Raw genomic sequence first — 248,898 nt, forward strand, 5'->3', positions numbered from 1 at the left:
TTTAATCACCTTCTGTCCCCTCTGTCCAGCTTCCGGGTTCACCGTTCGCAGGAGTTCCCACGGTACCCGCAAGAGTTATTACGGATATCGCACGGATATCGCACTGGCCACTACGTTCATATAATGTTGCAATACTCAACCACAAGTGTACAAGTCACTCTTGGAGAAATTCCAATTTTCTTGAATTTTCTCCCGAGTGACCAAGTTACACGATGACCTGCCGTTAGCGCTACGGTGGTCCACGGTGGTCCACGAATGCCGCACTGTTATCGCACGAGGTTCCCACGATGTTGAACTCTGGTTAACTCTTGCGTCAAGTCGCCCCGTGTAAAAGCCGCATTACCATCGCCCGCCGGGGGCTTTGACTCTGACATCGGGAGGAGAATGGGGAGTGGAGAGATAAGTCTTTGCCTTCCATCACAGCAAGGAGGAGATGCGCTGTGATGGATGTTTGTGTAAATTGTGTGTCTTGGTTCTTTTCCTTATGTATGACTGCAGAAACAACATTTTGTTTGAACCTCAACGATGTTCAAATGACAACAAATAAATTGTATTGTATTGTATTGTATTGTATTGTATTGTATTGTATTGTATTGTATTGTATTGTATTGTATTTAGCTGTTACTGATAATGGGATTTAGATCTCAGAGCCGGATTACACTACATCCACTGCCCCTAGGCTGCCAACACCCACATATACCTGGGCCACTTGCAGAATCCTCCATGCCCTGAAGTTGGAAGGCAAGGTCATATACACACACACACACATGCACACACACACTCACACACAACACACACACACTCACACACACTCTCACACACACACATACTCACTCACACACACCACATCCACACACACACACTCTCACACACTCACATACACACTCACACACACACACTCACACACTACACACTCTCACATAACATACACATACACACACACTAACACAACACACACACACTCACATACACACTCACACACATACACTCACACACTCACACATACACACTCACACAAACTCACACACACACACATACATACATATATATATATATATATATATATATATATATATATATATGTATATGTAGATGATTTTGAACTCCTGCCTCTGAACAGTTCATAATCTCCCTTACATTGGTCCAATATCTTTGCCTACATCACAAAAGTTCTTCATCAAATGAAAGCAGTTTGAGATATTACAAGGGGCAATCTATTTAAAAGTGCCTATTTTTTCCCCATGATGAAGAGGCATTAAACGTGTCTCCTAATTAAGTCTCTTCCCCTCAGGTTTTTAAGTCATTTTCTTTCTTTGGGGGCTTAGCCCTTTAATGCCACATCATACCTGCAATGACCAAAACTGAGCTGGAAAAGTCTAAAGTAGAGCAAAGGCTCAGGATGACATTAGCCGGCAGGAAAATTGAGTTGCAAAATTCAACCGTTTGTTAAGATGATTTTGGGTCAGAATTATGTTGGAATTATAAGGCATTTAAAGAATTTTATGGCATTTTTATGCAGCCTAAAATGTAAATCAAATGGCATGAATTTTAAAAACCTTTACTTGACTATCCTTGGCAATGTTCTCCTTCAATAGCAGTCCTTCTGCAAACTAACTAAAGCCTTAAATAAACAAATGGACCTAAATTCAACAGCAAAGGTTAAGGACATACTTGGATGGAACAAACAGGGTTGAGTTGAAAGATTGCTGCCCACTTATATGTCATTTTCTAGATAGTCCACTGCATCAATATAATTTATTCACTGTTATTCAACCTAGTTTCTTTTTGAGCTCCAGCAGTCCTTTATGCATTAGTTTAAAAGTTCCTGGTTTCATTTTTTTTAAATCTGAGCTGAATTGGACCATTCAGTCCCTCGAGCCTGGTACGCATTCCATTAGATCATAGCTGACCTGAGTCTCAACTCCATCACCTGCATTTGCTCCAAATCCCTTGCTGCCTTTACCCAACTATTATCTATTGATCACAGTCTTGAAACCTCTTATTGATCCATAGCAACTGCAGCTTTTGAGGACCTCCTTTGTGTGAAAATGTGGCCTGCCTCTCATTTTCAGATGGTACCTCCTGTCTCTGCATTTCCCCCCATCAGAAGTGGCGCTGAAATGAAATGAAATGTCTTCACAAGAGTACACAAGAAAATAGGAGGTAGACACAAAATGCTGGAGTAACTCAACGGGACAGGCAGCAGCATCTCTAGAGAGAAGGAATGGGTGACTTTTCGGGTCGAGACCTTTCTTCAAGAAAATAGTTTAGTTTATTGTCACGTGCTAACCAGTCAGTGGAAAGACAATGCATGATTAGATGCTGGTTTATACCAAAGATAAACGCAAAGTCAACATGCACTAAACATTATTGATGTAATTCCCTTCATCACCTAACCCGTTATTCCCTTCATTGTGGACAGTGTCTGTACACTGGGGATGGTTCAATTGCAACCATGCACAGTCCTTCCTCTGACTGGACAGCACGCAACAAAAGCCGCTCACTGCACTACGGCACACGTGACAATAAAACTAAACTTAGCCTCAAGCGGAGTAAGGAGCAGGAGAAGGCCAACAGGCCCTTCAAGACTGCGTTTGATGGTGGCCTATCTAGGCTGGCCGCAACTCCTCTCCTGTGCCACTTCTCTACAAGGCAATATTCCTTGATTTAACAAATATTTATCCATATTCACTCGAAATACTTCCAGTGTTTCAGCTTCTACAGTCAACTGGGGCCGAGAATTGTGAAGATTCCCCACCCTCTGCAAGAAGACATTTCTACATAGCTCAGCTTTAAATTACTGCCCCTCTATGTTGTAGTTATATCCCCCTGTGTAAGACATTCCCATGAGTGAAAACTCAAGGGAGAGCGAGTCTGTAGTATAATCTGCCCAGGAGACCTGCAGACTCAGTATATTCAAGACAGTGGTTGATAGGATTTTGGATATTAAAAGAAAATGACACCAAGGTAGAAGATCAGCAATTATATAATTAAATCGTGGAGCTAGTACGAAGCAATAAAAGGCACTTCTTTTTTAATGCTTTTATCAGAAGGTTCATCTGTCTTTGGTATTTTAACAGTTCTGCTAGATTATTCCACACATGCAAATACAATGAAATTAAAGCAATGTTCATGCAGCCATGTGCTGATAATTTAACCCTTTACATCTTGGCATCATCCCTGGTGAATCGATGCTGGTCCCAATGAGAAGAAAGCAAGCTTTTCTGTGGAAAGAGAAAGAGAGTCTGATCTCAGGGGAACTTTTGAACAAGTTGGTCAGCGCCTTGACGGATGAATGAGGACGGCCAAATCAATCATTCACTCATTTCAGATTCTCAAATTACCGCAGAACTGGGCACCATGTTATAGAAAAGATGTTGTCATGCTTGAAAGGGTTCAGAGAAGATTTACAAGGATGTTGCCAGGCCTGGAGGGTCTGAGTTACAGGGAAAGGTTGAGTAAGCAGGGACTCTAATCAACGGAGCACAGGAGGATTAGGGGTGATCTTATAGAGGCGTATAAAAATAATGAGCGGAATAGATCAGGTAGATCAAAGTACCTTGCCCAGAGTAGGGGAATCGCGGACTAAGTTGAAGGGGAAAAGATTTAATATGATTCTGAGGGTGGGCCGGTGGGCGGCGCAACTTTCGTCAGCAGCGGCCTCTGCAGTCCGTCTGCGTTTTTATTATTTTATGTCTATGTTTTTATGTAGTTTTTGTTATTTTTTGTTGGGGTATGTGTGTGGGGGGGGTGGGGGTGGTGTGGGGGGGAGGGGGTAACTTTTAAATCTCTCCCTGCACGGGAGACCCGACCTTTTCTTTCTCGGGTCTCCGTTGTCGTTGGGGCTGCAACGAGGAGCGGCCTCCAACAGGAAGACCGGGGGCTGTGGTGCCGACTACTCACCTCACCGTCGCGGAGCTGGCCGAGTCCAGAGCGGGTGGAGCTGTGGTGGACGCTGCTGCGGCCCGACCCCCGGAGATTCGGTGGCTGCAACTGCGGGTCTGGCGGACGGCGGCACCAGGAGCCCGCGGGTCCCTAGAGGGAGACCGCTTTTCGGGGCTTCCGCAACGGCGACTTCTCCCGCCCGAGTTGCGGGGCTGAAGAGCTCCTGGAGCGGGGCCTTACAGCACCGCCCCGCGCGGCTTGGAGTGGCCGCGGGACTGCGAGCGCACGCCGGGGGCTCTAACACCAAGACCCGGTGTGCGACCTTGCATCACCCGGCATGGCTTTAATGGCCGCGGGACAATTCCCCATCGCCCGCCGGGGGCTTTGACTTTGACTCTGACATCGGGGGGGAGAGTGCAGTGGAGAGATAAGTTTTTTTGGCCTTCCATCACAGCAATGTGATGGATGTTTATGTAAATTATGTTGTGTCTTGGGTCTATTTGTTTGTAATGTATGGCTGCAGAAACGACATTTCGTTTGGACCTCAAGGGGTCCAAATGACAATAAATTGAATTGAAAAAAAAAAGGGGGTAACTTTTTCACACAACTGGTGGTGGGTGTATGGAACGAGCTGCCAGAGGAGGTAGTTGAGGCAGGGAATATCCCAACATTTAAGAAACAGTTAGACAGGTACATGGATAGGACATGTTTGGAGGGATATGGACCAAACGCGAGCAGGTGGGACTAGTGTAGCTGGGACGTGTTTGCCTGTGTGGGCAATTTGGGCCGAAGGGCCTGTTTCCACACTGTATCACTCTATGACTCTTATTTCCCTTCGATTTACCATGAAGCTGATCTATAGAGAGGGAGATGACCTTCACAAACCTTCTCAGCCATCTTCTGTCATTCAGTCTCCCCCAATCTCCCCACTATCACGGACCTTCCATTTTGCTCTCTCTGTGCCTTTCTTTTCCGCTGAATTTTGTAACCATCTCCCACTTTTCCCAGTTGCGAGGAAGGATCATCAACCTGAAATATGAACCCTGTGTTTCTCCTTTTAGCAGCAACCTAATGTGGTGAGTATTCCCGATGTTTTCCGTGTCTGAGTCCATTCCTGAGGTTAATTCCCTGAATGGCGGGACTGTCATATGTTGATAGAATGGAGCGGCTGGGCTTGTATACTCTGGAATTTAGAAGGATGAGAGAGGATCTTATTGAAACATATAAGATTATTAAGGATTGGACAAGCTCGAGGCAGGAAACATGTTCCCGATGTTAGGGGAGTCCAGAACCAGGGGCCACAGTTTAAGAATAAGGGGTAAGCCATTTAGAACAGAGATGAGGAGAAACATTTTCACACAGAGGATTGTGAATTAGTGGAATTCTCTGCAGTGGAGGCCAATTCTCTGTATGCTTTCAAGAGAGAGTTGGATAGAGCTCTTAAAAATAACGGAGTCAGGGGATATGGGGAAAAGGCAAGAATGGGGTTCTGATTGTGGATGATCAGCCATGATCACAATGAATGGCAGTGCTGGCTCGAAGGGCCGCATGCCCTACTCCTGCACCTATTGTCCATTGTCTATAATGGAACTTGTCAGGAATGTGAGAAAATAACCCAGTGCATGAGTGGTAACACCAAACCCCAACAGATACCATTCACTGGCCAAATGATAACTAGATTATACTCTGCATCGGCTCAGCTGGGATTCTGCTGCTCATTGACCCAACCTTGTCCTGGGTTGTCCTGATTGTAGGTAGGTCGTTACAGTGGGAATGTTGCATTTCTCACACCTTGTTTGGCCGGCCCACTGAATCGGGCCTTTAGTCCTTCTATGCATTTGGTGTAGAGCACAGTCTCTTGAGTTTGAGGCAGGCAGGCCCCACATCCCAGTCAACAAAGCCTACAATTTTAACATACACTCGAACAAATGATTTTGAATACATCTATTGTATTCTGTATGGATCACAAACCAGTTTTGCAAGAACCCCTTTGCCACTGGTAAGCCAGTCCCCATAAATGAGCAAGATAGAAAGCAGTAAATTCCCAGCAGTAGTTGAATCCTAAAAGCAACAAAAGCTTTTCACTGTTCCTCAGTACACATGACAATAAACTAAACTGAGAAATGCAGATGCACTGCATTCTGTGTATTGTAGGATGTAGCTATGGAGAGTGTGGATGTATTTGTTATCATGATCCAAAATTCGATTTTCTAGAACTGCTTCCAGCGATTGAACGGGAGAAAAAATGAAATTATTTAAGAAATAAGGGAGCTTCCACTACTTGGTAGCAGTAGTTGCAACCTGTTAAGAAGGGAAAGGTGGCAGCAAATCGAAGGTATTAATCAGTTTCAGTTTAGTTTATTGTCACATGTACCGAGATACAGTAAAAAGCTTTTGTTGCGTGCTATCCAGTCAGCGGAAAGACAATACATGATCACAATCAAGCCATTTACAGTGTATAGATTGCTGTAGGAGTAGAGATTTAAGAGTGTGAAGCAAATGTAATATGTGGTTGGAGATCTGCTTCTGTGGTTAACACACAAATAGTTGCCAGGGTTGGGCGCTAAGATTAGCCCCAGTCAATTGAATTCATAGATGGAGAATCACGTTTGATAAATTTGTTAGATATTTTTGATATTACATTTGGTTGAATGGATCAGGGGTAGTGGGGAGGGGTGGGGTGGATTCCTGGATGGCTTTTGATAAGGGGCCCCACCAGTATATTTTACAAAATTAGAACGCATGGGATTGGGAAATATTTTGACCAGTACTGAGAATTGGTTCATAAAATTAGAGAGTAGGAATATATTTGGCATTTTCAGGTTTGGAGGCTAATGAGCAAGTTGACACAAAGGTTGGTGCTGGGGCCCAGCTGATCACAAACCTCACCACCAATGATTTAGGTGAGGAGATACTACATATAAGTTCGCTGAAGAAACCAAGTTAGCTGGTAGTGTGAGTTGTGAGTTGAATGCAAAGAGGCTTGAGAGGTATAAAACAGTTACATCCTGGTACAAATTAATTGAATTACGGACTAATTTTGCTATTTTTCATATGATGAGTTTTTATGGCTACCATTGGTTCTTATATTTTTCTGAAACCTTATAAATCTCTCTGAAAAGGTTCTGGTCATTTTTCTTTTTTGGGGGATTAATTTCCAGTGATTTCGGGTAAATCTGCCTTCAGTTGGATGTGAAAATGCCCGTGAGAAGAAACAACTTCTAACTGTTGCGATGAGGATGAAACAATAACAATGGGCCTTAAAATATAAAGATTGGACATGTGAGGATTGGAAAAAGGTGTTTTTCAGTGATGAAAGCCATTTCCTGGTTTAGGGCCAATGTAGCCAGCATACCCAATATGTTATGGGGAGAAGGCAGGAGAATGAGGTTAGGAGGGAGAGGTAGATCAGCCATAATTAAATGGCGGAGTAGACTTGATGGGCCGAATGGTCTAATTCTGCTCCTATCACTTATGAAGTTATGAACCACTGAACATGCTGAAAAGATGCTCTGGGTTGTTTCAGCGACGATGGTCCACAGCACCCAGTTGATGCAATGACGAGATCGCCGCAATATATCGATACATACTGCAATTTGCCTCCACATCAGATATGCCATCTCCCTGGCCCTACACTCATCCCTGGAACACGTGGATAGGATGGACACCTACATCAAGCTCATCTCCAAACTCATGGAATTTGGAATCTGTACTTCCCTCTGCAACTGGGTCCTTGACTCCCTGATCACCAGACCACAATCAGTGATGATCAGTGCCAAGACATCCTCTATGATAATCCTCAAAACTGGTGCCTCACAAGGATGTGTTTGTTCTCAGTCCCCTACTATATTCCTTACAGATTCATGACTGTGCAGCCAAATACCAATCCAGCACAATTTACAAGTTGACAGACGACACAACCATAGTGGGCCAGATATCATATAATGACGAGGTGAAGTACAGAAAGGAGATTGAGAACTGTTGCCAAGACAACAACCTCTCCCTCAAGACAACCTCAGCAAGTCAAAGGAGATTGTGATTGACTTCAGGAAACAAAGTAGTGTACACACTCTGGTATACATTGATGGCCCGAAGTGGAAATGGTTGAAAGCTTCAAGTTCTTAGAAATAAATATCACCGGCAATTTGTCCTGGACCAGCACAAAATTAAGCTATGGCCAAGAAAGCACACCAATGCCTCTTCAGCAGGTCCCCAATAACTCTCACCAACTTCTACAGATGCACCATAGTAAGCATATTATCGGGATGCATCACAGGATGGATTGGGAACAGTTCCATCCAAGACCGCAAGGAGTTGCAGAGAGTTGTGGACATAGCCCAGATCATCACACAGACTAACCTCCCTTCCATTGACTTTATCTACACTTCACGCTGCCTCGGCAAGGCCAGCAGCATAATCAAGGACTAGCCTCACCCTGGCCACTCCCTCGTCTCCCCTCACACATCAGGCAAGAGGTACAGAAATTTAAAAATGCACACCTCTAAATTCAGAGAACGTTTCTTCCCAGCTGGTAGCAGGCAACTGAACCATCCTCTCACCAGCTCACCAGTGGTCCTGGCCTCGCAACAACCTCATTGGAGACCTTTGAACTATCTTTAATTGGACTTGATCAGCCTTTATCTTGCACTAAATGTTGTACCTTTATCCTTTATCTATATACTGTGAATATCTTGATTAAAATCATGTATAGGCTTTTCTTTTATTGGAATGCATGCAACAAAAAGCTTTTCACTGTACCTTGGTTCACGTGACAATAATAAATTAAACTGAACTGTATTGCAGAGAAGAGTGGTGCTAGTGGTAGCAAGACCTTGCACCATGCCATAAATCAAAGATCCAATTGTTACAGCTGAAGGGATATGTGTCTTCAACTGGCCTTGTAACTCGGATGACCTGAATACGATTGAGAATTTCTGGTCAATTATCAAGGAAAAAGTGAAAAGAAAGGACTGTACCATGAGAGAGAAGCTCTTCGAGGCCATAATTCAGCTGCGGCATCATCAGAAACTGTCTGAATCTGGTCGATTCCATGTCAAATCATGTCAAATACGATAAAGAACAGTGAAGGACGTATAAAAATACTAAAGACATAATGGTGCAAAGATAATGAATAAACGATAGCCCTGCAACATGTATATTGACGTTATATCCCAGTGTGTGCTTCAGTCAATTAATTTGCACCAGGGTGTAAGTGAGTCGGCAAAGACAAGCCAAAATATAATTCAGAAAAGTGAGAGGTCACCTTTTCGTCACGAAAAATTAAAAGGCTTCGTAATTTAAAAATGGTAAGAAACCAAAAGCTGTTGGTGTTCAGACAAACCTGGGTGTCCTTGCACACAGATCATTAAAATTAACAGACAGATAGAGCAAGCAATTAGGAAAGCAAATGGTGTGTTGGTCTCAGTAAAGTACTTCATTTGCAGTTAATACTTTAAATCAGCTTGAGGCTGTGAATGGTGATACATAAATTAAAATTCTTCCTTTATTTCAGGCAAGATGAAACAGCAGAGAGAAATGGAAACCAGCAATTTAAATCTTAAATTCAGTTGCTTTCATCCATGAATGATGGAAACAATTTTTTTCAATTATAGAGAGATTGATCTAATCCAGTCTGAAGAAGGCCTTGACCCGAAACGTCACCTATTCCTTTTCTCCAAAGATGCTGTCTGACCCGCTGAGTTACTCCAGCTTTTTGTGCCCATCTTCGATTGATCTAATCAGTTATCCTTGTCAATTTCTGGCCAAAAGATATTTTTATCTTAAGTTTAGTTTAGTTTAATTTAATTCTGCACTCAAGCAGACCTGTAGAGAGGGAGATGAACAATTGATTACCTGAATCATAAACCAATGATTTGTTCCGTTAAATATTTGGAAAGCTGTTGACTCTTGATGGAACATGAGTGGCATCTTATTGCAAATGTTGAAAGGTAGTTTTGATGTGAGTCATGTCGCCTTCCAGCGGCATTTGGGAGTTTTGTAAAATGGATGTTCTGTCTCCAACGACGGAACCCCAGGGCAAGATTGCAGGAAGCAGAAACATATCAGACTTTGGGTAATTGTCATTCTCGAAAAACCCCAAGGTTTTGAACAGTCAGTAAAAACCATTTCAAACCATTAGATCAAGATGGCGGCGCTGGCTTAACAGCTGCGGCCCACCTGCAGTCCGTCTGTTTTTTTTCTTTCGTTTTGTTCATTGTCATGTTTTAGTTAATTTTGTTTTATTAAGTTGTGTATGTGTGTGGGTGGGGTGGGAGAAACATGTTTTGGTCTCTTCCTTCGGGGGATGCGACTTTTTCTTCGGTCGTATTCCCCGTCTCCGTCTGCGCCGAGGCCTAATGGCGGAGCTGGCGACATCGGAGCTGTAGCAGCAACAGCGGCGGCAGCGGAGACCGGACTCGGCACCGAAGCTGTAGCAGCGGCAGCAGCGGCAGCAGCGGCAGCGGAGACCTGACTCGGCCCCGAAACTGTGGCGGCGGCAGCAGCGGCAGCGGAGACCTGACTCGGCACAGAAGCTGTGGCGGCGGCAGCAGCGGCAGCGGAGACCCGGCTCGGCCCTGGAGCGGTAGCGGCGGCAGCAGCGGCAGCGGAGACCTGACTCGGCCCTGGAGCGGTGGCGGCGGCAGCAGCGGCAGCGGAGACCCGGCTCGGCCCTGGAGCGGTGGCGGCGGCAGCAGCGGCAGCGGAGACCCGGCTCGGCACAGAAGCTGTGGCGGCAGCAGCGGCAGCGGAGACCCGGCTCGGCCCTGGAGCTGTAGCAGCAACAGCAGCGGCAGCGGAGACCTGACTCGGCCCTGGAGCTGTAGCAGCAACAGCAGCGGCAGCGGAGACCCGGCTCGGCACAGAAGCTGCGGTGGCGGCAGCAGCAGCAGCAGCGGCGGAGACCCGACTCGGCCCTGGAGTTGCGGCGGAGGCAGCAACCACCCGCGGAGTTTGAACCGTCGCCTCGGCGCAGAGGGAGAACAAAGGGGGAAGAGACAGAGACTTTAAGATTTTGCCTTCCACCACAGTGAGGAGGTGTTTGGTGAACTCACTGTGGTGGATGTTAAATTTGTGTTGATTGTGTGTTTTTGCCATTTTTAAAAATTATATGTATGACTGCAGGGAAACAAAATTTCGTTCAGACCGAAAGGTCTGAATGACAATAAAACGAATCTAATCTAATCTAATCTAATCTAAACTCCCTGACAGCATGATACAAGTTAGAAATTGCCACAGGTTACTGCTTAGCTCATGAAAATAATATCATGGTCTTGACCTCTCAATAGGTTCTGGGAATTGGAAGTATTTATATGTTAAAATCAGACTCCATCGGACGCTCGTCAAAGCATTGGAAAAATGCATCCAGGATTGTCACGGCAAAATCCTTCCAGCTCACCGAGGTCAACACGACTCCAGAGACATTCTATTCGCAGCTTCTTTGTAGGAAGAGATTACCAGGTGGACTGAGAAAAATATTTGATGATGCACTCAAAGCTTCCTTGGAGAAGCACAATATTACCACTGACTCATGTTCTGTCTGGACCATGACCGCTCAAAGTGGAGGATGGGCTTTCTGGATGGCATTGGGAATCTTGAATCCATGCATCAGGGAGCATAGAGAGGAAGTAACCAACCATCTCTCAAACTGCCCACCTGCCCATTGCATAAGCACCTCCTGCCACGTTGGGAGGTTTAGTTTAGAGATACAGCAGGGAAACAGGCACTTCGGCCCACCAGGTCCATCAATCACATGTTCACAATATTTCTATGTTATCCCACATTCTCATACACTTCTTACATCCTAGGGGCAATTTACAGAGGAAGTTAACCTACAAACCCGCACATCTTTGGGATGTGGGAGGAAACAGGAGCTCCCAGAGGAAACCCATGGGGTAACAAGGAGAACGTGCAAACTCCACGCAGACAGCGCCTGAAGAATCAGCTTTTCCCAAACTGACCTCGTTGGTCACCTCAGAACCTACAAAACCACAGTGGAAGCAAGTCGAGGCAGCCACTTCAATGCCGAGGCAGCCACTAAAAAGACAAGACTTTAGTTTGACTAAGCGTAGGTTGGGCGATCGTTTCGCCGAACACCTCCGCTCAGTCCGCGATAACCTACCTGAACTCCCGGTGGCTCAGCACTTCAACTCCCCCTCCCATTCCCAATCCGACCTCGCTGTCCTGGGTCTCCTCCATTGCCAGAGTGAGCAACAGCGGAAATTGGAGGAACAGCACCTCATATTCCGTCTGGGGACCTTGCGTCCGGATGGCATTAACATTGAATTCTCCCAATTTTGCTAGCCCTTGCTGTCTCCTCCCCTTCCTTAACCCTCTAGCTGTCTCCTCCCACCCTCCCATCCGCCCGCCCTCGGGCTCCTCCTCCTCCTCCCCTTTTCCTTCCTTCTTCCCCCCCCCACCCCCATCAGTCTGAAGAAGGGTTTCGGCCCGAAACGTCGCCTATTTCCTTCGCTCCATAGATGCTGCTGCACCCGCTGAGTTTCCCCAGCAATTTTGTGTACCTTCGATATTCCAGCATCTGCAGTTCCTTTTTGAACAAGACTTTAGTTTAGTTTAGTTTAGTTTTGTTTAGAGGGCGGAAACAGGCCCACCGAGTCAGCACCGGCCAGCGATCCCCGGACATTAACATTATCCTACACACACTAGGGACAATTTGCAATTATACCAAGCCAATTAACCTACAATGTCTTTGGAGTGTGGGAGGAAACCGGAGCACCCAGAGAAAACCCACACAGGTCATGGGGAGAACGTACAAACTTCCTACAGACAAGCAGTACGGCAGTAGCTCTACCACTACACCAGCATGCGACCAACAGAAAATTAGACCGGGGTACATTACAGCCAAAGCACCCTCTTAATGGGAAGATCGTTACTCCCAAATGTAAATTCAGTTGGTCCAGAAAGGAAAGAATTAACATTGTGTTATCCCATTCCAACAAATAATAAATGATTCCTATATATTCAGAAATGCTTGTCTTGCTTTTCCTATTTCTCACTTTCTAATTATTCCTTACATCTCTTAGTTTCTCTTCCCATGCCAAATGTAATTCTTGTTCAGTCTTTCCTATCTATCATCTTTGTTTAATCTTTATCCTTAAATCTCATCAGTTGGAAAGAGAAGCTGAAGATCCAATTATCTGCTAAGGGTTTCGAATGCCAAGTGAATATCTTCAGGGAATCATTAACAGATGGTCCTTCCAGCAACTTTCGGGCAAAGACTTTTGAATCTGAAGATTGAGAGGCAAAGCCTTGACTACGATCTGGGTTCCACACCAAATTCTTGGGATAGACTTGGCCCATTTTGGTTATTCAGCAACGACTATCATCAGGCTATTAATGCAAGGTTTTGATACTCCACTGAAAGGTAAAATGTGTAAAAGGGCCTATCCCACTTAGGAGACCTAAACAGCAACCTCTGGCGACCTTGCCCGCCACCCAAGGTTTCCATGAGGTCACCGGAGGTTTTGGTCACTCTCCCTAATGGTCGAAAGTGGTTTCCGCATGGTCGAGGCTTCATCTAGGTTGCTGCTATTTTTTCATCATGATTAAAACCGGCCTCGACTAAAAATAGGTTGCCGTTTTAAAAATCGTTAATTTTTTAGTCACAGGTCTAGTCGAAGCCGATTTTCTTCATAGTCAAGGAAGGTTTTCAACATGCGTGGGAGGTGGTAGGAGGTTGCAGGTCACCTCGACCTTGATTTTTTTTTTGTGTGGCGGGCAAGGTTGCTGTTTAGGTCTCCTAAGTGGGACAGGCCCTTTATACCTCTAGTTGTTACACAGGGATGGAGAGCACCCTGCTGCCTTATGTTGGGATAAAGCAGGTAAGTACTTCAATGTTTACGGTTTAAACTTGAACATGATTAAAGGGGAAACATTAAACTAGACGTCGCAAAGACAAATACTTATCCACTCACGCACTCCTCCCAATGAGTCCCCATCCCTTTCCCCCATTGTTCCCCTCTGCCCACCATCTATCCCTTCTTTGGTTCCACTCTTCCTTTCTTGTTGGTTCACATGCTTGATCAATGGTGTTTTATCATTAATGTTTTATTATTATTAATGTTTACTGTTTTCTGAGTCATTCGTAACTGTCACTGTATGTCATGTTGTTACTTGTGGGCGGAGCACCAAGGCAAATTCCTTGTATGTGAATACTTGGCCAATAAACTTAATTACTTATCAGATTCTACAACCTGCAGCCTTTTGTTGTCTCCACTTTTCCCCTCCCAGTCTCTGTGACTATCTCCACTCTTCCCTGTCCCACCTGACTCCATCTACCAATCTATCCCTCCTCAGCTGGATCCATCTATTGGTCCACTTGCTCCGCTCTTCCCCCCTCACCTCGTAATAATGTCTATGTCACCTCTACTCTTTCAGTCCAGATGAAGGGTCTCCGCGCAAAATATCGACCGTCTATTTCTCTCCACAGATGTTGCCTGGTCCATTGAGTTGCTCTGGTAATTCGTGTACGCTCCAGATTTCAGCATCTGCAACCTCTTTAAGTCTCCACAAGTATTACATATCTGATGGAACTGAGATTATAAGGTGCTTCTAAACAATGGTTACTATCTGTCTAGGAAGGAACTGCTGACGCTGGTTTAAACCGAAGATAGACACAAAAACCTGGAGTAGCTCAACGGGACAGACAGCATCTCTGGCGAAAAGGAACAGGTGACATCTTCAGACCCAAAACATCACCTGTTCCTTTTCCATGGAGATGCTGTCTGACCCGCTGAGTTACGCCAGCTTTTTGTGTCGATCTTTGATAAATATCTGTATCTTGACAAGTAAAAAATAAAAGATTGTAAAGCCTTGACCCTTAGATTTTCTCTATTGATGCTGGAACTCTCTTTAAACCTCTCCACATCTACAGGTCTACATATCCCTCTTCTCCTTAAAGACGTTACTTCTGACTGAGTTCCACAATGTAACTTTCTAGTCAGTCCTCCCCAGAGAGCTCATGCCGAGAAAGCTGCCTCCCACCGATTGCCCCATTTGCCTGCGTTTGGCCCATATTCCTCTTGTATCCACTTACCTGTCCAAATGTCATTTAAATGTCATACTTGTAATAATAATAATAATAATGGATGGGATTTATATAGCGCCTTTCTAATACTCAAGGCGCTTTACATCGCATTATTCATTCACTCCTCAGTCACACTCGGTGGTGGTAAGCTACTTCTGCAGCCACAGCTGCCCTGGGGCAGACTGACGGAAGCGTGGCTGCCACTCTGCGCCTACGGCCCCTCCGACCACCACCAATCACTCACACACATTCACACACATTCACACACAGGCAAAGGTGGGTGAAGTGTCTTGCCCAAGGACACAACGACAGTATGCACTCCAAGCGGGATTCGAACCGGCTACCTTCCGGTCGCCAGCCGAACACTTAGCCCATTGTGCCATCTGTCGTCCCCTTGTACCCACGACTACCATTGCCTCAGACAGCTAGTTATACCCTGTCCCTATACCTCCTCCCTCGACTCTCTCTAGGGACCCTGACTGTCCTTTCAGGTGAGGCAGAGGTTCACTTGCACCTCCTCCAACCTCATCTACTAAATCCGCTGTTCCAGGTGTGGACTCCTAAATATTGGCGAGACCAAGCGCCGACTGGGCAATCGTTTCACTGAACACCTTCGCTCAGTCCGCCTTAGAAACACAGAAACATAGAAAATAGGTGCAGGAGTAGGCCATTCGGCCCTTCGAGCCTGCACCGTCCAATCGTCCAACTCAGTATCCCGTACCTGCCTTCTCTCCATACCCCCTGATCCCTTTAGCCACAAGGGCCACATCTAATTCCCTCTTAAATATAGCCAATGAACTGGCCTCAACTACCTTCTGTGGCAGAGAATTCCAGAGATTCACCACTCTCTGTGTGAAAAATGTTTTTCTCATCTCGGTCCTAAAAGACTTTCCCCTTTATCCTTAAACTGTGACCCCTTGTTCTGCACTTCCCCAACATCGGGAACAATCTTCCTGCATCTAGCCTGTCCAACCCCTTAAGAATTTTGTAAGTTTCTATAAGATCCCCCCTCAATCTTCTAAATTCTAGCGAGTACAAACCGAGTCTATCCGGTCTTTCTTCATATGAAAGTCCTGACATCCCAGGAATCAGTCTGGTGAACCTTCTCTGTACTCCCTCTACGGCAAGAATGTCTTTCCTCAGATTAGGAGATCAAAACTGTACGCAATACTCCAGGTGTGGTCTCACCAATACCCTGCACTATGCATAGCCTTGTTCTATGCATCCTGACGGTTGACAAACACTTTAACTCCTCTTCTCATTCCCACACTGACCTTACCGGCCTGGGCCTCCTCCACTGTCAGAGTGAGGCCACACGCAAATTGGAGGAACAGCACCTCATATTTTGCTTGGGCAGTTTAAAACCCAGCGGTATGAATATTAATTTCTCCAATTTCAAGTAACCCTTGCTTTCCCGATCTCTCCGGCTCTTACCACCATAATCATAATAGATTCACTGTTCGTAACACTTTGTTATCACTTTATTCACAGCCAACAATGGACCATTGTGGGCTCATGTGCCATCAGTGAGGGCTCTGATTTCTTCTGTACCTTTTCATATCTCTAGTTTCTCTCTCCCCTGACTCTCAGTCTGGTCTCGACTTGACAAATTACATTCCTTTGCTCCAAAGATGCTGCCTGACCCATTGAGTTACTCCACCATTTTGTGTCTATTTTGTTACATATACCCACGACCATGTGTGTGAAAATCTTGCCCTTTATGACTTGGGTGAGGGAGTGTCAGAGAGAGGCGGGATACAAGGGTTACTCCCCCACACTAATCGGAACAGCTTCAAAGTCGTCTTGTTTAGTCTCATTGTCTATAGTCATTTTCACCCACAGCTAACAATGGCCTGTTTCCTTCATCATCATTACTTTTTCGCATATCTTTCATTCATTTGTTCTATATTTCTTAACATCACAGTCTATAATGTTTGTATCCCTTTCCCTGACTCTCAATCTGAAGAAGGGTCTCAAGAAGAAGGAAACGTTACCTGTTCCATTTCTACACAGACGCTGTCTGACCCGCTGTGTTACTCCTGTTTTTCGTGTCCATCTTCGAAAGAAATTGTAAGTCCTCAATAACGGTGTGAAGTGAGCAGTGTTTAATATTAGTGGGTTCCTTCTCAGATCTTGTCCACACATGAGGTCATTGAATGGCTTGTGCCACTTCATCCAGGCGTTTGGGCTTTGATTTTTGGCATTGATCTTCATAGCTATCTACACTAACCACTTTCTGTGAATTTGTCTGACCCCCCTCTGAATACATTACTAATCTCCCTCTATGCATCTCTTTTTCCCAAAGCTTTCAGTATAGCAGCAGAAACCCATGGAGTCTGCAATATCCCATGTGGAGAATTTGGAAAAAATATTGAACATAGAAAATTAAGGTTTCCTTTCTCATTGTCTCCCAGGTCAAAAACATCCACCTATCCCAGCCCTTCAGATATTGAGAATATTTTGATAGTCTTTTGAGGACATTGCTAGAATTTTGAAGGCCTGAACTTTAGGGAACAATTGGGCAGGCTCGGACTTTATTCCGTGGAACTGGAGGCTCAGGAGTGATTATCTAAAAACGTATAAATTCATGAGGGGAATGCACAGAATCTTTTTCTCAGGGTTAAGAAATCAGGACCAAGAAATCCTTGTTCAATACATACCAGGGCCCCACCCCCGACCTCTACCTCCATTACATCGACAACTGCTTTGGTGCCACCTCCTGCACCCACACACAACTGACTGACTTCATCCACTTCACCACTAACTTCCATCCGGCACTCATATACACCTGGACCATTTCCGACACTTCCCTACCATTCCTTGACCTCACTATCTCCATCGCATGTGATAGACTTCTGACCGACATCCACTATAAACCTACTGACTCCCATGGCTATCTGGACTACACTTCTTCCCACCCAGCTTCCTGTAAGGACTCCATCCCCTACTCCCAATTCCTCCGTCTACTTGGTGGTATGAATGGTGGCCGATTAGGAAAAGGCGAGATGCGACGAGACCTGGGTGTCATGGTGCACCAGTCATTGAAAGTAGGCATGCAGGTGCAGCAGGCAGTGAAGAAAGCGAATGGTATGTTAGCATTCATAGCAAAAGGATTTGAGTATAGGAGCAGGGAGGTTCTACTGCAGTTGTACAGGGTCTTGATGAGACCACACCTGGAGTATTGCGTACAGTTTTGGTCTCCTAATCTGAGGAAAGACATTCTTGCCATAGAGGGAGTACAGAGAAGGTTCACCAGACTGATTCCTGGGATGGCAGAACTTTCATATTAAGAAAGACTCGGCTTGTACGTGCTAGAATTTAGAAGACTGAGGGGGGATCTTATAGAAACTTCCAAAATTCTTAAGGGGTTGGACAGGCTAGATGCAGGAAGATTGTTCCCGATGTTGGGGAAGTCCAGAACAAGGGGTCACAGTTTAAGGATAAGGGGGAAATCTTTTAGGACCGAGATGAGAAAAACATTTTTCACACAGAGTGTGGTGAATCTCTGGAATTCTCTGCCACAGAAGATAGTTGAGGCCAGTTCATTGGCTATATTTAAGACGGAGTTAGATGAGGCCCTTGTGGTTAAAGGGATCAGGGGGTATGGAGAGAAGGCAGGTACAGGATACTGAGTTGGATGATCAGCCATGATCATATTGAATGGCGGTGCAGGCTCGAAGGACCGAATGGCCTACTCCTACACCTAATTTCTATGTTTCTATGTTTCTATCTGCTCCCAGGATGAGGCGTTCCACACCAGGACATCTGAAATGTCCTCATTCTTCAGGGAACGGGGGTTCCCCTCCTCCACCGTAGATGAGGCTCGCACCAGGGTCTCTTCCATACCCCGCAACACTGCTCTCTCTCCCCATTCCCCCACTCGCAACAAGGGCAGAGTCCCCCTAGTCCTCACCTTTTACCCCACCTGCCGTCACATACAACATGTAATCCTCCGTCAGTTTTGCCACCTCCAACGTGACCCCACCACTCGTCACATCTTCCCATCTCCCCCCCTGTCTGCCTTCCGCAAAGACCGCTCCCTCCGTAACTCCCTTGTCAATTCTTCCCTTCCCTCCCGTACCACCCCCTCCCCGGGCACTTTCCGTTGCAACCGCAAGATATGCAACACCTGTCCCTTCACCTCCCCCCTCGACTCCATTCAAGGACCCAAGCAGTCGTTCCAGGTGCGACAGAGGTTCACCTGCATCTCCTCCAACCTCATCTATTGCATCCGCTGCTCTAGATGTCAGCTGATCTACATCGGTGAGACCAAGCGGAGGTTGGGCGATCGCTTCGCCGAACATCTCCGCTCGGTTCGCAATAACCAACCTGACCTCCCGGTGGCTCAGCACTTCAACTCCCCCTCCCATTCCCATCCGACCTCTCTGTCCTGGGTCTCCTCCATGGCCAGAGCGAGCAACACCGGAAATTGGAGGAACAGCACCTCATATTTCGCTTGGGGAGTCTGCATCCTGCGGGAATGAACATTGAATTCTCCCAATTTTGTTAGCCCTTGCTGTCTCCTCCCATCCCTCAGCCCTCGGGCTCCTCCTCCTCCTTTTTCCTTTCTTCTCCCCGCCACCCCCCATCAGTCTGAAGAACGGTTTCGGCCCGAAACTTTGCCTATTTCCTTCGCTCCATAGATGCTGTTTCTCCAGCATTTTTGTGTACCCAAGAGAACATAGGTGACAGGAGAAAGATTTAAGAGGAACTTAAGGGGCATCTTTTTCACACAGATGGTTCACTAGTTCACAGATTGTAGGAGTAGAATAAGGCCATTTGGCCCATCAGGTTCACTCCATCATTCAATCATGGCTGACCTAATCCCATTTTCCTGCCTTCTCCCAATAACCCTTGACACCCATTCTAATCAAGAATTTGTCTATCTCTGCCTTGGATAATGGGTATATGGAACCAGCTGCCAGAGGAAGTAATTGAGGTAGGTACTATAACAACATTTAAAATAACATTTGGACAGAAACATGGATAGGAAAATTAACAAGGGATATAGACCAAATGGACCACCTTAGATGGAGTATCTTGGTCAGTATGGATGAGCGGGTTGAAGGTCCTGTTTCCGTGCTGTATGACTCCATGACTCTAAACTCAAACGAGCTTTAGATTGGCCCCTGTCGATATCTATAGACATTCAACCGTGCATTTACTGTGGCTGTTAGCTGCACAATGCCATTGTGTCAATTGCTAGTCAAAACAAAGCTGGAATGTAATCTGTATCAGAATTCATGGCTGCGAAAGTCAAAGAGCCGCTCAGCATGGAAACAAGTCATTGGCTCACCGAGTCCTGACGAATATCATCCACTCATTGATGCTGACTAATCCCACATCATGATCCCAGCAAAATGAACCTGGGCCCCAGCTCTCCTGATCTTCCCAATATGTCATAGGACATAGATTTACGGTGAAGAGATTTAATAAGAATCTGAGGGGTAACTTTTTCACACAAATGTTGGTGAGTGTATGGAACAAGCTGCCAGAGGAGGTAGTTGAGGCTGGGACTATCCTAACATTTAAGAAACAGTTAGACGGGTACATGGATATGACAGATTTGGAGAGATATGGACCAAATGTGGGCAGGAATTCTTGATTAGTTCAGGTGTCAGAGGTTATGGGGAGATGGCAGGAGAATGGGGTTAGGAGAGAGAGATAGATCAGCGATGATTGAATGGCGGAGTAGACGATGGGCTGAATGGCCTACTTCCGCTCCTATCACTTACGACTTGTCTCTTATGACTAGTGTAGCTGGGATTGTTGGGCGGTGTGGGCAAGTTGGGCCGAAGGGCCTGTTTCCGCACTCAATCATTCTATCACTATCTGTCACCGGATGAAACTTCTCTTTATACGAGGGATGGGATGTTGGATGGGAAGACAATATAGGGGGAGGCAGAAGGTGACCATGCTGTAGAGACCAATTGCCAGTTGACGAGGATCTAATGTAGGTTTAGGTAATGGTGGTGAGAGGCTGAATAGGAGGAGATGAAAGATAGAGTGTGGGGAAGCATCATTCTTACGAGAGCTGGAAAGCAGCCCATGTCATCTGGTTAGACAATGGCTGAGAGACAGTGGGAGAGGGTGGAATAGTCAACACTGTCAAAGACTGAGGATACTTTGTGATGTATGAACATGCACCAAGGGCTCACAGTCACTGGGAATAGTATCTGTCACTTTAATAGGAGCCACTCCAGTACAAAAGGGAGTTTAAGAATAAGGGGTAAGCCATTTAGAACGGAGACGGGGAAACACTTTTTCTCACAGAGAGTGATGAGTCTGTGGAATTCTCTGCCTCAGAGGGCGGTGGAGGCCGGTTCTCTGGATGCTTTCAAGAGAGAGCTAGATAGGGTTCTTAAAAATAGCAGAGTCAAGGGATATGGGGAGAAGGCAGGAACGGGGTACTGATTGAGGATGATCAGCCATGATCACATTGAATGGCGGTGCTGGCTCGAAGGGCCAAATGGCCAACTCCTGCACCCATTGTCTATTGTTTATTGTCCATTGATCCAATGCTGGACAACCCAGTCACTGTGTTAGATCATTTACAAATATTAATGGCAATGAAATTCAAAACATAAGCCATGATCTTTATCAGACATTAACATGTATTAACTCTGAATTTGTACAGTTATATACAGTTTAACTGGGGTCTACAATCATCACAAGATCAGATTAATTTTCACTACTCAGTCTCAAGAAGTCATCAGCAGACCTGTGATAAAAATGAGGACCAGGCCTTCAATGTCAGTAAGTAATTGAGCGATCGGAGGCAAGGAATCATCCCAACAGAACCACTGCTTCCAGAAGCTTTGCTGCAGTGTAACCAGGCCCACTGAAGCATGTGGTGGATTGGATCCAGTCAGGTATAGAAGCAGGCTTCCGCTGCCTTGAAACTTGTTCCACAATTATCACTGTGGACTCAACTCCAACTCACTGTTACCTCCATTAAGTATTAGCATGAGTCTCTAGTGGATGTAGGAGATGCTGCAGACCAGGCAAAGGTTGTACTGTTGTAAACGCCGGCTTCTCCACATAGGTGACTGGTTGAAGCAGCTTAAAACCAAAGGGCTGTTTCATCGACTGGAATTGAATGGAGAGGGGCCATAAAAACCCTGGAACATTCATTGGATTGTGAAGATCAACATGATTTTCCTTCCCCTTTGAAGGTTGTTTGATGACAGGGTTTTTGGTCACAGCTTTGTTCATACTGAGTTATATCTGGTCTGGGGAAAGAGATAACGGAGAATAGTCTCTCTGCAACACACAAGGGGCAGGAGCGAGCTGTCCCTCTTTCCTCAGGCTGCAGCAGGCTGGGCTTTCAGGGTGACCCATGTCCATCCCCTAGAGGGTACTTGATGTTGAGGATACTTCGTGGACACCCTGTTCTTTGTCTTGTCCAGCAGCACATTGTTCACCCTTCAATAGAGGCTCTCCGATGCTTCCTGTCCTCCTGTGCAGTGTCCCGACTGCACTCGTTATATCTGACGTTCCTTTGGGAGACGCAGCGATTCCCACTCGGACAAAAGCAGCTGCTTGGGAACAAACTAGAAGTCAGGTTAACCGGTCCATTCTGTGCCCCCCCTCCCCACAGATGAACGGTGGAACACTTTTCAGCCTTTTACAATTAAAACGCTGCCTCCCGTTTTCCCAAAGGACTATCGAGTAACCTGGAATACAATAAGAGTGAATAGGTCAACACCAGCTTCTAGTTGAAGAAAGCTGATGGCCCATGGATTCCAGCTCGCAAATGCTGGCCCACAAGCCTCTGAAAACCTGTATCATCACCATTGCGATTCATCCAGCTCTTTGTCATTTTGGAACTTCTTCCATTCTAATGTAGTGCATTGGCCCTTCACAATATGGCCTCCTCTACATTGAGAAACCAAATGGAGATTGAGGTATCGGTTTGCCCAGTTCCTGCATTCAGTTCCCTGGAGCCTTCAGTTGCATGCTATTTTAACTCCTCATCCCACCCCCAACCCCATTATCTTTGGGCCCTGCACCGTTACCAATCAAGCTGAAGGAACAACACATCCTTTATCTGGCCACATTGAGACTAGCTTGGATAGACATCTTGGTCGGTATGGACAAGTTGGGCCGAAGGGCCTGTTCCTCTGTTGTATTGCTGCCTGCAGGACATCAGTATTGGTGTCAACAACCTTCGTATCAGCACTGGGCATTTATGTCTGCCATCCTTTTTTCCCTCCTGCTGGCCATGTCCCAGTGGACCAGACTACCCAGCATCACCGAGTCTTAGGGCACCACAAGGGCGCAAGCTGGTAGAGCTGCTGCCTCACAGCGCCAGAGACCTTGGTTCAATCCTGACCTTGGGCGCTGCCTGTGTGGAGTTTGCTCATTCTCCATTCTGTGACGGCGTGGGTTTCATCTGGGTGCACTGGCTTCCTCCCACACCTCAAAGACATGTGGGTTTGTAGGTTAATTGGCCTCTAAAAAAGTTGCTTCCAATATGTAGGGAGTGGATAACATAAAGCTTGTATGAATGGGTGATCAATGGCCTATGTTATATTTCCAAATTAGCAAAACATTAGACAGTCGTATAAGAGTTTAACAGCCTCTTAATGACCACATTATTTCAATCTATCAGAGACATCCGCTGGGTTTCACTCATCGTGTTCCCCACCTCCTCTACTATCTGCACTAATTTGTTTTCTCTTTCAGTTCTGACAAGGTTCTTTGACCCTAAACATTAACCGTTTATCTTTTCACAGACGTTGTCTGACCTGCTGAGTTTCCTAACATTTTCTGTCCTTATTAACAGCAGAATAGCCTCCTCCTGTGCACAACAAATCCATGATTCCCAAAGGGCAAGACCAGCAAGTCTGCAATAAAAGATTTGGATCTGGGGTGGAAATGTCAAACCAACTGTGATCTGATTAAATACCATTAGCAGCCACTCAGCACACTATCATGTTACACCATGGAGCTGGAAGATTGAAAAGCTTGCCCTTCACATTGTCCTTCAATGTATCCTTCACTGTGCTTGGCCCGACACCAATAGATTTCTGGTAGACAAAAGTGCTGGAGAAACTCAGTGGGTGCAGCAACTCTATGGAGCGAAGGAAATAGGCAACGTTTCGGGCCGAGAATGTACAAACTCAATGCAGACAGAAACTATACTGCTCCGCCACTGTGCTGCCCACAAATCTATGTCTCCAGATCAATGGTCCATGCCAATGCATTTCAATCCAGTAAATGAAGCACTATTCTACAAAACCTCTATGGAACTACAACCTCTAGAGTTGCCCACATAGCTAACTGACATCCAATTACAACAATTAAAAAATGACATGTGTAGGAAGGAACTGCAAGTGCTGGTTTGCATCGAAGTGCTGGTTTGCATTTTCTGTGTGCTTAAGCAAAGCAAGAATTTCATTGTCCTATACAGGGACACATGACAATAAACTCACTTGAACTTGAACTCATTTGAACTTGAACTTGAGATAGAACACAAAACGCTGGGCAGCATCTCTGGAGAGAAGGAATGGGTGGCGTTTCAAGCCGAGACCCTTCTTCAGACAGCTTTGCCATAGAAACAGAAAGTTTGGCTCACTGAGTCCGCACCAACAATCAAGCACCTATTTTGGTGTGTCCCCCCAGGATGTTCGCCCATCACCCCAACACAGAAGGGGAAGAGTTGTACAGTTTGATAGCCACAGGAAAGAAGGATCTCCTGTGGTGAGTTTGTACTGTATCTTGGTGGAACCAGTCTACATTAATAAACTCAAAACAAGCTTCACCATATTTTCAAGGACATTATTGCACTCAGAACTGATGATGACCTGGACTCGTCCACACCTAGCCATTTTCTTGTTGGTTGGCAAAGTGGCATTCAGGGAAGGGTGTGGTGAAATTCGAGAACGTGTCGGATTAATGTCGGATTAGTCTAAAATGGGTGCAGGAAATGTCTTAGCATGGCGAGATGGCACAATGGGCTAAGTGTTCGGCTGGCAACCGGAAGGTAGCCGGTTCGAATCCCGCTTGGAGTGCATACTGTCGTTGTGTCCTTGGGCAAGACACTTCACCCACCTTTGCCTGTGTGTGAATGTGTGTGAATGTGTGTGAGTGATTGGTGGTGGTCGGAGGGGCCGTAGGCGCAGATTGGCAGCCACGCTTCCGTCAGTCTGCCCCAGGGCAGCTGTGGCTACAGAGTAGCTTACCACCACCGAGTGTGACTGAGGAGTGAATGAATAATGCGATGTAAAGCGCCTTGAGTATTAGAAAGGCGCTATATAAATCCCATCCATTAGCAGGATTAAAGGTGGATGAGTTGTACTGCACAAAATTTGGCCCTTTGTTCCTATCACATCCATGATGACCTTTTGTCCACCCACACAAATCCCATGTGCCAGCACTCCATATCCTTCAATGCCTAGTCTAAGTGGCTGTCTATATGTCTATTAAATGTCTCTCACGCTGCCTCAGCAAGGCCAGCAACATAATCAATGACGAGTCGCACCCTTGGCCACTGCATCATCTCCCCTCTCCCATCGAGCGAAAGGTATAGAAGTGTGAAAATGCACACACCCAGATTCAGGGTTAGTTTCATCCCAGCTGTTACCAGGCAACTGAACCATCCTACCACAACTAGAGAGCAGCCCTGAACTACTATCTACCTAATTGGAGACCCTCGGACTATCTTTGATCGGAGTTTACTGTCATTATCTTGGTCTAAACATTATTCACGTTAATCCCTCTATCATGTATCTGCACACTGTGGGTGGCTCAATACTAATCATATATTGTCTTTCTGCTGACTGGTTAGCACGCAACAAAGGCTTATTACTGTATGGATTGATTCTTAGCTTACTATCTGTGCCTCTCATAATTTTATATATCTTGGGTTACCCTGCAGCTTCCTTCACTCCAGCCTATTCAATCTCTCGCTGTTACTAAACTACTCCAAACCAAGCACCATCCCAGTGAATGTCCTTTGGACTCTTTCCAGTGTAATCACATCCTTCCAACAGTGTGGCACCCAGCACTGCACACAACACTTTGTGCCGTCTCACCAATGCATTACATCAACTGTGACTTTCCAAATCAGCTCACAAACAAAAGCTACTTTTAAATCCAATCATTGTGGTTCAGCTGGTGGGCTGTACAAAGTGCATGGCCACCCTTGCAGTTGTCACTCAACCCGCTGTTGCTAATGTGGGTTGCGAGAGGTTTGGTATCTGGGAGAATTCCTATCAAATAACACCATGCCATTTTTTTTACATGTTGAACGTCTCAAACAATTATTGTAACAACTAGAGGAACAGCACCTCATATTCCATTTGGGTAGCTTATACGCCAACTATGTGAACAGCCTGAAGAAGGATCTCGACCCGAAACATTACCCATTCCTTCTATCCAGAGATGCTGCCTGTCCCGCTGAGTTACCCCACCATATCGTGTCAATCTTTGATATGAACATTAAATTCTCCAATTTTAAGTAACACCCCTCCTTCCCCTTCTGAATTTGTAGTCGACAGGGCAGTACTCTGCATATCGCCAGCTTGGATGTGTTGTACATACTAACATGCTGTTAGTGCCCCCTTAAAACTGTCTAGGGAAGGTGATTTGACTATTTTGGTGTCTAGTTTATTTCATTCCCTTAAGGTTCTTACAAAGAATGAGTTCTTATAAATACCTGTCCTGGGATTTCTATTTGCATATCATTTCTGTTTCTTGTTCTCCTTGCTGTCGAGTTTGTTATGTATCTATCTGCAGTTATGCCCGCAATCCCCTTTTGAATCTTGTACAACATGGCTAGTCTGTTCCTTGCCCTTCTTGTTTCCAGCGTTTCCCACTCCAGGTCGGGCAGCATCTGGGTGACACAGCTACCTCTATTGTAGTTCCCGATGCAAAAGCGTGCTGCTTTCCTCTGTACCCCTTCTAGTTTGTTGATATGACTAGTTTTGTATGGGTCCCAGGCGCATGAAGCGTATTCCAGTAAGGGTCTAACCAATGTTGTATATGCTGTGGTTTTCACTTCCTTTGGGCAGAACCAGAGGTTTCGTCTAAGGAATCCTAGTGTCCGGTTGGCTTTAGTGACCGTGTGGTCCACGTGTTCCCCCCACGAAAGCTTGCTATCAAGATGAACTCCAAGGTATGGTTGTGAACTTGTACGATGAAGTATTTGTCCACGGAAGATGTAGTCTTGAGTAGGTGGTCTCGAGGTGTTCCTTTCTCATTCCTGTACCACCACCCCACCCCCCTCACTTTCCACCCATTTCTCCCATTATCCTGTCCCTTCACCGCCCCCCCTCCCCCCTCCCCACCCCCACCACCTCACTCCTCCCACCCCCTCCCCTCCCTCCACCATTCCCTTCCACCTATATCCCTTCCTCTGGTTTACATGTCATTCCTCTTCTCGCCTAATCCAACAGACATTCACAGTAACTTCTTATCACCTCTAGTCTTTGTCCACCCACCTGCCTAATCAATTCCCCACATCTGCATCCACCCATCACCTGCCAGGCTTTGCCCCATCCCCACCTCTTTACCAGCTTTCCCCCACTTCTACAATCAGTCTGAACAAGGATCCTGACCCGAAACATCTCCCATCATTCCCTCCACAGATGCTGCCTGACCTACTGAGTTACTCCAGCACACTGTGCTTTGCTCAAGGTTCCAGCATCTTCAGTTCCTTGTGTCCCTATTTCTAACAACTCATTTGACATCTGTGACTCTATGACTCAGTTAGCAGAGTGGTCCATCAGGGCTGTACTATGAGTGCCAACCTGAGTTTTGTGTTCTCAACCCTCGACTGTATATTGAAATGTCAGACGCAGAGATATCAATTCATGTGCAGATTCATTCATCCAAACTGCTATGCAGCGAAATGCTGCAACCAAATCGTGCCTTCAGAATATGAGCCTCGCGGTATTTGGTGCATCGGCTGGGAATTTCCCTGGAGCTGTTCCTTCCCCATCATCATAACTTTAAAAGGGCTTAGGCAGGATTGATGAATGTCCCTCCTTTGGCCAAGACATATTATTAAACTCAAGGAAGACCAGTTTCCCATTGCATGTCCTACACCATAACTCATACCATGGAGAAATTTGAAATCATCCCATGAAAGTGGCTAAAGCTGCCTTTGGCCATTGAACATAAAAGCATGGAGCTTTACACCAATTAGAAGAATCATCTAAGGATTAAGATGAAAAGTAAAATAGGCATTGGGTCCTTTAATAAAATTTCACTTGTTTAAGAAGGAACTGCAGATGCTGGAAAAATCAACGGTAGACAAAAATGCTGGAGAAACTCAGCGGGTGAGGCAGCATCTATGGCGCGAAGGAATAGGTGATGTTTCGGGTCGAGACCCTTCTTCAGTCTGAAGAAGGGTCTCGACCCGAAACATCACCTATTCCTTCGCTACATAGATGCTGCCTCACCTGCTGAGTTTCTCCAGCACTTTTGTCTACCTTGTAATATTTCACTTAATCTGCAATGGAACTATTTTACTGGACATGCTCAAAGATAAGAACCTTTTCCATGATTCAGGAATCGGGGATTGAATTTTTATTGTAATTCACATCAGAATCAGAACACTTCTCTTGGGATTTCACGGCCCAAAAATGGTAACACCTAAATGTATGGAAGCACGTCCCATCTCGATCAGACCCGAGTATCAATTCCAAGCCAAGAACTGTGAAACTGATTCCCAGATTGAGAGGCTAGACCCCAAATGCTTAATGGAAGAGATTAAATTTAAAAGAATATATCAGAGTGGCTGAGGAGTTTACCATTAAAATTCCAGGTCAGAGCCAAGGGAGCTAAAAGTGGCAAAAGCAGAAGGATTAAAATCAGGAATGCACTTAAGGCCAATGGTAGAGGGTTGCAGAGATCTTGTAGGTTTACCCGGCTGCAGGAGTAACAAAGGGTGAGGTGACAGATGGTGTTTGAATATTAGGATGGAGTTTCCACAATGAGAGGAGAGAACAGAGGACTTGATGTCTACACACACTCAGGGAATCACTAACCTTCGTGGTTTTGACTTTGTTTCCAGTGCTACAGCTCCACCCACTCAGATCTGGTAGAACTCTGCACTCCTCCCCCTCCAGGCATGGTTCCATGTGACACCACCACTTCTGGATAACGATTAAGGCTGCAATGAAAGAGAAAGCACCACTGTGAGAGTGGAACCCAACGTCACCTCTAACCTATCCACCCATGGCCCCAAGGCAAGGCCAAAAATCCTATAGTGGAGCTTGATAGATCACTCGACGAAAAGGACGTAGTACGGTCATGGGCAGATTCATGGGTAATTTTCGGCCCCATTTCCGTAACCGGCTTCCGTCTCTGCACCAAAGATCCCATAGCGGAGCAAAGATACTAGTGCGGAGACGGAAGCCGGTTACAGAAACATCCTCGTAAAAATAAAAGTTATTTGGTAAAAATCTTCTCCTCATTTTCAGAATTTTAATTTATTAACACAAACTGTTCCACTGAAACGTTGATTACACTGCGAGTCGGGTCGGGTCGGGTCGGGTTTGGTTACGGAAATGGATGAAAAAAGGTCCACGTTCAGTTCCGTTGCGTACTACACGTCAGCCCATTGCATTTAGAAGGAGTGGTCTATCTTGCTCCGCTAGGCTAGGCTATGGAAACTGATATAGTTTGAGCACTCCTCAGAACTACCTGGGAGCATCAACCTGGATTACAGCTTGAGTCCATGGTGGAGGAAGTGAATCCTCCAAAGGTTTGTAATCTTTGTAATTTATATCAATGATTTGGATGAGAATGTACAACACAGGATTAGTAAATATGCAGATGACACTAAAATTGGTGGAATTGTGGATAGTGAAGATGGTTATCAAAGATAACAGCAGGATCTTGATCAGTTGGGCAAGTGGGCAGAAGAATGGTTAATGGAGTATCGCAGATCAAGTCAACTCTATTTGTCACATACACATACAAGATGTGCAGTGAAATGAAAGTGACAATGCCAGCGGATTGTGCAAAAACTACAGAACAGAATCATTATTTACATGTTAGAAAAAAACAAACATTTTATAAAGACACAACACAACAGTAAATGAGTCCCTGGTGAGATAAGAGTTTACAGTCCTAATGGCCTGTGGGAAGAAACTCTGTCTCATCCTCTCTGTTTTCACAGCATGACAACGGAGAAAACAGAGAGGTTTCTTCCCATGTATGCGCGGTATTGCATTTTGAGAAGTCTAACCAGGACAGATTCTTCACAGTAAATGGAAAGGATATGGGGAATGTTGTGGAGTAGAGCTGTCCCGGAGTGCAGGTACATAGTTTCTTGAAAGTGGCGTCACGGGTAGATAAGGTGGTCAAGAAGGCTTTTGGCACATTGACCTTCATCAGTCAGAATATTAAGTGTAGAAGTTGGGATGTTATGTTACAGCTACACAAGATGCTGATGAGGCCACAGTTGGAGTATTGTGTTCAGTTTTGGTTACACCCTGTTATCGGAAAGACATGGTTAAGCTAGAAAGGGTGCAGTGAAAATTTACAAGGATGTTGCCAGGACTGGGAGGCCTGAGCTAAAGGGTGAGGTTAGGCAGACTAGGTCTTGATTCCTTGAAGCGCAGGAGGATGAGGGTGATATTAAAGAGGTGCATAAGATCTTGAGGGAAATAGATAAGGTGGATGCACAGAATATTTTACCCAGTGTATGGGAATGAAGTACCAGAGTACATAGGTTTAAGATGAAAGGGGAAAGATTTAATAGGAATCTGAGGGGCAACATTTTCACACAGTGGGTATATGGAATGAGCTGCCTGCCAGAGGAAACAGTTGAGACAGAATACATGGATGGGAAAAGTTTATGGCCGACCGTGGGTAGGTGGACTGGTGTAGATTCGGCACCTTCGTTGACATGGGCAAACTGGGCCGAAGGATCTGTTTCCATGCTGTATGAATCTATGACTCTATGACTCAATGTAACCAACTATACCACAGCTGACAAAGTGATCTGACATGATCAACTCGTGCATAACAAGTTAACCTCCTAAATGTGTGATCAAAGTCCATTCGATCGGAAATCTAATGGAGAGGTGTTATGCAATCCTGCCCTGTATCCATTAGATATTTCCATAGATTAGGGTTTGCACCCAAACTGGTTCCAGACTTCCTGTACGCTAATATGAAGAGACAGTGGTACCTATCTGTTTGGGAAAAAATACTCGAGTGATGCATTAGCTACAAAGTGGAATGGAAAATCTGCAATTCTTTCCAATCAGATCCTTGCACCCCAGGGTTCCAGAAACATGGCAGCTGAAATGAGGCGATGCAGGCTGAGGTCATAAAGTACGAGGTTTCACAGAATTAACTTGTGGCCAAAAAGAACAGCATTTCCCCCAAGCCTAATTAGGCAACTCAATAAATCTTTCACCAGAGTTTGCAAGCTGCTAACTCATCCCACATAACATTCTGAGTGTCCCCTCTATACCGATTTTAGTTTAGTTTAGGTTAGAGATACAGCTCAGAAACGAGCCCTTTGGCCCACCGAATCCGCTCAATCCAGCGATCCCCTAAGGACAATTTACAATTACACCAAGCCAATTAACCCACGAACCTGTAATTAACCTTAACTATCTCATTCCCATCCGAGATCACAGCGAATTGACGATGGATTCCATAAGATAGGGTACTGTTCGATTCACCTTCACCACATTGAGGACATTGGACTTTGTCCCAGGAACTGATGCGCTACAATGCTTTACAATACTGAGGACTATATGCTGCATTTTGTGTCTCCCCTGTTGAACTATCTGTTGTACTTGAGTTAAAACAGATTGTATCTATGTATGGTCTATTACCGTCTGTGCCATACACCACCAACATGGATAGGACAACTTTGGAGGGATATGGACCAAATGCAAGCAGGTGGGACTTGTGTAGCTGGGACATGTTGGCCAGTGTGGGCAGGTCGGGCTGAAGTGCCTGTTTCCACAATGTATCACTCTAGGAATCTACGACTCTATAACTCCAAGGCATCTCTTTCAACATGAGAGGAAGGTCATACCGTCAACACAGGATGGAGCTGCCCGTGTTGTCCCTGCTACCTGGCCAGGAAGGCAGGAGCACTTTACCGTCTGGGAACGTTCCTCGATCTTGTTCTTGTTGCAACATCGATGAGCAGCAATCACCTCGCACGTTCCAGCTTTAACATGAACCACTGCACAACAGAAAAGGCAAAGTGAAGAGTAAATCTTCCAGCACTTACGTGAAATCCGAACATTAGTTCTAGTTTTAGTTATAGAGATACAGTGTGGAAACAGGCCTTTCCGTGTCCGAGTCCGTGCCGAGCAGCGGTCCCTGCACACTAACACTATACTACAGGCATTCAAGTCAATTTACAATTTTACCAAGCCAATTAACCTACAAACCTGTACATCTTTGGAGTGTGGGCAGAAACCCAAGTACCCAGAGAAACCCACGTGGTCACGGGGAGAAATTACAAACTCTGCACAGACAGCACCAATGGTCAGGATAAAACCCGGGTCTCTGGCGCTGTAAGGCAGCAACTATACTGCCGCGTCACTGTTTCACCCCGAAGAGTGCACTCTTCACACAACAGAATCCAAAATAGAGGTCAGAAATCCCACACTATTTGTCTCAGCGCGGTTGTGAGGGCATTTCCAACATGTGAGATATTAGGTTGCAGGTTCCAGAGCTTGACCAGAGATCTGAGGTCATAAACTGGACGATCACTCCAGTATAGTTCTCATCGTTGAGTCATCGTTTAGATTAAATACTTAAATCCAAGATCTACTCTCAGATCAATACTAAAGATTTAGTCATTTACAGCATGGAAACAGGCCCTTTGGCCCAGCAGGAAACCCATTACAAATAAATTGGCATATTGACCGAGTCACATTTGCCTGCATTTGGCCCATAGCCTTCAAAACCTACCTATCCATACATCTGTACAAATGTCTTTTAAAAGTCATAATTTTATCTGCTTCTACTTCCTCTGCAAACTCATGCCAGTTACAGACTACCTCTCTGAGTTAAAGAGTTTCCCCTGAGGTCCCTCTTTAATATCTCTCCTCTCAAGTTAAGCCTTCGCCCTCCGATTTTAGAATCCTCTACCCTAGGAACTTCAACATTTTGTGTCTATCTCCTTGTCGCTCCATGGTTCTTGATACTACCCACAATACATGGATTGAACCAGTGACAGATGCATTCACACGCATTACATATTGGCGACATTGATATCAGAATCAGATTTTATTCGCCAAGTATGTTTTGCAACATATGAGGAATTTCATAGGTCAGTCATACAATTAAAAGCAACAGACTCACAAACACATTTTAACATGAACATCCACCACAGTGACTCCTACACATTCCTCACTGTGATGGAAGGCGAAATAAAGTTCAAGTCCTTCCTTTTGTTCTTCCTCGGTCGGGGGCCTCAAGCCCTTCGTTGATGGGACAGTCTTGACTCCCGTAGCCAGCAGGGTTAGGGCCCTCCGCGTCGAGGCATTCAGTTCCCGCATCGGGGGGTGGTCAGCTCCCCCGCGCCTGGCGATCGAACCTCGCGTTGGGGCTGGTCGAACTTTCTGCGGCGTTGGAGCTCCCGACTAGCCTCTCCCGAGACTGCGAGCTCTTGATGGTAAGTCCGCAGGCCACGGTGGGAGCGATCCCAGGCAAGGGATCTGCTCCGATGTTAAGTCGGTGGCGCTCACGACAGTCCGAGGAGGCCTCCAGCTCCAGCGACGGTAGGCCGCAGAGCGCAGAGAATGTGATCCTGAGAATTGATCACATCTCCGGGAAGGTAGGAACTTGAAAAAAAGTTTCCCCCGATCCCCTCCCTCCTCCCCCCACATAAAACAAACCGAAGTACATTAAAACAAACTTTTAATAAACGCTAAAAATAACAAAAAGATGAAAAATCGAACAGACTGCCGGCAGGGCTGCCATCTCCCCGGCGCCCCTGGTGGTCGGGATGGTAACCAACATACCGAGCTTGAAGCTAGAGGTAAAAAGAAGCTGACTTACACTTGAGCTGTCAGTACTGGTGACCACAAATGCCATTTGAAACATTAATGGGCCTGTCCCACTTACACAACTTTTTCGGCGACTTCCGGCACCTGTCATAGGTCGTTGCAGGTCACCGAAAATTTTCAACAAGTTGAAAATCCAGCGGCGACCAGAACAAGGTACGACTCTTTGGGCGACTACTCACAGGCTTCACCCCGTGTCATGTCACCAGGGTATCGCCTGTACGGTCGTGAATAGTCTCCTCAGTCGCCCAAAGAGTCGAAGCATCTTTCTGGTTGCCGCTGGATTTTAAACATGTTGAAGATTTTCGGTGACCTACAACGACCTATGACGGGTGCTGGCAGTCGCCGAAAAAGTTGCGTAAGTGGGACAGGCTCATTACAGTGTTATCATAGTAGAGGATAACTGTGAGTACTGACAAGTACAGGCACAGGAAAGAATATTGGGCAAACTCTGCACTAGGAAGGATAAACTGCATGGCATGAGAGTGCCTCGGGCAGTGACTGGCACAGCTGGTATGGAGAAATGTGGGGCAGATGCAGTATGGCCAGGGCAGTGTCTATGCATGTGTAAGTGTGCGTGGGTGACCTGACAGGTCCAGTGCGAATTACATTGTTAATGGTGTCGTGGTTGGTCGAATGAGTCAAAGGCAGACACTAAACTAAACACACTTTAGATAGGCATGAAGCCAACTACACTGATATGTCAACATTTGCTGTAGCAGGAATGGCTTCAGGAGAAGAAGATAAAATGGTTGTTCAGATACAAACTGGTCGTAAAGGAAGCCACAGTGTGTGCAACTGCCATGTGAACCTTCAGTTCATACATAGATCACATGAAAATGCAAATTATGCAGTGGAAATTGATGCTGGTGATGAGAATGTGGCAGCACGAATACGATAGAGAAACAGTTATTCTTCCAACTTCAATGTGATTAGAAGTGTACACTATTTCTTTGCTGTGGAAAGCACATGATATTTAATTTAATAAAGTGCTATTGAACTGAATTGAATTGAATACATTTTAATAGCCACGTATGTATACATACAAGGAATTTGCCTTGGTGCTTTGCTCGCAAGTAACAACACGATATACAGTAGACAATTAAAGATAAAATAATATAATTTAAACATGTGAAGAACCAAATAAAATACCAGAGTACAGACATTTGGCTGTTGAGTAGAGCTACTGCTCGTGGAAAAAACGTTGTTTTTATGTCTGGCTGTGGCGGCTTTGACAGTCCGGAGTCGCCTTCCAGAGGGAAGTGATTCAAAGAGTTTGTGGCCAGGGTGAGAGGGGTCAGTGTTGATCTTACCCGCACTCTTCCTGGCCCTTGCAGTGTACAGTTATAATAATCCCATACTATATCTTCAGCATTTATGGAAACAATAGCTTTGGAACTAGGAATAATAAGTCTGATATGACTGTTGTGTAGGAAGGAACTGCAGACGCTGGTTTAAGCCGAAGATAGATACAAAAGGCTGGAGTAACTCAGCGGGTCAGACAGCATCTCTGGAGAAAGGGAATAGGTGACGTTTCAGGTCGAGACCCTTCTTCAGACTCCGGACTGGTGTTGACTGTTATTGGGCACATTACCCCACTAAAACCATATAACCATATAACAAAGATCTGACATTCCTGACTATGCTCTGTGACAGGTAAACCAAGTGTAGTTTGATCAATTAATGAAATAAATCAGTTATTAAACATGCATTAATAAACCAGTTGTTAAACATTAATCTCACATTTGATGCTGTTGGCAACTGTGGCTTAGAAAAGTGAAATAATGTTGTCCAACGCAGGATACAAGATTACTCTCATTGGGGAAGTGGAGTTCCAAATGAAAACCTGAAGCAGGTGGGTAAGACTGACACAAATTGCTTTATAGATTCATGGGAGCAATCTTTCACAAGTGTTCTGGTTTAAAATGGCAACATTGTTTAATTCTCAGAAGGAAAGTCCACCTTTCCCCAGCAGGCAAGTCTAAAGCCAGGCTCGTTAATCAAAGCAATTTCCATAGTGTAATTTCTTCACAGATGGGAAGTTTTCACTCTTTGGTTTTCACAGCAAAAACTCACAGGGAGAAAATCGATGTCGTTTTGAACCTTCTGAGAACAATGGCGAATTGATCTTACTTGATATAGATGGAATCAGCAGCAACAGTGGGAAGCAAATCGCCTAAACAAGACAATGATATGGTGGAATTTCACGCAATTATGGGTAAACACTTTAGCTAAGTACACTCAAGTGGTGTGAAGGTAAAGTACTTAAAACAACACTTTGTCAAACTTTGTCTGTAAATACATTCAGACATAGTACCAAAGGCTGTTGAGTCACAATAGTCAGCAAACAGAATTAACGCTGGGTGTGGCCGTCAGGAGAATTCCTGTGCCAGTGTGCACAGATCACAATCACAATAATATTTCATTAGCCAAGTATATTTTGCAACATACGAGGAATTTCATTTGCCATACAGCCATACCAATAAAAAGCAACAGAACACAATACATTTTAACATAAACATCCACCACAGTGACTCCTCCGCATTCCTCGCTGTGATGGATTTGCATGTTATTACATAGACGCACAATCAAGCAACACTGTTGGGTAAAGATTGTCTTAGGGCAGCACGGTGGCACAGCGGTAGAGTTGCTGCCTTACAGTGCTTACAGCGTCAGAGACCCGGGTTCAATCCCGACTACGGGTGCTAACCGTACGGAGTTTGTACGTTCTCCCCATGACCACGTGGGTTTTCTCTGAGATCTTCGGTTTCCTCCCACACTCCAAAGACGTACAGGTTTGTAGGTTAATTGGCTTTGTGTAAAAGTAAATTGTCCCTAGTGTGTGTAGGATAGTGTTAATACGCTAGGATCGCTGGTCGGTGCGGGCTTGGTGGGCTAAAGGGCCTGTTTCCATGCTGTATCTCTAAACTAAAACTAAACAATTGTAGCTGGACTGGAAAGAGTTGTTTGACTAGAATGGGTAAAAAAAAAATCATATTTAGACCTGTTAGCAAAGTACGCAGAAATATTCCCAGACATCTACATGGGGTTAACCAGTTACTATGCCTATATTTGCACCAAACTAGGGGCAAAACCAATCTAGTGTTAGTCTTGGCTTGTTGACCTGTATTGAAGAAATAAGGGTTAGAGAAATTAGAATAAAGCTTTTTCACACAGAGAGTGGTAAATCTCTGGAACTCTCTGCCACAGAAGGTAGTTGAGGCCAGTTCATTGGCTATATTTAAGAGGGAGTTAGATGTGGCCCTTGTGGCTAAAGGGATCAGGGGGTATGGAGAGAAGGCAAGTACAGGATACTGAGTTGGGTGATCAGCCATAATAATATTGAATGGCGGTGCAGGCTCGACTGGGCCGAATGGCCTACTCCTGCACCTATTTTCTATGTTTCTATGTTTCTATGCTTTAGTGTGGAGAAGCAAGAGTGACTGGCCGACACCAATTGAAGTGGTTCTTGAAAAGGACAACATTTTTAGACTTTCTGATGATTAAAAGGTAGTATTGAACAAAGATGAAAGCAAGGCACACTCATGGCTTCCTTCACAAGATTCAGACAGGAGCTGTCACATCATAGGTTCTGTTGAATGAGGGTCCAAAGTCTTTGACACTGAATACACGTAACTTTTCTTCTGCACACCACTACCTTATGCGAGAAAATCACTGAACATTTTATAAGCAATGGTGAGGAAATGCTATAGATATAACTCTTTTGTCAATGAGAATGTCGAATTGGCATAAATACCACAGAAGAAAATCTTTGAATATTAAAAATATTTCACATGAACAAAATGTAAACCACGTATGTGCAAATCAAGCAGAAGGAAGCAATTTATCTTATGTTAAAAGTAAGGACAAATAGATTGAAACACATCAAAGGTGTAAGTGCTTCCAAGGTGACAGTTTGCCAGCCACAGAGGTAGATCTACAATCACATATTACAATCTCTCCACACCCTTAAACATTGCCTATTTCCTTCGCTCCATAGATGCTGCTGCACCCGCTGAGTTTCTCCAGCACTTTTGTCTACCTTCGATTTTCCAGCATCTGCAGTTCCTTCTTAAACCCTTAAATCTCTATTCCTACAGCAACATCTCTTATCCATACACTGTAAATGACTCGATTGTAATCATGTATTGTCTTTCCGCTGGTTGGATAGCATGCAACAAAGGTTTTTCACTGTATAATATGTGACAATAAACTAAACTGATAAACAATTATAAAAGAAACCTGAAATATTCAATATTTAGATCATTCCAGCCATGGTACGGCAATGAGCAACACCCTTCAATTGTAAGAAGGAGGCAGGGCGATGAGTCATTGTTAGTTTGCTGTGATACGGTATGTTTATTGAAACTTGCATATAACATTTCAAATTATGGATTAAGAATTACAATCGGTCATGTAATAGTTGCTGGTAAAGGAACTCAAATAGCGGTTATATCGCACACATACCCGAAACGTCACCCATTCCTTCTCTCCAGAGATGCTGCCTGTCCCTGCTGAGTTACTCCAGCTTTTTGATTACCCAATTGAATACAGAATTTTTAGAAAAACTCCAATTGCAGATATGAATTGAGATGCAGGGAGTGAAGGCACTACCTTCACAATACAATTAGTAGAAATTAATTTATGGTTATAAGGGAGACAGGCAAGAAAACAAATAAGATATCATTGGAAAACAAGTCAATTAAATGTTTTTAAGAGGATGGATTGAATGAGACAAGTATCCAGATTAAGACGTGAGACTGTAATCTATGGTGGATGGTGTCAATAGAACCAGGTAGTTTGAAATTAGGACAGAGAGTATTCACAACAAGAGTGTTGAAAAGGTACATTTTAGAAAAACTACACACATTTGGAGTATCGTGTTCAGTTTTGGTCTCCTTGCTCTACGAAGGATGTTTAGTTTAGTTTAGAGACACAGCACGGAAACAGGCCCTTCGGCCCACCAGGTCCGTGCCAACCAGCGATCCCTGCACATTAACACTATCCTACACCCACTAGGGACAATTTTTACATTTTACCAAGCCAATTAACGTACAAACCTGTACGTCTTTGGAATGTGGGAGGAAACCGAAGATCTCGGAGAAAACCCATGCAGGTCACGGGGAGAATGTACTAACTCCGTACAGACAGCACCTGTAATCGGGATGGAACCCGGGTCTCTGGCACTGCAATCGCTGGAAGGCAGCAACTCTACCGCTGCACCACTGTGACTGCGATGTTGTTAAGCTCGAACGAGTTCAAAGAAGATTCACTAAGTTGTTGCCAGGACTTGAGGGGCTGAGCTATAAGGAGAGGTTGGGCAGGCTATGACTTTATTCCTTGTGATGCAGAAAGCTGAGTGGTGATCTTATAAAGGTGTATGAATTCATGAGGAGGGGAATCAAGAACAAAAGGACAGGAGTTTAAGCTGATCGGGGAACGATTTAATGGGAACCTGAGAGGCAACCTTTTCATACAGAAGGTGGTGGATGTAAGGAATGAGCTGCTAGAGGAGATAGTCAAAGTTGCTACTGACAACATTTAAAGGACATTTGGACAGGTATGGGCCCAATGCGGCCAGGTGGGACTTTCGTAGATGGGGAATCTTGGTCGGCATGGGCTAATTTGGCTAAAGCACCTGTTTCAGATATACTGTAACTCCACGTTTTAAGAAAGAAGGGAGAGAGAAAACGGAGAATTATAGAGCAGTTAGCCTTACATCCGTAATGGGGAAGATGCTTGAGTCGATTGTTAAAGATGTTATAGATACAAGACACATTTATTTGTCACATGTACCAATTGGTTCAGTGATATGCATGGTTGCCGTACAGCCGTACAAGTAATAAAGACCACAGGACACGATAGTTTTTTTGATAGCATTTGGAAAGCAGTGGCAGGATCGGTCAAAGTCAGCATAGATTTATGAAGGGGAATCATGCTCGACAAATCTTCTGGAATTTTTTCAGGATGTAACGAGTAGAATGGATAAGGGCGAGCCAGTGGATGTGGTGTATCTGGACTTTCAAAAAGCCTTCGACAAGGTCCCACACAGTGTGTACAATTAGTGCACATGGTATTGGGGGTAGGATATTGACATGGATAGAGAACTGGTTGGCAGACAGGAAGCAAAGAGTGGGAATTAACGGGTCCTTTCCAGAATGGCAGGCAGTGACTAGTGGGGGGCCGCAAGGATCAGTGCTGGGACCCCAGTTATTTACAATATATATTAATGATTTAGGGCGGCGATGGAATTAAATGTGACATCTCCAAGATTGCAGAGGACACAAAGCTGGGTGGCAGCGTGAGCTGCGATGAGGATGCTATGAGGCTGCAAGATGACTTGGATAGGTTGGGCAGATGCAGTATAATGTGTATAAATGTGAGGTTATCCACATTGGTGGCAAGAACAGGAAGGCAGATTATTATCTGAATGGTGTCAGATTAGGAAAAGGAAAGATGCAATGAGACCTGGGTGTGCTTGTCACTGAAAGTAAGCCTGCAGGTACAGCAGGCAGTGAAGAAAGCTAATGGCATGTTGGCCTTCATTGCAAGATAATTTGAATTTAGGAGCAAGGTGATCCTACTGCAGTTGTACAGGACTCTGGTGGGACCACACCTGCAATATTGTGTGCAATTTTGGTCTCCTAATTTGAGAAAGGGCAATATTGCTATTGAGGGAGTGCAGCGTAGGTTCACCTGGTTAAGTCCCGGGATGGCAGGACTGAATTTAGAAGGATGAGTGGGTATCTTACAAAAACATATAAAATTCTTAAAGGATGGGACAGGCTAGATGCAGGAAAAATGTTTGCGATGTTGCGGGAGTCCAGAACTAGGGGTCACAGTTTAAGAATAAGGGGTAGGCTGAGATGAGAAAACATTTTTTCACCCAGAGAGTTGTGCATCTGTGGAATTCTCTGCCACAGAAGGCAGTGGAGGCCAATTCACTGGATATTTTCAAGAGAGATTTAGCTCTAAGGGCTAAAGGAATCAAGGGATATGGGGAAAAAGCAGGAACGGGGTACTGATTTTAGATGACCAGCTATGATCATATTGAATGGCGATGCTAGCTCGAAGGGCCGAATGGCCTACTCCTCCACCTATTTTTCTATGTTTCAATGTTTCTATATGATTTGCATGAAAATATAGGTAGGCTAATTGGTGAGTTTGCAGACCACAGGGAAATTGGTAGAGTAGTGGATGATGAGGAAGAGTACCGAAGGATACAACAACTCGTGGACCAGTGTGAAATATGGGCAGAGAAATAGTAGATGGAGTTTAATCTGGACAACTGTGAGGTGTTACATTATAGGAGGTCAAATCTAAGAGGAAAGTTACAGTAAATAAAAGAAGCCTTAGGGGCATTAATGTACAAAGAGATAATGGCATGCAAGTCCACAGTTCACTCAAAGTGACAATCCAAGTAGATAGAGTGCTAAAGAAGATATATGGCATACATGGCTTCATTGGTCAGAGTACTGAGCATAAACATTGGCAAGACATGTTACAGCTGCATACAATTTTGGTTAGGCCACATTTGAATATTTTGTGCAGTTCTGCTGCCCCATTACAGGAAAGATGTGAAGGCTTTGGAGAGGGTGCAAAAGAGTTTCACCTTGATGTCAGACACAAAATGCTGTAGTAACTCGGGGACAGGCAGCATCTCTGGAGAGAAGGGATGTGTGGCGTTTGTTGTTGAGGTAAGTTACCCGCTAGGTTACTGCAGCATTTTGTGTCTATCCAGTTTAAACCCGCATCTGCAGTTCCTTCCCATACATTTCACCTTAATGTTGCCTGGTTTAGAGCGTATTACCTGTGAGGAAAGAGTGCACAAACTTGGAATGTTTTCGCTGGAGCTTGAAAGACTGAGGTAGAAGTTTAGAACATTATGAGAGGCATAGATCGGGCTGATCGTAGACTCTTTTTACCCAGGGCAGAAATGTCAAATACCAGACGGGGTAGATTTAAAGTGAGAGGTGGAAAGTTTAAAGGAGATTTGTGAGTCATGCTTTTGTTAAACACAGGGTGCCTAGCTTACATTGCCATGAGAGGTGGTGTAAGCAGATAAGATGGCAATGGTTTAGATGCATTTGGAAAGGCACATGAACAGGGATAAAATGAAGGGATATGCAGGCATGTGGGACTAGTTTAAATTGGTCTTACTGACATCGTGGGCCAAAGAGTCTGTTCCTGTGCGATACTGTTCTATGGTTGATGTTCAAGCTGCCAGGGACTATCAGGATCAAAGATCCTACAGCGAGCAAGATAGATCACTCGACGAAAAAGACGTAGTACTGTCATGGGCAGATTCATGGGTAATTTTCGGCCCCATTTCCGTAACCGACTTCCGTCTCCGCACCAAAGATCCCATAGCGGAGCAAAGAGACGGAAGTCGGTTACGGAAACATCCTCGTAAAAATAAAAGTTATTTGGTAAAAATCTTCTCCTCATATTCAGAATTATAATTTATTAACAAAAACTGTTCCCCGCAATGTTCATTACACTGCGAGTCGGGTCGGGTTACTGAAATGGATGAAAAAAAGGCCCATGTTCCGCTCCGTTGCGTACTACACGTCAGCCCATTGCATTTAGAAGGAGTGGTCTATCTTGCTCCACTATAGGATCTTTGATCAGCATTGTGTGCGGGTCATTAGGTTCCAGCTTCCTAATTGTCATTCGCATACCATTCCACCCTTCTTCTTCTTGCATATGGCGTGCACAGCCTAAAGTTGTAGGACAACTTGTTCTATTTGATCTTATTTGATTGTGCACGCCGGGTTAATGGCATTCGTCGAAACAGGGTGGACCATGTGAAGGTTGCAATCTCCCACCCCAACCATTCCCCCCAATATGACAGGAGAGCCTTTGGCTCCAATGGAGAGCAGAGCAGTAACAGGTTGGTGCTGCCAAATGGGATGCACATGGAGTGAATGTGAGGCATGTACAAGTGGAGCTCAGCTCAACCTGTTATCTTTCTGCTGAGTTACTGAGCCTCAGAACACCTCCAGTTTAAATTCCATTTGGAATATTTTGGAGGACCAAGAAACCAAGAACCAAGAACATGATTCACTTTCTGTTCACAGATCTTGAGGGAGAGGGGAAGGGAAGCAGTTGAGCCTAAAACAAAATTATGACTCAAGGTATAGAGAGAAATAATTCAAACAACAAGAGCTAGTGTGTTAGCACCTCCTAACAACTCCAACACGTAATAATGGAATGTAGGAGTTGAAATACATGTTACAAAAAGCTACCTTGTGAAAATAGGAGATGGAATCTGGAGCTAGCGTGTAAATTACATTTCCAGCAGGAGGTAAAGAGGGGAATAACTAAGTCAGGTGATCATGCATGCATTTCAGACGCTGATCCAGAGAGGACTGCGGAAGAAACAATGGCAGGGATCTGTTCAATATTACCAAGTGACACCTTCCTCAGCAAGACAATGCCAACAATCTGCTCCCATGAGGAGATCAAATAAACCTCAGAAAAATTCTGCACACACAAGAAATTTTAATATGTAAATCACAAAGGACAAAGCAATGTTTAAATCCATTAAGTATATATTCCAGAAGATTAGTCAAGCATGATTTCCCCTTCGTAAATCCATGCTGAATCGGACCGACCCTGTTACTGCTATTTCAAATGTGCGGCTATTTCATCTTTTATAATTGACTCCAGCATCTTCCCCACCACCGATGTCAGGCTAACTGGTCTATAATTCCCTGTTTTCTCTCTCTCTCCTTTCTTAAAAAGTAGGATAACATTAGCTACCCTCCAATCCACAGGAACTGATCCTGAATCTATAGAACATTGGAAAATGATCATCAATGTGTCCACGATTTCAAGAGTCACCTCCTTAAGTACACTGGGATGCAAACCATCAGCCCCTGGGGACAGGAAAAATGCACTGAGAGTGCAGTGTTCCCACAGTACTGACCATGCCCACTCTATATTCAGCTTCAGCCAACTCCTGTTACAATCCTCTGAGTGTAAAGTCTACCCGCAAATATTTATACTGAGTTAGTTATTTGACATTCCTCGTTATAAAATTGGTGCATATTTGACGGATCAAAACAACAGACGGTTGGTTTGAATCAAATTTATTCGCAATGTGATTCACGGTCTTGACAATTGCCACCGAAAACACAATTGACCACAACGGTGGTCTCACAATGACTGAAAACCGCGCGAAAACACGACCCTTCCTAGAGTCACGAGCGCGCGGATTCCGACCGCAGGGTTCGATACTTGCGAGCACCAGCAGGTGCCGCTACAAATTATTGTTTTGGGGATAGGTTGTCCTTTGATAAAATCAACCAATTCCCAGCAAACATTAAATATTTCATTGGTTTATTTTAAAATGCAGTTGATAAGTGAGAGGCAGATGAGCCGAGGTCGAGCTGCGGCGAGATGGTCGGGCCATGAGAACAAAGAGGGACTCGTAGGGGATGGGGCCATGAGAGCAAAGAAGGATGCGGTGGCGAGGGGCCACCTAGAACAAAGAGTGACCATCAGGATTCTAATTAGTACATTGCCACTTCGTCTGCGCTAGATATGTGGCGACTCTCTGTGTACCTTGTGTATTGTATGCAAAAACAAAGAATTTATTCTGCCTCCTTGTCACCTTCCTCTCAGCTAAAAATGAACCATTCTATATTTCCTTAAGCATTTCCTTACCCTTCCATATCTCTGTGTCTCCCTCTCCCTTGACTCTCGGTCTGAAGAAGGGGCTCGACCCGAAACATCCCCATTCCTTCTCTCCAGAGATGCTGCCTGTCCCGCTGAGTCACTCCAGCATTTTGTGTCTACCTTTGTGCTATTCATCAATAGATTTGAAGTATATCAAGGGTTGCCAATCAGCTTCACCTCAGTGCTGCAGCATTCAAAAACAATTGCTCCAGTTAGCGTAAGGTAAAATGAAGGTGAGGTGGTTGGCCTTAGTCAGAGCGATTTCCTGTTCCTTTTAGGGAGATTGAAGACATGGATTCTTGTTTAAGAAAGAACTGCAGATGCTGGAAAAATCCGACCTTTCTGTCCTGGGCCTCCTCCATGGCCAGAGTGAGTCCCACCGCAAATTGGAGGAGCAGCACCTCATATTTTGCTTGGGTAGTTTACACCCCAGCGGTATGAACATTTTCAGTTGGAACTTCTCCAATTTCAGGTAGTCCTTGCTTTCTCCTTCCTTCCCCTCCCCTTCCCAGCTCTCCCACAGCCCACTGTCTCCATCTCTTCCTTTCTTCTTCCCCCCCCCCACCCCCCCTCCACCCCCACATCAATCTGAAGAAAGGTCTTGACCCGAAATGCCACCTATTCCTTCGTTCCATAGATGCTGCCTCACCAGCTGAGTTTCTCCAGCATTGTTGTCTACCGAAGATATGGATTCAGTCAGGAGTTTTCATAAGTGGTGGGTGTATGCTTAAAATGCTGGACTCTGACCCCTGTATACCATGCATGCACTGTTAACCAGTCAAGAGCTAGATCTATGTACATGGCAACATCTAACAAAGTAAATCACGGAAGTGTAATCAAACAAAATTAGCACCGAGCCACATCAGGAATCATCAAGGGGTGGAAGTTTGCAACCTTCACGTGGTCCGCACTGTTTCAACGAATGCAATCAACCTGGCGTGCACAATCAAATAAGATCAAATAGAACAAGTTTGTCCTACAACTTTAGGCTGTGCACGCCATACGCAAGAAGAAGAAAGAGTCATTAATAATAAATAACAAGTTTCTTCCCAACTGTTATCAGGCAACTGAACCACCCTCTCGCCAACAAGCGTATGGTCCCAACCTACCATCTACTTCATTGGAGATCTTTGAACTATGTTTAATCGGACTTTGTCGGACTTTATCTTGCACTAAATAATATACCCTTTATCCTGTATCTGTGGATGGCTTGATGGTAATCATGTATAGCCTTCTTGTAGACTGGATGGGGCGAACCAACGCAACTTTTCACTGTATCTCGGTACGTGTGACAATAATAAGCTAAACTACAATAAACTACTCAGCCTACACTTAACACGAATCCTACCTCTTAATCCCTGAGGAAACTGCGGTTGGGCAATAAAAACATATTTACACAATTTATGCTTGGGAACTAATATATTTCTGAGTGGATTCTCATTATCTGTAGCTGTGCTCTAACCCTGGCTGTCAATATTTCTGCTGCTGCCTTTTGATAAACAATTAAAAAACAATTAATTTTGATAAATGAGTGGCAGATCACTGTGGACATTTTCAAGATGGGTCACACTGGCAAATGACAAAGGCATTGACTGGTGACTTGTTTCAATCAAAATGAAATGTTTGTAGTAATGAATTCAATTAAGGCTTTTGCAGACAGGTTTCTTTGAAGGTGGGAATATGGAATGGAACAATCTTGCTAATACCTGCTAACACCACTGCTTTATCAGGTACCAGGGAAACAGACCAATAGCTACAAGGACATGTTAATAAATTTTACCAATAGGTTTTACTCCCTCCCATTAAGAACTGTGGATAAACCATTTCTTACATGTGCATTGCACAATGCACCATTGATCTGCTTGGAGAAGTGACTGTCTGCTATTACGAAGAGTTAGTTAAAAAATCTCATTACCAAACCAGTTTCTAACTGCCATTTCAGCCTCTTGGGCATGTAATCTAGAACACTAGTCAAAGGCAATAATAGGCCCAGCTCTCCTGGGTGGGAAACACATTTTAATTGCCTCTCAGGGCTTCTCACAGTTCATGACCGGACTCCAAAGCATTCAACCAGCAAGGTGCTTACTGGATTAAAGAGCAGGCATAGAAGTCAGCTTAATTTTGGCTTATAATCAGTGGGCATTTATCATACCCGCCTAAAAGTGGCTCGATGTTGGAATCCTCGACAATGCAATGACTCCTTGGCCTCAATCTAATCCTATCTTTGTGACTTTCCCCAGCTCTACAGAGTCCCACGATTTCAGCCCTCTTCATTTCCAGCCTTTCACACAGCCCACTTGAAATTGCTTCATCACTGGCAACAATATTTGCAGTTTCTTTAGACTCTTTGCTCTGGAATTTCTTCCTTAAACATATCCAATGTTATTTCCCACTTCCCTCCGATTACACCTACTTATATGACAAGTGCTTTGGTCAACAGTCCTCATCTCTATATGTGTGACTTGGTATTCATGACAGGGTATAAGATACTGCTGGGATCCAGGCTTATTTTCATGCAATAAAGACGATGATATCTCCTTGTGCACACAATGTCACACAGGATAAGGTGTGAGCTATGGGGAGCTGCACAGTAGCAAGCAGTCAGCACTGTTGTCTCGTAGCTCCAGAGACCCAGGTTCAATGCTGACCTCTCGTGCTGCCTGAGTGCAGTAGGTTAATTCCCTCTGTCACTTCATGGCTTTCCATTGAGTGCATTTTCCTCCAACATCCCAAAGGTGCACTAAAGGTTTGATTCACCAAAGGTGGGTGAATTAGTTAATGAAAGGTTAGCGTAGATGGGTGGTCGGAGAATTACAGTCATGATGCTGAGCATGTACGAAAATAGCTTACGGGAAAGATTGGCAAATGGGATGGTATTGATTGCTCTAAGAGCCAGCAAAGACTGAATGGGCTGATTAGCCTCCTTCTCTGCCATAAGTAACAAATATCATCCATGTAAACAAGTAGTCCAAACCCTTCCACTCTTGTTCCTCAGATCCCTGGTTTATACGATACGATACGATACTACTTTATTGTCAGAGCAAGTCTGAAATTTGTTTTTGCGTACAGCTAGACAATAAAATAAAGAACACAACACACAATAGAGTCCAACATAAAACATCCCCACACAGCAGAATCAAAAAGTTTCCCACTGTGGGTGAAGGCACCAAAGTCAGTCATCTTCCTCTGATGTTCCTGATGTTCACCCGTGGACATATAACCCCCTCCACAGTCGTCGCTACGGCCGGCCCGCCACTCAAGTCCGCTTGCCGGGATGATGGAACTCCGACGTCGGAACGGGAGGCAAACCTCAGCGGCTTGGACTGACCTCCCAGTGCAGTGCTACATGCGACCTGCAACAGCGGATGTGCCCAGTATATTTTCTGCAGTGGACGTGAATAATCCCTTGGCATGATTGTGATGCTCACAAGAGGTAAATTCCCCAGAATCTTGGTTAATACTTTTCCTTCAATCTACATCAGTCTAAAACCATCATCTAATCTTACCTCCCTCGTCCTTGTTTGTGTGATCTTACTGTGTGCAATTTTGGTTCTGTATCCCTACATTACATCTATTTTCCACTGGAATAACTATTGGTTTGGCTTGGTTTATTGTTATTTTCACGTGTACCAAGAGAGAGTGAAAAACATTTGTTTCACATACTGTCCAGTCAATTCATACTACATATGAGTACAATCAAGCGACACACATGTACGACTAGGTAGTGCAAAGTGAAAATACAACCAGCGTTCACAATATAATGTTCCAGATACAGAGAAAGTGCACAGTTTTAAAAAGTGAATGGGCCACAGCAACATTGTATGGGGGAGTGGAGTACACTCCATTACCTTATGAAAGGACTGTTCAGTAATAATAATAATAATAATGGATGGGATTTATATAGCGCCTTTCTAATACTCAAGGCGCTTTACATCGCATTATTCATTCACTCCTCAGTCACACTCGGTGGTGGTAAGCTACTTCTGTAGCCACAGCTGCCCTGGGGCAGACTGACGGAAGCGTGGCTGCCAATCTGCGCCTACGGCCCCTCCGACCACCACCAATCACTCACACACATTCACACACAGGCAAAGGTGGGTGAAGTGTCTTGCCCAAGGACACAACGACAGTATGCACTCCAAGCGGGATTCGAACCGGCTACCTTCCGGTTGCCAGCCGAACACTTAGCCCATTGTGCCATCTGTCGTCCCAGTAGACTGATCATAGTGGGAAAAGTGTCTGAATGTGGCGGTACATGCTTTCAACCCCTTGTATCTTCTGACTGATGGGAAAGGGGAGAAGAGGGAATGGGTAGGATGCAAGTAGACCTTGATTATGTTGAGAGTTGAGATTATGTAGCGAGTTGGGTTTAGCTCTTAGGGCTAAAGGAATCAAGGGATATGGGGAAAAAGCAGGAAAGGGGCACTGATTGTGGATGATCAGCCATGATCATATTGAATGGCAGTGCTGGCTCGAAGGGCCGAATGGCCTACTCCCGCACCTATTTTTCTATGTTTACATGGTTCTATGCTGGCTACTTTTCCGAGCCAGCATGAAATGTAGACAGAGGCAATAGAGGGACACTGGTTGTTGTGGTGGACTGGGCTCTAGAATATCATACAGATATTCACACATACATTCTGTATGAATATCATACAGAAACTATTATCTCTATCCACTATTTCCGATCCTCCAAAATTGATAAAGATATTTTGATGAAGAGTTCATCAAATTTGCACTAACTTTTCTGCTTAGCTTCTCAACCTCATGTGCTCTAGCAGAGTCAGTCAGGCCGAGGAGGAGACCATTTAGTTCCACAATCCTACGTTACACTGTAGATGAAATGTACCTTGGTCCCATTCATCCATCATATCTCTCGATACTGAAAACCCAACCAAAATAATACATTTCTCTTCTGAAAACTCAATTGAATTCAAGAAATGTAGCTATTTTGAGGAAGAGGCTTTCAGATTTCTAATGCCTTAGAGAATAGGTGCTTCCTGAATATACTAGCTCTGAATGTACTATTTCCTGTTGTTCCTGATCCCCCAATAGGAAAAATGGTATCTCTCCATCTACCCGAACAGAAACTCTCATCACTTTATACACCTTGGTTTTATTTCCGCCATCTAAACTCCAGCCAGCTATCTGCAAAGTGCCCTCATAATTCATACCCTTTAAACTCATGCTAGTTGTATTGAGTTGCATTACCTTCACTCCTGATGTGTAGTTCATTCGTTCATAAGTGAAAGGAACATAATTAGGCCATTCGGCCCATCAAGTGTACTCTGCCATTCAATCATGGTTGATCTATCTTTTCCTCCAAACCCCATTCTCCTGCCTTCTCCCCATAACCCTGACACCCGTACTAATCAAGAATCTATCTATCTTTGCCTTAAAAATATCCATTGACTGGGCTTCCACAGCCTTCTGTGGCAATGAATTCCACAATTCATGATTGAATACAAAACTCAAGATGGGACCTGACCAAGTCTATACAAGCACAGCCATCCAATATTTAGATAATATTCACATCCAGAACAGTTATAAACATGGATAGCAAAATAAGCACAGAGTATGTGTGTACTTACCCGAGTGGCTACGTTGATGTGTCGATGCTAAGCTCACTTTTCCCAGAGTAGTTACCAGGCAAATCGTGAGCAGGACAATCCACTTACCCACGCTCCATATGTACCTCCCACTCATCCTGCAAGGAATGCATAAAACAGGGAGGTTATATTTTTTAATTCTTCCTGCACCTTTCTGGAAACTGCCCATTCATATCAGTAGATACAAGGAACTGTAAAAAAACACAATGTGCTGGAGTAGCTCAGTGAGTCAGGCAGCATCTCTGAAGGACATGGATAGGTGACATTTCGGGTCAGGACCCTTCTTCAGATTGAGGTGGGGTAGAACTAAGACTGGTAAATGATAAGTGGATATAGATAGGGGGTGTTTTGATTAGAAGATGGATGGACAAAGGAGAAACGTGAAAAATAGTCAAAAAGTTATAAGATAAGGTCCCTTTTGTCTCTTTTTGTTTCCTTTTTATCTCTCGCCTTTTGTACACACATCTGGTAATTAAACCCCGCCCCCCTCACCTATCCATGTCTTCCAGAGATGCTGCCTGACCTGCTGAGTTACATCCAGCACAGTGTGTTTTTATTTTCTCTTATTTGTATATGTTTCAACTGGCTCTATATGAAAACCAGGGTAACAAATTCTCACCAGCTATCCAACTGAAGGCGGTTTCAGAACAAAACCAGAATCGCTGCCTTTTCCAAGTTGACCATTGATATGTGTTCAAGAAGGAACTGCAGATGATGGAAAATCGAAGGTAGACAAAAGTGCTGGAGAAACTCAGTGCATCCGCTGCTCTAGATGTCAGCTGATCTACATTTGTGAGACCAAGCGTAGGCTTGGCGATCGATTCGCCGAATACCTCAGCTCGGTCCGCATTAACCAACCTGATCTCCCGGTGGCTCAGCACTTCAACTCCCCCTCCCATTCCGAATCCAACCTTTCTGTCCTGGGCCTCCTCCATGGCCAGAGTGAGGCCCACCGGAAATTGGAGGAGCAGCACCTCATATGGACAGTTTGCACCCCAGCGGTATGAACATTGACTTCTCCAATTTCCGGTAGCCCTTGCTGTCTCCTCCCCTTCTCAGCTCTCCCTCAGTCCTCTGGCTCATCCTCTTCCTTTCTTCTTCCCCCCCCCCCCCCCCCCCCCCCCACCCTGCATCAGTCTGAAGAAGGGTTTCGGCCTGAAACGTTGCCTATTTCCTTCGCTCCATAGATGCTGCCGCACCTGCTGAGTTTCTCCAGCACTTTTGTCTACCTTTGATATGTGGTTGTGAACCACATTTTTGACAGCTATACACCCTGAGTTGAACTCCTGGATTATCCACAGCGATGTGTATGCCAGGAATTTGACCCAGACATGATGAAGATGAGGCCACTTTATCTCCAGCTCAGATGGTGTGTATTGAAGAGAACCTGCTGCTGTTCCCATCCACCTGAAGCCTTATACTTGCTGCAACATGGAGGTCACGGATCAGGGTGGTGCTACTGAAGAATCATTGGTAAATTTACACGTTGGGTTTGCTGCCCAACATAACTTCACCCGAAGCCCACTAAATATTGGTTTCATTGATCAATGAACAACGATTAATTCTACATTTTCCTTGTTCAGCATCTCTTTTGATGTCTCGTTTTCACACCTTACCCTTCCTTATCTCTGTGTCTCCCTTTCCCTTGACTCCCAGTCTGAAGAAGGGTCTCGACCCGAAAACTCATTCCTTCTCTCCAGAGATGCTGCCTGTCCTGCTGAGTTACTCCAGCATTTTTTATCTATCTTCAGTGTAAACCAACATCTGCAGTTCCTTCCTACACATTGGTTTCATTGGGCTGTGACTTCTTAGCAAAAGCCACTCCACTAACTTTCAGCCCCTGACTCTCTTGAATATCAGGCACATTGCTGGTGTCCCTCCACTGGGAAGATTGATACAAAAAGCATTCAATTTGCCAGCCATTTCTTTATTCCCCACTATCACTTCTCCAGCATCATTTTCCAGCAGTCCAATGTCCACTCTTGCCTCTTTCTTACTCGTTATGTACCTCCCTCATGCCTCTGTAGTCACCTTTGCTCAACAGTAATACCGACACATCCGATTTCATCTTCCTCTCTCAAATTGCAGGGTGAATATTATCATATTATGGTCACTACCTCCTAATGGTTCCTTTACCTTAAGCTCCCGTATCAAATCCAGTTCATTACACAATACCAAATCCAGAATTGCCTTTTCCCTGGTAGGCTCCACTACAAGCTGCTCTTAGAAACCGTTACCTAGGCACTCTACAAATTCCCTCTCCTGGGGTCCAGTACCAACCTAATTTTCCCAGTCTACCTGCATATTGAAATCCCCCATGTATAACTCTGATATTATGATTCTTTAACATTAGGAAAGGGTTTGAGGGAATGAACAGGAGCTCCTGCAGAGTGCAAAACTATTCATATAGCTGTCTTTAATAAATCCAGTAGGGAATTGACAAGTAACTTCTGTGACTGGAGTAGTGAGAATGTAAATCTCTAGCCACGTGAATTAGTTGAAGTCTTTTGCCATAGATGCATTTAAAGTCAAGCTCAATGTATTTGAGAGAGAAAGAAATAGTAGGATGTAATTATAGGGTGAGTGTAATAACACAATCTCCAACACTTATAACGTCTAATAATGAATGCCATATCCAATAGTGTTCAACAATGCATGCTGTTCAGCAATGCATGCCATATTCAACAATGCATGCCAAGTTCAACACTGTATGCCATATTCAACAATGCATGCCATATTCAACAATGCATGCCATATTCAACAATGCATGCCAAGTTCAACACTGCATGCCATATTCAACAATGCATGCTGTTCAGCAATGCATGCCATATTCAACAATGCATGCCAAGTTCAACACTGCATGCCATATTCAACAATGCATGCCATATTCAAATATGTATGCAAGACCAAACAAGATTATTGTAGTTATGCATCTTTAATTGTCATGAGCACCAACAATGGAACAATCACATGCTTGCTTGCTGCAGCTTAACAGACGTATAAATGTAATAACCCACAGTCAAAAATAAGTAAAAACAAAAATACTATAAATTAGTAATTAACCGCTACTGTCAACCATAATAATGGAATTATATTTACAATGAATTTTGATGCAATAATGCATGTTACACTTAGAAATGTATGTCAGACCTAAGAAATGAAGCTACATACCAGCCTAACAATGCTGCTGTAATGCAAATGGGAATCATTTGCGAGCAGAGGCAAACTCCTTGTATGTGAACACACTTGGCCAATAAACTTATTCATTCATTCATTCATTCATTTATTTATTCATGTATGTATTACTGAACAATGTATATCCTACTTAATAATGCACCTCATAAACAGAACTTTTACTGCACATAATATATATCATAACCAGCAATATCTTAACAATCTATGTCATAGCTATCAATGCCAACCTAAAGTAGATATCGCAGTCAACAATGCAGGGCACACCAAACTATGTAGGCATATCATGATCAGTGAGATGCATCAGACAAAATGCTTACTTCCTGCTTTGAAATGTCTATGTTTCACAATCTATCATGCCACAAAATACATGCCACTTCAACCAAGCATGCTGCACCCAACAAGGTATGTCTTACCTATCAATGCATACCATGCCAAACAATGTATAGGAAGGAACTGCAGTAACTGGTTTAAACGGTAGATAGGCAGAAAATGCTGGAGTAACTCAGCGGGAAAGGCAGCATCTCTGGAGAGATTGAATGGGTGACGTTTCGGGTCAAAACCCTTCTTCAGACTCACGTTTTGGGTCGAGGCACTTATTCAGATTGAAGAAGGGGCTCGACCCAAAATATTACCCATTCCTTCTCTCCAGAGCTGTTGCATGTCCCACTGAGTTATTCCAGCACTCTGTGCCTATCCATGCCAAACTGTGCCCAGCACATACGTATAATAACAAAAATCACATGGAATATGCCCTTCATAGATAGCAATCAGTGCTACTTATAAACACGTGGGAAGTGGAATGGGAAATACCTATCAAGCCTGGACCAAAGAGTCATGAATCAAGAGACTGCATCGTGGCACTTTTCTTATCTACTCGCATGATTAAGTTTCATGATATCACAGTGATTGTAACAAGGCATTCGACAAGGTTCCACATGGTAGGCTGCTCTAGATCCATGGAGAGATAAATAAATGAATGGATAGAAAATTGGCTTCATGGAAGGAAGCAGAGGGTGATGGTGTAAGGTTGCTTTTTGGAATCGAGGCTTGTAACCAGTGGTGTGCCTCAGGATTCGATGCTGGGCCCGTTGCTATTTGTCATCTGTATCATTGGATTTGGATGAGAACGATCATGACATGATTAGTAAGTTTGCAGATGACACAAAAGTGGGTGGTAGTGTAAATAGGGAAGATGGTTGTCAAAAATAGCAGTCGGATCTTGTTCGGTTGGGGAGGTGGGCTGAGGAATGCTTGATGTAATTTAATACTGAGAAATTTAGCATTTTGGAAAGACTAACAAGGGCAGGACCCACACAGTGAATGGGCTGTGGGGAGTGTTGTAGAGCGGCAAGATCTCGGAGTGCAGGTACATAGTTCATTGAAAGTGGCACCACCGGTAGATAGAGTGGTCAAAAAGACTTTTGGCACAGTGGGCACCATGTTATAGGAAAGATATTGTCAAGCTGGAAAAGGTGGAGGGAAGATTTACGAGGATGTTGCCAGGGCTCGAGGCCCTGAGCTATAGGGAGAGGTTGAGCAGGCTAGTGATCTTATAGAGGTGTACAAAATCTTGAGAGGAATAGATTGGGTAGACACACAGAGTCCCTTGCCCAGAGTAGGGGAATCGAGAACCAGAGGACATAGGATTAAGGTGAGGGGGGAAAAATGTAATAGGAACCTGAGGGGCAACTTTGTCACACAAAGGGTGCAGGTGCATGGAATGATCTGCCGAAAGTGGTAGTTGAGGCTAACTCACAAATCTCAACTACATTACTACCGCAATGTTTAAGAGACAGGCAGGTCGGACTAGTGCAAATGGGACATGTTGGTCGGTGTGGGTAAGTTGGGTCAAAGGACTTGTTTCCATGATTCTATAATTCAATGATGATTAAATACAAACCCTACACTCCACCTTTCTTTTCAATGCTGTGATATTGGGCACAGTGGAGAAACACACCTGCTCTTGCCAGAGTCGACAGTACATACCACAGTACTTTTGTTCCCCTGTTGTTATTGTCCAACAATAATCTCGATAACATTGCTGAAACACAGTCTGACTCATCCCCAATTCATTCCTCCTGTTTATCCAGCCTAGCACTCAAAGAATTGCCCGAGATTTTATTCCCTCCATCGATTTTTTGTTTTTTAAGTAATAATGATAAATGAAATTCTTGTTGGTAAGAGCTCAAATGCAGTTGTTGGGTGATCCTGCAGTTTAAATCATTTACATTCACTTCATGCATTATAAAATAGATGCAGCCACCAGTGCACTTCAAAATAAATAAGTGTGCTGGGTGCATGAAAGAAGTGAGTGAATTGTACCTCTTTAGCATTGCAGTCTTATGGAGTGTACATCAGTCGGTCTCAACTGGATGCGCTCTTGGAGAAGATAAGCACATGGGTACATCTAGAATGAAGCAATTCAATTAGAATTAATCCACAAGGCACTCATGCACTGTGATACTCATTAAAACAATAAAGCAATTTCCGAAATCATTGGTAATTTCTGCATTGTTGCAATCCAAATTGAATGTAGAGTACAGTGGGCTGGTGAGTATGTCAGGGGACAAGAAACACAAATGTTGTGAGTTCAAAACCCATCACGACAAGCTGCAAATGTGGATTCAATAATTTTGACTCCAGAAAGTGACTTGCATTTATGCAGAGCTTTCAAGGCATCCCAAAACACTTTACACACTTTACATGTGATTTTTGAAAAGTAGTCACAATTGTAATAAATATACTAGTACATAGTCAGCTATTTGTTCCCTCAAGCTCTATCCAGCACTCCATAACACCAGGCTGTTCACCGTATTCCCCATCATATCCCTTACAGTGCAAAATTCAGTTAGTAAATCTTGGATACACTTAATGACCAAGTTTCTGCAGACCAGCATGGTAGAAAATTCCAAGGATTCATAAAATTCTGAGTGAAATAATTTTTTCCTCGTCTTAACTCTAAATTGCCAAACCCTTATCCCGAGACTCTGATTCCAACTCTAGACTCTCCAGTCCAGGACAAAATCTTCTCAGCATTTACCCTGCCAGCTCTTCTAAGAACCATATGTGCAAATTTGTCTAAGTTCTTCTAAGTAATCAATCTAATGTATGTATGTATGTATATCTTTATTGTCATTTTCCTGAGTACTCACATACCCAGAGAAAACAAAAAAACGTTGCTCAACCAGTGTCCATTCAGTGTGCAGTAAAAAATAAATAGAAATAAAAATACATATATCATCATGAACAAATTAAACACTCTACTCTCTACTAAACATCAACAGGCGTTCCGAACGGCAGCGGCACGACTGTGGCTCTGCTGCAGTGTGTCCAGGTTGGTGGTTGGTGCGCGATACTTTGGCAGGGGGCAAAGTCCGTTTATCAGTCTTATAGCCTACGGGAAGAAGCTGAGGAGCATCCTGCTGGTTTTGCAGCTAATGCTCCTGTACCTCTGCCCAGATGGCAGGATGGAGAATATGTGATGCGATGGGTGGTAGGGGTCTTTGATGATGGAGATGGCTCTGTTGATACATCTCTTCCTGTATATGTCCAGCAGGAAAGGGAGTGGAGCACCAATAATCCTGCTGGCGGTCTTCACAATCCTGTCTAGTTGGTGCCGTTCGTACGCCTTGCAGCTCCCGAACCAGGAAGTGATGCCGTAGGTTAATGTGCTCTCGATTGTCCCCCTATAAAAAGTTCGTAGGTGTGTAGTGGGGAGACCTGCTGTCCGCAGTCTTCGGAGAGGGTGTAGTCGCTGCTGGGCTCTCTTGACCAGTGCTGTGGTGTTGGTCATGGAAGTCAGGTCATCCTAGGAGTCCTAGGAACTTCACGCTGCTGACCCTTTCCACATCAGCTCCATCGATGTGCAGAGGTGTATGGTGTTGTTTTCCCGCCCTCCTGAAGTCAACTACCATCTCCTTAGTTGTTCCCATGTTGAGAATGAGGTTATGGGATTTGCACCATCCTGTGAGCAGCTCCACCTCCATCCTGTACGCCGACTCATCATTGTCACTGATGAGACCCACCACTGTTGTGTCATCAGCGAACTTGTTGATGAAGTTGTTGTTGAGTCTAACAGTACAGTCGTGTGTAAGCAGACTAAACAGCAGGGGGCTTAGGACACAGCCTTGGGGCGAGCCAGTGCTCACGGCTATGGTTTTTGATGTCCTACTGCCCACCCTGACTGTCTGCTGCACTAAATGAATTTAGTGAACTGCTGAGCCCTAGACAAGGCACGTATTTTGTTCTTTAGGCCAGGGGCCAAAACCATAGAAGGTATTCCAACTATGGTCTCACCAAAGGTTTATGTAACTATAGCAATAGTTCCTTAATCTTGCACACACAATGTTGCATCTATCAACGGGACAGGCAGCATCTCTGGAGAGAAGGAATGGGTGACTATTCGGGTCAAGATCCTTCTTCAAGGGTCTCGACCCGAAACTTTACCCATTGCTTCTCTCCAGAGATGGTGCCTGTCCTGTTGAGTTACTCCAGCAATTTGTGTCTTTCTTTGGTGTAAACCAGCATCTGCAGTTCACTCCCACACATCACATCTCCCCGTTTACTTCGACTAAACCTACGAATAAAAAATGTAGCGATTTTTTCCATGGCGACCTTTTTTTACTCGCGGGCAATTTTCAATGTTGAAAAATACGCCGCGACCTCGCTGAGGCCTCGAGTATGCGGGGACTACTCTCGAGCATGAAGGAAAGTTATAAAGACCTCCTCAGACCTCGTTTCAACCATGCTGCGAGTATGAGTCGAGGGCAAACTCACCAGAACTCGCGGATTAGGTGGCCGCAGTGGGACAGCCCCTTCACCCTGGATCCCATATGATCTAGTGTTCCAGACTAGCCAACGATGCGGGACCTTGTCAAACGCCTAGTTTAATGTCCACATGGATAACATCTTCTGCTCTGTCCTCATCAATACTCTTTGTCACCTCTTCCAAAAACTCAATTAAATTTATGACACAATTTCCCACACACACACGCCTGTGCTGAATATCCATAATTAGTCTTACCTTGCCAAATGTTGGTAAATATTGTCCCTTCAGTAAGTTTCCCACCATTGATGTTTAGACTCACCAGCCTATAGTTCCCGAGCTTGCACTTGCAGCCCCTTCTTAAGGGCCTGTCCCACGAGCATGCGACTGCATGCGACTAGCGCGACCAAACTGGAAGCGGGGGCCACGTGGAGGTCGAGTGATCCCCGTGCAGGGCCTGTCCCACGAGCATGTGACTGCATGAGGCGAGCGCGACCAAACTGGAAGCGGGGGCCGAGCGGAGGTCGAGTAATCCCGTATGAGTTGATGTGAAGTTCGAGCGAAGGCGTACGCCGTCAAGACACTGCGTACGGCGTTGTGATGCTGCGCACGCCCGTCGAGACGCTGCGCACGCCCGTCGAGGCGGTGCGTACAGCCTCAATGCAGCTGCGGGCCGGCAGGCCGTTGCCGCGTGGAATTTTTGGACAATGTCAGTTTTTCGGAGCCCCACGCGATGTCGGGACCAGCTCCGCACAACTCCATACGACTCCAGCGAACTAAGTGGACCGGCCCCGCAAGGCCGTACGGCTCAAGCGACCACGTTAGCTCGCGCTTGCCGCATGCAGTTGCATGCTCGTGGGTCAGGCCCTTCAAGTAAAGGCACAACATTAGCTTCTGGTACCCCACCCATGGGTAAAGATGATACAAATATCTGTGCAAGTTCCCTGCATTTTCTTCCTTAGCTTCTCATAATGTCCTAGGATTTATTAGATGAGGTCCTGGGGATTTACCTACCTAAATATGCCAAGACCTCTAGTATCTCCTCTTTTGTAACATGGCTATGTTCCCATACATCACTATTCATTTCCCTTAATTCCTTTCTCCAAGATAAACAGAGATCACAATAATCACAATCAAAATAATACTTTATTAGCCATGTATGTTTTGCAACATACGAGGAATTTCATTTGCCAAGTCAGTCATACAAATAAAAAGCAACGGGACAAACAAAATACATTTTAACATAAACATCCACCACAGTGACTCCTCCACATTCCTCTCTGTGATGGAAGGTGACAAAAAGTTCAATCTCTTCCCTTTGCTCTCCTGCAGTCGGGGGCCTCGAGCCTCTGTTGACGGGATGATCTTGACCCTCGAAGACGGCGCTGGGCCCTCCGCATCGAGGCGATCTGCTCCTGCAACGGAAGGATGTCAGCTACCCCGCGCCGGATGATCGAACCCCGCGTCGGGGCTGGTCGAATTTTCCACGACATTGGAGTACCCGACATCCACGGCCTCTCCCATGACTGCGAGCTCCTGATGTAAAGTCCTCAGGCCGCTGTTGGAGCAAACCCAGGCAAGGGATTGACTCCGATGTAAGTCCACGCCCCGCGGTGGGGCCCAAGGTCAGTCTGAGGAGGCTTCCAGTTCCATCGATGCTAGGCCGCAGAACGACCGGAGAATGCGATCCGAAAATTAATCGCATCTCCGGTAAGGTAAGAAACTGAAAATAAAGTTTCCCCCGACCCCGACCCCCACATAAAACAAACCGGAGAACTTTTAACACACACTGAACATTTTTAAAAAAGATGAAAAAACTGACTGTTGGCGGGGCTGCCAATCGTGCGGTGCCCCTGGTGGTGGATGAGAAATATTTGTTTAAACCTCGCCCATCTTCAAACCTCAACAACCCCATCGATCCTTAAGGGGACCTATTCACTCCCGAGTTATCCTTTTATTCTTTGTATACTTTAATTTAGTTTAGATATGGGATACAACATGGAAACAGACCCTTCGGCCCACTAAGTCCATGCTGACCAAAGATCACTCAGATACACTAGTTCTATTCAAAACACTGGGGATAATTTACAGAAGCCAATTATCCTACAAACCTGCAGGCCTTTGGAATGTGGGAGGAAACAGGAGAAAATCCACACCAAACCCACAGAGTGAATGTGCAAACTCCATACAGACAGCACCTGCAGTCAGGATCACACCTGGATCTCTGGCACTCCACTGCTGTACTGTACCACTTGTAGAATCTCTTAGTAATCTCCTTTAGCCTATCTGCCGAAGCCACCTCATGAACACTTTTTGCACTTCTGATTTCTCCCTTATGTTTAATCCAACATCATTTATTCTCCACATGGATGGAGAATGGAGCCGACAATGACGACAGACACGACGGAAGAGGAGATAGGCCGGTAGGAGAGGAGAGGGAACTGGGGTCTGGCCTACTGCCCCCTTGAGGTCAGCTGTGGGAGGCTCCCCCGGGGAACAAAGGTGGACAGGCGAGGAGAGGATGCTGGTTGCTGGGCCATGGTTGGAGGCCCACAGCAGCCTAGGGCTCGCCTAAATCGGGCACCGCAATTAACAACTAGAGCATGGACTGGACTTGGAAAATGGCGCCAAACATGGTGTCTCTTGCATGCGGGCTCAGTGGACTATGTCTGTACAATTGCTAATCTGGGGTGGAGTGGTGATATTACTGGACTGTTTGTAAGAAAATAATTTCACTGTGCATTTGCACTTCACATGTGGTAACAACAAAGCACCGTTGAAACATTGAACGCAGGATTTGCTTGATGCCAGCTGCCTATACATGACAAACGCCTCTTTTTCCTAATAGTTTCTCAATAACCTTGTGAACCAGGGATCCATAAGCCGTGCCCTCCCCTCCATTAGCAACATGCTGTTCTTGAACCTCAGGTCATGCACAGGCAGAAACCAACAACAGGAAAGGAACGTTTGTAGGGAGGAACTGCAGATGCTGGTTTACACCGAAGATAGACACAAAATGCTGGAGTAACTCAGCGGGACAGGCAGCATCTCTGGGTAGAAGGAATGGGTGATGTTTCGGGTTTGAAGAAGGGTCCCGACAGGAAAGAAACAGGTGACTACTCAGTAAATGCATGCAAAATCTTCCACAAAACAAATTATGCTGTCTCTTAAAAATTAAAAAAAATGGACTAATGAAATGAAGGCAAAATAATAATCTTGAATTAATAATTGAAGAGCCGATTCTGAAAGGCCAGTATAATTTTCAGTTAATATCTCACAAACTGGTTCTGCTGCTGCAGATGGATGGTTGCCAATGGCAACTCCTCCCAGACCTCACACTGACTGATCGAAACATATGTGCCGATTCAGGTCGAACTGGCTGTGGGTTGTGTTCAAGGATCAAGAGTCCAAAATGTTTAATTGTCTTATGTACCAGCAATGGAACAAATAAATTCTTACTTGCTGCAGCTTAACAGGCTGATTAACACAAATAACATCACAAATAAATGTACAATAATCAATAATACAAAAATAATAATTACCAATAATATTAGGTAACCAGTTCCTAATGGTGCAAAACTGAAGTACACAGTAATGCCCCGGTCCCACTTAGGAAACCTGAACGGAAACCTCTGGAGACTTTGCGCCCCACCCAAGGTTTCCGTGCGGTTCCCGGAGGTTTTTGTCAGTCTCCCTACCTGCTTCCACTACATGCAACCTCCGGCAACCACCTGCAACCTCCGGGAACCACACGGAAACCTTGGGTGGGGTGCAAAGTCTCCAGAGGTTTCCGTTCAGGTTTCCTAAGTGGGACAGGGGCCAACAAAATCCATAGTAGAACTTAGTTGCCGAGGTAGGGTTGCATCAGCAACTGTATCAACCAGCATCTGCATTTCCTTCCTGCACATTTCATCTGCTCTACTGCAAAATCTCCTCAAGGTACGCCTACTTCTCCTCCTCTCTCCAATGAGAGTTATGTCTTGTTTTCATACCGTACCCTTCCTTATCTCTGTGCCTCCCTTTCCCCTGACTCGCAGTCTGAAGAACGGTCACGACCTGGAACGTCACCCAATCCTTCTATTCAGAGATGTTGCCTGTCCCGCTGAGTTACTCCAGCATTTTGTGTCTATCTTAGGTGTAAACCAGTATCTGCGGTTCCTTCCTACACATAAAGGGCAAATTCTGTTCAATTACTTGTATCATTCGACATCCATATCCCCATCCCCCACCCACCCAACCTTGTTTCATTCCATGTTCTTTCACAGAACATAGAAGGGTACAGCCCAAGAACACGCCCGTCTGTCTACCATGTTCTCCCATGGTCCGTATCCCTCTATTCCCTGCCTGTTCAGTCTCAATGCCTTTTACACAGTGCTGTAGGGTCTGTTTCTACCATCTTTGCTGGCAGCATGTTTCAATGTAGAAAGCTCTCTCCCAATGTAATTACAGGTATACAGGTAACCCTCGTTATAACAGACCATGTGGGGAGGATGGTGTCTGTTATTGGTGATTTTTTATTTTTTATTTATTTATTTTTTTATTAGAAGTAGACATATTATAAAGTATAGTTGCATATTATAGTAAAAAAACTTTTCATATACATCAGTCATACACTATTAAAATGTTCAATTGTCGATTACTTCTACTTCTAGTATTTTATTTTTTTATATATAGAAAAAGAGAGAAAGAGAGAGAAAAGTTACAAATATCAAAAAAAACAAAAAAGGTGGAACGGATTACTTATAATACGTCATTGGAGATAGGTTAGTAGATTATAAAGTATGACTTTTCATCTAATCCTGAGTTCAAGTTTCAGTTGGGTTTTCGTGCTGGGCCAATCTATCCCGTCAGATAATTAATGAATGGAGCCCATATTTTATCAAAAAGTTGTTGTTTGTCCATTAAGACAAGTCTAATTCTTTCTAGATATAGGGTCTCCGACATTTCCACAATCCACATTTTAATTGTGGGGGTCGTAGGGCCTTTCCAAAATTTTAATATTAATTTTTTCCCGGTTATTATACTGTAGTCGAGGAAATTTCTTTGGCTTGTTGTTGAGTGTTAAACTTTGCTCTGATATTCCAAGCATTATTAATTTTGAGTTTGGATCCAGTTTTGTATTAATAACTTCCGAAATTATTTCAAAAATATCAGTCCAGAAATGTTTAATTTTTATACAATTTGCAAACGTATGTGTTAAATTAGCCTCTAGATGTAGACATTTATCACAAATAGGAGAGATTTGTGGGAAGATTCTATTTAGTTTTATTTTAGAGTAGTGTAATCTATGTAAGACTTTAAATTGTATTAAAGCATGTCTGGCATTTAACGAACATTGATGTATATGTTGTAAACTTTCGTCCATAACCAAGTAAAAGGGGGGTAAATTAGTACAGTATTGGTAAAACAACCAATAACCATATATTAAACAAGATACACAATAAGCATGAAAAGTAAACTCAGACTGAGACAAGATTCACTCCAACCACCTCCGTGAAAGAGAAACTTAGTCCTTCCTTCCTGATACACATGGGGGGTGGAAGATTGCAGCCTTTGCGTGGTCCACCCTGTTTCGACTAATGCAATCAACTCGACGTGCACAAACGGTAGATCAAATAGAACAAGTTGTCCAACAACTTGTGCGCACCACACGAAAGAAGAAGATACACATGGAAGCCTCGGTTACAAAAGATTTCACCAGCTGTATCCGAAATCCATTATTAAGAAGTCCGTAATAACAAGGGCAAACTGTATCTCCATGTTCAAAATCCCAACTATCTAAACTCAGGTCTTCTATTTGACATAACAGTGTTTCCCATATTGCAAAGACAGGCGGGTTTTTAGGTTAATGGGCCACAGTGAATTGCCATAGAGTGTAGGGTGGAACTACTGTGAATGGACGATTGCTGGTCAGCGCGGACTTGGTGGGCCGAAGGGCCTGTTTCTACGCTGTATCTCCAAACTAAACTAAACTAGACTAAACTAAACTAACCATTTCTGTAACTGCCGATCTGCTGCATCTTCACCCACACCTTTGATGCTATGGACCTGGTCCTATTGAAACTTTGATGCTTGTCAGCTTGGCACTCGATCTCTACTCTTTATCCAAGGGTCACAGATTTCAACGGATATGGCGGAGAATTAATTTGGTAATTCCCTGTCAAATCTGGCTGCAGGACATTAAGCAACACACTTGCTCTTGTCTGACAAAACTGTTCACCATTCCCCAATCACACTGGAGCACGGCAACATCTCCTGGATTATTTTCTCTGTTGCAACCATTTACTCAACTCTTCACCTTTGCCGCCAACATTACAGCCACTGAAGCTCTAATTCTGTATTTCTCTCCTTTAAGGGCCTGTCCCACTGTACGAGGTAATTCAAGAGTTCTCCCGAGTTCTCCCCTGATTCGAACTCGGAGAATGTCCGTAGTGGGTCCGTAGGAGTTTGTGGGTGTCCCTTAGCGGCTCGTAATGTTAACGGTAGGTACTCGGGAAATCCGGTAAACTCGTGACGTTTTTTCAACACTGTGAAAAATGTCCACGAGTAAAAAAATACTCGTGATGAAAAATATTGTTACTTTTTACTCGTACGGGCCGCTACGAGACATCCACGCACTCCTACAGACCTGCTACGGACATTCTCCAAGTTCGAATCAGGGGAAAACTCGGGAGAACTCTTGAATTACCTCGTACAGTGGGACAGGCCCTGAAGTTTCTCTGTCCCTTTCCCTCCTGCAAGATGCTTATCAGAGCCCATCTTCCATCAATCAGCTGTGATCGTACGTGACTTCTGGCATATTTTGTTTACTGCGCACATTTAAACAATTTACTACATGAAAGGTGCTACATAAATACAAGATGTTACTGCCTAAAGCTATTCAGTAAGCGTTGGAATAAATGGCTGATTATTTCACTCAGAGAGAGTCTTCATCAGACTGTACCTGCCTTACTTCTGGATGGAGTAATAGCCCCCCTGAAAAATGTGCAGAGGTCATTCTCCGTGAAGATTCCAGGCATTTAATTATGCTGCATTACTCTGGCTAATATTTATTTGAATTTAGATAGATTGAACAGGGTATTGGATCTAAGTGCTTAAATTATTGAAAGAATTCAACAAAGTCAATATAGAGAATCAATTTCCTCTGTCAGGTAAAATCAGAAACAAAGCAACATAATCCCAAATTTCAGCTAAACTGTTCAAAATTGAAATGAGAACCTTTTTTTTCCACACAACTGGCTGTGAATGTTAAGGGACAAGGGACAAGGCAAAGGCTGCTGGACTTTTTGTTGATTAAATGTATTAACAGATTTGGTAGAGAAACAATATGTAGATTTGACAACACACAAATGGATGGGCTGAATGGCTTCCTCCTGTCCCCGCTGTTCCTAAATTCAGTTCAGTTCAGTTTAGTTTATTGTCACGTGTACCGAGGTACAGTGAAAAGCTTTTGTAGCGTGCTAACCAGTTAGCGGAAAGACAATACATGATTACAATCGTGCTAATCACAGTGTACAGATGATAAGGGAATCACGTTTAGTGCATGATAATGCCAGTAAAGTCCAATCAAAGATAGTCCGAGGGTCTCCTATGTGGTAGATAGTAGTTCAGGACTGCTCACTAGTTGTGGTAGGATGGTTCAGTGGCCTGATTACAGCTGGGATGAAACTGTCCGATAATCTGGAAGTGTGCATTTTCACACTGCTGTACCTTTTGCCCGATGGGAGAGGGGAGATGATGGAGTGGCCTGGATGCAACTCATCCTTGATTATGCTGCTGGCCTTGCTGAGGCAGCGTGAGGTGTAAATGGAGTCAATGGAAGGGAGGTTGATTTGTGTGATGGTCTGCACAAGCTAAAAAAACATGATCTATGGTATTAAATGTATCCATCAAATTCCTTTATTTCACGGTTAGAGTAATGGTCTGGGGAACAAAAGTCAATGAGAAACCTACTATGTTTAAGTTTGCATTGATTTTAATATCAATTCCAATGCTGAATAAACATCCAGGGTTAATTGCCATTGGATTGTTAACCTTGAAAAGGTAATAATGGGATTTATTTTGCCACTGTAGTTTTGACATGAAGATTCCCCCAAATTGAGCTCCAAGATTATGATCCAATAACCATGATGAAACTGCCAATGTATCCCCCCAAAAAGCCCACAAAGTGCTGGAATAATTCAGCGGGTCAGGAAGCATCTCTGGAGGACATGGATAGGCAACATTTTGGGTCTGTAGATGGGTTCCGAACCGAAACGTCACCTGTCTATTTCCCACAGATGTGACGCCTGGCCCGCTGAGTCACTCCAGCACTTTGTGTGTGTGTGTGTGTATTTTTAATAAACCAGAATCTTTAGGGCCGCTGCGGTAGAGTTGCTGCCTTACAGCGCTTCCAGCACCAGAGACCCGGGTTCGATCCCGACTACGGGTGCTGTCTGTACGGAGTTTGTACGTTCGCCCCGTGATTGCGTGGGTTTTCTCTGAGATCTTCGGTTTCCTCCCACACTCCAAAGACATAGAGGCCTGTAGGTAAATTGGCTTGGTGTAAATGTAAAATTGTCCCTAGTGTATAGTGTTGGTGTGCGGGGGTCACTGGTCGGACTCTGGACCCCACCCGGACTCGGTGGGCGGAAGGGCCTGTTTCCGCGCTCTATCTCTGAACTAAACTAAACTAATCTGCAGTTCCTTGTGTCTCCAATGTATTCCCAATTCAGATTGGTTTGTGACATGGAGCAAGGGTTGGAGGGGGAAGTGAGTTGCCATTTGCCTACTGGCCATGGCCTTGCAGGTCATGGGTTGGGAAGTGCTGTCGTAAAGGCCAGTATGAACTGGTGAAGATCATGCTGTGGAAGTGTACTGCTGTTGGATGAATGAATGTTTCAGGGAATCATAAACGTTGCACTGGTATGCACTGGACAGGGAGGGAGATGAAGTTAATGTGTTAGATCATATGCTCATTTGATCCTGAGAATGAAGCACAAAGGAATCTAATCAACTTTCTCATGATCCATCCACCCCCACTACAATTGTGACCTGACCATTAATATTTTTCATCTGTGCTAAGTATGTTCCACTGAGATAAGTATTCAGGAGAGATATAAACCAAGATGCCAATACTACTTTTGCAAACATTTTAAACTATTGCACTCTTAGTTTTATCCCACAGCATCCACCACAATGAATAGATGTCAATGTTTAAACAAAGAATGCAAGAATTTACAGTTTCTTCACAATGATTTCCTCGTGAAATGTAGTCATGTCAATTTTCACATAGTGATCTTACAGAGATCAAAGATAAATGATGAGTTCTGCTTCTGTAAAATGCTATCCAGCACACATTAGAATGTCTTGCAGTCTTGCCACAGCTTCTTGACATGCCTAGTGGAAGGGCAGTCTCAACCCAAAGACATGTTGAGTCCTGTAATAGAGGTTTGATGTATGAAGAAAAGTCAAGCAAGTTGGCTCTATACTCATGTCATGCAGCTCGTCAGTTTTTCAACTTTTTTTATTTTTTTAGTATGTTTTAAAGTCTGTATTTAATGTTTCTTTGTGTGTTTTGTGTGGGGGGTGGTGTGGGGGGGTGAGGGGGAAACCGCTTCGGTCGCCTCCTCCACGGAGAGGCGAGTTTTTCCAGGTCGCCTCCCCGTGGCCTAACATCAAGGATCGACGCGGCCTTTCCCGGAGACGCGCCCGGGGCTTCAGCGGCGGGCGCAGCGTGGACTCTCGGCGTGGAGCGGGTGAGCCCTCACTGGGGCTCGCTGGAGGGGAGCGCTCCGTTTCGCTGACCCGCAGCAGCCGGCAGCCTGAAGTCGCAGCCTGAAGCCGCGGTCTGCAGAGTTCCAGCTGGTGCGGCGTCTACAGCCCGGGATCTCACGTTGGGGACCCGGGGGAAGAAGAAGCCATCACTGCCGGCCCGCGGCCGACTTCTACCGCGGGTCCGGCATGGACTAACCATCACCCCTGGAGGGGAGCTTCGACCGCCGGCCCTGCAGTCTACGGTGCTTCTGGCTGCGGCGGGGACTTTAAATCTTGACCGCCGGCCTGCGGCCTACAACAACTTAAAGCCACGGTCTCCGGTGAGGAAGAGCCGATCCTGGACTGACTCTGGACTCTGGTCCTGACCACGGGGGGGAAATGGAGGAGGACTGGCCAAATTTTGTGCCTTCCACCACAGTGATGAATGCTGTGGTAGATGTTTGTGTTACAGTTTTATTGTGGTTGTGTGTTCTTTATTATTGTATCGCTGCAGACAACCCAAATTTCCACCAGCCTGGCTGTGCGGCAATAAATTATATCTAATCTAATCTAATTGGAAGTTTAGAAGATTAAGAGGTGACAATGAATCATAAAGGATTCTGAGGATGGAGAGAGTCATAGTGTGATACAGTGTGGAAACAGGCCCTTCGACCCAACTTGCCCACACCGACCAACATGTCCCACCTGCCTGTGTTTGGTCCATATCTCTCCAAACCGGTCCATGCTGAGGGAACGTTTCTCCTAATGGAGTTATCTAAAGCTCGGCTACAATTTCAATAAATGCTAGCCCATTTAAGACAGGAGTAATGAGGGATATCTCTCAAAGGGTCTTGAATCATTACAACTCTTGGCTCTAGAGAGCTGTGGAAACAATGTCATTGATCAAGCCAAAGATTGACAAACATTTAAACACAAGGGAGTCAATGGGTATGGGAAAAGAGCAGCAAATCAGTAATAATGCAAATTTAGGATAAGCCATGACCTTACTGAATGGATAATTTGCCTTCCCCTCCTCCAATTTCTTATGTTCTTACTTTCTTAATAATGATTAAACTTATGAGGACTTTATATGGGATAAATAATCTGCCCACAGACTGTCAGGATGGGGTCCAATTACTCCCCAGTCCTGACGCTCAGCACAGGAGCGCCACAAGGTTGTGTGCTGAGTCCCATCTTGTATACAATATACACTTATGACTGCACACCAACACACAGTACAAACAGAATCATCAAGTTTGCGGACGACACGACTGTGGTGGGACTGATAAACAATAACGACGAGTCTGCCTACAGAGATGAAGTCCAAAAACGGACTGTCTGGTGTACCAAAAACAACCTGGTACTCAACCCATCAAAGACAAAAGAACTGGTCGTTGACATCAGGAGGAAGAGGAGAGAGGAACCTGCTCCTTTATACATCAAAGGAGACATGGTGGAGAGTCACTGGCTTTAAGTTCCTGGGAATAAACATCTCCCAGGACCTCAAATGGCAAATGAACACCGTCACTCTCGTGAAGAAGTCACAGCAGCGGCTGTATTTCCTGAGGTCTCTGCGGAGAGCAAACATCTCACAGCCGCTGCTGCTGTCCTTCTACCGATGCGCCGTGGAAAGTATCCTCTCCTATGGCATCCTGGTGTGGTTTGCTAGCTGCACTGTGGCTGAGAGGAGGGCGCTGCAGAGAGTTATAAAAACTGCACAGAGCATTACAAACGCTCAACTGCCCTCCTTGGATGACATATACAGGGCCCGATGCTTGCGCCGGGCCACAAACATCAAGCAGGACACATACCACCCTGCCAACCACCTTTTCACTCTGCTACCCTCTGGGAGGCGATTCAGGTCTCTGAAGGCTCGCACCGGTAGACTAAAAATAGTTTCTACCCATGTGCGATAAAATAACTTAATTCCAACAGAGAACACTGGGGAAGCAAAATGTAATTCCAAGAAATGCAACATTCTTTTAAAAATTCTTTTTAAATACTTATTTATTATTTTTACTAATAAGTGTACATATGTGTCAATGGTTGTCGTGTTTGTATTTTTTAACCGCAGGAGATGCAATGGAATTTTGTTGCACAGTATTGTGCAATGACAATAAACGTATTCATTCATAAGATGAAGAAGCTTCCACAAGCCAACTGGAAGCATTATGACAATCGACGCCTTATAAATCTTGGCACAGGCAGGTGATGAAGAGAATTTTAGTTTCACCCTGGTGATCTAATATGACCTACCTTATAGGAGCTCAACGGAAAGTTTCAAAAGGGAATCGGATAAACACTGAATGAGAAAAAAATGGTGTTGTTATGGCCCAAGAAAAGAGAGCAGACGGGGAAGCAAGGTGACGCAGTGGTCAAGTTGCTGCCTTACAGCGCCAGAGACACAGGTTCGATCCTGACTACGGGTGCTGCCTGTGTGGAGTTTGTACAGTACTATCTGCATGATGACCAATTTCCCTCCGGGGATGAATAAAGTTTTAAGGTATCGTATCGCATTGTACATACTGCATGGGTTTTCCCTGGGTGCTCCGTTTCCACCCACACTCCAAAGATGTACAGGTTTGCCAATTGAATGAATGAATGATACTTTATTGTTACATGTGACAAGTCACAGTGATATTATTGGTTTTGCATTCCCAAGTCATGCGAAGAGTCACTACATAAAGGGTGCCAACAAAGTTACAAGTATCCCGCACCAGGTGCTCCTTTGTCCTCCTCCCCAACCCCCACCCCCACTCCCACTCCCACCCACCCCACTCCCACCCCCACTCCCACCCCCACCCCCACTCCCACCCCCACCTCTCAGCAGTTCCCCCACACCAGGTCCTTTTGTTCGGTCAAATTGTAAATTGTCCCCAGTGTATGTAGGATAGTGTTAAGGGCCTGTCCCACTTTCATGACCTAATTCATGACCTTTTTTACTCGTGGACATTTTTCACCAGGCTAGAAAAACGTCCCGACCTCCTTGATGCCACGAGTACCTGCGACTAGCATCACAACCTCCTACGACCTACCTACGACCTTGTGACGACCATGCTGCGAGTATGAGTCAAGGGCAAACTCGGCAGAGGTCGTGAATTAGGTCGTGAAAGTGGGACAGGCCCTTTAGTGCGCAGGGAACGCTAGTCGGCGTGGACTCAGTGGGCAGAAGGGCCTCTTTCCACGCTGTATCTCTAACCTAAACTAAACGAAATAAACTAAAGCTGTAAAACTAGTGCTTTTTAGTGATGGGACCCACAATCTAATTAATAACTAGATTGATATACAGCAGGCAATAGCATCAAGTGAACTGCTATATATGTGCCAGCAGGTTTTCGTCTACAAAATAGCATCGAGTAAAACCAACGAGACAGCTCTTTCAAAGAGCCAGCCAACCCAATGAGCTGAACAGCCTCATTTTACTTCGGAGTCAGGTGAGTGACTACGTGAAGAAGGGCCGTCCGTCTGCGTGCGCGTCATTACGTCTGAACGCAACGCGCACAACGGACGGGAGCGGCACTGCGACCTCCCAGCCGTTGGGATTTTTTTTAAAAAAGGCAGCAGGTTAGAAAAGTTGAACCACTTACCCTGCGCTTTCTGTTCGGGCTAAAGAAGTGATTTTTCTTTCAGAGCCCCAAAAATGTCAAAGAGAAGGTCCGCGGGGAAACCGGCTGCCGAAGACCGCAGCATTCCCGGTAGCGGACAACGCTCATTCTCGCCGACATTGCCACCGGTGTTAGAACCGGCAGGAGCAGACTTGGTGCAGGAGATCAGCACCGTGGTGGTCCCGGCGGCAGGGCCGGTGCTAGGAATTGCGGGGCCCAATTAGAAAACTGATGGCGGGGCCCCTACTCTAGAAAAGTAAAAATTTATGTATGCTTATATTTCGTGTAGTTTCGGGAATTTTAAGGCAAGCTGGTTGGTGATTGGATGCACCCCCCTTAGAGATAGCGTTTGATTGGCCGCCAAATAAATTTGTCAAATCTGTAACAAAAATCGCTGGTCGGTGCGAACTCAGTGGACTATCTGGTTGTATCTCCAAACTAATCTGGTTGTATCTCCAAACTAATCTGGTTGTATCAACCAGACTATCTGGTGGTATCTCCAAACTAAACAGTATAACATGCAGGTACATTCATTTAAAATTAAATTCAGTGATTATTTCACATGATTTCTCACTGTGTAAAGCTCAATATCTGACCAATTTCTGTTTAACACGTTTGGTCTGCCGTGAGCATTTTTCGTTGCACCTCGTTGCATCTCCCCTTTTCCTAATCGGCCACAATTCAGATAATAGTCTACTTTCCTGTTTTTGCCACCAAAGTGGATAACCTCACATTTATCCACTTTATACTGCATCTCCCATGCATTTGCCCACTCACCCAGCCTATCCAAGTCACCTTGCAGCCTCCTAGTTTAGAGGGGTTTAAACGGTTTAGAGATGTTTAGAGGGCTTCAGATGGGTTCAGGTGTTTTTACAATTGTTTAGAGGGGAATAGTGGGAAATAGGGGGGCTAGAGGGGGTTTAGAGGTGTTCAGAGGGCCCCAGAGGGGTTTAGAGACGTTATAAGCCCCCCGTGAGAAATTGTAATTCTCTGAAATTGAAGATAGACATAAAACTGGAGTAACTCCGCAGGACAGGCAGCGCAGCGACTCTGGAGAGAAGACCCTTCTTCAGACCGAACTGAACTCGCGTCGATGAGAGTACTTGTGATTGTCTGAAGAAGGGTCTCGACCAGAAACACAACCCTCTCCCCAGAGCCGCTGCCCGTCCCGCTGAGCCAACTTCAACTTCAGAGCCAAACAAAAAACACAGAGTGCTGGAGGAACTCAGCGGGCCAGGCGGCTGCCTCACCCGCAGGGTTTCTCCAGCATTTTTGTCTACTGCAAAACGTCATTCCAGGAATGCTGAGGGGACAGGGTGATAGAGAGGGAGTGGGAGAGCTAGAGAGAGACAATATGGGGAGCGGGAGAGAGAGCGCGAAAGAAAGAGGGAGGGAGGGAGGGAGTGAGCAAAAGACAGAGAGACACAACCAAAGATCCGCTATAAGATGTTCAAAAGGGAACTGGATCCAAGATCTTTGGACACAACGTGGGTCGGTAGGTGAATGACAAACCTGCACACCAGGAAGAAGCCCCTTCTCGCGGTCCGGGGCCCCTCACTCATGATGGTGAGTTAAATGAAATTCTCAACGTGTCACCGATCTACATTCCTCAGTAAATGTAATTGTGTTTTAAACAAGTATTAATGACGCCGCGTGAATTTTATTCAAAGGAACACGGCGTCATTAATACTTGTTCAAAACACTATAACATTTACTGAGGAATGCGGATAGATGCAGATTCATGACATTGCATAACAAGGTGTTAAGTACTTACCGTTAAGAAGTGCTAACAGCACTAGTTAACAAATCGTTTGTGTATGATGGCCGTGCAGCGGTTGTTATACATGTTCGTTTAAAAAAATCCGGATGGCGAATTAAAAAAAATCTTTATTTAACAAAGAGAATTCGTATTTCCGTACGAAATACTGAACATTAGTGCGGGGCCCCGCTTAGGCGCGGGGCCCAATTGGGAGCAATCGGTCAAATCGGCTTAACGCCGGCCCTGCCCGGCGGGTCGTAAAACCACCCATAAGTCTGCCAGACCCGTAGACTCGGATGAGCCCGGGGAAGAGGGAAACCCTCCCTCATCGGGAAGCGTCCGAGGACGACTCTCCCACATGGAGCAGCTGGTGGAGAAGCTGTTCCACAATGATAAACTCCGGAGAAAGGAGCATTATCAGCACGAGTCCACAGACCATGCCAGCAGCCTCATACTCTGGGCAGCAATATGTCTTTCCCATGGAAGGGGGAAGTACATACGGGGATTACCCGGACTCAGAGTTTGGAAGCACAGGGGGAGAACACTCCCAGGAGGGACTGGAGGAAGTACCCCTACAATCAACTAAATTTGCGATCTCCACAGCACTGGGAGCACCCTTGGATGAAGACCTAGCAAGTAACATCAACTACTTGGCGTCTCATCAACTCAAGGATCTTGTCATGGAAGAAACCCTAAACAGGTACCCCCCACCATCAAACTGTGCTTCCCTCAAGGTACAAGCGGTGAACCGCATAATTTGGGGACAAATAGGTCCCATAATCAGGAACCAGGAACTGAAGTTCCAAAAAGTGTTAAACCTGCTGTGGTCAGGAATCACTTCGTTTGCAGGAGGTGTGGAAGGAGGCATCCTCACTGAGCGGGAGCAGGATACCATGGCACTGCTATGTAATGCCCGTTTCAAAATAAACTGCATACGGAAAGAGGCTATAAAACAGCTCTCGGCGTTTTACACCTAGAGAGCCAGGCACCGGAGGAAGATTCACCCCTTGAGACAAGGTCTTTTTTAGTGGCAGGCCCCAGCAGGCCAACAGCGAGGATGAGGAGAGAGCAACCACCAGCTCTGCTCCCCAAACCTCGCGGACGAAAGCCAACACCACGACGCCAGTAACAACAGAGGTAAGTCAAACCAGTTCCTCAGGGAACATACCAAACGAACCTCACTTACAGGTGGGGGGAAGGTTGAAATACTTCTTAAAAGAATGGTGTTGGGTTACTAAGGATCCATTCATACTGCACAGTATAGAAGGATTCAAAATTGAGTTCAATTTAAATTTATCACCACCACCAACACATTCTAATACTCGCACATATGTCTTTTCCCAAAAAGAGACAATGGATATACAAAAAGAAATTGAAACGCCATCTGACAATAATGTAATTGAGAGGTCATATACAGAACCTCACCAATTTATATCCAATATTTTTCCAAAAGAGAAAAAAGATGGAGGGATCCGTATTATTTTGGATCTTACGGAATTAAATACATATGTGCAATACAAACACTTTAAAATGGACAATTTTACTTCGGAGTCACGTGAGTGACTACGTGAAGAACCCGCTCAGTGCGCAGCCGCGGCATTACGCCAGCAGTGCAACAGCGGCCGCAACGGGAGTTAGGCTGTCCCGTTACAGGATGAACCGGACCGTCAGGTGAGTACCATGAGGTCGGGGTTTCTTTTACAGGTGAGCCTTTTTTCTGCTTGTGTTTTTTACAGGCAGAGAAAAAGGCTCTGGAACAAAACTGTCCCCTGTTCAAGGAGGAACGGTTTCCCGTCGGGGGGAAGGGGGGCAGCAACAGGCGGTAGGAGCGACCCGGTGTTCCGTAATTCCCCGACACCGTGCCGAGGCCAGCCCGCTAGTACCTGAGCAACGGGCTGGATGCATAGCCACTCGAGAGGCATCCGGCAGGTGTTCCCGATTTGGGACGGGACGTCTCTCCACCCGCACGGGGGGAGAGAGAGCCGCCTGAGCCGCTGGAGCGGTTCACGGAGCAGGTGCCTGCGAGACGCGCTGCTTGAGGGGCGCTCTCGCATCTACAATGCAAAAGCTCCAGAAGAAGGCGGTAGGAACCGGGCACACCGCAATCCCCATCACCGCGCCGAGCCCAGTCCCGCTAGTGCCTGAACTGCGGGCTGGACATCTAGCCATCCGAACAGGCATCCGTCCGGTGGCGTCCGATTCGTCGGACGGGGACATGTCTCTACCTAAAATGAAGGAGAGACAGCCGCCTGAGCTGCATCCAACAGCAATTGGAGCAGCTCCAGCGAGATGCGCAGAAAGAGCGTTCTCGCGAAAAGAAAAAACAAGACTTTCGAAATCTTCCCCCGTCCAACTCCGCAAGAGGAGAAGGGGGGGCAGCAACAGGCGGTAGGAGCGCTATCCAGGCGTTCCGCTATCCCCGACACCGAGCCGAGTCCAGCTCCGCTAATGTCTGAACAGCGGGCTGGAGGCAAAGCCAAACTGAAGAGCAACCGGCCGGTGGCATCCGACTCGTCGGACGGGGACGTCTCTCCACCCAGGAGGGGGAGGGACAGCCGCCTGAGCCGCATTGGAGCGGCTCTTGGAGCAGGTGCTCCAGCAAGGTGCACCCCGGGAGGGGAGCTCTTGCAGAGGGAAGTCAGGCACTCCCTCTACAGTGCCTCCTGCACTGTCCATTGCATCCTCCTTTCCAGAGGATAGCTTTGGGGGCCAGGACTGGGCTGGTCCAGAACAAGGGGTTATGGCTGAAGATTTCGGGAGTATGCAGGGGGTGCAGGAGCAGGAACAGCTGCTTGGTGTAGTGGGCCGCTACGTGTCAAAACCCCATGCAGGGGAACCGCTAGAGGCCAAACTAGTGGCAAGTATCAATCACCTTTCCAACAGAGCTCTGCAGGGGCAGGTGATTAATGAAGGCGCCGGAGAACTGTGAACCTCTAAAAAGTACCAGCGGTGAACAGCCAAATCTGGGGACACATTGGGGCAACCATCCGGCACCACGAGCTAAAGCTGCAGCGGATACTCCGACTATTGACAGCAGGCATCACTTCGTTTGCTCGTTCTATAAACAACACCGAGATGACCACCAATCAACAGGATACACTCGCGTTGTTGTGTAACACGCAGGTTGAAATTAATAATCTGCGGAAAGAAATCATCAAACCTGCCATCAGTCCTCGATTGCCGGGCTGTGTAAAACACCAGCCGATAAGCCAGACAGGCTGCTCTTCGGGAAGGCAGGGTATAAAACGAGCAAACTGAAAACACACACCACCAAGTGGCAGCACCCCGCCGCATCCACCAGTAAACATCCACCATTCAACACTGGTGAAAGCTCGGGGTCCGCTTACTTTTACCGTAAGTCTTTTTTAGACCAGGGCCCAGAGCGGACCCCATGGAAAATGCGCCAACCCCCAACAAACACGCCACATCAGACACCTCGCAAGCCGACCAAAGGGAATCAGAGGAAATACCCGTAACCATGGAGGTAGGTGGGTCTGGTTCCTATCACCTTTTGGGAGGTGGAGGCTAAAAAAATAAAAAATAAAAATAAAAAAAAACGCCACCAGTTCAACAATGGCCCCAAAGAGTATTTCTCCCTCCGTCAAAGAGAAACGTGAGGGACAAGCTGAACTGGTGAGACTTATCACAAAGGGGGTCATCAAAAAGACCAAACATGAACCTTTGGAATTTGTATCGAATATATTCACTAAAACCAAAAAAGATGGTGGCTGTCGCATCATCATTGACAACATCACTAAACAAATTTGTTAAGTATATACATTTCAAAATGGAGACATATGTTACTGCCAAACAACTGAATTCCAAAGGATATTCGACAAGTAGCAAGAGTAATTGGGAAAATGGTAGCAGAATTTCCGGCTACTCAATTCGGACCTTTGCACTATCTAAAAAAAAAAAATTAAAAAAAAATTTACATAGAGCAAAGGTACAGGCAATAAAACGACATACAGGTCACTATGATCGTGTCATGAACTTACCCACTGAAGCAATATCAGAGCTACAGTGGTGGGCAGAAAACGTTTGGCATAGTTTCAGCCCTATCTTTATCACTAACCCTACTTTAGTTACTAAAACAGATGCCAGTGCTCAAGGCTGGGGAGCGACTAACTCCATATCCAGCACAGGTGGTAGATGGACTAACCTAGAGTCATCATTACTACTTACACTGGGCATTAACTATCTAGAGATGTTGGGCGCCTTTTATGGTTTAAAAGCATATGTATCCAATATGCAGCACTTGCATGTTCGGTTACAAATTGATAAATACTACGGTGATGGCTTATATTAACCATATGGGTGGCATAAAATCATTGTCATGCGACAAATTGGTCAACATGATTTGGCAATGGTGTGTCGAAAGACATATTTGGCTATCAGCTACTTACCTACCAGGTAAGCTAAACACCCATGCCATGAGAAAATTAAACGCCTGGGTTGCAAGTTTGAACAGACCTTACCTGGAACTGGGATTGTCCAAACAAACCATCACCATGTCGGCATCCCTTAGAACATCCACCAGAGGCAGTACTTAACCAGCATCAAAAAAGGGAGAAGTACTGCCAGGAAACAGGGACGACATACGCAACAGCTACAGCCACCAACATACTGGAGTTCCTGGCCTATCTACACCACGATGTAGGGATCAGCTACAGTGCCATCAACAACCAGCGCCAGGACAACAGGCGATGGGATCCCATCCACTGGTGGTAAAACTGATGAAGGGCATTTACAATATCAAGCCCTAAGCCCAGGTATACCCATATTTGGGATATCAGTGTGGTCCTGACATATCTCAGGGAATGGCCACCAGCCAGATCCCCCGGCCACGAGCAAGCTACACTAAAGACGCTCATGTTGATGGCACTTGTATCCGCTCAGAGGGTCCAGTCACTACACCTATTGCGACTGGACAACATGATCACAGCTCCAGACCAGATCTGTCGTTATCCAGCGACTGATCAAACAGAGCAGACCAGGAACACCTAATCCAGTCGTGGCTTACTCACCAGAACCACGGTTATGTGCCATGACTCACCTACTATCCTACATAGACACAACCAAAATATACGAGGGAGATGAAAAGCCTTGTGGGTCAGTCACAAAAACCTTATGGTCGGGTGACGAGCCAAACCATTGCGAGATGGCTCAAGCAGGTGCTAGAAACTGCTGGGATAAACACTAACATGTACAAATTTTATTCCACCAGGACAGCATCCATGTCGACGGCTAAAGAATGGACATGCCTATAGGCCACATCCTGGCTACAGCAGGATGGTGGGGGGGAAAAGACCGTTCAGAAATTTTATAATAAGCCGTTGGCAAAACCTGGTTTATTTGCAGTAAAGATTTACGAACTGCAAATATTTAATTTAAGCCCAGGGGAGCAACTTAATTCTTTGTTGTTATTGTTTAAAAAATACCATTGTGTTTTTCTACAAATAGACTCATTGGTTGATTACGATAACACTTCCTCCCTCAAGAACTTCGGCAGTGAGTGAAATGAAACTGTTACACGGTTTGAAATCACAGAGCTTTGAAATCTTCACGTAGTCACTCACGTGACTCCGAAGTAAAATAGTAAGATTAAACGAGAACTTACCAGTTTGAAGTTTGATCTGTATTTTATGAGGAGTTACGATGAGGGATTACGTGCCCTCCGCTCCCACCCTCATTATATGGATCAAACTAATAAATTGATGTCTCCTTATCTTTACTATGTTTACTTCAAAATAACTGTGTCTATCTGTGATTCCACACCGCTGCTTGGAAGTATGCCGCGCCTGCGCACTGAGCGGGTTCTTCACGTAATCCCTCATCGTAACTCCTAATAAAATACAGATCAAACTTCAAACTGGTAAGTTCTCGTTTAATCTTACTATTTTGGAACAGCAACTCAGTTGTTTTCCAAAAATGGCTATATGGCATGCATCGACCTAAAAGATGCATACTATTCGGTGCCTATTCACAAAGAGTATAGGAGATATTTGAAGTTTACCTGGATGGGTCAATAATGGCAATACAAGGCTCTGCCAAATGGGTTGACATCAGCCCCTAGACTGTTTACCAAATTACTTAAACCAATTCTGGGGCTGCTAAGATCTCAAAATCACATAGTCATGGCATATTTGGATGACATTTTCGTCTTTGGAGTTACCAAAGAATTGGCGGAAGCAACAGTCAAGGCAACCAAAACCCTGTATGAAAAACTTGGGTTTCTAATCCATCCAGTAAAATCAAAATTAACTCCTACCAAGGTAATTGATTATCTAGGATTTACTATCAACATAGTAACCATGTTGATGACTTTGCCAAAAGGCAAACAAAAAGACTTGAGGAAAACACTAACCAACTATCAGACAAACAGCAAGTGCTATTGGCAAATTGGTAGCTGCCTTTCCTGCAGTACGCTACGGACCTTTGCATTACCAGCATTTACAGCGGGCTAAGGAACGAGCATTGAAATTGCATGCAGGTCAGTTTGGCAAATCAATGCGGTTACCAGCTGAAGCCATTATTGAACTACAATGGTGGATGGCAAACATAAGACTCAGCTCAAGGGAAATCTTAATTGAGAGCCCATCAGTGTTTCTCCAAACCGACGCAAGCGGGTTAGGATGGGGAGCCACAAACACAGCCAGGAGCTGTGGAGGCAGATGGAATGAGCAAGAGTCAACTATACTCCAACTATATGGAATCAATTACCTAGAATTGTTGGGGGCACAATATGGACTCAAGTCTCTCTGTAACAACATGCAACAAGTGCATGTTCAAATTCAGATTGATAACACTACTGCGGTAGCATATATCAATCACATGGGTGGTGTAAAATCTGTATCCTGTGACAGATTATCTAACCTCATTTGGCACTGGTGCATCGAGAGGGATATTTGGGTCACGGCAGTATATCTACCAGGAAGATATAACACGGTGGCAGATGCAAGGTCACGAATGTTTAATGACAACATAGAATGGATGTTGAATCGTACGGTATTCAATGAAATAACTATACGATTTGGCACTCCAGATTTGGATCTGTTTGCATCTAGATTACCCAGATATGTGTCCTGGGAGCCAGACCCAGGAGCAGAGACAGTGGATGCCTTTTCCCTAAACTGGGGAGGAATGTATATTTATGCATTCCCACCATTCTGCCTCATAAATCGATGCTTGACTAAAATCAAGCAAGACAAAGCCACAGGCATTTTTGTAGTACCAGATTGGCCTACACAAGCCTGATTCCCAAAAATACTGGGGATCATAGTCCAGCCATTAATGGTTGTACCTAAGAGGAGAGATCTCCTAGTAAACCCAGTTTCAGGGAGCAGCCATCCACTTTCTGACCAGATTGATTTGTTGGTTTGCAGATTCTGAGGAGGCCATTTCAAGACATTGGATTATCCGAACGAACTGTGGATGTCATCACAAAGGCATGGAGGGACAGTACCAAAAAACAGTACGCCACTCATATTAAGAAGTGGGAAGCTTTCTGCCATGCAAACGATATAGCATACAACACAGTTCGGATAATGGATGTCTTGGAGTTCCTATCAGCCCTGTACTATGACTATAAATTAAGTTATAGCGCAATCAACAGTGCCAGATGTGCACTATCCTCCTATTTGACACTGGAGGCAGGGCACGGGCCGATAGGAACGCACCCCTTCGTAATAAAATTCATGAAGGGAATTTACAATTCGATACCCCCAAGGCCTAGGTACACGGACACATGGGATGTGAGCATGGTACTGACCTTACTTCGTCAGTGGGGACAGCCAACGGCCTTATCTTTGTCTAAACTAACATTGAAAGTGGTAATGCTGATGGCGCTAATAACAGCCCAAAGAGTCCAGACACTACAAAAACTATGACTGGACTACATGACCAGCAACACGAATAATATAACATTCGTTGTTAAGGACCTGATCAAACAGAGCAGGCCAGGAATGCCAGGGATGAAGAACCAGTTCCTGGCATATCCAGAGCACCAACGATTGTGTGTGGTAACACATTTACACCACTACCTGAGAGTCACGGAAAACCTCAGAGGCTCAGAACAATCGGTCCTCATCAGCCACAAGAAACCACACCGAAAGGTGTCGACACAAACTATCTCCAGATGGTTAAAGGAGGTAATGGTGGTAGCGGGAATAAATACTCATATCTTTAAATCTCACTCCACCAGGGCTGCATCTACGTCGGCAGCAAGAACGATGGACGTGCCCCTTGATGACATCCTAGCAACTGCAGGATGGGTGAACGAAAGAACGTTCCAGCGGTTTTATAATAAACCCATAATCGGACCAGGGGTATTTGCTCGTGCCATCTTAAATTCTGTTACCTAGCTTTCCCACAGGTTTGGAGGGGAAGCAAATAAAACATTTATTTTTTCCTTTATTTTAAAGCATCAGTGTCGTTACTAACTACGTTATGTCTGAATGCTTTAATAATACTCTCATCCATGGTCAATCCATTCAGTGAGTGACGCCTGGATTCGTAGCCGGCGTAAAATCACAGAGCTTTGAAATCTTCACGTAGTCACTCACGTGACTCCGAAGTAAAATAGTAAGATTAAACGAGAACTTACCAGTTTGAAGTTTGATCTTGATTTTATGAGGAGTTACGATGAGCGATTACGTGCCCACCGCTCCCACCCTCACATTATCAAGGTCACATGGAAGTTCTAGTTTTTTTCACAATCTTACTATTCTCAGGTCTTCTTAGTTATCTGTGATTTAACACCGCTGCTTTGAAGATTGACGCGCACGCAGACGGACGGCCCTTCTTCACGTAATCGCTCATCGTAACTCCTCATAAAATCAAGATCAAACTTCAAACTGGTAAGTTCTCGTTTAATCTTACTATTCTACACTATACCATTTTGTGATTCTATGGGTTTGAAGCCAAGAAGAAGTGCTCATTAAATCCCATCCCTGTTCGTTAAATTCACGTGGCATGTTTATATTCAACAGGAATCAAAAAGAACAGCCAGTCATGGCTGCCAGCCAGTCAGGTAAAATGCCATTTTATCATTTCAAATGGAATGCAGAGATTAATATTGGACTTTCCACTAATTAACTTGTCAGTTCAGCCAAATGTGAAAAGAAGCCAAAAGAACCCATAATTAGATAATGCATCTGGTTTTCAGTTCAGTAATTAGTAATTAGCATTCAAATCATTAATTAATAATCAGAGTTAATGGGCTGTAAATGTTACCCAGCATTTAACCTTTTGGTAACTAATCAGCAGACCATCTTCTTGTCCTGTGCTTTTTAACCCGTAGATTTATCATCTCTGCGAAGGAAATCTTGTGTTACAATGTAATGACCTCTGCTGCTGCAGCAGCATCCAACGTGAATCACGTTGCCTGATGTGAACAAGACTCTTGGTTCATGAGGCCACTGGCCCATCCGACCTCATTACACCATCCCATTGTGTTGCCAATGACTCCACAGCCTCCACCCCACTAATAGGTCAAGTGCAGAAGATACCTGAGGGCACCACCATCTCCTCATTCCACTTCAAGACGTACAACATTTTAACATCATTCTCTGTTCCTTCACCACCTCACTACATAGTCTGCGATCTTCAATACCAAGGAACAAGGAACTGGAGATGCTGATTGTCACAAATATACACAATGTGTTGGAGTATCTCAGTGGGTCAGTCAACATCTCTAGAGAACATGGATAGATGACGTTTCGGGTTGGGACCCTTCTTCAGACGGATTGTGATGGGTGGAGGTGGGGGGGGGGGGAGGCAAGAAAACCGGAAGAGAGAAAGGGCAAGGGCAAGACAAAGCCTGGTAAGTGATGGGTCACAGGTGAGGGGGCGAGGGGAAGGGGTTGGTAGGCCGACGTGTGGACAAGGCCAGAGATGAAAAGGCAAATTATGTGAGATAAGAATAGATGAAATGCGAATTGTGAACCCAAAGATAGGAGTATAGGTGGAAGGGAAGGGGGAGAGGAGAAATGGATGTGTATCCAGGTGGGACATCGGGAAGGGGGATGGGAGGAGAGGAAAAGGGAGGGGTTGTAGGTTCGTGACCTAACATTCAAGAATTCAATGTTGATACCAAAGATCCTATAGCAAGCAAGATAGCCCACTCGACGAAAAAGACGTAGTACGGTCATGGGCAGATTCATGGGTAATCTTCGGCCCCATTTCCGTAACCGGCTTCCGTCTCCGCACTCCTATCCAAAGAAAAGATCCTATAGCAAGATACTATAGCTTGCTATAGGATCTTTGATTCAAAGATCCTAGTGCAAGTTTAATACAAACATCAACTCAAACACAGCACATGAGCCATTTAAAAATAAATTTTTTAAAAAACTTTAAAAAAAAGAAAATTAAAAAAAAACATTAAAAAAAGAAAATTACCAGAATTATAAGTTATTGACATTAATCATTAACAAAAAATAGCAGAATTATGAAGTCTGAAGAAGGGTATCGGTCCGAAACGTTGCCTATTTCCTTCTCTCCATTGATGCTGCTGCACCCGCTGAGTTTCTCCAGCATTTTTGTGTACCTATGAATATACAGAATTATGAATAATGGGTCTAACACTATATCACACACACAAACGGTTCCCCCGCAACGTTGATTACACTGCAAGAGGGATTTACAAAGTCGGGTCGGGTCGGGTTTACTGAAATGGCTGACGTTCCGCTCCATAGCGTACTACACGTCAGCCCATTGGTTTTCGCAGGAGTGCACTATCTTGCTTGCTATAGGATCTTTGATTCATATCATACGGTTGTAAGCTGTTACCAGGCAACTGAATCACCCTACCACAACCAGAAAGCAGTGCTGAACTACGATCTACCTCTTTGGTGACTATCCTTGATCGGACTTAGCTGGCTTTATCTTGCACTAAACGTTGTTCCCTTATCATGGATCTATACACTGTTAATGGATTAATTGTAATCATTTATTGTCCTTCTGCTGACTGGTTAGCATGCAACAAAAGCTTTCCACTCTACCTCGGTACATGTGACAATAAACTAAACTGAAACTCAAGTAAATACGAGGTGCTGTTCCTCCACTATGCATGTGGCCTCACTCTGGCCATGGAGGAGGCCCAGGACAGAAAGGTCTGTATTGGAATGGGAAGTGGAGTTAAAACAATCGGCAACTGGGAGATTCAGTCGGCCTTGGCAGGCCAAGCGCAAGAGTTCCACGAAACAGTTGCCGAGTCTATGCAGAGGATGGTCAATAAGCACCAGCCTTGTCAGTGAAGCTCACATCCTGACAATGAATACTAAAATAGAGAAGTCTGCCATTTTCTTTCTTTCCCTGCACTCAAAACCCTCAGGCAAGTTACTGCCAGCAGGCAAATCAAACAAAGTGTGATTTCTATAGTGGTGCATGCAGTGACCTAGGTGAATCAGATAGACAGTTGAATGAATGAATGAGTATGTTTATTCGCCAAGTGTTCACATACAAGGAATTTGCCTTGGTGCTCCACCCGCAAGTGACAACATGGAATACAGTGACAGTTAGGAATGACACATAAAACATTAAACATTAATAATAAAACATTATTGATAAAACATGTGATTGAAATAAAATACCAGAGCAAAAGGAGGCTACAGAATTTTGGTTATTGAGTAGAGCTGCTACTCGTGGAAAGAAGCTGTTTAGACATTTTAGAGAGAGACAGTTGTTTGGCTTGATTTGATTTGATTTGATTCAACTTTATTGTGATTGCATAAATACGAGTACAGGTACAACAAAATGCAGTTTAGCATCTGATCAGAGTGCAAGATAGTAAAAATACTGGTTAAAACAATATGTGCAATGTGGATGAATTAAACTAGTACATAGGCAAATAAATGTATACAGATAAAAGAGTATAAAAGATAGCTATCGTCGGGCCTGTGAGTTCAGCAGGGTAATGGTATTTTGGAAAAAGCTGTTCCGCAGCCTGCTTGTGCGAGACCTGAGGCTCCTGTACCGCCTCCCTGATGGGAGGAGGGCAAATAGTCCATGGTTAGGGTGAGAGGGGTCCTTAATGATTTTCCCGGCCCGTCTCAGACACCGTTTGCGGTGGAGGGCATCCATGGCAGGGAGCGGGGCACCGATGATGTGCTGAGCGGTTTTCACCACCCGTTGCAGTGCCTTCCTGTCAGCTGTTGTGCAGCTGCTGTACCATACCGTGAAGCAGGTGGTCAGGATGCTTTCGATGGTACAGCGGTAGAAGTTGGACAGGATCTGGGGGGACAGGTGAACTTTCTTAAGCCTCCTCAGAAGCTGCTGCGCCTTTTTGATCAGTTTGGTGGTATTGAGGGACCAGGACAGATCCTCTGAGATGTGTACCCCGAGGAATTTGTAGTTGGCTTCTTCACCAAGCAAATAAAAAATGATTATTGAGCACCGTGGAGCCTAAACGGGGAGAGAAGCACTGAGAAAAGGAACATTTGGAAAGAAGGAAAGAATGGGAAATAGAAAAAGGATTGAATTCAGATTGAAAGAAAGAAGAACAAAATAGATTTTGTAAAATATCCCATAATTAAACTCTGAATGAGCCCACACATATGTTAAAGAAAGAACTGCAGATGCTGGAAAAATCGAAGGTAGATAAAAATGGCGGAGAAACTCAGCGGGTGAGGCAGCATCTGTGGAGCGAAGGAATAGGTGACTCGAAGGGTCTCGACCTGAAACATCACCTACAATATAATACAACAATACAATATTTATTACATGTCAAACGAAACTCCGTTTCCACAGCCATACAAACAAAGACAATTCCTACAAGACATACAAGCAATTCAATTTACACAAACATCCATCACAGTGAATCCCCTCCTCACTGTGATTAAAGGCAAAGTCTTTTCTCTCCCCTGCACCATTTCTCTCCCAATGTCGAAGCCCCAGGCGGGCGATGGTAAGTCGCTCGGCCATTTAAGGCCACGCCGGGCAATATACGGCCCCGCTCCAGGCCCAAAAGTCACAATGTTGGAGCCCCCGGCAGGCGCTGGAATGTCCCGCGGTCATTAAAGCCGCGCTGGGCGATGTACGGCCCCGCTCCGGGTCGTTCCAACCCCGCGACACGGGCTGGAGAAGTTGCGTTGCGGGAACTCCGGAAAGCGGTCTCCACCCGGATCTGCGAGCTCCCGATGTCCTAGTCCACCGGTCTGCAGCGGGAGCCTCCAAGCTCCGGAGTCGGGCCGCAGCAGCGAGCCACCACCGCTCCCCACGCTCGGGTGGTAAGTCCACAGCTCCGCGACTGGAGCCCCCAGGTCGTTCCGGCTGGAGGACGCTCCACGGTGCTAGGCCCCAACGACAACGGAGACCCGACAGGGAAAAGGTCTGGTCTCCTGTGCAGGGAAGAGATTTTCTTAAGTTCCCCCCCCCCCCCACCCCCCATCCGCCCCCCCACATATACACAGTTAATAACAGTATTAAAAAACACGAACAACTACATTTAACTAGACAAAAAATAAAAAAAGACTGACAAGCTGTAGGGGCCGCTGCAACGTGAGTCACGCCGCCACAGTACAATGTACCTATCCCTTCCCTCCATAGATGCTGCCTCACCCGCTGAGTTTCTCCACCATTTTTGTCTACCTACATATGCTAAAGGTGATTCTTGGAGATGTTACAGAGTTATGGGGGCCATGCAGCACAGAAACATGCCATTTGGCCCAACGTGTCCATGCTGACCAGGATGCCCCATCTAAGCTGGCCCCATTTGCCTGGGTTTGCCCATATCCTTCCAAATCTTTCCTCTCCATGTACATGCCAAGTGTCTTATAAATTCTGTTTTCATACCTGCCTCAAATACCTCTTCTCTGTGAAAAGGTTGCCCCTCAGGTACCTATTAAATTTTTCCTGTCTCACCTTAAACCTATGTCCTCTGGTTCTTGATTCCCCTATCCTTGGTAAAATACTCTATGCATTCACCCTATGAATTCCAATCATATTTTTATACACCACTATAACATTACTCCTTAGCCTCCTGCGCTCCAGGGAATAGAGTTCGAGCTTACCCAGTCTCTCCCTATAGTTCAGGCCCTTGGGTTCTGGCAATCTCCTCATACATCTTCTCTGTACTGTTTCCAGCTACTTGGTATCCTTCCGAGAGCAGAGTTACCAAAACTTAACACAATATTCCAACATGGCCTCACCAACATTTTGTGCAACTATAACGCAGCATCCCACCTTCTTCACTCAGTACCATGACTGATGAAGGCAGATGCATCAAAAGCCTTCTTGACCACCCTATCTACCTGTGATGCCACTTTCAGGAAACTCCTCCATTCTACAACAAACTCGCAGGGCTACAATCACTGTAAAGGTGCTGCCCTGGTTCGACAACAAAAGAATGGATGTGGAGGGGATTATTCCACTAATGGGAGAGTCTAGGACCAGAGGTCATAGCCTCAGAATAAACACATTCCTTTAGGAAGGAGATGAGGAGGAATTTCTTTAGTCAGAGGGTGGTGAATTAATTGCCACAGAAGGCTGTGAAGGCCAAGTCAATGGATACAGTATTTTTAAGGCAGAGATAGATAGGTTTTTGATTAGTATGGGTGTCAGGGGTTATACGGAGAAGGTAGGAAAATGGGGTTAAGAGAGGAATGTGGATCAGCCATGATTGAATGGTGGAGTAGTCATGATGGGCCGAATGGCCTAATTCTGCTCCTATCACTTATGAATTTGCGAAAATGCTACACTTCACACTTTATCTGCATTAGCCATTCCTCAGCCCACTTGCCCAACTGGTCAAGATTCTGCTGTAATTTTTGATATTCATCTTCACAGTCTACCTCCTACTTGTAGTTTGATCAGCAAACGTACTGCTCACCTTGGACATACTCATGTAAATCATTGATATAAACCACAAACAGCAATGGGCAGTGCACTGAACCCTGAGGCACACCTCAGAAATAAAGGACGTTCCTTTAGGAAGGAGATGAGGAAGAATGTCATTAGTCACACGGTGGTGAATCTGTGGAATTCATTACCACAGAAGGCTCTGGAGGAAAAGTCGATGGATATTTTTAAGGCAGATAGATAGATTCTTGATTAATACGGGTGTCAGGGGATATGGGAAGGCAGGAGAATGGAGTTGAGAGGGAGAGATAGATCGGCCATGATTGAATGACAGAGTAGACTTGATGGGCCGAATGGCCTAATTCTGTTCCTATCACTTATGAACGTATAAACCTATAAAGATCGAACTTGAGTCCTTGGACCTGTGGGCAGCAGCAGTACCTGCTGAGCCACAATTGCTGCTTGATTTTCACATAAATGACAGTGTGTGCTGTTAACATCACCAGTCTCTCACAGGATGAAGCTCTGCTCACTGCAGGTTGGTTCTCGGTGAATCTAAAAAGGGTCCCGGCCCAAAATGTCACCTATCCATCGTCTTCTGAGGTGGTACCTGACCCACTGAGCTACTCCAATGGTCTGCGTCTTCTCTGGTTTTAAAGAGACAGATCACAGGGATTTTCAACAGGGTTTCTAGGCTGGTTGATTCACTGTGCTTTTGTTTCAAGGGGGAGTATGTTTCATGGACTTGAAAGGGGGTAGAATTACTTTTACTGGAGGTCTGTTGTTTTGAAGGAAAGTTTTGAAAGCATGGTCCATAAAGGGTTGTTGTGAATAAGGAAGGGGAGGAGACAGCAAGGGCTAGCTAAAACTGGGAGAATTCAACGTTCATGCCATCCGGACGCAAGCAACCCAGGCGGAATATGAGGTGCTGTTCCTCCAATTTCCGGTGTTGCTCACTCTGGCAATGGAGGAGACCCAGGACAGAGAGGTTGGATTGGGAATGTGAGGTAAGGAAGGGGAGGAGACCATAAAGGGTTGTTTTCTTACAAGCAACAAGCCCCAGTATCCAGAGCCACAACCACACAAAAGCAGCAAATATTATCCTCATTTCTACACTTCCTATTGAAACAAAAGCACAAAGGGTGAAAGGTTCGCCACAAATGTCACAGAGATAGACAAATTCGTGATTAGAATGAGAGTCAAGGGTCATGGGGAGAAGGCAGGAAAATGGGACTAGGAGGCAGTGATCAACCATGATTGAATGGCCGCATGGGCACGATGGGCCAAATGGCCTAATTCTACTCCTATAACTTGTGAACTTGTGAAATGTCGGCCTGGACATGATGCAATGATGCGAGACTGCTTCTAGGCGTTCCTGGATGTCCCTAGTGAGGCTTGTAAAGAATTCTCATCACCACAGGGAATTGCAGCCTCTGGTGGCAGCGTCTTGGTACTGCAACATCATCACATTCTACGGCAGACAAGCCTTTTCAACTTGAGCACTATTGACATGTCTTTATACAATGTAAGGAGAGTTCAAACTGTTAAACAAGTGAGCCGTTACATTAGCAGATCCGATGAGCATTGCTCCAAACCTTACATTTCAATTGACGGTAGACACAAAATGCTGGAGTAACTCAGCGGGTGAGGCAGCATCTCTGGAGAGAAGGAATGGGCGACGTTTCAGGTCGAGACCCTTCTTAATGGACAGCTTTGTCAGCAATCAGACACTAAAAGCAGTAGCAAGCAGCTTATGATTGACACTGCAAGCTTACGGTATGGTACGCACTTTAGCTGTTAATCGATTAAATACAGAGATTTAAAAAATCCAGCTCTTTTTTTTAATGAAGGTCCTGTCACGCATAATTTTCTTTATGTCTGTTAGCTATAGCACCCTTCAGTCATGGTGAGATGGGGGATACAAAGATTTGCCACTGGATTTTAAGTGTAGATTAATTCTCTATCCAATATCGAGAGTATACTGACCTGTCGGAAGCATCGTCCTTTAAAAGAGAGATTGCACTATGGTCCTATCTGAGTCCTTTCAGATAAACATAAAAGATCTCTCGTCGCTATTTCAAAGAAGAGCAGGAGAGTTATCACTAGTAAAGATAGACACAAAAGGCTGGAGTAACTCAGCGGCTCAGACAGCATCTCTGGATAAAAGGAATAGGTGACGTTTCGGGACCCTTCTTCAGATTTTTCTCCAGAGATGCTGTCTGTCCCGCTGAGTTACTCCAGCTTTTTGTGTCTATCTTCAGTTTAAACCAGCCTGTGCAGTTCAGATTCAGATTCAATCTTTATTGTCATTGTGCAGTGTACAGTACAGAGACAACGAAATGCAGTTAGCATCTCACCCAGAAGAGCGAACATAGAATAATGGAACAGTAAAATATATATATGTACATACAGTAGCAGTAGTGCAATTTTTCTGGGGGAAGGAATGTCCGGGGGGGGGGGGGGGGGGGGGGGGGGTGACTGGCAATCACCAAGGTGCAGAGTTAAGTTGTGTAACAGCCGCAGGGAAGAAGCTGTTCCTGAACCTGCTGGTCCGGCAATGGAGAGACCTGTAGCGCCTCCCGGGTGGGAGGAGGGTAAACAGTCTGTGGTTGGGGTGAGAGCAGTCCTTGACGATGCTGAGCGCCCTTCACAGACATCGCTTGCTCTGGACAGACTCAATGGAAGGGAGTGAGGAGCGTTGGGCAGTTTTCACCACCCTCTGCAGTGCTTCCTACACATGACGAGTTATCACTAGTGTTCTATCTAGTATTTATCCCGCAACCAGCATCAATAAAATAAATAATTTAGCAAGTTACAGCCGATTATGATTCTCGCTGAACACAAACTAACTGCTATATTTATCTGTTTAACACATCTATCCTTCAGAAATCTAATCCTTAAGCCTTTTGAGAGATTCCACAGGTTTGAAAGGTGCAATATATAGACTTCTTCCCAATTTGATTTTTTTTTAATTGATTCTTTGGCTTTTGAACCTGCCTAATAGTTATCAAACATTTTGTACATCACCACTCACTTCTTGCAGAATATTTAAAAATCGACATAAATATTCATGTCAAAGACTGTAAAAAGTTCCAGTTAAAACCCAATTTTTCCTGTGATATGCTCAGCACGTTCTTCAAATATACATTTATTTAAGGAGTTCGACCTTTATGTAAAGAAAAACCCAGGGTTATGATTTATGCCGTGTCATTGAAGGCTTGCTGTGTCATTTTCAACTAATCAAAAGTAAATGGCTTTGATGAGACAGAGGAAAGCAAAATTTTTGTACAGCTCTGTCAAGAAAGGATTCAAATTACACGGACTTAATTTCCTGTGCAGGGGAGACAGACATTTAATTAAAACGGGGAGTTTAAGATGTTGGACAAATCAGGCAGCCATAATTACGGCAAGGATATTAGTGCGATAGGAAAGACAATCTCCGCAAATGATATATCGTTTGACCCTTGAAACTGAATAGTAACAAGCGGGTTTGCTACAAGCGGTAAGCAATGGGTGAGTACATTATAATGATCTTGGCAACTCCATCAGTGCGGAAGGAAGGCTGAATTATTGAAGGGCATAAATGTATGCATCTGCTACCCCGCCTGTATTTGCCTCCTCTGCTTCCCGATGAGAGGCTGTCACAGAAGAAGCAGTGACTCTCATTGTTTATATCCCTACGTTTAATACTGCACGAGGGATGGGGACATTGTGAGGTGGCTGGAGAAGAAACAACCATCTCAGCCATCGCCTATGACAGGATTGATACAGCCGCGATGCAGCATATATGGCAACTCAAACCTACGATGGCTCACACCTCCACTAGGCACATTGTCTGATCCCACTTTGCTCACTTCCATACCCCACCAGCACTAACCTGTATCCAATGAAAAATAAAAATTCAAACTGTGGATGTTGCACGAAAAACAGAAAACGCTGGAAAAGTTCAGCAGATCAAGCAGCATCTGTGGAAATTAACGTTTCAGGCCTGGAATCCTTTGACAATTCCGATAACAGGCCTTGGACTGAAATGGCAACAGTTCTGTTGATGCTGCCTGATCTGCTGAATGTTTCCAGAATCCGCCACTTTTAAACCCTCTCTCACATGGATGGATTCAAATCCCAGTGCAGCGACAGAGTAAATAGAGTAGATGCTGTCACCCCACAGTGCAATGCTGATGGAGTGCCACACTACCTAAGTTGCAGCCATTAAGATGAAAACTTAAAACTGCTCCATTCCCTGCTCCACATCCTTTGGGGCAGAAGAACCTGGATGTTTCCCTCAGGTCGCTATCATTTACAGCCCTGCCAATGATGACTGCCCACATTACAACAGGGATTTCAAAAGTACTTTGATGTTTCTAAAGCAACTTTGGGGCTCAAGAAAAATACAACCTATAGTTTCTGTAGATCATGAGTCCATTCATACTCAGGCTTCTTCATGACTTAACACAGGCTCTGTTAAACATTAGCCAGCTAGAAGCATTAATGATAGATCAACCACAGCGACAATCCATTTGAGCAGCTAAGTCTGTTAAATTTGCATTAACCTAATGTAAAGCATCCAATATATTTTTGATTCCATTAATAAGGCAATTGACCAACTATCTCCTGTCTGTTGAGGTATGCCAACTCCCCAGACCTGGACCTTCTCGGAACTATTAGTTGTTCATTTCCTTGACACTGCAGGCAAAAGCCCCGCGAGAGATGCAAAAAGACCTTGTTCTCAATATCATGGTGATTAGGAGTAAAGGGCCTGTCCCACTTACGTGTCCTTGGCACGCAAATTACGCGACCTCGTGGTTGCGTTGAGGGCACGGGCATCGAATGGCCGCGGGGGGCCGGTCCCACTTAGAAGCGCGGAGGGGTATGTAGTTGTGCGTGACATCGCACGTGGCTCCGAAATATTTGTAGTGAACGAAATCTTCGCGCGCCAACGGCCTGTCGCAGAACTGACGGCCAAAGTGGGACAGGCCCAAGACCCTGACGCGACGCAGCGTCTCACCTTCAACAGCAGCAGACGCAGGCAAACGATTGCCGAACTCGGCCTGGGGCTCACGGCCGTTGTGGTCTGGACCAAGAAAATTGAAGATAGACACAAAATGCAGGAGTAACTCAGCGGGACCGGCAGCATCTCTGGAGAGAAGCAATGGGTGACGTTTCGGGTCAAGACCCTTCTTTTCAGACTGAAGAAGTCTCAACCCAAAAACGGCACCCATTGCTTCTCTCCAGAGATGCTGCCGGTCCCGCTGAGTTACTCCAGCTTTGTGTCCATCTTCAAATGGCGTTACTCGTCCAGACGGCTGTGCGTACGCATGTAATCGCGCCCGACCTTCGCGGGACCTTCGCGGGACCATCACGGCTCAATTTGCGTGCCAAGGACACGTAAGTGGGACAGGCCCTTAAGGTTGCTCAACTAATATGCTTAAACTTCCATGAAAACATTCAACCAGAGTTGGTAAGCCAAAACATAACCAATGGCTCTGTGGGCCATCTTCCTTTTAATAGAGTTAGGAAGTCAACAGCAGTGGAACAAAATATGAAACTGCTGGAGGAATATTGGGTAAGAAATTGTCAACGTAAATTGGTACAAGTTACAAGACAGGTCTGCCCCCATCCTTTTAACTTTCTTTGTCCTCAACATTTGGTCATTATATTGTCTGAGCAATTGTTCTACATGAATCCCAGCTGCTCAGAAGACTGGAAATCGCCCTGTAACCCCACAAACTGGCTACCCCTCAGGGTCTAAACAGAGGAATACCCACATCTGGTGAGTTTAGTTGGCTCACTGACATTTACAATCAGCCCTTTATATATTCCAGTCGATAACCAAGAAAGATGGAATGGATCAAGGTTAACTGATAGAAGATTTTTGAAAATTATTAGGGGTTCAGACAAGATAAATGTAGAAACATCATATTCCTTATGTCCTTTGGTCCTCCTTATGAGGAAGACCACATTTGGGCGGTCATCACTAAAAAAATCAAACACGAAATTGGTTGAAAACTGTTTTGCGGAGACTGACTTGAATGTAGACCTTACTGCCAAAGGACACAGTTGAGGTGAAAAGCCCAGCCACACTTATGGGAAAATGAATGAGGGGGAGAGATAAATGGTGATAATATGATGGACAAGGCAGGAGGAGAGTCATATGGAGCACTGATTCTAATGCCCCTGTCCCACTTAGGAAACCTGAATGGAAACCTCTGGAGACTTTGCGCCCCACCCAGGGTTTCTGTGCGGTTCCCGGAGGTTTTTGTTAATCTCCCTACCTGCTTCCACTACCTGCAACCTCCGGCAACCACCTGCAACCTCCGGGAACCGCACGGAAACCTTGGGTGGGGCGCAAAGTCTCCAGAGGTTTCCGTTCAGGTTTCCTAAGTGGGACAGGGGCATTAAAGATGCATTAAAATGCCTGTTTCTGGATCATTGCTTTTTCTCCCCCCAGTTCTGACCATTAGAGACTTATTCTGATTGTCACACCCGATTCTCATCGTGCATTGACAAAGGGCAGATGATCCAGTCAAACAGTTGAGAGAAGTGATTAGATGTGGAGATGAAGGCACAACATTGTGGGAACATCTTTAAATGCGCAGTGACCTAGGCCTGTAGATCCTGTATGGAATATGGCCTTACAGCATCGAATTAATTCAGCTTGTTTCTGATTTGTGTGTTTTTTTTAATAAATGTATTCTTTGTGAAGCATAAACACAAGCATAGACCAATTGGAGCATCAGGCAATTGACAATAGACAATAGACAATAGGCTATTTCTGTATATTTCTAATGTTTCCATAATCTCTGTATTTCCATAATTTCCATAATCAAAAAAATGCCAATTCTCACAAATGGAATTTGAGCACACATTTTTTGGATTGCAAATCGGCAGCAAAGCCTTTCCTCCTCTGAAGCTGCAGTAATGAGTTAAAAATACTGAATGTCAACTCTAAAGGCATCAGTTTTTCATTATGTCACGACTCAGAACATTTTGAAAGTTGACACTTGAGTAGGTGCAGATATTGTTATTCTGGAACACACTCAGTGTGAATCTCACAGTCACTTTATTTATTTGGTAACATTCATCATTGTTCCAAACCCACTCCCTTTTATTTCCAAAGCTTGTCAGGTTGGTCTGTACCGTGAGAGGTATTGTCAAATAAATTCATTTAATGCATTCACACCTAGGAACGTTTGACATATTGCAAACAAACAGTTACAACTAAGATGAAAGAAAATAAACTCTTACATAAGGCAACAGCAGAGCGTGTCCCAGAAAGATTCATTTTCAGAAAATGAAGAACTTCTGGAAGTTTTGAAAGTGTAAGAAAAAAGAAGAAAGAAGTAATGTTTACGCATGGCCTCAGAATGTCACAAAGCCAATGAAATACTTTTGGAGAGTGCTGACCATTTTCACGGATAAATTGAAGAGAAGCTGCTTTCCCATGAGGTTAGAATTGGGACATTCAGCATTGATCTTGAGATGTTTAGTTTCAATTGCATCTCCCTAGATAATGCACAGACTGAATGATATTAAGTGGACCCTCGGACTATCCTTGATCGGACTTTGCTGGCTTTACCTTGCACTAAATTTTATTCCCTTATCATGTACACTGTAAATGGCTCAATTGTAATCATGTATTGTCTTTCTGATGGCTGGATAGCACGCAACAGAATCTTTTCACTGTACCTCGGTACATGTGACAATAAACTAAACTGAGAACTGGTACCTTGATGTGTGTCAAGTATCTAGAAAATGTTTGGTGCCTGTTTGGGTACATTAGGCTCATTTAGGTCAAAGTGGGTGGAAGTAAGAGTTGTGTTCAAGAAGGAACTGCAGATGCTGGAAGATCGAAGGTACACAAAAATGCTGGAGAAACTCAGCGGGTGCAGCAGCATCTATGGAGCGAAGGAAATAGGCGACGTTTCGGGCCGAAACCCTTCTTCAGACTGATGAAGCATTTTTGTGTACCTTCGAAGTAAGAGTTGTTCAGGGATCTGCTGCTGGGCTGTACGGAGTTTGTACATTCTCTCCATGCCTTGCGTGGGTTTTCTCTGAGATCTTCGGTTTCCTCCTGCACTCCAAAGACCTACAGGTTTGTAGGTTAATTAGCTTGGCATAAGTGTAAATTGTCCCAAGTGTGTGTAGGATTGTGTTAATGTGCAGGGATCGCTGGTCGGTGCGGACTCTGTGTGCCAAAGGGCCTGTTTCCATGCTGTACCTCTAAACATAGTTTTTACAGCAAACGGGCACAGCCAATTGCTGTATAAAGGCCAATTGTCCAGGAAATGCCATTCCCTGCCCTTTCTGCAATATTTTCCTCAAATATCTGTTTCTCTCAAACTCAGTCAACACCTTCCAAGTGACCCAATTAGTTGATGTTAGTCTTCATTGTGGGTGGAAAATCATGTATCCGTGGAATTACAGGTACTTGACTATCATGGCTAGACACAAAATGCTGGAGTAACTCAGCAGGACAGGCAGCATCTCTGGAGAGAAGGAATGGATGACAATGGATGCAGGTAGTTCCAGAGATGCTACCTGTCCCGCTGAGTTACTCCAGCATTGTTTGTGTCTATCTATGATTTAAACCAGCATCTGCAGTTCCGTCATACACATAAGTACCATGGCTAATGGCTGGAAAGGAGATAATGGGGAAATTTTCAAAGTGCACCTGTATTGAGCATCCAAGTAGATGCATTAGTTGGACTTCCATCTCAACTGACGCAGTTATTTGTGACCCATTTGTGTAGCAGCAAGCTACAGTAGCGTGAGCTGCAATTTAGCCCCTGCAAATTTCAGTCGTTTCCAAGGCTCAAATATATAGTTGCTGCTGAAAAGAGCAGTTTTCGCAATGGAGGGAAACTTGTAACCCAAGACTGATACAGACACGGGGACCAAGTAGATGGACTTAAGCAGTGGGTCAGATCCTGGTGGTCTGGCTGTGAGCATGATGAGCAGTCAGAGAGGGGGCATTTCCAACATGGATAAGGACCAAGGTCTGGGGATGGAGAGGTAACTGGCTGATTATCAGGATTGAGGTTGAAGTCCATGGGTCTCTGTTTTGGAGGTGGCTTTAGAAACCTTGGGGTGAAACATGTGCAGATGGAGGTTTGGAGGACGGGAACCATTGTAGGTCAGAGAGATAGTACTTTGAACAGTGGGAACTCTGAGGGTAGGGGCTGTTAAAGCCTAGGTCTCAGCATTGGGTCCAGTAGCAAGAATGAGCATGTACAGACATCATTGACAAGGTTAGAGGATCTGGGCCATGGTGTGGGCAGTGGGGTACCCAAACAATCAAAGGTAGGCATGAACCTGACAAGATTCCAGTCGAATCCTGTAGTAATTATCCCCAGAGCATCTTGGACTGTTTTGTCATGCAATGCTCCAAAAACAATTGTGCATCGGGAAATTACATCAACATATATTTTACTAATGAGAAACGTGTGAAAAGTTAGGGATGATTCAGTCTGAGAAATGGTCAGTGTGGTTTCCATGTGAAGCAAAACCAACTGAAAATAGTGATGATCACATTTCATACCGAATGAACTATGTTTTCAATGCATTTTCTAGCTGCTGCATTTCAAGACCAATTTATAGTCATGATCTGGATAATACTGCTTGTTCCAGTATAAGTATAGGCATAAAAGGTATAGAAAATGCTCACCTCCAGATTCAGAGGCTGTTTCTTCCCAGCTGTTAACAGGCAACTGAATCATCCTACCACATGCAGAGCTTACCACATACCACACCTTGAACTACTACCTCATTGTCACCCTTAGACTATCCTTGTGGGCTTTACCCACTAAACGTTATTCCTTTTTCATGTGTCTATACATTGTGATGGCTCGATTGTAATCATGTATTATAATAATAATAATACATTTTATTTATGGGCGCCTTTCAAGAGTCTCAAGGACACCTTACAAAAATTGAGCATGTAGAGGAAAAACATGTAAGGGGAATGAAATAAATAGTAGAGACATGACTAGTACACAAAGTAAAGACAGAATTCAATACAAAACACAGTATGAGGCAAGTAATGCACAGATGAAAAGGGAGGGGGACGTGGGGCTAAGGATAGGCAGAGGTGAAGAGATGGGTCTTGAGGCGGGACTGGAAGATGGTGAGGGACACGGAATTGCGGATCAGTTGGGGGAGGGAGTTCCAGAGCCTGGGAGCTGCCCTGGAGAAGGCTCTGTCCCCAAAACTGCGGAGGTTGGACTTGTGGATGGAGAGGAGACCGGCTGATGTGGATCTGAGGGACCGTGAGGGTTGGTAGGGGGAGAGGAGGTCAATGAGATATGGGGGGACTTTCCGCAGGCTGGTTAGTTTTTCACTGTACCTCTACACATGACAATAAACTAAACTGAACTGAAATGAGTAGTAATCTTAGAAGGTTGGTATTCATTCATTAATTGATTAAGTTTAAAGTGCTGAGTACCCTCTTGTTTTGCACAAGGATTTCACATTGAATCAATGGATTCCACCCGTCATGAAAACTCTTTCTGCTAGCAAACAACTTTATCTATCCTTGACCCCAAAATCAAGAACACGTTAGATTCATGATCATGATGCACGGAGAAAGTGTAACAACAGCTACTCCTTATTCCATTTTACCCAGGACACTTAACCAATAAGTATCAACCATATTGATTTATTTAAGTTCTAATAGCTGGGGCTCTGAATTCAAGGAATGAGTCGTGAAGAGAAACAAGATGTTTCTCCAGCCCTGTCAAACACTCCACTGCAATCAATACAGATGTCCAGCCTTGATAAGATTAAGTCCTTTTTAAGAACTACTCTGTCACCTGTATTATAATAAGGGCTGAATGTTCACTACAGTGGAGCTGAACTTCTTGATTGGTAAATGTGAATTAAAATCTCAAGTTTGAGACATGGAAAGCAAGAAAATCCGCAAGTCATAAGGTCATAACTAAGTTATAGGAGCAGAATTAGGCCATTCGGCCTATCATGTTTACTCCACCATTTAATCATGGCTGATCTATCTCTCCTTCCTAACCCTATTCTCCTGCCTTCTCCCCATAACCCCCAACACCCATACTAATCAAGAATCTATCCATCTCTGCCTTAAAAATATCCATTGACTTGGCCTCCTTCTGCGGCAAATAATTCCACCGATTCACCACCTTCTGACTAAAGATATTCCTCCTCATCTCCTTCCAAAAGGAACATCTTTTAATTCTGAGGCTATGACCTCTGGTCTTATACTCTCCAACTAGTGGAAATATCCTCTCCACATCCACTTTATCCAAGCCTTCCACTAATCGGTAAGTTTCAATGAGATTCCCCCTCATCCTTCTAAACTCCAGCGAGTACAGGCCCAGTGCCGTCAAACGCTCATCATTTGTTAAGTGACATGAGGTAAAAGATATCTTAGTGGAATTTCTAGTGATGGCTATCAGGATGCAAGTAAGACGTGGTGAATCAGAGGTGTGGAACAATTTACAAACTTTTCCACAGACTCTGGATGCAAATTACTTGGCAAAGATTGAGTGACATCTGTCAAAATGTAGCAAAACAAAACATAAAATCAATGGGGAAATATAAAAGCAACCTTTATCTCAGGCAAAACATAAAATATCAAAGAAAGACACAAAATGCTGGGGTAACTCAGTGGGACAGGCAGCATCTCTAGATAGAAGGATGGATAAGGTTTGGGGTTAACACCCTTCTTCAGACTCTCGTCCCGAAACGTCACCCATTCCTACTATCCAGAGATGCTGCCCGTCCCACTGAGTTACCACAGCTTTTTGTGACTATCTTCAATGTAAACCAGCATCAGCAGTTCCTTAATCACCACCATAGCAGACACTGTTGGCTGCAGGGGACCTGGTGATCCCTTTCAAAGAGTTAGCACAGTCACATTAGGCTGAATGGCATCTCACAGTTTGATAGATTTTTAGGAATGTTAGGAATGGAATCCTATCTCAATTATTGATATCTATGTTATTAATATTTCCCTAATACCCTGCCTTTTTTAAGAAGATCTTTATAGGGATAGTGGTTGGGGTTGGAGTGATTGTGTTAGGGGGTTGATAGATGCTCAGACAGAGGTAGGGGATGAGGCATTAAAGCTCTGTCAACCTGAACCAACATTGGATGGCAGATAGATCGATAAATCAGACTGGAGCCAAAAGCTCCCCAAGAGTGAGAGAAGGAAAGGAAACAGCGCGATGTGAAGAAATAAATTAAGTCATTAGGTTTGTTTATGCTCATTATTGATTTCTATGTGTATACATAAATAACTGCCAATCCTGCCTGTCCTTGTGTTGTAATCCAATCTCCCAGTTATCTCTATTGTACTCTTGTCCAAATGTTTCACTAATTCTAGGTTCATCTAGAGTCATCATTAGGTTCAGAACTACACTGAATTAATAGTTTATGACGGAACCTTGTGCATATATATTCAGACCCTTTCCCCGATCTCCCAGGCCCTCTCCACTGGGTGGCGCCAGCAATGGCTGCCTCGCCAACAGTCTGTCTGTACCTTCTTTCCTTGTTTTTTTTTTGTATGTGTTAAATGTATGTTCTCTACTTTGTTTTATTTGGGGGGGGAGTAGGGGGAAACATTTTTTAAGCTCTTACCTCGACGGAGATGCAAGTTTTTTCCATATCGTATCTCCGTCCGCACTGCGGCCTAACATCGAGGAGCTGGAGGCCGCTGCTGCACACAGACTTCGAGAGCTCCAACCATGGGAGACTGCAGGATGTAACATCTTGCAGCTGGCGGTCCCTATCGGGGGACCGACTTCGGGAGCTCCAAGCCGCAGGAGCTTCGACCTCCCCGACACGGAAGCTTCGATCGCCCCGACGGCGAATGGTTCAACTACCCCGACCACGGGAGAATAAGGAGGAAGATTTATTGCCTTCCAACACAGTGAGGAATGTGGGGAATCAGCTGTGGTGGATGTTTATGTTAACTTTTATGTAGTTGGGTGTCTCATTGCTTTTTTTAGTTTGTCTGAGTGGTAATTCGAGTTTCACTGTACCTTAATTGGTACATGTGACAATAAACAAACCTTTGAACCTATGATCCCTAAACACATGATTTCCTTATCCTCCACGTTATCATTGGGGGCGGAGTAACTCAGCGGGACTGGATACGAGGAATGGGTGACGTTTCGGGTCAAGACCCTTCTTCAGACTTCGGGTCTCGACCCGAAACATCACCCATTCCTTCTATCCAGAGATGCTGCCTGTCCTGCTGTGTTACTCCAGCATTATGCAGCTATCTTCGGTGTAAACCAGCATCTGCAGTTCCTTCCTATACATTACCACTGGGGGCCCAGGTTCCGTAACGGGAAGGCAGTGACTTACCCTCACCATAGCCTTGGAAGGAAATGATCCACAAGCGTCTTGGACCAGGAATTGAATTTGTGACCTCTTGTGTAAATTTCCCTTTTCCTGACATCACATGCTCTTTGACTTGGGTTCCAAAGGATTCAGTGACAACGTCTTCAAGCTGATTTAAACAGCCAATCGCACCGAGGATTTCACACTGACTACAAAATACCCAGTTTTATCTCACATTTTCAATATTTCCTGGGCCACAAATTATAGATTACAGCACAAATAAATGTAAACTGTAAGATGAAAAACTATATAAACTACTTTTTTTGTAATTATACATCAAGTATCCATAGTTTTTTTGCGGTGGGGCAGAAAGGTTGCTTGAAGTAATAATTCTTTACTAGGACATTAATATCTCAGTTACATCTCATGTAAAAGAAAGCACAATATCTTCAGGTTTAAAAACAAAACGAGAGGGATTATATAGTTTGGTTTTTAACAATTCGTTGACTTCCGCACATTATGCCGACAAAGGCCACAAACACCACACCTTGTGGAGGAGCAGAGAAGCACTGAAACAAACCTTGAGTTGGTTGTATTTATCTGAAGATATGCTTGGTTTGGAAATTGCAGTCAGTTGTAAAGTTATAACAGTGAAGATAGACACAACATTTTGGAGTAACTCAGCGGGTCAGGCAACAGTCTGGAGAGAAGGAATGGATGATGTTTCGGGTCGAGACCCTTTTTCAGACCCTTCCTCCATTATAACAGTGATAGCATTTACTCCGAGCGGACAGGACAACAGACTCCAGTAAGACCAGAGGTGGGGGTCTGTGCATTTATGTAAATAAAGCATGGTGCACGGACTCCACCATCATCGAGAGTCACTGCTCAGCTAACCTTGAGTTCCTCTTGGTTAGATGCAGACCGTTCTATCTGCCCAGAGAGTTTACCTCCACTGTTGTGACTGCAGCCTATATCCCTCCTGATGCTAATGCCAAGCTTGCAATGAAAGAGCTGCATACTGCCATTAGCAAACAACAGACTCACAACACCAAGGCAGCCTTCATTGTTGCGGGTGACTTCAATCATTCTAACCTGAAGACTGTACTCCCCAAATTCCACCAACATGTCTCCTTCCCCACTAGAGTAGACAAGACACTGGACAATGTCTATACTAACATGGCTGAAGCTTACAAAGCCGTCCCCCTCCCCCACCTTGGTCAGTCTGATCACCTCTCATTGTTCCTGCTCCCTAAGTACTCCCCACTCATCAGACGGGTTAAACCCACTGTGAGGACAGTTAAAGTCTGGTCAGAGGAAGCGGACTCCACACTTCAGCAGTGTTTTGTAAACACTGACTGGAAGGCGTTTGCAGCCCAGGCCACCCTTGACTCCCACACGGACATTGATTCCTACACATCCTCTGTTCTGGACTTTATAAACTCCACCATCAATAGTGTCACCTCCCTCAAACGGGTGACCATATTCCCGAATCAGAAGCCATGGATGAACAGCGAGGTCAGGCTACTGCTGAAAGCACGGGACACCGCTTTCAGGTCAGGCGATGCTCAAGCCTACAGTTCATCCAGGGCTAATCTGAGGAGGGGCATCAAGAAGGCCAAGCACTGCCATAAGCTCAGGATTGAGGAGCACTTCAACAACAACTCCGACCCCCGACGCATGTGGCAAGGCATCCAGGCCATCACGGACTATAGACCCTCCAACACCACCCCCACATCCAGCGACGCCTCCTTCCTTGAGGAGCTTAACCACTTCTATGGCCACTTCGACAGGGACAATCTAGAGACAGCCATCAAGGCTGTGCTCCCTGCTGATCACCAACCCCTCACACTCACCCCCTACTGAGTAGGACTAATGCACGTAAGGCAGCTGGCCCTGACGGCATCCCCGGGCGTGTCCTCAGGGCCTGTGCTGCGCAGCTGACAGACGTCTGGACTGACATCTTCAACCTGTCACTTGCCCAAGCAGTTGTCCCCACGTGCCTTAAAACCACCTCCATCGTGCCGGTGCCAAAACACTCCACTGCGGCAAGCCTCAACGACTTCCGCCCAGTTGCACTTACTCCCATCATCACCAAGTGCTTCGAGAGGCTGGTCCTGGCACACCTCAAAGGCTGCCTACCCCCCACATTGGATCCCTATCAGTTTGCCTACCACAAGAACAGGAGTACGGAGGATGCCATCTCAACGGCACTTCACTCCGCCCTCTCCCACCTCGACAACAGAGACACTTACGTAAGAATGCTGTTCATCGATTACAGCTCAGCATTCAACACCATTATACCCTCTAAACTGATCACCAAACTCGGTGACCTGGGCATCGACCCCTCACTCTGCAACTGGATACTGGACTTTCTAACCAACAGGCCCCAGTCTGTTAGGTTAGACAATACAATACAATTATACAATACAATACAATTCAATTTATTGTCATTTGGACCCCTTGAGGTCCAAACGAAATGCCGTTTCTGCAGCCATACATTACAAAGAAATAGACCCAAGACACAACATAATTTACATAAACATACATCACATTGCTGTGATGGAAGGCCAAAAAAACTTCTCTCTCCACTGCACTCTCCCCCCCGATGTCAGAGTCAAAGTCAAAGCCCCCGGCGGGCGATGGCGATTGTCCCGTGGCCATTAAAGCCACGCCGGGTGATGCAAGGTCGCACACCGGGTTCTTGATGTTAGAGCCCCCGGCGTGCGCTCGCAGAGACCCGCCGCCATTCCAAGCCGCGCGGGGCAGTGCTGTAAGGCCCCGCTCCAGGTGCTCTTCAACCCCGCAACTCGGGCGGGAGAAGTCGCCGTTGCGAAAGCCCTGAAAAGCGGTCTCCCTCCAGGGACCCGCGGGCTCCCGGTGCCGTCCGCCAAACCCGCAGTTGCAGCCACCGAATCTCCGGGGGTCGGGTCGCAGCAGCGTCCACCACAGCTCCACCCGCTCTGGACTTGGCCAGCTCCGCGACGGTGAGGTGAGTAGTCGGCACCAGAGCCCCCGGTCTTCCTGTTGGAGGCCGCTCCTCGTTGCAGCCCCAACGACAACGGAGACCCGACAAAGAAAAGGTCGGGTCTCCCGTGCAGGGAGAGATTTAAAAGTTACCCCCAACCCCCCCACACCACCCCCACCCCCCCACACACATACCCCAACAAAAATAACAAAAACTACATAAAAACATAGACATAAAATAATAAAAACGCAGACGAACTGCAGAGGCCGCTGCTGACGAGAGTCGCGCCGCCTACCGGATAGTACACTCTTCAACCCTCACCCTGAACACCGGCGTTCCACAGGGCTGTGTGCTGAGCCCCCTCCTCTACTCCCTCTTCACCTACGACTGCACACCTGTACATGGTACTAACACCATCATCAAGTATGCAGATGATACAACGGTGATTGGCCTCATCAGCAACAACGATGAGTCGGCCTATAGGGAGGAGGTCCAGCTCCTAGCAGCATGGTGCGCTGACAACAACCTGGCCCTTAACCCCAAGAAGACCAAGGAGCTCATTGTAGACTTCAGGAAGTCTAGGGGCGGCACGCACACCCCCATCCACATCAACGGGACGGAGGTGGAACGTGTTTCCAGCTTCAGGTTCCTGGGGGTCAACATCTCCGATGACCTCTCTTGGACCCACAATACCTCAACTCTGGTCAAGAAGGCTCACCAGCGTCTCTTCTTCCTGAGGAGACTGAAGAAGGTCCATCTGTCTCCTCAGATTCTGGTGAACTTCTACCGCTGCACCATCGAGAGCATCCTTACCAACTGTATCACAGTATGGTATGGCAACTGCTCTGTCTCCGACCGGAAAGCACTGCAGAGGGTGGTGAAAATTGCCCAACGCATCACCGGTTCCTCGCTCCCCTCAATTGAGTCTGTCCAAAGCAAGCGTTGTCTGCGGAGGGCGCTCAGCATCGCCAAGGACTGCTCTCACTCCAACCACGGACTGTTTACCCTCCTACCATCCGGGAGGCGCTACAGGTCTCTCTGTTGCCGGACCAGCAGGTCCAGGACCAGCTTCTTCCCTGTGGCTGTCACTCTACTCAACAATGTACCTCGGTGACTGCCAATCACCCCCCCCCCCCCGGACACTCCTCCCACAGGAAAAACACTATGACTGTATACATGTAAATAGTTTTATTTATTGAAATCATATTCTATGTCGCTCATCCAGGGAGATGCTAACTGCATTTCGTTGTCTCTGTATTGTACACTGACATTGACAATTAAAGTTGAATCTGAATCTGAGCTGGTCCTCATTTCTCACTGCAAATCCCGTGGCAATATAATGTTGTCTTCTTCGTTTTGTCTAATTCCAAAATGGCGGCTGCCCATATCCAAAGCAGTGACATGTATAGTATGTCATAAGATCAACAAAGATCAATTGATTACTTTCAATAAGAATGGGTCGACTTGGCTTGTATTCACTGGAATTTAGAAGGATGAGAGGAGATCTTATAACAACATATAAAATTCTTAAAGGATTGGACAGGCTATATGCAGGAAAAATGTTCCTGATGTTGAGGGAGTCCAGAACCAGGGGTCTCAGTTTAAGAATAAGGTGTAGGCCATTTAGGACTGAGATGAGGAAAAAAATTTCCACCCAGAGAGTTGTGAATCTGTGGAATTCTCTGCCAATTCAAACAGCCAATTCACTGGTTGTTTTCAAGAGGGAGTTAGATTTAGTTCCTAGGGCTAAAGGAATCAAGGGATATGGAGAAAAAGTAGTAAATGGGGTACTGATTTTAGAGGATCAGCCATGATCATATTGAATGGTGGTGCTGGCTCGAAGGGCCAAATGGCCTACTCCTGCACCTATTTTTCTATGTTTCTATGAATGTTAACAAAATTACATACTGCAACTCATACCATCCTTGATATTTTATTATTTATACCCTTAAGAAAGTGAAGGATGATGTAAAGGCCAAATGCTTCTAGAAAACTCATTCTGCTGATGGATCAGATTAAAATATTGGACCATATCCATGGAACGTTAAGCAGAATAACAGGGAAGAATTTAAGGAACTGAGTGCTCTCGAGGAGTGTTCAATGGTGACTTTTCCCATTAGACTGAGTTGAGCTTACAAGTTGGTGGTTCACAGATGAGCAATGTTGTGACTGGTGGCCTAATCCGCTTTTGATGTCCAGTGTTTATCAACCATAATATGGCAGAGAATGTAGACTTAGTATGAATAACCTGATCTAATTCATAAATCTGTCTACTGCACCTGTGTATAACATACGGGTCATTACCTCCTAGGGTTTTTGGCAACTCTGATTAGTCATATTTTAGTGGTTTCATTAAATGCACCTCCCATCTCCATACTCCCCCTATAAGATGTCCAAGATGTCCATCTTCAATGACTTGACGACTTGTGTCCATCAGATACCAAATATTCACCTTTTAACGCAACTGGATGGAACTTGACACAAGGGTAAAATATGAATTGAAATATCAATCTTTAAACATATTTATTCGCAAACTATTTTCATTTTTGTTGATATTTTTTATCTTTTTCTATTTTACTTAAATTATGTCCAGGAGAATAATCAAACTTACTTCTCAGGCAATTGAAGATAGGAGAGGCGCACATTCAAATAAATTCATAAGTGATAGGAGCAGATTAGGCCATTCAGCCCATCAGGTCTACTCCGGCATTCAATCATCCCTCATAATGGAATCCATTGTGGGGGGATGTTTTTTTATGTTAAAGTTCTTTAGATTCAGATTCAGATTCAGATTCAATTTTAATTGTCATTGTCAGTGTACAGTACAGAGACAACGAAATGCATTTAGCATCTCCCTGGAAGAGCGACATAGCAAATGATTTGAATAAATAATAATAAGTGATAATAAGTGTCCGGGGGGTGGGGGGGTGACTGGCAGCCACCGAGGCACGCTGCTGAGCAGAGTGACAGCCGCCGGGAAGAAGCCGTTCCTGGACCTGCTGGCTCGGCAACGGAGAGACCCGTAGCGCCTCCCGGATGGTAGGAGGGCAAACAGTCCATGGTTGGGGCGAGAGCAGTCCTTGGCGATGCTGAGCGCCCTCCGCAGACAACGCTTGCTTTGGACAGACTCAATGGAGGGGAGCGAGGAACCGGTGATGCGTTGGGCAATTTTCACCACCCTCTGCAATGCCTTCCGGTCGGAGACAGAGCAGCCGCCACACCACACTGTGATGCAGTTGGTAAGGATGCTCTCGATGGTGCAGCGGTAGAAGTTCACCAGGATCTGAGGAGACAGATGGACCTTCTTCAGTCTCCTCAGGAAGAAGAGACGCTGGTGAGCCTTCTTGATCAGAGTTGAGGTATTGTGGGTCCAAGAGAGGTCATCGGAGATGTTGACTCCCAGGAACCTGAAGCTAGAAACACGTTCCACCTCCGTCCCGTTAATGTGGATGGGGGTGTGCGTGCCGCCCCTGGACTTCCTGAAGTCTACAATGAGCTCCTTGGTCTTCTTGGAGTTAAGGGCCAGGTTGTTGTCAGCGCACCATGCTGCTAGGAGCTGGACCTCCTCCCTATAGGCCGACTCATCGTTGTTGCTGATGAGGCCAATCACCGTTGCATCATCTGCATACTTGATGATGGTGTTAGTACCATGTACAGGTGTGCAGTCGTAGGTGAAGAGGGAGTAGAGGAGGGGGCCCAGCACACAGCCCTGTGGAACGCCGGTGTTCAGGGTGAGGGTTGAAGAGGTGTGCTTGTCTAACCTAACAGACTGGGGTCTGTTGGTTAGAAAGTCCAGTATCCAGTTGCAGAGGGAGGGGTCGATGCCCAGGTTACCGAGTTTGGTGATCAGTTTTGATGGTATAATGGTGTTGAATGCTGAGCTGTAATCGATGAACAGCATTCTTACGTAAGTGTCTCTGTTGTCGAGGTGGGAGAGGGCGGAGTGAAGTGCCATTGAGATGGCATCCTCCGTACTCCCGTTCTTGCGGCAGGCAAACCGATAGGGATCCAGTGTGGGGGGCAGGCAGCTTTTGAGGTGTGCCAGGACCAGCCTCTCGAAGCGCTTGGTGATGATGGGGGTAAGTGCAACTGGGCGGAAGTCGTTGAGGCTTGCCGCAGTGGAGTGTTTTGGCACTGGCATGATGGAGGTGGTTTTAAGGCACGTGGGGACAACTGCTTGGGCAAGTGACAGGTTGAAGATGTCAGTCCAGACGTCTGTCAGCTGCGCAGCACAGGCCCTGAGCACGCGCCCGGGGATGCCGTCAGGGCCAGCAGCTTTACGTGCATTAGTCCTACTCAGTGTCACGAATATGTCGTAGGGGGTGAGTGTGAGGGGTTGGCGATCGGCAGGTAGCACAGCCTTGATGGCTGTCTCTAGATTGTCCCTGTCGAAGCGGCCATAGAAGTGGTTAAGCTCCTCAAGGAAGGAGGCGTCGCTGGATGTGGGGGTGGTGTTGGAGGGTCTGTAGTCCGTGATGGCCTGGATGCCTTGCCACATGCGTCGGGGGTCGGAGTTGTTGTTGAAGTGCTCCTCAATCCTGAGCTTATGGCAGTGCTTGGCCTTCTTGATGCCCCTCTTCAGGTTAGCCCTGGCTGAACTGTAGGCTCGAGCATCGCCTGACCTGAAAGCGGTGTCCCGTGCTTTCAGCAGTAGCCTGACCTCGCTGTTCATCCATGGCTTCTGATTCGGGAATATGGTCTCCCGTTTGAGGGAGGTGACACTATTGATGGTGGAGTTTATAAAGTCCAGAACAGAGGATGTGTAGGAATCAATGTCCGTGTGGGAGTCAAGGGTGGCCTGGGCTGCAAACGCCTTCCAGTCAGTGTTTCCAAAACACTGCTGAAGTGTGGAGTCCGCTTCCTCTGACCAGACTTTAACTGTCCTCACAGTTGGTTTAACCCGTCTGATGAGTGGGGAGTACTTAGGGAGCAGGAACAATGAGACGTGATCAGACTGACCAAGGTGGGGGAGGGGGATGGCTTTGTAAGCTTCAGCCATGTTGGTGTAGACTTTGTCCAGTGTCTTGTCTATTCTAGTGGGGAAGGAGACATGTTGGTGGAATTTGGGGAGTACAGTCTTCAGGTTAGAGTGATTGAAGTCACCCGCAACAATGAAGGCTGCCTCGGGGTTGTGCGTCTGTTGATTGCTAATGGCAGTATGCAGCTCCTTCATTGCAAGCTTGGCATTAGCATCAGGAGGGATATAGGCTGCAGTCACAACAGTGGAGGTGAACTCTCTGGGCAGATTTATTATTGTCATGTTTGTATTCTTTTTTTTATGTCTGCATTGGCAACAAGAATTTCACTCCACCTAGGTGTATGTGACTACTAAAGAAACCTTTGAACCTTTGATCTATATTCCCCTCTTAACCCCATTCTCCTGCCTTCTCCCCGTAACCCCTGACAGCGGTACTAATCAAGAATCTATCTATCTCTGCCTTAAAAATATCCATTGACGTGGCCTCCACATCCTTCTGTGGCAATGAATTCCACAGATTCACCACCTTCTGACGAAGGAAATTCCTCCTTATCTCCTTCCTAAATGAATGTCCTTTAATTCTGAGGCTGTGACCTCTGGGCCTAGACTCTCCCACTAGTGGAAACATCCTCTCCACATCCACTCTATCCAAGCCTTTCAGTTAATTAACGCAGGCTGCTACAACATTCAGTTAGATCATAGTCAACTTATAGAAGAGCATCGTGGATCATTCACTGAGCTGATACAGCACAGACGGAGTCACCCATTAGGTCCATAGGAGCTGCCAGAGGAAACATTCTTCCCATTGCGCTGTATTTTTCATAGAGCCCGCATATTATTCCACTGCAAATTAAGCCAGTTTTGGTTTGTAATCTTCTGTCATCTTATTTAAGAGCCCACGAAACAATGGATGCTTCATTGCAAATGACAAGTGAGGCAGAATCAATACATTGTTCAAAAGAGAGCTTAACAAATTATAAGAAGAAGAAAAAGTAATGGGAAACAGAGGAAAAAAAGAATTAGCAAGTGCGTGAGAACCTACCAAGGCTGCAGATTTGATGACATGACATAAGCCCGTAGATTGATTAGTAGGACTGGATGTTACAATCCCTAACATTGCATTACAATTGACATTCTTGGGTATGACCACTAGGTGAATTTGCTACCAATCAGACACATCTTCAATTCCACCAAAGTAAAGTTAGAGTGGTGTACCTCAACTTCAGTTGTGTACCTCAACGTCACTGGGTATTTTGGCCTTTTATCACAAGACGCCCTCAGTCGAGGCAGGCCCACCGTAGGGTGATCAGACCTGGGTGTGTGTCTTATTGTTAGCCACTAGATGGTCACGTGGCAGTACAAGGCTGCAGATTTGATGACTCACGACATAAGCCCGTAGATGTTATGTACGTAGATGAACACAATAAACCACTCTAACTTTATTTTGGTGGAATTTTAGAGGTCATAAGGTCACAAAGAATAGGAGTAGAATTAGGCCATTCGCCTATCAGGTCTACTCTGCCATTCAATCATGGCTGATCAACATATTCTTCCTAACCTAATTCTCCTGCCTTTTCCCAATAATCTCTGACACCTGTAGTAATCAAGAATCTATCTATCTCTGCCTTAAAAAATCCACTGATGTGGTCTCCACAGCCTTCGATGGCAAAGAATCCCACAGATCTACCACCCTCTGACTAAAGAGATTTCTCTTCATCTCCTTCCTAAAAGAATGACCTTTAATCGGAAACATCCTCTCCACATCCATTATATCCAAGCCTTTCACTATTCTGTTTGTTTCAATGAAGTCCCCGGTCATTCTTCTAAACTCCAGCATGTACAGGTCCAGAGCTGACAAACGCTCATCATAGGTTAACCTACTCAGTGCTGGGATCATTCTTGTAAACCTCCTCTGGACCCTCTCCAGAGCCAGCATATCCTTTCTCACATATGGTGCCCAAAATTGCTCACAATTTTCCAAATGCGGCCTTACTAGCACCTTATAAAGCCTCAACAATACATCCCTGTTTCTGGGTACAAGCCCTCTTGAAATAAATGCTAGAGCATTGAGTTTGCTTTCTTTACCACCGATTCGACTTGCAGATTAACTCTTTGGGAATCCTGCACTAAGTCTTTTTGCACCTCCGATTTCTGGATTCTCTCCCCATTTGTAAAATAGTCTATGCCTTTATTCCTACTAGCAAAATGTATGACTCCACACTTTGCTACACTATATTCCATCTGCCACTACTGTGCCCGCTCGCCCAATCTGTTCAAGTCCAAGAAAGATTGCATACTTTTTTAATATATATGATTTAGAATACATGTGAAAATAGAAAGATGTCGGGCAACTTTGAGGAAATCCTCTTTCTGATGGAAAACTCCCAATCCAAATTAACTAGTCAAGGTGCAGGTCAGCCATGAACTAAATGAATGGCGGATTAGACACATGACGATGAATACATTGCCTTTCCTGTTTCTTGCCTTCCCCATTCAGAACATTCTCATCTATCCATACCTGGGAAGAGAAGGTTTTAGTGGGGGTGGTAATAGATGAAGATAGATGATCATGTAGTCACCCCTGGTGTTACCAGCTCTGGTTAACCATGTTCCTGCAGTGCGACCTCTTGCCTTGAATCGCCCAGCTTGGTTAAACAACATTTCTCCTCAACTCCAAAGTTTCAATAACTATTAAATAATTTGGTAAAAAAATGCTACCTTCACTTAAAACTCTAATGACATTAATTCTCCCGCGTTTGCTCTCGGTAATCCAGGAGACTAATTTTCCAAGGCATTCTTGGTGACTCCAGGAAAATCGTGGAAGATTGGCATCTCTGGATAAGGCCATTTGCTTGTCAGTGAGGGGGACTAGAAAGGCATAGCACGGAGCCAAGTTTAGTTTAGAGATACACCGCGGAAACGGGTTCAAGGAAAGAGCTTTCACATCGCGGCCCTGTTTCCACCAATCTTTCCACCACCACGCACAAGAAGCACAAGAAGCGACAAGACAGACAACATTGTATGCAGATGCCAAGAAGTGTGTTCAGCTCTGGCTGAAAAACTTCTAATCTTGTGTGTGGACTCAATAAGAAGACCGTGGAAACATGCCCTTTGGCCCACCAAGTCCGCACCGACCTAGATGCAGGAAGATTGCTCCCGATGTTGGGGAAGTCCAGAACAAGGGGTCACAGTTTAAGGATAAGGGGGAAATCTTTTAGGACCGAGATGAGGAAAACATTTTTCACACAGAGAGTGGCGAATCTGTGGAATTCTCTGCCACAGAAGGTAGTTGAGGCCAGTTCATTGGCTATATTTAAGAGGGAGTTAGATGTGGCCCTTGTGGCTAAAGGGATCAGGGGGTATGGAGAGAAGGCAGGTACAGGATACTGAGTTGGATGATCAGCCATGGTCATATTGAATGGCGGTGCAGGCTCGAAGGGCCGAATGGCCTACTCCTGCACCTATTTTCTATGTTTCTATGTTTCTATGACCAGCGATCCCCGTGCAATAACACTATCCGACATACACTAGGGACAATCTTCACTTATATCGAGCCAATTTACCTACAAACCGTCTTTGGAGTGTAGGTGGAAACCGAAGATCTCGGAGAAAACCCACGCTGTCACGGGGAGAATGTACAAACTCCGCACAGCCAGAACCCGTAATCGGGATCAAACCTGGATCTCCGATGCTACAAGGCATCAACTCTACCGCTGCGCCACCGTGATTAAAGTTCACTGTGAACTTAAAGTTGTGAATTTTACCTGGGGCAAGGGAGGTGGGAAGGAATCAGCAGCCCATTGAATGCTCGGAGCTGCACTGGGTCAGCCCTAGGCTCATTGCACAGTTTGCTTGCTCAGGAGTCAAAATGATGTGTGCTACAGGCACATCCAAAGACCAAGCAATAACATTTCAAATAAATTGCTGACAATTCAAACCATTGTGCAAGAGTGGTACGTGCCAGAGTGTCTGTGTTTGAGGTTAAATAAAATCCCATGTCATTCAATGTGTAGCAGAACTGCTCACTTCACGCCTGCTGCCTGGGTCAATAGTTTCTTACCCATTTTAACAAAAAAGAGAAGTTTTCAGGCAATTTATCTCCTTGTTGTTTTCATAAAACCAATTATTTATATCTAATATAGTAAAAAAAATGTAAATATTAAAAATGGAATGAATGAATTAGTATATTCTATTAACAAAACCTATGGTAGGGGCTGGTGGGACATTACTATTGAGAAAGGCTAGACATTCACTAGAGAATCCCTCGTAGACTCATGGTAAACTAACTCCCAAATGAACATTCTTGATGTACCCCTGATTTATTAGCAATTCAGTTTTTTCATTTCTTCATATTGTTAAACACCTTGAGATTCTCTATCACAATATGACATCTCTGCGCTCTCAAAATATTATGGTTTTGGACCCAAACCAAGAATCATTTTGACGACAGGAATGTGCCCATTGTTTTTATATTTTATTATCTCTGGTTTAGTTTAGTGTAGTTTAGAGATACAGCACAGAAACCGGCCCTTCGGCCCACCGGGTCCGCGCCGAACAGCGATCCCCGCACATTAATACTATCCGACACACACTAGGGGCAATTTTTGCATTTACCAAGCTAATTTATCTACATACTTGTACATCTTTGGAGCGTTGGAGGAAACCCAAGATCTCGGAGAAAACCCACGCGGTCACTGGGAGACGTACAAACTCCGTACAGACAGCACCCATAGTCGGGTTCGAACCCGGGTCTCCGGCGCTGCAAGCGCAGTAAGGCAGCAACTCTACCACTGCATCACCGTGCCGCCAGTTTCTGTTTGTTTTTGAGTGCGAACGCAGTCCCCCACTACCACAAATGTTGCGGTTGAGTATCCTGCATTTGGGGACATTGCAGGCGTCAGCACACCCGAAGTGCAATGGGATAGCCGCGTCCTGGGAGAACTGCCTTTTTGATCACGGTCTCTCCCCTGCCAGGTAACTATACCTCTTCTCTCTACTGAGTCTTCTGTCTACTTCCATTCAATAAGCCTGCTCGACCCTCTAGATCAATGCAAACCTCCCAGTTTCACCAGTGGGAGTTCCACTTTCTTGGATGACAAACAAGCTTCTGAACTGAACTTAACTTTTTCAATTGCCATATTTTCATTGCAGGTCAGTATTGGAGACGTGGCCACTTCCTGGCTAGGAGAGTTAATGCGTCATGAAAAAATTATAAGCCATTATAATTAATATCTGGTATATGCAATCTCCTGGATCAATTTTGACTGTCTCAGGTTCTTAAATGCCACTATCGTATCTGCCTTCACCATCTGTGTAATAGGCACCCATCATTCTCTGAGTAAAACAACGTTTGCTTGCACATCTCCTTTGAGCTTTGTCCCTCTCATCTGAAATCTATGACCGCTACCCTTTAACGTTTCCAACTATGCTCTGGAGAACACAACCCAAGTTTGTCCAAACCTTCTTCATAGCTAATAGCATGTAATCCAAGTAGCATTCTGGTAAACTCTCTTATTAACAATTAGTAATTAGAATGGAGAATGGAATGTTCAGAGTGGGATGGAAGCAGAAAGCGCAAATATCTCTGAAAAGTGACTGGACAAATATATTTGCGAGCCACTACTGTAGTTCTACGCATTGCTGAAAGGCAGGTAAGAAAAAACCATAAAAGTCCCGTGGAAAGAAATGAGATGAATGTCCACATTTCCTCATAATGTTGTTGATTGAAGAGAACTGAAACACCCTCACTATCTCCGAGTAGATCCACAGGATCTTTTATACTTGTCCGAACTGTCAATAAATAGCGCTGTGATATATTAATATAACACCACATTGATAGTGTTATTAATACCCCTGACTCTAGTCATAAGTATCAGATACTCCTGCATCAGAATAGGACAGGTTAAATGTAGCGTAAAAAATCCATTTGTACTCGTTCATCAAACACACACAGGTTAGATCCAGAAATAAATCCTCCTCCACATCAAATATGAATATAGACTGGGTGGGTGGAGCACAAGTTATATGCAAAGCAAACTTTGTTACATGTTGTTCATCAACGGTTGCCAAAGTAGGTACAGAAAACTGTTTCAGTTCAGTTTCAGTTTAGTTTATTGTCATGTGTACCAAGGTACTGTGAACATTTTTTTTGTTGCATGCTAACCAGTCAGCAGAAAGATAACACATGATTACAATCGATCCATTTACAGTGTGATAAGGGAATAATGTTTAGTGCAAGGTAAAGCCAGCAAAGTCCGATGAAGGGAAGCCCTCGGGTCACCAAAGAGGTAGATAGTAGTTCAGGACTGCTCTCTGGTTGTGGCAGGATGGTTCAGTTGCCTGGTAACAGCTGGGAAGAAACTGTCCCCGAATCTGGAGGTGTGCGTTTTCACACTTCAGTACCTTTTGCCTGATGGGAGAGGGGAGAAGAGGTGCGACTCGTCCTTGATTATGCTGCTGGCCTTGCCGAGGCAGAGTGAGGTCTAAATGGAGTAAATGGAAGGGAGGTTGGATATAAATTAAATTTACATTGAAACATTTTTAAGGCAAATGACCATAGTTTAGGTGCAGCGCAAATCTCCAGCTACATCACTGTTGCAAACGCTCCCAAGATTGATACGGCCTGGGTTAAATGCAGAATAAAGTCCTGTCAATATATTTCCAACAAACCCCCTCAGGGCAATTAGAGCCTAGTTTGGAACAAAGATCCCTTGACACTATTCTCAGCCTTGCATCCCTTTTATGTCCTCACCACTTTATGCTGATTGGCAGTGGCATTTAGCGGAGATGAATTACCCAAGGTTAAGACTGACTAGTATGTGTGGGGACCATGAATGAATGAGCATGGTTTTGAAGCGCCACGCATCCTCTTCCTTGACTTGGTCGTCTATTTAATCGTACATTGCTGAGTAACTCATTCACATCAGTTTTACATAGTAAAACAGGCATGTCTGTCCCAGTGTCAGCTTGTTAGTCTTCCTCGTACGAAAGAAAGGTCAGCTTTTTAACTGGGAAAGAAGTAACCAATATGTAGCAATCTCATCAGTGGAAAGTGGATAAAGGTTATTTCAATATCCAATACTAATTGCACGGTGTTGAATTGGCTCATTATAAACTGTGCTGACATTTACGAGAGTTATAAAATCTCTGAATTATACAAACAAAGGAAGGGCCATTTGGTCCCTCGTCCTTGTGCTAAGTCTTTGCCACCCTTGTCTTTTTCCCACTGTAAATAAGATCATTTTTTTAGGACAATATTAAGATGGTATTGAAGGAACCCTCCTCCTCCTGAAAGAATGGATTGACTGGGCTTATATTCACTGGAATTTAGAAGGATGAGAGGGAATCTTATGGAAACAAAAAAGATTCTTAAGGGATTGGACGGGCTAGGTGCAGGAAAAATGTTCCCAATGTTGACGGCTCCTGAACCAGGGGTCACATCTTTCCTGGACCCAGCACACCGATGCAATTGTAAAGAAGGCACATCAGCGACTCTACTTCCTGAGATGATTACGGAGATTCGGCAAGTCGAAGAGGATTCTCCTAAACTTCTACAGGTGCACGGTAGAGAGCATTCTGACTGGTTGCATCGTGGCCTGGTTTGGCAACTTGAACGTCCAGGAGCGAAAAAGACTACAAAAAGTTGTGACCACTGCCCAGTCCATCACCGGCTTTGACCTCCCCACCGTCGAAGGGATCTATCGCAGTCGCTGCCTCAAAAAGGCAGCCAAACTCATCAAGGACCCACACCATCCTGGCCACACACTTATCTCACCACTGCCATCAGGAAGAAGGTACAGGAGCCTGAAGACTGCAACGTCCAGGTTCGGGAACAGCTTCTTCCCCACAGCCATCAGGCTATTAAACACAACAAATAAGCTCTGAGCTCTGAACTGCAAAAGACTATATTATTATTTGTTATTTGCACTATATTTGTTATTTATTGAACTTTTTCTTTTTTTCCCCCATTATGTACGATGTTTACATATTCACATATTCTGTGGTGCTGCAGCAAGTAAGAATTTCATTGTCCTGTCCAGGACATATGACAATAAAAGACTCTTGACTTGACTCTTGCCAGTTAGGACTGGGTCTCTGGTGGTGAAAGTACTGTAAGGCAGCAGCTACAATGCTCAACCACCCTGCCGCCCTGTCTGAAAACACCTACTTTCTCCAAAACGGGTCCAAAATGGGTTAGATTATCACCTCCTGCCCCATCAACTTGTTTGATTTTACAATTTTCTGAAGAGGAGAGTGAAAAAATATTTGAACGGAAAACACATAACAATTGGGGGAACAGAGAACAAATAGGATAGACATAAAGCTGGTCACTCAGCGGGACAGGCAGCATCTCTGGAGAGAAGGAATGGGTGACGTCTCTCCAGCTTTTTCTGTCAATCTTTTGGTTTAAACCAGCAACTGCAGTTCTTTCCTGAACAAACAGGAAAGCATTTTTGCTGTTTTATAGTGCGATATATATATATATGAAAACATGCCCTTCAGACCCACTTGTCCATGTCATCCATGCTGCTACATGAGCTAGACACATTTGCTTGTATTTGGCGCATGTCCCCCTAAACCTTTTCTATCCATGTACCTGTCTAAATGGTCCTTTGAACATTGTAATTGCTATTGCACTTGTCTTTGCCACTTCTGGCCGTTCACTCCACACACCCACCATCCTCCATGTGAAACATTTGCTGTTGAGATCCCTATTAAATCTTTCCCACTCATCGTAAATTCATGCCCTTTAGTTTTAGATTCCTTAGTCTAGAAGACTGTGATAAATCACCTTATCTACCCTTCTCATGTGTTTATATATACCTCTTTAAGGTCACTCCTCAGCCTCCTACACTCCAGAGTACAAAGCCCCAGGCTATGCAGCCTCTTGGATGGGATGGGTGGATTGCATGTATGTATAGCACGGTTCCTCTGAGTTCGTTTACAGCATCCAGCCAAATAGAACTTTTGAAATCTTTCACTTTAAGAACTTTCTGGAGCAAATGTAGCTGTTGTTTTGAGCGGAATGGTATTTTCTTCTCAGGCAATTACAGTCACAAGGTTGAGAAAAGCAACTTATGTCCCATGTGATTTGTTTAACTGGCTTTATTCCTGTCACCACTGTTGGATTTACAGTTAGTGCATCTCAGTCCAATTGCTGCTCTGCCGTTACAGACAGTCGGAGCATTCATTCTATGGAAAACATTTGTACAGATATCACCAAAGGAATTCCAAGCCAGGGATTTACTACCCACCTCTGTCGAGTGAGTGGACACATTCAAAGACAACCTGTCGATAACTAAGTGTAACATTTTAAATCTCACAGCTTTAGAAAAAATTAGTGATTAATAAATTCCTGTTAGCAAAATCGTTCTGATATCTAGTCCCTTTTCTATCTTATGAAGGTTCACTACACTGATCTCTGCGTCTGGTATCTGTGTTTGTTAAGATAACTCTGGCAAGCTGTATGAATTTGCTTTGCTCCCTAGTGGAGAATTTTACTGTGATAGACAATCCTTGTCTGACAATAGGTACAGGTAATTCTCTGATTGAGAACCGTTCCCTGTTGGACTACAGTTTGATTGTAAATTATGCGGTAATAGACAACTCCTGTCCAATAGACAATTTCTAAGGCTCAGTTGTTCTCTGATGCACAATTTCTAACATTCATTGGATCTCCCTTAGTCAATTTCCGGTTAGACATTCTTTATTTGATGACAAACCTTTTCTGTTAGTCAATCAATCTCTTTTAGACAATCGATCCCGGATGAAAAATTGATCTCTAACAGTAAACAGATCTGATAGTAAATTGTTGATGTACAAATTCTAATAGCCAATTCCTCTCATTCTCTGAGAGAATCATTCTCTGAGAGAGAATTTCTCATTCACCATTGGAATATCATTCTCCAATTCATAAACTGGTCTCTGATTGTAAATCATTCTATCGTAGACAACCGTTCACATATAGATACTTTTTTTGTAGTTGTAAATCGTTTGAAGCTAGTTTTTGACAATCATTCGATCTCTAATGGACAACCATTCTCTGATGATCGTTCCCTAATGACAATCATTCAACGATAAACAATTTCTGACCGACAAGTCTGCTCTTAGATATTATTGTTCCTTGCGAGACAGAGTAAATTGTTCCCTGACAATCAATTCCTTATGGACAGTCTTTTTTTGGTTGGCAATCATTCAACAGTGCAAAAATTATTCTCTGAGAAATCATTCTGCTTTGGCAATTTTTCTCTCATGGAAAATGGTGCACTCAACTTCAGCCTCCAACAGCTTGTACTCTAACGCAACCTTTGAACTTGACGGCAAGAATTTCAAGGATTTCAACAATTTACATTCTGCATCAGATCCCACTATCAACATTTCAGTCTCAAAAGGTACACAAAAATGCTGGAGAAACTCAGCGGGTGCAGCAGCATCTATGGAGCGAAGGAGATAGGCAACGTTTCGGGCCGAAACGTTGCCTATCTCCTTCGCTCCATAGATGCTGCTGCACCCGCTGAGTTTCTCCAGCATTTTTGTGTGCCTTCGATTTTCCAGCATCTGCAGTTCCTTCTTAAACACTTTCAGTCTCAAAGTGTCATTAAACTGAGGAAAAGTCTTAATCAGACCCCAAACACAGCATTCTATATGATCGCCTTGTATAAGCATTCAGTTGAAACTTACATTCACCCTCTTCATGTCTCAGCTATCAGTTCCTGGTCTTCAGTTTATGAAATTGCTGAAGATAGACACAAATTGCTGGAGTAACTCAGCGGGCCAGGCAGCATCTCTGCAGAGAAGGAATGGGTGACGTTTCGGGTCGAGACCCTTCTTCAGACTGGGCTTACTTCCCTTAATCTCAGTCTCTGGCTGAGTACAGTTTTTGCCACTGGACTTCATGAAGAAAATTTGCATTTATTGATTGGGATACAAGAAAGCAATTGGATTATGGCAAACACTTATGTCATAAGTGCCATGTTCTCATGAGAAAATTAAAGGGTAAGTTCAACTCTGGTTGGTGTTCCTGAGACTTCAAAGGGACTAGTTAATGCTGACCATGCTAAGTTGTTTCACCTTTTCCGTAGCAGTGAAACCAGGGTCACAGCCTGCACAAAGAAAATTATATTAAACCGCGGAAACAATATTCTGGTGAGTGAATGGTCCACTATGGTTCAGGTTCCGTCGGGAGATAGTATCAGTAAATATTGATTTATGCAAATTCAAATGCAGGCTAGAATATTTTGAGAACACGATATGAGTAATTTGAGACATGGCATATGGTGTGTGTTGCAAAAAAAAATCCAGGATAGATTTAAGCCTGGCTTCCAATTCACTATCACTTGTTAAACAGTTTCACAAAAGGTCAGAATTACCTTCGAAAACGCAAGATTGGAAGTGAATAAAATGGATCTTCTGTGTTGGGTGAAAGGAATTCTTAAACGTCAAATTTTGTTTAAAATTCACCAAAGCACAGTTTAAAAACTGGGGCAAGGATTTTATGCAATCACACAATGAAAAATAATTAAGTGCAGGCAATCGACAGCAGAACCAATGGAGAACTTTTGTAAATGCTGTGACTTGTTATGAAGTGGGATGTGCAGTCCTCATTGTAAAGGCAATGGAAGCTGATTTAATAATAACCTTCAAAAGAGAAATGGTTACATAGTTACAAACATTTCTGAGGCCGTGGGGAGAGAACAATGGAGAGTTTAATTGGATAGCTCTCAAAGAGTCAACGCAGGTATGATGGGTGAACGCTCGCTTTCTTTACTGATCTTTCCGCAAAAATATAATTCAGTTGTGAATAATAACACAGAACAAAGTGCACTCAGTACCAGGAACAAATAGACTCACTCAAATAGTAAGACAAAAGCCTGCAACGCATTATAGTTGATGTCATAAAAAGATATTTTATCCTTCGAAATGTAACCTGGAGTCAACCATCCGGGGATTTATTAGGGAGATCGGCTGATTGTGTCTCAGTTAAAGAAAGGAAGAACTACTGCCAGCGGCAGTTCAGTGAGGCAGAGTTTTGATGATCAAAATCAAGAGATTAAGGGAACCGTGAATGGGCCAAGGATGTTTCGGAAAAGATAAGTAATTGGAATAGAAGTCTGGAGTCATGAATTATTGACAATTTAATAGACAAATGTTTAGTGTGTGGGTTATTAACAGAAAGTATATTGGGAACATAGTAGTGGAGTTACCAGACTTGTATCCAGAGACCTGGGCTACTGATGAATGAATATGTGTTTACACCCCCAGTCAAAGAATTTTAAATGAAATAAATTTGGATTGAAAAGCGGCAGAGACCATACAACACATCTGGTTCACAAATATTCCTTGGCAAAGGAAATCTGTCATCCTTATCTGATCATGCCTGCCTGTAATCCAGATCCACTGATGTGGTTAATTTTTAATGGTTGCTACAAGCCACTCAACTCAAGGGACAAATAGGATAGTCGATGGATGCATGTTACGGTTTGTGATATGCATATCGCATGAATGAATACAAAATAACCTTTCTCTATTCATTTTCTAACATGTACAAAACCATTCAAATTTATCAGGTTGATCGTCACAATGTACTCGCCAGCAGAGTAATGTCAGATCAACTTCTCCTGTTCATCCACGCAACATTTTTAAGCTACAAAATGTACTGTGGCTATTCAATCTTTCTTGCTCTTTAATTGCAGCTAAGCCAATTTACTGATTGGGGATGATCAGCCATGATCATATTGAATGGCGGTGCTGGCTCGAAGGGCTGAATGGCCCACTTCTGCACCTATGGTCTATTGTCTAATTTCCCTGCTTTTAGCCATGTACTTTTATATCATCTCTATTTAATTTCCCAGTTCCCTTTTGAACCTTCTACCATAGCTTCTACCATTGTAACTATTTTTTTAGAGCAGCTCCCAAGTGAAGTAAAAGCTAACAGTGTCACCATCTCAATAACCCTTGGGCAAGAGTGTTAGAGGGCAGGGAATCAAGACAGGACAATGTTAAGGCACTTTTCAGCCATGGTTTACAATACATGACTAGAGAAGCCAGTTGGCTACGTTGCTTCTGACTGACTCAAATTGTGGGACAAAAGTCCTATGAGAGTCAGTGTGAAGAAAGGTCCTGACCCAAAATGTCATCTGTCCATTTCCCACCACAGATGCTACCTGACCCATTGAGAATCTTATGCAGCTTGTATTTTGTTCATGGTTCCAACATCTGCAGTCTCTTGTGTCTGAAAGAACTGCAGATGCTGAAGATAGACACAAAGTGCTGGAGTAACTCAGCCGGACAAGCAGCATCTCTGGAGAGAAGGAATGGGTGACGTTTCAGGTCAAGACCCTTCTTTAGACCCTCTTGTGTCTACTGACTACCTTACTTCCTGATGCAGATACGAATATATGAGCTTACATATTAGGAGCAGGAATGTGCTACTTGGCCTATTAAGTCTATTCCACCATTTAATATGATCTAAGGAGAGAGAGACCGCTTCCCGGAGCTCCCGCAACGCGACTTCTCCATCCCGTGTTGCGGGGTTGGAACGACCCGGAGCGGGGTCGTACATCGCCCGGCGCGGCTTCATGGCCGTGGGACATTCCAGCGCCCGCCGGGGGCTCCAACTTTGTGACTTTTAGACCGGGATCGGGGCCGTAAATCGCCCGGCACGGCCTAAAATGGCCGTGGGACTTATCATCGCCCGCCTGGGGCTTGGATATCGGGAGAGACATGGAGAACAGGGGAGAGAAAAGACTTTGCCTTCCATCACAGTGGGTTCACTGTGATAGAAACATAGAAACATAGAAATTAGGTGCAGGAGTAGGCCATTCGGCCCTTCGAGCCTGCACCGCCATTCAATATGATCATGGCTGATCATCCAACTCAGTATCCCGTACCTGCCTTCTCTCCATACCCTCTGATCCCCTTAGCCACAAGGGCCACATCTAACTCCCTCTTAAATATAGCCAATGAACTGGCCTTGACTACCCTCTGTGGCAGAGAGTTCCAGAGATTCACCACTCTCTGTGTGAAAAAAGTTCTTCTCATCTCGGTTTTAAAGGATTTCCCCCTTATCCTTAAGCTGTGACCCCTTGTCCTGGACTTCCCCAACATCGGGAGCAATCTTCCTGCATCTAGCCTGTCCAACCCCTTAAGAATTTTGTAAGTTTCTATAAGATCCCCTCTCAATCTCCTAAATTCTAGAGAGTATAAACCAAGTCTATCCAGTCTTTCTTCATAAGACAGTCCTGACATCCCAGTGATGGATGTCTGTGTGAATTAAATTGTGTCTATGTCTAGGAATTGTCTTTGTTTGTATGGCTGTGGAAACAGAATTTCATTTGAGTCTCACTGAGGCTCAAATGACAATAAATTGTATTGTATTGTATTGTATCATGTATGATCAAATTGTAACCTCTATATTGTATTCCCTCCTATCCAGAGTCACCGTGCTTATCAAATATCTATACACCTCAAAAGATTAAGACTGTTTTAAACCCTTTTTGTGCAAGTGTTCCAAACACTCATGACCCTCTGAAATATATATTTTTTTGCCTCATCTCTGTCTTAAGTAGGTGGCTTCTGATTTTTAAACAATAACCTCTGAGATTTCCCCGCAAGTGAAAATAATCCTCATCACATCCACCATGTTCAATCCTTCAGGATCTTATATGTTTCAATCAAAACCCCTCTTCTAAGCTCCATTGGATTCAAACATAGTCTGTCTAACCTTTCCTCACAAGTCAACCTGCCCAATTCGGATATTGAAAAAAAATTTCTGGAGGAACACAGCAGGTCAAGCAGCATCTCCGGAGACAAGGGATGGTCACGGTTTCTGGGTGAAACCTTACATCAAGACATATAGGGTCTCGAACCAAATCGTTAACCATCCATTAGCCTCTACAGATGTTGCATGACCTGGTGACATCCTCCAGAGTTTTGTTTATTGCTCTACATTCCAACGTTTGCAGTCTCTTGTGCCTCCAATCCAGTATTAGTCTCATAAGTTTTCCTTGAGCTGTTGCCGATGCATTATATCCGATTCTTCCAAACATTCTTGATTACTTGGTTGAGTGATACAAGTTTTGCCTGTAAATGTTTGATCACAACCCACTCCAGGACAAAAACACAGCCTCATCCGATGCTTCAGTGAAATGAATAATTTCAGTGGCGCTCATAGCCATCCTACGATTGGAAGCCCACTGCGCAAACTGTGCTGAGGAAGTGAGATAAGAACATCGCATTATCCTCTTGGTTGGATTATGAATTGGATTATTTCCTGAACACATAGGCTATTATTGCATTCTGCCAGATAGAGGAACATAAATTATGCTTTAGCAAGCCAACAATATTAACACGCTTTTGAGACTGATTTCTGTCAAGTGAAAGGAATGTTAATATGTTTGCAGAATTGAGAGATTATGGCCAATGGGACAGAATGAACAGGCTGAAGCTCTTTCCTTAGAAAGAGGAAACAGCAAAGTAATAAGCTGTGCTGTTTAAATTAAGATACGATACGACACCAATACGATACACTACGATACGATATGATAACGATACGATACACTACGATATGATAGAACTTTATTTATCCCAAGAGGAAAATTGGTCTGCCAACAGTCATAAAACACATCAAGATGATTAAATTAATGAAACTAAAGTGACCGATGGAAAGCCAAGGATTGGGGGTGATCCAGCAATTTGTGGCAAGGCGGAGGCATTGGGAATCCCATAAACATTTCTGGATAATTTACATTCCTCCACCATAGTCTCCTGAAAAAAGCAACTGCTCTTAAACCCTCCTCTGAGTTTCACAAATTCACTGCACCTGCATTAATTGCCAATTAATCTAACCACACAAAATTAGAATCTAATTAGAATCACCTTTATAATGTTCTGAGATGTATGATCCTACAATACAAACGCAACCTGTCCACATTGGGGGAAGGAGCAAGTGAAACAGTGACAATTGAATCCTCTAACTACAAAATTATTATTTAATAAGATAGATACAAAATGGTGGAGTAACTGAGCGGGACAGGCAGCATCTCTGGAGAGAAGGAATGGATGATGTTTCGGGTTGAGGCCCGTCTTCAGACTGGTACGCAATTCTCATCTGTTTGTGTTTCATTTTCTTCCGACTCTTAAAAAAATTATTTACCAATTTCTCTTCAGATCTTTTCTGCCCCCCCCCCCCCCCCATTTGTTTTTCTGTGCCATATCATTCTACTTCCTCCTACATTGGTCTTTTTTTTTTGTAATCTTTAAATTTCATTGATGAAGGAGACTGGCCTCATTATTCACACCTTTCCCAAGCAGGCCTTTATCAATTTGCTCATCCTGTGATTAATTGGTCAAAACGAGTTTAAATAGAGTCATACAGTGTAGAAATAGGACCTTCAGCCCAACCCTGCCCACACCAGCCAGCATCCCAGCTACACTAGTCCCACCTGCAGCATTTGGTCCATATCCCTATAAACATGTCCTATCCATCTTAGTTAGAAACCCTGATCCAGTAGAATGTTTTTTTTTTAATATATTGACTACATCCCCAGATCTCTCTGCAAATTGACTATGTTAAGCAGCTTCCTCATCAAGATACAATATCTTTCAGTACATTTTCAGCCAAAGTTCTCCAGTTATCTTTATTAGATTTGAAATGGTCTCAGCCAAGTCTCAAACAAGAGAAGGACCAATGGATGGAATTCTTGCCCTCACAAGATATAAGATGTCAAAAAGCCTGAGAAAACTCCTTGTCTGCAGTGAAGGAATGGATGATGTATCTAACCAAGACCTGTCCTTAAACTGGAGAAGTCAGAAGAAGGGTCTTGACCCAAAATGCCACCCATTCCTTCTCTCCAGAGTTGCTGCCTGTCCTGCTGAGCTACTCCAGCATTTTATGTCTATCTTCAGTGTAAACCAGCATCTGCAGTTCCTTCCCACACACTTCTTGTCTACAATGACTGCCTATGCTCTTGAATATGAAGAATGGCCCTTTAGGTAGCATACAGAAGTCTTTGCCCATCCAATTATTTAATTAATCATGAGAAACCCATAATTCCATTCATTGAAGTCTATAAGCATTGTATAAGAGACTGCTTGTTCCCAGACCCATCCCGTATCAGGTGACTAAATCCATTCCGTATCTACCATCCTGTTCCAGACACTCCTCATCTGCCAAATGACAGATTAATAAGCATGGTGGAAAGATACTCAGAGAACAATATGTAACATTCTACAGTAACTATCTAGAAGTTGCAGATTGGTTGAATCATTGAAAGATACAGCATGGAAACAGGCTCTTTGGCCCACTGAGTCCTCCACCCTGTCCATCAATCACCTGGTTTGGAAGACCAGTAGTCAAGGTGGTGAAGTAGAAGCCAGAGCTCTGGATCATTAATCTCGAGCCACAAGTTTGATTCCTACCATAGCAGCTGGAGGAGTTAAATATTAATCATTAAACTTTTAAAAAAGCAGATACTACAAAAATCAAAACTCATTCAGTTACAGAACCATGATACAACTGACAGTCAATAATGTCAATAAAGAGACCTGATCTGGACTATATATGTGACTCCAGATCATCAAGGTGGTTGATTCTTAGCTGCTTATTATGGATGGATAATTATAGATGGATAAAAATTGCGCATGATATCCACACCCCATGAATATATAAAAACGCAAGCTTGTGGAGAGGTTGTTTAGTTTCTTAAGGGCCTGTCCCACTGTATGAGGTAATTCACGAGCTCTCCCGAGTTTGAAAAAAAAATCAAACTCGTGGTTAGCACGTAGCGTGTACATCGGAGCTCGGGACGTCTCTTAGCGGCTCGTAACGCTAACGGCCGGTACTTGGGAAACGCGGTAAACTCGTGAAGATTTTTCAACATTTTTTCAAAAATGTCCACGAGAGCCCCAAGTACCTACGAGAGGCTATTACCGTAATTCTCCGAGTCCGAATCAGGGGGAAACTCGGGAGAACTCTAGAATTAGCTCGTACTGTGGGACAGGCCCTTAGTCTATTTCCCTGATTCCTGTGTAGGAAATAACTGCAGATACTGGTTTAAATCGAAGATAGACACAAAATGGCGGGACGACAGATGGCACAATGGGCTAAGTGTTCGGCTGGCAACCGGAAGGTAGCTGGTTCGAATCCCGCTTGGAGTGCATACTGTCGTTGTGTCCTTGGGCAAGACACTTCACCCCCCTTTGCCTGTGTGTGTCCTTGGGCAAGACACTTCACCCCCCTTTGCCTGTGTGTGTCCTTGGGCAAGACACTTCACCCACCTTTGCCTGTGTGTGTGGATGTAATTATGTGAAGCACTTTGGGGTCAATGCAAGTTGACTAAAAATGTGCTATATAAATAAAGAAATTTAAATTTAAATTTAAAATGCTGGAGTAACTCAGTGGGACAGGCAGCATCTTTGGAGAGAAGGAATATGTGACATTTCGGGTCGAGTCCTGAAGAAGGGTTTCGACCCGAAACATCACCCATTCTTTCGCTCCAGAGATGCTGCCTGTCCCGCTGAGTTACTCCAGCATTTTGTGTCTATCCCCGGAATACCTTTTCTCTAACAGTGAATTAATGCTCCTTATTCTGCATCCCACCACTAAAGGAATAAGACCTTGTCCCTCGAGAAGCCTCTCCATCTTTGATTGCATTTGTAGGGTTTGTGAACCATAAATTAAACCCATCCAGAAGACAAAAGGTCTAACAATCCCGTTTCTTGAAAGAACACTTGGCTATTGCTTCACCAGTTTTTGAACCGGATGCTGGAAATTAAAAATAAAAGCTTGATGTTTTCAAACGAGAAATCAATCCAACTTTTCCCAACACTTGCTGTGATCTGAATTCTACAGAGAAAATGCAATTTAAAACTATGGGCTACATCAAACAAAAATGAAATGCAGATTAAAATTTCAGATTACCAGACTTTCCAGTGGGTGTTAGAACTAGTTAGTTAGTTTAGTTTTGTTTATTGTCACATGAACCGAGGTACAGTGAAAACCTGTTGTGTGTGCTAACCAGTCAGCAGAAAGACAATACATGATTGCAATCGAAGATAGACACAAAAATCTGGAGTAACTCAGCGGGACAGGCAGCATCTCTGGAGAGAAAGAAGGTGTGATGTTCCAGATTGAGACCCTTCGTCAGACATTCCTTCTCTCCAGAGATGCTGCCTGTCCCGCTGAGTTACTCCAGCTTTTTGTGACCATCTTCGGTTTAAACCAGCATCTGCAGTTCCTTCTTACACATAATTAAAATCGATCCATTTACAGTGTATAGATACATGATAAGGGAATAACGTTTAGTGCAAGGCAAAGCCAATTCTGATGAATAGTTAACTCTATATATTTGTTTCTCTCAAGACGTTATTTAACCTGCTGAGTATTTCCAAATTGCTTTTATTTCATTTCAGATTTCCAGCACCTGCAGTGTTTTGTGTCTCAGCACATTTTTTATTCTCACCTCTGTTCTCATTCATCTATTTTCACCTCTTCCAAGCAGATCATTCTGCCTCAGTCTCCACGGACAATCGTTTGTTCTCCCCATCCCTTCCCCATCTCTGCAACTTAAAATACGTTCGATAGTTTTAACTTTTCCCAGATTTGCGGAGGTTGCCAACTCTCGTTCTCTCTCTGTAAATACTGCTTCACCTGCAAAGTATTTGCTACATTTTCTGATTATATTTTGGATGTTTCCTGGGTTAGATGATGAATGGATCGCACCCTACATTGTTCCATCAAATGCTCATAAGGCAGGTACATTCTAGATTGGATATGGAATAAAGATTCCTTTGCACCATCTCAGTAAATACTCCCTAGGCTGCGATTAGCAGAGATTAGATATAGAAAGTTCCTCTTGCATAGTCCCTACACCCAGGACCAAAAAAACACAAAATAAGGTACAGAGTAAAGCTACATGTTTGGATATGGGATTAATATCAACTTAAATGCTTTAACGTAATGATCATCATTCTATTCAAAGTAGAGCGACCTGTCTTACTCTTTATTTATTCCGTTCCTAAAAGGAACATGTCAGATGGAGTATTGATTCCATGATCAGTTCAGTTCAGCTTCTGTTTTGTTTATTGTCACGTGTACTGAGGTACAGTGAAAAGCCTTTAGTTGTGTGCGAACCAGTCAGCAGAAAGACCTTCTCAAATGCAACATTTCGGGTCGAGACCCTTCTTCAGACTGACAGTCGGGGAGAGGGAGACACGGAGATATGGAAGGGTGCGGTGTGAAAATGAGACATCAATGGGGATGATCAAGGAAAATGTGGAATAGACCATTGTTGGCGAGGGGAAGGTGACAATGAAGCATACAATGTAATCAGGAAGACAGTCAGACTGGTCGGAGAACGGATGGCGGAGGGATGGAGAAAGTGGGAAAGCAAGGATTAGAGGAGTTAGATAAATCAATATTCATACCTCTGGGTTACATATAGCTTACAACCCAGCGGAACGAATATCGACTTCTCTAACTTCTTTATGCCAATTCTCTTTGGTGTCACTGCCTATCTAGCCTGTCCAAGGTAAGGTCATCCCAGTGAGGGCAGTATGGTTGGTGGAAAGCTGCCTTCAGGAAATAAAACCATGGAGCTATAGTTTCAGACCAAGAGTGACAACTCAGTAACCCTAGTAATCTGAAATCTGAAGAAGGGTCTCGACCCAAGACGTCACCCATTTCTTCTCTTCAGAGATGCGACCTGTACCGCTGAGTTACTCCAGCATTTTGTGTTTAATCTTAGGTTTAAACCATCATCTGCAGTTACTTCCTCCACAACCCTAGTAATCTGTTGTTTGACAAATTGTTGGACTCCAGTAGCCCAGAACAGAGCAGGCATCACCTTGAAAAACAAACCAAAACTGCAGATGCTGGAAATCTGCAATAAAAACTGAAAACGCTGCACAATCTCAGCAAGTCAGACAACATGTGTGGAGAACAAAACAGATGTAATGCTTCAGGTTGATCACCTTTTATCAAAATTATTTATTACAGTGATGGTCAGGACAAAGTGGGAAAGATGAATATATGGTAATCAAAGGGTAGTTTTTAGTGTGTTTCCCGACACAGCCACTACACTACAACAAATAATCTCTGAACTACATAGACTATTATTGTGGAGGAAGGAACTGCAGATGCTGGTTTAAATCAAAGATAGACACCAAATGCTGGAGTAACTCAGCAGGACAGGCAGCATCTCTATGCTACCCGTCCCGCTGAGTTACTCCAGCATTTAGACGATAATTGTTATTATTGCATTATTATTGATTGTTTTGTCCGTGTGTGTGTATAATATATATATATGTAGATAGATAGATAGATAGATAGATAGATAGTTAGATAGATAGATAGATAGATAGATAGATTGATAGATAGATAGATAGATACTCCGCTGCATTTCCTTTTCTCTCTTGCTTGTTGATCCATTTAACCCCTGGCTACAGTTTATTAACAAGGAGCATGAGCACATTGACTGTGTAAGGAGGAACTGCAGATGCTGGTTTAAACCAAAGATTGGACACAAAATGCTGGAGTAAGTCAGCGGGACAGGCAGCATCTCTGGAGAGAAGGAATGGGTGACGTTTCAGGTCGAGACCCTTCTTCAGACCATGAATGACTGGGCGATGACAACCTGCAAAGGTTTCATTGATCTATAGTTACATGTGAGGGATTGCCCAGGTACATGATCTACAACTCTATCCTTGTTCACAAACCTGCAAAGCATTTTACCAATTCTGAAAGAGAAAGAGATTATGTGAAATGGGGAGGGAGGGAGACAGAGCGAAATGTAAGGAAAAGGGGAGGAAGATAAGGTAGAGGGGGAGAGAGGGAGAGAGGTAGGAATTTGAGAATAGGGAGAAGAAAATGGGACGGGGTATGGAAAGAATAAAGGAATGGAAAGTGCAATAGTGTGAAGAGAAATATGAAGCGTGATGGAATGATAGACTAATCTATGCGACAAGTTGGCTAACAAAAACACAGATGATTTGAAATTCATCCCTGGTTGGAAATAATAACCACATTATCTAGTACCATCTGCGCATTGTATCCTGCCTCCAAAATGCACTCCAGTGACCTAATAATTGTAAATTTAATGCGTTCGGGTGAATTACCTGGTAAAATTGTAACGGGATTGTTAAACTGAACAAATGTATTGAGAACTGGGGCTAATTAAGCACTAGTACTATTTCAAGCATTCTCCCATCTTTGGGTACATTGTACCAACAAATGGGACATTATCTAAACTAAAGCTGGATTTATTCTCCTGACAACAGAGAAGCTTAAAGGAGAATTTCCAAATGATGATGATTTTTGACAGTGATGAACTGTTCCTAGCGAAATATAACTGGCTCAAAAAAAAAATCTGGGAGGAGGAGAGAATTTTCTTTCACAGAGTGAATTGCAATGATTCGGAACTGGTTTGCCTGGAAGAACGCCGGAGGCAGATTCAATAGTGATTCTCAAATGCTAAATGAATGATTCGTACAAAGGAGAAATCTGCCTGCCTGCCTGCGAAGGGAACGAAAGCTAGGAGATGGGGCCCGTTGAAAGGCTGTCCCACCGAACCCACACAGGAACCAGAGGCCGAATGGTTTGATTTGCCAAATTGGACGAAACTTTAGAAAACATCGTTAACTTTGCGGCTGATGCAGCTTCCTAGCAAATTTAAAGACAATCTGGACACGAGAGATTGCAGATGCTGGAATCCTGAGTAAAAAAAAAACAAACAGCTGGAGGAACTTGTGTAGGAAGGAACTGCAGATGCTGGTTTAAACCGAGGATAGACACAACAAGCTGGAGTAACTCAGCGGGTCTGGACTGAGATGCTGTCTGACTCGTTGAGTTGCTCCAGCCTGTTGTATCTCGCTGGAGGAACTTGATCGGCTGAGTTCATCCAGCAGTTTGTTTAAAGAAAATCTATTTCCCCCACGTAGAGGATTGAACGACTGAGCTGTTGACTACCAGGCTGAATATAGACACACACACACACAACGCTAGCTCAATCCCACACTCAATATACTGTACTCGAGGCAACTTCAAACTTAAAGTCAGACGACAAATCGCTCCTATTTTAAGGTTTTTCGAGGAAATATATTACAGTAACTGCTGTGAATGGACTTACAAACAATATTCGCCCCTCCCAAATGTTGCATGCAGTGAGCGGGACAAAGCGGATTGTTAATGGCTGGTATTTTGGTGGCACTGATGTTTTAGTCATTGCCTTTCCACCGACACGATCGAATCAAACGCCATAAACTGGGAACAATGTCCCAACTAATTGCATCGTACGTTGAAAACCGTTCAAAGTTCCCAAAGGATAATCTTTGGTGACATGTTGGTCGCCCAGGAGTCTCGTCTCGTCTCGTCTCGTCTCACCCGGCCACTGACTTACCTGTTGTGTGATTCTCCCTCTGTCCCGTCAGTTGCTCCCAGTAGCGACTGTCATTCCGGGGCTGGTCCGTGAGGCGACCGGTCGCTCCTCTGACCCTTGTTGTTAAACCAGGAGGCAGATTACGCCACAGGCAAGGGGCAGATTTTGAACGGGTTGCTTTCTGGAATATAATTTCTTCCAACTGTCAACATTTCATGGCGGTGTCGCCTCTCAGAGTCTTCACCTTAACCTCCAAAGGAAAAACATGGAAATTCTAATAACTGAAGGACGAGTGGGTCCAACGCCAACTTCTTGCTGATCTGTGGTTGGAATTTGTGCGAGTTTTCCCAGCGTGGCGAGATATTGCTGATAAGGACCCGGTTTGTATGTCTGTGCTGTTTAGCGGAGGAAATAAGCTTCTTCAGATGCTGATCTTGGAGCTATTGTGGACTCCGGTTAGAGGGAGAGTGAATGGGTTGGGCTACGCGCCTGCTGCTGCTGTTGCTGCTGTTGTCGCTCTAGAGGGATCCCCGAACTTCATGTGTTAGGGCACAGTGCCACTCCGAGCCCGTTTTAGCAAAGTGCAGCCAAACAACGCGAATCCCATCTCTACTCGTGGCAAGAGAGAATACAGCTGAAATGCTTCCAAAGGAGATGAGATGACCCTGAACGTGTAGAGAGAGAGAGAGAGAGAGCTTGAGTTCAGATCATGACTGGACCAATGTTTGGAATGGATGTGTTGTCTTATGAGGATTAAAAAGATAGACACGAAAGCTGGAGTACTTTGTAGTAACTGCTACAAAAGTTACTTCAGCATTTTGTGTCTATCTTTGGTTTAAACCAGCATCTGCTGTTCCTTCCTACATATGGTGTCGTATGAGGATAGTTTGGACAGGCTCGGCTTATATCCGCTGCAGTATAAGTGCAGTAAACAAACTGTTGGAGGGGCTCAGCGGTCCACAGACACAAAAGATCCTGAGGGGGTCTTGACCTGGTCCATGTGAAGAGAATGTTTCCTCCTGTGGGACTGTAGAACTTGTGGAGGGGGCTAGTTGTATTACTAAAACTCTTCTCTTGTTTGTGTGTATGTATATATATATATATATATATATATATGTGTGTGTGTGTGTGTGTGTATATATATATATATATATATACATACACATACATACACATACATACACACACACACACACATATATATATATATATACACACACACACAAACAAGAGAAGAGTTTTAGTAATACATATATATATATGTGTGTGTGTGTATGTGTGTGTGTATGTGTATATATATATATATATATATATGTATATATATATATATATATATATATATATATATATATATATATATATATATGTGTGTGTGTGTGTGTGTGTGTGTGTGTGTGTGTGTGTGTGTGTGTATGTATGTGTGTGTCATCTGGGCACAATCTGGTTAATTCCTATTTTCTTCCAAACGCCTGGCCACAGCCTTCCCATTTTCACACATCCTACTCACATTTTTCCCGTCAAGGCAATAAATATCTCCACGTTGCATTCCCACCTATATTTCCAAAGATTTTAATCGTTTAAAGTTTTAAAAACAGCCCGAAACCCCCATTTCGGAAAGAAAACCTGAGTGACGTCACAATGCACTTGCAAGGCAGGACGGGGCACTCTGGGAGGGAGGGAGGGAGGGAGGGGCACTTCAGCGCTCGCGTGGCGGCAGCGGCTGCTGGAACCCGACGCCCGGTGGAGAGGGTGGAGCTGGAGTGAGGGTCGAGCCCGGGGCTTGGGATGGGGCCGTGACCGGGGCCGAGAAAGAAGTCGCTGCTGGATGAGCCTGGGTCCGGAGTCAGGGACGAGCCCGGAGATGAAGTCCCACCCCCCCCCCCCTTTACCCACCTACCTTTCTACCCCCCCCCCCCCCTCCCTCTCTAGGGATTGGAGGGTGAAGAAGAGGGAGTACTGGGGGATGAGGAGAAATGAGCCGTGCTTGCGCAGTTGGGGGCTATGCGTGAGTGGTGGAATATTGCGTTGGGGGCTATGCGTGAGTGGTGGAATATTGCGTTGGGGGCTATGCGTGAGTGGTGGAATATTGCGTTGGGGGCTATGCGTGAGTGGTGGAATATTGCGTTGGGGGCTATGCGTGAGTGGTGCAATATTGCGTTGGGGGCTATGCGTGAGTGGTGGAATATTGCGTTGGGGGCTATGCGTGAGTGGTGGAATATTGCGTTGGGGGCTATGCGTGAGTGGTGCAATATTGCGTTGGGGGCTATGCGTGAGTGGTGGAATATTGCGTTGGGGGCTATGCGTGAGTGGTGGAGTATTGCGTTGGGGGCTATGCGTGAGTGGTGGAATATTGCGTTGGGGGCTATGGGTGAGTGGTGGAGTATTGCGTTGGGGGCTATGTGTGAGTGTTGAAATATTGCGTTGGGGGCTATGCGTGAGTGGTGGAATATTGCGTTGGGGGCTATGCGTGAGTGGTGGAATATTGCGTTGGGGGCTATGCGTGAGTGGTGGAATATTGCGTTGGGGGAGACTGCACGTGGTCTAGTATTGTTTAAAAATAAAGGTTGTGCATTTAAGACAAAGAATAGCTGATTTGTTTTTCATTCAGTAAATCTTTGCAGCAGTGTCTTAAAGGAAGTGCAAGCTGAGGCTTTCAATATCTTTATGGCTGAGGTAGCTCAATGTCTGATAAAATGGGGATAAAAGGTTACTGGGGTTGGGTGGGGAACTTTAGAGAGGTTGCAATCAGCACAGCCTTGATCCTATTGACTATCAGAGCAGACGGAAGGGGACAAATAGTTTAGTACCAGTTTTTAATTCACACATATGTGTGCCCGCTCATAGACATAAATCCAGACCTCATTTTCATTTCTCTGCCATGTTATCAGCCTCAAACATTGGAATTGCTTCCCAAAATCCCTTCCCCTCACCACCTCTCCTTCTGCCCTCTTTTAAACCAATCCTTTCAGTTTCTCACCTAACATATGGTCACCATATACGTTATACATATCATCATAATATCAGCATGTTGATAATGCTTTTGTGGGGTACTTGGGATATTTTACCATCTGAAAGGTACTATATCAATCTAACTCACTTCTGACTTTAGTAAAACACATAAACAAAGATAGATGTATACAAATAAGGAGGAAAAGCCCACTTCACTACTCAATAAGATCATGGTTAAACTGACTATAATCTCATTTCAGTGTTCCAAGCTAACACCACCCCATCCCCTCAACCCCCTTCACCCTAGGTTATCAAGAATTTCCCAGAGTCGGGCCCGGACTTTCAGCAGCGGGCGCAGCGTGGACTTTACCATCGTGGAGTGGGCGAACCCTTGCCGGGGGTTGCCAGAGTGGAGTGCTTCGATCGCTCACCGGGGATCCCTGGAGAAGAGCTCAGACTGCCGGCCTGCGGCCTATAACATCCTGAAGCCGCGGTCTGCGGAGCTTCTAGCCGCAAGCGTGGCGTTGACTTAACATCCAGAGCCTGGGATCCCCGGAGAAGAGCTCCACAGAGAGATCCACGGTGGTGAACAAGGAGGAGGCCTGACTGAACTTTGTGCCTTCCACCACAGTGAAGAATGCTGTGGTGGATGTTTGTGTTAAATCTTATTGTGTATTGTGTGTGTGCTTTTTTAATTGTACCGCTGCTGGCAAATTCATTTCACTGCACTTGCGGGTGTATGTGACGAATAAAATTGACTTTGATTTGACTTTGACACTTTGAACGTAAAAATCTGAATGAACCATTCTTTGGTGATAATAAGTCCAAAGATTCACTATCCTTGAGAGGAAAGAAATTCACCTTCTGTCTATTTCACAGCAGATAATCTCGCACTCCTTTATATTGAACCCTGAGGAAGAAACATCCTCTCCACATACATCCTGTCGAGAACATTCAAGATCTTAAACGTTGCAATCAAGTCCCCTCTCACATTTCGAGGTTCCAGCAGATATAAGCCATGATAAGCCAGGCAATTGAGGAAATTTAGAGTGTCTCCGAGGATCCTCCAGTGCTTCTACTCAGCGGCTGTGGAAAGCATCTTGTCCGGAAATATTACCATCTGGTTTGGGAATTGCTCTGCCCAGGACAAGAAGGCTCTGCAGAGAGTAGTGCATTCGGCTGAACGCACTATGGGACCCACACTCGCCCCCCTGCAGGAACTATACATCAGGAGGTGCAACTCCAGAGCCAATAAAATCATGGGAGACCCCTTCCACCCCTGCAATGGACTGTTCCAGCTGCTACGGTCAGGCAAACGCCTCCGTTGCCATGCTGTGAGAACGGAGAGGTTGAGAGGGAGTTTCTTCCCAGAGGCCATTCTGACTGTAAACTCCTATCTCACCGGGGACTAACTTTACTGAACCTTTTTCCTTCCGCCCACAATATTTAATATGTAAAAGAATATGTGATTCTGTTTGTAGTTTGTTTGGTTGTTTGTTTGTTTGTCTTTTTGCATAAAGTCCGCGAGCATTGCCACTTTTCATTTCACTGCACATCTTGTATGTGTATGTGACGAATAAACTTGACTTGACTTGATTTTTCCCGTATTTTCCCATAAAGCAACTCACCCATGCCAAGTATTACTCTGGCAAACCTTCCCTGAGCAGTTTATAATGCATTAAAGTCCTTGCTTAAATAAGGAGACCAATTTTGTACAAAGCAAATGTGGATTTACCAATCCTCTATGTAACTGAAATACTACCTCATCCTTTTAATATTCAATTCCCCTAGCAATAGAGACACATAGAATCTTCCGCTAGCTTTCTTACTTATTCACTGTCCCTGGAATCTAATCGTTTACAAACCAGCCACCAAGATTATTTTGTGTAGAAAGGAACTGCAGATGCTGGTTTAAATCGAAGATAGACACAATAAACTGGAGTAATTCAACGGGTCAGACAGCATCTCTGGAGAAAAGCAATATGTGACGTTTCGGGTCTGAAGAAGGGTCTTGACCCAAAACGTATTCCTTTTTCCCAGAGAGGTGGTCTGATCCGTTGAGTTACCAAATGTGTCTGCCACGAATATATACTCAGATCTCTGGAAAGTCACTTGAACAATGTCATCATCATAGTCATAGTCCCAGAGTCATAGAGTGATACAGTGTGGAAATAGGCCCTTCGGCCAAACTTGCCCACACTGGCCAACATGTCCCAGCTACACTAGTCCCACCTGCCCACGTTTGGTCCATATCCCTCCAAACCTGTCTAGCAGTTTCTTAAATCTTGGGATAGTCCCTGCCTCAACTACCTCCTCCGGCAGCTTGTTCCATACACCCATCACCCTTTGTGTAGAAAAAGTTACCCCTCAGATTCCTATTAAATCTTTTCCCCTTCATCTTAAACCTATGGCCTCTAGACCTCGATTCACTTACTCTGTGTGCATCTACCTGATTTATTCCTCTCATGATTTTATACACCACTATAAGACCACCCCTTATCCTCCTGCGTCCCAAGGTATAGAGAACTAGCCTACTCAACCTCTCCCTATAGCTCACACCCTCTAGTCCGGGCAACATCCTCATAAATCTTTTCTGTACCCTTTCCTGCTTGACAACATCTTTCCTATAGCATGGTGCGCAGAACTGAGCATTTGTTACAAAATGCTTAATCACAAAAATAACACTGAGTGCAGAAAGGAACTGCAGATGCTAGTTTAAACCAAGGATAGACACAAAAAGCTGAAGTAACAACGGGTCAGACAGCATCTCTGGAGAAAAGGTCTGAAGAAGGGTCTCGACCCGAAACGTCACCTATTCCTTTTCTCCAGAGATGCTGTCTGACCCGCTGAGTTACTCCAGCTTTTTATGTCTATCTTCGGTTTAAACCAGCATCTGCAGTTCCTTCCTATACGTGACTTACTGAACTGTTGCAATACTCCAACTTTTTGTATCTATCTTAAATAAAATACGTCATTGTTTCCAGTGAGAATTTGTTGATAGGACTATAGAAAACTGAAGAACTAAGGAATGTTCTGAAGAGTAAAGATTGTTGACATTGTAACATTGAGGAGCTTCATTGTTTAGAGGTATATTTCACTGTTACTTGTCATCATTCAAACATTTGGCTACTCACACTTATACTGTCATCATTTCTTCTCATAGAGTCAAAGAGTCATTCAGCATGGAAACAGGCCCTTCAGGCCAACTTGCCCACACCGACCAACATGTCCCATCTGCACTAGTCCCACCTGCCTGCGTTTGGCCCATATCCCTCCAAACCTCTCTTATCTATGTTGCAATACTCTGAAGAAGGGTTTCGACCCGAAACGTCGCCTATTTCCTTCGCTCCATAGATGCTGCTGCACCCGCTGAGTTTCCCCAGCAATTTTGTGTACCCTCTCTTATCTATGTACTTGTCTAATTGATTCTTAAATGTTGGGATAGTCCCTGCCTCAACTACATCTTCTGGCAGCTCGTTCCATACACCCACCACCCTTTGTGTGAAATAGATTCCTATTAAATCCTTCCCCCTTCACCTTAACTCAAAATTAAGTCCCTAACTTAAAATTAATATTTTATTTGCCTCTATCTCAATCTCTGTCTTTCCTTGTCTCCTTTACTTTCTCACCATGTACTTTTTATCATTAAAATATATATGTAAACATTGTCCTCATAATATACCAGGGAAGTAATGAAATGAACAGGAAATATATATTAAGTATATTAGGAAATGGAGAAATCTTGACAATCAAGTACGTACGTCATAAAAGTGGCAAAATAATTTGAAAATAAATTCAATCTGACAATTAGCTTCATGCATTAAATATCTCAACATTTTACAGTACAATACAATACAATGAACTTTATTTTTCCATTAGGAACTTTGGTTTCTGCAGCCATACAACAAAAAAAGAAACAAAATAAATAAACAATTTTACAAGACACACAACCAAACTCAATTCACACAGACATCCATCACAGTGAATCTTCTCCTCACTGTGATGGAAGGCAAAGTCTTGTCTCTCCCCTGCTCTCCATTCTCTCCCGATGTTGAAGCCCCCGGCGGGCGATGGTAAGTCCCGCGGCCGTTAAAGCCGCGCCGGGCGATGTCAGGCCCCGCACCGGGTCACCCTCAGCCCCGCAACTCGGGCGGTAGAAGTTAGTATGTTGGATTTGCATTCATTAGAGTTTTAAGTTTAAGAACGACTTGACATACACCCTCATAATTTCATTTGGATCTTCTCAGTGACCTGGAGGTAGTGCAACAGAGCAGATTATTTAGTTCTCAAAGACAATGGGCTGAAAATTCCACAGCTTCTACAATGATCTGCAGCAGGCTACCTATGTAAACATCACAAATAATGCACAATTGGCCTCATGTTGGGCTTGGTAAAACACAGTAACTGATATAATACCTTGGAAAGGGAAAAGATTTAAAAAAAACTGTCTCCTCTAATTGCACAAAAAATGAGGATAGAAATGGTTCTTTCAGGGAAAGCAGAGATTAACTTCAGCCACCACATTTGGCCTCCTCTTCTCACAGGACATTTTCATTCAGTCCACAAGCATGACGCAAGCATCCAGTTGTCTGTCACTTTCATTCCCCATTCCACTCCGAGCTCGCCTTCTTCAGCTTCCTACATTATTCCACCGCGGCCAAGAGATGAAGAAATGGTACTTTTCATCCTTCTGCTCTCAACATTAAAGTCAAGAATATCTGACAATCAATTCCCTCATATCTCAATCCCAGCGTTCACAATTTCTCTCTCAGCTCAGATTCCATCTCCACTTGTCCTACCTTCACTAATGTTTAAAAAAACCTTCATTAATATGTCATTCATGCATCTGATCTTCACTATCAGCCTTTTCTTTGTGTTCTCTCCTCTCCCTGTTCCTGCCCCCCTCCCCCCCCATCTCCACAGCCCTGCACCCCTCGGCTCCCACCTCCATTAACCTTTGTCGGCACGTGAAACCTTGTTTCATTTTTTTAATTTTAATTATTCAGTTCTGATGAAAGGCCTATGGAATTGTTTCTCTCTACAGATGCTGCCCATTCTGCAGAGGCATTTTCTGCTTTATGTCAGATATCTTGCATCTGCAGCACACAATAAATATATTGGCTTGGTATAAGTATAAATTGCATCATCTGCAGCATTTTTGTTTTGGTATTGTTTAGTTTAGTATTGTTTAATTTAGAGATACAGCGCGGAAACAGGCCCTTCGGCCCACGGAGTCCGCACCGACCAGCGATCTCCGCACATCATCACTATCAGACTAGGGACAATTTATACTTATACCAAGCCAGTGAACCAACAAACTTGTGTTCAAGAAGGAACTGCAGATGCTGGAAGATCGAAGGTACACAAAAATGTTGGAGAAACTCAGCGGGTGCAGCAGCATCTATGGAGCGAAGGAAATAGGCGACGTTTCGGTCTGAAGAAGGGTTTCGGCCCGAAACGTCGCCTATTTCCTTCGCTCCATAGATGCTGCTGCACCCGCTGAGTTTCTCCAGCATTTTTGCGAACCAACAAACTTGTTCGTCTTTGGAGTGTGGGAGGAAACCGAAGGTCTCGGAGAAAACCCACAAACTCCGAGAACGTACAAACATACAAAGGGAGAGCATACAAGCTCTGTACAGATAGCACCCATAGTTGGGATCAACCCTGGGTCTCAGGCGCTGCAAGCGCTGTAAGGCAGCAACTCTACCGCTGCGCCACTGTGCTGTATGGTGATGGTTGTTCAGGGATATGCAATGGCCATGACTGAGGGGCTGCAAAGGCCAAAGGACATCATTAATCATGTTCGATCAGTTTGATCAGTTCTGACCTGGTCAAATATCATCACGTCAATAGTTAAGAGAGCACAGCAGCGGTTGCACTTTCTGCGTCGGATGAGAAGAGCTCACCTCCCCCATCCCGTCCTCACCACTTTCTACAGGGGCACCACAGAGAGTATTTTGACCAGCTGCATCTCCGTCTGGTTTGGGGACTGTAAAGCATCCGACTGGAAGTCCGTGCAGAGAGTGGTGACGACGGCTGAAAAAATCATCGGGACTTCTCTCCCCTCAATCGGGGACAATGTGAGCAAACGTTGCTTGTCTAAGGCCAGCAGTATTATAAAGGACCCCACACATCTCCATCATGGACTGTTCACTCTGCTGCCCTCGGGCAAAAGATGTCGTAGCATAAGGAGCAGAACGTCAAGGTTTTGCAACAGCTTCTTCCCACACGAGCCATCAGACTCTTGAATGCCATGTAATGGGCTGCCACCATTATCTATTTTATCTTTTTATCCATTTTATCCTTCTGTTTGTTTTGTGTTGCACGGAGAGCCAAATGCAACGGAATTTTGTTTAGAATTGCATATATCGATGTATTTCTAAATGACAATAAAGTTTTGAAAGTTTTTTGAAAGTTTTCTTTTATACTTAGTCTCCTATGAGCCTGAGTCCTACGAGCACAATACCTTTCCAGCAGAATCTGTAATTTATTGAAACTTTCTACGTACTTTGAACATGCTAAATGGGAAGTTGTCAGATCTGAAATTCAGATCCCTACTAGCTGGCTTCACTTGAAAAGGAAAACACCCCTGGAATCCATTTTCCAGATAAATCTGCTTTAAAATGTGTTGCTGCCTACTTTAAGCTTGGTTTGTGTACATATGTGTATTTCCACATTTGGCACAGGCCTAGCATGTGTTTGCATCTGTGCATCACATACATGTAAATGCTCATGTGATTGTATGTGTATTGTATTATTGGTTATTATTTTATATTTATTGTGTGTTATTGCATTAACAGGACTGTAAAGTGACAGCAAGTAAGAATGTCATTGTTTCCTTGTCAGTGCGTATGACGTCCCCATAGCAGAAGCGTCCAGGGCTGGAAACTGGAAGTGTCCTGAGCTAATTCTGCCACCGCCATCATCTATCGCAACAAGTGATGGCTCCCAATGAATGTCGCCGGAAGCTTGCATCCTTTTCAGGACGGGCAATGACAGCGATGTCAACATTTGAAACATGGAAGATGGACACGAAACAAGAAGTACAATTAAACAATGACAATTAAACATTTTTGACTCTTGTGTGTAGGAAGGAACTGCAGATGCTGGTTTACACCGAAGATAGACACAAAATGCTGGAGTAACTCAGCAGGACAGGCAGCATCTCTGGAGAAAAGGAATGGGTGATGTTTTGGGTTGAGACCCTTCTTCAGACTTTACATTTGCTTGCTTCCTCCGGTGTGAAAAGCTACATTAAATATAAAATGTAGGACAAAGACAAAATGAGCAACAACATGCAAGACCCTGTGTTCATCATTAGGCAGAGTTAATACTTAAGCCCCTGTCCCACTTACGTGTCCTTGGCACGCTAATTACGCAACCTCGTGGTCGCGTTGAGGCACGACGGTCCCGCGAAAGTCGCGCGTGACTTCATGCGTTCGCACAGCCGTCTGGAGCGCGTGACGTCATTTGTAGATGGACATAAAATGCTGGAGTAACTCAGCGGGACCGGCAGCATCTCTGGAGCGAAGCAATGGGTGACGTTTCGTGTCGAGACTCTTCTTCAGTCTGAAAGAAGGGTCTTGACCCAAAAAGTCATCCATTCCTTCTCTCCATAGATGCTGCCGGTCCCTCTGAGTTACTCCTGCATTTTGTGTCCATCTTCAATTTTCTTGGCCCTGCTCTGGGAGTAGAAGTGGGGGCGGATCCGAGCCGCAACGGCCGCGAGCCCGAGGCCGAGCTCGGCGATCGTTTGCCTGTTTCTGCTGCTGTTGGAGGTGAGACGTTGCGTCACGCCAGGGTCTTGTGCCTGTCCCACTTTGGCCATCAGTTACGCGACAGGCCAGTGGCGCGCGAAGATTTCATTTGCTACAAAATTTCGGAGCTCCGCGCGATATTGCGCACAACTACATACCACTCCGCGCTTCTCAGTGGGACCGGCCCCGCGCGACCACACGATGCCCGTGCGCCTCAACGCAACGACGAGGTCGCGTCATTTGCGTGCCAAGGACACGTAAGTGGGACGGGGCCTTTACTCAACTGGGAAAGAGGGAAAGTTAATAATCGGCACATTGGAGCAGCAGAGAGCGCTTGCAGCCCCGGAGACCCGGGTTAAATCCCGACTATGTTTGTACGTTCTCCCCATGACCTGCGTGCGTTTTCTCCGAGATCTTTGGTTTCCTCCCACACTCCTAAGACCTACAGGTGTGTAGGTTAATTGGCTTGGCATAAGTGTAAATTGTCCCTAGTGTGTGTAGGATAGTGTTAGTGTGCAGGAAACAAAAAGAGAGTGGTGTCTGTGTGTTGCCAATGGTATCCTGCTGCCCCCATGTGGTGATCTCATGAATTGTGACAATGGCCAACTTATTTCCCATTATTATCTGCACAAAAAGGACTTTTTAATAATCATTGGTGATTTTTGAAAAAGATGCTTCAAAAATTTAATTCTCAGCAAGAAAAAACATTTGGTAGAAATCAAAGAACAAAATTATCTTGTAAACCAGGTCAAAATATTAAGTGAGTTATATAACGTTGTTTATAGACGTAAAATGCTGGAGTAACTCAGCGGGACAGGCAGCTTCTCTGGAGAGGTGGAATGGGTGACGTTTCGGGTCGAGACACTTCTCAACCTGAAGCGTCCCCCATTCCTTCTGAGTTACTTCAGCGTTTTTTGTCTATCTTTGGTGTAAACCAACATCGGCAGCTCCTTCCTACATGTATGGTATTGTTTCTTATGTGCTGTGCTGGCGTGCAGTAGCGGCCACGTCTGTAATAGCAATATTTTCAATGTAAAGCTGAAAATCTTGGGTGAAAAAAAAAAGGCAAAACTCAGGACACTTTATTTTCCCCTATCTATTATTTTGAATGATTTTTTTAAATAATAATCCACTGCTCTAGTGCTACCCAACCCTAGATTGCCATTACCCACTTATATGTTTCTTCCTCCTCCTTTCTCTTTGGCCACTTCATCTGTAGATATCTACCGGCTTCTTCAAATCCCTTCATTCTGAGTACACAAAGCACAAAGGTTTAAGGTGAAGAGGTAAAGATTTAATAGGAATCCGAGGTGTAACTTTTTCACACAAAGGGCGGTGAGTGTATAGAACATGCTGCTAGAGGAGGTAGTTGAGGCAGGGACCATGCCAACATTTAAGAAACAGTTAGACAGGTACATGGATAGGACAGGTTCGGAGGGATATGGACCAAACGCGGGCAGGTGGGACTAGTGTTGCTGGGGCAGGTTGTGCCGAAGGGTCTGCTTCTAAGCTGTATCACTCTATGACTCCCGGACTGTATCGCACTTTGGGTGGTTCCTTAATTAAATTAAATTGTACAGTCATGTTACATTGGCCAGTTTGGGGCGCCGCACGATTGGCAGCCTTGCCCGCTGTTTTTTTCGTATTTTTTTGTTATTTTTAGTGTGTTTCAAAAGTTTGTGTTAATGTTCTGTGGTTTGTTTTGTGTGTAGGTAGGGGGAGGGGATCGGGGAAACTTGTTTACAATCTCTTACCTTGCCGTAAATGCGATTGTTTTCCGGGTCATATCTCTGGTCGCTCTGCGGCCTAACATCATGGAGCTGGAGGCCTCGCTCGGGACTGAGCCCCACCGCGGGGATGTGGAGTTACCATCGGAGCCGATCCCTTGCCTGGGATTGACGCTCCGACCACGTCCATCAGACTTTACCATCGAGAGCTCACAGTCTCGGGAGAGGCTGAGTCGGGAACTCCAGCGATGCAGAAGGTTCGACCGCCCCGACCCGGGGTCTGATCGCTCGGCGCGGGGAGCTGAGATTCCCCCCGATGCAGGAACTTGATCGCCCCGACACGACGGCAAAATCACCGCCGGCTACAGGAGTAAGATCGCCCCGTCAACGGAAGGCTCGAGGCCCCCGACCGCGGGAGAACAAAGTAGGGAAGCGATTGAACTTTTTTTTGCCTTCCATCACAGTGAGGAATTTGGAGGAGTCACTGTGGTGGATGTTTATGTTAAAATGTATTTTGTGTGTTCTGTTGCTTTGGATGTGTATAACTGACTTGGGAAATGAAATTCTGTGTATGTTGCAAAACATACTTGGCTAATAAAGTATTATTGTATTGAGACTTGATTAAAGGATGTGAATTTTTTTTTTTTTTGAGGAGTTGCTAGGATTAAGGTGAAGAAACGATTTCCTTTACTGGTACATGACCTCCATAGACCACCAGGGGCACCGTACAATTAGCAGCCCCGCCAACAGTCTGTTCTTTTTTTTTGTCTTTTAGTGTGTGTTAAAAGTTTGTGTAAATGTCCTCCGGTTTGTTTTATGTGGATGGAGGGGGAGGGGTGGGGGAAACATTATTTTTCAGTTTCTTGCCGGAGATGCGATTAATTTTCAGATCGCATTCTCTAGTCGCTCTGCGGCCTACCATCGATGGAGCTGGAGGCCACCTCGGACTGATCTTGGGCCCCACCGGGGGGCGTGGACTAACATCGGAGTCGATCCCTTGCCTGGGATCGCTCCAACCACGGCCTGAGGACTTTACATTGGGAGCTCGCAGTGTCGGAAGAGGCCGTGGATGTCGGGAGCTCCAATGTCGCGGAAGGTTCGACCAACCCCGATGCGGGGTTCTATAGTCCGGCGCGGGGGAGCTGACATCCTCCCGATGCACGAGCTGAGGGCCCACCGCCGGCTATGGTTCATCCCGTCAACAGAGGCTCGAGACCCTCCAACCGCAGGAGAGCAAAGGGTAGAGATTGAACTTTTTGTCACCTTCCATCACAGAGAAGAATGTGGAGGAGTCACTGTGGTGGATGTTTATGTTAAAATGTGTTTTGTGTGTTCCGTTGCTTTTTATTTGTATGACTGACTTGGCAAATGAAATTCCTCGTATGTTGCAAAACATTCTTGGCTAATAAAGTATTATTGTGATTGAAATTGTGGGAGGAGGTTAAGAACCATTCCTTCACACAAGACCAGTAGAAATGTGTTTGTATGTACGGAGTTTGCACATTCTCCTGGTGACTGCGTGGGTTTTCTCCGAGATCTTCTGTTTCCTCCCACACTCCAAAGACATGCAGGTTTGTAGATTAATAGGCTTGGTATAAATTGTCCCTAGTGTGTGTAGGATGGTGTTACCGTGTGAGAATCACCTGTCGGTACGGACTCATTGGCCAACGGGCCTGATTCCTCACTGTATCTCTAAAACAAAAAAACTAAAAACTAAACATAGATCCAAAAATCCTCTAGGCCAATACAAAACTTCAAGGAGTGAAGAGTATGGGAGCATAACTATGGAACGTGGGGCAGTGCCTACTTTAACCCAAGTGCTTCGCTCTCTTAAGATATGCCACAAAACTTTCCTCCTTAACTTTTTTCTTCCTCTTTGAATTGGAGGCCTGTGACTAGTGGTGTGCTTCGGGGATCATTGCTATTTGTGGTTTATGTCAGTGATTTGGATGAGAATGTACAAAGCAGTTTGCGGATGACAATAAAGTGACTGGCATTGTAAATAGCGAAGATGGTTATCAAAATGTTCAGCAGGATCTTGATCAGTTGGGCATGTGGGATGGTTAATGGAGTTAAGTGTGAGGTGTTGCATTTTGGGAAGACGAACCAAAATGGTCTTCACAGTGAATGGTGGGTCTCTGGGGAGTGCTGTAGAGCAGAGGGGTCTAGGAGTGCAGGTTGCTTGAAAGTGGTATCAAGGGTAGATAGGGTGATCAAGAAGCGTTCAGCACATTGGCCTTCATCGGTCAAGGTATTGAGTGTAGAAGTTGGAATGTTATGTTGCAGTTGTACAAGATGTTGTTGAGGCTGCATTTGGAGTTTTGTGTTCAGTTTTGGTTACCGTGCTACAGGAAAGATGTTTTTAAGTTGGAAAAAGTGCAGAGAAAATTTACGAGGATGTTGCCAGGACTAGAGGACCTGAGTTATAAGATGATTGTGTAAGAAAGAACTGCAGATGCTGGTTTAAATCAAAGATAGACACAAAGTGCTGGAGCAACTCAGCGGGTGAGGCAGCATCTCTGGAGAGAAGGAATGGGAGATGTTTCGGGTCGAGAGCCTTCTCAGAAACGTCGCCCATTCCTTCTCTCCAGAGATGCTGCCTCACCCACTGAGTTACTCCAGCACTTTGTGTCGACCTATAAGAAGACTAGGACTCTATTCCTTGGAGCGCAGGCAGATGAGGGGAGATCTTATAGAGGGGTATAAGATCATGAGGGGGATAGAGAGGGTAAATGCACAGTCTTTTACCCTGAGTAGGGGAATAAAGAACCAGAAGATGTAGGTTTAAAGTGTGAGGGGAAGGTTTAATAGGAACCTGAGGGGTAACGTTTGTACACAGAGAGTGGTGGATATATGGAATCAGTTGCCAGAGGAGGCAGTTGAGGTAGTTACTATAATAACATTTAAAAGACATTTGAACAGGTACAATGATATGAAGGGCTTAGAGGGATATGGGCCAATTGTGGGCAGGTGGGACTCCTGTAGATGGGGCATGTTGGTCGACGAGGACAAGTTGGGCTGAAGGGCCTGATGACTCCATGACACCATAATAAGCTTTAGGGTACCTACACAAATATCTGCTCATACTTCACTCTTGTTTTTCTTCCCGGAAATTTTTCTTCAAAAAGGAATTTCACTGTGTTGCGGGGCCTATCATAAAAACATAGAAAATAGGTGCAGGAGGAGGCCATTCGACCCTTTGAGCCAGCACCGCAATTCATTGTGATCATGGCTGATCGTCCCCAATCAATAGCCCGTGACTGCCTTCTCCCCATATCCCTTGACTCCACTAGCCCCTAGAGCTCTATCTAACTCTCTCTTAAATCCATCCAGTGACTTGGCCTCCACTGCCCTCTGTGGCAGGGAATTCCATAAATTCACAACTCTCTGGGTGAAAAACCTCAGTCTTAAATGGCTTCCCCTTTATTCTAAGACTGTGGGCCCTGGTTCTGGACTCGCCCAACATTGGGAACATTTTTCCTGCATCTAGCTTGTCCAGTCCTTTTATAATTTCATATGTTTCTATAAGATCCCCCCCCCCCCCAAAAAAAAACTCCAGTGAATACAAACCTAGTCTTTCCTCATATGACAGTCCCACCATCCCAGGGATCAATCTCGTGAACCTACGCTGCACTGCCTCAAACACAAGGATGTCCTTCCTCAAATTAGGAGACCAAAACTGGACTCAATACTCCAGATGTGGTCTCATCAGAGCCCTATACAACTGCAGAAGAACCTTTTTGCTCCTATACTGAAATCCTCTTGTTATGAAGGCCAACATTCCATTAGCTTTCTTCACTGCCTGCCGTACCTGCACGCCAACTTTCAGTGACTGGTGTCAAATTCCTTCGCTTTTTCTGCCTTTGTGAACAATATAATGCCCCTTTAGTCATAACATAATATAATGCCCCACTGTGTGATAGGATCTACCCACATCACCCACCTCCTGTACAAGATTCAACAAGTACTTTGTGTCTTTATCCAACAATTCCTGCACTCACATCTTTGCCCTTTAAACGTTGGAAGGATTGGATAGACTGGTCTTCTTTTCCCTGAAGCGAATGGGTGACCTTATAGACACAACGTGATATTCTGATACTCTGGTAGACACACGGTGATATGATAGATGTATTTAAGATTATGGAAGGCATAGGAAGGATATATAGTCAAAATATTCTTCAATGATAGGGGAATCAGAAACAAGAGGGCACAGATTTAAGGTGGGAAGCAGGAATTTTAAAGGGAATCTGGGGGGGAAGTTTGTTTTACGCAGTGATGGTTGATGCCTGGAAAGGGCCAAAGGGCCTGTTTCCATGCTTGTACGGCTCCACGACTCTCGTTTGCTTCCCCAAACTAATTTGGAATTTAGAGTTTTACTGAAGAGTTTTATCCTCTGTCAAATATGGTTGCCTGATAGCTTGTAAATTCAGGCTGGAGACTTGGACATGTTGAATTATTTATAACACGAAGAAGCAAAGCCTACAAATCATTGACAAATCTGCTCTCCTGAGTCATAAACATTCATGAGGATTATTCCCAGAAACAAAGGTTCTGAAAATCTGACTTGGTCATTTGCCAAATTGTGATACTCAATTCCATGTGGGTCGGGAACGAGGGGTAGGGACGGGTGGAGGTCGGCACAAAAAGCTGGGGTAACTCAGCGGGACAGGCAGCATCTCTGGAGAGAGGAAGAAGGGGTGACGTTTCAGGTCGAGACCCTTCCTCAGACGGGTGGAGGGGCAGTTTCACTCAAGATACCAGCATCTGCAGTTCCTTATTATGCCCCTGTCCCACTTAGGAAACCTGAACGGAAACCTCTGGAGACTTTGCGCCCCACCCAAGGTTTCCGTGCGGTTCCCGGAGGTTGCAGGTGGTTGCCGGAGGTTGCAGGTAGTGGAAGCAGGTAGGGAGACTGACAAAAACCTCCGGGAACCTCCGGGAACCGCACGGAAACCTTGGGTGGGGCACAAAGTCTCCAGAGATTTCCGTTCAGGTTTCCTAAGTGGGACAGGGGCACACTTACATTAACTGCAGTAACCTTTTCCCTCCTGGTAATGAGGTATGGGCACTATTCCATTAAATCTATTATTCATATCTCATTAATTGTAACACATTTACACCTTCATTAAATGCAGTGACTGAAGAACCTTACAATTTTCAACTGTAATACAGGCATATCCCAACTGGAGTAACTGGAGTAAAAGTTCTTCTCTATCAACCCAGTTAGAGCCACATCTTCTATGACTGAATACAGTCACACTTCTTTGTAACTGTAGCTGTCGCAGCTCAACTAATTATAGAAGAGATACACATCAATTCAATGTAGAAGGAAATTAATCTAACTGTAGGGTCACGCTTCCATTACCTGACAGTGCATCTAATTAACAGCAGAAACGCAATGCCTTCATTATTCGTAAAAGAGTTAAATCTCTACTAACTGAGGTAGTAACAACTCCATTGACTATTACGGTGGCACTTTGATTAAAAAGTAATAGAGTCACTGCGCCAGTCCTTCAGAAAAGTTAGACATCTTGCAATTTGCGCACAGGGATGATCCACCTCCCTTGCACTACATTTACAGTATGTTTGGATCACCTTGGTAATAAGAACATCTATTTCAGGATGTTATTCACAGACTGCAGCTCAGCTTCAACAGTCAGCTCCGATTAATGAATAGGCTTACCTCTAAACTCCTGGTCCTTTTGGCTTTGGGGATTCCATCTGCAACTGGCTCCTTGACATCCTGACCAACGGACCTCAGACTGTTATTTCCTCCATCTTGATCCTCAATATTGGTGTTCTTCAGTGTTGCATTGATTAGTTTTTAGAGATACAGTGCGGAAACAGGCCCTTCTGCCCAATGACTGCCCTACACGCACTAGAGACGATTTACATTTATACCAAGCCAATTAATCTACAAACCTCTATGTCTTTGGAGTGTGGGAGGAAACCGAAGATCTCGGAGAAAACCCACGCAGGTCACGGGGAGAAGGTACAAACTCCGTACAGACTGTTGTGAGCTGAGTTCACTGCTCCACTCCCTGAACTGCCACGACTGTGCGGCCAAGTGTAGCGCTAACTCAAACTTTAGTTCATCGATTACATTATTGTTGTCGGCTGGATCACCTAGTGATGGAACAGAGTATAGGAAAGGGATGGATAACCTTGCGTCATGGTGTCAGAACAACAGCTTAGTCATTTACCTCAGCAAGATGAGAGAGTTGGTTGTTGACATGGGAAAGGGTGGTGCCAGTGAGTTGATTAAGGTACCTGTGCCGTTATCTATGCAGCTGCTATAGTAATGGTTGACAGCTGCTACCTCCTAGGCATCCATATCATCGCCAACCCAACCTGGTCCCTTCACACTGATGCAGTGATCAAGAAAGCACATCAGCATATTTACTTTATTAGGCATCTGAGAAGATTTCGCACATCCACTGAGATTCTTTCGAACTTTTACAGATACACTCTAGGTGCACTCTCGGTCATAGGAGCAGGATTAGGCCATTTGGCCCATTGAGTCCACTCTGCCATTCAATCATCGCTGATCTATCTTTCCCTTTCAACCCCATTCTCCTGCCTTCTCTCCATAACCTTTAACACCTTTACTAATCAAGAATTTGTCAATCTCGGCTTTAAAAATACCCAATAACGGTCCTCCGTTGCTGTATGTGGCTATGAATTCCACAGATTCAGCCCCTCTAACTAAAGAAATTCCTCCTCTTCACTTATCCAAAGAATTAGAAGAATGAGGGGGGACCTCTGAAACGTACAGAATAGTGAAAGGCTTGGATAGAGTGGATGTGGAGAGGATGTTTCCACTAGTGGGAGAGTAGGACTAGAGGTCATAGCCTCAGAATTAAAGGATGTTCGTTTAGGAAGGAGATGAGGAGGAATTTCTTTATTCAGAGGGTGGTGGATCTGTGGAATTCTTTGTCATAGAAGGCTGTGGAGACAAAGTCAGTGGATATTTTTAAGGCCGAGATAGATAGATTATTGATTAGTACGGGTGTCAGAGGTTATGGGAGAAGGCAGGAGAATGAGATTAGGAGGGAGGGATAGATCAGCCATGATTGAACGGCGGAGTAGACTTGATGGGTCGAATGGCCTAATTCTACTCCTAAATCTTATGATCTTATGATTTTTTTTGTTATACTGTAGCACCATTTAGTTTAGTACAATCAAAAGTCCTATAGCTATAGTTATCACATCTCCATTAACCATATTTGAGTCACTTCTCCAGTACTGCAATCATACCTCTATTAACTGTGGGTGGGAAACTGCCCCCTAGCTGCATATGAGTCATGTCTCCATCAACCATCAGGTTTATCAACCAAACTGTGCCATAAGGACAAATAATTTCCAGGAGCACCACACCCCTCTTGGAGATAGCTGATAATCTGCTGAAAGTGTAGAAGCCAAGCCAGGAGGTGATACAGGAGGCAGGAGTTTGATTATTTAGGTACAAGTTCTATTAGGTACCATACTATTAGGAGGTGAGTGCATTGTTCATTTATTCACTGGTAGATATGTCAAGGACATTGGTGAGATCTCTGGCCATGCTCTGTCCTTGTTGCTACCATCTAGAATATGATATAGGACCCTGAGAACTGTAACCTCCAGGTTCAAGAACAGCTTCAGGCTCTTGAATCATCCTGCACAACCCTAACCATAACCTTAGCTCAGCACTGAACCACTACAGGTTTTGCAACACTATGTTTGCTTTACATTCGTTCTTGCACTATCACGGTCTAGAAAATAGGTGCAGGAGGAGGCCATTCGTCCCTTCGAGCCAGCACCGCTAGTTTAATTGGAGTAACTGTTAATTAAAAAAAGATTTGTGGTAATTGCTGTATTACTGTTCCTGTAAAGCAGCAACAAGTAAGAATTTCATTGTTCCAGTTCATATCTGAGAATAAACATTCTTGTATAAGAAGGAACTGCACATGCTGGTTTAAACCGAAGAGAGACACAAAAAGCTGGAGTAACTCAGCGGGACAGGCAGCATCTCTAGAGAGAAGGAATGGGGGACGTTTTGGGTCGAGACCCTTCTTCATATATTAGCAACTACAGTACATTACAGCTCTATTAACCAGCACACTCACACAATCTTTAATTATAGCAGTCACACTTCTAACAGTGGTTTGGTCACTCTGTCATAAACAGAAATATTCAGTTCTGCGATAACTGCATAACGTCATGCCACTGTTAAGGGTAGTTGAACCACATTTCTATTAACAACAGCGGTGCCACACGTTTTGAGCATTGTGGACATTACTGGCAAGGCTGGGATTTATTGTCCACCCCAAACTGCCCGTGAGAAGGAGGTGGTGATCAGTCGTCTTGGTCCACTGCAGTCCCTTTGGTGAAGACACCTCGGTGCCGTCGAGGAGAAAGGTCCAAGGTTTAGAATTTGCAATGAACGGACAGCAGTCAGTATATTTCCAAGTTGCAGTTTGATGGGCAATCTGCAGGCTGTTCCCATGCCCCCTTGCTTTGGGAACCTCCACTCTCTGCAACAGACACACATCTCTATGAACTGCAACCCTGTCCCACTGTACGAGTTCATTCAAGAGTTTTCCCGAGTTTGCCCTAATTCAAACTCGGAGAGTTACGGTAATGGCCGCTCGTAGGTACTCGGGGCTCTCGTGGACATTTTTCAACATGCTGATAATTCTTCCCGAGCTAACCGCATTTCCCGAGTACCTGCCGTTAGCGTTACGAGCCGCTAAGAGACGTCCCCAAGCTCCGACGTACCCGCTACGTACATTCTACGTGCTTCTACGAGTTTTTTTTAAACTTGGGAGAGGTCTTGAATGAACTCGTACAGTGGTACAGGGCTTTAAGAAGGAACTGCAGATGCTGGTTTACACCAAAGATAGACACAAAATGCTAGAGTAACTCCAGTACAGAACTGCAGTATAGACACAGCTCCATTATCAAACTTTAAAAGTCAGATCACCATTAATACTAATAACAATCACACCTCCACTCAAAGTAAGGGTGTGACAGCTCCACCGGTGCACTGGCGTTTGTACCTTCTCCCCGTGACCTGTATGGGTTTTCTCCGAGATCTTCACTTTCCTCCCACACTCTAAAGACGTCCAGGTTTGTAGGTTAATTGGCTTAGTAAAGGTAAATATTGGCCCTTGTGGGTGTAGGAGTGTTAATGTGCGTGGATCGCTGGTCGGCGTGGACCCAGTGGGCTGAAGGGCCAGTTTCTGCGCTGTATCTCTAAACTAAACTAAAGAGGGGAGATGTCAGTATAAAGAGGAGAGGGGGGGAGACAGAAGCAAAAGCTGGTTGGTTGGGGGATGGGAGGGATGGCAATACATCGCTCCTATCTCACTGTTCCTCCACTCCTCGTCACACCGGAAGTCTCCTCGCTCCCCACTCAGTCTTGATTCAACCCAAAACGTCAACCATCACTTTCCGTGCACAGCTGCTGTTCAACCCATTGAGTTCCTCCAGCAGATTGTTTGTTGCTCCAGATTCCAGCTTCTGCAGTCTCTTCTACCACCCTTCCAGGTGAGATAAAGATTCATATGCAGCTCATCCAACCTGGTCTATTGCATGCGGCGCTGGTGTTGCAGCCTCCTCTACATCAGCAATACCATGCGTGGACTAGGCGACGTATTGTTGACCACCTCTGCTCTGTCCACAATGGCCATCAGGAGCTTCTGGATGCAAATTATTTCAACTCTCCATCCCATTCTCACACCGGCTTTCATTGGGTGGTACTGGTATCAGACGTTATAGGGAGAAGGCAGGAGGATGGGGTTAGGAGGGAGAGATAGATCAGCCATGATTGAATGGCGGAATAGACTTGATGGGCCAAATTGCCTAATTCTCATCAGCACTGGCTGTAGTAACGTTATTATCTGTCCCTTTGCTCCCCATTCCCTTGTGTAGAGTCACCCCCTTCCCTTATCAATGATACATTCACATCCCTCATTAACCAGCAGTCATGTTCTTTCATAAACTACAGTAGTTATATACTCCGTGACTGTTGTATAGTCATACACACTAAATGTACAGTAAACCCTTGTTTTAACGGATCCCTTTATAAGGGATATTGGAGATTGCCACCCGGCTCACGCCACCTCCCCCGCCCCGGCCTCCAACGCCACGCTCGGCTCGCAAGGTGCACCAGCGACCCCATCTTCATGATCACAATTCCACAAGATCAAGAATACCACTATTGATTTAAAGAAGGAGGACTACATCCAGTTAATCCAAGCACCCATAGGCACGTCAACCAGAAGCTACCGACCTGGAAATTATTTCATTCTGCACGGCACCTCATTAGCACTTTCTAACTTTCTTATAGAAACATATAAAATTATAAAAGAACTGGACAAGTTAGATGCAGGAAAAATGTTCCCAATGTTGGGCGAGTCCAGAACCAAAGGGCCACAGTCTTAGAATAAAGGGGAGGTCATTTAAGACTGAGGTGAGAAAAAATGATTTCACCCAGAGAGTTGTGAATTTATGGAATTCCCTGCCACAGAGGGCAGTGGAGGCCAAGTCACTGGATGGATTTAAGAGAGAGTTAGATAGAGCTCTAGGCGCTAGTGGAGTCAAGGGATATTGGGAGAAGGCAGGCACGGGTTATTGATTGGGGACGATCAGCCATGATCACAATGAATGGCGGTGTTGGCTCGAAGGGCCGAATGGCCTCCTCCTGCACCTATTTTCTATGTAACTCTATCTATGTAACTCGTTTTTCGTCAAGACAGCAAGGGATTGGAATACCCGTACCAGCCAGCATCAGAGATCTCCCAAACATCAACACATACAAAGATGCAACTCCAAAAGCATCTCCATCTTGACTACCATGTCCACCACCATCATAGTGCTGAGTGATGCACTACCTAGAGCTTTTCAGCGTATTACATCCAAATCCAGATCCTGATCCAGACCACCGCACGGTCCAGTTGACGCGGCTGTTGTTGCAGCCCCTGTGGACAACGCTTTGTTCAGGCCGATGCCACCAACAGGATGCGTTTGGTCACCATGGGGTCCCCTCCCCTCTGACCAGCTTCCGAATCTTTCTGTTGGCCATCGCTTTGTCCACTCGGCATCTTTACCCCTCCTCCTCACCCTGCCCCCTCCTCCCCCTCCTCTCCTGGAGTCAACGACATACCCCACCTTGGAAGATGTCAGCAACTGCGGAGGAGAGGGAGGCGGAGACAGTGGGGGAATGGGGACGTACGACCCAGTGAAAGGGGAGGGAGCTCCATGGTCATCGCGCGTCCTGTCGGTAATGGCAGCCTGAAGAAGGTGCATCCTGTCGGGGACTACAGTGTGAGCAACAACAGTAATGACAAAGTCAAGAAGGTGCAGGACCAGCGTCATCGGCTCCTAATTTTACGGTGAAGCGACACAAAGTGCTGGAGTAACTCAGCAGACTGAATGAGCCTGAAGAAGGGTCCCGACGTCACCTATCCATGTTCTCCAGAGATGCTGCCTGACCTGCTGAGTTACTCCAACACTTTGTGTTGCTTCACCTTAAAACTAGGAGCCGATGCCGCTGGAGGAGGGGGCGTCTGTCTCATGGTCAACTCTGCGTGGTGCGCAGAAGTGGCAGTCCTGTCCAACTCCTGCTCTCCGCACCTGGAACATCTGGCGGTGAAGTGCCATCCCTTCTACCTCCCAAGGGAATTCATCTCCATCATCCTGACCGCGTTCTACATCCCACCCCAGGCAGACGTCCGTCTGGCACTGGAGGAGCTGCACGCCATGGTCAACAAACACCAGACATCTTACCCCGAGGCATTTACCACCATTGCTGGGGACTACAATAAGGCAAACCTAAAGAAATCACTCCCTAACTTCCACCAACATGTCTCCTGCTGCACCAAAGGGGCAGAGGAACAACTCCAGGACTGTTTGGAGTCTGTAGACTGGGCTATGTTCAAGAACTCGGCAACGGACTTGAACGAATATGCCACAGTCGTTACAGACTTCATAAAGAAATGTGTGGAGGACTGCATCCCTACAAAAACCTTCCGAGTGTTTCCCAATCAGAAACCTTGGATGAACTTTGAGATCCGCACTCTTCTGAAGTCCAGACACCGGGCATTCACGTCCGATGATACAGTGGCCTACAAGAAGTCCAGATACGACCTTGGTAAGGCCATCAAAAAGGCCAAAAGGGACTTCTGCTCCAAGCTGGAGGATGAGACAGATGTTTGGCAGTTGTGGCGGGGCCTGAATGCAATCACCTCCTACAAGGCGAAACCATGAGGCAGCTCGAATGTCGGCAAAACATCACTCCCTGATGAGCTCAATGCGTTTTACGCATGTTTTGATAGGGAGAATACTGATGTGCCTTCCCGATCCCCCATTCGCTGTAATGGTATTTCAGTCTCAGTCACAGAGGCCGACGTCAGGAAATCCTTCAGAGGGGTGAACCCTCGAAAAGCGCCTGGACCTGATGGTATACCCGGTCGTGTTCTAAAAACCTGTGCGGACCAATTGGCTGGAGTTTTTACGGACATTTTCAACCTCTCACTTCTGAGGTCTGAGGTTCCCACCTGCTTTAAAAGGGCATCAATTATACCAGTGCCCAAGAAGAGTAAGGTGACGTGCCTCAATGACTATCGACCAGTGGCACTAACGCCGGTGGTGATGAAGTGCTTTGAGAGGTTGATCATGGAGCAAATCAACTCCTACCTCGACAAAAACCTGGACCCACTGCAGTTCGCTTACCGCCACAACAGATCAACGGTGGATGCGATCTCGCTGGCCCTCCTCTCCGCTCTGGACCACTTGGACAACAAAAACTCATATGTCAGGCTGTTATTCATCGATTACAGCTCGGCATTTAACACAATCATCCCCTCCAAGCTGGTTATCAAACTCGCAGAACTGGGTCTCTGCGCATCCCTCCTGAATTGGATCCTCGACTTCCTCATTCACAGACCACAGTCTGTTCGTATTGGTGGAAATGTGTCAGCCTCGATAACAATCAGTACGGGAGCACCTCAAGGCTGCGTGCTCAGCCCCCTGCTGTACTCACTCTATACTCATGACTGCGTAGCCAGTCACAGTGCGAACTCCATCATCAAGTTCGCTGACGACACCACTGTTGTGGGACGTATCACTGATGGGGATGAGTCAGAGTATAGAAGAGAGATCGAGCAACTGTCCATATGGTGCCAGCGCAATAACCTGGCCCTCAACACCAGCAAAACCAAGGAACTGATTGTGGACTTTGGAAGGAGTAGGATGGGGACCCACAGCCCCGTTTATAGCAACGGGTCGATGGTTGAAAGGGTCAAGAGCTTCAAATTCCTGGGCGTGCACATCTCTGAAGATCTTTCCTGGTCCGAGAACACTAATGCAATCATCAAGAAAGCTCATCAGCGCCTCTACTTCCTGAGAAGATTACGGAGAGTCGGTTTGTCAAGGAAGACTCTCTCTAACTTCTACAGGTGCACAGTAGAGAGCATGCTGACCAGTTGCATCATGGCTTGGTTCGGCAACTTGAGCGCCCTGGAGAGGAAAAGACTACAAAAAGTAGTAAACACTGCCCAGCCCATCATCGTCTCTGACCTTCCTTCCACCGAGGGGATCTATCGCAGTCGCTGCCTCAAAAAGGCTGGCAGTATCATCAAAGACCCACACCACCCTGGCCACACACTCATCTCCCGGCTACGTTCAGGTAGAAGGTACAGGAGCCTGAAGACTGCAACAACCAGGTTCAGGAATAGCTACTTCCCCACAGCCATCAAGCTATTAAACCTGGCTCGGACAAAACTTTGATTATCAATAACCAATTATCTGTTATTTGCACTTTATCAGTTTATTTATTCATGTGTGTATATATTTATATCATGGTATATGGACACACTTATCTGTTTTGTAGTAAATGCCTACTATGTTCTGTGTGCTGAAGCAAAGCAAGAATTTCATTGTCCTATACAGGGACACATGACAATAAACTCACTTGAACTTGAACACTTTGTTTCCTTCTGTGTATAAACCATCATCTGTAGTTTTTTGGTTCAACTATATACAATGATAATAACTTCCTCGGTTATAGCGGATAATCGGTAATAACAGGCATCTCACCCCCATCCCCTGCCCCTCATGGTCCTTTATAATGAGGGTTTACTGTAATAAAACCCATGTGCCACATTCATTATAGTTCAGCCACACATGCTATAGTCACACCACATTTTTATCTAATCAAGGAGGAACAGCTCACATCTCTTAAACTTCCAACTTTGGATGCCAAGATTGCCCAATACCATAAAGAGAAGGAAGTAACTGGAAGCATTGCATAAGCATAATAGCTTCTGAGGTTAACTCAAATGATTCTGCAAGAAAACACTTGATCCACTCTTATAACGGCCAATGCAAGACCCACTTCTTAATGGCTAACCTATGCTTGTAAGGCTGTCGTGAGCAGGATGCTTGGGAGAAGTTGTGGTTTATGGCAGAATCAAACAGAAGTGTTCTCTAAGGATGATGACAAACGGCAGCATTAGATGCACCTTGAAGTAGTACATTATAGAGCAGAGAAACTGCTCAAAGCATCAAGCTGGCATGAGACTGGACCTTCCTGCAATTTAACACTGGGTTTCACAGTTTCAAGCCGTTAACCACTGAGATACCAGGTGAATCATGCTGTCTCCACAATCCACAACACCGTCTGGTGTTCATCTCTGCGGCCATGGTCATGGTGGAGGTATGAGGAGTCGTCCCAGAGTTGGTGTCTGTCCACAACAGTGGTCAGCGTGCCAGACCTCATTGGAACCTCTCTAGTCGGCGGGCTTGATAATAATATTTGGATTGTTACTGAGTGAGTGGAGGCCTGTGCGTTCAGAGGGAGTGGGATTCCAGTGGGTGAGGGAAATGGAGACGGTCATGATGGTCGATGTTGTGACTGGAAGTACAGCGTAAAAGGTCCACAGTGGGTGGAAGGCCGGCAGGGGAAGTTCACGAGGAGGAGGAGTGTTAGAGAGAGAGGGGAAGGAGTGCGAGGAGAGAACTCCTTGCCAGAGAAAAAGCCCAGAGGCGAAGCAGACCGAAGAAGAGCTAAATGTCATGCCAGACTGGGAACTCATTAAGGTGTGGGAATATGGGTACAAAGGTAAGGCCTCTACTGTGGACAGACCTTTCTGCATTGGAAAGGGGGAGGTCAGAGGGGATGGTGAAAACGTGACAGGGGTTAGGGTTTGGGTCAGACGTAGCCTGTGAAGAGGGCAGAGGGGGAAGCAGGGCTCGGAGGAGCTATCATGGAGGGAGGATGAGGGCTCAGAGGAGAGCAGGGTATGAGGGGTGGTGTGGGGAGTGGGGGGGGTGAGAGAAATAGCATGGTTAACATGGGATGTAGAGCATCAGGATGCAGCGGTGTCAATATTGAGGTCCCTGGATAGAAGCGGGGAGCAATAGGGAGTAGGAGAATCGGTCAATGATAAAGCCGGTAGCAATGGAAGGCCCGGAACTCAGCCTGGAACCCAGTTGAGAATAAGACCCCATCCTCCATTGGCAGGTCAACAGGCAAGAAAGATTCAAGGACGCATCAAACCTTTAGTGATAACATTGTGAAAATATCCTGCTACGTGCATGCAATGCAATACAATACAATACCAATACAATACCTTTTATTTGTCATTTGAACCTCACATGAGGTTCAAACGAAATTTGGTTTCTGCAGCCATACAAAAAAAGAACCAAGACACACACCAACACAATTCAATTCACATAAACATCCATCACAGTGAGTCTCCTCCTCACTGTGATGGAAGGCAAAGACTTGTCTCTCCCCTGCTCTCCATTCCTCTCCTGAAGTCGAGGTCAAAGCCCCCGGCGGGCGCTAGCAAGTCCGCGGCCACTCAAAGCCACGCCGGGCGATGTAGGGCCCTGCCCCGGGTCTTGATGTTGGAGCCCCCGGCGGGCGCTAGCAAGTCCGCGGCAATTTACAGCCGCGCCGGGCGTTGTAAGGCCCCCCTCCAGGTCACTCTCAACCCCGCAATTCGGGCGGGAGAAGTCGCCGTTGCCGGTGCCCCGCAAAGCAGTCTCCCACCGGGGACCCGCGAGCTCCCGGTGTCACCATCCACCGGAGTCGGGTCGCAGCAGCTCGCCCCCACAGCTCTCCACGCTCCGAAGCTGGCTAGCTCCACGGAGGTAGGTCCGTAGGTCCACAGCTCCACAGGCTCCACAGCTCCACAGGCTCCACAGCTCCACGGAGGTAGGTCCGTAGGTCCACAGCTCCACAGGCTCCACAGCTCCACGGAGGTAGGTCCACAGCTCCACAGGCTCCACAGCTCCACAGCTCCACGGAGGTAGGTCCACAGCTCCACAGGCTCCACAGCTCCACAGCTCCACGGAGGTAGGTCCACAGCTCCACAGCTCCACAGGCTCTGTGACTTGAGCCCCCAGGTCGCTCCGGTTGGAGGCCGCTCCACGGCGCTAGGCCCCAACGGCAACGGAGACCCGACAGGGAAAAGGTCGGGTCTCCATGCAGGGAACAGATTTAAAAGTTTCCCCCACCCCACACATACACATTTAAAAACCCATTACAAACTAAACCCTCAACAGGACAAAAAAATAAAAAATACACAGACAGACTGCAGAGGCCGCTGCGACATCGGTCGCGCCGCCCGCCCTCATGCTATGACCAATTAGATGAGTCATTGTACGGTCGATGGTGTGCAATGCTTTACAGTACATCATTGTTTTTCCTGTGATATGGCGAAAGTCTCATGATGAGCATTTGTCAGCACCAGACAAAAATAACCTGGCAGCATTTCTACAATTTACATCCTGCAACATTATTGAACATTGGAAAAGGTGCCATGAAATCCCTTGAAACAAATCCATTCCTTCTTGGCTGAAAAATCTCAGTCCCATACATCAAACATTGCTGAATATCAGAAAAATCTGCAGACGCTGAAAATCTGACACAAAAACAGAAAATGCTGCATATACTCAACAGATCATGGTGTTCTGTGGGAAGACATCGACTCCAATTCGCTTCACACAGATGCGTCCTGACCTGCCGAGTGTTTCCCGCATTTCCTGGGATGGTTTCAGCGTTTGGGCCTCTACTCGCTGTAGTTCAGAAGGTTGAGAGGGGACCTCATTGAAACTTACAGAATGGTGAAAGGCATAGATAGAGTGGATGTGGAAAGGAAGTTTCCACTGATGGGAGAGTCTAGGACCAGAGGTCATAGTCTCAGAATTATAGGGAGCTCTTTTAGAAAGGAGGTGAGGAGGAACTTCTTTAGTCAGATGGTAGTTAATCTTTGGAACTCATAGAAGCATAGACATAGAAACAAAGAAAATAGGTGCAGGAGTAGGCCATTCGGCCCTTCGAGCCTGCACCGCCATTCAATATGATCATGGCTGATCATCCAACTCAGTATCCTGTACCTGCCCTCTCCATACCCCCTGATCCCTTTAGTCACAAGGGCCACAAGGGCCTTGGAGGGCTGTGAAGGCCGTCAGTGGATATTTTTAAGGCAGAGATAGACAAATTCTAGATTAGAATGGGTGTCAAGGGTTATGGGGAAAATGTAGGAACATGGAATTAGGCAGCAGAGATCAGCCATGATTGAATGGCGGAGTAGATTTATTGGGCCGAATGGCTTAAGTCTACTCCTATAATTTGTGAAATGTGTGAACTTGTGAATATCGTCTGATATCCTTACTGAACAAGATTTTACCCATTTTTCACAGGTTCAGAAGCCACAGGCTTTTGGGAGAGCGAGTTCTCAGTTTCCATTATCATTTGTTTGATGACGGGCTTCTTCATACAGGAGGTAGGTAGCAAGTCTGTGGAAGTGTTTCAGAGTAGTCAATATAAATTGAAAGAAAATGTCATGGAAGAGGTGCGATGAAATGGCTCACAGCTCAGGTTTCAAAGCAAGACTGTCCAGTTTGACAGTGCAGATACTGATCACCCAGTTACTGAAGGTAGCAGCATTGAAGCAGTAACTCTGAGCATAATTTAAAACCCCAGCATCTTGGACCCCATATTGCTGCATTAATTTTCAAAAAAGCGGGTTTATTTTAATTGAAAATCTTTCAAATTAACAGAAGCAGATTAGTGAATTTCGTTTTAAGGATAAGGAGTAAGCCATTTAGAACGGAGACGAGGAGACACTTTTTCTCACAGAGAGTGGTGAGTGTGGAATTCTCTGCCTCAGAGGGCGGTGGTGGCAGCTTCTCTGAATGCTTTCAAGAGAGAGCTAGATAGGGCTCTTAAAAATAGCGGAGAAGGCAGGAACGGGGTACTGATTGGGGATTATCAGCCATGATCACATTGAATAGCAGTGCTGGCTCGAAGGGCCAAATGGCCTACTCCTGCTCCCATTGTCTATTGTTTTTTGCTGCAATTATACCCAGAGGAGAAAGAAAACTCTATACATTTTCCACTTGCCCAAAGACAGACATAAATTGCTGGAGTAACTCATCGAGACAGGCAGCATCTGTGGAGAGAAGGAATGGGTGAATTTTCGGGTCGAGACCCTTTCTGCTCACACGATTTCTACTATTCTTTGTGTGAGAAAGAGTTCCTTCACACAGTAGCTTCGTAAAATCCTCATGTTAACTGGTGCAAATAAAAAGAAGATTCTCTAAGGAAGTCAATACTCAGACCCATCTGACTCAGAGCCATGTGTGAAGAAGGGTCCCGCCCGAAACGTCGTCTATCCAGTTTCCCCAAAGATCCTGCTTGACTCGCTGAGTTACTCCAGCATTTTATGTCTATCTTTCTGAACATTGTCTCCCTCTAGTACTGACACACCCTGGCCATATTGTGCACCAACTACGTAATCTGTTGCTGCAACACGAATTATCAACGGCACTTCCTTAATCCATAACTTCCAGCGGATTGAGAGGCAAGTGCACAAGCACTTAGAAACACAATCTCCCATGTCACATATTATGTTGCATTAGAAATATTCCTTCAATGTAGTTTGCTCTAAATCCTGGAACTCTATAGTGACAGCACCAATAACTAGTGCAAAGACCTCACCCATCAGACTGAAGAAGGGTCCCAACAGGAAACATCGTCCAACCACCACATTTTCCTCCACAGATGCTTCCTGACACGTTGAGTTCCTCCTGCGCTTTGTTACTTTGCACAAGATTTCAGCATCTGCAATCTCCTACATCAACACGAACAACCTACCGTCAACAATTCATAGAGACACATCACTGCCGCCGCCGCCGCCATTAGTCTCCCCTAAACTGTGAGCATCAGACTAGACTAGGAGGCCACAAAGCCGCGGTCGCTCTCTGGGTCGGTGGAGCCCCGCGGCCAGACTCCGCGTCAGGAGGGGACCTAGCAGCGGTTGCCGAGGAGCTGGGTGCGCCGGTCGATGAGGGCGCCAGTCGCCGAGATCGGTGGTCGAGGTTGGGCCGGTGGCTGAGGTTGAGGATGGCGCCAGTGGTCAAGGATAGGCCATGTGAGATCTTACGACTGGCCACATCGTCCAATCTCCACCCCTTTCTGCTTTCCGCAGAGACCGTTCCCTCCGAAACTCCGTGGTCAATTCGTCCCTTCCCACCCGAACCATCCCCTTCCCGGGTACTTTCCCCTGCAACCGCAGGAGATGCAACACCTGTCCCTTTGCCTCTCCCCCTCTACCATCCAAGGACCCAAACAGTCTTTCCAGGTGAGGCAGAGGTTCACTTGCACCTCCTCCAACCTCATCCACTGCATCCGCTGTTCCAGGTGTCAACTTCTCTACATCGGCGAGACTAAGCGCAGGCTCAGCTCAGTCCTTAACCTACCTGTTCTCCCGGTGGCTCAGCACTTCCCCTCCCATCCCCAATCTGAACTTTCTGTCCTGGGCCTCCTCCATTGTCAGAGTGAGGTCCAGCATAAATTGGATGAACAGCACCTCATATTTCACTTGGGTAGTTTACACCCCAGCGGTATGAACATTGACTTCTCTAACTTCAGAGAGCCTTTGCTTTCTCTCTCCATCCCGTCTCCCTTACCAGTTCTCCCACCAGTCTTACTGTCTCTGCCTAATTCTATATTTGTCCCGCCCCCTCCCCAGACATCAGTCTGAAGAAGGGTCTCGATCCGAAACGTCGCCTATTGTTTCTCTCCATAGATGCTGCCTCACCCGCTGAGTTCCTCCAGCATTTTGTCTACCTTTGATTTTTCCAGCATTTGCAGTTCTTTCTTAAATATAATTTTCTGTAACTTCTTTAACATAGTGGGCTGGATCTGACTGGCCAGTACCAGAACAAAGGACGTGACTATCTAGATTAGGCCAACTAAAATTATTCAACATACAATATAGTGTGAATGAAAAGAAAATTGATTCCAATTAATATGTTTAAAAAATGTCCTTTAATAATAAGGTAAGTGGACAGACTTTTTGGAGGGAATTTCATACGAAAGGAATTAGGCGACAGAAGGGCAGAACACCAATGATAGAAAAAGTAATACTGAAATGTAGAAAACTGAAGGAGTAAAGGGGCTGTCCCACTTGGGCGACCTAATTGTAGAGTTTAGAAGAGTTTGGAAAAAATGGCCTCCTTCGACTATGTAGAAGACCTCCTTCGACTATGTTGAAGACTAGGTTCGACTAGCTACGACTAACTTCGGGAAAACTGGACACCGAATAGTGGAGAGAGAAGACAACCTCCTTCGATCTCCTTTGACTATGATGAAGACTATCTACGACTACCTTCGACTACCCTCGATTACCTACGACTAACATGCCGACCTGCTACGACCTACTACGACTAAACCTACAAGTAAAAAAAGTATTGACTTTTTCCATGGCGACCTTTTTTTTACTCGCGGGCATTTTTTAACATATTGAAAAAACCGCCGTGAACTAGCTGATGCCTCGAGTATGCAGAGACCACTCTCGAGCATGAAGGAGAGTTACAAAAACCTCCTATGACCTCGTGTCGACCATGCTGCGAGTATGAGTCGAGGGCAAACTCGCCAGAACTCGCGGATTAGGTCGCCCAAGTGGGACAGGCCCTTTAGGAGAATCCAGAGAGTTGTAAGGTTGTAGCATATTGCAAAGAACGGAAAAGAGTAAAAAATACCATAGATTGCAAACTCTCTTAGAAACAAGGTGTGAAGTGTGAAGTGTTCAGTCTGCAAATGCAAAGGGTGTGAAAATTAAATGGTACATGTAATTGAACTCTTCCAAAAATGCAGATATCAAAGAATGTTGAATGAGTACAGGCATTGTTATGCTGCATTCTCATTAACAAAGTTTACTTTGATGCGTGCTACGATGAAACAAAGCCTAACAGTTCAACCTCAAATCCTTTAATAAAATAATATCAGGGTACCTGCTGTGTGAGTGTTCAACAGCGTCGCCTCAATTTGTGACTGTCAGCTTTCACATCAGTGTAGTGCTCTGTATCGTCTATCCAGCCACCTCTCTAAGATCATGCACAAAGAGTACATGCTTTAGTTCTAGATGGACACAAAATGCTGGAGTAACTCAGTGGGACAAGCAGCATCGCTGGAGAGAAGGAATGGATGACGTTTCAGGTCAAGACCCTTCTTCAGACTTGTCATCCATTCCTTCTCTCCGGAGATGCTGCCTGTCCCACTGAGTTACTTCAGCATTTTGTGTCTATCTTCAGTGTAAATCAGCATCTGCTGATTCCTTCCTACACTATTCCTTAGTTCATATTGCACCAAGAGCTAAAACCTTCAAGAAAAATAGAGAAATACAGGCTGATTTGAAGAGTTGGTGAGTGTAAGGAACGAGCGAAGTTTGGTGGTCACTATAATGTTCTTATAACCTGATCTCACTCAAAACCACAACACTTTTACCAGAATGTGTTGAAAGGAACTGCAGATGCTGGTTTACACCTAATATAGACTCAAAAAGCTGCAGTAACTCAGCGGGACAGGCACCATCTCTGGGGAGAAGTAATGGGTGATGTTTCGGGTCGAGACCCTTCTTCAGACTGGAGAAGAGTCTTCAGACTTGAGTCTGAAGAATGGTTGCTACCCAAAACGTCACCCATTCCTTCTCTCCAGAGATGCTGCCTGTCCCGTTGAGTTACTCCAGCTTTTTGTGTCTATCTTACATTTACCAGAATGATGCATGGATTAGGGAGTATTAGCTACAGGGAGAGGATGGACAGACTTGGATTGTTTTCTCTGGAATGCCAGAGTTTGCAGGGAGAACTGATAAAAGTATATAAAATTATGAGAGGCATAGATTAAGTAGGCAGTCAAAATTTATTTCCCAGGATGGATAACTCAAATATTAGAGGGCATAGAGGTGAGAGGGACAAAGTTTAAAGGATAAGTGCGAGGCATGTTTTTGACACATAGGGTGGTGAATGTATGGAACATGCTGCCAGGAGTGGTGGTTGCAGCAGATACATTAGTAATGTATTAGTAATTAGTAATAACATACATTAGTCTGTGGAATTCTCTGCCTCAGAGGGCGGTGGAGGCAGGTTCTCTGGATGCTTTCAAGAGAGATAGATAGGGCTCTTAAAAATAGCGGTCAGGGGGATATGGGGAGAAGGCAGGAACGGGGTACTGATTGGGGATGATCAGCCATGATCATTGGGGATTGGGGATGATCAGCCATGATCACACTGAATGGCGGTGCTGGCTTACAGGGCCAAATGACCTATTCCTGCACCTATTGTCTATTGTCTATAGTAATATTTTAAAGACTTTTGGATAGGCAACTGGAAGGACTGCTGCCTCACAGCACCAGAGACCCAGTTTGATCCTGACCTTGGCTACTAACTGTGTGGAATCTGCACATTCTCCCTGTGACTGCGCGAGTTTCCTCTGGGTGCTTCAGTTTCCTCCCACGCCCCAAATACGTGTGCTTTTGTAGGTTAATTGGCCTCTGTAAAATTGCCCCTTGTGTGTAGGGAATGGATGAGAAAGTAGGATAACATAGAAGAACTAAAGTGAATAGGTGATCAATGGTCGGCGTGGACTCAGTGGGCTGCAGGGCCTGTTTCCATGCTATATCTCTAAACGAAACTATTGTAAACCCAATTGTTGACCACCCCCACCCCCCACCATGAATAACTGCAGCAAGTCATTAGATTGTATCACAACTCCAATGTGGGATCTCGATACAAAATGTTGACAATTCCTTTTTCCCCCCACTGAAGGCCTCAATTTTAGGATAGACAAAAGTGCTGGAGAAACTCAGCGGGTGAGGCAGCATCTATGGAGCGAAGGAAATAGGCAACGTTGCCTATTTCCTTCGCTCCATAGATGCTGCCTCACCCGCTGAGTTTCTCCAGCACTTTTGTCTACCTTCGATTTTCCAGCATCTGCAGTTCCTTCTTAAACATTTACTCAATTTTAAGATTATTTCTTTACTGACCTTTCCCTCCCTGTTTCTGCCTCCTCCTCCTCCAACCCTACTCTTCTTTTCACGCACCAGTGCAGCACCGTGCTTGACAATGCTACATCACAGCTCAAAAGGCCTGAGTTTGATTTTGACATTGAATGTCATCTGGAAACAAGGAGCTGCAGATGTTGGATTACAAAGAAGGACACAAGTGCTGGTTGTAACTCAGCTGGTCAGCCAACATCCATGAAGAATAGGGATAGGTGACTTTTCGGGTCGGGACGCCTCATAGAGTTAAATAGCACGGAAACAGACCCTTTGGCCCAACTCATATCTGGCGACCAAGATGCCCCATCTAAGCTGGTCCCATTTCCCCGTGCTTGGCCTAGATGCCTCGCTTTCCTATCTACCTACTTGTCCAAGTGTCTTTTAAATGTCGTTATGGTACTGCTGTCATTATAGCGCCCTTCTCCAGACTGATTGCGCTGGGGTGGTGGGGTGGGGGAGGGGAAGCGGAAAGAGAGGAGCGGCAAGACAAAGCATGGTAGGCAATAGACAAACACAGGTGAGGAGGTTTTTGATGTGGTTGGACAAAGGCCAGAGATGAAAAAAATAGGTGTGTGACGAAAGAATTGAAGAGTTGTGAATTATGATGCCAGGAGAAGGAATGTAGGTGGAAGGGGGGGAGAAATCGGTGGGACACGGGTTTCAGAGCAGGGGAAGAGAGGGGATGTTCGAGGGAGAAAGGGGAGGGGGGGTGTATTAGGCATATTTTTTCCATGACAATTTAAATTTCCCACTAGATGACCCAGTTACTTCTTACATGATAAATGCATATTGGTCGGTAATTTAAATGGCGACTATAAATTGCCCCCCAAAGATAGACACAAAGAGCTGGAGTAACTCAGCGGGTCAGACAGCATCTCCGGGGATAAGGAATAGGCGACGTTTCATGTCGAGATCCTTCTTCAGACAGCTCCCCCCAGTGTGAGTGAGTGACAGGAGAGTGGGGTGGGTTAACTGGGATGTGGGAGACAAAAAAGTGATTGTAGCTGATGCTTGATGGTGGGCCGCAGGGCCTATTGCCATGCTGTATAACTCTGCGACTTCCTCTATCCCACCACGTCAACTGTCCGCTTTTAACCTTAAGCACAGGAATTCCCTTTCTAAAGCTCTCTGCCTCTCCTATGTGATCCTTGGAAACTTTGTTCTTTAACTAAATCTTTTACATGACACGACATTCAATTTTGTCCAAGATAAGTCGTTTTGGTGCATGCCAGTTTAATGCGGGATTCTATAGAATAAGCTGTGTAGGAAAGAACTGCAGATGCTGGTTTACACTGACCAGATCTGAAGAGGGGTCTCGACCCGAAATGTCACCCATTCCTCCTATCCAGAGATGCTGCCTGCTGTGTTACTCCAGCATTTTGAGTCTATCTATATGCTGTTTTTTCCATCTATTTCACACGAGGCAAATGGACATTGGGACAATGTATAACTTAGTAGCTGTGTTCCTTGCAGAGAGAATGGGAGGGGAGAAAACAAGGAACCAACAACTTAAAAAGAGAAGTGAAAATTGGTGTGAGATTCCAGTACATGGTAAAGAAAAATCAACCCACTGAACTCAGATAGTTCCTCTTTGATAAATTCCAGTAAGGCTTGTCAAACGAAAGAATCAGTTAGAATATTTTCCACAAACCTTTCACGCTTTGGTTTGGTGCTGTGATTAGACCATCTGACTGAGAAGAATTCGGAGATGTTTAGTATTTGCAACTTATTTCTTCATTCGCTGTACATACTAAAAAGAAAAGTGGAGGAGGTTTCCTGCTCTGAGAGCCTAAAATAGCTTCTGATACAACTTGGTACTCAAAAGAGGAACATTAACCATTGCAAATAAAGTGCTGTGACGGCCCAGTGCTCTTCGACCCTCTGACCTGGGCTGGCCAATTATCAAGATGCCTCCGTATCATGGCACAGTGAACTCCACTGGAGAATGTGTCATGAGGATAGAATTGGGGCATGTCAGCAAAGGAACCCCACTGTCTTTCTCCTAAATCTTTTCCCTCACCTGTCATCGCTAAATCTATCCTCACCCGTTTATCACACATGCCTTCATATCCTATCTTTCTCTCCGACAGCAAGTTCCTTGCATTGCCCCTGTGTCCCCCACTGCCCCTTTCCCATTCCATCTCATTGCTTTGCCAGTCCACTTGAACCATTGTGTCATTTTGGGTGGGGGTCCTTTCAACCAACTCTCCCTACAGTCAAGCCACATTGAATGGCGGTGCTGGCTCGAAGGGCCAAATGGCTTACTCCTGCACCTATTGTCTATTGTCTAAGCCCACAATCTTCTTTCCCTTTCTACTCACCCCAACTAAATTCCTCCCTGTCCCATTCCTGTTTTTCCTTCGATTTTTCCCTGCCTGCTTCTCCAATTCCTTTCCACTAATCTCCCATTTTTCTATTCATTCGTATTCAGCCTCCATCCCCAATCTTGTCCATTCTTTGCCCCGTCCTCCACAGCCACCAACATCCACACACATCTCCTGCCATCCTGCTCCAGTTTCCCATCACCTCTCACCATGTGCGCCTCCAACCTTAACCCATTTTCTCCACCCATATCCCAACAACCCAATCTCACCTTCACTTCCCACCCCCAAGCACAATTTCCAATACTTTATTTTCCCATGGGATTCTCCACCACCTTAACAAAGTGACCCAACTCACTTTCCTACCCTCCATTTCATCTCCCTCTTCTTTTCTCCCCAGAATCCATGTTTTCCCACACCCACAATTCCCATTCATCCAGCATTGGCCCACATACATAGTCATAGAGTGGCACAGTGTGGAAACAGGCCCTTCGGCCCAACTTGCCCACACTGGCCAACATATCCCAGCTACACTAGTCCCACCTGCCTGCGTTTGGACCATATCCCACCCAACCTGTCCTGTCTATGTACCTGGATCTGCAGTTCCTTGTGCTTCCTTGCGCTTCTTGGCTCAGACCATTTCCCTACACCCTGGTGCTGCCCGACCCTGCTGAGCTCCTCCAGCAACATATTTCTTCATTCTTGGTTTGCTTTCCGCCCTATTATCCTTCCCTTCGTACCTGTCTTTCCCCGCTGTTCCCTCCCTCTCCCCCCTTGTCCCCGGTGCCTGTGGGAGTGAGTGTGTGTGTGTGGGGCGTTAGCGGGCGGTGACCGGCGAGCCCCCGCCTCCAGAGCCTCGGCCGTGGGGCGGAGCTGGAGCGGGAGTGGGAGCCGGGGGCAGCGGCTCGGTGCCTGGGCAGCGCCGGTCGATCGGTCGGCCCGTCGGACGGACGGACGGACGATGATGAGCCGAATGAAAGCGGCGGTCGCTCAGCTAGTCAGCAGCATCGCTTCTGGCTCCGGCTCCGGCTCCAAACCGGGCGCTGGTCCGGAGTCCTGCGCCCGCTTCCCTTACTCCCGGCCGCTGTTCCTGCTCCTCAGCCCCGATGAGGCGCAGCGAGCGGCGGATCACAGCACCAGACCCATCCTGGCGCCGGGGCAAGGCGGCAGGGGTGCGCTCCCCTGGGACTCGGGGTACGCAGAGTGAGTACTGACCGACACTAACTGGGGGAAGATTGCATTTAGATGCATCTTCCTCACTGCTGGAGAACTGGGCGGGGAGGAAACTTCAGCAAAACTTAACTCGCTCACTCGGTTTAAGAAGGATCTGCAGATGCTGGAAAATCGAAGGTAGACAAAAATGCTGGAGAAACTCAGCAGGTGCGGCAGCATCTATGGAGCGAAGGTAATAGGCAACAAAGAAAATATGTGCAGGAGGAGCCAGCACCGCCATTCATTGTGATCATGGCTGATCGTCCGTCCACTATCAATAACCCGTGCCTGCCTTCTCCCCATATCCCTTGATTCCACTAGCCCCTAGAGCTCTATCTAACTCTCTCTTAAATCCATCCAGTGACTTGGCCTCCACTGCCCTCTGTGGCAGGGAATTCCATAAATTCACAACTCTCTGGGTGAAAATGTTTTTTCTCACCTCAGTCTTAAATTACCTCCCCTTTATTCTAAGACTGTGGCCCCTGGTTCTGGACTCGCCCAACATTGGGAACATTTTTCCTGCATCTAGCTTGACCAGTCCTTTTTTTTTCCTATGGAGCGAAGGAAATAGGCAACGTTTCAGGCCGAAACCCTGAAGGAAATAGGCAACGTTTCGGGACGAAACCCGGAAGGGTTTCGGCCCGAAACGTTGTCTTATTTCCTTCGCTCCATAGATGCTGCTGCACCCGCTGAGTTTCTCCAGCACCTTTGTCCAGCTTCTAACTCTCTCGTGGAGGAAGGAACTGCATGATGTAGGATGAAAGGTGAGGGAGAGGTGAGAAAATAGGTGCGAACACTTCCCCTAAAAGGGTTTAAAACAGTCTTTGCTTTTTTTTGAGGTGTATAGATATTTAATAAGCAGGGTGACTCTGGATGGGAGGGAATACAATATAGAGGCTACAATTAGATCATACCTGGTCCTATTAAATGGTGGAATAGAATTAATAGGCCAAGTAGCACACTCCTGCTTCTAATATGTATGCACACAAGTTCGTATTTGCATCAGGAAGAAACTGGCCAGTTGACATAATAGGATTTGAAGAAGGGTCTCGACCCGAAACGCCACCTATTCCTTCTCTCCAGAGATGCTGCCTGTCCCGCTGAGTTACTCCAGCATTTTTGTCAGCCACAGTTTAAGAATAAGGGGTAAGCCATTTAGAACGGAGGCAAGGAAACACTTTTTCTCGCAGAGAGTTGTGAGTCTGTGGAATTCTCTACCTCAGAGGGCGGTGGAGGCAGGTTCTCTGGATACTTTCAAGATAGAGCTAGATAGGACTCTTAAAGATAGCAGTCAGGGGATATGGGGAGAAGGCAGGAGGGGTACTGATTGGGGATGATCAGCCATGATCACATTGAATGGCGGTGCTGGCTCAAAGGGCCAAATGACCTACTCCTGCACCTATTGTCTATTGTCTATTTTCTTAATGGGATAATGTAGATACCATAAAGAAGGAGACAACACAGAAACAGGCCCTTCGGCCAGACACATCTATGCCAACCAACAACAACCCATTTCTACCTAAAATGGGAACTGTGAGGCCATTCATTTCAATGAGGACTGTTCTACCCTGGAGAGGAAATATAGGTATTTTATTTAATTATTCATAGGCAAATGTTTTTGAAGGGAAGTAATTGCTTACATTTTATTTTAATACATATTTAATACTCTAATATAATTGTTTGTTTCTACGATCAGGGGACTCCAAAGAATGCAATATGTCATTATGTTTTCATTCATTCTATCACCTCCACATCATTCAGATCATCTCTTTTAATTTGTTTTTAATAGAGTTTGCACAATGCAGACTCCAGTAGCAATTATGTTACTTGACATCCGGACTGCAAGCTCAGCGATACGGTTCCTAAAACCATAAGAATGTAAGACATTGGAGCAGAATTAGGCCATTCAGCCCATCAAGTCTACTCCACCGTTCTATCATGGCTGACCTCTTTTCCCTCTCAACCCCATTCTCCTGCCTTCTCCCCGTAACCTTTGATGCTCTTCCTAATCATGAACTTATAAATCTCCGCTTTAAAACTACCGAATGTCTTGGCCTCCACAGCCATCTGTGGCGATGAATTCCACAGATTTACCACCCTCTGGATAAAGAAATCCCTCCTCATCTCCATTCTAAAGGTACGTCCTTTTATTCTGAGGCTGCACCCTCTGGTTCTAGACTCTCCCATTATTGGAAATATCCTTTGCATGTCCACTCTAAAGGGCCTGTCCCACTGCGGTGACCTAATCTGTGAGTTTAGAAGAGTTTCCCCTCGGCTCAAACTCGCAGCATGGTCGACACAAGGTCCTAGGAGGTTCTTTGTGGTCACTGGAACTCTCCTTCATGCTCGAGGGAATTTCCTGCATACTCACGGCCTCAGCTAGGTCGCGGAAACATTTTCAGCATTTTGAAAAAATTTCTGCGAGTAAAATTTGGTCGGCATGGTTCTTTTGAACTCGTAGTGCAGTGGAGTGGGGTGCTATGTAGTTACAGGCAGTCGAGGGCAGCCGTAGGCCATCTCCTTCGCTGACCGGGCATTTTAATTGGCTCATTGGAGTTTTCAGGACCAAGGGAAAATGGCCGCTAAACTTTATTATATTTCTTAAAAGTGTCTCCATTCCTTCTCTCCCCTTCTCTCTCCTTCTCTCACCTTCTCTCTCCTTCTCTCCCCTTCTCACCCCTTCTTTCCCCTTCTCTCCCCCTCTCTCACCTTCTCTCCATGCTCTCAATTATTCCCCTGAGCAAACCATCGTCTCCACATTATCTCTATCTGAGATACACTTACCTACCACTCGTACCTTCTCTCCTTCTCTCACGTCTCGCCCCTGCTCAACCCTTAGTCCTCCTTATCTCCCCGTCTCTCATCCTTCTCTCCACATATCTCACCTTCCTTCCCCACCCCCCCACACTCTCTAAAGGACTTACCGTACACTGTCCAGCCGTCTATTACCTTCCTTTTCATTGCGGGTGTGAACTTCAGACAGCGCTCCCCCGCTTTCCCTCGCGCCCGCCTTTGCAATATGTTTGTGTGTGTGTGTGTGCGGTCGGTCGATCCACCTCGCGGTATCAACGCGGACGGTCGATCCTGTTTGAGGTTTTCCAGGCGAGTGCCCTCGAGCTTGAAGGTCGAAGACACTCTTCTTAACTTGCGGAATCGGTCGCCGCAGTGGGACAGCCCCTTAACGTTCACGCCTTTCACGATCCAGTAGCTTTCAATGAGATCTCCGATCATCCTCTTTACTTCAGTGAATGCAGGCCCAGTGCCTTCAAATGCTCTTCATACATTAAACCAATCAACCCCGGGATCATTCTTGTAAACCTCCTCTGGACCCTCTCCAAATACCAGCAAATCCTTCCTCAGATATGGGACTCAAAACTGCTCACAATATTCCAAATGTGGCCTGACCAGTGTCTTGTAAAGCCTCAGCATTACATCCTTGCTTTTATATTCTAATCCACTCTAATGTTAGCATTACATTTGCCTTCTTTACTGCTGACTCATCCAGCAAACCTGAAGACTAGGTATATGGCAATGTTGGCTATATGCAAATGATCTTACAGGAAGTAGATTGTTATTCAGTGAATATTATGTAGCAGGCAAAGCAAATAATAAAAAATAAAATAAATAGGCACAAAAAGCTGGAGCAACTCAGTGGGTCAGACCATCTCTGGAGAAAAGGAATAGGTGACATTTTGTATCGAGACCCTTCTTCAGACTGAGTGCCGGGGAAGGGAATCAAGAGATACAGATGTTGATATCGAGAGATGGAGAACAAATGAATTAAAGATACCCAATTAAGTAACGGTGACAAAGGAAACAGGTCATTGTTAGCTGAGGGCTCGATGAAAACGAGTTACAGACAATGAGACTCAACAAAACAACGTTAAAGATAGTACAATGACTTGGGTGGTGGAGGGACAGAGAGAGAGGATGCAAGAGTTACTTGAAGTTAGAGAAATCAATATTCATACCGCTGGGTTGTAAGCTGCCCTAGGGAAATATGAGTACAGCACCTCAACCCGAAACGTCACCCATTCCTTCTCTCCAGAGATGCTGTCTGACCCGCTGAGTTACTCCAGCTTTTTGTGTCTTATCTTCGGTTCAAATCAGCATCTGCAGTTCCTTCCTAAACAAAAAATAAAAAGCTGGTTCACATCATCCTATTGTGCTTCTGTACCATTCCATGAACCCAATCATGGACCTAATAAATATGTTTACTGTTCCTCGATTCAGTGGTCAGAGCTAAATTCTACCAGAGTGTGTAATTTTAGTGAGGAATTCAACTCGAACCAGATTTGTGTATGGGACATGTTCTAACCTGTCCATGCACCCAATTGCATCATTCAAGGCCCAGTTGCCATTTGGAGCCAAGTTGTAGCTCATGAGATCATGAACTTGTATCCATGGTTTCGAGATTTGATTGAGATTGAAAAGACCACAAGTGAAGATGAGGTAAATCAGGGAGCAATGAGGTAGGTGACGATGACGGCCTGCTGTGCGCAGAATGAATGTTAACTAAATGGGTGACAGGCTGCTGTGGACGGCCAAGGCCATAAACATTGGATTGAGTGGTCTAATGAGATCCTTCAAATCATTTTTGTGAAGCTGTTTTTTAATGCCAAGCTCTTTACTCTACCTCAATGAAAAGATCTGATTTGATTGATGCCTGGAGCAGATTTGATGGCTTTGCCGCAATTCAAATAACAGAAAGAATAACATTTGATGGCACAGTATTTGATGATGATGGCAAGAGGACATGGAAGCTGCAAAACTTATTTTTGGTGCTTCATTGCCGAAACGTGATAAAGAATGACCAACAAAGAATTGCATTGAACAATTTTATTCATTTCATTTTACATTCTTTTTTGTAGTCATAAATTGGATTATGACTTTGTAGGTAGATAGCTTTCTGTTCATTGTTTGGCCTTGGCTGTGGCTCAGTAGATGCTGATCTTGTCGTTGGAATCAAAAAATCGTGTTTAAGTCATACTCCAATGGTTCAATCTGGGTTGACTAGTCCAGAGTATTTCTGAGGAGTGCACCTGGTCTAAGGATCTGATATCAGGTACTTTTCAGACAGCTGGTAGTCACTGAAACATTAAAAAAATGACCAAGCTTATTTTCCTTATCCTGTCCAGACCTGCAAGGTCACCTCTCCATGTTCTCCAGCGATGCTGCCTGGCCACTCAGTTACTCCAACAAATTGTATCCTTTTGGTCCATGCAGGGTTTCTGTTCCACATCAGCTCCTCCGACACAAATATCTGACCCTAAGTGCATTACTTCCTTATTGCTTTTCACAACAACTGCTCCATGTGTTGGGGAATTTGACATTCTAGCTACTCTACATTTCTCAAATACCCCATGGGATTTACTAGTGGCTTAAGGTCCTTCATTTAGAAATGCTGCTCAAATCTCTTAATGCTTGATAATAGACATACAAAATGTTTTTGTTCCGCTGCAGAATATTACTCACTAAATGGGATATCATTGCAAATCCCGCTCTGAGGCTAATATGGAAGATTTGTGAGTCCATATACATGGAGTTTAATGTTCTATGTTCACTTTCTCTTTAATAAATTACTTCAGGGAGTCAAAATGTTTTATAATAAGCTAATTAAATTGAAAATCTGAGGTTTAACCATGGTATAGAAACAAGAATCTCATTAGAGTTTGGTAGAATGGACGCAGAATTATTTAAGAGATAGTTAGATGCAGTCTGGCCTCAAGATGCTCAGTGGCGATAATCGTGGAAAAGTTGGAAACTGAGATAAAAAAAACAATTTGTGAGACTGATTCAGCGGAGTGGAAGTTAATATAACTTTGGTCAAATGTATAGGTTTTATGAAGATCCTTAAAGAAGTAGAGAGGTGCAGATTTTTGAAAGGGGTTCCATCGCTTGGACTCTCACACAAGATGGTGGCTGTGGAGGCGGAAACTACCACGCAGCCCAAGACTTCAGAAGAAGAAGGTAAATCTGAGGCAACAACTCAAGAAATAGGGACACTTGAACACAGCGTAAAACATCAGTTACAGAATAGCAGATGACCAAACCAGAAAAATCGCTTCTCGGCCTTTTGGTTAAGATCAAGTGGATCCATGAAGCCAGGCGGCTCTTTGTGTGCTAGTTTCAGACGTCTATCTGCAATTGTGCATTACAATCGCTCCACTCTTTTAAACCTCTACTCCAACTGCAGTTTCCCTTTACCATGTATCTGTACGCTGTTGATGGCTCGATTGTAATCACATATCATTTTTCCGCTAACTGGCTAGCACACGACAAAAGCTATTTACTGTACCTCGGTACATGTGACAATAAACTAAACTAAACTCAACTAATTGCCTAATGGGTTGATCATCAGGTAACAGTTAGGAGGGGAGGATCCATCTGTGGAATGAAAAGTTCTAAGGGGATTTAGAGATGGCGGAGACTGCAGAGATAAAGGGTGGAGGGTGGTACCATTGGAGGGTTTAGATTAAAGGAATTAGAAATTAAAATTTGAGACCACGAGGAATTCAAGAATTCAAGGTTGGTGAAACTAATGATTTTTGAATGGGACGGTACAGGCTTTTTAATATGATACGTTTTTGGAGGCTGGAGAATTGGATTCTGAAATTGCAGCTCATTTAAGTTAGACTGTCTGACAAACAGTCTGACAACAAGGCAGAGGAGGCGTTGAAAGATGTGGTGCCGGATACGATTAGCATCAATGTAAATGTTCGCACTCCGCCAATATGCTGTATATGAAGCACTTTCAGATGTTTGAGAAATGCAATCAAGTGATGTGCAGAACTGCTCTCCTTAATTGGAATTACCCCAAGAGAGACCATGAGTTTGACTAGGTTATGAATACTTTATCACAATAGATGTGATTTTGTGCAATGAAACCACTTCACTCATCCCTGGTGAGGGCAATTTCTGGATAGTGCATAGAGCTGTGGGGAATGAAGCTCATCTAACTGAGGAATGCTAATGGCTCAGGATTGTACCAGTGAGCTCTGGTAACAGCCACTGTGATCACTTAGTTCTTCCAGCTCTGAGAAGCTCCTGTAATTGACTCATTCAAGACAAGATCCTGCAGCTTGCATTTGTCAAGTGCTTCTTTAACTTGCATAAATGCTCCTGACTGCAATGCACATTGCCTGCTCTGTTTGTATTGAAGCCATCATGTCACGCCACATGCTCTGAGTAGGGCTGTGATTCCCAGACCAGAGTGCTGGCCATAGCACTCTGCAGTGAAGTTAGTACATTCCACTGGAGCTTCTGACTGAAGCTAAAAGCACTGTATGCATGGAGACACTGGAGTGATACGGGTAACATTACATGATTGCATCAGACATGCTCAGCATGATTTTCAGCTCTAATGAAGGAAGTGCATCTCAATGTCTAAGAAGGATCCTAGTTTAGTTTATTGTCACATGTGCAGAGGTACAGTGAAATACTTTTGATGCTTGCTAACCAGTCAGCAGAAAGACAATACATGATTACAATCGAGCCATTCACGGTGTATAGTGTATGCAGTCCTGACCCTAAATGTCACCTGTCCAAGCCCTCCACAGGTGCCGCCTGACCCACTGCGTTACTCCAGCACTTCCACTCAGGGTTTCAGCATTTACTGTTCCTTGTGCCTCACTCTGAATGTCTTGTTGAGTGAACAATGGCCAGACAGAACAGGATGAACGTTTGGACTGATGGGTCTTGGTTAATAAATAAAGAGCAACCCTTCTGAAGTCATGATGCCAGTAAGTCATATTGCAGCTGTAGGAGACTTTGGTTAGGCTTCATTTGGAGCATTGCGTGCAGTTCTGGTTGGCTCATTATACAGTGTAGGAAAAATATGGAGGCTTTGGAGAGTGCAGAAGAGATTTACCAGACTGCTGCCTGGACTAGTGGATATAAACTGCAAGAAGCGCATGGACAAACTTAGATTTTTTTTTCCTATGGAACGCTGGAGGTTACGGGGAGAACTTATAGAAGTATATACACTTATGAGAGACATCGATATGGAAGACAGTTGGATTCTTATTGCCAGGGTGGAAATAGCAAAGACTGAGAGCATCACAGGGCAGCAGCTGATAGAGCTGCTGCCTCACAGTGCCAGAGACCGTGCATGATGCCTGTGTGGTGTTTGCACGTTCTCCCTGTGACCACATGGTTTCCTTTGTGTGTTCTGGTCTCATCCCACATTTCAAAGAGGGTCTGTAAGTTAAATGGCCTCTGTAAAATTGTCCCTTGTGTGTAGGGAATGGATTAGAAAATGGGAAAATATAGAACTAGTGTGAACAGTTGATCGACACAAAATACTGGAGTAACTCAACGGGCCAGGCAGCATCTCTGGATAGAAGGAATGGGTGACGTTTTGGGTTGAGTCCTTTCTACAGTTGATCGATGGTCAGTGTGGACTCAGTGGGCAGGGCCTGCTTCCATGCTGTACCTTTAAACTAAATTAGAGGGAAGATAGACACTAAAAGCTGGAGTAACTCAGCGGGTCAGGCAGCATCTCCAGAGAGGAATGGGTGATGTTTCTGGTCGAGACCCGACTTCAGACTGGTTAGGGACAAGGGAATCAAAAGATATAGTCGGTGATGTGGAAAGATAAAGAACAATGAATGGAAGATATGCAAAAAAGTAATGATGATAAAGGAAACAGGCCATTGTAAGCTGTTTGTAGGGTGAAAATGAGAAGCTAGTGCGACTTGGGTGGGGGAGGGAATGCCGTAGCTACTTGCAGTGAGAGAAATCAATATTCATACCACTGGCTGTAAGCTGCCCAAACATAATATGAGATGCTGTTCCTCTAATTTGCATTTAGCCTCACTCTGACAATGGAGGAGACCGAGGACAGAAAGGTCTCTAGGAATGGGAAGGAGAATTAAAGTGTCCAGCAACCAGGAGATCAGGTTGGTTCACATGGGCTGAGCGAAGGTGTTCCACGAAACGATTGTCCAGTCTGCGTTTGGTCTCACCGATGTATAACAGTCCACATCTTGAACAACAAAAACAGTAGATGAGGTTGGAGGAGGTGCAAGTGAACCTCTGCCTCACCTGAAAGGACTGTCGGGGTCCCTGGACAGAGTCCAGGGAGGAAGTAGAGCGACAGGTGTTGCATCTTCTGCGGTTGCAGGGGAATGTATCTGGGGAGGTTGTGGTTTGGGTGGGAAGGGATGAGTTAACCAGGGAGTTGAGAAGGGGACAGTCTCTGCGGAAAGCAGAAAGGGGAGGTGATGGGAAAATATGGCTAGTGGTGGTGGCGGAAATTTTGGAACATTATGTATTGTATGCGGCGGCTGATGGGGTGAAAGTTAAGGACTAGGGGGACTCTGTCTCTGTTGTGACAAGGGGGAGGGGGAGCAAGGGCGGAGCTGTGGGGTACTGAGGAGACACGAGTGAGGGCCTCATCTATGATGGGAGAGGGGAACCCCCATTCCCTAAAGAATGAGGACATCTCGGATGTTCTAGTATGGAACGCCTCATCTTGGGCGCAGATGCGGCGTAGACGGAGGAATTAGTAGGGGATAGAGTCTTAGCAGGAATCAGGGTGGGAAGAAGTGTAGTCAAGATAGTTGTGGGAGTCAGTGGGTTTGTAATAGTGATTGTTCAACGCACCCTACAAAGAGGCAGGCATAGCTGGGGCCCATACTGGTGTCCACAGCTACGCCTTGGATGGAGGAAGTGAGAGGAGTCAGTTGTTGAGGGGGGGGGGATCAGCTCTGCTAGGCGGAGTAGAGTTTAAGTAGAGGGAAATTGGATGGGTCTGCGGTCGAGGAAGAAACGGAGGGCTTTAAGGCCTCCCTGGTGGGGGACGGAGGTGTACAGTGACTGAACGTCCATTGTAAAGATGAGGGAGTGGGGGCTCGGAAAGCGGAGGTCATTAAAGAGACGAAGGGCATGTGAGGTATCTTGGACATAGGTCAGGAGAGATATTAGCAACTAGAGGGCACAGCTAAATTAAAGATTTGGAGGCAAACCTTTTACATAGAGAGTTGTGGGTGCCCGAAACCTGCTGTTAGGTATGGTGGTGGAGGCAAATATGATTTAAGAGTGGCATTTAAGAGGCTTTTAGTTAGGCCCACGGATCTACAGGGAATGGAGGGATATGTATCATGTGCAGGCAGAGGGGATTAGTTTATCTAAGAATCATGTACAGCACAATCATTGTGGGCTGAAGGGCCTGTTTCTGAGCTGTATTGTTCCATGTCCTATGTTCTCTCCTGCCTTTCCTGCGTGTCCCCTTCCATTTTAGCAAGACTTGCTCATCAGATATCAGAAGAACAGGCATAAATGAAAGTTACATGTAGGAAGGAACTGCAGATGCTGGTTTAAACCGTAGACATAAAAAGCTGGAGTAACTCAGCGGGTCAGACAGCATCTCTCGAGCGACAGAATGGGTGATGTTTCGGATAGTCACCCATTCCTTCTCTCCAGAGATGCTGCCTGTCCTGCTGACATTCCTGCTTATTGTGTCGCAAGCCTGTTCCATGATTCATCATCATCATGGCTAATCCTGTACATAAATGTTCATTTTCTCACTTCATACTCATTGTTTCCCTTAGTGTAGTAAACCTAGGATTTCATTCTGGACTGTGCTTAAAGACTGAGGTCTGCAGTCTGATGCAAATTGTGTAAGGAGTTGAATTAATTCCATTCGTTCAACTCCTGTGTGTTAAAATCTACTATCTACTGACCTTTTGGGCAGCACAGTCGTGCTGGAGGCTTGTGACTAGTGCTGCTGCTTTACAATGGCAGATACCCGGTTTGATCCTGACTACGGGTGCTGTCTGTGGAAATCTCTGCCACAGAAGTCTGTGGAGGCCAATTCACTGGATGGATTCAAGAGAGAGTTAGATATAGCTCTTAAGACGAACGGAATCACGGGATATGGGGAGAAAGCAGGAACTAATTCCGGATGATCAGCCAGGATTGTATTGAATGGTGGTGCTGGCTCAAGTGGCCTACTCCTGCACCTATTTTCTATGTTTCTATTTTCTATGTTTCTATGTCTGTCCTGAGATTCTCCCTGTGACCACATAGGTTGTCTCCAGGTGCTCCAGTTTTCTCCTACATTCCAAAGACATGCAGACTTGTAGGTTAATTGGCTTCTGCAAAAAAGAAGCTTTTTGTGCACCTTACACTATTTTTACTGTCCACACAAACAATGTTACCAGCCCAATGTAGTTCAATGAGAGTGAGCAGGGCCTCAGTTCTAGCGAGGTTGGCCTGGGCGTGAATGCTGGAACAGGTTAGCTTGTCCTTGTCCATGGCCTTCCTGTTAGCTTGTCGTTCCAGTGCATCTGGAGGATTGTGCAGGGACAACACTGATGTTTTATTCCAGTTGACATGCCTTTAGTGGGCAGTCTAATGACTCAGACATGTATAAGAAGGCAATCACCGGTGTTGCCCAGTAGATGATAAGCTTTGTGCCAGGTCTGAGGTTTCAAATCAAAGATCCTATAGCTTCAAATGGCCATTTTCTGACTCAATCAAAGGCTGTGAAGGTGGTAAATGTCTTCATTGATGTCATGTCCTGGAGTGGATTTGAGTTTGTAACTGTTTTTTAGTGTAAATGCTCTTTTCCAAAGATTACTGCTTAAAATGAAATCATTCACCTCTCACTTGCTTTAACTTAGCCTCTGCAATACTGAAAGATTTGTTTTTCATTTCTATGCTAATGAGGGTTTTTACAGCAGGATGGGCATAATGTTCAGAGATAAAAACAGAAACTAGCTAATCTTAGGGCATGCTAGCTAAATCGAAAATGATCATTATTAGAAACATAGAAAATAGGTGCAGGAGTAGGCCATTCGGCCCAACGAGCCTGCACCGCCATTCAATATGATCATGGCTGATCATCCAACTCAGTATCCCATACCTGCCTTCTCTCCATACCCCCTGATCCCTTTAGCCACAAGGGCCACATCTACCTCCCTCTTAAATATATCCAATGAACTGGCCTCAACTACTTTCTGTGACAGAGAATTCCACAGATTCACCACTCTCTGTGTGAAAAAAATAATTCTCATCTCGGTCCTAAAAGACTTCCTCCTTATCCTTAAACTGTGACCCCTTGTTCTGGACTTCCCCAACAATCTTCCTGCATCTAGCCTGTCCAACCCCTTAAGAATTTTGTAAGTTTCTATAAGATCCCCCCTCAATCTTCTAAATTCCAGCGAGTACAAGCCGAGTCTATCCAGTCTTTCTTCATATGAAAATCCTGCCATCCCAGGAATCAGTCTGGTGAACCTTCTCTGTACTCCCTCTATGGCAAGAATGTCTTTCCTCAGATTAGGAGACCAAAACTGTACGCAATACTCCAGGTGTGGTCTCACCAAGGCCCAGTACAACTGCAGTAGAACCTCCCTGCTCCTATACTCAAATCCTTTTGCTATTAATGGCCACAATTATGCTCTTGCCTCCCTAGTATCCTAAACACCAGAATTTTCTGCATAAAATGTTCAAAGTCATGGGGAGATATAGCACAGAAACTGGCCCTTCGTCCCACAGTGATCACCCTGACCATCAACCAACCATTTACACTAAACCTCCACAGCTGCCCCCCAGATTCTACCGCTCACCTAAACATTATGGACAATTTAGTGACCAATTACCCAATGCATATCTTTCATTCTTTGTTCTTTATCTCTCTACATCATCGTCTATATCTCTCATGTCCCTTATCCCTAACCTGTCTGAAGAAGGGTCTCGACCCGAAACGTCACCCATTCTCTCTCTCCAGAGATGCTGCCTGTCCCACTGAGTTACCCCAGCCTTTTGTGTCCATCACGACCGATGAATAATCCCTTGACTAATCCATTTACAGTTAAGGTAAAAGTCCTGAACTGAGCAATCAAGAAGTTCCCCATTTTCCAATTTTATTTTTTCTGTTTCAGTTTCTAATGTGAGAATGCACTTCACTTCCTATTCATTTAAGGGGCAACCAATTCAAATTAGTCAGTAAATGTAAGTTTGTTGTTGCTGCTTGGGTATTTTCAATAACCTACGTAATTTCTTGCCATCCCACCCAAATGTCAGGATGTGCCATGGTACACTGCAGCCAGTGGACTATCTTACTGAGACGTGCGCTTCTTATTACTATCTGGAAATGCATCAGTTGTGTTCAACAAGCTCCTAGAAATACTGGCAGTGGAAAGCAGCAGAAACCCTCCAACAAGCAGAAATACTGGCACGGGTACCAAGGGAAAGTCTCTTGGTCCATGTCAAAATAGAAAGCATACAGGCAGGTTAGTTTAAAACCTCATCTAAAAGGTGGCATCTTTCTCTTATATTTCATTTGAATGGGATCTTGGAACGGAGTAATGTGTTACTTCTAGATAGACACAAAAAGCTGAAGTAACTCAGCAGGTCAGGCAGCATCTCTGGGGAAAAGGAATAGGTGACGACGTCTATTCCTTTTCACCAGAGATGCTGCCTGCCCCGCTGAGTTACTCCAGCTTTTTGTGTCTAACTTTGGTTTAAACCAACATCTGCAGTTCCTTCCTACACACAATATGTTACTTCTAGCTGATACAGATAGTGAATGGGGAAATACTGTATGCTTGAAGGGCTCATGAGGTGGGAAATCAGAGCTCCCAGGTCTGAGATGTATCCTTAACTCATGCTGCCTTTGAGGCAAGGTTTCCTGGCAGAAGTGCTGAAACTGAAAAGGATAAAATGTTAGAGCTGGCAAACAAAGATTGAAGAAAAATTATAGTTTTGGTCTGTAATATACTGACTGATAAAGCAATCGAACGAGAATCACGATGATTTGCCAAAGGAAATTTGATAAATAGGTTTAAGGTGAAGGGGGAAAGATTTTATAGGAATCTGAGGGGTAATCTTTTCACACAAAGGGTGGTGGGTGTATGGAATAAGCTGCCAGAGGGGGTAGTTGAGGCAGGGAATATCGCAATGTTTAAGAAGAAATTAGACAGGTACATGGATAGGACAGGTTCAGAGGGATGTGGGCTGAACAAAGGCAAGTGGGACTAGTGTAGATGGGACATGTTGGTCGCTGTGGGCAAGTTAGGGCGAAGGGCCTGTTTCCACACCGAATGACTATGACTATGACTTGAAAATATATATTTTTGCAAGAATAAGCAGGGGAGAGTAACATAGAAACATAGAAAATAGGTGCAGGAGGAGGCCATTTTGCACTTCAAGCCTGCACCTCCATTCATTATCATCATGACTGATCATCCCCAATCAGTAACCCGTGCCTGCCTTCTCCCCTTATCCCTTGATTCCGCTAGCCCCTGGAGCTCTATCTAACTCTCTTTTAAATGCATCCAATGAATTGGCCTCCACTGCCTTCTATGGCAGAGATTTCCGCAAATTCACAACTCTCTGGGTTAAAAAGTTTTTTCTCTTCTCAGTTTTAAATGACTTCCCCTTTATTCTTAAATGTGGCCCCTGGTTCTGGACTCCCCCATAATTGGGAACATTTTTCCTGCATCTAGCTTGTCCAGTCCTTTTATAATTGTATACGTTTCTATAAGATCCCTTCTCATCCTTCTAAATTCCAGAGAATACAAGCCCAATCTTTCCAATCTTTCCTCATATGACAGTCCTGCCATCCCGGGGATTAACCTCGTGAACCTACACCGCCTCAATAGCAAGGATGTCCTTCCTCAAATTAGATGACCAATACTGCACACAATACACCAGATGTGGTCACACCAGGGCCCTGTACAACTGCAGTAGGACAATTTGGGTTTTGTCTTCAGAGAGTCAGTACATAATCAGTAAGACAGTACTCCAACCCCACATTGCACACTTCTATCTATTACCCAAGATCCATAAACAGGACTGCACTGGTAGACCTATGGTTTCTGCCTGTTCATGCCCCACTGAACTTGTTTCTTCATACCCGGACTCCAGCTCGTCTCCCTTTGTCCACTCCCTTCTGACTTACCTCTTCTGGCTCTTCCTTTAGTTACCCTTCGTGTTCCTTCACCCCTATAAACCTAATCAGCCCTTCCAAGTGAGGCAGAGGTTCACCTGCACCCTTACAACCTGATCTACAGCATTCATTTTGCACACTGTGCCTCCTCTACATTGACTGGGCAACCATTCTGCAGAACATCCGCTGTGGTGGATGTTTATGTTGACTTTTATGAGTCGTGTTGCTTTTTTTTTAGTACAGTATGGCTGTATGATAATTCGAGTTTCACTGTATGTTCATTGATACATGTGACAATAACAGACCTTTGAACAACTGTGCTCTGTCCACAATCATAACCACAAGTTTCCAGTTGCATGTCATTTTAACTTTCACACAGAGAGTGGTGAATCTCTGGAACTCTGCCACAGAGGGTAGTTGAGGCCAGTTCATTGGCTATATTTAAGAGGGAGTTAGATGTGGCCCTTGTGGCTAAGGGGATCAGAGGGTATGGAGAGAAGGCAGGTACGGGATACTGAGTTGGATGATCAGCCATGATCATATTGAATGGCGGTGCAGGCTCGAAGGGCTGAATGGCCTACTCCTGCACCTAATTTCTATGTTTCTAACTCATCATCTCATTCCTACGCAGAACTTTCTGTCTTTAGTTTAGAGATTAGAGATGCAGCATGGGCCATCGATCTGTACACTAGTTCTATGTTATCCCACTTTCGCATCTTATACACTAGGGGCAATTTTACATATGCCAATTAAACTACAAACCTGCACACGTTGGGAATGTGGGAGGAAACTGGAGCACTCTGAGAAAATCCATGCAGTCACAGGGAGAACGTACAAACTCCACGCTGATAGTACCTGTAGCCAAGATTGAACCGGGGTCTCGGGCGCTGTAAGGCAGTAGCTCTACCACTATGCCACTGTGCGACCCTAGTGATCAGATGAGTGCTTTCATCCTGTCCTTGAGACAAAAATTGGTCTGGCTGAGAAGTGATTTGGGTCCCAAGGCCGGGTTCTCCATTGTTCATCGTTCTTCCCCCTCCCTCACATTGGTCGTCGTCCCCCCCCCCCCACCCGTGCTGGGTCATACATTGTTCCTTTCCGCAACCCTTCAGGGACAAGAAACCTGTTCTAAGGAGGAAAATAGCCATAATGGAGTAGGACAAGTATCCATCGATTAAAAAAGACAGCCTCATTCCAACGTGTGTTCCCCCTTCCAATGTTGACCTGCTTTCCGAAGCCATATTGGTCCTAAATGACAATGTAACTTTGTCATGTGGGTGAGCCGAAATAACCCCACCCACATCTCCTGTTAAGAAAAAGCATTGACAGCTGGCTAATCAATGCCACCAGCTTTCGCCAGCTATCTAATCTGTCAAGGAGTGTGAATGTTTCTGAATTTGGAAACATCCGAAAACATTCAAAAACGCTTTTAAAAATAATGAACTAATTTTAGAAGTTATTGCACAATCAAAAAAAACTGAACAAGCTAAAAATATTTAACTCAATTTATTAAAAATTGTTAATGTATGGATAAATTAATTTATGGAGGAATTGTTGAGTTTCTCTGTTTACTCATTATCACTTATCCCACACCCAACAATGGCCTATTGTGTGCCCACATTTCTTTGATTATTGGTGCATTTTGCATATCTGCCATTCACTTCTCATGTACTGTCTATATCTCTTGTTCCCCTGACTCTCAGTTGAAAAAGGGTTTTGACCCAAAATGTCACCTAGTCCCTTTCTTCAGAGATGCTGCCTGACCCGCCGAGTTACTCCAGCTTTTTGTGTGTATCTTCTTTAATTTATGGATACTTGTCCTACTCCATCTTGGCTATTTCCCTCCTCCTCTGAACAGGTTTCTTGTACCTGAAGAGGATCATCTAGAGGTTTATGTGGTGGACTTCCATCTAAATGATGCTCTTCTGCTGGACTCTTCAGGAGTCCACGTTGCAGTGTGCTCAGAAGAATCATTTTGTAGTACAGTCGGCTAACACTTCACCTCTGTGGCAGCCACTGGTACTGCTGTATAACACTATCCATATTTTGCAACAATTTCCAGCCCTGGATCATTCAAGTTGTGGTGCGGGATGGACTGGTAGGAAGAGGGGCGCAAATTGAAATGGTCGATTGAAAGTGGGTGTGTGGATTCCTGCATTCTGTCACTGTAATGTTATCTGCAATGCTGTTTGCATGGGTAGTCTGGGCCACTGGCCCTTATGCAGGGGTTGGTTGGTGTTTATAAGGCAAGATGAAAAATTGCGGTGAAACGTGACACCAGGGAAAGGCACTAATTGGTAGATTGGTACATTACGGGGTAAAGGGAAGTGAGGACTGTTGCAATTTGTATTTTCCCAACATGCGCCTCACCACAAATGGTTTCCTGTCACGAAGACCATAATTCTTCTGCTTTGATGCTTAAACGCTTTGTGAAATATTTTGCAACTTATTGGCCAACTTTCCTTTTTTTCCCCAATGACCTTGAATGTGCTCTCTCCTTCCAAATCCATCCTGTCCTTTGTGCAACTCCATTTTAAAAATCTACCAGTCAGGGCTGCCAACTCTCACGCATTCTCCTTATGACCACAGGGTTTTCTCGGGATATTCCGGTTTCTCCCACATCCGAAAGAAGTGCAGATTTGTAGCTTAATTGGCTTCTGTAAATTGTCCCTGGCGTGTAGGATACAACTGGTGTATGGTAGATTGCTGGTCGGTGTGGACTTGGTGGGCCGAAGGGCCTGTTTCCATATATATGTTTTACATATATATCTTAATTTCATTGAACCATATACGGTTGAATATGTAGCATTATTTCCGTCTTGTTTCTATAGTCAAAGGGTAGGGTTGATTGATTTATTTGTGCAGAACAGTGATGGAAGTCTGACTCCTCTTGCCTTGTTTCTATATTTTTGTTTCTCTATATATATACGTAACAGCATGAATTATAATCTGATTTCAATACATTAATATACTAAGGTCATTCATGTGCTGCACCTGTTGATCAGAGCCTGGCTCTACTGTGGAATGTAAATAGGAATGTAATTTAACCTAACCTTATTCATACCTAATCCAACTTGAAGCATAAATGCTGCATTCAAGTGTAAGTTAAAAGACTCACTACAACATGCATCAGATTGCACAATTTCAAGGTGAAAAATGGAAAAGCTCCCTACACCCCCCCCTCCCACAACCCCCCCCCCCCCTCGGTCACTACGCTCCCTCGCAATTTCTCACACTCAACTCTCACCCAATGTTGGCAGCCTTGCAGTCCCATTCCCCCTCTGTCAGGGCACCATAATCAAACTTTAGTTGCATCTTTATGTGACTGTGACAAGTCTTTCATCATATGCTAGATGCAGGAAGATTGTTCCCGATGTTGGGGAAGTCCAGGACAAGGGGTCACAGCTTAAGGATAAGGGGGAAATCCTTTAGGACCGAGATGAGAAGAAACCTTTTCACACAGAGAGTGGTGAATCTCTGGAACTCTCTGCCACAGAGGGTAGTTGAGGCCAGTTCATTGGCTATATTTAAGAGGGAGTTAGATGTGGCCCTTGTGGCTAAACGGATCAGGGGGTATGGAGAGAAGGCAGGTACGGGATACTGAGTTGGATGATCAGCCATGATCATATTGAATGGCGGTGCAGGCTCGAAGGGCCGAATGGCCTACTCCTGCACCTATTTTCTATGTATCTATGTATCTATCATCTCTGAACTGTGCCATACTGTTGAGTTTTTCTAAATATACAGCGTGGAAACAGGCATCGGTTTACCGAGCCTGCGCCAACTAGCAATCCCTGCGGACTAACACTATCCTACACACATTAGCCAATTAACCTACAAACCTGTACATCCTGGAGTGTCGAAGGAAGCCTGAGCTCCCGAAGAAAACCCATGCTGGTCATGGGGAGAACGTTCAAACTCAGTACAGGCAGCACCGGTAGTCAGGATCGAACCCGAGTCTCTGGCACTGTAAGGCAGCAACTCGCCACCGTCCTGCCTATTGATGATATGATTACACTGCTATCTCATATCCAGGTGAGGCAACCCCGTCTAGATGTGAGGCAATCTGTCCAACTTTAGCCACCACACTTTCTGCAATGATTCTTGTTCCACTTCTGGACGATTGCCTCTGGAGGTCGCCAAAGATCCTTTCTATTTTTGTATCCTATTGAGTTTGGAGCTGAAGGACTGATGCAATGGTGGGATGTGAACCGATTCAATAGAGTTGATACCAGAAACCATTTCTTCTCACAGAGAAACCTAAATCTAGGAATCACAATCTAAAATTGTGATCTCTTGTTCTTTTGATGACCGTGCCATTTATAATTGAAGCTCACAGCTCCGGCTTTCATAAAGTTATCTCTTGTTCAACTTAAAGTCCTACCCTATGGCCTAGTTTTTACAGGTACAGCATGGAAACAGGCCCTTCGGCCCACCAGATCCACGCTGACCAGCAATTACTTCTACACCAGTTCTATCCGACACACTAGGGACAATTTACAGAAGCCAATTTACCTACAAACCCGCACGTCTTTGGGATGTGGGAGTGTTAAACTGAATTATTTTCCCCTCGATCTTTCCTCAGTAAATATACTGAAACAACACACCGTTCTTGCTTCAACAAGTTTATTTGTCACCCCGGGGGGACTTACTCTGGTCCACGACCTGTCACTCTCTTGGAGTTGCACGTGTTCCCCGGAGTAAGTGGTTTACAATAGGCATAATACAAGTATATAAGCAGTAGCAAGAAGAAACAAATTTGCGGCGTTTTCTTGGTCCTCCAATCATATCACAACACGGTGTGTGTGTAAAGGCAAAGGTCAACTTCCTCAAGACAAGTGACTCGCAAGCTCATGATCTCATTACCACCAGTGATCAGGTTAAATAACTCAAACAATTGAATCGCAAGCGCATGATCTCGTTATCACAGACATTGTTCCTCCAAATGAGTGACAGCTGCAACAGAACCTAGTATTTTCCCACTCACCACTGTAATTTTCCACCAACTTACACAGCAAAAACCAAACTCGTCAGGAGGAGCACCCGGGGGAAACCCACGAGGTCACAGGGAGAATGTGCAAACTCTGCATAGACAGCATCTGTAGTCAGGATTGACCTGGGTCTGTGGCTCTGTAAGGCAGCAATTCTACCGCTGTGCTGCCGAGTATTGAATTACCTCTAGATCCCAATGTTAACTTTCCTCTTCCTGTACCCCTGTAGAATGAGTTGCAATGTCATAATGTGGTTAAAATAGTATTATTTGCAGGTTATCATAAGGTTAGCACAAAGCAAAAAAAGAAATCCTCCAATCCTGGAGATACATCATAAAGCATAAAACCAAATTGAAATAGAGACAGAACGATGTAAAAATAAGAGGGACGACCAGCGCAAACTGCTGGAAAAAACCATGCAGACTGAACACATACCATAGGCTAAAATATAGTCAATATTTACTCAGGAAGTAAAAGTTGACAGAAGCAAATTTAAGATAAACAATAGAAACTTGAAAGTTGTGCTATTAATATTAAACTATCAAAGCAAAATACCTGTACTACAAATGATGAAGATCTTAATAATCAAAAAGTGCTGGGAATAGGGATCGTCAACAGTGTTAATGATTTAGATCAACGAGCGTTTGTCATTTGTGAGAATAGTTAGAGATAAAGCACGCGGTGGTGGGTGGGCTTGTGATAGAGTGATCATTGATCCGATGCATTAACTTGCAAACTCTGTATAGACAGCACCTGTAGTCAGGATTGGCTTGCATCTTTCTCTGCAAATTCTGCTTAATCTACTGAATGTTTCGGGCACTTTCATGAACTTTTTAGCTCAGATAATATTAAGAAGATGCTTTCTTGTAACTTCCTGACACAGGCAGCTTGCCTTAAATCTTTCAAAGCTGATACCCATTATTGCACCTCCTCTAACTTCATCTACTGCATTTGGTGCTCCCGATGTAGACTCCCTTGACATCAACGAGATCGACTGTAGACTAGATGACTGTTACTCTGAACATGTGCTCGGTAAGCCAAGGCTGCTGCATCTCCTGGTTGTTAACCATTTTACCTCTCCATTCCCATTCCCAAGCCAACATATCTGTCCTAGGCCTCCTCCATTGCCAGAATAAGGCCACACGCAAACTGGAGGGACTGGGATTACCGTTTGGGTAATTTACAACCCAATGGTATGAACACTGAAACCTCAAATGTTCGATAACTAACCAGCAATATTCTCCACTCTGCACCCTCCCCCCCCCCCCTCCCTCTTCCCTTTGCCCCATCAGGATGCACAGCTATTGTCCACTTTCCCGCCCACCTTTCCTCTCCCCCCCATCCCCTTCCAAATATATATCCCTTGCTCTGGCTTCAGATTTCCACCTCTTCTCCCCCCACAACCTTTTCACTTCTTTTCCTCTCTGGCCTTTGTCCATCTGGCAATCAAACCACCCTCGCCTGTATCCACTTCCTTTCTCCAGCCCCCATCTCTCTTCCAGCCTTCTCCCACCCTGCTCCAACCAGTCTGAAGCAGGGTCCTGCCTTTCCATGTCCTCCTATAGATGTTGCTTGACCCGCTTGACTCCAGTACTTTGTCATTTTTTACCCATTATTGAATATAACGCAGCAAAAATCTTGATAATGTCTTTGTCCCCTCCTTACCCTTGTCTCATTTGTGCCACACTCTTTATCCCCCTCGGACCAGAGAAAGATTGTTTGATTCCGTCCCTGCAATCCTATTCCTTCCACTGATAAATAATACCCTTTCATGAAAGGAGAGGATAATTCCTTAACTGTGTACAATGACTGACTTCCTATCCTGTGTTTTGCTTTCAATGATGGTAGCTTCTACTAAACATTGCTGGCAAATCTTCCAGGAAGTGTGAGGCCTGAACACTAATCAACACTAATGAACGCTGACCACACTGTCTTGCCTGGCAACAAGACTTCCTGTTTAACTGAATGATTAGAAACCATTTCCTTTGCTAACGTTTAATTAATACACTTTGTCTTCAAGTATTGTCCTTGGGTTTGTTCTTTGTATTTGTTTTAGAGCCCCTCTAGGGAACGTGGGCACAAAAACTAGACATCCATTAATGCATTTCTGAGAGATGAGAACGTTTGGATGAGGTTTTTGACAGAAGAGAGTGGGAAAAGCTGTTCCCAATGCCAGGCAAATTAGTAACCTCAGATTGTACAATGGGCAAAATACAGAGTTGGAAATGAGGGCACACATTCTGTGTAGTGAGATGTTAAGATCTGCAGTAGTTCTGCCACGAAAGTGGAAGCACGTTTAATAGTAACTTTCATAACAGAATTGAATGTATACTTGATGGGGAAATATTTCTCAGACTTGGGGACGGGAAGGTGGGGAATGTGACTAACTGAATGGCACTATCAAAGAGCTGACACTGGCATAATAAACAGTTGTCACCTATGCGTTGCTGTATACATATGGTATTAAATGTCAAAGGGAACCGCTCTTGTAATAATTTGCTGTGTTTTAGAGGCTGGCAGATTAAAACTTTACAGTGAAAAGTTCAGAACTTTAGCAGAAGGAAATGACTTGAGCTCGTGGACTTTTGCTCATTTTGACCAGGATATGTGTGAGTAAGCACTTCCTTAAGATACCAGTGTGAATAAACTTATCTGCAAGATATTTGCTCATGCAGCATCCTCAGTAAGATTAGCAACATGAACACTGAAGTTTATGAAACCACAACTATTTTTAATAAAAAGCAATCAGCTAACTCTTCAATGAGAAATAAATAATGTGTGTGCATCTACCATGACCTCAATGCATCTCAAAGTATCATAACGATAAAACATTTGACTCTAGAAATCGTGGACGCATTGGTGATCATTTTCCAATGTTCTATAGATTCAGGATCAGTTCCTGTGGATTGGAGGGTAGCTAATGTTATCCCACCTTTTAAGAAAGGCGGGAGAGAGAAAACAGGGAATTATAGACCAGCTAGCCTGACATCGATGGTGGGGAAGATGCTGGAGTCAATCATAAAAGATGAAATAGCGGCACATTTGGATAGTAGTAACAGGATCGGTCCGAGTCAGCATGGATTTATGAAGGGGAAATCATGCTTGACTAATCTTCTGGAATTTTTTGAGGATGTAACTAGGAACATGGACAAGGGAGAGCCAATGGATGTAGTGTACCTGGACTTTCAGAAAACATTTGATAAGGTCACACATAGAAGATTCGTGGGTAAAATTAGGGCACATGGTATTGGGGGTAGAGTGCTGCCATGGATAGAAAATTGGTTGGCAGACAGGAAACAAAGAGTAGGGATTAACGGGTCCCTTTCAGAATGGCAGGCAGTGACTAGTGGGGTACCGCAAGGCTCGGTGCTGGGAACGCAGCTATTTACAATATATTAATGATTTAGATGAAGGGATTACAAATAACATTAGCAAATTTGCAGACGACACACAGCTGGGTGGCAGTGTGAACTGTGAAGAGAATGCTATGAGAATGCAGGGTGACTTGGACAGGTTGGTTCAGTGGGCAGATGCATGGCAGATGCAGTTTAATGTGGATAAATGTGAGGTTATCCACTTCGGTAGCAAAAACAGGAAGGCAGATTATTATCTAAATGATGTCAAGTTGGGAAAAGGGGAAGTACAACGGGATCTGGGGGTCCATGTTCATCAGTCAATGAAAGTAAGCATGCAGGTACAGCAGGCATTGAAGAAAGCAAATGGCATGTTGGCCTGCATAACCAGAGGAGTTGAGTATAGAAGCAAAGAGGTCCTCCTGCAGTTGTACAGGGCCCTAGTGAGACCACATCTGGAGTATTGTGTGCAGTTTTGGTCTCCAAATTTGAGGAAGGACATTCTTGCTATTGAGAGAGTGCAGCATAGGTTCACAAGGTTAATTCCCGGGATGGCGGGACTGTGATATGCTGAGAGAATGGATGGCTAGGCTTGTATACTCTGGAATTTAGAAGGATGAGAGGGAATCTTATTGAAACATATAAGATTATTAAGGGTTTGGACACGCTAGAGGCAAGAAACATGTTCCCGATGTTGGAGGAGTCCAGAACTAGGGGCCACAGTTTAAGAATAAGGGGTAAGCCATTTAGAACGGAGATGAGGAAACACTTTTTCACACAGAGTTGTGAGTCTGTGGAATTCTCTGCCTCAGAAAGCGGTGGAGGCCGGTTCTCTGGATACTTTCAAGAGAGAGATGGATAAAGCTCTTAAAGATAGCGGAGTCAGGGAATATGGAGAGATGGCAGGAACGGGATACTGATTGTGGATGATCAGCCATGATCACATTGAATGGCGGTGCTGGCTCGATGGGCCGAATGGCCTACTCCTGCACCTATTGTCTATTGTTATAGTGTATAAAATACGGCAGCCAATTTGCTGTAGAGTTCTGGCACAGATATTAATACCCATTAGTTTTTTAGTTTAGTTTAGAGATACAGTGAGGAAACAGACCCTTAGGCCCACTGAGTCCGCACCGACCAGGGATCCCCGCACATTATGCTACCCTACACACACGAGGGACAATTTACATTGATACCAAGCCAATTAACCTACAAACCTGTATGCCTTTGGAGTGTGGGAGGAAACCATACATCTATGAGAAAACATACGCGGGAACATGCAAACACTATACAGACAGCACCCGTAGTCAGAATCGAACCCGGGTCTCTGGCACTGTAAGGCAGTAGCTCTACCACTGCGCCACCATGCCACCCATATTTGCCAGGATTCTATGGCTCAAATAAAAGCTAGAGAAAAAGTTTGCCGAGGCAGAAATTGGAAGAGGACGAAGCCATTCAGACCTTCAAGCCTGTTCTGCAACTGTTTATGCATGATCTGCGTGTGTCGAGGCTACATTTACCAGTCTCTGCTTCATATCTCTTCTCTTCCACTGAGATTAATCATTCACTGTGAACTGAATGCCACAATCACAGTAACAACTATCATTTGGTTTGTTCTGTAGGGTGATTAACGCAGGAAAAAGTCCCCTCAATGAAGATCAAGCTACCCGTGAAGTAGTAGTTGTGGAGAGTAAGAATCCAAAGAGCAACATGGAAGCCAAGGCGATCAACAAAGATGGTGAAAATGTAGACAAGGTAAAAGACAGTGTTCAATTTCAATCTATCTGGCTATGTCACCATATAAAACTCTAAATACAGTGCCCTCCATTGTGTTTGGGACAAAGACCCAGCATTTATTTATTTGCCTCTGTACTCCACAATTTGAGATTTGTATTAGAAAAAAATCATATGTGGTTAAAGTGCACATTGTCAGATTTTAATAAAGGCAATTTTTACACATTTTGGTTTCACCATGTAGAAATTACAGCTGTGTTTATTCATTGTCCCCCCATTTCAGGACACCATAATGTATGGGACACAGCAATGTCATGTAAATGAAAGTAGTCATGTTTAGTATTTTGTTGCATATCCTTTGCATGCAATGACTGCTTGAAGGACTATGTATAAACACAGCTGTAATTTCTACATGGTGAAACCAAAATGTATAAAAATGGCCTTTAATAAAATCTGGCAATGTGCACTTTAACCACATGTGATTTTTTTCTATTACAAATCTTAAATTGTAGCACATAAATAAATGATGGGTCTTTGTCCCAAACATTATGGAGGGCACTGTAGAACAAATGAATGAAAGATATGCAAAAAAGTAACGATGATTAAGGAAACGGTCGATTGTTGGCTGTGGGTTATGTGATAATGCGTTATACAGGCAATGAAACTCAACAGAATGACAGTGAAACTAGTACAACGACTAGGGTGAGGGCGGGTCGGAGACATAGAGGGAATGCAAGGGTTATGAAGTTGGAGAAATCAGTAATCATACCACTGGGTTGTAAGCTGCTCAAGCGATATATGGGTGCTGTTCCTCCAATTTGCATTGGGCCTCCCTCTGACAATGGAGATGGCGGGGATAGAAAGATCAGTGTGGGAATGGGAAGTAGAGTTAAAGTGTTTGGCAACTGGGAGATCACGTAGGCCAAGGTGCACTGAGCATCATGTTGAGTCATTGCCTGTATAATTCGTTATCACCAAGCACACAGCCCACAAGGGGCCGTTTCCTTGATCGTTACATTTTTGCATATCTTTCATTCATTTGTTCTATATGTCTCTATATCACCGTCTATATCTCTCATTTCCCTTTCCCCGACACTCAGTCTGAAGAAGGGTCTCGGCCCGAAACGTCACCTTTTCCTTTTCTCTCCAGAGATGTTGCCTGACCTACTGACTTACTCCAGCATTTTGTGTCCATGGAGGAACGGACCTTTGCTGTATACCCTAAGCTGTTCTGTTTCATCATTGTCTATTTTTCAGGAAGGGAAGGGATTTACGTTCCATTACTGGGCATTGTTCGATGGCCATGCGGGCACTGGTGCCGCGGTGATTGCCTCGAGACTACTTCACCTCCACATCTGTGAACAGCTGCGCGACATTGCCGACATCCTGCGGGACTGTGATGTACCTCCCCCGATCTGCCTCTCCAGCGAGGCCGAGACAGTAACCGCAGATGGTACAAAGAGCCCTGCACATGAGGGGGACTGGCAACCCCCCACTGACAACGAGTCACGGTTCCTGCTGGAGAAGGAAATCTCACACCAGTGCCTGATTGTTGGTGCAATAGAAAACGCCTTCAAGCAGATGGTGAGTTGTGGGACCATAACGCTTCCACCCACACTGGGCCTGGGAGCTCTTTCATTTTCTAGGCAGCTCCCAAGTGTATCTTCTGAACATCACTGTTACGTTCAAAGAGTTACAGGATTGAGGATTTAAGTCCAGATCCAGAGTGCATTTTTTTTAAACATTTGTTTATTTGTAAGATGTGGGCATTGCTGGCAAAACCAGGTCTCACTCCTAAACGCCCTACAATAATTGACTTTCTAAGCCATTTCAATGGGTAATTAAGAGATATTAGAACTGTTGTTTGTCTGGATTCACAGATACTCCTACCAGAAGGACAATAATGAACCAGATGGATTTTTTAAATCATACAGCAGTTTCATATTTGCTTTTTATTCCAGATTAATTTAATTAGCTAATTGAATTTGCCAGTTATAGTAGTGGATATGAACCTGTAGATCTGATTAATGGGTATCTGTACATGATGTGGCATGGTAGAATAACCTGGTAGGTTAAGTTACTGCACCAGAACTAACAACCAAAGAACCACTGCATTGGGATGTGAAGAAATTGAAACTGAAAACCAATGTAGCTTCTCAGGGGAAGTTGGGACTGGGGAATTTGAGTAAGACTGAATATTAATGTCCAGATAGAAAGGATTTGGGACAAGGCCAAAGGGGGTTAAATCTGATGAGGCTGCTTGCATGTACAGAAACTGATACAACCCATTAAGTGAGAATCAAATAGAAAACTCCAGATGCGGGAAATCTGAAATAAAAACAGAGAGTCGGAGAAAGGCGAACGAAAGATGTAGGTGGAATCCACCATTCCTTGATCATCATTGCTTTTTGTATATCTTTCATAGCTTTGTTCTATAACCAACCACTTCTGACAAAGGCAATGGCTATCTGAAGTTGTTGAGAACTGCAGTTTCCTAAACTGAAGACGAGGTGCTGCTGTATGGGCTTTTACTGGGCCTCATTGAAATAGTAAAGATAGATTCAGAGTGCGAGAGGGATAGAGAATTAAAGTGCCAGGTTGCTGGAAAGTCAGCTTCACTCTTATGGAATTAATGGAGATGTTCTGCAAAGTAGTGGACCCAATCTGCATTTGGTTTCACTAGTGTGGAGGAGGCTGCATCATGAGTAATCTATGTAATGTGTTAGATTGGAAAAAGTGCATGTAAATAATAGTTTCATCTTGAAACACCGAGTCTTTTGGTAATGGAAAAGGATGAGACACAAGGGCAGAATTTGCATCTCTTACAGTTGCATGGGAAAGTGCCAGGGAAAGAGGAATGGTTGGTGGCCATGGAAGAGGGATTCAGGAAGCGATGTGGGGACTGGTCCCTTTGGAATGCTGCAAGAGGGAAGATATGTCTGCAAATGCAATCTTGTCAATGGTTGTAAAAAGTTGAGAGGATGATGGTGAATGTAGAGGAATGAAAAGAGAAGACGAGTGTGTTATCCTTGGCGGAGCCAATAGACATAGACAATAGGTGCAGGAGTAGGCCATTTGGCCCTTCGAGCCAGCACCGCCATTCAATGTGATCATGGCTGATCATCCCCAATCAGTACCCTGTTCCTGCCTTCTCCCCATATCCCCTGTCTCCGCTATTTTTAAGCCCTATGTAGCTCTCTCTTAAAAGCATCCAGAGAACCTGCCTCCACCGCCCGGTGAGGCAGAGAATTCCACAGACTTATTTTTGTTTGTTTAGTTTAGTGTGGTATCTATTGAATACGGTGTTTATAAAACTGTCGTGCTGCCGCAAGTGAGACTGTCAATGTTCTGTTTCAGTACACGTCACAATTAAACACTTATGTGTAGGAAGAAACTGCAGATGCTGGGTTTACACCGAAGATAGACACAAAATGATGGAGCAACTCAGAGGGACAGGCAGCATCTCTGGAGAGAAGGAATGGGTGACGTTGCGATTCGAGACTCTTCGTCAGACCGAAGAAGTGTGGTGACCCGAAACGTCGCCCATTCCTTCTCTCCAGAGATGCTGCCAGTCCCGCTGAGTTACTCCAGCACTTTGTGACAATTAAACGCTCTTGACAATTGTTACAGAAGTGGCTCTGCCTCACAGCATACTTCAGTGGCTGTGAAGTGATTTTGGGGGCCTCCAGATTGTGAATGAGATAATAGAAATGCAAGTCTTTGTTCTTTTCACATAATGATGATGCTGTTTATTATGAGCGACATCTCTATGTACTAAAGAGAGGGGGATGAGCTAGCATCCACGAAGAAAGAGAACATTAAAGTCCTTTACATGCTCTGATGCTTATAGGAGGGATTTGCTAGTTGGGGGTATAGCACCTGGGGTCTTGGCTGCCACAGTTGTGCATGGTCTGAGGAATGGACTTCTTTGTGTTGCAGGACAAACAGATTGAAAGGGAACGAAGCTCCTACTGCATTCTGGGCGGTTGCTGTGCTCTGGCAGTTATCTACCTTCTGGGAAAGATTTACGTGGCAAATGCAGGTGACAGCAGGTACAAGGGCTATTATAAACCTATTATACACCTATAATAAACCTACTGACTCCCACAGCTGTCTAGACAACATTCCTTCCCCCCCTCCCCCACCACCTCTCACAAAGACTCTATCCCCCCTACTCCCAATTCCTCCATCTACGCCGCATCTGCACCCTAGATGCGATGTCCCATACCAGGATATCGGAGATGTCCTCATTCTTTAGGGAACGAGGTTCCCCTCTTCCAACATAGATTGTAATTGTATTGTAATCAATTTTTAGCCAAGTATATAAAAACATAAAGGAATTTGATTTGCTATGCAGTCATACCAAAAAACCAACAAAACACACAACTATATAAAAGTTAACATAAACATCCACCACAGCGGCTCCCCCACATTTCTCACTGATGGAAGGCAAAAAAGTCCATCCTTCTTCCTCTTTATTCACCCGCGGTCGGGGCAGTCGAACCATCCGTCGGGGGGATCGAAGCTCCAGCATCTGGCGGTCGCCCCCCGCGTTGGGACGATCGAAAGTCCCACGGCTTGGTGCTCCCAAAATCAGTCTCTGACCAGAGACCGCGGGCTCCATGATGTTAAGTTCGCACGCATCCACGGTTGGAGCTCCGAGGTCGATCCCTGGCAAAGAGATCGCGGGCTCCGCGATGGTAAGTCCGCAGGCGACCATGGTGGAGCTCTCAAAACCGGTCTCCAGCAAAGGCCACCAACTCCTCAATGTTAGGCTGCAGTGTGGACGGAGATACGAGACGGAAAAAAATCGCATCTCCGTCGAGGTAAGAGATTAGAAAAAGTTTCCCCCTACCCCCCCCCTCCCTCCCCCCACACATAAAACAAGCTAAAGAACTCTAAAAATATACATTTAACACATACAATTAAAATACAAAGAAGGAAAGGGACAGACAGACTGTTGGCGAGGCAGCCATTGCTGGCGCCACCCGGTGGTCACGTTCGCAGTCAGGGGCAGAGTGTGAGATCATTCCATTTGTGCGATGTCTCTGAGAGCATTGCAGGGAACTGTTCCATAATGTCTTAAAAATGCTTATCATTTGGCATCGCTGAGAAGCATTACCAGTATTAAACTTGGATGTGCTGCCAGATAAATTAATTAGTTAAAATGTAGAAACAAGGAACGGCAGATACTGGTTTACAAAATAAAGTGCTGGAGTAACTCATTGGGTCAGGCAGTATCTTTGGAGAACATGGATAGGTGATATTTCAGGTTGGGACCCTTCTTCAGATAATTAGTTACCCCCACTGTTCAAGCCTCCACCTACTCACACCCCTGCCCCATCATTACTTCCCTTTATCTCAGAATGTCTCCCTCAATGGCATAGTCAATAGTCCCATCGTCTTGAGCGTTGAACCTGCTATTTTTGCCTCCCTTCGCAATGAATCTGGCAACCTCTATTGCACTCCCCAACTGTGACGCCATACACAGCGTAGACCTTTTCCTTCTACCAATAACCCCAGCGTCAAAAGTGAGCACCTGGTGATATGTTTTTACAGCCATTCATGGACAATAGCTTGGGCCTCCAGATTTCATGGGATTGCCATTGACTGCATACTTCGACACTGCCCTCTCGCTATGACTCGTGACTGAACCCATTCGTAGAACGGTAGTATATTTAGGAAAACTATTTTAAGGGACTTAAACATCTTCATCAAATATCTTTAAGCAAATAGATAGAGGAAATACAGAGATATCCGATTGAAAAACTTTTAAAGTCGCTGGTGCCGTGTAGGAAATCAGCAGCTTATTTGGACACAGGAAGCTCAGAGGCCAGTATCTCTCTTTATCTAAGATAGTCAGAGATTGTATGCAATGATAACTCGTGTATCATGACTCATGACTCGGGGACTTTCCACTCTAAACTTATTGCAACACTTAGAGCAGTTGGTCACATGATACAACCGTTGTTGTACATAACACATTACAGTTTGGATGTAATGTCCCTGGACTTGTTCAAAATAATTCAAGGGGCACTTTTACATCCAACTGAGGTAGCAGATGGAAATGTCTTAAATACCTCTCTGGAACAAAAGCACTTCTAGCAGAGCAGCACCCCTCAATTGCACTGTAATACTCAGGTCTCTAGAGTGGGACTTGAACTCATAAATTGCCTGACTCTGAGGCAATAATGCTATCAACTTTGAAACATTGTCGATGTCCTTTATGTGGCAACTGTTTGCATACCTGTGGTCTGCAGGCAAGGAATGTCACTGTGACTTGTCACATGGACAATAAAGTATTCATTCAACTAAACCCTCAGCTGACATGACACATAAAGTCTTTCTGTTCCAACCAGCTTATCACCCACAATATGACGCTACGGTATGTACTGTACACAACCCACCCAAACCAAAACATGGGATCGTAATAAGGCAGACAAAAATGTTGGAGAAACTCAGCGGGTGTGGCAGCATCTATGCAGCGAAGAAAATAGGCAACGTTTTGGGTCGAGACCCTTCTTCAGACTGCTGTGAGGTTGGGGGGGTGGGAGGAAGAAAGGAAGAGGTGAAGCCAGAGGGCTGAGGGAGAGCTGAGAAGGGGAGGAGAAAGTAAGGACTACTTGAAATGAGAGGGGTCAATGTTCATACCGCTAGGGTGCAGACTGTCCAAGCGGAATATGAGGTGCTGCTCCTCCAATTTACGGTGGTCCTCACTCTGGCCATGGAGGAGGCCCAGGACAGAAAGGTCGGCTTCGGAATGGAAGGGGGAGTTGAAGTGCTGAGCCACCGGGAGATCAGGTTGGTTATTGCGAACCGAGCGGAGGTGTTCAGCGAAGCGATCGCCAAACCTACGCTTGGTCTCACCGCTGTAGAGCAACTGACATGTAGAGCAGCGGATGCAATAGATGAGGTTGGAGGAGGTGCAGGTGAACCTCTGCCGCACCTAGAAAGACTGCTTGGGTCCTTGAATGGAGTCAAGGGGAAAGGTAAAGCGACAAGTGTAGGATCGTAATAAGGGTTCGGCCTGAAACATCGCCTATCCATGTTCTCCAGGGATGCTGCCTAACCTGCTGAGTTACTCCAGCCTTTTGTATCATTTTTTAAAACGAAAAGGCAAAGTGAAAACCAAGTAAAATCTCTAGTGTGGTAAATTGTTCTTCTTTCCACCCATTCCTCCCATCAATTTTAAAAAACTAGCACAGTTGTACCCTCTGGACTTACTTTAAAACCTGTGCCCTCTGGCCTTCTTCTTATTGAGTCCACACACAAGATTAGAAGTTGTTCAGCCAGAGCTGAACGCACTTCTCGGCATCTGTACAATGGTGTCCGTCTTGTGCTTCTTGTGCGTGGTGATGGAAAGATTGGTGGAAACAGGGCCACGACATGAACGCTCTCTCCTTGACCCCCCTCTGGTTATTAGCCCTTTAGCCTTTGGAAAGAACTTCTCTTAATTTACCCTGTCTCCACACTTAATGTGCCTAATTACCTTTATCAAATGTGAAAAGTGTTTTTGTTTTTAATTCCAGAGCTATTCTAATCCGCAATGGAGAAATTATCCCGCTGTCTAATGAATTCACCCCGGAATCCGAGCGGCAGAGATTGCAGTATTTAGTAAGGAAATATTTCCTACCTTGTCTTCTTGGCCTCCATATAAATCTATTTTTTTAAATCTTAGACACTTTGATGTATGTGTTAGCGTGACAAGGGACACTGAAGCCACCCCGTCCATTCTCTTCCATGCACGTGCTCTACTCCAGCTTGTTGCTGGGCAGCCAGATTACCCTGGCTCCAGGATTCAGTTGGTCTACAACTCATTGAGGGTGTTGGCCACTGTGTTACCATCAACACTGGAATAGTCTCCATGAGCTCTGGTTAAATGTGGAAGGATAATGGGTTAAGTCAATAGGTATAGACTAAAGATGGATGCATGTAGCTGGGGTAACTCAGCGGGGTCAGACATCACCTCTGGAGAAAAGGAATGGGTGACGTTTCGGCCACCTATTCCTTTTCTCCAGAGATGCAGTCTGATCCCGTTGAGTTACTCCAGCTACTTGTGTCTATCTTCAGTTTAAATCAGCATCTGCAGTTCCTTCCAACACAAGGTATAGACTCGGTTGACTTCCATCACTGTCCACTCCAATATAAAGCCATTCTTACAGAAGTGGCAACTATCTAACTTGGCACAATTTTTTACTTTAGTTTAGTTTAGAGATGCAGCGCGGAAACAGGCCCCTTCGGCCCACCGGCTCCACGCCGACCAGCGATCCCCACACATTAACACTAACTTATACTCACTCGGGACAATTTTTACCTTTACCAAGCCGATTACATACCTGGACATCTTTACATCTGGGGATAAATCTCAGTGTCTAGTCATCCCATTAATCTGTTCCCCTATTCTTAGTCTAGATGACTGCTGGTTTTGTGCAAGCCATGTACAACTACAAATGTTCTCACCATTTAATGTACCCTTCAACCACTGTACTCAAGATTGGCTTACTGTCCTCCATTTTAACAACTCTCATTGTTATTTTCAATCCACTCCTCCCCTCCTCCCAAACCTTCTCATGACACCCCTTATCTCTGTAAAATACATAGATCTCCAACCTTCTGACATCTCTGCTCTGTTCCTGACGTCTGTGACATATTTAATGTTTTTCACTGCACCCTCAGACACCAAGACCTCCCTAAATATCTTCATCTTTTGAATTCTTAAAAATTATTCTTGAAACATGTCTTTCATCACCTGTCCTGATTGCTCAGTGAGAAGCCTTGTCTAATAATAATCCTGTGAGACAAGTTGGAACATTTTACTAGCTGTATTAATCCAGGTTGTTTTTGTTCAGGGATATTTACAGCCACATCTTCTTGGAAATGAGTTCACGCGCTTGGAATTTCCGAGGAGGATTCAGCACAGGGAAATTGGACGCAAAATGTTGTTCCGCGATTATAGCATGACTGGCTGGTGAGAATCAACAAACAATAATATTTCAACTAATTTTACAGGATTTGAATGTGGCTAGCAAGAGCATCCTGTACTATTCTTCCTTAATTGACCTTAAGAGGGTGGTAGAGGGCATTGAACTGACACAAATTTCCTGACTGATGAGAGGAGGATTGGGTGGGTAGGAGAATGGCTTTGTGAGCAGTTTTGGACACGTGGGCATTCGGATTGAATCGAAAATTGTTTTTCCATGTAAAGAACTCCGGAAATAGGTCTAAGTAATAATTCTTCCAGAGATCTGGCACAGTCAAAATGGGATGAATGTTGCTGCATTCCACCATGTCTATGAAGAATTATTGATTTGTCCAACTCAAGACTTGAGCTTTTTGAAGTAGGGTCTCGACCCAAAATGTCACCCATTCCTTCTCTCCAGGGATGCTGCCTGTCCCAGCATTTTGTGTCTATCTTCGATTTAAACCAGCATCAGCAGTTCCTTCCTGCACACTTAAGCATTTAGTTTAGAGATACAGTGCGGAAACAGGCCCACTGAGTCCAATTCGGCCAGCGATCTAACACTACCTCAATCCTAAACACACTTGGGACAATTAACAATTTTTACCAAAGTAAATTAACCTACACACCTGTACGGCTTTGGAGTGCGGGAGGAAACCAGAGCACCCGGAAAAAACCCACGCGGTCCAGGGACAACGTACAAACTCCATACAGACAGCACCCATAGTCAGGATCGAACCTGGGTCTCTGGCGCTGTAATGCATCAACGCTACCGGTGCGCCACCGTGCCGCACCTTTAAGAGAGGCAAATTAATATTTTCTGATCTGATAAATGTTACAGCATCCCTTCTTCTTTCTGTAGGGCATACAAGACTATCGAAGAGGATGACTTGAAGTTCCCATTGGTGTATGGTGAAGGCAAAAAGGTAATTGAAGGTTGTTAAAAAATACAACTGAAAGCCGGCTTTGAAAACTCTCGATTTAAAGTTTGCAATCCTGGAGCGAGCATTGCAAAATTTCTGGTGCTTGAAAGAATCAAAGAGACTTCATTGTGTAGACATTTCTCGAGTTATACAGCACTGAAACAGGTCCTTCAACCCATGCTGACCATCCAGCACCAGTCTATACAAAACCCATCGGCCAAATGTGAGTGTTGCTATATGGGAAAAACCAATTTATCTCACATGAAATTCAAAAACTTCAAACACAATTAAGCCAATTGTCTTTCTTACAGTTTGGCTTTCTTCCCAACCAATTGTTCAAGCGCTTTTGATTGCAACATGCGTCTTAATTTAGTTCAACAAAGAAACTGACAAGTTACTAAAGAACCTAAAAAATGGGTACAGAAATAGCATCTGGCAACAGGATACGTTGAGAAGATTGTTAAAAAGACACATTTGCCAGCCGAGGAGGAAAGAGCAATGAAGTGGGATGAATTGCACGGCACCATTAAAGCAGCAGAACAAACATATGGGCTGCTCACATTCTGTATCATTTCCAGAATTGTAGGGCTTTAGTTCTTGGGGTTTGATGTCAATTAGGGTTAATTGTGGGAGGGAGCACTGCTATATTCTTAAAACAGTGAAACATTTGAGCTCACCACAGAAAGGCTAATATTGACCCCGTTTAATGCCGTGTTGTATTGTTAGTTAATTTAGTGACTGGAGCATTTTCAACAAAATGTTCATATATGGATTAATAACAAGTATCACAAGCAACCATTTATTTTTTGATTACCACCCTTCATTTTTTTTTCAAATCTGGATAAATTTCTAGATGATGTACAAATTTTGGCCAGTTTCATTTTTCCAAAATGTCCTTCTCACTTGGTATCACTCAAATAAATCCTTTGAGCGACTTTCTTACTCAATGAATAGAGACGATTGTGCGAAACTTTCCACGCAGAGTGTGGTTTTTAATCCCGTGATTTTTCTTTATTGTTCCCATATCAATCTTGGTCTTGTGGCTCAGCCTGCTTGAAGTTTGTAAAGGGATGGGGTGGAGGGCAGGGAGTAAAGCATATTTTCACCACTCGCCCTCCCCACAAGTCAACATCAGAGAATTGCAATGCAACAGACTTCAGATGGTGGTATCTAGAGCAAAGAAAAAATGAAGTGTTGAAAGAATTCAGTGGGTCAAGCAGCATCTGTGGAAGAACAGGGATGGTCAGTGTTACTAGATGAGATTGCGCGTGGGGCAGTGGGTGGGGGGGAGGAATGATAGGCAGATGGAGCCAGGAGGGATGGGGAAGACTGGAGACAGAGGCGATAGATGATAGATGAAACCAGATCAAGGAGGGGCGATGGACAGATGGATCAAAGTGGAGGAAGGGGATAGTTAAGATGAACGAAGTAAGAAGAAACACAGGTAGATTGTATGTGGAAGATTGGGAGATGGAACATCAATGAATTGGTTACATCAATGAATATTGAAGAAAGAATATTGCATTTTCCAGTATCAAGTAACCCACTCCTTTCCTTTCCCAATCCACCCAGGCACCGAACGTGTGGCTGCCAGCCAACCCTCCCTGACTCAGTGGGTGTGCGGCAGGTCTGCTCAGTGTTCCTAGGTCGGCTCATATGCATAGGTGTCTACAAGTCGGGTGTTCATAATATGGGGATGGCCTACATACTGCCTATCTTCCCTCTACACTCAGTCCTGGTGCAGAGTCAGAGCATAACGGTGGATTTTAGTTCATCAAGAGATTTCAGTTGTGGCTGGTCAACAGTTTCCTTTCATGAGTTTTCAAGAAGAGTGGGAACAGCAGCATTCCAGCACGTTGGCACAGCGGTCGAGTTGCTGCCTTACAGCGCCAGAGCTCTGGGTTCGATCCTGACTACGGGTGCTGTCTGTGTGGAGTTTGTACGTTCTCCCCGTGACCTGCGTGGGTTTTCCCCGGGCGCTCTGATTTCCTCCCACACTCCAAAGCACAGGTTTGCAGGCTAATTAGCTTGCTAAAATTGTAAATTGTCCCTGGTGTGTGTAGGATAGCGATAGTGTGCGGGGATCGCTGGTCAGCGCGGGCTCCGTGGACCAAAGGGCCTGTTTCCGCGCTATATCTAAACTAAAAAGCAGCATTCCTCTCGACGTGTCAAAGGGCAAACAGGATTTTTGAACAGGCACTTGCACTTTACATTCATGATGATATGTGAATTACTGAGACACCGTCTATCTCAACAGGCACGCGTCATGGCAACCATAGGAGTAACTCGAGGACTGGGAGATCATGATTTGAAGGTTCATTATTCTAACATCCACATCAAACCTTTCTTGTCCTGCATGCCAGAGGTGAGAGCTACTAACAGATGCTGTCAATAATAGTAATTGTTTCAGAAGGAGCTACCTACTTCAGAGTTACGCAGTAGATAATAAAGTGACCTGAATTGATCTTCCAGTATCCAACTGAATAGTGTAGGAAGGAACTGCAGATGCCGGTTTAAACCGAAGATGGACACAAAATGCTGGAGTAACTCAGTGGGACAGGCAGCATCTCTGGAGAGAAGGAATGGGTGACGTTTCGGGTCGAGACTGTTCAGACTGAGTTACGAGAAAGGGGAACGAGAGATATAGAACAAATGAATGAATGAATGATATGCAAACAAGTAACAATGATAAAGGAAACATTCATGGTTAGCTTAGCTAGGTGAGAACGCAAGATTAGGGTGGGGGAGGGATGGAGAGAGAGGGAATGCAGCAGTTACTTTAAGTTAGAGAAATCAATATTCACACCCCTGTGTTATAAGCTGCCCAAACGAAATATGAGATGTTGTTCCTCCAATTTGCATTTAGCCTCACTCTGACAATGGAGGAGGCCTAGGACAGAAAGGTCAGTGTGGGGATGGGAAGGGGAATTAAAGTGTTTAGCAACCGGGAGATCAGGTAGGTAGAGTGGACTGAGTGAAGGTGTTCAGTGAAATGATCGCCCAGTCTACCTTTGGTCTCGCCGATGTATAAGAGTCCACATCTTGAACAACGGATACAGTAGATGAGGTTGGAGGAGGTGCAAGTGAACCTCTGCCTCACCTGAAAGGACTGTCAGGGTGGATTTCACTCTTCGGTTTGCATTTTCTTGATTCTGCTGTAATGTTCCAGCAGAGGGCAGCAGATACTCTGTGAGAAACATGAATTGACCTGGAACTGGATTGTAAACAGCAACTTAATTTCCTGTTACGTCTGAAGAAGGGTTTCGGCCCGAAACGTCGCCTATTTCCTTCGCTCCATAGATGCTGCTGCACCCGCTGAGTTTCTCCAGCAATTTTGTGTACCTTCGATCTTCCAGCATCTGCAGTTCCTTCTTGAAAACTTAATTTCCTGATTCAATATGGAGTTCACAATATCATCGGTGCCTACTTCATCACCCTCATTGTGGTGGGGGACATTTGAGGGGTGCTGTATGTTTCTTAAACTTTGCAACTGTGTCGAGGTGTCCAGTTCACTGTTGAAATAACAGGAGAGGAAGATCATCATCTTCAAATTCAGGGACATCCTGGAAAGTCATGAGTAAACCTGATGAGTATAACTGCGATCTGATTGATTGAAAGATATAGCATAGAATTAGGCCAATTTGGCCCATCGTCCACTTCGACCTTTGATCAGCTGTTCACTGTGTTATCCTTTCTCATCCACTCCCTACACATTAGGAGCAATTTACAAAGGCCAATTAACCAACAAACTCATACGTTTTTGGGGTGTTGTAGGAAATCTATGTGGACACAGGGAGAACATGCAAACGACAAAGATAGCGACTGAGTTCTGAATTGAACCCAGGTCCCCAGCAGCAGACTTACCAGATTTGTCACTGTGTCACCCTGTTGTATTCTTGGTTGAAAATCCTGCCCACGACAAGAGCCAAAGGTAATATTGAGCAGAAATTGGTGGAAGGGCACCAATAAACTGGACAATTGGGATGGGGTTCAAATAAATGAGCATTTAAAGAAAGGCTGCGATGTGTTGGGTGTATAGGCTGGGGGAGTGAAGAAAGAGAAACTGTATTGCTGTTCTGCCTGAGGTGGGAGAGGGGAGATGAGTATCAGAACAGACGTCTGGGAAATGGAGGAAATATATGTGAGGACTCGGACAACTAGAGTAGAGTGGAGGCCAGACTTCTGGAAGAAGGAGGATATTTCATAAGAAGAAGGGTCTGAGGAAGGGTCTCGACCCGAAACGTCACCCATTCCTTCTCTCCAGAGATGCTGCCTGTCCCACTGAGTTACTCCAGCTTTTTGTGTACATCTCCAGAAGCTCTGGAGCAGAAGGCTTCATCTTGAGACACGATGCGTCGGAGATAGAGAAGTTGAGAAAAAGAGATGGTATCATCGCAGGAGAGTGTGGGAGGAGGCATAGTCTAGGGAGCTGTGGCAGTCAGTGGGTTTAGAGAAGATTTAGGTGCTAGTCCTGAGATTGAGAGATCCAGAAAAGGAGGAGAAGTGCCAGAGGCAGTCTCAGTGAATTTGAGGGAGGGTGGAAGTTGGGGGTGAATGGGATGAGTAAGAAGGAAGAAGGGTCTTGACCTGAGACGTCACCCATTCCTTCTCTCCAGAGATGCTGCCTGTCTCCGCTGAGTTACTCCAGCTTTTTGTGTCTATCTTCAGTGAATGTGACGAAATTAATAACTTCTGTCTGAGTGCTGAAAGTACAGCACCAATTGAGTCATCGATGCAATGGAGAAAGGTGAGCTGTGCCAGAACAGGGTTATGGTGACCATTCTACATGGCCAACAAGAAGACAGGAGCAGCTAGCGTCAAGTCAAGTGCCCATAGCTACACGTCTGATCAGTCGGAAGTCGCAGGAATCAAATAAGAAGTTGTTGGGTGCAAGGACAAGTTCTGCGTGAACGTGTTGGTGGATGGGAAATTTGGCACGCCCCAATGACTCATCAATTTTTAAAGACGCACCATGGAAAACAATCTATCTGGATACATCACAAATTGGTATAACAGCAGAGATTTGCGGTGTCAGCTCAGTCCATCGTGCAAAATAAAGTCCCTGACATGAGTGTAGAGTGAGGAATTAGAGGCTGTATTATTTTGGAGGGATGAAGTATGTGTAATATAAAATGGTTGTCTAAACGGCAACCATAGGGCGACGTGGTGGAATAGCGGTAGAGCTATTGCCTTACAGCGCCAGAGATCAGGGTTCGATCCTGACTGTGGGTGCTGCCTGTACGGAGTTTGTACGAAACAGGGCCTGTTTCCGCATTGTATCTCTAAACTAAAACCTGTTGGGCTCAAAGGCTTGTCATTGAGCAGCATACAATGTCATGGCCCTGTCCCACGGTACGAGTTCATTCCAAGAGCTCTCCTGAGTTTGAAACAAATCAAACTCGTGGTAAGCAGGGAGAATGAATGTAGCGGGTACGTCGGAGCTCGGGGACGTCTCTTAGCGGCTCGTAACGCTAACGGCAGGTACTCGGGAAGACTCGCTAACGGCAGGTAAGCTCGGGAAGACTTTTCAACATGTTGAAAAATGTCCACGAGAACCCCGAGTACCGACGAGCGCCATTACCGTAAATCTCCGAGTTCGAATCAGGGCAAACTCGGGAGAGCTCTGGGAATGAACTCGCACCGCGGGACAGGGCCATAACTCTGCGCAACGTTTTTCATAAAATCTTCTGTATTCCTTGCAGGTCAAAGTATATGATGTGAAAAAATATGAGCATGGTACGGATGATGTGATAGTGATGGGGACAGACGGCCTGTGGGACGTTGCTTCGGATCGAGAGGTGGCAGATGCAGTCATTCACATGCTTTCCAGTTGTGAGCATGACAATCGCGACAGGTTTGTGAACTTCACTGGATTTTCTTAAGGTCCTTCTCAAAAACGGAAAATTCAGGACGTGAAATAAATGGAGCCTACACCTACTCACCATATTTTAGTTCGTTTTTAGTTTAGAGATACAGCAAGGCAGCAACTCTATCGCTACTCTACCGTGCCATCCTAATCATTCTGTACCCAATCTAAAACTGCTTCACTGACAGCAGAATAATATTTGATACATGATACAATACAATACAATTTATTGTCATTTGAGCCTCAGTGAGGCTCAAACGAAATTCCGTTTCCACAGCCATACAAACAAAGACAATTCCTAGACATACACACAATTTAGTTCACACAAACATCCATCACAGTGAACCCACTGTGATGGAAGGCAAAGTCTTTTCTCTCCCCTGTTCTCCATGTCTCTCCCGATGTCGAAGCCCCAGGCGGGCGATGATAAGTCCCACGGCCATTTTAGGCCGTGCCGGGCGATTTACGGCCCCGCTCCCGGTCCAAATGTCACAAAGTTGGAGCCCCCGGCGGGCGCTGGAATGTCCCACGGCCATGAAGCCGTGCTGGGCGATGTACGACCCCGCTCCAGGTCGTTCCAACCCCGCGACACGGGCTGGAGAAGTCGCGTTGCGGAAGCGGTCTCTCTCTCCCCCCGGACCCGCGAGCTCCCGATGTCCCAGTCCACCGGACCTGCGGCTGCGTTGCTGGAGCCTCCGAGCCCCAGGAGTCGAGTCGCAGCAGCGAGTCCCCACCGCTCCGCACGCTCCGAGGCCGGCCAGCCCCACGATGGTGAGTAGTCCGCAGCTCCGCAGTCTCCCAAGCCCCCGGGTCGTTCAGGTTGGAGGCCGCTCCACGGTGCTAGGCCCCAACGACAACGGAGACCCGACAGGGAAAAGGTCGGGACTCCCGGACAGGGAAGAGATTTTAAACAGTTTCCCCCTCCCCCCCCCCCCCCGCCCCCCACATATACACATTTAAAACCAATATTAAAAAACACCAACACTACATTTAACTAGACAAAAAATAAAAAAAAGACATACAGGCTGTAGGGGCCGCTGCAACGGGTGAGTCGCGCCGCCAATAACGATACTGTATCAATAGGGAATTTGATCACTGATTTGTCTGCAGCAAGCTCCCATGCAACAGTAATAGAATAATAACAAAATAACTTTGCTTTGTGTTGTTGTTTGAGAGTATCTATTGATCCCCTGCTTCTTCAAATAACCAATGTGATGTTTTATATGCATCTGAGATGGAAAGGGGTACTTTATTAAATATCTCATTTGAAAGACAGCACCACTGTAGTCATCAGCACTGCATCAGGGATGTTAACCTGGATTTTCTGTTTCGATATTGGGGTTACGTAAGACGTCATAGACAGAACAGTGCAGCATGGCAACAGGCCCTTCAGCCCACATTGTTCATGCCAAACATGATGCCAAGTTAAAGTAATCTCCTCTACTTGCATGCGATCGATATCCCTCCATCCCCCACATGTGCACCTGCCGAGCTAACAGCCTGTTTAATGCCACTATTGTATCTGCCTCCATAACCACTCCTGGCAGCACATTTAGGAAACCACCAATCTTTATGATAAAATAAAATGCCCCACATACCTCCTTTAAACTTTTCCCCTCTCACCTTAAATCCATACCCTCTAGTCTTTGACATTTCCATTCTGGGAAAATGTTTCTGACTCTACCCAATCAATGCATCTCCATAATGTTGCATGCTTTTATCCTGTGTCCCATCAGCTTCAATTTTCCAGAGAAAGAAATCCAAGTTTTTCCAACCTCTCCTTATAATTCATCCCCTCCAGTCCAGGCAGTATTCTGGTAAATCTCTTCTGTACCCTGTCCAAGTCATCCATATCTTTCCTACAGTGGTGAGACCAGACTGCACACGGTACTGCAAATGTGACCTTTCCAAGTCCTAAAATGTTGCAACATGACTTCCTGTTTCTTATATTCAATGTCCTGACTGATGAAAGCACCCTTACCATATGTTTAGTTTAGTTTAGTTGAGAGAGAAGAATTTCATTGTCCTATCTGGAACACATTACAATAAACTCTCTTGACTCTTGAGACAGGCCCTTCGGCCCACCGAGTCTGCGCCGACCAGCGATCCCCGCACATTAACACTATCTTACACACACCAGGGACAATTTACAATTTCACCAGGCCGATTAACCTATAACCTGAACGTCTTTGGAGTGTGGGAGGAAGCCAGAGTACCCGGAGAAAACCCACGCAGTCACAGGGAGAACGTACAAGCTCTATACGTACATCACCCATAGACAGGAGGGAACCATGGTCTCTGGCGCTGTAAGGCAGCAACTCTACCACTGCGCCACCGTGCCACTCTAAACTAAACTCGACCTACGCTGCGCAAATTCCACACAGACAGCACCCGAGGTCGGAATCAGACCTGTGTCTCTGGAGCTGTGAGGCAGCACCTGTGCCATTGTGTCGTACCTACTTGTGTTGCCAGTTTCAGGGAACTATGGACCTGGACCCCAAGATCGCTCTGTACCTCAATGCTGCTCAGGGTCCTGTCAGTAACTATATAGTTTCCTCTCACATTTAACATCCCAAAGCGCAATACCTCACACTTGCTCACATTCTACTACAATGGTCCAAATCTGTAACTTTCCTCACTGTCGACAACTCCACTAATGTTGATATAAATGTTGGAGAAACTCAGCGGGTGAGGCAGCATCTATGGAGCAAAGGAAAAGGTGATGTTTTGGGTCGAGACCCACCCTTCTTCAGTCTGAAGAAGGGTCTCGACCCGAAACATCACCTTTTCCTTCGCTCCATGGGTGCTGCCTCACCCGCTGAGTTTCTCCAGCATTTTTATCTACCTTCGATTTTTCTAGCATCTGCAGTTCCTTCTTAAACACTCCACTAAAGTTGTTGTCTGCAAACATACTAACCTATCTATCTACATTCACATTCAATTCATTTGTATATATATATATATATGTCTATCAGAAACAACAAAAACCCTAGCAGAGATCCCTGTGGAATTTCATTGGTCACAGACCTCCAGCCAGAATAATGTCCTTCCATTACAACTCTCTGATTTCTATGATATGTATCTCAATTCCATTCAGTTTTTTTGGGTTCCCTGACCTCAAGTACTCTAGCCTAAAAATAAAGTCCCAAGAAGTCTACACATCGGCCGGCATCCACTGGACAATGAATGTTCCATGTAAGCACGGTCTGTGGCAAGGAAAGGAAACCTATGTGGTCATCAGATTCTAGCAGCCAATGGGTCTCTGCTTAGTATAAACATGGAAAAAGTTGAATCATTCATCGTCATTACAAGCTTTTATGCATTCATACCCTGTGCCAGCTCTTTGAAAGAGTTATCCAATTAGTCCTGTTCCACCTATTCCCCATAGTCCTACAAATTTATCCTTTCCATATACATATCTCATTCTTTTCTAAATGTTACTATTGAATCTGCTTCCTCCACTGACTCAGACAGTGAATGTCACATTACAAACAACCTGCAGCATTAAAAAATAATTCTCCTCATCTCCATTTTGTTTAAGTGTCCTGTGATTTATTAACCCATTGCCTAATTATTCCATTAAAACTCCGTTTTCTACCATTAAGTCCCTAAATGTTCTCTTCATAAAAACACATATCTCTGCTTCTCTGGTCTTGCAAGGGGACTGACACATACCATTTCAGTAAAATGGCTCGGAAATGCAATGCAGATGTCAAGACTTGGTGTGTAAGAAGGAACTGCAGATGCTGGTTTACATCAAAGATAGACACAAAATGCTGGAGTAACTCAGCGGGACAGGCAGCATCTCTGGAGTGAAGGAATGGGTGATGTTTTTGGTCAAGACCCTTCATCAGATCGAGAGTCATGGGAGAGGGGGACTAGAGATATGGAAGGGCAAGGGGGGGAAAACAACAGATAAAAGCAGACGATGGCCAAGGAAATGTAGAATGGTTCATTGTTAGCTGGGGGGAAGGTGACAATGAGGCATACAATCAGGAGCACGGTAAAACTATTCGGAGAACTAGGATGGGGGAGGGACGGAGAGAGAGGGAAAGCAAGGGTTACTTGAAGTTAGAGAAATCAATATTAATACCGCTGGGTTGGGAACTGGTCAAGTGAAATTATTTCTAGTTGATGTTGCTTTTCACAGTCTGGGCACCATAGCAAAGGAAAAGCTTGCATTTACAGTGCACTCCATAATGTTTGGGAGAAAGACCCATAATTTATTTATTTGCCTCTGTACTCCACAATTGAGATTTGTAATAGAAAAAAAATCACATGTGGTTAAAGTACACATTGTCAGATTTTAATGAAGGCCATTTTATACATTTTGGTTTCACTATGTAGAAATTACAGCAGTGTTTATACATAGTCTTCCCCCATTTCAGGGCACCATAATGTTTGGGACACAGCAATGTCATGTAAATGAAAGTAGTCATGTTTAGTATTTTGTTACATATCCTTTGCATGCAATGACTGCTTGAAGTCTGCGATTCATGGACATCACCTGTTGCTGGGTGTCTTCTCTGGTGATGCTCTGCCAGGCCTGTATTGCAGCCATATTTAGCTTATGCTTGTTTTGAGGGCCTGTTTTGGGAGTTTTCTCTTCAGCATATAAAAAGCATGCTCAATTGGGTTCAGATCAGGTGATTGACTTGACCACTCAAGAATTTACCATTTTTCAGCTTTGAAAAACTCATTTGTTGCTTTAGCAGTATGTTTGGGATCATTGTCTTGCTGTAGATTGAACCACCGGCCAATGAGTTTTGAGGCATTTGTTTTAACTTGAGCAGATAGGATGTGTCTATACACTTCAGAATTCATTATGCTACTGCCATCAGCAGTGGTATCATCAATGAAGATAAGTGAGCCAGCCATACAAGCCATAACACTCCCACCACCGTGTTTCACAGATGAGGTGGTATGCTTTGGATCTTGGGCAGTTCCTTCTCTCCTCCATACTTTGCTCTTGCCATCACTCTGATACAAGTTAATCTTCATCTCATCTGCCCACAAGACCTTTTTTCCAGAACTGTGGTTGCTCTTTTAAGTACTGCTTGGCAAACTGTAACTTGGCCATCCTATTTTTGCGGCTAACCAGTGGTTTGCATCTTGTAGTGTAGCCTCCGTATTTCTGATCATGAAGTCTTCTTCGGACAGTGGTCATTGACAAATCCACACCTGACTCCTGAAGAGTGTTTCTGATCTGTAGGTTAGGTGTCTGGGGATTTGTCTTTATTATAGAGAGAATTCTTCTGTCATCAGCTGTGGAGGTCTTCCTTGGCCTGCCAGTCCCTTTGCGATTAGTCAGCTCACCAGTGCTGTCTTTCTTCTTAATGATGTTCCAAACAGTTGATTTTGGTAAGCCGAAGGTTTGGCTGATGTCTCTAATAGTTTTATTCTTCTTTCTCAGTCTCAAAATTGCTTCTTTGACTTTCATTGGCACAACTTTGGTCCTCATGTTGATAAAGAGAAATAAAAGTTTCCAAAGGTGATGTAAAGACTGGAGGAAAGACTAGGTGCTGAGAGCTCTCTTATACCTGCATGAAGGAGGCAATTAAACACACCTGAGCAATTACAAACACCTGTGAAGCCATGTGTCCCAAACATTATGGTGCCCTGAAATGGGGGACAATGTATAAACACAGCTGTAATTTCTACATGGTGAAACCAAAATGTATAAAATGGCCTTTATTAAAATCTGACAATGTGCACTTTAACCATGTGATTTTTTCATTACGAATCTATTACAAATCTCAAATTGTGGAGTACAGACGCAAATAAATAAATGATGGGTCTTTGTACAAACATTGTGGAGGGCACTGTATGGAGAGACTTCCATCAAGTTAGAGTATCCCAAAGCATTTAACAGTTAATGGAGTACACTTAATGTGTTGTTTATTTAGTAATCAATCTGTATTTTAAATCATCTTTTAATACATTGGGGGAATCTATTTATGTCCTGTAATATAACTAGTAATTAGTGGCCAGCCCTCTAACATTTTCCTGGAACCTTCAGGAATTGTCAATTTAATCGTCAACATACTACAAGGGATCTGTTGTAGGGGTAAAAAAAAAAAGCAGAGTTTCCATTCTCTTTGAACGCTTTCAGCTGTAAAAATATTTGGAGTGAAGGAAAAGGCTATTGGGCTGAGCACCAAGAACCATCCAATGGGTAACACACAGTCTGTTGATTTCCAATGGCGGTATGAAACCGTGGTGGGGTTGGTGATGAGGGACATATTGAGTCAGAGTGATGCTAAGGTAAAGGTTGTGTGATTGAAACCTCCTGGACTATATCCAGATCAATTGGCATATTTATTTGCTGTTTGAGAATCCAGCTTAATCTGCTTCTTGTGTAGGAAGGAACTGCAGATGCTGGTTTAATCCGAAGATAGCAGATTAACACAAAATGCTGGAGTAACTCAGTAAAACAGGCAGCATCTCTGGAGAGCAGGAATGAGTGTCGTTTCGGGTCGACACCCTTCTTCAGTCTGAAGTTAGAGTAATATAACTAGTAATTATTCAGTCTGAAGAAGGGTCACGACCTGAAACATCATCCAATCCTTCTCTCCAGAGATGCTGCCCATCCCGCTGAGTTATCCCAGCATTTTGTGTTAATCTGCTTCTTTCTAAGCAGATTTATTCCTTTATATATCACTTCTCTTTTTTTCAATTGAATTCAAAATGGTGCTGAAATAAATGAATCGAAGAATAAAGAAAAATGGCATTATTCAGAATCACTGAATTATTTTGTCCCGATGGTAGTTAAATCAGTCAGGTTCGATGGTTTCAAATGGAAACCACGCTAAATTGGGAAAGAGGATAGAAGATAAATATATGTTGAAACATTGCGATAACTCAAATGGGAAGCTATGAACCTTAATTAAGGAAAAACACAAGAAAATAATATTTGGCCTAAAATGACCAACCCGTGCTTTACTGTTTATATATTTCCATAAAATTCTCCCCACAGGTTTACCCTGGCAGCTCAGGACCTGGTGATGAAATCCCGTGGAGTTTTGAAGGACCACGGGTGGCGATTGTCAAACAACAGACTAGGCTCAGGTGATGACATCTCAGTCTTTGTCATTCCTCTTTATGGGCAAACGTGACCGGCCTTAGAACAATCCCACCTTGGACTCTGCAAAGACTGCACAATGGAGCTATTCATCTATAAATAACATTCGTTCACTTGTTAAATTGATTTGTACCCGCACTCGTGTACTGTAATCCCTCTTGTAAACAAGGACTTGCACTTGTAGGGTGTTTATACAACCTCACTACATTCCTGAGTGTGTTAAGGTTGTGCAGTCACTGCTGCATTGTCTGTAATCTGTCGCTCAATTTGCTCATTACATTTTCCTAAAATAAGTGTGATAAATGGTCCTATAAAACTCATGTTATTGAGCATTAGGCAAGGCCAGATATTAGCATTAACAATCAACCCCGTTGTTCTTCAAGTAGTAGAATGTTTATATCCACATAAAATACAGTCCTCAGTATAAGATCTTATCAAACGATGGCACTTCAATAATGTACTGCGAGTGTTGGTCTGGATTATGTGGTCAAATCTCCATCACGGAACATGAGCCCACAGTATCGGACTCTGAGAAGGAGAAGATTTCCAGGGAGACAGACATATTCATGATGCCGACGTCCACCTTAAAGTACTGCAAAGAAGTAAGATTTCCAGAATCCATCCTGAGACTGGCCACTGATCAGGTCAGTGCCTTGTTGAGTGATCATGTTGCTCGTTGACAGCTAAATTCACAAGCAAAGTGTCATGGATATTGGAAATCAGAAGTAGAAATAAAATCCCAGACAGCTCGTTTCAAACTGGCCTCATCTATATGTCATGATTAAACTAAACTCTAGATATTATTGGTATTTGCAAAATGAGGAATGACAGACACTCTGTAAAATAATTAAAATTGAGAGAACTGCTGGAGGGACAGACAGATGGATCGGAGGTGCATATAGACGCCAGCCATGTATGTTTGTCCTGATATATCCAGGAATGGAAGACCCTAGGATACGGTTGCAAGCAAAGATCCCAAGAGAAATATTGTATCAGGCAATGACAATATCCTATTATTACCAGAATCCAGCCTGGATTTGAGGGTATTAGCTATAAGGAAAAGTTGGATTATTTTCTCTGTTGAATCCATCCCCCTCCCCCCCCCCCCCCCCCCCTCCTTTTAAATCTCCCCACCCCCGCACCCTAAACCTATGTCCTCTGGTCCTTGGTACCCCTACTCTGTTCATTTCATGATCGTACACATCTCTATGAGATCACCCCTCATCCTCCTGCGCTCAAAGGAATAACGTCCTAGCCTGCTCAACCTCCATCTATAGCTCAGGCCCTTGAGTCCTGGCAACATAATTGTACATTTTCTCTGCATCCTTTCCAGCTTAACAACATCTTTCCGATAACCGGGTGACCAAAACTGAACACAAGACCCTAAACGGGGTCACCCTCACCAATGTCTTGTACAACTGATTCATAACCTCCCAACTTTTATACTTAATACTCTGACTGATGAAAGGCCAACGTGCTGAAAGTCTTCTTGACCATCCTATCTACCAGTGACACAACTTTAAATGAACTATATACATGTACTCCCTCTGCTCTACAACAACCCTACCATTCAATGTGTAAGTCTTCCAGGTTACACGTCCCAAAATGCAACAACTCGCAATTCTCCATATTAAACTCCATCAACCATTCCTCAGCCCACCTGCCCAATTGATCAAGATCCTGCTGCAATTTTTGACAACCATCCTTGCTATCAACAATACCACCCACTTTAGTGTCATCTGCAAACTTACCAATCATGCCAAATAATTGATGTAGATAACAAATTGCAATGGGCCCAGTGCCGAACCCTGAGGCACACCACTAGTTACAGGCCTCAAGTCCGAAAAGCAACCTTCCACCATCAATCACTGCTTCCTTCCATGAAGTCAATTTTCTATCCAGTCGGATAGCACTCCTTGGATCCCATGCGATCTAACCTTCCAGAGCAGCCTACCATGTGGACCATGCCTTGCTGAAATCCATATATATGTCTACAGCTTTGCCTGCATCAACTTTTTTGGTCACATCTTCAAAATTCTCACATACAAACCCATGCTGCCTATCCCTAATCAGCCTTTGTCCATCTAAATGCATGTATCTCTTATCCCTCAGAATACCCTCTCATACCACAGGCGTTAAATTCACTGGCCTATAGTTCCCTGGCTTCTCCTTTCAGCCCTTCTTAAATAGAGCCACAACATTTGCCACTCTCCAGTCTTCCGGCACCTGACCTATTTTTAATGTTGACTCATAAATCTCAGCCAGGGCACATGTAAATTCTTCCCTAGCTTCCCACAGCATCCTTGGATATATCTGATCAGGCCCAGGAGATCTGTGAACCTTCATATGCATTAGGACCTTCAGCATCTCCTCAACCGTAATACTGACTGCCCTCAAGACACTTCCATTGACTGTCCCAAGTTCCCCAGAGGGACCCCATTTTCTTTCTGGTAAACCTTTTTCTCTTAATGTACTTATAAAATCTCTTAGGATTTTCTTTAATGCTATCTGCCAGAACTATCTCCTGTCCCCTTTTACCCTCCTGATTTCTTTTCTCTTCAGTCCCTGAAACTCCTCCAAGGATACACTTGGCCCCTGCTGCCGATACCTGCCCCATGCCTCCTTCTTATTCTTGCCCAGAGTATCCATTTCTCTAGTCATTTAAGCTTCCTTACGCCCACCTGCTTCGCCCCTCACTCTTACAGGAACATACATGTTCTGGACTCTCGTCAACACACTTTTAAAAACATCCCACTTTCCTGACATTCCTTTTCCTTTAAATAACCTGCTCCAAGCAACTTCAGCGAGTTCCTGTCTAATACCTTCAAAGTTGGCCTTGCCCCAATTTAACTTGTGGGCCCGCCCTGTCTCCATCCATAACTATCTTATACCTAATGGACAGGGTAGGAAGTCAGAACCGTTTTCCCAGGTTGAAATGTCAAGCTGTAAGGTGATATGACTGAAGTTTAAAGCTAATGTGTGGGGCAAGTTTTTAACACAGTGGTGGGTGCCTGGAATGTGCTGCCAGGGGTGGTGGTGGAGGCAGATAAGAGGCTTTTAGAAAGGCCCGTGGATATACAGGGAATGGAGGGATTACGTGCAGGCAGATGAGATTAGTTTATCTTGGTGGCATATTCGGCACAGACATTGTGGACTGAAGGGCCTGTTCCTATGCTGTGCTTTCCTATGCTTTATATAGGGTGTAAGGAAAAATACCTGACAGGGCATTTAGAGTGTATGATGTAAGATTGGCAACCTTTGGATCAAAAATGTCTTGGGATTCATCCAATTAGAAGGGCCTATCATAGTTTCTTTCCACTCAATCCCAGCCCAACCCTGATCTTCCCTGGAAGTTAAATAACGATTCCAGGCCTTTCGTCCTGCTTAATTCAAACAGACATTTGTGCTGACTATGTGGGTATCGTGCCTTAAGATTTAGTTCCATCATAGCCATGAATGAGCAAACACTATCAGAGCCATTTTTGGACAACAACCTGATGCACAGCCCTCCGGAACAAATGGGGGGGAAAATAGAATTCACAGGCACATCGTCAGTGATATTACAAATATGGACTTTGGTTTATTCACATCAAGCTGGAGGACATATTACAAGTTGGGATAGAAAAATCTGATCTAGGTCTTTAACCAAAATCCATTGTCAGGTCTGTTGTGTATTCATTTACAGTGTTTGCACATTGTTAGCAAGCCCAGCATTGCTAGAGATACTGAATTGTGAATCCGATAGTGAGCTGCATTCTTGGAACTGCTGCAGTCTATGCAATGAAAGTACTTTCAAAGGCCTGTTTCATAAACTTATTATTACTACAAGAGGGGCCCGGGAGGAAAACTGTCTCTACAGTACAAACATAAGTAATCAATGGTGATACTTGTCCCCTCGGTGGGCAACTTCTGCCTTGCAAATGAACATAAGGGTGGGTCTGAAGGGTCTCGACCAGAAACATCACCCATTCCTTCTCTCCAGAGATGCTGCCTGTCCCACTGAGTTACTTCAGCATTTTGTGTCTACCACCCTGTCCCACGGTGCGAGTTTATTCCAAGAGTTCTCCCGAGTTTGCCCTGATTCGAACTTGGAGATTTACGGTAATGGCCACTTGTCGGTACTCGGTGCTCTCGTGGACATTTTTCAATGTGCTGAAAAATCTTCACGAGTCTTCCCGTGCTTACCTGCCGTTAGCGAGTCTTCCCAAGTGCCTGCCGTTAGCGGTACGAGCCAGTAAGAGACGTCCCTGAGCCCCGACGTACCCGCTACGGTCATTCTCCGTGCTTACCACGAGTTGGGTTTTTTTAAACTCGCGAGAGCACTTGAATGACCTCGCACCATGGGACAGGGCTTTTAGATTTAAACCAGCATCTGCTGTTCTGTCTTACACATAAGGGTGGGCCTTTCAGCTGCCCTAGTCTATTCTACTGCATAATTATATCAGCACTATCTTATTTCCAAACCACCTACCCTTCTTTTTGTAAACCTTAATGCCTTGTCCAAAAAGTCTCCTAATTTCTGTTCTGAAACACCCTCTCCTCCCCAACCTCTGCTGCTGCCTCCCCTTAACCTCAAGAGCTGTTTGAGGGACATAGGCGAGATTTTCAATGCTCTTTATTTTAAATAATTAATTGTGATACGACCTATGAATGACACAATCATAATTTTAAGGGTATATTGATAATTTAGTTTGCAGTTGTCCCACTAAATGTATAACAATCGTAACGGACAAATGGCCTCCTTTGTGTAAACTTATATAATTGTATGAAAATCAATGACTCACTTGTAGCAAATGGCAACCTTGAGTCAAATAGAAATGCTTTATTATTTTACAAGGTAAAGAAACCTGAAAAAAAATAGTTTGCTTGAGGTAGCAGTCCTACACAGGAACATAGCCTGTGGAGAGAAAACTTGGGAGAATAAATAATTTATTTTGAAATCCAATTTACAAAAGTTGTGGTTTTATTGACTGACTTCAAAGGAAATGTGTTTGCCTGAAAGCTATTTCCCTACACAAATTGTAATTGCCATTTTACCTGGCAGCTGATGGCAGGCTGGTGAGACCAGCACAAAATGATTTTTCTCAAGGATAAAATGAATCCTGACCCTCCCCAGCAGACTTCTAGTGAACGTTAAATCACTCGTGAACAAGCTCGAAGAGCTTAGAGTAAGTCTGGTGTTTCAAAGGGAGATCAGGGACTGCTGTGTTCTTTGTCTCACTGAAACATGCCGCATCCTTGCTTCACCTGACCCTGGTTCAATGGAGCTTCCATTCTCACATGTGTAAAGCCACAGTGAAATTATTTTCTAACAAACAGTCCAGTGGAGTATTGCCATACCGAAGCACATCCCCGATTAGCAAATTGTACAGAAAAAGTTTACTGCTACCACATGCAAAAGCCACCATTTTCAAAGTCCAGTCCTCGAGCTAGTTGTTATGAGTGGTGCCCGTTCCAGGCAAGCCCTAGGCTGCTGCGGGCCTCTTGGACATGTGGATCGACGTCCTCTCCTCGCCTGTCCATCTTTGTTCCCCGGGGGGCGTCTCCCGCAGCTGACCTTGAGGGCGCGGTAGTTTAGTTTTTTAGTTCAAGATACAGCGTGGAAACAGACCCTTCGGCCCACCGGGTCAGTGCCGACCAACGATCCCTACACACTAACACTATCATACACACACTAGGGACAATTTACAATTTTACCAAGCCAATTAGCCTACAAAAGTGTACGTCTTTGGAATGTGGGTGGAAACTGCAGCACCCGGAGAAAACCCACGCTGGTCACGGAGAGAACATACAAACTCTGTACAGACAGTACCCATAGGTAAGATCAATCCCGGGTCTCTGGAGCTGTAAACAGCTACTCTACTGCAGCTCCACCATGCAAACCCCAGTTTCGTCTCCTACCACCCTTGCTCCTCAGAATCACCAGCTCCATCCTCCCAGTCTCTGGCCTACGAGGGACGAGCAGGGGACGGCTCGGCGGCTTCCCCCTGCAGGCTGCGGTCCACCAGGTCTTGCGTTTAGTTGAGGGGGACCGGCTCGGCCCTGCCCTACAACCTAAGGGTTTCTCCATTTATTCTATGGACCATACAAAATCCTCAGGGAAGGGGAAAGACTGAGGCGTCAAAGCTTTGTGGTCCATTGATGGTCTTAGTTCAATTCTGCTTCCCTGATCTGGAATACCTGCTCATAATACTCTGTCCCTTTCATCTGCAAAGAGTATTTACATCTCCCATCTTGTCAGTGATCTGCATACCACCCCAAGCCAACGCCAAGGTGGTACTGGACAAATTATACTTGGACATTAACTCTCTTGAGACTGCAAACACTCATACCTTCTTCATCATTCAATTGAGCTAACTTCAGGAATGTACTCTCTAGATATCATTAACATGTCTCCTTTCCCACATCTGGTGCTAATACTCTAATACGGCGTGGAAACTGAGCCCACCGAGTCCGTGCTGAACAGCAATCCTTGCTCACTAACACACACTAGGGACAATTTACACAATACATCCTACACACACTAGGAACAATTTACAATTTTACCAAGCCAATTAGCCTACAAACGTGTACGTCTTTGGAGTGTGGAAGGAAACTAAATCACCCGGAAAAAACCTAGGCAGGTCACGGGGAGAATGTACAAACTCCACACAGACAGCATCCGTAGTCATATTAAACCGGGTCTCTGGCAGTGTAAAGCAGCAACTCTACTGCTGAACCACCTTGCCCTTATTTCAGCCAGTCTGATCATCTGTTGTTGTTGTTGTTGCTCCTGCCCTGCTTACAGGCAGAGACTGAAGTGTGAGGCATCAACAAAATGGGCTTAGTAAGCTGAGGATCTACTTCAAACTGCCTTGAGACAGTGGAGCGGAACATGTACAAGACCACTTTGTCCAGCCATATACATGTAGCTCAGTCATCACCAGTTTCATCAGGAAATGCCAAAGTTAATTAGGAGCTATATTCACCAGAAACCTGGGATAAAATGTGAGATTCACTCTCGGTTGACGTCCAAGGCCTTTAAGAAGGATGATCCTTCACTGCACCATAAAACCAAGTGTGATTCCAAAACAAGCTGAAGGCTCAATTCAATCAAGGACATCCAGTCTGAAGAAGGGTCTCGACCCGAAATGTCACCCATTCCTCCTCTCCAGAGATACTGCCTGTCCCGCTGAGTTACTCCAGCTTTTTGTGTCTATCAATCAAGGACATGGCAGGTGGCTATTGCTAGGAGTGAATACCAACACAGACTACTAGCCCTAATCAGAGGCGATCTCTGGCAATGAACACCTCTACCAATTGAGCTCGATGCCTTCGCTTTTTAGGGGCGGCAAGGTTGTGCAGCAGTAGAGTTGCTGCTTTACACTGCCAGAGACCCGCGTTTGATCCTGACTACGGATGCTGTCTGTGTAGAGTTTGTACGTTCTCCCCGTGACCTGCCTGGGTTTTTTCCGGGTGCTCTAGTTTCCTTCCACACTCCAAAGACATACACGTCTGTAGGCTAATTGTCTTGGTAAAATTGTAAATTGTCCCTGGTGTGTGTAGGATATAGTGTAGTATGTACATTGTAAATTGTCCCTAATGTGTGTTAGTGAGCAGGGATTGCTGTTCGGCAAGGATTCGATGGGCCGAAGGGCCTGTTTCCACGCCGTATCTCAAAACTAAACCAATCTGTTTGTGCACGCCAACATGATTCCACCTAGACTCGCTCCCTCATCCCCCGCTGTCCCATAATCTAGGTGGCAGAAATCAAATGTGTTTTCGCGAGAGTAAGCACCACATAATTGACCAACCTGTATCATATCTGGGTGTCATGGTACACCAGTCATTGAAAGTGGGCATGCAGGTGCAGCAGGCAGTGAAGAAAGCGAATGGTATGTTAGCTTTCATAGCAAAAGGATTTGAGTATAGGAGCAGGGAGGTTCTACTGCAGTTGTACAGGGTCTTGGTGAGACCACACCTGGAGTATTGCGTACAGTTTTTGTCTCCAAATCTGAGGAAGGACATTATTGCCATAGAGGGAGTGCAGAGAAGGTTCACCAGACTGATTCCTGGGATGTCAGGACTGTCTTATGAAGAAAGACTGGATAGACTTGGTTTATACTCTCTAGAATTTAGGAGATTAAGAGGGGATCTTATAGAAACTTACAAAATTCTTAAGGGGTTGGACAGGCTAGATGCAGGAAGATTGCTCCCGATGTTGGGGAAGTCCAGGACAAGGGGTCACAGCTTAAGGATAAGGGGGAAATCCTTTAAAACCGAGATGAGAAGAACTTTTTTCACACAGAGAGTGGTGAATCTCTGGAACTCTCTGCCACAGAGGGTAGTCGAGGCCAGTTCATTGGCTATATTTAAGAGGGAGTTAGCTGTGGCCCTTGTGGCTAAGGGGATCAGAGGGTATGGAGAGAAGGCAGGTACGGGATACTGAGTTGGATGATCAGCCATGATCATATTGAATGGCGGTGCAGGCTCGAAGGGCCGAATGGCCTACTCCTGCACCTAATTTCTATGTTTCTATGTTTCTATGTTTCTATATCAAAAGCCTTTGGGAAACTGAAATATGCCACTTTCACTGGTTCTTCCTTATTGATTCCATTAGTCACATTTTTACACCCATTAGTCAAACATGATTTCTCATCATAAATCCATGTTAATTCTGATCAGTTCTGTATTTCTTTTCTGAATGTTCTGTCCTGGAATCTTTCATTTGTAGACTCCAGCATTTTCCCTCATAGGCTCGTAGGCCAGAAGTGTTCTCTCCCTCCCCTTTCTTAGAGTCCATGCTGCCCTCTAGTCTGCGAGTACTATTCCTGAATCTGTAGAATTTTGAAAATGAATGAATGATACTTTATTATCACGTGACATGTCAGTTGAGTGAGATTCTTTGTTTTGCATACACAAGTATCCACGTAAAGGGCGTCAACAAAATTACAATGTGTTCCATTGCGGTTCCCTTTAGTTTCCGACGAGCCCCCCTTTGTTGTAGTAATCTCTAACAAAACTACAACGGAAAATCGCCATATTCTAGGAATCAAGGGACATGGGGAGAAAACAGGAACGGGGTACTGATTTTGGATGAAGAAACTCAGCGGGTGCAGCAGCATCTATGGAGCAAAGGAAATAGGCAACGTTTCGGGCCGAAACCCTACCGGGTTTCGTCCCGAAACGTTGCCTATTTCCTTCAGGGTTTCGGCCCGAAACGTTGCCTATTTCCTTCGCTCCATAGATGCTGCTGCACCCGCTGAGTTTCTCCAGCACTTTTGTCTACCTTCGATTTTCCAGCATCTGCAGTTCCTTCTTAAATACTGATTTTTGGATGATCAGCCATGATCATATTGAATGGCGGTGCTGGCTCTAAGGGCCGAATGGCCTACACCTGCAACTATTTTCTTTGTTTCTGTTTCTAATTGTGTAGGAAGGAACTGCAGATGCTGGGTCGAGACCCTTCTTCAGACTTAAATGCCCGAACAGGCTGAACAGAGAGGACAGGCAGTCTGAAGAAGGGTCGTGACCCGAAACGTCACCCATTCCTTCCATCCAGAGTGCTGCCAGTCCTGCTGAGTCACTCCAACATTTTGTGTCTATATTCTTGGAATTGCCAGCTTTTAACTTCCCCATTCATGTGAATTATTTACTAATTTCCTTTCATTGCCCCTGCACATCTCCTCCAGTATTTCAGAGGAATTTGTGTTGAAAGTTTAAGTGTTTCAAGCACATTTTTTTGAAAGGTTGATTGGTTTCTAAATAAAGCCAGACAAAACAATTGGACTTATCAAGAAAGAATGCGGCAGGACTACTAAACCATGTAACGAGTCTGGAGCTGCCCCTTGGGTTAAGCAGTGAGCTCCCGCCTCCACCAATCGCCGCACCAATGTGTGTGTATGACTACTGTCAATTAATAAAGGCAAACCAATGGAATTAGGAAAGGGAAGCCAGGCATTTTCTTTCCTGCCACGCTAGCAGTGGTGCACCGAACATTGGGGAACGTAAACTGTAGACACAAGGAACCAAATCTTTGCAAGGAACTGCAGATGCTGGTTTGCAACACAAAAAGACGCAAAGTGCTGGAGTAACTTAGGCAGGGGTCAGGCAGCAAATCTAGGGAACATGGATAGGCAATATTTTCGGGTCGGGATCCTTCTAACCAAAGATCACAGAGCGCTCTATGATCTTTGCTTCTAACTTTGCTCTTGCGAAACCTAAAGTTGAATGCGGATATCCGTGCACCGGTTTCTTCGAGTTCTGAATTAGGATCGGGGAGTAGCAGCGCTGAAGTTGTGTTTGCTCAGATTTTCATGCAGTCAGCGGGTCGGAACGCGTTGAACCGGACACACCCCAGTTCTCTGAAGGCTTCGGGCGCAACGCCTCTCGGTTTTCTCAATAGGCATTTGTTTGCAGGGAACTCCAGTCTCTAACCCAATAGCCTTTAAAGTGACAGTGTCTTGCTCACTTCTCTTTCTTGCAATGCATTTCCGCCATGGTCAGAGAAACCTACCAGGATACAGCAAATCCTTTCGTCCATATTAGATCAAATGTTATTTCTTCCATCGCGACCACCAAATGTTTTTGTAACGAAGAGAGAGTAACATCAGATACCCCCCTCCCCGCAATATAAATTAAAAATTGTACAAATCAAACTTATGCAACTTGCCACATTCATTGCATGAATTTAAAATGTTACTGTTTCCGGTATAATAAAGGAGCAAGCGATCACAAATTATCAAAATAATAGTTATAATGAAGGAAAAAAGAATGACGCATTTATATAGGACCTGCAACCACAGCGCACCAAATGTTTCATACCCAATGCAGTACTTTTGAATGGTGTTCCTGTTGCTATATAACCATATAACAATTACAGCACGGAAACAGGCCATCTCGATCCTTCTAGTCCGTGCCGAACACGTATTCTCCCCTAGTCCCATATACCTGCGTTCAGACTATAACCCTCCATTCCTTTCCCGTCCATATAACTATCCAATTTATTTTTAAATGATAAAAACGAACCTGCCTCCACCACCTTCACTGGAAGCTCATTCCACACAGCTACCACTCTCTGAGTAAAGAAGTTCCCCCTCATGTTACCCCTAAACTTCTGTCCCTTAATTCTCAAGTCTTAATTCCCCTTGTTTGAATCTTCCCTACTCTCAGTGGGAAAAGCTTATCCACGTCAACTCTGTCTATCCCTCTCATCATTTTAAAGACCTCTATCAAGTCCCCCCTTAACCTTCTGCGCTCCAAAGAATAAAGCCCTAACTTGTTCAACCTTTCTCTGTAACTGAGTTGCTGAAACCCAGGCAACATTCTAGTAAATCTCCTCTGTACTCTCTCTATAGGGTATCTGGTAGCAAAATGTCAAATATCAATGCAAAAATTGACAATCTGTTATTAACTTCTGCATGAAAGAAACATAGAAAGTAGGTGCAGGAGTAGGCCATTCGGCCCTACGAGCCAGCATCGCCATTCAATATGATAGTGGCTGATCATTCCAGAATCAGTACCCTGCTCCTGCTTTTCCCCATATCCCTCGATTCCGTTAGCCCTTAGAGCTAAATCTAACTCTCTTGAAAACATCCAGTGAATTAGCCTCCACTGCCTTCTGTGGCACCCATTCACAACTTTGGGTGAAAATGTTTTTCCTCATCTCAGTCTTAAATGGCCTACCCCTTAAGCCCCTGTCCCACTTAGGAAACCTGAACGGAAACCTCTGGAGACTTTGCGCCCCACCCAAGGTTTCCGTGCGGTTCCCAGAGGTTTTTGTCAATCTCCCTACCTGCTTCCACTACCTGCAACCTCCGGGAACCACACAGAAACCTTGGGTGGGGCGCAAAGTCTCCAGAGGTTTCCATTCAGGTTTCCTAAGTGGGACAGGGGCATTATTCTTAAACTGTGACCCCTGGTTCTGGAGTCCCCCAACATCGGGAACATTTCTCCTGCCTGTCCAATGATTTAAGAATTTTATATGTTTCTATAAGATCCCCACTCGTCCTTCTAAATTCCAATCGATCCATTCTTTCATCATCCCGCCAAGGCTTGTCACCTGTCCCATTTTAGCCGGTATATCCCGTATTTTGGGCTCAATTGGTTTGTCCTGTATGGGACTGCCCTGGTCCCGTATTTGACTGCTACTACTCGGGTTGAGGTGACTGTCGGCTCGGAGCGCTGCGTCCTGCCTCACCTGTCCCGATGTCGTGCAGCAGCAGCGCCTTGCCCGTGGCCCAGTCGGTCGGCTATCCGATCTTTGGACCTTCACTTAGCGCCGACACCACCACCCCTCCTTCTGATGGCCGATCATCGGTTCATGAGTTGGATGGGGTGCTGGACATTGCGCGCGACGTCATGCAGCCTTCTGGCCCACCGGCTGGGCTTTGTGTGCAGTCCAGCACCCGGGCCAATTCATCATTCACCCAGCCACGGCCGAGTCGGTGAACGAATTGCTGTCGGGAATTTGTCCTGTATTTTGATCTTTAGTCCTTTATTTGGGAGTGAGAAAGTTGGCAACCCTAGTCCCGCCATCCCGGGAATTAACCTGGTGAACCTACGCTGCGCTCCCTGAATAGCAATAATGTCCTTCCTCAAACTAGGAGACCAATACTGCACACAATACTCCAGGTGTAGTCTCACCAAGGCCCTGCACAACTGCGGTAGGACCTCCTTGTTCCTATACTCAAATCCTTTTGCCATGACTTTCTTCACTGCCTGCTGTACCTGCATGCTTATGCCCCTGTCCCACTTAGGAAACCTCTGGAGACTTTGCGCACCACCCAAGGTTTCCGTGCGGTTCCCTGAGGTTTTTGTCAGTCTCCCTACCTGCTTCCACTACCTCCGGCAACCACCTGCAACCTGCGGAAACCGCACGGAAACCTTGGGTCGGGCGCAAAGTCTCCAGAGGTTCAGTTCAGATTTCCTAAGTGGGACAGGGGCATTACTTTCAGTAAGGATCAGGATTTAAACAGATCTACTGCAGCACCATTTTCTTGCATTAGATCCTTTATTTGTCATTCAGACCTTACGGTCTGAACGAAATGTCGTTACCTGCAGCCATACATACAATAATAAACAACAGCACAGACAGTAAACACAAATTAACATCCACCACAGTGAGTCCACCAAACACCTCCTCACTGTGATGGAGGCAAAAATCTTAGGGCTGCTGTCTCTTCCCTCCTCTTCTCCCTCTGCGCTGAGGCGATACCCCACCGGGCGATGGTAAGTCAGTCCCGCGGCTCACCGAGCTCCACGAACGGGCCGGTTCAAACACCGCGGTCCGGGGGTGGTCGAAGCTGCCGCCCCCCAGTTCAGCCGGACGCAGCTGTTGACGATGTCATCCACTGGCCCGCGGCCGAACCCCGGACTCAGGCCGCCGCCGCAAGAACGCCGTCTCAGCCACCGGAGCACCGTTCCAGCCCCGAGCCTGGTTGCCCTCACGTGAGCGCCGTTCCACCCTCGAGCCAGGCTGCCCTCACGGGAGCGTCTCAGTCCCGCGCCAGGCCGCCCTCACGGGAGCGCCGTTACCCTCGAGCCGGGCCGCCCTCACGGGAGCGCCGTTACCCTCGAGCCGGGCCGCCCTCACGGGAGCGTCTCAGCCCCTCACGGGAGCGCCGTTCCAGACCCGAGCCGGGCCGCCCTCACGAGAGTGAGCCCAGGGCAAGTCCTGACAGGCTCTGCCTCCAGAGCCTCGAGGTCGCCAGCTCCGCCATTAGGCCTCAGCGCAGACGGAGGCAGAGAAGGGGGATACGACAAGAAAGTCGCATTCCCCCGAAGGGAGAGACAGAAAGCCCTGTTTCAACCCCCCACCGCCCCCCGCCCCCCCCCCCACACATAACACAAACCTAAAAACCAAATACTTAACTAAACAAGACGGAAAAAAAAAACACAAAAAAGTAAAAACAAACGGACTGCAGGCGAGCCGCAGCCGTTCACCAGCGCCGCCACCAGCGCCGCCACTTCCGGAATACACTAACATTTCTTGAAATCCCTTCAAATCCTGAAATCTGTCAATTGCTAGCAGCACAGTGTTGCAATTGTTAGAGCTGCTGCCTCACAGCGCCAGAGACCCGGGTTCAATCCTGACCTCGGATGCCGTGTATGGGGTTTGCATGTTGTCCCTGTGACCGCATGGCTTTTCTCCGGGTGCTCCAGTTTCCTCCCACATACCAAAGATGTGCTGGTTTGAAGGTTAATTGGCCTCTGTAAGTTGACATTTTGGGTCGTCATGAACTCGTGGGCCACAGGTCCTGTTGCCATGCTATGTCTCCAAACATTGTTTTGATTGGATTCAGTAATCGAGCTTCTGCAGCCCTCCATAGTTGAGAATTTAAAGGATTCAGATTAGTTCACTTGCACCTCCTCCAACCTTATCTACTGTATCCTTTCTCAGTGTGGACTCCTACACATCGGCGAGACCAAGCGCAGACTGGGCGATTGTTTTGTTGAACACCTAGACTCAGTCCGCCTTGGCTGACGCAATCTCCCAGAACTACCTTTCCCATTCTGACCTTTCTGTCCTGGGCCTCCTCCACTGTCAAAGTGAGACCACACTCATCTCTAATTTCAAGTAACCCTTACATTTCCTCTCTCTCTGTCCCTCCCTCACGCTGATCGTCTTGCTAGTTTCCCTGTTCGTATCCCTTCGTTATCACATCGTCCACAGTCAACAATGGACCATTGTAGGCTCCACTTTTCCTGAGTCATTGGTTGCCAGCTGATTTGTTCTGTACCTTTTTATACCTTTAGTTCCCTCTCCCCTGACTCTCAGCCTGAAGGGTCACGACCCAAAACGTCACCTATTCCTTTTCTCCAGAGATGCTGCCTGACCCGCTGAGTTACTCCAGTATTTTGTGTCTATCTTCAGATTAGTTTATTGTCAAGTACACCAGGTGCAATGAAATGTCTTGCATCCACGAAGCTTACAGAGTTCAGTATACATACAATAATGATATCAATAAATACAAAGACAAATGCAAAAATGTAGAATGGTTCAAGATTACAATGCAATCAGAAGTTATGCAAAAAAAAATTAAGGTACAATAACGGGATAAATCAATGAGGTGGATTAAGAGTACCTGGTAGCGCCTCTAGGAAGGTGGTGTGTAAGAGGTGATTGGTTCAGGAGTCTGTGAGCTGTTGGGAAGAAGCCGTGCTTAACTCTAAACATCCAAGCTTTCAAGTTGCTGAATTTTCCACTAGAAGAGAGGAAAGCAAATGAACAGGGTGCAGGATCTTTGGTGTTGCTCCCAGCCTTCATAATGCACCACACCATGAAGATGTACAGAATGGTAGGTAGCGGCAAGCCTGGGATAGTGTGCTCACCACCTTCTGCATGAAGTGATTCTGCTCAGCACTAAACGGGATACCGCCTCACACCTTCTATCCTCAGCTCGGGGAAACAGCCAAACTCTGTCAATTCTATCCAGCTATCAATGTGATCTCTTATTCTTTTACACACGAGAGAATGCAACCTTAGACCACGCAATAAACAAAACCTGCCTTCCCTGGAATTAGTTGAGAGAATCTTTGCTGCACACTCTACATAGCAAGGATATAGGTAAGGAAATCAAAATTGTACACAGTAATGCAGCTGCAATGTCGTTATAGCACTACATTATGAAAGTAAGGCATTTTGATCCTTTACTCAAATCCATTTATGATAACAGCCAACAAACTATTTGCCTTCCTAATCACTTGCTGATTTCTAAAGGAATGTAATATTGATAAATATACATAGAATCTTTGCTAGATCGTGCAGTTCTGACCTTTGCAATACAATGGAAGGTCAATGAAGCATAGTAATGTAATGAGATAAAAATCACGAGAATGTTACCTGGACTAAAACCATGCAGCATAGCAAAGAATAGAGATGAAAAGAGCCATTTAGCTAGAAGAGATGAGATAAGTTGACTTGACAGACAACTTCATGATAGTCTAGAAATCGTATCATTCTTAAGGTGATACAGCATAGAAACAGGCCATTTGGCCCAACTAGGCCATGCTGGCCACTAATAGCCTATCCAAATAAGTCCCATTTGCTTGCACCATTCCTCTGCATGTACCTGTTCAACCATCTTTTAAATATTGTTATTATATCTGCCTCAACTACTTCATCTGGCAGCTTCGTCCATATACCCATCACCTTCTGTGTGAAAAAGTTGTCCCTTAGGTTTATATTAAATCTTTTCCCTCTCATCTTAAACTGATGATCTCTGGTTCTTGATTCCCTTATCCTTGGAAAAATACTGGGGATTCACCCCATATATTTCCCTCATTATTTTATACATATTATTTTATAAGATCACTCCTCAGCCTCCAGCACTCCAAGGAATAAAGCATTGGCCTACCCAACCTCTCCATATAGCTCAGGCCCGCGAGTCTTGTCCCAATTCTCGTAAATCGTCTGTGCACTATTTCTAGCTTAATGGCATTAGCAGAGTGACTAAACCGAATACCCCAAGTGTTTACCATTCTCCAAGATTCTCCAAGAGTTAAAGTTCCACTCTTCCCAATAGCTCAAATCCAGTCAACATCCTCATAAATCTTCTCTAGCTTAATGGTGCCTTTCATGCAGGAGTGTGACCAAAACTGACACAATATTCCAAGTGCAGCCTCACCTACTTCTTGTGCAACATAATGTCCCAACGTCAATACTCAATTCCTTGACTGATGAATCCCAGCATTCCAAAATCCATTTTCACCACCCAATCTGCACGAGACGCCACTTTCAGGAACCTAAAGGGCCGGTCCCACTGTACGAGGTAATTCAAGAGTTCTCCCGAGTTTTCTCCTGATTCGAACTCGGAGAATGTCTGTAGCGGGTCCGTAGGAGTTCGTGGATGTCTCGTAGCGGCTCGTACGAGTAAAAAGTAGCAATTTTTTTCATCGCGTGTATTTTTTTACTCGTGGACATTTTTCCCAGTGTTGAAAAAACGTCACGAGTTTACCGGATTTCCTGAGTACCTACCGTTACTCCGAGTTCGAATCAGGGGGAAACTCGGGAGAACTCTTGAATTACCTCGTCCAGTGAGACAGGCCCTTAAGTACTTTTACTCCCAGATCCCTCTGCTCTACAACACTCCCCAGGGCCCACATTTTCACTATGGAAGTCCTGTCCTGGTTTGACTTCCCAAATTGTAATACCTCACACTTATCTGAATTAAACCATCTGATTTATGCCATCGCTTGGCTCACTTGCCCAGTTGATCAGGATCATGTTGTAATTATTGATAATCATCTTCACAGTCTGCTACAACACTTAGTGTTATCTGCAAACTTACTAATCTTGCCACATATTCACATCCAAATTGTTGATAATGTGGGTGTCTCCCTTCGCTTTCGCGTGGTCTTGAGCAGAGCAGTTGCCAAACCATCCTGATGAGATGTTTTCTTTGGTGAATCTATAGAAATTGGTCAGAGTCTTTTGAGACATGCCAAATTTGCTTTGTGTTCTGAGGAAATCACTAATTGTAGGCAACAGAACAATTAAAATTGGAAACGCACATAAGGCCTGATTTGTAGGAGCTGAAATATTCTTTATCAGAAACATAAATAACATTCCATTTGATAGAGATAATCGAAGAACATACACAACACAAATGGAGCCAATTAACCATTTTGCAGCATAGAATTGCCCAAACCATGATTTCACTTCAAACATCCCTCTGCCAAACCATACAGTAATAAGAATAAGGAGTAAGCCATTTAGAACGGAGACGAGGAAACAGTTTTTCTCACAGAGAGTGGTGAGTCTGTGGAATTCTCTGCCTCAGAGGGCGGTGGAGGCAGGTTCTCTGGATTCTTTCAAGAGAGAGCTAGATAGGGCTCTTAAAAATAGTGGAGTCAGGGGATATGGGGAGAAGGCAGGAACGGGGTACTGATTGGGGATGATCAGCCATGATCACATTGAATGGCGGTGCTGGCTCGAAGGACCAAATGGCCTCCTGCACCCATTGTCTATTGTCTATAATAAGCCCCTCCGGTACCTTATTCCACAAATTCCAGTATCATAGTTGCAAATTAACACCTGATGTATTTCTGGATGCACTTCCACAAATACCCATACAGTATGTTTAGGGCACTCATTTACTCTGGAAAATCTGAATGTAGAATAGCATAAACCGGGTTATAATAAGGCAATGCGTCTGGTTAATTCCAACTGGTTATATCTGCATGTACTTCTTCCTTCATTTGCTTTTTTCAAATTACTTATGGAATCTGTGGCAACAGGCTTTAAGGTAGTTTATTGCAGATTTAGTTTTACAGTTTTAGTTTTAGGGAAACAGAGTGGAAATAGGGCCTTCGGCCCATCAAGTCCACACCAACAAGCGTTACCTGCAGATTAACACTAGGGACATTTTTTCATTTATACCAAGCCAATTCATCTGCAAACCTGTACGTCTTTGGAGTGTGGGAGGAAACCGAAGATCTTGGAGAAAACTCACGCAGGTCATGGGGAGAACAGACAAACTCGGCATAGACAAACGCCCGTAGTCAGGATCGATCCCAGGTCTCCAGCGCTGTAAGGCAGCAGCTCTACCGTTATGTCACCGTGCCACCCTTGACAAAATAATCTTATCAAACCTCCCAAAATTATTTTTCCATTTATTTTGTGATCATTGATACTAGTTCATTTGCCAGGGAATCTGCTACTTTCTACTTCTCCATCATGATCATTCAGAAATGAGAAGGTAGCAGTGTCGTGGAAGGGTCTGGTCCTGAAACTTTGAGCTTGATGGCCTCAGTGGTGCCAAAACATCTGCAGTCATTTGCTCTTGCCTGGCACCACATGGGGTTTGAGAAACAAACAAGAGAGTGGCCGATAACTATTTTGCAAAGGTTGCAATATATTCCTAGGAAAAATGCATATTATGATTTGACTTGCAGACTGTAGTGTTATAGAAATCATGATCACGAACCCCTATCCATTTGTTGTCATTTCAATGTAGAGAAGGTTGCTTATATCAACAAACATGTCATTTGAGAAACAGGATTTGTATTTATATTTTGCTTTTCATGATCTCACAACATTCACATGCATTTTCCAGCCATGTGAGCTGCAATTGTTCTTGCAGAGAAAGGATCAGAACAGCCAATTTGTCCGCAGCAAGATGCTTTACATCAATGTGATAGTGACCAGACCATCCTTAAAGTGAAGATAGATACAAAGTGCTGGATTACTCAGCGGGACAGGCAGCATCTCTGGTAAGAAGCACTGGGTGACGTTTCGGGTCGAGACCTTTCTTCAGACTGAGTATCTGGGGAAAGGGAAATGAGAGATATAGACGGTGATTTAGAGAGATATAGAACAAATGAATGAAAGATATGTAAAAAAGTAACAATGATACAGGCCATTGTTAGCTATTTGCTTGGTGAAGATGAGAAGCTGATGTGATTTGGGTGGGGAGGGACGGAGAGAAAGAGATTGCAGGGGTTACTTAAGGATAGAGAAATCAATATTCATACCACTGGCTGTAAGCTGCCAAAGCGAAATACGAGATGCTGTTCCTCCAATTTGCATTGGAGGAACAGCATCACTCTGTCAGTGGAGGTGGCCTAGGACAGAAATGTCAGTGTGGGAATGGGAAGCGGAATTAGAGTGTTTGGCAACCAGCAGAACAGGAAGGTCCAGGCAGACTGAGTGCAGGTGTTCAGCGAAACGATCACCAAGTCTACATTTGGTCTTGCCGATGTATAAGAGTCCACATCATGAACAACGGATACAGTAGGTGAGGTTGGAGGGAATGCAAGTGAACCTCTACCTAACCTGAAAGGACTGTCAGGATCCCAGGAAAGAGTCGAGGGAGGAGGTATAGGGACAGGTGTTGCATCTCCTGTGGTTGCAAGGGACGGTCAATACCTATTTAAAGTGAATGTTGTTTGATGGATAAATATTAGCAAGGAGGAGCAATTCCATTGCTTTTGTTATTCTTTCATTGGAATAAATATCACTGGTAACACCAGAATTTATTATCCATAGATTATCCATCTATAATTGAACTGAGAAGGCAATTAAAAGTCAACAATGGGAGGCTTGGAATTACATATAGGCAAGACCAGGTAAAAATGGTAGGTTTCCTTCCCTGAAGTATATTAGGCTTTGCAGGACGCTCACTCTGCAAAGTCCTAAACCAATTGGACATTACGGGGCTGGCAAAGAAGAGGGCCATTCAATCCGCAAGCGAAGCCGCAGAGAAAGCCACTAGGTGGGTTAAGAGGGCTGATACGTCGGCGGTTGCTGCTGGGACGCAAGTCGGGGCTTGATCAACCCCGGCTGGGTCGCCTGGGCGAGGGTGTCTGATGTTGTGAAACCCGAAACACCCGATGACCCCAGGACACATCACTGAGGATGCATCCCAGCACATCTAGAAGATGTATCTTTCACAAACAGTGAATAAGATGGATTTTGAAAACTTACTAGTTGTTTTGTGCATATCATTACTAAGGCTATCTCCTCATAATTTAACCATGGAATATTATAAATACAGTCTTATTTATTAATGCCATAGTCAAAATGTACAATTCAGCACTAGGATGCATCCTGGATTATCAAGCAAGACTATTTGTTCATGTCTACGGGGTGTTAATTTCCAACCATCAATCTTATGAATCAAGTGTGAGATGTTCTTTTTGCTACTATTGCATGTGAAGGCATCAAGATGCAATGGCATTAGTCAGAGGGCAGGAAAAGAATCTGTCCAATCCAAATATACAGATGTGTTCACTTTCACTTGTGCATTCATAAATGGGAGGTTGTACTGTTTTAAGAAGGCTCCTGCATGTCAGTTACATCTGTAGGGGTATCTGCTTGTAATTTCCTAACTTGAATGGAGCTTAAGATAGAGACAAGATCACAACACCAATTTACAAACCTATACTTCTAGGAATGGAACTAGTCTAAGTGCAGACCCGTTGGGTCGAGTCCCCCACTCCTCCATATTCCCCCACTCCCCAATATTCCACCACTCCCCCGTTCCCCCAACGCAACCCGTTCCCCCAATGCAATATTCCACCACACACGCATAGTCCCCAACAGCGCAGGCGCGGCTCATTTCCCCTCATCCCCAGCACTCCCTCCCCCTCCTCTTCACCCTCCCTCTTCATCACCCCTCTCTTCCTTCCCTCCCCCAATCCCTCCCTAACCTCTCCCTCCCTCTCCTTTCCCCTACCCTCAGTCACTCCCTCCATAACTCCTCTCCCCTCCCTACCCCCTCCTATCCCTCACTCATCACCTCCCCCTAAACCTCCTCTTCACTATTGCTTCTCTCTCTTCCCCACTCCCTACCTCCCCCACCCCTCTGCCTCTATTCCCCCTCCTCCCCCATTCTCCCTCCTCAGCTCTCCCACTTTTCCCCTCTCCCTCCCTCCCTACTCCCTCCTCTCCCTCAATCCCTCCACTCTCCCTCCTCACCTCCCCAGGATCTTCCCCTCTCCTCCTCCCTTCTCCTAATCCCTCCCCCCTCACCTCTCCCTCCCTCTCCTTTCCCCTACCCTCAGTCACTCACTCCCTCCCTCCATAAAAAGCAGCATCTGCAGTTCCTTCCTCCACAGGTCATTCATTGTTAGCAGTGGTTTAGATCCCGTTGACTTGACGATTGGACCAGTTTGCATTGTGTGTGTGTGTGTGTGTGTGAGTAACTCAAACTCCGCATAAACTGCTCGGCCACCCTGCAACTCTCCCTCCCTCCCTCCCTTTGCCCACTCCAGCTCAGCCGCCGCTCAGCCCGTCCTCAACCCGCCCAACCGCCCGCTGCTGCCGCTTGGCCCGACCTCACCCTGCCCGCCCGCTGCTGCCGCTCAGCCCGTCCCCGCCCTGATCATCCGCCTACCTGCCTGCTGCAACCGCCGGGCTGGGCCTAGCCGCGGGGGGGGGATGGAGTCGGTGTTCCTCACGATGGACAACACGAGTTTCGATGAGCTGGTGGAGAAGATCTCCTCCAAGAGGGCCGTGAGGGTGAGTTACCTCAGTGGCGGAGACGGACGGTCGAAGCTATTCACCCAGGGGGCAGGTAGACGGGACCGCCATTGCCACAGAGGGCGGACGGGGGAGAGGGGTGAGTGAGGGAGAGAGAGACGGAACCAGGGCCTCCACTGAACCTAACCCCCCCCCCCCCCCCACCGCCTGTGGTGGGGGAGACAGTAGACAAGTTACTGTGAGGAGGGGAGAGAGGAATTTGTGAGTGAGGCGGGAGAGGCCACAATGCAGGAAGGGGTGTCGCCGTCCTGGCTGTGGCGTTGACTGACAGGAGAGACCAATCTGCGATGCGCTGACTGACAGGAGAGGAGACCACTCTGCGCTTGTGCGATTTTTAGGATTTTTAAACCTTTATAACTTAAAAAATATACCATCGATTGGAACAAAGCTTGTTGCACTTGCAGCACAGGAGAATGGTGAGTATGGTGGCGAAAGATCGTAGCACTATCGTGTACCGTTTTCGCTCAAATAGAAAAACCACGCAAACCGGAAGAGCACAAGATCACAGTTTTAGTTATGTATGTATATATAGATAGATAGATAGGTTTCTCTACATTATATTTTAAATAGATGAATACATTTCTGAGACACGAGGGATACAACTGGTATATTATTACAAGATACAGTGAAAAGTATACGGAGATGCAAGAAGTCTTGGGAGTGCTGGTGCAGGATACCCAAAAGGTTAATTTGCAAACAAATGCAATTTCATGTCGAGAGGTCTAGAATATAATAGCAGGGATGTAACGTTGAGGGTTTTTAGGCACTACTCAGACTGCATTTGGAGCATTGTGAACAGTTTTCAGCTCCATTTCTGAGGATGGATGTGCTGGCGTTGGAAGGGGTCCCGAGGAGGATTGCGATATTGATCCCAGGGATTATTAGGTTAATGTAAGAGGAGCGTTTGAAGGCTCTGGGCCTGTACTCATTGGAGTTTAGAAGGATGAGGGAGAATCTCATTGAAACCTACCAAATAATGAAAGGCCTAGATAGAGTGGATGTGGAAAGGATGTTTCCATGAGTGGGAGAGTATAGGACCAGAGGGAACAGCCTCAGAATCAAAGAACGTACCTTTGGAAAGGAGATGAGGGGAAATGTCTTTCACCAGAATCTGTGGAATTCATTGCCACAGGCAGCTGTGGATACCAAGTCTTTGGTCATTTTTAAAGACTTCGCTTCCACAGCCAAGATTGATAGGTTCTTGATTAGTAAGGGTGTCAAAGCTTAAGGGAGAGGTCAGTGGGGTAAGGTTTGAGAGGGAAAGATAGATCAGCCATGATTGAATGGCAGAGCAGAATCAATGGGCCGAATGGCCTAATTCAGCTCCTATACTGTAGGTTATGAACATAAAAACATTGTTCTGCACTCTATTCAGGCAAATCTTATCATGCATGAGTACATCACATGGTGCAAAAGAGAAAATAATCAGAGTGAAAATGTAGTGTTACAGCTACAGAGAAATGCAGCTAACCAAAAGTGCAAGAGCCACAACGAGGTAGCTCGGAGGTTCAGGGAAATCATCTCTAGCATATGAGAATTTCATGTATTTGGTGTTTTTATGACTGTTGGCAGATTAATTTCCCTCCTGGGATAAATAAATTTCTATCGTATCGTATCGGAAGTCTGTTCAAGAGTATTATAACGGCCAGGAAGAAGTTGTTCCTGAATCTGGTGGTAGGTGCTATCATACTTTTGTATCTTCTACCCAATGGGTGTGGATAGTCTTTGATTATGTTGTCTACTTTTCCCAGGCAGTATGAAGTACAGATGGAGTTGATGGGGTGGATGATGGTTTTGTGTGATGGACAGGGCTGTGTTTGCAACTCTCTGCAAACTCTTGCGGTCTTGGGCAGGTCTTGTGATGCTTCTGAGGAAGTAGAAGCGTTGATGTGGTTTCTTGGCCATCGTGTTAGAGTGGTTAGAGCAGGACAAATTGGTGGTGATGTTTACTCCTGGAAAATTGAAGTTCTCAAATATCTCCACGCCATCTCTGTTGTCATTGAGTGGAGAAATGTGTGGGCAGAGCAGATTAAATCTCACACAGAAAAGTTTGATGCTATATATATTCTGGTGGAAAAATGTAGAGAGGCATCATAACATGCAGAGTACAATTGTAAAGTGAAAGAACAAAGAGAGGTGGGTGTTTGTGTGCGTAAACCACATCGAACCACAGAAGCAAAAATAGAGGTGTTATATATAACAAATGAAGAAATTGTTGTGAAACTTTATAAAGCAATGGCCACAACTGTTCAATGTACATTAGTAAAGATATGAGGTCCTTAGTGCGAAAAGATTTATGAATCCACGGACAAGGGCATGCGTTTTAGGAAAGGACTCGAGATGCTGGGATTATTTTACCTGCAGCACAGGGAGGAGATGAAACATAAGAGGGGGATAAACAGAGTAAAATAACGAGGAGGATGACAGAGCCAGAAGAGAGAATCTCAGCCCAATGCTGCAACACTTGAGAACCAGGGAATACAGATGGAAGGCAAAGGAAGCAAAGATTACTGACGCAAACTTAGCTGCAAGTGGTTAGCATATGGAATGCATGGCCTGACAGGAGTGATAGAGGCAGAATCAATTGTTGCTTTTAATAGGAAATTAGGTAAATGGAACAAAAACATTGCAGGGCTCAGGGGAAAGAGCCTGAGAGAAGAAAACAGCTACATTTCAGTTACAGCCAGCTTGGACCTGTGGACCCAAATAGCCTCCTTCGGTATTGTTACCATTCTATGATGTTATCGTTCTAGTATTTCAGTATTCTTAACAATGTCGGTAAAGTTTAGATATTTATTTTAAATGGTTGAAATTGGAATCCAAAATACACAACACAATAATTAATATTTAAAGGAGGAAGAGACCATAACTCAGTTTTGAAGTTTTGATTCCATGGCATTGACTCATACATCCCTCCTGATGTATTTGACATTTATAATACAGGATCAAAAATGTTGAAGGGCCATATGGGTGAGATGTCAAAGCCTGACCAATTATCATAAAACTCTGCAGGATTCAATGCTGGAAAGCTAATGAAAAAAAAAAAAGAAACAGCGAAGCACCTGACCTTTTGTCCAATAATATCCTTTCAGTTTTAAGCACCAAGACACAAACTTCCTACTTTCAGTATGATGTTCCTTCAGATTCTTCAGTTCACTCTGAGCACCATTAAGCAAGGTGGAATGAAAAACACAGCAAAACTGCTATTTCTTTCATCATGCATGTCATTCTCTATCGCCATTGACCCAGGGGAACAAGTTATTGGACCAATAGTTTACTTTAGAGTTTAACCCTAACAGTGCGGGAACAGGCCCTTCGGCCTACCGATCCCCACACACTACCACTATCCTACACACACTAGGTACAATTTTACATTTATACCAAGCTAACTAGCTGGAAGCCTGTACGTCTTTGGAGTGTGGGGGGGAAACGGAACTTCTGGAGAAAAGCCACGCAGGTCACGGGGAGAACGTACAAACTCCATACAAATAGCACCCGTTGTCAGGAGGAGGTCATTCAGCCCTTCGAGCCAGCACCGCCATTCATTGTGATCATGGCTAAAGAGTTAATGGGGGGAGGGCAAGAACCATTTCATTGCACAATGAATTGCTCTGATTGAAATATAATTTCTGAGTGGCTGATGAAAGCAAATTCCATACTAATTTTCAAAAGGGAATTACAACAATACCAGAAGTGGCATAACTGATAGAATTGCTGCCTCACATCGCCAGACCCGGGTTCAATCCTGACCTTGGGTGCTATCGGTGTGAAGTTTGCACATTCTCCCAGTGACCACGTGGGTAATGTCCAGGTACTCCCGCTTCCACCTACATCCCAAAGACGTGCGCAATTGCAGGTTAATTGTCCTCTGTAAATTGCCCCTAATCTGAAGGGAGTGGATGCAAAAGTGGGATAACATTGAACTAGTGTGAACGGGTGATTAATTGTCGCCATGAACTCATGAGCTGAAGGATTGCAGCCCTGTGAAAGAATAGTGTAATGACACCAATTATTTAACTTTCAATGAACCAGTAGGATTCTCCTATATTACAGTAATGACCACATTTTGCAACATACCTCATTGTCTGTAAAATGCTTGTGAATTTCCTTTTTGTCATCAGATGGACCTCAGTCTACCCCCATAAATTTCTCCAATGCACCTCAACCAAAGTGTATTCCATCATAGACCATATTCCTGGTTATATCTTTCACGGGCTTCCACCATTGTTATTTTCTATAGCATCAACTACATGTTTTATTCAGTCTATTCAAACATTTAATTTTGCCACCACAGGTGCGAATGCTGCCCTTTAAGGAGAACTCATCTTCCAAAATTATGTCTCAGTTGAGATACGATCCAAGGATAAGCACAGCACAACATGGCCACGTAACAGTGTGACACATCAGATTATAGTTCAATAACAGTAGGAACAGCAATATGACAATGGAGTCACGTGGCACAATCTAGGAAAAGGTTAAATGCAATCCAGACATGGTTAACAGTACTCACTGACAGTACTCTTGTTTCTGCATTTGGAGGTTCTGTGTTCAAAATACATCACAGGTGCTTGAACATAAAATCTAGGTCAACATTTTAGAGCCATGCTGATGAAGTGTTTTTTGGCTAAGGTGTACTTTAGTGGAGGAAACATTAATCTGAATCTGCCGCAAAACACAAAGAGCTGGAGTAACTCAGCAGGTCGGGCAACGCGCTAGAGGGAACAGGGTAGAGGGTAGCATTTCAGGTCAGCACTGCCATCAATTGATCATAAAAATCTTCTCATATCGCAGTGCTTCAAAGTGTAAGAGTGAATGTGAAACTGGAGCACACTGAGGGAGCCCATATCGTCACATGGACAAGATGAAAACTCTTCCTGAATTACTGGAGGTTAGGTTTTAAGCAGGTTGCTAGAGTTGGGGATAGCCGCTCTACAAGCTGTGTTGCTCTGCCATTTTAACCTCAAATAAATTGAGCATAGTTTGCCATTAATACATCATCTTTAAAAATGTAACATACTTAGCTCTAAAGCACTTTTGGGGTGTGCCGTAGTTGTGAAAAGTGGTACCTGTATATAATTAAAAACCTATTTTTGAACACATGGTTATTCTGGCTGGGAGATTGTTTCCCACTGAAGAATTTAAGACAATTGGACATCTTCTCAGAATATGGGGATGTCAATTTAAAGCAGTGTTTGAGAAGAAACATCTTCACTTAGATGGTCATAAATATTGAATTCTCTACCCCCATAGAGCTATAGAGACCGAATTACTGAATGTATTCAATTACAAGGGAATTTTTTGAGCCAGATGGGAGTTTAAAATGACTGTGAGGGAAAATTAAGCTAGTTGAGCTTATGGCTTGCTCCTGTTCTTGTCTCTTGTGTTCTTTAAACTGGTTCGCTCTCCTTGTCTGAGCCTGGTGGACCTGGAACAGAGACATTTGGGGTGTTCACTGGAGATCTCTTTGAGACTACTGGAGGAACTAGAATATTCAGTATATCCAACACGGAAACAAGCACTTCGGCCCAACTTGACCATGCCGACCAAGATGCCCCATCTAAACAAGTCCCATTATCCCGTGTTTGGCACATATCCCTCTCAACCTTTCTCTCCATGTACCTACCCAAGAGTTGTTCATTTACCCACTATCTTCTGAGTGGAAAAGTTGTCCCTCGGGTTCATATTAAATCTTGCCCCTCTCACAAACATATATGCTCTTGTTTTTGATTTCCCTATTCTGGGTAAAAGACTCTGGACACTTGGTCCATTCACCTCATGTTTTGATTATAGATGATAGAGTAAATTCAGATCACTTGCACATTCCTATTTATTATGGAACTATTAATAGCCATGACTTCAGCTGCCAAGACGTGTGTGCTGTCTCATAAGATGTTCTACTCCATGTTCGGCACTTACCTGTGCCTATCTAAAAGTGTGGGAATGTGAACATGCATATGAATGTAGAAATTAGGAGCAGGAGTAGGCCACAGCCTCTCAAGCCTGCGGTGTCATTTAATTAGATTATAGCTGATCTAATTGTAATTTCAACTACATATTGCCATTTCACCAAGATATGTCGTTATCTCCTTGCTTATCAAGTATCTATCTACCTCAGCCTTAAAATTAGTTAAAGATTATCCTGGTATTGTCCCCTATAAGCAGAGTTGCAAAGGCTCGAGATCCTGAGAGGAAAAAAAAAATCGCATGATCTTTTTCTCATATAGGTGACCCTTTGTTTTATAAACGGCGATCACACAATAGGAAACGTCTTCACTGTGTTGTCCCTCAGAATTATGTACGTTTCAGTCAAGTCACCGCTCACTCATCTCAACTCTGCTGAACATAAACCTAGTCCTGTCCAACACATGCATTCCAGGTATTGGTCTAGTAAATACTCTTACCTTCCTTAAATGAGATCAATGTTGTTAACAATGCCCTGATATGGTATCACTAATGCCCATTATAACTGACGCATAACCTCTCTGCTTTGCATTAAAAATAATTCTATTATTTTTTCTACTATTAACATTCTACTATTTAGAAAACCTGATTCTATCAGCGCATCATATGTTACGTGATGTGTAACACTGTATCATGCTGTCAGGACAACAGCTAGCCCTTAACATCAGCAAGACAAAAAAGTTAGTTGTTTATTAAGGAAGCAATGGGTGAACATAACGTCGTCCTCACCAACAGAGATAGTAGACAGCTTCAGGTTCCGAGGCATCCATATCACCAGCAACCTGACGCGGTGATCAAGAAAGCACATCAGTGTATTTACTTTTGAACATAGACACAAAAAGCTGGAGTCACTTTCTTAGGTGACTGAGAAATGTTGGCATGTCCACAAGAATTCTCTTGAACTTCGATGGATGAAGTATTCTGATGCGATGCATCTCAGCGTGGGACGACAACTGCTCTGTTCTTGACATCTGAACTTACAGTGTTGAATGCAGCCTAGTCTATCCTAGGCTTCATTTTCCTTCATATAGTCCATCTTCATAGCCATTACCACCTCTCTTCAACCTCTTTGAAAGAATAGCTTGTGATCCCAGATATCCAGACTTTAGAAAAGCTTCTTCCGCACCGCAATCAGGCTGTTGAACCAATCACATTGTTT

General features: G+C 44.9%; 2 protein-coding genes and 1 non-coding gene across 4 annotated transcripts; 1 reads left to right on the forward strand and 2 right to left on the reverse strand.

The window, feature by feature from the left end:
• Window positions 1–21,504: 21,504 nt before the first annotated feature.
• Window positions 21,505–133,456, reverse strand: LOC116986713 (chemokine-like protein TAFA-2). Of its 2 annotated transcripts, XM_033042308.1 has the most exons (6): window positions 132,731–133,456; window positions 55,740–55,824; window positions 50,205–50,320; window positions 31,944–32,096; window positions 28,927–29,051; window positions 21,505–22,467 (listed from the first exon to the last, which is right to left on the reverse strand). In XM_033042308.1, exons 2-6 carry the CDS (start codon window positions 55,748–55,750, stop codon window positions 22,414–22,416), a joined length of 459 nt encoding a protein of 152 aa, XP_032898199.1. In that variant the 5' UTR covers window positions 55,751–55,824; window positions 132,731–133,456; the 3' UTR covers window positions 21,505–22,413. The 2 variants fall into 2 exon arrangements, with proteins under 2 accessions (XP_032898199.1, XP_032898200.1); XM_033042309.1 differs by lacking the exon at window positions 55,740–55,824.
• Window positions 114,160–114,319, reverse strand: LOC116987121. The gene has a single exon (XR_004415653.1). It is a non-coding gene; the product is annotated as a U1 spliceosomal RNA (small nuclear RNA).
• Window positions 133,457–171,637: 38,181 nt separating the features above from the next.
• Window positions 171,638–219,950, forward strand: LOC116986714 (protein phosphatase 1H-like). Its single transcript, XM_033042310.1, has 10 exons — window positions 171,638–172,002; window positions 196,874–197,006; window positions 198,243–198,569; window positions 200,925–201,037; window positions 204,515–204,599; window positions 205,835–205,953; window positions 206,807–206,870; window positions 209,125–209,232; window positions 212,570–212,721; window positions 219,710–219,950. The coding sequence occupies exons 1-10, from the start codon at window positions 171,761–171,763 to the stop codon at window positions 219,846–219,848; spliced, it is 1,482 nt and encodes a 493-aa protein (XP_032898201.1). The 5' UTR covers window positions 171,638–171,760; the 3' UTR covers window positions 219,849–219,950.
• Window positions 219,951–248,898: the final 28,948 nt, after the last annotated feature.

The sequence above is a fragment of the Amblyraja radiata genome, chromosome 24 (assembly GCF_010909765.2).
Source record: "Amblyraja radiata isolate CabotCenter1 chromosome 24, sAmbRad1.1.pri, whole genome shotgun sequence".
In the NCBI taxonomy this organism is placed as follows: Eukaryota; Metazoa; Chordata; class Chondrichthyes; order Rajiformes; family Rajidae; genus Amblyraja; species Amblyraja radiata.

What these genes read in the sequence shown, in the direction of transcription:
- LOC116986714 (XM_033042310.1), top strand. Translation starts at nt 171,761, where the DNA reads ATGATGAGCCGAATGAAAGCGGCGGTCGCTCAGCTAGTCAGCAGCATC. An exon ending in GCAAATGCAGGTGACAGCAG is followed by an intron (nt 201,038 to 204,514) that starts GTACAAGGGCTA and finishes TTTTAATTCCAG; the next exon opens with AGCTATTCTAATCCGCAATG. An exon ending in GAGCATGACAATCGCGACAG is followed by an intron (nt 212,722 to 219,709) that starts GTTTGTGAACTT and finishes TTCTCCCCACAG; the next exon opens with GTTTACCCTGGCAGCTCAGG.
- LOC116986713 (XM_033042308.1), bottom strand. An exon ending in ACATCAACGTAGCCACTCGG is followed by an intron (nt 32,097 to 50,204) that starts GTAAGTACACAC and finishes TCTGTTGTGCAG; the next exon opens with TGGTTCATGTTAAAGCTGGA. An exon ending in ACAAAGTCAAAACCACGAAG is followed by an intron (nt 22,468 to 28,926) that starts GTTAGTGATTCC and finishes GTTCCCAAGCAG; the next exon opens with CTGCTTTTGTCCGAGTGGGA.